Here is a 240086-nt window from a genome sequence, read left to right on the forward strand (position 1 = left end):
AAGGAAGGTTGTTAAGGACAATAGGTTAAATGATGGTTTTTTTAAACTATAGGGGCATTCCTGGGTTATCTTAGTAATAAGAATCCATTTTTAGCTTAATTGAATAGTTGATAATTTACACTGTTCATGTTACACCGATTTCACCAATAAGGACATTAATAATTTATTTTCTTAGCTTAAAAGACTAAAGTTTTTTTAGAAAAAGAATTTGGAGCAGATAAATCTATTGTCATGTTTTAATGCAAAAAAGTTTAGTTTCTGTATTTAAATATATCTGTATGATATTTTCTTAATCTACTGTAAGCAGACGTTAAATGATTTTTAAGGTGCTAGTATTGTGTTTTTTGGTGTTTGAAAACAAACTCCAAGAAGGATCAACTTTCATTTTACGACCACTTCAGGAATAGTGGTCCCACCAGAGAAATTTCACTGAATTATTATTGAAACAAACTCATTGTGAAATATAATCTAAAAAGAAATGGGACATTTTTTAAAGGTAACTTCTGAAAAGCGTAGAACACACATACAAGGATTCAAGGACTCAAAATTCTAGTTTTTGATTGCCTATACCCAAGTTAACACCCATACAGACATAGTGAAAGAGCTAGAAGATAGTTCTTGGGTAATTAAAATTTGAGTGAAAACAATACTTCCTTTTCTTGGCAGTAGTGGAAGGTTATGAATAGCTACCTCGAGGTTAGCTGGTGTTTCATGCTGCAGCTAGCTGTTTACGTTAAGAAGGTGAGTGTTTTCAACCATCATTTTGCATTGTAAAATGTCAACATGAGTGCATGCTAAAGGTATTTTTAATGTTTGAACTATGCTCTTTTAAGTTTTCTCATCGTTTTCCACGAACCATTACTTCTAATGCTAGTTTTATCTATGTCTGTTACTCATCCCGAGAAAACTCGCTCTTTTAGTAACAGACACCCATGTCTCTTATTGGTCCTGGAAGCCTTTTTTCAATTTTATCTTTTTTTTGCTCCAGATGAGGTTATTGATTGATTTGATTGTGCCTACAGGTTCAATAATTGAAAATCGAACAACGCGACTAGTGTCAGACAGGGTGTCTGTTACTCATGCCGTATTTTTTTGGAACCTCAGAATAGTGAATAAATTTCTTTTTTGCAGTTCAGGATTTTCTAGTTCGGTAGGTACTCAATAATTGTTCATTTGAATTTATACTAGAAACAAAGAACGTTTACAAATTTTTAAGAGAAAAATGGAATTTCCTTTATTACTCATCCTGTCTGTTACTTATCCTTTTAGCCTGTCTGTTACTGGGTATCATCAGATTTTTTCGGTGTCTGTTACTGGGGTTCGAAGATTTTTTCGAAATTTAGCAAATAAAAATAGAATTGACTCATTCACAGGATCCAGAAGCAGCCAAACGTTAGATAAGATGTTGTTGCATGGGAGAAAAATTGTTTTAAAAATCTAATTACATTTAAAGGGTCAGAAAATTGAGTTAACCTGAGAGCGATGTTTTAAGCATGTCTGTTACTGGTGCCGTTACCCTAGCTTGAGCCCTAATTACCTTGAATTTTCAAGACTACATCACCATGCAGAATGAAACACACCCAACAAAATTCATTGAAAATAATAAGCAGTAATAAAAATCTTTTCAAGTTGATTTTATCTATATTTATTGATTTTTTTTTTTTTAAATACAAAATTAACAATATTAGGAAATTGCATTTCAAAAGCAGAAAAGATAATACAATGGCCAAATAAATGCACCATTTTATTCCCTCTTACATTTGACAACGCTTTCCACTGGAGTTCTTTTGAACAATTTCACAATCAACATAACAGAAGTAAAGCAACTTGAAAATATTTCTTTACACTTACAACTTTATACTCATACAGCTGTTTATAGACATCACAGTAACAGAAGTATAGTCGTTCACAAACAGTTCGACTGCACTAGTGAGCAATGAAAGTAAATTGATAAGTCTTAGACAGGAGCTAATGATTTTATGCTTGTGAAAAAAATAAAAATTAATTATTAGCACTGGTACGTTTCAAAGCATCAATGTACTCCTGCTGCGACTGTGCGAGGACCTTGGCGATCACACCCGAATCTTCCCATTCTGTCAATCCAAACACCGAAGGAGGAAGCTGGTTAAGGAAAGAAGCGGTCTCATCCAAGCTGAAGCCATTAGAGTGGCTGCTGCTTGAAGAGGATGCACAGGCATCGCTCGCCTGACTCAGATGATAAGCTGATGTTCCAGCAAGGCAATTCTCAGGGGACTTTGATTCGTTTTCACCGGAGTGGCTGTCGTGGATTTTGGGGCTCGAAGAGGCAGAGTTTGAGCATCGGGATCTGGACATGACCCTGTTTGACTGGGGGGACATGCTGCCCGACAAATTATCCATCAAACTAGAACTGCTAGTGGCAGTAGCCGTCCTACCTACCTTTTTCCTCGATTTTAGCTCATTGTCCCTCAACCATTGGAAGTAAGATTCCCGGGCAACCTGTTCCTCTATTGCTTCATTGGTGGCCTCCCAATCCGTCGCCCTCAACTTATCTTCAAGCATAGCTTGTTCCAGCTGCAAGTTTTCAGAAGCCCGGATAGCGTCATTCACAAGCGATTTGTTCATCACATCGGGCTTAAAAGATGGCAACCCCAGGCCGACTCCTATGGTAGCCTTGTAAGGATCTACAATCGAATTGTAATGAACATTTCTGTGATAGCTCAAACGTATAGGTTCATTATCAGTTTTCTGAGAGCCGTGAAATATATTGATTGGCTCAGAGCTGTAATGGTACACTTCAATATGCCTGTTGAACATTTCAGACATTGCTTGCATTTCAATATGATTGCCATGGATGTGATCACTTCTTTTCCTCTGTACGTACTTCTCAAAATCTTCGGTTACATACTGCGAGTAGTAATCTGAATTCTTCGCCATATAATCCATGCACAGTTTTCTAACAGCAGTATGCATTTCTTGATCACCGTATATCTGATCAGCAACGGCTCTGAACATGCATGCGCCGTCTTCTCCCATCTTTTTGATGAGGTAGCCTTTCTTACTTAATTTATCTTCAAACATTTTCTCTTTCTCCGATAACTCTTCCTCATTCATGGTACTCCAGGAGCGATCGTATTCATCTCCGCTATTGTAACCAGACGGATCTTCTTCCTTGCGTTCCGGCGTCTTTCCCTGGTTATTATTTTGCCTTTCCTGTATATTGCTCAAACTGACCTGCACCTGGGATGGGCCGGCGGAAGGATACGTAATTGGTGGCCCCCCACTCCTCAGAGAATGGTTCGAATGGGTACGAGCTTTGCGCACACTTCGGTGTGGTGAAGTCTGATGACGTCTCTTGGAGTGGCTCGGTCCAGAATCGCTGTTGAAATACTCGTCAAATCCGGGGTTTGCGGAATGGGAAGGTCTTTTCTCTTCTCTCGAGGAATGCAGCGGCCATGCGGGCGGAGAGGTCCGACTCGAGAAGTTGAACCTCTCTCGAGTTTCCGAAGCGAGCGACTGATGCCCGATGTTTTCAGTAGAGTAAGAATGATTGGTTGTGTCAGCAGCACTCTCGCCTTCAGCCTTCTGCTGGGTGGTTTTCTTCTTTGGCAAGATTGTCATGATTGTAAGTCTTAAAACATACTCTGGAGACAAAAAGATGCTTGTTTATTGGTTGCAATTGTATGTTCTTTTTTCACTTGCTAATACTAAAGAGGAAAAAAAAAAGAGTCAACTAGTGATTCAAAAAGCTTACTGAAATTATATGTATATTAAAGTTTAAGAAATGTTTGAATCATAACAAGTAATTAAAACTTTAAGAAACTAATGATCTGCTAATTTCTTTTCTTATAAAGTGCAATAAAAGATAATCAGTTTTACAATTGGCTGTACACAAAAGTTAAATCAACAGCAATTAAACAAGCATGAATTAGCATACAAGTGTTTAGGAGTAGTGAGGATCCCGTTTTTCAATGCAAAAAAGATACGTCCTTATGGATGTAAAGTCATTCTATATAAAAAAAGGTTTCTTATAACCTCAAGTCCAAATTTGATCCGGATAAATAAGATTCTATTGCACATAACAAAGTACCATTCAACCTGAGTGCTCATTGATATTAAATATACCAATATCTAGTGGCTATTAAAATGCAGAGTAGCCAATCTGATTGGTGAAACAGAATTTTGGTACTCCACTTCTCCTTTCCCTCTGATGAAGAGAGTGTCTAGATTTGGTATATGCTAATTATGGTAACCCTATGTACACCAATCATGAGCTATAATAAAAAAATGTGTTCCTTTCATACTTTATTTTTCTCTCCATACATGTCTTTTTCTTACTTTTAAAAGCAATTGAATGATAAGGAACAACAGCTGTTCTAAAAATCAAAGTTGACATTTTGAACTCAAACCTGGTTTTGGACGTGACAAGCGATGAAAACTGGTTTAAACTGTCAAAACTCCCAGTTTATGCTGAGAAAAATTATGAAAAAAGGTATTTTATATGTCAAAGTAATTTTTTACCATATTTCACATTCACATTACATATATAGGACTAATTCCAATAAAAAGTAATACTTCAGTACCCTCTTTTTAATTGCTTTCATTATTAATCAACTTAATGCTATATAATTTCCAATGGTTTAACTTTAATAAAACAAATTACTTGACATAACCTAAATTGAAATGACAAAGAATGAAACACTTGGGGGCTCTTGAGATTTAATGTCAAATATCAATACAGCACACAAAATAAAATTATTTTCGCTCACCTACTTTCAGAAAGTTATTTAAATTTTTTAACCCTTTTAAAACAGACCTACTTCTACTTAAAGCACAAAAAATAATTCTGGCACAGTTGAACATTGCAGTTAATAAGAGCAACTGCAACAATGGTAGTAGTTATTTGAATAAATAAAAAGTTCTTTAAAAAAATTAAAAAAACAAAAAAAAACAATTACCTTCTATTTTTATCTGATTTTACACTGTGGATACATTATAGTTCATCAAACAAAATTAAAAGGGCTAATAAACTGATCTAATACACAATAAAAACTGAAATCAATCATAGAAACAAGTTAAATTGATATTTAACACTCATATTTTGTTATCAAAGGAAAAAAAAATAGAAGGGTATTATTAGTAGACAATTCAGGTTAGTGTCAATGTTATTTCAAGCAAAGTTACATTAATATTTGTTCATGTTTTTTTTTTTTATTAACCACATTATTGTTTCAAAAATACCAGTAGTGCTAAATGATTCTGTAATAGCACTACTGGTATGCCAAAAATACCAGTAGTGCTATTACAAAATTGTAAAATCAGAGGCTTTTGACGGTTTTTTACTTGACAGTTTATACCACAGTAAAAACTGTCATGCATAAAAAATTACTAAAAATATTTTGCTTCATAATTTCACAATATATAATATTTAGACAAGAGAAATACTAAGTAAGCATCAATAGGTTTTGCCCTATATTTCTAGAGAATAATAATAAAATTTCCAATTATCTGAAGCATTCCAGCATCTGTTTCATCAACTGTGTGGGAAGATAGAAATGAAATACAGTTAAAATATGTCTTGATGCGAAATGAACTTACACAGGTATGAATTTTAACAAACACATTTTTATGTTTACAAACAATCAACACTATATGGAGATTTTAAACACCAGTTACATTCACAAAATAGTTCAGAAGACAAAAGAAAAGGTCTACGCTGAAGTGTTTTGTATGCTTTAGTACAGTCAGACCTCAATATAAGGTCACCCGCATATAAGATCACCCCACATTTATAAGGTCACTTTCCTAAAGTCCCGACTCATTGAATAGGGATTCTGTCTTATGGATTATCAGAAATATAGTCAGGTCTCGAATACCGCAATCGCTTATAAGGTCATTTTTGTCTGCCTTTCTTTGAGTGATTTCAATGCTTCACTGATACAGTTCCACGAATTTTCCCTAGTAAATGATCTTTTATTGACAAAATGCCATCTGCCCAACGAATGTAAGGAAAACTTTTCCACAAAACCCTTATCCCCTAAAATTCTAAGAAAAAGACGTGTAGAGACAATGGAATGCTGTCCAGAGAAGACGAGTGGAGTGAGTAGGAGGGATCATTCACCCCCCCCCTTAACGCAGGTAAAAAAGAGAGTTTTGTTTCCCCTGGCTGCTTACTGTTGGTCCCTATTCATGCTTTGTGGATTGAGGGTGACAGCTTTTAGATAAGGGTCAAGGTCAATAAAAATGGCTTTTAGCAATTCATACAAATTTGAAAGCCAGGTCCATCATAGTGTCACGCGTCCGTCATAAGCACATGTCCCTTTTTTACCAACAAATCACTGAAAATTATCTCATTCCAGCCGTTTTTTCACTTGTATTAATTTCTGAATTAAAATTTTAGCAAATAATTTCCTAATTTCTAATTAATTGCATTAATTTTGATTGACTCTCTCTGTCTCTCAACTTATTGAAAACATCTAACTTCATCAAGTGATATAGTTTGGAAAACATTATATTTCAGATTTTTTTTTTTTTTTGATAAAAGTTTTTGAACCAATTATAAGGTCACTTTGCTTATAAGGGCACATTCTCGAAGTCCTGAGGGGTGACCTTATACTGAGGTCCGACTGTATAAACATACATTACATTAGTGAAACAATTAAAACCTTAAAGTCTTTATTTTTAGTGAGTCTAGCTTAAAGGCAAAGCAAATTTTTCAAACACTAAATTCTAAAATTTTTTAAATTCTGTGTTTAATTACATATGTGATTTTTACTTTGCTCTTTATGACTATTTCTTCCCTTAGATACATTCTAGAATGTTTGATGTTGACATACTATTCTTAGTTTGTTCGACAGAAAAAAAAATCCATAAAAATATACCAATAGCCCCATTAAGATATTGAGAAACCTCCAGTTTGTCCTTGTTATGGACTCATCAGTCTGGAATAGTCAATAACCATGCTGGAGACAGATATCCTTTCATTGAAGCCGAGTTTACTTTTAAACTACAATTGTGGCCAAAACTAATTTAATATATAAAAGTTTTAGCATAAAACTTTTTTGACCAAACTGTTAGCTACAAAATCAATCTTTAATAGTGGGTCATATACACAATCAAAAACATAAAATAACATTTGAAGTATAATACTTAAAAGTTGCAGACAAATGTCGGATTTGGAAAATAACGACAACATTTACAGTGGTTACTTATTTGATAAATTAAATCTAATTTTCAAAAAAAAAACTGCTAAAATATAGAATGAAATAAGCAGATTTTAGACAACATATGTCAAACAGCTTCCAACATTTAAAATAATCATAAAATGTACAAAATGCAAAAAGATTTGAAATCTCAAATACTGCATTAAATTTTCAGTGAAGCACGAGTTGGCAAGTGTCCAAAAATAGGATTTTTATTGGAGGAGTTATTGAAGTAAAAACAAGTCTATTCCTACAATGTACTAAATTTGAAGCCAGTTCTTAAAAAAAAAAGGAAAGAGGGGGAGAGGGTTGGATTACACAAATAAAATTGGAGAAATTCTAGGACAAACAGCAAAAAAAATTGACGAGGAAGGACATTTTCAAGCACTGTAAAACATAACTACGATTTCTTTATTATTATAGTTAATGTTGTGTGACTTGGCCGTTAAAGGGTACACAAGGGTACAAAACCAGGTGCTCCATGACACCATTGCACCAATCTGTCTCCAGAACCGCTACCCATTGACGATGGAAAATTGCCACTTGGAAAACGTGTAAACAAAATTGACTTGTACCCACTAACGTATAAAGAACATTTAACGGCCAAGTCACACAACATTAACTATAATAATAAAGAAATCGCAGTAAGGAACCTTAGACTTGTCATGACTTTGACTAGGTTTCATTACTTTTTAGAGATAAACAAGCAGCTCCATCGAGACTTGGATAGTTTTTTACAGAATGTTTTTGGTGGAATTATGATTACATTTAATACTTCCAACTTCTCCATCATATTTTTTCTCTTATAATTTCGACTTTAGAAACACAGTCGGACCTCCATATATTGAAGTAGCAAATTGCAGGAAAAAAATTCGATATATAGAAATTTTACTATATGGAAACGATCTTATTTTATCATAAAACTCTACTAAAACATTAAAATTGAAGCTAATTTTCGTGTATGAAACTCAAGTTATAATTTATATGAGCATTGGATTAAATTAAAGTTAACAATTAAAAAATTAACAGAAATTACATTTTTGTGCCTACATACATCTTCATTCTTCGGCAATGCAACTTGATCACAACATTAGGAGATTTTTGTTTTGACAATGTAATCAAGAGAAAAGTAAAAAATCAATCTACTGAATGATTTTTACTGTAGCTAAGAAGACTAAGAATGATAATCAATAGACAAAAGGGATAATTTGAAACAGATTTTACAGTGTTACAGGTTACAACTAAGATTTGAAATAAACTTGGGGGAATTTAAGAACTCCAGAACAGAACAACGATTTAACTACACACCCTTCAACCCCAGATTCCTAATGCGTTCCGTAGCAATCTTTAGTGAACATAATTTTCTCCTCTAACCTTCATTTTTCATGAGACAAAGTCTAAAGAGGAAAAAAAAAAAACTACGAATGTTTCAAAAAAAATTTCGATATATAGAGATTTTTTTGATACATAGAAACAATTTTTCTACGACGACCTAAGCAACGACCTATCTAGACAGCCCTCAACCCCAGATTCCTTATGAGTTTCGTAACAACCTTTAGTAAACATAATTTTCTCCCCTAATTTTCATTTTTCATGAGACAAACAGTCTGAAATGGAAAAAAAAATCTACGAATGTCTCGAAAAAATTTCGATACATAGAGATTTTTTCGATATATAGAAACAATTTTTCTATGTAATGAACATAGAAATTTGCTGGGATTTCGATACATAGAAAAGTTTGATATATGGAGGTTCGACTGTAGTTAATGGTTTATTTCTGAGAGACTATTTTTCCCCAGTTTCCTCATTTTTGAGTCAATGTTCATGTTATTGTTAATAAAATTACATTATGTTAACTAGACATGATAATTTTAAAATATTAAGGTATAGCTTGAGGTCAGCAGGCTAATTTGGGAGCACTTTAAATGTAAATAAATTTTTAAGTTATTTTTAGCCGTTTAATCCAAGACTTATTCTTTATAAAAATTATGAGGTTATCTAAAAGCACTATGCCAAAGATAAGTATCTACACATGAAAAATGTAGCAAAGTTGTATGAGTGTGTATAGTTATTGATCCTTTAATATTTCATTCAGTTTTATGCACTTTCTAAACTATTTGTTCTGTTTTTGCCCTGTACACTTTTACTCTACATAGCATGGTAATGTTAGTAAAAAATTAAATTTATATACAGTCGAACATTCATATATCGAACTTCCACATATCAAAATTTTCTATATATCGAAATCCCAGCAAATTTCTCTGTTCATTACATTGAAAAATTGTTTCTATATGTCGAAAAAATCTCTATATATCGAAATTTTTTCGAGACATTCGTAGATTTTTTTTTCCATTTCAGACTGTTTGTCTCATGAAAAATTAAAATTAGGGGAGAAAATTATGTTCACTAAAGGTTGCTATGAAACTCATAAGGAATCTGGGGTTGAGGGCTGTCTAGATAGGTTGTTGCTCCGTTCTGGAGTTCTTAAATTCCCTCAAGTTTATTTCAAATCTAAGTTGTAACCAGTAACACTGTAAAATCAGTTTCAAGCTATCCCTTTTGTTTACTTACTAAGTTTGTTACAAAACTTATTATTTACTTCTGAAAAGTTGTGCGGTTTATAGAGAATTGCGTTATACAGGTCGGCGTTATAAAGGTATACTACTGTATTTACTTCATTGGGGAACGCGGGAGAAGGCATCAAAATTTTGGAGTTTTAGGAAAGAATCTGGAGAGATGGCAACCATATAAATATATTTTAATTTCACATGAGGAAGTGAGAAGAAAAGGGATGTTAAGTGCCAAAATTAAAAATTTAGAGATAACCAGTACAAAATGTAGGTGGACCTCTCCTTTGTTTTTGGCAAGAGATAGTACTAGTACTCCTGGTAGGTGCTGCTATAAAGCATAATTTAGAAAAACTTATTCAATAAAGCCTACTTAGGACCAGAACTTTAAATGCGGTTTTTCTCAAAACTTGAAAATGTCCACTTACATCCCTAATCCCCTTGCTTCTCACTGCCTCATATGTGATCTGGTTTTGGATGCGGAGATTAATCTTATAATAGCAGCTCTTGGGCCAGAAAAAGTTAGGCACCATTGCAATAGAGCATTAGACAATAGGAATTATTTCTTCAACGTGCAAGAAGAAAGATAGACTAAGAAATAAGTGTAGATTATGTAATAAATATCGAATACAAAAATATACATACAAATCTTTTGGTACCATACTATTTTTTTCCTCCCTCAGTGCTATCAGTAACAGTCAGAAAACTAATTCATGTAAGCTTTATATGTTCAACTGAAAAATAAAATAAAATATTTACTTTTTGAAAAATTATCATGCAATAGAACTATAAAATACTTTTTAGATCTATCCCATAAAGGCTATTCAAATCCCTCCCCCCTCTCCTTTTTTTTCTATTCCTTGAACAATGCAAAGTGTTTCTGTACACATCACTACATAATTTACCAGGCAACAACTTGTGATGGTAGGGTCAGGTGAGGTGGAATGGGTATGAAAACAGGCATTTTTGAAATGATTCAAATCTGATATCCAAACAATTAAAAATCCATAGCTGCATTTTTACATTTCAACAATACACTTCACACATCCATAGTTATTATTAATGAAATAATATTATTGTTTAGTGAAAAAGCTATTATTTCTGTCTGTTTTTATACCCATTCCACCCCATGAAATGGGTAGAATTCTTTTAAATTAAATTTCAAAGTGAGAAAATGAATTGATTCATTATTTTTTCACAAGATATTATAAAGGGTAAAAATCTATTAAACAATATAGTCTGTAATTTCGTTGCAATTAAGGGTGTAATATCCACGATTATTGAGGATTGGCTGACTTAGGTTTTGATGATCTGCTCTTCTTCAATCTCCATTTTCGCATTATTGGGGAAGGTGAAAAAATTTTCCATCAAAGACTTCTTAAGAATTTTTACAACATAAGCACAAGTATCTAAAGATTCTAGAACTTGAGCAATAAAATACTTTTTAAATTTCTTAGCAATGTATTCAACTAGCACTCAATCTCCTATAGATTGTAATTGTACAGAAGTTTAGTGGAATCAAAGTTTGATCAGACTTGTTTTCAATTCATTTAGTCAGCTCTGGCTTTGTCTATAATCCTTGCAGGGCATGACTCGTATTAGGCAGTAGGCAAATGATAATTTTTATTATCGATAGCATGCTTTACAGTTTCATATGTCAGATGGCTTGCATGTCTTTTCAGATGCCTTGCCTAAATGTTGAATTATTCTTTTTCAAAGATTGTGTCTTCCATCCAAACAGATTTAGTGTAACCATAAGCAACTCCATTACATAAGGATTTCAGAATATAAACCTTTCGATAAAATGAACAACTTTCTTCAGAGAAAAACTTTTCATGAGAAAAAATGTTAATTCCGAAGCCTATGTCATTAAGCTTAATATTATATCCATCCCCCCCCCCAAACCAATTAAAAAAATTTAATATATTTCAAAAATGTATGGAATTTTTCTGTTCTGATTTTTTCAGTTGACAAAGGAGACTTCCTTGTAAATGAAAACAACTGTAATAGAATGATATCTAAATTCAAACAAAATCCTGAAAAAAAGTTTCAAAGAATTACCCCGATTTCAAAAAATCATAACTATTCAGATTTTAATTTGTTTCATTAAATAAAGATATTGTTAGAATGGGGAAAATCTTGAGTTTCACGGAGTTACCGATAGGTAGCACTTTCTTTGCCCTCCATGTTTCAGTGTTTGTGAAAATGGCAACTGCACAAAAAAATTCGTATTCTGTTCTAAAATTCACGATGTGCAAGTCTGCAACACCTGTTCAGCGTGATTTTCATCAAGAATACCCTAGTATTAAACCTCCCCCCTCGAAGAGCATTAGAAGATGGTATAAACAATTCAAAGACATGGGTTGTTTAGGAAGCAGTCGATGCAGATATGCTTGCAAAAGTTTGGGACAAATTTGACTATCGTGTAGACATATGACGTGCATCCAAAAGTGGACATATTGAGCACCGTTAATTTTGTATGTAAAAAAACTTTATTATTATCCATGTAATATAAAATTAATATGAAGTGTCTATTTTCAAATGTTTTCATAATATAAGCATTTCAAATCGGGTCATTCTTTTTGAAACACCCTGTATATAGTTTTGATTCTTACAATGTAACTTTCAAGAAGGCTGAAACTAAACTGATTTTTTCCATTCAGTTTTTTATACAAATACAAATGTGACGACCAGCAACAGGCTCTGAGCCCAGCTAGACTGGTTCCTAGTCAATTTACAATCCCCAGTGAAGATCAATGGCCCTCTTAAAACTATCTACTCCCTTGCTCATTACCACCTCTTCCGGTAAACTGTTCCAAGGTTCCACTATCCTGCTATAATAATAATTTTTCCTAATATCCATGTTAGCCTGAGATTTAAATAGCTTAAAACAATGACCCCTTGTCCTGTTTTCAGTGCTAAACTTCAGCCCCGTAACATCTTTCATTTTAATAAATTTAAACAACTGAATCATGTCCCCTCAGTCTCTTCTTTGCTCAAGACTGTACATTTTTAACCTTCTAAGCCTGGAATCATAGTCTAAGTGAGAAAGTCCATTTATTAGCCTTGTAGCTCGCCTTTGAACCCTTTCCAATACATTAATGTCTTTCTTAAGATGAGGAGATCAAAACTGAACAGCATACTCCAAATGAGGTCTTACCAAACTTCTATATAAGGGCAGAAGAACTTCTTTAGATTTGTTTGAAATAGATCTATTGATAAACCCAAGCATTTTATTGGCCTTGTTACTAGCAATGCTGCACTGTTGGCTAAACTTTAAATCCTGACTTATTAAGACCCACAGATCAGTAACTTTGTCTGCCTGACTAATGACTGAACCTTGCAAATAATACACTTATTTCCATGCCATAAATGTAGCACTTGACATTTCCCAACATTAACAGCCATACCCCATTTATCAGCCCACTCCGTAATATGATCTAGATCCTCTTGCAGCTGTTTTGCTTGTTCTTCATTATCTACAGTCCCCATAACTTTGACATCATCAGCAAAACAATTCATGTTCCCAGAAATATTTTTGTGAATATCTTTCATAAAAACAATGAACAAAACAGGCCCTAACACAGATCCATGAGGAACCCCGCTTAAAACCTCACTCCAATTAGAGTAATTTCCCCTTACAACTACCCTTTGTTTCCTTCCTGTCAGCCAGTTTTTTACCCAAATGAAAGTTTTCCCTCCTATTCCTATATCAGCTAAGCAGGGTTGGCAAGGTTTTGGACACTATGGTAAAAACCACGGTAAAAACCCTGGTTTTTACCGTCCTGTCCAAAACCCTTGTGTCCAAAACTGTCCGAAAGTGTCCAAAACTATATTTTTAGAGAAATTATATTTTGTGAGAAAAAATCAAAAACAATAAAATGCATCAAAGTAAAGTTTTATATTGAACATTTATTCAATATGAACATAGAACTTATTTATGCCGCTGATTTTAATCTAGTTAAGTTGAATTCTTGATTTAAATTTAAATTTGTATGCATGAGTTTATTTTATTTTGTTTATTTATTATTATTTTTTTTTGATAATGGTAACCAAATTTACTTATGATTGTGCATGTGTGCAAATGAAAGCAGGGTTGGCAAGGTTTTTACCATCCGGTTCAAAACCCTTGTGCCCAAAAATGTTCAAAACTATTTTTTTTTAAAACCATATTCTGTGAGAAAATACCAAAAACAGATCAAAATGTGTCAAAATTATGTTTTTTTAAAAACTATTTAATATATTTATTTAATGTGAACATTCAAGCATAAATATATACATATATCTTATATATACACAGCAGATTTTAATCTAGTTATGTAGAAATTAAATTCTTCATTAAATATTTCAATTTGTATGCATGAGTTTTTTCTCTTTTTTGTTTCCATAAACCAAATTTTTCGACATTTATGCATGTGTCAAAAAAAGTGTTCAAAATATAGTGCAATAATTGACTTAAATGCAATAAATGACAATTTTTTGTAAATACAGAATGTATTATATTAAAAATATGAACTAAAAAAAGAATAGCACAAGCTTTAAAATATAAGTTATGTTTAATCATTAATTTCTTGTTCTTTAATCTGATTTAAAAAATAATTTTCATTAAAACATCATGCAAAATTTGCAAAAACCATTAAAAAATGAAGTTTTTAAAAAAATATTGTACATTTAATAACGTTCCCTTGAGTAAATTTAACTGAAATTAGTTGTCTTGGTAACAATGTGAATTTCCTTTCATCACTCTACCAACTGTTACAAAAGTTTTTATGTGATAGAGTTATTGGCATTTTATTTTAAGTAAAATATTTTTAAATGAACATTTTGGAGAAACGTATTATCAAATACTCATTAATTAAACCTCATTAATATTTATATTTATGCATTACAAATATTGTAGTAAATACAAATTGATTAGATTACACCCCTTTAGCTTTAACATATAGTTTTGGACAGTTTAAGACAGTTTCAGACACTTTTGGACAGTTTTAGACGGTAAAAACCACCTGTCCTGTCCTAAACCAGTTTTGGACAGTCCAAAACCCAACCCTGCAGCTAAGTAGAGCAACATGCGGTACCTTATAGAAAGCTTTTTGAAAATCAATGTAAACAACATCTACAGGCTTCTTATTGTCCATAGTCATGGTAACTTTGTCATAGAAATGTAATAAATTAGTTGCACAAGATTTGCCTTTCCTGAAACCGTACTGAAAACTAGTCAATAGATTATTAGCCTCTAGAAAATTTACTATCTTAATTTTTCTCAATGTTTCAAAAATTTTGCAAACCACCGAAGTTAGACTCACAGGTCTATAATTTCCCACACTCCCTTTAGACTCTTTCTTGAAGAGCGGTGTAATGTTAGCCAGCTTCCAGTCCTCTGGCACTGTCCCCGAGTTTTTTTCAAATGAAGTAAAACGTCATCCCTGGAAAATACAAAGTCCTCAAGCTGTACTACAGCTTGTGTCTTGTTGGTGTCAACTGTTGAGATACAGTTATCGTTAAAAACACTCGAAAAAAAGTTATTAAGAACATCAGCAATATCACTATCGTCCTGAATTAAAATTCCGTGCTCATCAACCAGTGGCCCAATATGACTATTTCGAAATTTCCCCGAATTAGCGAATGCAAAAAACCTCTTGGGATTTCTGTTTATGTTATCTGCCAGTCTTTGCTCCAACTCTCTCTTCTGAATCCGTACCAAATACTTAAATTTACGCCTTGCCTTACAATATTGGAGCCTATCTGCACTGTGACCAGTTTCTCTAAACCTATGAAAAGCAGCTTGCTTGTAATTTAGAGCATCTTTAGTTTCTCTGGAGAACCACATTGGCCAAATTTTAGTGTTGACGCCCTTTCTCCTAAAAGAAACATCATCCCCAACCGTTTTCGCTAGCTTTTCCTTAAACTCTGCCCACTGAAGATTCACATCGCTATTGTCCAATCCAGAAGAAAAAACTGTGTCAAACTCTGCCTACGTACCACAAAATCAGTATTTCTGAAATTGGGCACAAACCTAAAATTCTCTACTTTGTGCGTATCAAATTTAATCCCAAACCTAATACTGTTGTGGTCACTGTCTCCAATGTGTTCCCCTACACATAACCCCTGAACAGAACCTTCCATAACACAGAAAACTAGATCCAAAATCACGTCCTGTCGAGTACCCTGAGTTACAATTTGATCTAAAAAACAGTCACCCATTACTTTCAAAAATTCCTCTTCTCTGCTATTACTATGGTAAAAATTATTCCAATCAATTCCTGGAAAATTAAAATCTCCCATTATAATGACTGACCCCTTGCTTGAAATGTCACTAATAATACTAAACATCTGTTCATCTTGACCCTGGCTTAAGTTGAGCGGCCTATTAATGTTCCCTAAACATAGCTTATTTCCCTTATTGCTCATCAACTCCAGCCAAATCATATCAATCTCATTAGGTTTATCATTAATTTCCAATTCATTGCAAATTAAAGTGTCTCTGACATAAAATAAAACCCCACCACCTCTTTTACCTACTCTATCTTGTCTAAACAAATTGTACCCAGCAATAGATAATAAATCATCATCACTTTTGGTAGCCCATGTCTCGGTAACTCCAATAATATTCAACCTCTCATCTATAATTATGCTTTTCAATTCTTCCATCTTGTTCCTAATACTACGAGCATTTGTATAAAAAACCTTAAGTAAGCCCATCTTACTTTTATTTAATGCTGCACAATTATTTGAATCCCAGCTGTTAAAATCTTTTCTCTTATTAGCCACCCTATTTCCGTTTCTACTAAAATCCAAATAGTTAATACCCTTTCGAATTCTGCTCCTTAAACCATGCCCCCCATTCCAACTTAGTTTTTTGATTCTGAAGCCTCTAAAACCAAACCACTAACCATTTTGACCCCTGTAGAGCTCAGATGCAGGCCATCCCTAGCAATTCAATCACGTTTACATTTTCTTGAACCAAAATAAACTATTGTAAAATAACGTTTTTTTTTTTTTTTTTTTTTTTTGAGGTTTCTTTTTCTGTAACTCAAAGGTTAATAAACTACCCATTTTACTCCACCTGACCCTAAACAGTTGATTTGATGAACTTGAAAAGTGTCGGAGAAACCCTTTCAATGTAGCAAAATTATGTTGTAACAAAATCAATTTGAGCCTATGTCCCGTGCAGTGGCGGCTCGAGCTTGGAAAAAGTGAGAAGCCCAGATCATGGGTGCATTCGCCCCCCCCCCCCCCTCTTCTCTGAATTTTGGAAAAAAAAATATTTTTTTTTTAATATTTAAACTTCTTTAAAATTTTTATTTGTGTTAAATAAATAAAATTAAATTCATTTTGAACACAGGATAAGCTACAAAATACTAAAACTACTTAGTAAATCACGGAAGATATTAATATCATGTTATATCCATGATTGCCAGCATGGTGGTGCACTCCCCCTCCCCCCCTCCCTGTTGACTTTTAGAAATAAGATTTAACTAAACTGATAGGTAAAAGCTACAAAATACATCACAAAAATTATTAATCTCGCATTTATGGACGGTACGCTTTCCGGCGCTGCAGTACACACCTCCCTAGCAGCACCGGTAAGGGGCTGCAAGGGAGGCACTTTCTCCCCTTGCCTTTTCAAAATAAATAAATTTAAAAAAGCAATATTAATCTAATATTTTAAATAGCAATATTTTTAATCTTTCAATAACTAATTATTTTGAATGAGTAAAATTAATATTTTTTCAAGCAAGGCCAAATTACAAAAGTGCAAAAACATTGTGATCAGAGAAATATGTAAACATTATAAATTAATTAACTTTAACAAAGATGAAAATAATCTCAGTATTCGCTTTAAAATAAATAATATAAAAAAGATAAACTAAATGAAAATAAATAAATTAATTAAAACTAGAGACAAAAAAAAATCTTAGCAATTTACATGCTGGTGTACCTTTCTGCATATGAATTTGCAGACGCCCATGGGCCAGATTCAGAATTTTTACGAAGACAAGAAAAAAAAGTATTGACAAAATCTTTTTATTTTCTTCATAAAAATTAATGTTTATTAATTCTTCACCCATCATACAGGAAGGAGACTTCTTTTATTATATTGGGACAAAAAAAAAAACTTCTTTGAAACATTAAAATTTGGCATTATTATTTTTTATTTTTATTTTTTTTCAATAAGAGCACTGAGTTACAAGAATATTTTCTATTTTCATTTATATATGTTATATTATATATTTTCTTTTATTGCTCCGACTGCATCCTCTATCGGGGCTGCTTGCAGGTATAAGCAGAATTTTATGCCTAATCTTAGTGATCTTGGACTACTTCAGTTATTTTTTCTCTCTTGTCATTTAAATATTCTAGCGTTAAAATTTATATACACTATGCATCGCCTCAATGGTACATACTCAATCTCAATAAATCTTAAGTAATCAAGCAAATCAATCAAGTAAATGAAGTTTTGGTTGAAATATGCTTTTTGGATTATTTTAAAATGCAACAGACTGAAAAATAATAACAAATGAATAAATAAAAAAAAGAGCTAATTGGTTTTTTTCTCCATGTAATTTTAGAAAAACTTGGATGGTCTCCCTTGTATATTTATGTACCTAATAGGAAAGCTGCATTGATTTAAAAAAAGAAGAAAGAAAATCCATGTAGCTAACTTGCATTACCTTAAAAAATATAAGTTTCTAAGTTTTTATTAAGCCTAAAATTTATCTATAAAACTTTGCTAGTTACTTTGCATCAATTAGATTTTACACTTTGCAATTATATGTAAAATTCATGAAAACATTTGGGGAAAAACCAATAAAGTTTTTCAAAAAAAACATTTTTGAAAAAAAAACCACATGATTTTTTTTTTTTTAATTTTTTTTAAAAATCACTTTGTTTAAACCGTGGTTTGAACCAAGACATATTTAGACAGATATGGTAGACATATTTAGAAAGATATGTAAACTTATTCATTGATCTTCAGTGTTTTAGAATTTTGCTAAAAGCTTTTTTTCATATTTAGTTATTTTGCTAAAGAACTTTTGAAATCTGATAGCCTTGATATATGCAGTGATAAGAATTTTTTGAATCTTGAAAAAAAATTTACAATGATACAGAATATTAAAAAAAAAAAAAGTTCTCTGTTTATCACCCTAATAACCTAATTGAACTAAAGGTTATAAATTCAAGTTATTTTTTTATTCAAATTATTTATTTAACAGCAGATTAAAATTTTTGATCTTACATTGTTTAAAAATTGATCAGGTTACAGTACAATGAATAAACTGCACTTAATTACTTGAGCAAAATGAAGGAAACAAAAACTAAAATGCTTCTCTTTGTTACAACGCTCCTTTTAAATATAATGAAGTTTTGTTTCCTGAAAAGCATTGTAAACAATCAAAATATTGAGTTCGTAAATGAAAACATAAAACTAAACTAGATTAAATTTTGATTTATAATATGAAAAACTACTTGATAAACCATCAATCAGTTCATACAATGGGAAGGGGATTTAAACGATCAGCTGTGGTCCCCATACAAATAAACAATTACTTTACTTTTCTTTTAAATTACGATCAAGTTAAGTTTTAAATTATATGAACAAATGAGAAGAAGGGGACACTTTTAGTACGATTAAGAATTGAGAATTTCACTAAAACAAAAGCAGCAATTCACATCACACGGTAAAAACCTCATTTCACATATGTAAATACGCCATTTAAACCACTTGTGGGATCAAATCTAATCAACAAATGATTATACCACAACAAAATGAATATGGCTTTAAACAAAAACTCATTAAAATAAGTAACAAACAATGACTTCTTAATATCTAATATTTGGATTACGAAATAAAACTTATGTAAAGCGGATATGCTGTTGAATGTAGAAGGTTCAGTTAAGAAATTACCTGAGCATTACTCGCTTCTCCGTGTTTGTGATCCCAGAGACAACAAATATAAAGATAAAGGTAATGAACTGTGCTGTTAAAAATACAATTTAATGCAACTTTACATTTCCGAATACTTGTGTGAATAAGTTGCGAGGTCATTCAGACATGGCGACAAACTCGAGAATCATAACACTTAATAAAATTACAGAGCCTCAAATTAATAAAATCATTGAAACAATTTTAGTTAACCATTTCACCTACAAACAATTTAACAAATTTGGATAAACAAAGCTTTGGTAAAAGGGAAAATCTATGCAAATTTGGTAGTCAATCAATTTCAGGATAAGGGATAACTAATGAACACAGGAATTTGAACATGTAAAAATTACTTCATTTTCAATTGCCACTTCTTCTTGAGTAAACTGATATAGAATGATTCAATATTTCAAACAAGAATGGGAGTAAACACCAACTAGAGTTGCTTTTTTTAATCCTCAATCTGAAAAATCGCTAATTTTATAAAATTCTGAAATTACTAACATGTGAATTCACTTCAGTTTGATATAATTCATCAACATCAACAATCAAGAATCCACACAACAAACTTTTTTTTCCTTTGCTTTTTTGTAAAAAAAAAAATAATAATAAATTATTACATTAGGATTTCCCAAAAAAGCAAATGAACAAATTCTGAAAGACACTGATAAGAGAAAAAAATATTTACTGGTACAATGTGACAAAAAAAAAAAAAAGGGGAGGTAACCAAAACGTCCATTTTCCCGAGCATTATTCGGTGTGTTATAACTTTAACACAAAGGGAAAAAATATCATGCATGGATGCATGTATTTTAGCCTATTGAACAAAAATTAAAAACTCTCAAACTTTTATATTTTCAGAAACTAATCTTCCAGATAAATCTGAAAAAGGCATCTTATGCAGCTTGTCTTTTCGCTCATTCTACTTTTACGATCATTCTACTCATTTTTTAAGTGTCGCAATCTGATGAGACACGAAAATATTTTGCTACTTAACCACTCGGGAAATTAACCCTGAGTTATTATCCCCATTTATTTCTTAATAACAAAACAGAAGAAAGAACGTGCAAGCACATAAAAGTACAAGAAATCAAAATATAAAAAGAATATCGATAAAGCTACCGTTTATGAATTATTAATGTATTAAGAATAATCAAATCTAAACAAATCAATCATAAAACATGAACGAAAGGCAAGAATAAGAATACCACCAGAAACAAGCACATAGTACCAGACAAGTACGTTTCGCTTTCTCTCCTATTTAAAACGCCATCTATAGTTACCCTTTCATTGGGTTTTACTAGAGTCCCTGTAGACCCTTCGATCGCCAATGAAGATGAACAAGAAGAGGAAACACAGCTCGTCTCTTCTTTCAATACTGCATTTTATTAGAGCTAATAGTGAACAGAGCCGGTCTTAAGCCGATTAGAGCAAAAGGGTCCAATTGGGCCCCGCGCCAGCAGGTGCCCCGCTCTAAAAAATCTTTCTTTCCTTTTTTTTTTGCTCTCGAAAATAAATTAGAAAAAAATAAAAGTTCGAATGAACTTAACTGACATAAATTATAATATTTTTTTCAAATAGTTAAACTGGGAGTATGGAGCTACTTTCAGTGCGAATAAGGGAGTAGGGGGAATTTCCTGAAGCTTTTAACTTCCCTATTAAGATTAGCAAAATATATTTTCAAAACTATTAGTATGAAATAAATTTCCGGAAAAAAATGTTAAAACATATAGCCAGATGAACATTTTGAAATCCATAACTAAGGCCATACCTGCTGTACCCTATTTTCTGGTAAAAAGAAAGGAACTAGTGGGGAACCAATGTACAATTTTTGTTATGATTATCAGCAATTAATAAGGTAAGCAATAACATAAAAGCGTCAAGGGCCCCTGTCCTAGGGTCTTGCTATCACCCAAGTAACACTGAAACGTTACGTCATCGTTACATCACGTTGCAATTAGTTGAAACATCGTTACCGTTTCCCACGCAACGTGATATCACGTTGCTTTATCGATTCGTTACAAAAAGCGTAATTTTGAAACGTTACATCACGTTGCAATTTTCTTAAATTTGTAACGTTGACAAACAGTTGCAAAAGAAACGTTACTTATCGTTACTTTTCGTTGTACCTTGTCCCGTCTTCGGCAACGTCCGAATCCTAGTGGCCATTTTCAGTAAACAACTTCTGGCTTGCTATGCCGCCATTGTTTTGCAGCTTCGCAAATCGCGATCTCTCATCACTTTTAGCGGTAAGTACTTTGTATTATTGTTAGTGTATTATTGTTGATATACTTATTTAATTTTAAAAAAGTGTTATTATATATTTTTGTGAAGTTAATGAACCGCCGTTGGTCGGAGTTTGAGTATTTTTCCCACCGTACTTTTATTTATAATATTGTTTGAAAGAATAATGTCAGATGTTTTTATTTGATTATTTATTCATTGATTTCTTAAAAAGATGCTGAAGCTTGGGGATACGTTCCATTAATAAGCTATAAAAGCGATAAATGATACCATTTTTTACTCATTTAATCGGCTTTTTGCAGAATGATTTTGACGAAATAATTGTAGCAATTTTTTGAAAATTTTTTTATCATGTAACTGAAATTATCTTTATGCAAATTTTTGTTAAAGCACTGATGTAAGAGGATTTTTTCAAAACTTTCATGCCTTTCGAAAAATATTTCTGGAGTTCTTTAGTAATAATAATAATTATTTTTTAAGGATTTATTTATGAAAGAATTTTTTATTTAATTTGTAGTAATATCGTTAATTTTGACTATTAATAGAGCTCCACTTGATGTAAATTCGGCTATGCTATGTTATGATCTGTTTATTTCTAAAATGCTCTTACAAAATATTGTAAACGAAGTAACAGTGTGAGAATACTCGAACGCCTTTAAACGGCATGAGACATTTTATAAGTTAAAAAAAAAAAAGTAAAAGTTGTATAAAAGTATATTAACAGTAATTGCATTAACAAAAAATGCAGAATACTTACTGTATCAAAAATTAAGGGTTCAATGAACCCACCTTCCTTGTTACCAAGAAAAAAAAAAAAACTTTATTCAAGCTGTGAAAAAAAAAAAAAAAAGCTTAATACAACGTTTAAAAGCAACGTGATGTAACGTGATAAATAAAGGTTGATGTAACGTTTCAAAAGTCGTTGATGTAACGTTACTGAAACCGTTGGTGTAACGTTACTAAAACCGTTGCATTTGCGTTTTGCAACGAGACATATTTTCGCTCTATCAACGTTACCAGTAACGTGATGTCAACGCTTCAGAGCAACGTGATGTAACGTGATTTATGTTACTTGGGCACATGTGCAATGCGGATATTGCCCCGAGACCCCAAAAATTGCAGAAATTTCCAAAGCTATTTATTTTACTTATATACTTACTTTTATTATTTTTTTAAACTTTATTTCTGTTGATATAAAAAATGCTAAAACTCAGCAGCAATGACAATTTTTCTAATATAGAATTAACACTAACGTAGGTGCAATTACGAAAAATACATGAATAATTGAACAAATAATAAAACTCAAATACTGCGTGCTTGATATGCGCAACACATCACCATAAAATTCTATAGAACGCAAATTGCCTATAGCTTCCAGTCTTCTCCTAAACGGTATAGATAGCCTGAAATTTGGTTTTAAATCTTCAATGCCAAAATATTTCTTGGGGAGTCACCAAATCCCTGCATACCTTCAAACGTCACTGAAAATGCGTTTTTAAGACTTCAATTTCAAAAAAAAAAATCGGGAGGAGATTACTTGAACGCCCACTCTTACCTCAACTTTATCACAAAAAACTGACAAAAATTACAAAATTAAGTTTTGATTTTTAAAACATTTCCAAGAAGAAAGAGTCATGAATTTCACAACCCTCCTCCCCTTATTCTCCCCTAACGTCTCCAAAGGTAGCCTGAAATAGTGTTTTTAAAATTTAAATTTCGAAACATTTCCGGGGAAAGGTCTTCGACCCCTTTTCCTAACTAATGAATCCTTTCCTTAGCATTAAAACAATAGCTTAAAATTTCCCTTCTAGAAAATGCTACTGTGAGAAAAACCATAAACCCTTCCTTCCCAAGAATAAACTAAAATTGATTTCAGTTTCGAAAAAAATTCCGGAGGGAATCTCTTCCCGTTTCCTCTATCGTTAGCCAACAGGGTCTAAAATTGTGTTTTAATAACACTTTAATATCGAAAGATTTTCGAAGAGTCACCGAATTCCCTAACGTCACCAATGATAGTCTACAATTGCACCTTAGATCCTTTGATTTTGAAAGTTTTCTGCAGAAGATAACCAATTTGCCTTTCTTCTCCATCAAACATCACTTAACTGGGACTAAAATTTCGGTAGGTCTCCGTCTCTCCCCCTTTCCCTTAACTTTACAAAAAATGGTTCAAATATGCGATTTCAAACGTCAGCTTTGACGACTCTTCCGGGGACCGTGGGCAGTTTGTCTGACCTCTAACGCCCCCCCCCCCCGCCTCCAACCTCACCTTCGTACCAAAACTACTTTTTTAATCTTCAATTTTGAAAAAGTCCAAGAGCTCCCCCGTTCTCTGTAACTCCGAATTACTTCTGACATCCCAAAGATTGTCTAAAATAGCTTTTTTAGAACTGGCAAATTTAGGTGCATTTTACTTTTCCGCCAAAGCTTTAAATTGTGCATATAGGCGGCTAGTAGGGGGGGGGGGGAGGATCGCCCGCTCACTTCCAAGAGTGAAGGATCGTCAATTTTCAAGATCGATAGAAAAATAATTTTTTATTGGGTAGATTGATTTATTTCATGAAAATAAGAGCTAAAAATTCTAACTAAATGGACTTTTCTTTTGTTATTTCACGCTAATCGAACTTTGAATTGGAAGAGGGAAGTCTACGGTGGCCCTCCATCCCAATTTTGGAGGTCATATTTCACATTTCATGGAGACGATTTAATCAGCCATGTTCAAATCCCATAATATAGTCCGATTTTACGAAAAAAGAAAGAATAAATCACAGTATCAGGATAAGAATTAAGCAGGACGGATAATTGCAGCTGTTTTGAATCCTTGCCTGCCTCGAAAAAATCTACGGCACTTCTCAAATTTGTACAATCGTTCTGTAAAGGGCCCCACCAGAATTCTCCAATCGGGCCCCGCATGTGCTAAGACCGGCTCTGATAGTGAAAGACAATTTTCTTTATTATAAAGATCAGGAAAAACTTTGCAAAGTATTTCAATCCTGGATGAATTCAATGACTCATTATTACTGAATATTTTCAACCTAAACGCCCGGATAGTCATTTGAGGTACTTTGCAAAAGTAGCCCTGTACATCCGGTTGATCCTACCGGCTCAATTGTTTCAGGAGGTAGCGCTTTTTCCAGCGCTCGGCTATAGTGCCTAGAAAGTGCCTGTTTCTAGGCACTATAGCTCGGCCACGGATATTAGAGATTATTTCTTAAAGTTTCTGGAACCAACTGGCACCAATATGCTAACCCACGAAAACTGAACTTTTGTTTACAAGCAACGGTTGTATGGCGACGAAGTCCATCTTTTCAACAAAAACAAGAAAAAAATTTAGTGTTTGGAAGGTTGTTCGTGGTATTCAAGCTAATCATAATTTTTCCTCTGAAAGGAGTAGTATAATATTCGTATAAATTATTTGGATGAATTATTATCACTCTGTCATAATTCTTGTTTTATGATTCTTAAGGGGTCACAGTACCTTTCAAACATTTTTTTTTAAAAATTTAACTAAATTCTACTTTTGTTGCAACCATAACATGCTTACTTACTTTGTAATCAATAATTTATTTTAAAAATTTCAAAATATTGGATCCTTTTTTTAAAAATTCCAAAAATGTAGGAAAATTTGCATTGTTTTAAATCCCTAAGGCTTTTTTGTTTTTAAACTGAAAAAAAAAAAGCTTTTTGCTAAACGTTCACAATCATTATCTCTAAAAACCTGTGCATTCATTTGCTTTTGTGTTTATTAGAAAATTTTCTGTGATTAATTATGTAAAAAAACGTAATTTTTTTCAAAAAACAAAAAAAAAAACTGGTTTTTAAAGCTGTAAACATTTGAGTAATTTATAAAATGCTCATTCAATGCATAGTTTTCTTAAATATATCACCCTAATCTCAAAAATTATTACTTTAAAGCTGTATTTTTAATAGAAAAAAATCCTTAGGTATTCTTATGACATGAAAACACAAAAAAACGATCATCAAGATAAATCAATTTAAAGTTTTTCTTTCGCATAAGAACACATAGCGAGCATGACCTAAAACCAATCATAACTTTTTTAATATTTGAACTACAGCAATGAAACTTTTTCCCTTTGTTTGGACTAGTGTTTAGTTTTGAAATAAGCAATAAAAATTTTTTGATCATTTGATCATTTTTGAGGTACTGTAACCCCTTAAAAAAAAGGAAAAGAAAACAAAATGCTGAATGTCTTTATGAACAATTATGTGAAGAAATAGAAAAAAAAATGATAATGACTCATTTTAAGATGACCAATGAATTTCTGCCCCCCCCCTTCCCCTACCTATTGTTTGCTAATAGATTCTTTGAAAAAGAAAACTCCCAAATATTTAAAAAATAATAATTTCTTGATTGTTGAGAAAATCTTCTCAGGAGCTTTACCAGAGAGAGAGGGCTCTGGAGTCAACTGGACTGACTCTTGCTTCAATCCATGCTTGCGTTTACTAGGGTCTGTTGGGGTAATTTGGGTATAAAAATGGCCTACTTTGAACTTTTCAGTCCTGTAATAAATTAATATATAAATATTTTTTTCTTTTTCTTGTTTCAGCTTAACATTATGACTTTCCAGAATAGTTTTCTACAAATTACATGTTAATAGACCCATTTGCATATAAATGGCAAACATAAGTTTCAGTATACCCAAATTTCCCTGTGAATGGGGAATATTGGGAAAAGTGATAGTTCAAAGCATGGTGTTAATAACAATCTGACTCAATGTTTTCAAACTTAGGTTGAATGTAGGTACAATAAAAATAATGGGATAGTATGAATACTAACTTTTTTAAGAATTAAGATAGATTTTAGATGGTAAATAGCACAACATGACAAACCATTAGTGGACGGGAATTAGTTTTTTGTTACAGAACATTTAAGCAAATTTTACCGATGTCGTTCTATGAGCCTCACTGGTTGATCTACCGGGTGACCGCAATTTAAGCTGGTTGATTGAACCACGTGATATTTTTGACCAATTATATAAGTATTTTTCACCTGCATGTTATTCGTCTGTGCCATGTCTGCGCAAGTAACCGGTGATCAACCGAAAGCATTCGATGAAGCATTGGTCGGTGAACAAACGATTAGTAACTGCTGACATCTTTAGGTGTCATGTGATCAACCGATTGGTCACTACCGGTCAAGGTCGTTGAACGTAAACCAACAAATCAGAATACATTTAAAGTTCTGATTCAATTGTCAGAACTTTAAATGTATTCTGATTTGTGAATTGCATTACAAACAAAATTCCGTTTCAATGAACAAAATTTATGGTCCCTTGAAGTTCTGTTGCAATGAGACATACTTTTCACACAGAGCAATTATTAACTTCTAAAATTAATTCATTTATCATAATTGAACTTTAACCTTTATAACATGAATGATGAACGGTCATAAAAATGGAAAAAAAGAAGATGACAATTTATATTGTGGCTATAAACCTTGAAGATGTTATTCTTGCACCAGAAAATAAGTAAAAAATTCTAGGAATTACACTCTTTTAATTCTTGAAGTAAAAAAAAAAAACCTTGCTTATTTCACAAGCTCCCTTTGAAGCTTGTGAGCTCTGATAGCTTTTGTGTCTTCCAGTGAGTTACTTGCGGTTAATAAAAGTAGAGTAGACTGATTCACTACATAGAGTTTTGAGCAAAGGAGAGTAAAAGGGATATGTTCCCGTTTTTTCAATTTTGTTAAAATAGAAGATGGTGAAACCATAAGTCATTGCTTTAAGCTTTGCAAATTTCATTCTGATCTTGAAATCAGAAACAGTTACTACTTATACAAATACAAAAGTGACGACCATCCACAGGCTCTGGGCCCAGCTAGGCTGGTCCTAGTCAATTTACAATCCCCAGTGAAGGTCAATGGCCCTCTTAAAACTATCTAGCTATTCCTTGCTCATCACCACCTCTTCTGGTAAGCTGTTCCAAGGTTCCACTACCCTGCTAAAATAATAATTTTTTCTAATATCCATGTTAGCCTGAGATTTAAATAGCTTAAAACAATGACCCCTTGTCCCGTTTTCAGTGCTAAACTTCAGCCCCGTAACATCTTTCATTTTAATAAATTTAAACAACTGAATCATGTGCCCTCGGTCTCTTCTTTGCTCAATACTGTACATTTTTAGCATTCTAAGCCTAGAATTGTAGTCTAAATGAGAAAGGCTGACTTCAACAGGGTTACTTCATTTGGAATAGTTTACAAAAAGCAGTTGTTACTTGCAATGGGATCAATAGTTTTAAGAGGGTTTTTGATCTTCATTGAGAATCAGTAAGTTGGCTAGGACCAGCCAAGCAGGGTTTAATCTGAGATCTAAAGTTCTTTAGAAAGCTTTAAAGAAAAAAGAGCTTTAGTAAAAGACTTCAAATCTTAAAGTTATTGAAAATGTTTGTGTAACTTTTCTAAAAGTCTCAATATGTTTGATCTCCATTTGAAAATTAAATCTAAAATTCAGCTATGACATCTTTAAAAAAAAAATAAGCAGTTGTTTTTTTTTTTTTCAGTTTTACTGCATTAAATTTGTATCACAAATTGAGAACACACGTTTGATTTTCAAATAGTACAGGTCTCCCCTTCCTACTATTGGGCAGACATAATACACCGTAAAACAAAGTATTGTTCAACTTAATAGTAATTTGAACATCTTAGGTAAGATTTATAACAAAATTAAGATGAAATCGCTATGCTTGCTTCCTCTCTCTGATCAAGCATCAGTTTTTTCATTATTATTTGAGTGAAAGTGCTGAGCTTTATTTTCCTAATTGAGATAATATTTTTGCCTTTAGTGCAAAATGGGGCTGTAGTGGAAACCCTGGCCCAGAGCCTGTTGCTTGTTGTCACCAGACCTAGATAAAATTTAAAACTGTCTGCAAACTCAATTTCTTAAAAAATGTTCTGCAAAAACTACTGTTCCTCTCCCGAGTCATACATTGTCAGTAACAGCGAAAATGTAAAGCTGAAAATGAGTCGAGTACCACAATGTAACCAGCTGGTTTTTCCAATTAAGTTTGCTCTCTCAGAATCACGCCTTTTTTTGCACAGACGCGATGTTTGCTCCTTCGCAAGATGGAAATAGATGAGACTATTACTTGCCTAAGTTTCCAAAAACAGAATTTGAAGTTAACCTCAATACAAACTATTGAAGATTACATAAAATGTGTAATAAATCATGTTTCTTTTTAAATGATTTTCATAAAAAATCAATTATTACCTGCACAATTGCATTTGCTTTGGAAGATTTACTATAAACTAAAACACTCGTCTAAAATGCAGTTTCCTGCACCTTCTCATTTATTAACTTATTTATTTATTCATTTTTTGAGAAAAAAAATTCAAAAACCTATTTTAACTTAATTTTCCACACTTAAATAAATATGTATTGAATAATTGCTTTTCAGTGCACAGAGTTCTATTTATTTTTGTGAAAATAGTGAAAAAACTGCCCCGCTCCCCCCTTTTTTTATACTTTAAAACTCGGCAACAGTGGTGACCACTAGTTTTTCTGGTCTAACGGCCGCTGACCAGTTGGAAAATTTCTGAGTCTTGACCTTTACTTGTGTATTTTATGAAAACTCAAAATAAAACTGATAATAATGCTGCAGATTATTTTCAACTGCCCAAAATTGTGTCGCAGAAGGGCTAGAAAAATTCTGCTACTGGGTATAAATGTGACAACAAGAAACAGGTGCTAGGCTTAGCTAGGGCTGTGGTTCGAGTAAATTTATTAGTCCTTAACTAAATCAATAGCTCTCTCTTAAAGCTTTTTATCCCCTTGCTCATTATAGCCTCTTCCGATTAGCTGTTCCAAGTGCCCACAGCCTTACTAAAGTAGTAATTTTTTTTTCAATTCCCAGATTTGAATAGCTTTAAACAGTGGCCTCTCGTCCTGCTTTCCGTGCAAGAATTTAACCCGTTAACATGTTTCATTTTGATAATTTTAAACAACTGAATCAGGTCTCCTCTTACTCCCCTCCGTTCCGGGCTATATGTTTTAAGTCTGGTTTTAAAATCTAAATTTGAACGTTCCCTTACTAACCTAGAAGCCTTTCTATTGACCCTTTCAAGGAAACCAAAACTGAACATCAAACTCTAAATAAGGTCTTACCCAGTAGCATACCTATGGGATCTGGCAAGGTACTGTTGCTGCTTCACTCTCTCCATGTGTATTTCTTCTCAATGAGTAGGGTCTGGTGGGGGAAAGTGGTCAATGGGGTAAAGTGGTCATAATTCAAATAAATGGCTATAGCTTGGAAATTAATGTTCGAATAAATGTGAAAATTTTATTTTAGGGTAGTGCATTTATAAACTATATTTTGAATACAAAATTTTGCAACTGGCAAAATTTTATTTGGTAAAAAAAAATATTTTGTGTAAATACGAAAATTCTTAAAATCTAAACACCTTTTTTAACTTCCTTGGGAAATTTTGTTTGTTAGAATTATGAACAGATTGACTACACAGGAAGCTTCCTACATGTCTCAAGAACTCTTACTCATTAGCAGTTAGCTGAATCTATTTTGAATAATTTGTTAGAACAATTTAAGTAAGATGGGGTAAAGTGGTCATAATATTAGGCTTAACGAATATTGTTCTTCTAAAGTCACTAAATCTTTAAGTATAAGGCACATATAAATTAAATATTAATTTCACTTAATATGTATTGTTTTTACAATAAACAGGGTTAAATATACGAGTATATGCATATGTATACGCATATACTCATGTAGGCACGTATATATACGTATTCACATAAATGCATCAATAAACATGTATTTGGGTACCTGCAAGTATTTTTTATCTATACAGATATACATTCGAGTATATACACGTATATTCCCGCTTATATGCTCGTATATACGAACAATTATATACTCAGGGAGACACGTATATACGCGTACGTACTCGAGTAGACACTTGCATACAAGCATATGATATACATGTATACAGGGTGAGTCTAAACTCTTGGTCAAATTATTAAAAGGTGTTAGACGGAAGGATAAGAAGCAAGAATCAAAAGAAACATCCAGAATCAAACTCAAGGCTGACGCGCTACATGCACGCAAAGCCAGAAACTGATGGATGCAAAACATGTCACAAATTTATTACACAAAGACAATTTTACACAACATTTTAGGTTTTAAGAAAATTTTAAAGTTATTGATGAAATTTGCGACCGGCAGCTGTAATACATGCATCGCAATCACTCTGTTGGAATTACGAGACTTTTGAAAAACTTTCATCAGTCGCTGCACCTTTGTTGCGATGCGTGTATTAGAACTACTACAGGCCGTAACTTTTAACAACTGCTCTAAATATGTCTTAAAAACTAAAATGTGGGTAAAATCATCTTTGTGTAACAAATTTGTGACCTGTTTTGCTAACGTCAGTTTCTGACCTTTTGTGCATGAAGCGCGTCAGCGACCATAAGTTCCTTATGATTCTTTGCTTCTTATCCTCCCCTTTCACACCACTTAGATTTTGCAAAAAATCTTGGATTCATTCTGTAAGCATACATGTATATAAGCGGATATACTCGTGGATATACGTGGATACATGTACTGGTGTATACACGTAAATGCACATATATACATCTAAGAGGTATATAATCGTGTTTACATGTAAACATACGAATATACTCGTGTTTTCATATATATTTACGCGAGTAGACACGTACAAACATGCACTGGATATATCCACGAATTAACTCGTGTATACTCGTATAAGTATGTATGTACACTTATATATGCGTATATACGTCGACTGTACACGTATATACTCAGGTATGCACGCATATACTCGAGATACAAGCGCAAAATACGCATATGATGTCCTTTTCTACGCTTCACTCGCATATACACGTGATACGTATATACTCGTGTAGACACGTATACACTACTATAGGTAATCACGTATACATGCGTGAGTATATACGTGTATACACGAGTCTACTATAGGTGTTGTTTAGATATGATTAAACATGTTCATATATGAATAGATACATGTATACATCAGATGCATGCACATGCCTACTCAAGTATATACGTGTATACACTCGTGTATACCCGTATATACTCGTACATATACTTGTAACTATAAAAATAACTGAAATATACAAAAATTAGGGTTATTTGTAACGGTTTTGCAGTTTTTTTAAACTATGACCACTTTCCCCCATCCCATGGGGTACAATGGTCATAAATACAAAGGGAAATGAAAGTGTTATGAAACTACTTAAATTCAATATTTTTTTCCTGAAATGCAATGTACCGTGTTCTTTAATAATGCAATGTAAAATAACAACAAAAAAAGTTGAAGTGTTTAAAGAATTTATTGTTTTTATTATCCCCCTAAGTTGAAAACCTACGATTTTATGACCACTTTACCCCACCAGACCCTATGTCATATACAGAACTGACTTTTCAATTAGGTAGAGTAGGTAATTAAGGAGAGCAATTTTGCTTGTACATATTTTTTTTTTGCTTTATTCTTGAAACTGGTTGAAAAGCACCTAAGTTATTTGACACCCAAGCTGTAGTTTTTGTTCTCATTATGAATTGAAAGAAATATTAGTTTATTTCATATTTTTATTTCTTCCCCAGGGTAATAACCTTTTCTTCAGCTTCTAGAATGTCATCTAATCTCCGCCAAATCAAAGCAAAGGCTTTAGCAGAGAAGAGACGAAATGCAGCCAACAAGAATGAAAATGTAGATTCCATCTTCTTCCAGCAACTTAAGGAAGCTTCACTACATCCCAGAATAATCAAACAGGCTAGACAAAGTGGCACTTTAAATCTTTCTAATCGTGGTATTTCTGAAAGTGAGTCATGTGATTTTTACTTATTTAAAGAGGCTCATTTATAAGTTATGCATTTCTTTGCACTGCTTGTTTAATGGTTTCACTTTCAGTTGTGCTCCATGGTTGCGTTTTATTTATTTTGTGGCATATTTTTTATTAATTTTGCTTTGGCAGCAAAAGAACATGTAAACTGAAAATAACCTGTAGAGTTTTAGTTTCGATTGAGTTTTAATGATGTCGTCATTTTCTCAAATTGTCATTAGATTTTGTAAATAAATTTTTTTTATGAAGAAATCAACATGGGATACATTCTGAGTTTCATCTCACAATAGTAAAACTGCCAAAACCAGTGTCCGACAAATCAGGATCACTGGTTGGCCCAGGCAACTAAACTAAATACCTTGGCAACTAGTTCTTTTAGAATAAAAATCTTTTGGAAACCATGCTACATTGTTAACCCCTGTAAGCAGGCCTGTCATTTGGATGAACAGGGTTGTGTGTGTCAAGTCCCCCCCCCCTGAATTTTTGAAACATAATGCTGTTAAGTATTTTTGTATGTATTTTGTTATTTTTTCCACAAAAGATGTGTTGAGCACGACCCTTTGCCCCCCCCCCCACCGGAAATTTTGAAATGACGGGCTTGCCTTTAAGCATAAGTTATTGTTCTGGCACCAAATAGTATTTTTTCCTGAATCCTAAGGTGTTACAATTTTTAACAGTCCCTGCCTATCATTGTTATGTTTTGTTGATAATGGTCGAAAAGAAACAAGATCCATTTTGAGCTGAGATAAAGTCCTCTCTTGCAGGGGAGGCATTTCAGTATTTCGTTTTGGGGGTCAAGTTTCTTGAACATGAATTTTCTCAGTACGGTATAAAATACATATTGGTTAACAGGAAATGATAATAAAATGGTTTTAATATTAAGAATAATAAGGCAATATTGAAGTTGAGGCACAAAAGTCATCTTTCAAATTACTGACCTGATTGAAACAGTCAAAAAACAATGGAATCAAGAAAGTTATGTTAAAAAACACATTTCCTTCAGATTCCTCTTTTTAAAATAACCAAGAAAGCTTTTTAAATTGGTGTAGTATTTATTTTGCATCACTAAAGCAGGGTGGCGACAGATCAGGGAGATCAGGGAACTTTATTAATCAGGGAAAAGTCAGGGAAATATCAGGGAATTTCGATAAAATAACAAAAAATCAGGAAAAATTTATTTTATGAAGAAAAAAATTTTTTTTTTTTTTGCTTTACATAATTAAGTACTCTAATTCTCTACGCATTTTCCGCCATTCTGTTCAAAAAAAAAAATAATAATAAGGTAAAATTAATGAGGTGCGATTATACACTGCCGCATATTTGTGCATCTTTTTTCCTCAACGTCAAAGTATTGAATCTTACTTATTAACCATAGGATGAACTTCCTAAGATTGCTTCTGTGTCTGTTAGGTTGTTTATTTTACCTAGCTTGAAATTTCCTATTACGCTTTCATTGCTACGTAAAATAAACAACCATACAGACAAAGAGGAAGCCGTAATTAACGCCTTAGCTCCTTTGCCTTTATTCCATTGTCTCGAAGTAATTAGCGTACTGTAATCACGATTTCAAGAAGAAATCTTTGGTTTTTGAATTAATATTATAAAAGCGTAAAAGTTATTACTTCTTTTTCGTTTTTAATGTAATTGCTAAAATTGAACTTTCAATTAAAAAAACTTATGTTTTTTTGCCGTTATACTATTTGTTGTTACCGCAGATTGTAAAGGTTTTCTTTTCTTCAGACTTAAATGATTCTTTAATTTTATAACCGAGTTGTATTCTTTTATATATTTTAGAATTAACTAATTGCTTTTTTTTCTTTTCCTTTTTTTTTTCTTGCATGTCAAAGTTTTTTGTTACAAAAGCAATTTAAGATTTTTTTTTTGTTACATACTGAAATCATTTGAAATAGAGTTAACTTGTGTACTTAAGTAAAAATCTTTATTTTTTTATTGTTAAAATGCTGTATTCATTCATTAAAACCTATGTTCTTGATTAGAGAAAAGCTCCCTATGAATGGATGTCAAATGATTTCGTCTGTTTTGCATAAATATGTCAATTAGTTATATAATAATAACTACATTACTTCTATTCTTTCACTATTACTTGTTATTCTTGCAACAAATGTTATATTGTTTGAAAACTTAGTTCGAAATAATTTCAATTACTTTTTAGTTCTACCATAAATACACATATGTTTTTATGAGTAATTTTAATAGTTTCTTAAAATTCTTATGCTAAGTGGTTTCTGGAAGTAAAGTATTTTTTTTCTTAATTTTCTATAATCTATCCATTGTAGAAAAATTTAATATACTGTTTTATAGGTTTTTCTTCCCCCAAAAAAATTGACTTGATATTTTTTTTAAAAACCATTTTATTGAAAAAGTAGTATATTTTTGAAATATATCTTTTGTTCAACAACTTTACACAACTTAAGACGTTTAAAATACTGCATTTTATACAAACATACAAGGATTTCAAGTAGAGCAAAGAAAGAAAACTATTATCATTAGTAACGTAAATCAGGGAACTTAATCAGGGAAAAGTCAGGGAACTTTTTTTCACAGTTCCTGTCGCCACCCTGTAAAAAGTATAGTCGCAATTCACAAAACAATTCCTCTTTCCTCATGCTATAAATTTTACTTAATAGTGTAATATTTTCTTTTTCGTTTTCTATAACATACCTGCATAATATTGAACATGACCAATGATAAATCAGGGGTCTGTCCAGGATTTTTCACAGGGTCTGTTTTTTTTGAAAAATCAAATAATTTTGTGAAAAATGAATTAATTTTGTGAAAAGTCAAATAATTTCGCAAAAAAATTTTTTTTTTTTTTTTGTTAAAACGAAATTTTAGAATTTAGAGATGGCACAAACTGCATGAATTAAACTTAAAGTTGAGTGTTTTCCTCTTCTATGTCAAGAAAATCATTCTGGAGTGTTTTTCTGATATTTGGCGGGGGGGGGGGGGCATCGCTCTTTCAAGTATCAATATTTATCTACCATTCTACATTATGTTAAATTATACTAGGAATATTTCTGTACAGTATTTAAAATAATTGTAACAAAAATATAAATAAATAAAATAAAATTCAGAATAGGGTTCAGCATTCAACTTTTTGACCCAAGACACTCTTAACCCGTTCGCACCCAGCGTCACGCGGACGCTACGCAACGATTCCTCTCCTATCAGCCCAGCGTCACTTTTACGCTACGCGCTCTGATCGACACTGACGTCCCAGCGTCACGTATACGCTTTCTCGAAATGGAACGATTGAATTGAATATTTAAATGATAACAGATGGCGCTAAATGGCTATAACTTTGATCATATTCGAGTCACATGGTTTTTGACCTTCATGTACACGCTTTAGTTTCTTATTTGGGCCTCTCAATGGGATAGATTTTTTTTATGTAAACATCAGTGAATCACTGCTCTGCGCATATGATTTATGAGGTCTCAATTGCTCTTGTTTATATCTTTCCTTCTCTTTTTTTTTACGACTAATTGAAAGAGATATACATCTAGCTGAATGAATTATGGGGGAGGGAAGGAAGGTTAAAATATTTTTGCGTATGTGTTCCAGACTTTTGGGATTCCCCGTATGATGAGAGTACAGAAATGATTTCAAGACGCCTGAAGTTTATGATTATTTTTGAATCCTTTCTGATATTGTTCTTCTGTATTTATTCTTTTTCATTTGGAGAATGGAAAACTGCAATAAAAATGGTTAGCGAAGTGAGTGAAAGGGAATGTTTTCGAGTGAATTATGAAGCAGTTTTGAGACTTGCCGCGTGGGAAATATAACAAGTTTAAATTCGTTGACCTAAGTTGTTTTAATCAAGATTACATAAGGAACATATTTTTTTGCTACATTTCTTTTTCTTTAATTCCACACTCACGATGTCAAACTCTAACTTTGTTTTTGTGCACATATCATTTTATTCTGTGCACATGGTTAAAGTTTTAGTATTCCACTTATTTCACTTCCTTCTAATAATGTAATAGTCTTTATATTAATAATTAGTAATCAGTAGTACATTGTTTAAGCAAAATTAAAATTTCAAGCCATTAATTTGAGATGCTGATTTTATATGAATATTTTTGTTCAGTTAGGCTTAACTGCTGTAAATGCTCGGGCCGATGGCGGCGTTCCATTTCAGAACGTTCGGTCCCGTAGCTGCGCTTCGTTTTGCGAGCGCTGGTCCTCAAGGGGTTAAAAAGCACAGAATTTCGTTTAAACTTATAAATTCCGTGATTTTAACAAATTTAAAAAGATATTTCAGTTGTTTACCTCTTAACAAAGTCTAATAATCATCAAAAATTCGAAAAATCGGATTCCCATAGCGGATGCAAAGAGATCGCAATTCTGAAAGTGAAGGCATCAAAAGTATAAAAACGACTTGTAAAAGAAATATTTTTGATAAAATTATTTTAAAATTGCATTTTCGAATCCTATGATAAACATATCATTAATATCTGTGGACACAGTTGACCCAAAAAAATAAGTAAATAAATAAATAAAATAAAATAAACCATCTATTCAGCATTTTAATTTTTGACTCATAACAGAAAATGGAATTTTGCTTTAAAACTTGAAATGAGAGTTCTAACAGAAATAAAGAGACTTTTCATTCATTTGAATCCTAATAAAGCGAAGTTAGCTTGAAAAAAGAACAAAATTGGATTCTCATATTGGATGTTAAAAAATTACATTTTTCAAAATGAGACATCTAAAGAAAAAAAACGGTAATTAAAAGAGTTTATTTGAAGTTAATCATCCTTGTTAGCATCGAAAAATCAAAACCCATATAATTTTCTCCCAAAATAACAATTAAACATCGCACTGGTAAAAAAAAAAACGCAAATATTGACAAGTTGGCAAAATGATGAGAATATTTTCTAATCAAGTCATTATAAAGGTTCAACGCCAGACGATAAGTGGTGATGATTTTGAAGTTGGTAACCCTATCTGAAGCGATCATATTTTTTTCCTCACCCTTACTATCCCTTTGCAGTTATAAGTTTATTTTGCAGATATATATTATTATTGTTTATTAAATCATGAATAGAGAAAAGTGCTTACCAATGCCTTTTCAGAAAAGTTTACAACAACACCACTGCTAATTAGCTGTGGTAAAACAAACAACCATTATATTTATTTGGCAGTAGCAATTATTTATTGCTTGCAGGAGCATCACAAGAGTGCCGATTTTTTTTTTTTTTAATCAAAATTAGCCGATTTTGTGTAAGCTGATCCCTCTAATTTGACTTAAAAAGGTTCCAAAAATTATCGGTTTATACACTGAAATATGCGTTATTTTGCTTTCAGATTTGCTCTTTCAATAAACAATTTGTGACAGATCCGATCTTGTTTATCAGAATTTTGTGAAGGGTCCGTTTTGTTTGATCGGGATTTTGTGAATGGTCCGTTTTGTTTGATCAGGATTTTGTGAAAGGTCCGTTTTGGTTGATCAGATTTTTGTGAAGGGTCCGTTAACAGACCCAAATATCCTTTGGCCAGACCCCTGTAAATATATCTCATGGAATCCTGTCTCAATTCCTTGAGAAACTGAATTGATCGTTTGATTCAAAATATTGATTTAATATTTTGGCTAAAACTTCATGTGGGTTTTGTCACCTCTTCTACATTGGCATACAGTAAAAAATTCTGTAGAAAGTTTTGTCACAAAGTTCCACACTTGGTTCAAGCATACTTCTTGTGAGAAAATTGCTAAGAGTTTCAATTCTCAATCCAAGAATAAAGATTAGCGGATTGAAATTTATGTAATAAGAGTGTACAATAGTTCAAAAAATGCTCCACAGTATAAAAAAAAGTAAACAGAAATTCAAACAGTCATACATATTAAATTGACATCAAGTTTTCTATCATTGAAAGGGTCGCTTTCCAGTAATTCTTCGAGTGGGCTTTTATAGATTTAACTCTTGAATACAGATCGTGTGTCATTCAAAATTTTCAAGTACAGAGCCTTAAGATATATTTGTTGATGTGAAAGTATTTTTTGATGTGGGTTGTTTTTCAAAAAGAGCATATCTTTACAAATAGTTTCTAAGAAAGCATGTTATACATCAAGTTGCTAAAATGTGTTTCTAGTACAAGGAATCAATGAACACTTACTAGTTAAACAATAAGTTATAATATGAGCATAAAATGCTTTGTAAAATGACATGTGTGGAGTTTATGCTTAAAAATTGCGCAGTCTCAACACTGAACGGGCATTTCATACAAGATGCAGCATCATAACATGGAGCATACAATTTTCAAATATTTAACCCATATGAAGATACTACTTATTTAGTTAAGGCAAACAATTATTCTCCATCAGTTTTTTCTGTTCTGAAAATGCAGGCAAATGGTTTTCTAAGTTATCTAAATGAATTTAACCATTTTTTTTTATTATTCATGGTGAACAATTTGGGGGGGGGGTGCAACCGCCTTCTCCCCCCCCCCCCGCCCCCCGCCATTTGCCGCCTCTGCTCTCTTGAGGATTTAAAATTCTGTTTCGTTTCAGTGCCTGACGTTGTTTGGAATTTAAACAAGCTATCTGCTGAAGAAACAAAAGCCTTATCGTTATCTTTGGAATCATCTGAAGATGACCGCTGGTGGGATCATGTTGATCTCACAAAGTTGATTTTTGCGTCAAACTCGTTGAAGTCCATATCTCCAGAAATTTCCAACTATCCTGCTCTGAATACTCTGGATGTAAGTACTTAAATAACATTTTTTTGTACATTCTAAATGTAAAGTATAACCTTGATTTAATGATTGTCAAGGGACAGAAAAAAGTAATCATTAAATCAAGGAGCATAGACATTCAATGCAGTTAAATCTGGACCAGTGCAATGTGTCGTGAAGCTCGACATATATTTTACGGCTCTCCTCTCTTTCCTCCATTCTCCTTTATCTCCAAGGACAAAACTCCGACCTCCATAGCTCTTGAAAAGAAGAAGTGGCATTTGTTTGAAAAGTTATTGTGCAAAAATGGCAACACAGAGTTGGACCCCGGTTTGGCACATGTGCAAAATTTAGTGCTGCTACATCAATTTGACGGGGTTGCCCTGTGTTCTTTTGGGATTTTAATTTTTTTTGAATATGCTTTTTATTCCTCCCCCCACCTAAATAAGCCAGCATGAACATTTCTTCATCATGAGAAAAACAGTATCCAGACTCCGTGAAGAGAGAAGCGACTGTTGACGATGCTATAAATAAAAAGCCTTTCCAAGAGACTCTCCCGACACCTTTGTCTCAAAAGCTACAGAAGAGGTAAAGGGTATAACCCTGATCAAGCATGGCTGCCTGTAGTTCTCCAAAGTGAAAGATGTGAAAGCCATTCACCAAAGGATCTACAATTGTCCGACATTCTAGCATTAGAGCCAGCTTGTGTTGAGTGTGGTGAATGGAGAGAAGGAGTGGAGCTTGCCAGCAGCTAGTTGCGTTTCCCTAAAATATCTTACAAGTAACTTCTTTTTGTGCCTTTCTACAGCCTGTGTTGTCATTACCGAGGTACTGTGTTTTTCATGTAACCCCGTTAAATTGATGTAGCTGCACTGAATTTTACATACGTGCCAAACCGGGGCTCAACTCTGTGTTGCCATTTTCATATAATAATTTTTCGACCAAATGCCTCTTCTTCCTTCCGAGAGCTATGGAGGTCGGAGTTGTGTCCTTGGAGATAAAGGAGAATGGAGGAAAGAGAGGAGAGCCGTAAAATATATGTCGAGCTTCACGACAAAATGTATCATTAAATTGAGGAAATTGTTAAATTGTGTAGTTAAATTGAAGATATACCGTTATTAGTTCCCTTACAAGTGAACTTCTATAAAACAATTTTTTTATAATGAAGTTTGATGTAAATGCCTTCTTGCCAACTCTACTGGTTTTTCCAAGAGATTCTTTCATTTTTAGCATTTCTCTTGATTGTGTATATGAAGCAAGAAACTTGCATTTGATAGGACTTTAATGCATGGTAAAAAATCTGTTATTCTTCCTTAAATAACAATGAAAAATGTGATGTGTCTCAATCATCTGCTGGATTTTTTCCCAGTAGATGTTGGCAGGTATGCAAAAGTGATGAGATATTTCAATCAATTCATAATTTAATGGTGTAAGGCTTTAATCAATAAACTGACAAAAAGATAACGTTCAAGGGCAAAATTAATAGCAATGAAGTGAATGGAATAATTTACTTGAAGCTAAATGTAAGAATCCTATGTACAAAATCGCAAAGGTTCAAAAGAGAGCTACTAGGTTACTAAGAGAGACTTTCAGATTTAGGTTATGATATAAGACTTAAAAAGGCTTTAATATGTTTAGTCTGGTAGTCTAGAGCTGAGGACAGTCAGAGGGGACATTATTTGGTCGTTTAAATTTATCAAAATGAAAAAAGTTAATGGCTAAATTTTTCTAAGGAAAGCAGGGCAAGAGGTCATTGTTTTAAGCTGTTCAAATCTCATGCTAATCTGAAAATTAGAAGAAATTAATACTTAAGTAGCGCTTTAGGCACTTCTATGTGTGTGTGGGCATATACAGAGGGGACAATGGAGGGCTGGTGCTCTTCTTTCCAAAATAGGAAACATTTAAAATGTTCAACTCCAGTAACATTAAAGGCATGATTTGTGTTTAGTTTGATTACGTGTAGGGATGTGTCATTCATGAATGAATGGGTCAAAAAGAACTAATCCTTAAAATGAACATATCCGTTCGTTCACCTAAAAAATGAATGATTGTTCTTTTGAACAGTAAGCACTTTTTAACCTTGCATTGATGCACTTGTGATAAAATCGCATTTTCTTTTTTTTTTGAAATGCATTCACCTTTAATTTAAACCAGGGTTGGCTTTCTGCCGGCAGAAACTAGTTTTTACCGTGCCAGTGGCAGAAACTGGTTATAACCGGTTAAAACCGGCAGAAACTGGCAAAAACTTTAAATCATTTTTAAAAACTAAAGTAATTAAAAATGATATTTGTTTAAACTAAAAAATTAAACTTCATTTCTTCATTGTAAAAAATAAAATGTTATGCTAGTGCTCTTGATTTAGTTCAGAAAGGGAACTTTTCAATTGCTGATGCTCGTAATATTTGGATTAATCTAACAAAGGACGAAAATCATCTATGGGTTCTTAGGATAGAGGAATGACATACAGAATTAAACTGGCATTACTGTTTGTAATTTGCTCGCAAATAAGCTTCATCTAAGTTGCTTGTGATTGAAATTATCATGTGTTTCAAGAAGAAAGTGTCAAATTTTACTTCCCAATATTAATCTAGATTTTGTACTTAATATTACAGCTTTGCAAAACAATATGGCCCCACTTCTCGAAACTCATTTTTCCAGTCGAATTTTTACCACTACCCTAGTTACTACATGATGGACCAGTTTAAAAAAATATACAATTTGAAAGTTTTATGAATATTGCTTGTTCCTTGATGCATTGCCTGCTAGCTCTTCTGTTGCAAGAATATTCTAAAGTTTCTCATTTGTGCATATTAAATTGAGAAACTATTTAGATTTTTGGAACCACCTTTTCAAGGTTCAAGAAGTGGTTTTTGCCATGCCGGTTTTAATCGGTTTCTACTAGTGGTTTTAACCACTCCGGCAGAAACTTGCCAGCCCTGATTTAAACTCATTAATCAATCTCAAATTTCCTTTTTCTCAGTGGAGTACAATATATTCAGTTAGAACCTTTTTACTTTCTCCTTTATTCATCATTTTCCTTTAACCGTTGCAGTTCTTCATTTGCAATTTTTCCTATGTATCCATTAGTAACGTTTTGTGTAACTTCTTTGGTCCTTCCCACACTTTCTGTCGCGAAAATTATTTCTAAAAGTACCTTTTATCACTTTTGTTTTCTATAACATTCATTCTATCAACTACTATCTATATTGATTTGACATTATTTTTAATTTGTTTGGCGACTTCCAAGTTGCTTAATTTAAAATTTCATTTCCATTATCCAGAGGTTTTAAATAAGGATTATTACTGCCTAATTTTTCCTCCATTAAAAAAAGTGTTGTGCGTGTTTCTTTTCTGTTCCCATTGGCACTGGAATAATTTTGAAGCTCCCTAATATTTACATGAGTCTTTTTTTTTAATTAAATTATCCGGTACTCCGGCTGAGCTGCCATTTTATTTGTTGTTACTTTTTTCGTTATACCTATTGGTATAATGAAATGTAACTATATGTATGTATACAGTAGTGTCGCTGGAAAAAAATGTTTGAAGGACCGCACCTCTTTCTTTTGACAGATGGATTTGGTTGACAGATGTTTGTTTTGGGGTCAAAAAAGGTCAGTTTCGACAATTTACGCCAGTTTTTATGTAAAAAGCAGATGTTTTATGATTATAATTTGTTAAGTTTATGTTATTTAAAGTACATGGTTTAAAAAAACATTTCTTTATTCTCGTGTTTAAAATTGCCGCCTGTTTCTTTCTTTTTTTTCTTCTTTTTTGTAGTTCTCTCTGTTATTTATTTCATGTTTTACATTTAAAAAAAACTTAACTTGAAGTACAGATTAATTTTTTTTTTTTGTTTCATTTTCACCTGTGATCATACTACGCTTGTAGGTATGATATTTCTATTTAGAATTAGTGCACTATTTTACATAAATTCAATTTTGCCGTAACACACAGTTTATTTTTTTATATAATAAAATTTAATAACTTAATTTTGTGACGTACTGAAATGGAACCTGCGATTTTTGGAATAGAAAACACGTCTTACTATTCGGCAATTGAGAAATATCTTACAAAATGAACTTTAATTGCTTTATTCATCTAAACCTGAATAAAGTTTTTCAAATTCATTTTCCATAGCAATATTTTCCTACTTTTAGATAAGTTTAGTTATTTTTCCTTCAAAGAATATTGCTGATCTAATGAAACATTTCGAATGTAGTGAGTATGTAGTGCAGAGAGATCACTTGTATCTTTTTAAATGAATGATGTCGTTCAACTGAACAAGTTAAATATACCTCAAAACTCAAATTTTGAATTGGTAGCCAATGGCTACCAGATCCTCACAAAATGGTAGCCAAATCTCAAAAAATGATAGCCAAACTTTTTAATTCAAATTACTTAATTTATTTTATACCATTTATTTATTTAGTATGTGTGTATATGTCATTGGCGTAGCAAAGAACTTTTCTTATAAAATGATAATTAAAATAAATAAGTAAATAAAAAATATTTAAAAAAATTAATAAAATAAAAAGCGAGCTGAAAAATAAAAAAGGAAAAGAGGGTTGAGGAAACATTTTGGAGGGGGGGGGGAATTGAACTTGGGTGGAACGGGCACCCCTGCCCAGATATTATTTAACACATCTTTTGCAAACTATAATCTGCATTAATTTATCTTTAAGCAAAACACATCACGATAAATAAATAAAAAAAGAAGATCATTATTATTATTTTTTTTTTTTTTTTCAGCTTTTAAAACTTCTAGAAACATCACAGCTTTCAACCAAAAGACGAGTTAGTTCCTTGATAAAGAAAACAACAAAATACCAAAAACTTGAACAGCATGTAAAACCTAAACCATTTGCGATTCTACAAAAATATTTTTTTGCTTTTCCAAATGCATGCAAAATTTTATAAAAATCGAAGCCTGAGTGTCAAAAAATGAATAAATAAAAGAAAAGCAAACAATATAAAACAAAACGAAAAAAAAAAATGAAATGAAAGATCCAGCAGAAGAAAAAAAGGATTTCAGCAGTATTCTTTCCACCTTCTCTAGACGCAAGGGTTCCATTTTTTTTTAAATTTATGTGTTTTATAAACACAATTGTACTTCTCTTTATTTATTTTGGAACAGACATTTTCTTCTAACTGGTGAAAAAGGACAATCTACAACGTGGCACCATTTTGAAAATGCGGGACGCCATTTTGAAAATTTACCGCGAAACTTAAAAATAACAAATACAAATACAAATACAAATGTGACGACCAGCAACAGGCTCTGGGCCCAGCTAGGCTGGTCCTAGTCAATTAATTAGTCCCCAATGAAGATCAATGGCCCTCTTAAAGCTATCCACTCCCTTGCTCATTACCGCCTCTTCCGGTAAGCTATTCCAAGTGCCCACGACCCTGCTAAAGTAGTAGTTTTTCCTGATTTCCAAGTTAGCCTGAGATTTAAATAGCTTAAAACAATGACCCCTTGTCCTGCTTTCCCGCAAAAATTTAATCCATTTACATCTTTCATTTTGATAAATTTAAATAACTGAATCATGTCCCCTCTGACTCTCCTTTGCTCCAGGCTATACATGTTAAGCCTATTAAGTCTGGTATCATAATCTAAATCTGAGAGTCCCCTTACTAATTTAGTTACCCTTCTTTGAACCCTTTCCAATACGAAAATATCTTTCTTCAGATAAGGCGACCAAAACTGAACAGCATACTCCAAATGAGGTCTTACTAAACTCCTATATAAAGGCAGAAGAACTTTCTTAGAATTGTTTGAAATAGATCTCTTGATGAACCCAAGCATTTTGTTGGCTTTGTTACTAGCAATACTGCACTGTTGACTAAACTTGAAGTCCTCATTTATAAAGACACCCAGATCAATAACATTTTCTGCCTGATTTATGACTGAACCCTGTAAATGATATCTCATACGCTTATTTCCATGACCTAAGTGTAGCACTTGACATTTCCCTACATTAACTGCCATACCCCATTTATCTGCCCACTTAGTAATATGATCTAAATCCTCTTGCAGCTGTTTTACTTGTTCTTCATTTTCAACAATCCCCATAACTTTTACATCGTCAGCAAAACAATTCATGCTTCCAGAAATATTTTCATTGATGTCATTCATAAATATAATAAACAAAAGAGGCCCTAAAACTGATCCCTGAGGAACCCCACTTAAAACATCACTCCAATTAGAATGATTTCCTCTCACAACTACTCTTTGCTTCCTACCAGTAAGCCAATTTCTAACCCAAAGTAAAGTTTTTCCTCCTATTCCAATGTCAGCTAACTTGCTGAGAAGAGCAACATGCGGTACCTTGTCAAAAGCTTTTTGAAAGTCAATATAAACAACATCCACACATTTTTTGTTATCTAAAGCTGAGGTAACCTTGTCGTAGAAATGCAATAAATTAGTAGTACAGGATTTACCTTTCCTGAAACCATACTGCAAACTAGTCAACAGACTATTAGTCCCTAAGAACATCATGATCTTAATTTTGATCAAAGTTTCGAAAGTCTTACAAATCACCGAAGTCAAACTTACAGGTCTATAATTCCCAGCAAGACCTTTAGACCCCTTCTTGAAGAGTGGCGTTATGTTAGCCAGCTTCCAGTCCTCTGGCACCGTCCCCGAGTTATAAGAAGCATTGAAAATATTCAAAATAACATCCACTAATTCCTCTGCACATTCAACTAAAATTTTTGGATAAATATTATCTGGTCCCGGAGCTTTAGTTGCTTTAATCTTTTTCAAATGAAATAAAACCTCCTCCCTGGAAAATACAAAATCCTCAAGCTGTATAATAGCTTGTGTCTTGTTAGTGTCAACTGTTGAGATACAGTTATCGTTAAACACACTGGAAAAAAAGTTATTCAGAACATTTGCAATATCCCTATTGTTTTGGATTAAATTTCCATACTCATCAACCAAAGGCCCAATTTGACTGTTTCGAGCTTTCCCAGAATTAGCGTAAGCAAAAAACCTCTTAGGGTTCCCATCAATGTCATCTGCCAGCCTTTGCTCCAATTCCCTTTTCTGAATCCGTACCAAATACTTAAAATTTCGCCTTGCCTTACCATACTGGAGCCTCTCCGCACTCTGACCAGTTTCTTTAAACTTACGAAAAGTGGCTTGCTTATAATTAAGAGCTTCTTTAGTCTCCCTGGAGAACCACATGGGCCAAATTTTGGTATTAACACCTTTTCTCCTAAATGGAACATAGTCCCCAACGGTTTTAGCAAGTTTATCCTTAAATTCCGTCCACTGCTGATCTACATCGCTATTTTCCAACCCTGACGAAAAAACCTCTTTCAAGCTCTGCCTAAGTGCAACAAAATCAGTGTTTCTGAAATTGGGCACAAACCTAAAATTATCATCTTTGCACACTTCAAATTTAACCCGGAACCTAATGCTGTTATGATCACTATCTCCAATATGCTCCCCTACACTCAACCCCTGAACAAAACTACCTATGTCACAAAAAACTAGATCCAAAATTGCCTCCTCTCGAGTTCCCTGAGTTACAACTTGATCTAAGAAACAGTCACCAATTACTTTTAAAAATTCCTCTTCTTTGCCATTACCAGGATAAAAATTATTCCAATCAATACCCGGAAAATTGAAATCCCCCATTATGATAACGGATCCCTTACTGGACATGTCACTAATAATACGGTACATCTGTTCATCTTGTCCCTGGTTTGAATTAGGTGGCCTATAAATGTTTCCAAAGCGTAGCTTTTTGCCCTTACTGCTCATCAACTCCAGCCAAACCATATCAATATCAGTAGGCTTATCATTTATGACCAATTCATTGCAAATAAAATTGTCTCTAACATAAAATAAAACCCCACCACCTCTTTTACCTACTCTATCCTGTCTGAACAAATTATACCCAGCAATATGTAATAACTCTGCATCAGATTCGGTAGCCCATGTCTCTGTAATTCCAATAACATCCAACTTCTCATCCATAACTATGCTTTTCAATTCATCCATCTTGTTCCTAATACTGCGAGCATTGGTATAGAAAACTTTAAGCATGCCTAAGTTGCTTTTATTTAACACCCTGAAATTTCCTAAATTACAATTGTTAACATTACTACTCTTGTTCGTCACTTTATTTCCATTTCTAGCAATACCCAAAAAAATTTCATTCTCTCGATACCTGATGCTTGAACCATGCCCCCCATTCCAACTTAGTTTTTTGACTCCGAATCCCTTAAAATTAATCCACTAACCATTTTGACCCCTGTAGAGCTCAGATGCAGGCCATCCCTAGCAATCCAATCCCTTTTACAATGACTCCATACATCAATGAACCTGATACTGCGCTTTTCGCAAATTGACTTCAGTAGCAAGTTCATACACCTCGCACGTTGATTTAGCCAGCTCCTATGCACTCCATACCTGGGAAGCAAACCAACCACTTGGACATTCGTCGAAAAGCTGGTTGCTTTATCCAACAGGGATTCCCATTCCCTAGAAAACTCCTCATTTTTACTGTGGCCTACATCATTTGTTCCCACCCACAAAGTAACCATGTCCTCCTTATTCAATACTCCCTTCTTTTCAGCAACCATATTAACGTCTTTTACCCGAGCCCCTGGTAAACAACACCTAGCCACCTTACGCTTTACTCTCCCAACTGTGTTACCCACCTCCCTTACCATAGAGTCCCCCAAAATTACACCCTTAGTTTCCCAATCTAACTCCTCATTTGAAACTTCCCCCTGAATCTCTGGAACATTTATACCCTCTACAACTGGCCTACACCCTAATGCTAACTGGGCTTCCAAAACTAGCATCTTAAGTCTTAAGTCTGAGAGTTCAGCACATTTAGTGCAAATATAATCCTCCTAATTAATTAAACAATTTTTTTCAGGAGAAATCAAGTAAATAAAAGGATATGTCCTCTCCTCCAGTAGGTTTTATATTTTGAAAAGAAAAAAAAAGGGAAAAACAAACAATATGATTCAAAAAAAAAAAAAAAAAAAAAAAAATCAAAAATCTCACAAAAAAAAAAAAATTTTTTAGCGATATCGTTTTTACCTTGTCTCCATGCATTTTGACTCAAAGGCGCCAGTTTTGTTTATTCATATGTAAACCAAATGTACAAAATTAATTCTTCTCATTTATTTTGGAAAGGACATTTTCATCTTAACTGGTAAAAATGAACAATCTAGCAATGCGACGCTATTTTGAAAACGTGTAGTTTAAAAATACCGCAAAACGAAGAAATAGCCATTTGTTAAAGAGAAATAAAGTTGAAAAATGAATTTAAGATCAAAAAAGCACAATTTACTAAATTGGTGTATGAAATTTGTCTATTTTTACGATCGCGTGTAAAGAAAGCAGAGTTTTCGAAATAGCAAGTTTTGTAACGAATTTGCAGTCGTGATTGCGATTTTTGTTTCTATTCAGAACAGGAACACATAGCGCAATTGCATATAAATATAATAGTATTTAAAATACATTAAAATATTTGCATTTTGTGGAAAAATAATTCTTAATGCTGAACGTAGAGACATCAGAAAGAGGACAATACTCCCCCCCCCCCTTCATCCCCAGCGATCCGATAGCCGAACTTTTAGTGGACAAAAGAATTTAGGGAGAGGTCATATGTCAAGATTATAGGTCAGGGAAGGTTGCATTGCTGAATGGTAGCCACATTGGCGACTGAAGTGAAAATAATGGTTGCCAAAATTTGAAAATCGGTCGCATTTGGCGACTGGCGACCGCGAGTTTTGAGCTTTAGAGTTAAATGAACAGATCAAAAGAATGTACGGTTCTCTGATGTATGGATCATCAAAAAGAACGACATTGCCCACCTCTAGTTACCAGTGGCATATCCAAAGGATTAGAGAATACATCCCTTTGCAAAACTCGAAAGTCCCGCTCTCCCCCTTTTTTTTGCCGTAGAAAAAGGCTAAAATTAAGTATATCCCCCTCAACAACTGAACCTTATCCCTTTTCCAATTTTTTTTCTGGATAGATCACTGTTGGTTAATATTGCTGTGAAAGTAACACAGTGTAATATAGCACCAAAAGCAAAACTACTTCTCTTTTCCAGAAACTTCCCACAAAAAGTATTCTTCCTTTTCTCAAAGTATGTTATTACACGCAACCCCCATCACTTTACACCATAAAAAAGGTTAAGCTTAGAAAATTGTCTCCCCTGTGGTTGTCATTCCAGAATTTTCCCAAGGATGGGTATAATATTCAATGCATTTTACTGGGAAGAACAGCAAAATATACATACACAAATGCACAATTCTATTGTTTCCTAAATTTGGGGTAGTTGACCCTTCTGATTAGCCAATTAATGAACCTGCCCCGTCTTCTGTATTATGCTGGATTCCTTTGGGCACTTGGAAGAATTCAATGAAAGAAGTTGTAATGAACAAGGGAGTGGATAACTGTAAGAGGGCCATTGTTCTTCACTGAGGACTAATAAATTGTCTTGGACCAACCTAGCTCATCCATAAGCCTGTATCATGGTGGCCTGTGTGTGTTGGTCATTGCTTTTTTATTTAATTAAAATTAATGCATAAGTTTAAGAAGTAATGGATGATAATTTAATATTTTTGTTTAGTAAAATTATTTTTTGAAAACATGATTTAAAGCCATTTCACCGAAAATGATCATTTTGTCCTGCACGTGACGTCTGATATATTTCATTAAAAATAATATTTTAAAATATAAATGAACAAATTTTTTCTGCTAAACGAATTGCAAACTTATGTGGGATATCCTAAGCAAAAAATTTCATCATTGCCCTATAAAATTATTACTCTTTGATGAAATATATGAATCGTCACACTCAGGACAATTGGTTGACTTTTTCGTGGAATGGCCCTTAATTGTAATAATTTAACCATTTAAAAATAATCAACCTTTAAATTAAAGCTTGTGATGTAAACTCTGAATTTGTAAATCAAGAATCCTCAATATGCGTAGATTTCAAATGTACATACATTTTTCGTCTTTGATGAAATAGTTGTAACTGCAGTGTTGGAGCAAACCTAATGTGGCAATGACATAATGCTGTGATTAGGATCTGCATGGCCTTCACAATGCTGCCAAGTTAGGTTTGTCTCTTCTATAGTTGTGTTAATGTTGTTGATGTATTATTGGTACTTATAATGTATATTTCTCCATTTTTAGTTACATGATAACTGCTTGTCAAGCTTACCTGATACGGTAGCTGAGCTACGCCACATTACAAAACTCAATTTAAGGTACATTAATTGTGTTTCATTCAAAATTTATTTATTTCAACATTTTTTCAGTGTTTCTATTTATTAAACTACTTAAAACTTCAAACATTTTTGATACAGCTTTCGCATAAAATTTCATTTGATTAAATGAACCTCACTTTGTTTCTAACCAATGGGAATTTTTATATGGTAACTTTAGTTTTGAAAGTCTAGTTTTTCCTTTTCTGGATATTATTTTGCATGCCAATGAAGTTTGTGTTGTTGTGTTGGGAGGGGGGGGGGGGGTAGGTTGGATAATTGATTGTTGCTACCATGTTGTTTAAGGAAGTGTACTCCAAATATCATTTATTTTGATGTACAGCTCCAATACCTTATTCTAGGTCCTTATTTTGACAGTGAGCTATGAGTTGAGAGTGATATAACAGTCGCCTTCAAAATGCCACAGTTTAGAGTAATGATATGAGAAGTATGAGGGTCATTCAATAATTAAAGAGACAAATTGACCTAAAGAAAGTATAAATTTCTACAAAATGAAACTTTTCATACTTTTCAACAGATTGCCCTTCAACATTTATGCACCTCTCCCAACAGATTACCATCTTTTTTATATTGGTTGAAAAGAACTCTTTGTCTTGATGTCAGAGCCAATTTCTCGCATATTTCTTGAGATCCTCGTTTTCCTGGGACTTCTTACCACGCAATGCCTCCTTCAGTGGACCAAATGAATGGAAATCAGAGGGTGCTAAATAGGGGTTATTAAGGGATGAGGCAGTACCTCCCAGCCCAATTTATCAATGGTTTCAGAGGTTAATTGAGCAGCATTGTCTTGCTGGAGAATCACATCTCTCATCTAAGATCCACAATTTTTCTCACATGACTGGCTTCACCTTCTTCAAAAGCAAATCTGAATAGTATTGGCTATTAATTACACAATTCAAGTTTGAGGTTAGGAAGTTGAAACTTCAATAGGTCTAACCATAATAGTTTTCATCAGACACTGATTTTTGACTTAAAAAATACATAAATTGAACTATGCACATTTTATTTATTTGTTTTGTCCCTCTTTTTGTTACAAAATGGACCGATAGGCATTTGATGAGAAATTATTAACAAAGATCATTGACATACTTTTCAAAAACTGAAGTACATTTTTCATGAAATTATTTTTTAAATTTTAATTTAGGGGAATTAAAAGCACTTACCAGATGTCTGGCCAGAGGATATTTGGGTCCGTTAACGGATCCTTCACAAAAATCCAATCAACCAAAACGGACCTTTCACAAAATCCCGATCAAACAAAACGGACTTTTCACAAAATCCCGATCAAACAAAACGGACCCTTCACAAAATTCTGATAAACAAGATCGGATCTTTCACAAATTGTTTATTGAAAGAACAAATCTGAAAGCAAAATAACGCATATTTCTGTGTATAAACCGATATTTTTTGGATTTTTTAAAAGTCAAATTAGAGGGATCAGCTTATACAAAATCGGCTAATTTTGAAAAAGAAAAGAAAATCGGCACTCTTGCGATGTTCCTGCAAGCAATAATTGCTACTGCCAGATAAATATAATGGTTGTTTGTTTTATCACACCTAATTAGCAGCGGTAATGCTGTAAACTTTTCTGAAAAGGCATTGGTAAGCACTTTTCTCCGCTCATGATTTAATAAACAATAATAATATACTATATCTGCGAAATGAACTTAGAACTGCAAAGTGATAGTAAGGGTGGGGGGAAAATATGATCGCTTCAGATAGGGTTACCAACTTTAAAATTATCACCACTTAGCTTCTGGCATTGAACCTTTATAATGACTTGATTAGAAAATATTCTCATCATTTTACCAGATGGTCAATATTTGCGTTTTTACGGTGCGGTGTGGTGCGATGTTTAACTGTTATTTTGGGAGAAAATTATATGGGTTTTGATTTTTCGATACTAACAAGGATGATTAAACTCTTTTAATCACCGTTTTTTTTTTTCTTTAGATGTCTACATTTTGAAAAATGCAATCTTTTAACATCCGATATGAGAATCATATTTTGTTCTTTTTTCAAGCTAATTTCGCTTTATTAGGATGCAAATAAATGAAAAGGCTCTTAATTACTGTTAGAACTCTCATTTCAAGTTTTTTAAACCAAAATTCCATTTTCTATTATGAGTAAAAATTAAAATGCTGAATAGATGGGTTTATTTTATTTATTTATTTTTTTGCGTCAACTGTGTCCACAGATATTAATGAAATGTTTATCATAGGACTCTAAAATGCAATTTTAAAATAATTTTATCAAAAATATTTCTTTTACGAGCCGTTTTTATACTTTTGATGCCTTCACTTTGAGAATTGCGATCTCGTTGCATCCGCTATGGGAATCCGATTTTTCGAATTTTTGATGATATTTACGCTTTGTTAAGAGGTAAACAATTAAAACATCTTTTTATTTTTGTTAAAACCACGGAATTTATAAGTTTTAAACGAAATTCTGTGCTTTTTAAGAGTGTCTTGGGTCAAAAAGTTAAATGCTGAACCCCCTATTCTGAATTTTCTTTCTTTCTTTTTTTTTTTTTTGTAACAATTATTTTAAATACTGTACAGAAATATTTCTAGTATAATATATTTCTGTACAGTATTTAAAGTAATTGTAACAAAAAAATGGTAGATAAATATTGATACTTGAGAGAGCGATGCCCCCCCCCCCCGCCAAATATCAGAAAAACACTCCAGAATGATTTTCTCGAAATAGAAGAGGAAAACACTTAACTTTAAGTTTAATTGATGCAGTTTGTGCCATCTCTAAATTCCAAAATTTCGTTTTAACAAAAAAAAAATTTTTTTGCGAAATTTTTTGATTTTTCACAAAATTAATTCATTTTTCACAAAATTATTTGATTTTTCACAAAAAACGGACCTTGTGAAAAATCCTGGACAGACCCCTGCTTACTCTTTTGAATTAAAAAAAAAAATAATAATAAAATTTCACAAACTTGGGGATGAGTGATGAAAAAATTCCTTAAGGTTCAACAGAGGTACTAAGAGAAAACTCCTTAACTTTAATTTTTTTCTTTTTCAATTTGATTCCTTGTTTGAACTCTTAACAATTGGTTTCACATACATTTTCAATTTCAATATTCGCTGCCTTATTATTATCATTGTGTCTTAAATACTCATCCCCCCATCACCCCTTACGAGTTTATTGCTCCTTTGAGGAGCCAAATAGGTCCTTTGGGGGGCGATCGCCCCCAGATTGAGAAAAACTTTTCTAGAGTAAACATTAGGTGATTTTTCACCTTCAGAATCGAATCACAATGTTGTTCAACCAATGTGGAATTTTCAAGAAGACCCGCCATAGGTTAACTTAATTTTGAGGTTATAAGCTGAGCAATGTTGACCAATCAACTGATTAGAATTCATCACCGTGATGCCAACTTAGATCCCATTTGTATCAAACTTGTACTATCAACATTCTTTTCCTCACACCAATTCGTCTTTTTAATTATTGAATGACCCTTGCAAAATCCCTCTTGCCTTAAGGTATTTCTTTGTTTTAGGAGGCATCCCATGATTGTTATGTTTCTTTACTTTTATGACCCTCTTACTTTGCTTGCAACTTAGCACCCTTCTTTAGTACCTAGATCTTGATCTGTGTTGCTACAATAATTCAATGAACTATTGATTTTCCTTATTACCTAATATGTTAATATGCACTTTTTATGTTGTCTTTGAGTGTTACACTTTTTCACTTGTTCAGAAATTTCAAATTACTCAAATCATTATTTTTCTAATTTTTATCTTGTTTGCATATTCCAAGTTACATTATAACTTTTGTGTTAATCGCCAATGTCATTTTTTATTCTTTTTTTTGTAATAATGCTCAGTAGTACATAATTTTTAACATTTTGTATTATTCTCCATAATCCAAGAGTCCATGAGTGCCAAACCTGCATTACGGTATAAAGGCCCAAAAAATTTCTGCATAAGGACATCATAGCAGGTAAGAAAGGTTCGCTATTATTTAAGCTGAGTCGCATAGGCTTTGGCAGGAAACAGGTAACAAAAGTGCGTAAAATTGCCTCAAAAACTAAACATCATAGATTCATTCCATGTCACATGTCCTGTTGGTCCCCCTCCAACCATCTCCGATTTGGAAATTGTTTTAGGGGGTGCAGACATGCCTTTGAAACTAACCTAAGCAAAATTTCAGCTTCCAAGGCACAAATCATGAGGATCTAGGATACCTCTAAAAGAAAAACAAAATTAGGCTCCAAAAGGGTCTCCAATGGGGGAACTGCGCTAAACATAACAATTTGTTTCATAAAACTGATCCATCATTTTGGAGCCCTTTTTTTCATTGACCTTAGATCCTCAGGATTTGGGTTATGGAAGCTGAAAATTTGTACAGGTTAGTTTCAAAGGCATGTCTGCACTTCTATAAAATTTCGTTCAAATCGGAGATGGTCGGGTGGAGACAACGAGGTCACTTGACGGAATGACTCAGTTTTTGATGCACCTTTTGCTACCTGTTTCCTGCCAAAACTGACTCAGTTTAAATAATAGCAAACCTTTCTTACTCGCTGTGATTTCCTTACGCAGGAAATTTTTGGCCCTTTATACTATGACGTAGGTTTGGCACTCATGTGCTTTTGCTCTACTAGCATGAAATACATTAAAAGAATGAATAAAAGACAAAATATTTGTACAACTTGTATTGTAATTATTTATTTTTCTATTCTTTTTGAAAGAAGTATTGATTTTAATTTTAATTATTGCCTTAAACAAGCTTTTGTTTTTTAAAATAACTTTTTACTGCAAACTCTGGAACACAGTCAACTCCATTACTCAAAGTCCCAAAGGACTGTCTAAAAGGTTCAAATTATTAGTAGTTTGAGTTATGAAAAGTTTCCACAACAGTCTCTAGAGTATGGGACCCAATGAAAACTTCGAGAAAAAGGAATGTTCAAGCTGTAAGCTTTGAATTATCGAGATTCAACTGTATATGTTTTTTAGAACTAATGATTAAATATTCTTTTACAGCCGGAACCAGTTTGAATTGGTACCAGAATGCGTCTTTCAATTGAAAGCTTTGAAAGTCTTTCAGATTCAACATAACAAGCTGAAATCACTCAATGATGACATTGGGAATCTTTCGTTTCTGGAAGAACTGGTGAAGTATTAATTTTAAACTATGTTTTGATTAAAAGTAAAATGTTTACATTTGTGCATAAAGAATAATGAGCGTATTGAGATTATTATTGCTCAAACTGCATACTTTTGCTGACAAGGAACTCCTTTGTGAGTGAAAAAATACTTTTGTATATTCCAAATCCAAGCACCCCCTCCCTCCCATTCTTCAAATAGGTCAATGTGTTTTGCTGATTTTTATACCAGGGCAAACCAAACCGAGAAGATCTTGCAATCATTCAGGCCCTGAAGGATGGCGCTTACCATTGGTGTTCGGAAAAGCTGGATTTTATAACTACAAGTAATCCACCCCATAGATGGAGCTAAGGCAGAACTGCAAGCAAATACCAAACGACTTGTTAGGGAATTTCTATAACCTAGTCGACCCATTAGCATATTCTGTTATGTATTAATTATTATGCATATATCTACTATATTCTTATCGTAAAAGATATCCTTGTAGCAAAAAGGAATAACCTTTTGGGGTAAAGTTGTCTCAGTGCTATACCAAAAATGTTAAGTTGCATAAAATTCTTTTTTACCTGAAATACTCATGTATTATTTGTTCCTTCATAATTGATATGTTATTTTGAAAGAAATAAATTTCAGGCAATGTTTTCCCAACATAAAAGTTTCAATCTCTTTCATCTTTGTATAACTACTGTGCTGTTAATACCCAATCTTTTTCTTACAAACCAAAGCTCTGCCAGATAGCATGACTGTTATCACCCTTGCTTAAAATTAACTCAATTTTTCTTAAACCATTATTATCTGACTATAGTCAATTTACTAAAAGTTCGTAAGTCATTTTGCTAAAAATTCGTAAAGATATCAATTATGTTTTTGAGTTTAGATCATTATTGTGTAAGACAGTGGTCGGCAATCTAGCTTGACTAAAGATCTACTTTCCAAGTTCAGTGAATACGAAAATCGACTTGGAGGGGGGAAGAGGTAAACAGTCGTGTGTTGCATTTGCGATTTAATTGAGATTATGCCGACTTCAAATTATAGGCAAAATCTTAGCAGAATTGACTTTACTACTTATTAAATAGTTGCTTTAATTTGATAAAATAATGTTATGTGAATACTGTGAACTCACATAGAAATATTTTCACCCATAAATATATTGCTTGTTTTAAAATTGATAAAATATTGCCCATAAACATAAAAAGTTTGAAAATTTTTCAAATAATGTGAACATTAAACCTAATTTTGCTTTAAAAAATAGTACTAGAATAAAAACCAAGAAAAAAATATTGCCGCAATCGACTGAAAATAGGCTTGAGATCGTCCAGTCAATCACCATTGACGGGTTGCCGACTGCTAATGTAAGAGATTTCTTAGTGTGATAATCACAACCTGATAATAGTGGTAAAAAAAATGCTACTATTGCAAAAGTAGACACAGAATGTCATTTTCTTGCAGTTAATTCCATATTTGACTAATTTTGTTTAATATTTCCAAAATTTTCAGCACTCGTTTTTTTTTCGTGTGCTACAAAAAACATGTAAAAATGTCTGCCATAATCACCAATGTTTTTTCTGTTTTAACATAACAAGTTCAAATAAGCAAAAAAAATATTTTATCACCTATTTATCACAATTAGATTCTGCTTAGCTAAAATTATTTATTTTAATTTAGTAAAAAGTTATAGTTTTTATTTAAGAAAAGTTTAATTTCAAATTCTTAATGCAAATCCGAATCAAACTCCAAAATGTCTTCTGAAATAGGTTTTCTTTATTGTATGTATGCATAACATCTGACATATTTGGTGTAAGAAAAATGATAATTGTGAAAGGAATGTAATCCTTTAAAAATTACTGTTCTTTGTTGCTCCATTTTACTTAAAAATGATTACATTAGAAAATATTAGTGTCTTTTCTTTTAATTTAATGATTTTTTATGTTGTAAATACAAATACAAAAAAGACAACCAGCAACAGGCTCTGGGCCCAGCTAGACTGGTCCTAGTCAATTTACAATCCCCAGTGAAGATCAATAACCCTCTTAAAACTATCTACTCCCGTGCTCATTACCACCTCTTCCGGTAAGCTGTTCCAAGGTTCCACTACCCTGCTATAATAATAATTTTTCCTAATATCCATGTTAGCCTGAGATTTAAATAGCTTAAAACAATGACGCCTTGTCCCGTTTTCAGTGCTAAACTTCAGCCCCGTAACATCTTTCATTTTAATAAATTTAAACAACTGAATCATGTCCCCTCGGTCTCTTCTTTGCTCAAGACTTTACATTTTTAGCCTTCTAAGCCTGGAATCATAGTCTAAATGAGAAAGTCCATTTATTAGCCTTGTAGCCCGCCTTTGAACCCGTTACAATACATTAATATCTTTCTTAAGATAAGGAGACCGACTGAACAGCATACTCCAAATGAGGTCTTACCAAACTTCTATATAAGGGCAGAAGAACTTCTTTAGATTTGTTTGTTGTTTTTGAATGTAAGCCACTTAAAATATTTCTTCAATCCACCTTACTAGAATGAATGTTTGACTACTTATGCTTATGCTGTAAAATTAAATTGTTTGTTTTATTTTTAGGATCTTTCAAATAATGTATTGAAAAAAGTTCCTCACTGCATAGGATTTTTTATCTAGGCTTGTTAACTTAAATCTTTCAAACAATGAACTGTTATCTCTTCCAGTTGAGCTTGGAGATATGGCAGGTAATCCATTTTACAATTGCTTTAGAAGCCTAATTCATATGTATAATGTTTATTGGTTTGTTAGCTTTAGGATTTCTGTTTTGGGGTTGGGTTTGAGGGGTACAAAGGAGTACTGATAATTGTTTATTGAATATTATCACAATACTGCAAAAAAAAAGTATGTTCCACGTATCTTATTGCATTTAATGCATTGGTCTGTGAAGACGATAACACTAAAATCCACTGGCTTTTGTTTTAGCTTTAAAACACCTGGATGTTTCTAAAAACAAACTCAAAATGTTACCAGAATCAGTTGAAATGCTTCGCCACCTGGAGCAGCTTTACCTTCAGCACAATAATATTTCTACCTTACCTGCTTTACAGTGCTGTACATCTTTAAAGGTATTATGCTTTTTTATTTTCAATATATTTTTCAACATGTTCCATTGCAAATAAATCTAGGGAATTTCTTTCGCCTTGGTTTTGAACTAAGATATCGTTTCATATTTGAAGTATAGTTCAGTTTTGGTCTGCTCATCATAAAAAGGAATCACAGAGAGTGTAATGTTTCATGTTGGTTTTGTGCTACTCTTTCCATTTCTTCTGCTGTCCTGGAAGTAATACAACCTTGTTTTCCCAATAATTTAATAGGGGAGAGTGTTGTACCTTAGGAGGCTTGTACCTTTGGATACAGCTAATTTCTAAGAATCTATTTTTAGCAGCCCTGTTTTTGATAATCTCGAATAGTACTGTCAAACCATGGATTGTATGGAAAGGCAAACATCCGGTTTACATGCGGAGATGGAAGCATCTATTAGTTTTCAGCAGATGTATGTTAGTCTCTAAATTAAGCAGAGTCACATTCAAATAAGCTGAATACGCTCATAAATTCTATTTTTCCCCTCATTCAGATGGAATCGCCTTAACTGGATGTTTGCCAATTCCATGCAATCCGTGGTCAAACAGTAACTTTCACCACTAAATGGTGCCATAGTAACAATCAGCCTCAAATCTATTAAACTGATGATTTTCTGAGAGAAAGAAAATTTCATGACTCCAAAGTAAATATTTTCTTCATTTTTATTTCACTTTCTGTCTTTGTATTTGTAAAACAAAGTTCTGTCTTTATTTTGTTATGAAAGAGAAGTACTTTAAATATTTTGGTTATAAGAAAGTAATAATAGTGTATCTAGAATGACCACCATTTTGGTTTTTCTAAAACCTCATGGTGATTGTACCTTGGGATGGCCAAACATATTGTACCTTAGGACCCTTTCCAAGGTACAACATGTGCATGGTTCTTAATAAATAAGATATGTTTAGCAACATGGAAAAATATCTAATCTGATGTAATCTTTTAAGCACATTCAATGATAGATAATAATTTATTATTCATGATTTAATTCATTACCATGAAAAAAATATTTGTTTCATTTTTAACCGACTTCAAAAAGGAGGCGGTTATCAGTTCATACCGTATGTATGTTTTTTTTTTTTTTGTTTGTCCACTCATAGCGTCCCACCTAGTGAACCGATTTTGATCATTCTTTTTTTAATGGATAGAGGATGGCTCAACTTAGGTCCCATTACTTCGTTTGACCATATTTGTTCTTTAGAAAAAAAGTTATGGGCAAAAAAACAGTAAATTTCCCTATTAAATGATTTAAATGATATTGTAGCGAAGTTCGCACTTTTCATCCGTGGATAACGGTGGCTCAGTGGTAGAATTCTCGTCTCCCACACGAGCGACCCGGGTTCAAATCCCGACTAGGACAAAGTAAATTTTACAAACATTTCGTTTCTACTGTTTCCCGTATTTTCTCGAATGTTCTATTAATTTCTGTATCTTTTCAAGTCTGGAAAGTTCCAGCACTTTTTCAAGTTGTATATAAGGAGATGTAACGTTCATTCGTGGTTCTGAATAAAGATCTCGAGTTGAGACTAACGAGTATTCGCTTCATTTGGCTTTCACATTGTCTTCACTATCTTCATTTACGCGACAATATGAAACTCATTGATATAAAAGTTTGGTGCCATATAACTGTAACATTAATAGTAATTGTAATGATAATTTTGAATAAAGGCTTTTCTAAAGCAATACAGTGATATAGAGCCGCACTTCTTACTAGGTAACTTTTTACTTTTACTGAAATATCTACATTTACACTAAAAAGAATGAAATAAAAAAATTTTGAAAAAAAATAGAACCGACTTCAAAATTGCTCTAAAAAGTGAAAAATAATTTTATTCTTTAAACACCATCAATAATACTTTTAAACATAATTTTTGAAGTTGGCGCAAAAACAAAAAGTAAAATCCATTGTAACCATGCTTCGTTCATATTTTTATCAAAAAATCATCCAAACTTAGGAACGGAACATTTATATCGTTACTCAAATGTGATATCATCAATGCGTAATGCATGTGGTAGTGAAGAAACTGGACGTGGTTAAATTTATACTTGTAGTTGAGTTATGGCTGTGAATGATTTTATCGTTCATTTTTGCGCCAACTTCAAAAATTATGTTTAAAAGTATTATCGATGGTGTTTAAAGAATAAAATTATTTTTCACTTTTTAGAGCAATTTTGAAGTCGGTTCTATTTTTTTTTCAAAATTTTTTTTTGGAGCAAAATTGGTTAAAGTATATGGCTGTTTCCTGAATCATGAAGAGTTTCCCATGATTCAACATGATATAACCCAAGGTACAGTAGGATGTTGGGACAATTTGGAACTCTTTAAATGGCTAGCAATATTTTGTTTTCTAACTGACTGAATTTAAAAAAAAATAAATTGCAGAGAAATACAATGGGGTATTTTAATGTGATTTTCAGGTTTTGAATTTGATTTACATAATTGATGTTAAAAATGAAAATATGAAAAGTGTCCCAAGGTGCAACACTGTCCCCTACTATGATCAAACAAAACTGAACACCAACCTTAAAAAACTTCATTTTTTTGTTACCACTTTCAACTTACTAGCAATTATTAGACGTAGTATAACCTATTAAGACTCTTGTGGCAAAAACCACAATGGAACCAACAGGTTGTTTGGTTTAAACCACGTTGATTTAAACCAAGTGTTTTTTGTTTAAACCATGTGGTTCTTTAAAAAAATGTTTTATTTTTTTTGAAAAACTTCATTGTTTCCCCCCAAATGTTTTCATAAATTTTACATATTTTTGCAAAGAGTAAAATCTAATTAATACAAAGTAACTAGCAAAACTTTGTAGAAAAATTACAGATTTAATAAATTTAGAAACTTATATTTTTTAAGATCAAGGTTTGCTAAATAGTTTTTCTTTTGCTTCTTTACTTTTTTTAAATCAATGCAGCTTTCCTATTAGGTACATAAATATACAAGACAGACCAACTGAGTTTTTCTAAAATTACTCTCAGAATTCCCCCCCCCCTCCATCTCTTCCCCCTGATCCATTTCTGCTTCAGGTCTGATCATACGGATTTGAACTTTAAGGTGGGGAAGAAAACAAGTGACCCTTGTCTCAGTAGGAATTTTTAGGAAGAGATGGGTTCTTGGGAATGTCTTGACTTGAAGCTGCCTCCCATACCCATCTTTCTTTAAATAACTATCAACGTTTAACTAACAAGGAAAAAAAGAGTGAATTTATAGAACCTTTGATGAATTTAAAACGGAAAAATTCCTTTTTGTGCAATTTATTGCTTTGAACGAAAGATAGATTTCAAAAGTTACACATACTAAAAGGTCAATTTTAGGCCGCCTGTGGAATGTCAAAAGAAAGACAGAAAAGTGGATGAGGAGGGAGGAGAAATTGCAGATCAAACAAACTTCCAGAATTTTTTTTAACTTAGTTTAAATCAATCTTTTGTGGGAAAAAATTTAAGGATCTGCATTTTGTCCAGAGACTTTTTTTAAACTGACGTCAAATATAGCTAATTTTAGCAAATGAAGGTTTGAGGTTACCCTCCAATTATTCTTCAAAACTGAAGTTACTATGAGGTGAGCTTAATGACATTTAGCATTCAGGAACCCTTCCAGGACATTTCCTAAAGTAAGAGTTTTAAAAACGTAATTTTATGTTGTTAAGGGAATGCGGCAAATTCGGAGGTTTTTCAAGAAATTTTTCGGTTTTGAACTCTATCATTGGTAACTTTGGGCAGGGAAAGAAATAGGCATAAAAGTCAGTGTTGACAGACTAGTGTTAGAGAAAAAATATCAGATTTCTCATTGCACAGAAAGAAAAAGGAAAATTCACTGTTTTGATAGTTTTAATTTAGTTTTGTGTTTTGTAACTAGTTTCAGTTTCAGTTTTTTTTTTTAAATCATGTTTCTCAATCTCAATTACACTATGTGTTGAATATTGATTTTCACTGTAATTTTAAAACTTAACATTGTCTCCCTCTAAATTGAAGTATATGTGTAATTTTATCAATGCTGCCCGCTAGTCCTTTGATATCAAAAATTTATCCCTTTATTAAATAAGGTTGAAAATCTCTGTTCTACTGTAATTACAAAATGTATTTTTCCGCCACATACATTTTTTTTTTTTTTGCAATCAATTCCTCCACTTCTTTTCCCATCAGGAATTGCATGCTGGATTCAATTGCATCAGTGAGCTATCTTCAGAGTTTATTGAAAGCATTGCTGGCATAAAAATTCTGGACTTCCGGAACAATAAGATTGAACAGGTTCCTGATAATATCTGCACATTGCAAGCCCTGGAAAGACTAGATGTTTCCAATAATGCTTTGTCAAAGTATGCTTCCTTTCAGAACTCTTTTAATTTACTGTTCTAATTTTCTTATATTTTGTTCTTAAATTCTGTCAACTTTTACAAGTTAATTTAAAACAAAGGAAATACTAATTAGCTGAGTTTTCCAAATTATAACCCAATTACAGTGAAATCCCGTTACAACGAAAACCAATACAATGAACAAAACAGATTAAGATAAAGCGTAAAGAATCTTGTTTTAACAAAGGGGTTTTTTTTAATTGTTACAGCAAAATATGTTTCTCATATTCGTCAGTTAGAATATTTTCTCTTAATGCTGCATTCGGAAACTAAAAAACGACTTTTGCAGGTCGTAATATGAAAACTTCGTTAGTACTTTCAAAACAGAGCCGTTCAAGGTGCAAATCCGTTCATGCTGAAGTGTAACTTGATGTCTGACAACAAAAGCCTAGTGCAGCCGATTTCTGTCCACCAAATGTGAGGCACGTTGTGAATTTGCATGGGGGTCAGCAAGTTTTCAACTTTTTATGTGGTCATTTAAGTAGTATTCACAAATTAGAATCTTTTATGGGTCATTCCATGCGAAATGAGCAAATCAGCTGTCACAGATTTCAATGAAAATTTTTATTTAGGTAAACCATGCATATCTATGAAGGAATGTAAAGTATGGAAGTTTAAAAACTGTTTGTTGCTTTGTTATTGAAATTAGAAGTTGATGCTTATGCTAAGCCTAAATTTTCAGAGTTCACTGCTGCCAGTTTGTGAATCAATAACTCCATAAGTTATAAACGTACACTTAAAAAATAAATATTTCCGTATTCTATAAACAAATCTCTATGGAGAAAGAGCAAAGTAAAATTTATTCGAATCTTTTTTTGAATCTGAGATATTAACAAAGATTGAAATTTTGCCAATTTACTTCAGATTTCAAATCACTCTTCTAGCTCTTTTAATGAAAAAATAACAGTAAAAATGATTCAGATTGAAAAACTATCTATAACTATCTGCTCTAATTTAGTAACTGTTTATGAATTTTTTAATGACGAAATTTTACTTTAAAAAATCAAAAATTTCCAAAAATTTCATTTTTTTTCGCTATTTTAGATGTTTTTTTGAAGATGAGGGAATGCTTTAAATTTACTCAATTTTTTTTACGTAACAAATTGAAGTGTCTTTTAGATGCTACTAAATTTTAATCACTGGTATCAGCGTATTTTTGTTACTAGAGTAACTTGAACTAAGGTAAAATTTCATTAGTTACTTCTTTTCAGTTTGTAAGTTTAGAAAACTAACCATTTCTTTCGTGTTTCATTTCCTCAAAAGCATGTTTATGAAGTACACGCTGAAATGTACATTCTTTTAATTCAGGGTGGCGACAGATCAGGGAAATCAGGGAGATCAGGGAAAAGTCAGGGAACTTTATTAATGAGGGAAAAGTCAGGGAAATATCAGGGAATTTTGAAAAAATAACAAAAAAATCAGGGAAAATTGATTTTATGAAGAAAAAAAAATTTTTTTTTCTTGACAAAATTAAGTACTCTTAATTTTTCTGCTTTTTTTCTCTTTATTTTTCTTGCTTTTCAAAGTTGTTTGTTACAAAAGCAATCTAAGATTTTTTTTTGTTACATACTGAAATCATTTGAAATAGAGTTAACTTGTGTACTTAAGCAAATATCTTAATTTTTTTTGTTGTTAAAATGCTGTATTCATTCATTAAAACCTATGTTCTTGATTAGAGAAAAGCTCCCTATGAATGGATGTCAAACGGTTTCATCTGTTTTGCATAAATATGTCAATTAGTTATATAAGAATAACTGCATTACTTCTGTTCTTTCACTATTACTTGTTATTCTTGCAACAATTATTATAATGTTTGAAAACTTAGTTCAAAATAATTTCAATTACTTTTTAGTTCTATCATAAATACACATATGTTTTTAAGAGTAATTTTAATAGTTTCTTAAAATTCTTATGCTACGTGGTTTCTAGAAGTAAACCACTGGAAGTAAAGTATTTTTTTTCTTTTTTTAAAAATTTTCTATAATCTTTCCATGTAGAAAAATTTAATATACTGTTTTGTAGGGTTTTTTTTCCAAACAATTGACTTGATATGTTTTTTATAAACCATTTTATTAAAAAAGTAGCATCTTTTTAAAATATATCATTAGTTAAACAACTTTACACAACTTGAAACGTTTAAAATACTGCATTTTATACAAATATACAATGAATTTCAAGTGGAGCAAAGAAAGGAAACCATTATCATTGGTAACGTAAATCAGGGAAATTTGGTGAACTTAATCAGGGAAAAGTCAGGGAACTTTGTTTTACAGTTCCTGTCGCCACCCTGTAATTGAAATAAATGTTAGTTTTACTTGCTTTTGTATCATTTAGTTGTTTATCTAGTTCTTTGAATTCTCGTAATTTCACATAAGGGTCAATTCATACAGGTTCCATACAGTATAAACTACTCATTCATGTTCAAATATTATCAAATTGAAATAATTATTTTGAAAATTAGAATATGTTTTTTCAGTATAATATATTATATAGGACACAATATGCGTAATTTAAGAAGGTGCAATGAAGTTTTCACACTTTTTATTTCTGTTTTAGTGTGTAAATTGACTAGCAAAATTGCTCTGTTTCAAAGACCTGTATCTTTTTTACAAAACAACATATATAACATGTATAGTACTTGAATGGAATATTCAATTGAGCGGGAAATTTTATTTTTAATTCCATCCCTTTTTGGTTTACAGGGGTCTAAAAATGTCATTTTTGTCATTTTTTCGATTTTTGAGGGCCTGTAATCTATAAAGGGTACACAAACACACAGCAACAGTTACATATTCTTTTTAGCATGTTTCCAGTGAACATTATATAACTTTTATGTTTTCATTAAGTAGTTAATAAGATACAAGCCTTCAAAAGTGCAACATTTAGCATTTATGAGAATGCTGTTCAATTTGACCAATTTTCAATCGCATGTAACTATTTAAATAAAAGATTTTAAGCAAAAATATTTTAGATATTTTCATATAGGCATAAAAGGACCAAATTTCATAAAAATCTGTTTCCATGCGGCCACCACTTTTTTGCGAATTTTGCTCATTTCGCATGGAATGACCCTTATATTTCAAAAAACATTTAAAAATTTAAAATGTCTTCTGTGACCAAATCTCTTGTACAAATTGACGTTTTCTGTGAAGATGTATTTTTCTCTTTGTTTTTTCAGAACAAATATTATACTTACTTATATTTTAGATCGTTAGTAACAGCAAATGTCAGATTTGATTTTTTTGAGTGCAAATTGGCAAAATTAACACTTTTATTTAAAAAAAAATGTGTAGGACGATTCTAGTACAACGAAAGTTTTCATCTGCCCCTGGAATTCGTCATAATGGGAATTCACTGTAGTAGTTTTTCCTTAGGAAGGAACCGTATGAACTTGTTGAAAGGAAGGAAAAAGTAAAATGATTCTTATATAAATCAATCGCTTTGAATCCGATTGGGGGCAGGGAAGGGTCTAATTTTTTGCAACTTTCTTGTTTCGAGCTATACGCAATGGAAATATAGCAGGTCGAATCCATGTCAATTCAATAAGGGGTGTAACATGATGGTCTCAGATTTTTTTGAATTTAACATATGTTAAAATTCATAAAAAATCATGAAATACAATTTTTTTTTGTTGTGCCCAAAAAAATTCTTGGGCTGAGATACGGGCCGCCAAAGCTGGCGGTTCTGTCATGAATTCTCACTTGGGATTTTCATCCAAATTTTAAAATTATCTCAGGAACAGCAGAACAATTTTGTTGCGGTTTGTTTTATTTAAAAGAATGTTTTTTCTTGTTTAAAAGCATATGCAACATTTTGAAATATGTGCTTTAGTTTTTTTCCACAGTCTTTTGAAAAAAAAAGTTTAAAATAAGTTTTGTAATTTTTCTCAAAAATGCCAATTTTAAAATTTTTTATTTTTATACAGTTTATTAATGCCACTGAGCACTACGTTCCCTGAAAAAGAGAGCTTCCACTTTTTTGTTTACCAGATTTTAGAGGCATTTGAAAAAATGAGGGTTTTTAAGGAACTCTTTGCGCAATGGCAGACCTGAAAATTCAAAAAAAAAAAAAAAAAAAAAAATCACAAGTGGCCAGAGAACAATTTTCATTTTGAGTCTCAACTTTATCCAAAAGTTTTATTTTTTATGAAAACAAGAACGCAGCTTCCAGCTTCCAGCCGATTCACTGCATTTCCCCATGCAACCTTTCAGCGTAGCGCCGAGAGAAACGTTAAGTGCAATGCCATCTTGTTCTCACTAAATTCAATATCTTGGATAAAATGGCGACTCAAAATGAAAGTTTCCCAAAATAACTGAGTTAAAAATGTTCTCTAACCACTTGTTGCGATTTTTTTTTTTTTTTTTTTTTTGAACTTTTGGATCTGCCATTACATAAAGAGTTTCTTAAAACCCTCATTTTTTCAAATGCCTCTAAAATCTGTTAAACGATACTTATTATTTCATCAATAGCACATTCTATACTAATAATTTTTCTCTAGTTTTCTTGGTTTGGTTGGTTAAAAGTTTGCCTCTTTATTCCCATGTAGCACACTTTGTCATATAAGCGTTGTAAAATGGTTGTTAATGATGTGACATCCATTTTAAGACATTTATGAAGTATTTAAAGGGTTTTTGCTACTTGGGTTGGAATTCGAAAATATCGCTTGATCATGTGTGTTGGGTCATCCTCCATCACTTAGTCGTCTTCATCGCCATCATCAGAAGCGAGTACTAAATCTGATATCAAAGTAAGTTGTGGTGTGATGAGAGGGTACATGCATTATCCGTGCCTGTCGGAAGATTTTCAAGGAGAGCGCCAGCAGCTCTTGTCGTCAATGGCTGTAAAGAAAGATCGTCTATGAGAGGATTTCGTCCGGTTGTCCAAAGGACATTAAGACAGAACAAAAATAATGTCAGAGTGCCTTCAAATAGCGATACTATACAAATTATCATGGGGAAAAAAGAAAAATGAAAAAGGTTGTATAAATCTTGTAGATAAAAAGGACTTTGATCTGTTTGTAGAAAAATGTATTAAGCAGATTTTTTGAAAAAGTGTAACGCATAATACGGAATATTTTAACGTAATCAGTATAGCAATTTTCACATACCTGCAGTAAACGATGCCAGAAGCGGGATAGATAACGTACTAAACAGACAACATAAAATTGGAGATCCCTTAGGGCATATTTCAACGGCATAAGTCTTGGTGTTCTCATTTGAGTTAAAGTTTTTGGTACTAAGTCCAAATTTTAGGGGGATTTTTAGGAAGTGTCTTTCATTATTCTGATAGGAAGTTCCGCAGTATGTTTTTTCTTTTATTTTTATCCTGACTGTTGAACTGTTTCATCTTACATAATTTTCTCCGTGTGGTGACCGGAGCAGAATAGTCCTAACGTAGTCCATGCGTGTCGTAAAAGGTGATTAAAATGGATACCCAATCTAAGGTATGAGGCACCGTGCTGATGGATGGATGGCATCTGGGTTGTATGATGTGTAAAAGGTCCCCTCGAGGAACCGGGCGAAACCTCTTTGTAATTTTTCTTGCACTCGTACAAGGTGGTTGTGCGCGTGTCGACCTTTTACCACCGCCCAGTTCCAGCTCCTTTGGAGCTGGATATTGGCTTGAAGAACAGAACCAGCAACCTTGCTGCTGGAGGAGGTGAAGAGTGCAGGTCTGTAACCCACCGACTAGTGAGAGGGCATTTCTGCAACCCACTGACTGGTGACGGGGCATTTCTGCAACCCAAAGACACTGCAGTAGGGGGCCAGGGGGTACTCATTCATGCATAAAAATGCAACAGGTGCAGGCAGGAGAGGGGAGGCTGTTACAAAAGGCAAAAGACACTGGGTCAGCCATTCCCAAAAAGGTAGGAGAAACCAAACGCTATCAGTTGGAGGTTTCAACTCCTTCCCCTGCACAAACTGCTGCATCTTAAAGAGTAAGGACTGGTCAACCACTGTCCTATGCTCAAGCAGTGCATATGTTTAAGATCGCTGTTGTGAGAGAAACCTTCCCGTCGGAGAGGTTATCTCGCAATGACATTGAACATATTCAGCTTGTCTTTCTTAGGAGGACAGACCTGATTCTGCCTGAGAATCACATGCCGAAAATGCAGTAGGCTTCTTAACAAAAATAGTATTAGGAAGGTTTTTGGTCTTCTTAATGAACTTTACAGCTTAATGTGGCACCTTGCTATAATGGGTGTCAGTAATGATCCAAGGCTGATTTGCAGAGGTTACCTCTTTAAGGAGGAAACTATTACTCATACCCTGTGTGATTGTAAAGTGTTTTCTACCTATAGGTTTGAACATCGTGATCATAATTTAATTGAACCATGCAAGATTCATGACGTTCTTATTAGGTGTTTGCTGAATTCTGCTTCAGCTACTGGTCTGTTTTAAGACTTCTGTTTGGGGACTAGTACAATAGACCTCTGGTCGCTGTGCTTGGTTCGGTTGAGCCCTCCTTTCATTTCATTTTTCATACATAACTTTTATCTTGAGGTAGACCGTGCAAAGCCAGGCTATAAAACTTGTAAATTAATAATTTTACCTTGTAGTTTTTTCTTTGTATTAATGAGCTATAATTTTTGTACCTCTTTTGTTGCCCTTGAAAAACCTCAGAAACTCAACATTTTAAGTCGGTGCTGTTGAAGTCACTAAACAAAGGTTCCCAACTCTGCAACTTGTTATGCTTCTTCCATAAACCTTTCTTCTTTTTTTAAAAAAAACTTTTTTTTTTCCTTTCAGTTTGCCTTACACTCTGGGGACATTACCTCACTTGAAGTTTTTAGCCATTGAGGGAAATCCAATGAGAAGCATCAGAAGAGATATCATTCAAGTGAGTGTCATTGTTTATAATTAATTTTTCTTCAATAACAACACCTTATCATAATTTTAAAAAATATTCATAGTTATTCTTTTATATTTTTTTCATTCTTTTAAAGTGATACAGTAACCCCTCGTTACATCTTACCTTGTTATATTGCTCGTTCGGCTATATCGTGCTTTTCCTTTGTCTCCTGAAAAATTATATATGTTTTTTTTTTTAATGTTGCTTTTACGTTTGACATTTCAGGAAAAATTTTTTATCTTTCGCAGAAAAAGAATTGTGATTTTTTAATCAATGAACGAAATTGACACATTTTCCCTATACTTAATTCGTTGCAGTTTAAGTTGCAACTTTCAATTCTTATTATACCATAAAATAATAAAATATTTTAAAAATTTCTTATTTCATTTAACCCTCTCAGCAGCAGAATATTGTAACGGATCCGGCGCGACTTCCACTTTCTTGAAATGAAGACACAGTTCTTGATAAAAACACAGGAGCTTTATTTACACTATGTACAGGAGAAATCGTTAACAACTGCTAAATTATTCATCAGCAATTAAGCAATTATCACACAGCACCGTAAACTCAACGTTTACACACGTATTTACTTCCAAATACGAAAACAACACAGCAAAATGCCTTGCAATAAACAGAGCTAATACACTCTCAGAACAAATTCTCAATCGAAACTCCCTTTTTATCATGCAGGACGCTTTTATAAACATCGAAGAAGTTTCCAGAACATTCTTACTGCTTCTCGAAATGCGTAGACCGTTATCAGATTTTATCAATGAAAAGAAAAGGAAATAGGGGGTCGTATACTTCAGCCGAATGAAAAGGGGTTGTATATTCATTACGGGAAACTATTTACAGGTTACGTTACTACAATAATTATTATTTACAGAATTTGTAACATTGCCCCCTTCCTAAGGACTGCACGTCCCGGCCAGTACAATCCCCAGAAAGGGTGCCAAACTTCTATCACAAGTTTACAAATATACACATTAATTAATAACTAACAGATACAGAAAACACAATAATAACAAGAAATATTACTAAACATTAAAAGCAAAAATTATCTACAACTTTTATGTTATCAACCATGGTTGTTTACGTAATACTCATGAACTATGGCCATAGTATGGGGCTAACCGATCATAATGTACAACCCTAGGTTTTGCATTAGGTGATTTTTGGATCCTCACTACGACATCATTCAGTCGGTTAAGGACTTTGTAGGGTCCATCCCAATGCGACTGCAATTTGGGTGAAAGACCTTTCCGTCGGATGGGATTCCATAACCAAACCTTGTCGCCTTCGTTGAATTCATGTCCAGTAGACCTTGTGTCGTATCGGGTCTTCATCTTCTCCGCCGCGATGTTGATTCGCTCTCGTGCGAAGTTATGAACGTCTTCCAACCGGGCCTGGAGATCCTGGATGTACTCCTCAGGCGATGCAGGCGCATCCGGAGGACGACCGAAGACGAGATCACAAGGTAGCCGAAGCTCTCGTCCGAAGAGCATCTGGGATGGGGCATATCCGGTAGTCTCGTGGACAACACTGCGGTAGGCCAGCAGGAACAAAGGTAACTTCTTGCTCCAATCCTGTTGATTTCTGGAGACCATAAGTGAGAGATTATTCAGGATTGTGTGGTTAAATCTCTCCACCATGCCATCCGATTGTGGGTGTAGTGGTGTTGTCCTAGTTTTCTCAATTCCGAGAATTTGACATAGGCCCTTAAACACAGCAGAGATGAAATTCCTCCCTTGATCGGAATGAATCTGCAAAGGTGTTCCGTATCTCGAAGATCCAATGTTGGACTAGAGTCTCTGCTACGGTGGTAGCCTCTTGATCTGGAATGGGATATGCTTCCGGCCATTTGGTGAAGTAGTCGATGGAAACAAGAATGTATTTGTTCCCATCAGCAGTTCTTGGTAGAGGACCCAGGATGTCGATCCCAATTCGTTCGAAAGGAGCTCCAACGTTGTACAGATGTAGCTTCCCTCTGCTTCTCTTCTTCGGTCCTTTACGAGCAGCACAGGCGTCACAAGAATGGCACCACTTCTCCACGTCATCCTTCGCCTTGCTCCAGAAGAAGCGCTCCCGAACTTTATTGAGGGTTTTCAAGACACCAAAATGTCCTCCAGTCGCACTACTATGTATTTCTTTCAAAACATCTGGAATCCTTGATCGGGGAAGCAGTAACTGCCACCTAGATGTTTTGCCGTCGCTAGATTCCCATTTTCGGTGTAGCACGCCGTTCCGTAAATGGAGCGAGTTCCATAAAGCCCAGTATCTTTTTGTTGCAGGACTGAAGATGGAAACGTCCTGCCAGCTAGGTCGCCGACTGTCACTTTCCATGAACTCCAAAATTGGTTTTATGTCGGGGTCTTCAAGTTGATCTTTTCGAACTTGGTCGTCACTCCATGGATCAGGTTCTGATGATATTGGAGTCACTGTCACCTGATAGGCGGTAGGGCTAGTCGTTCCATACTGTTTCTCGATTCGGGAACAATAGTGGCAGTTCTCAGGACAGGGTCTCCTTGATAAAGCGTCAGCATTACCGTGAGATAACCCTTTTCGATGCTTGATCTCCATGTCATATTCCTGGAGCCGCTGTATCCATCTGGCTATCTGGCCTTCCGGATTTTTGAAGTTCAAAGCCAAGTTGATGAGGCATGATCTGTCCGAAGCAGAAATTTTCGGCCGTAGAGGTAATGATGGAAGTGTTCTACAGCTTTCACTATGGCCAGGAACTCCTTTCTGGTGACGCAGTAATTTCGCTCCGACTTTGATAAGCATTTGCTCCAGTAAGCGATGACATGTTCATTTCCGTCAATTTCTTGGGATAAAACAGCTCTGATGCCCTCGTTGCTCGCATCAGTGTCCAGGATGAAGGATTTTTCAGGCTGAGGATAGGCGAGGATAGGCGTTGATGTTAAAGCCTCCTTCAGTCGTAGAAATGCATCTTCGCATTCTTTGGACCATTCAAACTTTTGCTTGCTCTCCATCAGCTTATGCAAAGGTCGTGCAATGTTGGAAAAACCCTTTACAAACTTCCTGTAGTACGTGCAGAGCCCCAGGAAACTTCGCAGCTGATGGATGTTTTCGGGACGACTCCAACTCTTGACCGCAGATACCTTTTCTGGATGTGAGAGGGAGAGGCGTTTTTACCTCCGGTTTCTTGGCGAGCTTCACAGTTTCTTCGCAAGTGACCCTCGCCGCCACATTTCCAGCACTTAAGTGGTTGTCGATTTTGGTCCTTGGGAGCCGAAATCCTTTTGAGGGTTCCTGCAATTTCTTTTATTTGCTTTTCCAGTTCAGCAAAGCGTGACGAAACCAGATCAGGCTCATCAGTTTTCACGCTGCGGATTGAATGGCGATCCTTGCGGGTTGCTTGCTGGGTGGCCTCCAACTTCATCGCATACACAACAGCAGAATTCAGGTCTTTGACATCCGCCATCCGTAGAGCTTTCTGCATTTCCGGATCTCGAACCCCGTCGATGTAGTTGGAGGCCGCCCAGCAAGCAACCCGCAAGGATCGCCATTCAATCCGCGGCGTGAAAACTGATGAGCCTGATCCGGTTTCGTTTTTCGTTTTTTATCTGTTTTTGCAGGGTAATGGTTGCTACCATCCTTTCTCAGCTCGACTGCTGCTTGTACTTTCACTCTTTTCTTCCCTGTAAAGTCATGAATTTTCTCCTTCAAAGCATTATCTTTCTCGGCAAACCACAAAACTTTGCGACTTTTGTTTGGAATTGCTAGTATTACAGATAGAGTAGTTGTACTTCTGATTTTATCATCAGTGTCTTCTTCTTCGCTCTCATCTGTAACCTTCTCCGATGCTTCTGAAACCTTTTGGGTTTCTGGTAACCAAAGTTCATCTTCTGAATCCGATAGTAAATCATCTTTAGAGTCACTTCCGAAGAGTATTTGATTTATTTCTTCTTGTGTAGCAGCCTTTTTTCTGAAAGAGATAGGGAACCTTGTTTAGAAAATTCATAGAAACACATATTACAAAACTGCCAAAATGACCAAAAAGCTAGAATTCTGAACCTAATTTTTCAATTGATTTTTATTTACTTTTTTCAAATCTTAATTGTTTGATGAAAAATACTGAAATGAAGGCTGAATTACTGAAAATTTGAAGAATTAATTATAAAGTAAATGTGATCAAAAAGCGAAACTAATGGTTATATTATATATAATGCTTCTATCAAAAATTCTAATAATAACAATCTGGTTCAACATTTACCTATTTCTTACTGGTGTGATTCTCTGATTAGTGTCCTTGGATATACCAGGTACAGCATTAACATCTTCATCCATTTGTCTATAAAAACACATAAAATTAATTTTTTTTATGCATTTAAAAATTAAGTTTTTCATAAATTTTGATTCACAATCTCAAAGTATGACCGATTTAACACAATAATACTCGTCTATAACACATATTATTCTTCTAAGGCTAGCACAGAACAGTTGCTATGTAAGCCACACAAATGCAACCGTAAGTAACGTTAAGCCTCATATGAGACTCGTTACGTTTACTCCATTTTAACAAAAAATACTTGGTTTAGAACTAATTAAATGGTATGCTCATAATATTGGAAGGTTTTAAAACAAAAAAAAATATTTACTTACCATTGAAAATGTTGCACAGCAGCTAATATCCTGATTTAGTTGATCTTCATCGACAGCAGAGCTTGAAATCAATACTATGAGGAATAAAACTCTATGCTACCATCTAAGAACGATTTCTGAAACCATTTAGGAGCCTCATATGTGATCTATATGAATAAGTAAAGTCACTGACGAAAAAAAAAAAGAATTACGTATTTACTTGCCTGAAAAATGAGGTAAGAAGTAGGGGCCTCATATGAGGCTCAGGGTGCCGAGAGGGTTAAGAGAAAATTGGTTGTTATTTTTTTCTTAATTAAAAAAATCGTGCTCATGTGATATTAACTAAAATTTCTGTAGATGCACATACCTTTAATTTTTATGTTAATTGAATTGTTACTTTTTCTGACCTTTGTTGTATTGTGTTTTCAGATATATCTGGCTTTTTTGTTGTCTCCCGACAAGCGCAATATAACAAGGAGTTACTGTATTTTAAAAGAAAAATTCTAAGTATGTGTGATTAAATTGATTGTTCACTTGAAATGATAGCACAAAACTCATTTCTAGCTGTGCTATGTATTGGAGATGCAATAAATAAATAATGGTAGTACTGATTAACCAAATACTGAATATTCAGCCAAAAATTAGGTCAAATGCTGAGTATTGGTGGCTGAATAATTAGGGAATGTGGGGCAAAGTGAAATAGCGGGGTAAAGTTAAATGGTCAAGTATTTACTCTGCTTTTAGCGCCACCAATCTGGAAATATTTTAACTATGTAGTACAGGGTTCAAAAATATCATGATATTTTCAAAAATATCGAAAATATCCGATACTATATTGATATATATTGGATATTTTGATATATATCCGATATTTTCAATTAGCACAAACTAAAGTCTTCCAAATAGCATTTGCTGTTTTACTCACTTTTCTTCTGTTAGCTACTTTTATAGTTGTATGATTCAGAAATAAAATATATACATTAGTCGGTGCACAGTCATAAGGCATTTTCTTTTTTCTCAGCAATGTTCAATATTTGACTGGACACTTTTAATATGAATATAAAATACAAGCAAAATAGGAATATTACAGCGCCGTGTCCAAGGGGAGGGTTTTAGGGGTTAAACCCCTCCCTCGGGGAAAAAATAAGCAAAATGAAAAAAATGTATATTTGACTTAAATTTACTTTAATGAGAAAGTTTGTGTTCAGCATTTTTATTTTATTTTAATTTTCTCTCTGTAATATTTCGGAAAAAGTATGGCGGACGAACCGCTGAATGATCTATCAATGCAAAGAAAGAATATTGCTTATTGTAAGGAGCTTATGGTGAATTTGGCATATGTTACATCTATGAAGATGCATTAGTGATTGTGCTTGGCTATGTAATTTGCATCTGCAAAGAGCTCTTTCTTGTTTAGTTTATTAAGCTTTATTTCAGAACATAACAACCTGATATACATTCTACATTATAAAAGAATTTGTGAAGAGTTTTAATACTCATTGCAATATACTACATAGTAAACAGATTTAATTAAAAAGAAGCAAGCAAAGTTTGATTAAATCGAATCTGTGAAACGAAGGAATACTTTGGTAACTTGTACAGCTAGAGGTATCCTTCAAGAATACAGCAGTCCTTACATGTGAATAAACGCCATACTGGGATCGGCAATTTGTCGTAAAACTAAAAGCTGTAAGGGGGTTGAATTCTCCCCCCCCTACTGGTAAGATTAAAACCCCTCCCTTTATGAAAAGCTGGACACGGGCCTGGAATATTATGTTACTTGGTTATATTAATGATGTATTAATACATCATAAAAATATAGTACATAACTTTTCAGTTATTTTTAATAATAAATAAACAATATAACTATGATTAAACAACTTTTTATATTGAAAATACCGTAGTTGAAAAAATAAATATTGAAAATATCAAAATGTGGTGATGTTTTCAAAATAAATATCAGATATATGTCATGATATATATCATGATATATATCGACTGATATATATATATATCGGCAAACCCTGAGTCGATTCCAGCCAGGAAAAAGAAATATCGCCAAAGATTAAAGCATATGATTGTACAGGCAATTTTTAAAAATTGATGTAATATTTTGTTGTAAGTCAAAAAGTACTTTTGTTATTACAAAATAATTAAGTTCTTGTTATTAACATTTTAAATATTGAGGCCTTCTAATATTCGGTGCAATATTTATTTAGTTGAAAGTAAGCTTATTTGTATTTTAAATATTTTTTTCATTTAGACAAAGTATATGTGGGGCAAAGTGAAGCAAACCAAACTTTATTTGGTTTACTTACTCACTCATTTACAAAATTACTTACGTATTTGTTTATTAATTAATTCATTTACATTCCTTCCTAGAACAATTCACTTTTTCATTCATTTGTTGGCTTATTTCCTCTTCACTTTTTTACACATTCATTTGTTTTTCTCCATATTTATTGATTAATTAGTAATTTAATCATTCATTTATTATTTCTTTATCTTTTCTTTATTCATTCAACCTTTTATTTTTCAATTCATTTGATCAAAAATATTTTTTACATTCTAATATAAAATATTCTATTAGAAAAATATTTTATTTTTCACTTCGCCCCATTGAAAAAAAAGGGAAAATTTTTCACTTTTTGAAGGCAAAATTAACTGCCAAAAATTTAAAATGATGTTTCAGTGGAAGTTTTACTGTAAAATACAATGTTCTTCCTTAAAATTAATCATTTTTGAAGACTTTGTCAAATTGATCCTTTTATAATATTGTTAGTGTTTAAAGAAAAAGTTAAACTTTTTTACGTTTTTTTTTCTTTCTTTATTTTTTTTAGTTAATTTTTTAGTTTTGAAACCTATGCTAATAAGACATCATGTGAATTTTTTTGAAATGGCATGAAATATGCTTTTCAGAAATAAAAAGAATTCCTAAATTGAGATGGAAAATGTAGACAAAAAAGCACCAAATAAATTATTGGAAGTAAAACAAGATTTGGATAGATGTTGATTATGTTGGCTTGCATGTTCACTTACTGGTGGAAAATATGTAAGAAAATGTTGATAAACTTCTTCTTATGGCATAATTTAAAAAAATTTAACTACAAATTATTTTTTCAACCTGTAACTCTTAACTTTTTTGAAACAATGTGTGAAGGATTTTTTAATTAAATTATAATGTTTCATTCCTTAATTATTAATTTTCATCCATGGAATATATATATAATCAGGTGTTTATTATTAAAACACAACCTAATTAAAGTATAAGTTAAATACAATATATATTCTGTTTATATATTATATTGTTAACTATTTATGTAGGCATCAATTTTACAACTTAAGTAACCATTAGTAAGTTATTAGCTTTTCGGATTTCAAGCGGCTCGGCCTGCCGAATGCTTGCTAGAAGTGTCAAATAAGCCCAATACGGAATAGTGATTAAACCCGTCTCGTATTTTGGTTTGAATGCATTTCAGGATTTTTCTAGCCATTTTCTGGATATGTTTCAGCCATTTTTTCATGAATAGTTCCCTAATTTTCATGTGCTGATTAATACAAAATGCAGTTAATAGGTTCATAAATAGTTATGTGTAACTTTCATGAAGAACTGTATTTGTTTTACTGTTAGAAATGCTTGAAGATAAATCCTTGGTTTTCCCTTCTTCATTTAGAGAGGAACAGTTCAACTCTTGAGATGGCTACGCAGTCGCATCGAAGATCCGTCTGCCTTGAGAGGCATGTCTGGCTTGTCGGTGAGTGAGACAGATGGTTCGAATAACCCTTCTTCAGAAGTGGACAAATATGCCTTGAAGTCAACTAAGTCCTTATCATTATGGTAAGTTTGTGCTAGCTTGTGCGATCTTTTCCATTTTTAATATGCACTTAAGCATTAAAAATGTAACAAAAAAAAATCTGTTTGCTCTCAAGGATAATCTGATTAATAAATCAAAGAAATAAAAATTACTAGATTATCTTGCATCAGCTGACCGCCACAAAATTTAGGGTTCGCCAGGTTTTCTATAATCTTTGACTGGTTGTTTCCGGCATGCCGGAAATAACAAGGTTAGAAAAATATATCCTGATTTGTGCAACCAAGCACAAATCTTTTCTGTGCTAACAGGTAGTCAGAGAGGAAGTATGTTCTCTTCTACTTGGACCAGTATGACAACTTCCTGCTGTCGCTCGCTCATTGTAAAGGTCTTAGTATCAATACAAAAGAAAACGTCAAGTAATTTCCAAACAATATCTTAAACTGAAATGTACTGCATATGTACATTTGGAATGCAGGAGTTGCTGCTGCGAATTCAGAGGAATAGATGCATCTTCGTTTCGTTCATTGACAAAATAAAGAAGAAAAAACCTTTTCTGAGTAATACCATATGTTTTTATGAATGGTTTCAAGCTTTAAGCGAGGTTTTTCTTTTTAGGTTTTAATACTTTTGGGAGACTGAAGAAAGGAGCGATATATCCGAATGAGCAATATATCAAGACATGATATAATCAGGGACTACTGTATTGTTTTTAATGAAACGCTTAAAAATGTAAATAATTGTTTGCCTTTTATCCTGTAAGTAGTACATAATGTAAAATCATGCAAACAGCAAATTGAATCACCAACACATGTTTGTGGTTGCAAAGGACACTTTCAATGCAAAACGTTGAGCTTATATATACAAATACAAAAGTGAATCACCAACACATGTTTGTGGTTGCAAAGGACACTTTCAATGCAAAACGTTGAGCTTATATTTACAAATACAAATACAAAAGTGATGACCAGCAATAGGCTTTGGTTCCAGCTAGACTGGTCCTAGTCAATTTACAAGTGAAGATAAATGGCCCTCTTAAAACTATTTACTCCTGTGCTCATTACCACCTCTTCCGTCTTCCGGTAAGCTGTTCCAAGGTTCCACTACCCTGCTATAATAATAATTTTTCCTAATATCCATGTTAGCCTGAGATTTAAATAAGTTAAAACAATGACCCCTTGTCCTGTTTTCAGTGCTAAACTTCAACCCCGTAACATCTTTCATTTTAATAAATTTAAACAACTGAATCATGTCCCCTCGGTCTCTTCTTTGCTCAAGACTGTACATTTTTAGCTTTCTAAGCCTGGAATCATAGTCTAAATGAAAAAGTCCATTTAAGGAGACCAAAACTGAACAGCATACTACAAATGAGGTCTTACCAAACTTCTATATAAGGGCAGAAGAACTTCTTTAGATTTGTTTGAAATAGTATCGCCTATATAAATATAGGCATATTGAAAGTCCCTTTTTTTTCTTTTTTTTTTTGGGGGGGGGGAGGGGGGCAATGAAATAGACATTTTTTTTAAACCTTGAAGTACATGTCTGGAATGCTTGTGGGACATTTATGTTATTTATTTGTAACTTCAGATTGTTCTTGTTTTTTAAAATTCCCCAACACTGAACAATCTGCAGTTCCATATTTGTTTTCAACACATATGAGAATAAATTAACTCTTTCTTTCCACTTTCATTTTTATTAATCCCGATTTAAGATATGATTTTTACTGCTAGGAAAGTATACTGCAATTTAAGTATTTCATTTTCATAAAATGCATTCTTTATCTTTATAAGTGTTTTTCACAAAATGAAGTATTTTGGAGTTCATGCTTCCTTTCTGAAAATGTATCCAATTTTTTTTTTTTAATTGTTTAAATTATTTATTTGTGACATAACACTGAATATTTGTACTACTCAAGGATTTTGAGATTGCACATACATTCCATGTTTCGGAAAATTGTGCTGAAAATACCAGACAGCAAAGACATTTAGAGTAAAAATTTAGTTTGGAGAAAATTTTTGGATTGAAAAGGGATTTAAGCTGTTGTAAGCGGATTTAAGTACAGAAGACTACCATCTGAATGACACAAAAATTTTGCCTTAATATTATTACAGTAAAATCATATTATAGCAAATACCAATACAACAAAATATCTTTCTGCTAAATAAATAAGATCCATTTTAATAGGCTTTATATTGCTCAAATTTTATTACTATGAAATTCCTGTTACTAAAAACTAAATTTATGGTCCCTGAAGTTCATTCTAATGGGATTTCATTTTCATAGTTTGTGAGAAAAGAGTATATAAAGATAGTAAAATATAGAATTTGAAATCGCAAAGATAGATCTTATCTGGGGGTCCCCTTAAAATAATTTAATGTTTTGTTTGTAAATATTTTTACAAGTGTATATTTTTCAAAAAATTTTTGAATCTTCATGCATACACTGAAAAAAAAATACGTTTAGTATGTACACCTTTTATCCCCTTCAAAAATTTGTAGTGTTGGGCTCATATAGTAATTTCTGACTTGTATGTCACTTGTGTATCATTTATTTGTATGTTGATTTTTAAGAGGTCGAATCAAAAGTACATAAATATTGATTTGGTTTAACTTACAATTATGTATCAGTGATTTAGAAATACCTTCGTTATGCATCAGTTGAATTTTTGTACTGTACTTTTTTTTTCTCCTATTCGTTTCGAAAATTCTGTTCCTCAGAAACTTTTACATAAAATGCTAATGTACTTTCTTCAATTCATAGCTGCCAAGTGCTCCGTTTTTCCCGGAGTTTCTCCGATTTTTATTGCGTACTCCGAAAATCCGATTTATTCCAAAAAACTCCGTTTTCTTGACTTTGCTTGTACACTTTTCGATTTCTAAGGAAAAAGAAGTGGAAGGTAGGAATTGTGCACAAACTCAACAAAAGAGGAGGCAATTTGATGCTCTGGAAGCATTAGTATCAGGATCAACACTGAGTGGAGCGTCGATCGATCGGAGAACATCGTTTTTTCATCGAGCATTTCAGCTACGTGCAAAACGTAGCCGCCATGTTTGGTCATTCATAAGATGGAAGTAGGCGATGCCTAAGTGCTTTCGTTTTCAAAGACAAAGCAAAATTGGGGTTTCTTTTAACTGCAAACTAGTGAAAATAAGCAAAATATGCTACAAAATGTTTTTTTTTTTTTTTTTTTGGTTATTTTAAATAATTTTATTGAGAAATGAAGACAATTATACTATTCAAAGTTTCATCTTAACCCAATTGCTTTGGACACGGGTGTGCTAAAAATTTTCAATTAAATTGTAGTTTCATGGGGATTTTTTATTTTAAAGATATTTTCATGCAATAAATTCAAAATTTTATATCTGAATTTTTGACTTAGTCGCCATATTTGGTCATTTGCGAGATTTAAGTACACAAGACTCTTAAAGTGGCCAAGTTTTCAAAATCGGAATTAGATGTTTATTGCAATGCAAACTATTGAAAATAATGCAAAATGGGCTTCTTTTTTTTTGGAAAATTCATAATTTTTTTCTTGAAAAATGCAAATTTTTTTTCTTCAGAATATTATTTTATCCTCATTGGTTTAGACGCTAATGTGCTAAAAACTGTCGATTTCATCTAAATTGTAGTTTTTTAAGGATTATTAATTATTTATAATTACTTTTAATGCAACAAATTCAAAAATCTATCATCTTAAATTTTTCGCATTGTTACCATGTTTGGTCATTTGCAAGATGGAAGTAGACAAGTCTATTAATAGCCTAAATTTCCGAAAACAGAATTGGTTGTTTGTCTCAATGCAAACTATTAAAAATAACAAAAGGCAAAAAGTTAGTTTTTTTTTTTTTTTTTTGAAAGGGAAATTTTATCTGTATTTGATCCTTTTTGCCTCGGAGGCTTTGTTATAAGCTGAAACTATTTCATCTAAAATGAAGGTTTCTGCTGACTTCTCTATTTATTTATTTATTTTTTTAAAATAAATCAGAAACCTATTTTAACTTTAATTTTCCATGTTCAAAAAAAGTATTGAATAACTTTATTTAAGAATGTGCGAAGTCATATTCATCTATTTTTTAAATGAAAGTTGTAATAACTGCCCCATCCCCCCTCCAGTTTGTGTTTCAAAACTTACCGACAGTGGTGGCCACTAAGTTTTTGGAATCTAGTGGCCACTGGCCACTTAGAAGATTTCCGAGTCTTGACCTGTACTATGAAGTTGCTTTACTTCCAAGTATAAGAAGTAATTATGGTTTTTTTTTATTATTATTATTTTTTAAATCTTCGATATGTTCTTATGCAATGCATTTTCAATAGATGTCGGATATGTATAAAAGACTATTTTAAAGGGTTGCAGTTTTATTAAATCAAACAGTAATCATGTTTTTTTTACTTTTCAATATGTACCTACGTAATGATGCTTTTTCAATGTAAAATAATTGTATTTTGAACTTGGTTGTAGTTTTGTTGAAAATCTAACATGAAAATTCAGAAACGCATTGTAATAGTGCTTAGATAGAAGCTTACGATACAGAAGGAAGGTTTAGCACAGGCCACGATTTGGTGCTCCTATTTTAACCCTCATTGCTCCCATTTTTCCCCTTAAGTGCTCCTATTTTTTTTATCTTGAGGTTGGCAGCTATGCAATATGGAAATATTTGAATGAGATTGAAAACGTTCTTTTAAGTAATGTAGAAAGACAAAAGACTGTCTTTGCTATTGAAATAATTGAGTGAATATGTTACGTAAATTCGATTATATTTGAACTTTTTCTATTAATGTCATTTGTTGCCACTAAATTACTTCATTAACATTAAACTACTATTATGTCAGCACTTTGTTTGCTTTACTTTGATTCAAAATAAAGTTGAATGTCATTTAGATGTCTCCTTCATGTATTAATCTGCAGTAGACCCTCACTTTATGTGGATTTGTTTATACACAGTTTATGATTTGACTTCTTTAATTTGTTGTACACTGGCATTCAAATTTGTCGAGTCATCTCACAAAATGGCCAAGCTTGCCAACATTTGGAACCAGAGCGAGCACAAGGTTTTGGCGAAACACAGGCAGTCACGTTTGGGTCACCATCAAATCTCTTTCTCCTGAATATTAAAATTTAGCTCTGCTCTGACCTACTGTGAGATTTGTTTTAATTTACCATAGTGGATTTGGAAGCAAATTCATGTCAATTATTTTGATTGAACACTTAAGAGATTTGTCTTATTGCTAGAGAGTTTAGCAATTTAAAAAAAGTTATTGATGAATACAATTTTAAGTTACAATGTTGTAAGGATTGAGCTCTCTTTTCAAGAAGACTGGAAGTTTAGGCAAGCTCTCAACAATGTTTTTTTTCTTCTTCTTCTTCTTCTTCTTTTTTTTTTTTTTTTTTTTTTTTTTTCACAACAGACATTGTTGACATTTTCTCAAATGCATTTTTTGAAAAAGATCGAAAATTATTTATATTATTATTAAAGTGTTTATTTTTAAAATTCATTATAGCAATAAAAGTATGAATACAATCCAAAGGCAAGTGATAGAAACAGCCTCTGAAGCTGGTGTAACTTCAGTAGATTTGAGTAAAAATAACCTATCTGAAGTTCCAGATTAGTAAGTATTCTTTGTCTTCAATGTCTGTATACTTTAGTTTTTAAATAGAATTTGAAAAAGTGGAAGTGCTGCATGTACAATAAACTAAAATAAAATTTAGTTTTACTTGATTAAATATACTGTAAAAAGTAGCATTTTATATTAACCAAGAAACCACACCAATAGTGTAATCAAGGAAATCAGTTAAATCAGGGCTTCCTAAACTGGGGTTCGTGGACCCTTAGTAAGGGATCCACAGCGAACTTTGAGAGGAAAAAATGTAAAAAAGCATTAAATGATATTTAGATAATGTTTTTGCATTTGAGAACCAGTATTTTCTCCTTTGAAGTATGGAGTGGTCCTTTTAGCTCTACTTCCGGACAACTCCAGATACAATGTCGAAAGATCATGCATAGGTGGTTGAACAGCTTTCCGCTTCGACGAAACTATGCAGCCTTTTGTCATGTGAATATGGATGTTTGACAGACATAATTTCAGACTGCTTCTTGAAATCTACTTTCCAGGATACTTATCCCGTTTTTGGCTTCATCTAGAAAACAAAAAATCCCAACCACTTGTTGGAAAAGTAAAGCCCATTTACCATTAACTTATATGTGTAAGTTCGTAAGTTCCCTCATTACTTGGTCGTATTTCATGATTAAATGACTATGTAATGTGGATATTTTTTCGATGTAGCGTTATTCAATTTACATTTTTAATTGTAAAATATGATTTTAAAATTATGTTGTGAAATGGAGTTTTCTGATGATTGAATTAAATATTTTTTGTTAATTTATTATTGCTAATATATTTATTAAATAATTTATTTTTCAAATATTTTTTATTCCTGGCAATTGATAAAATGAAAAAAAATATTTGTTGGCGTGTTGGAGAGGTGTGATACGAAAATGGTCGAGTTCAGACTCTAGACCCGCTCCTCCATTTACATTTTTAGTTGTAAAATATGATTTTAAAATTATATTGTAAAATTGGGTTATCTGGTAAATGAATTAAGTATTTTTTATTATTCAATACATGCTAATTTATTTTCAATAATTTATTCTTCAAATGTTTTTTGTTCCCGACAATCGATAAAAATCAAAAGAATGTTTGTCGGCGCGTTGGAGTGGTATGATACGAGAATGGTCCAGACCCGTTCCTTGAAAAATTCCTGTGTGTGCTACTGATTTGTATCACATACTGTTTACAAACTTACCTATCTCTTAATAAAAATGTTCAAAGTCTGCATTACAGTGTTTTAGAACAGTAAAGCATTCTAAGTGTTTTCAATGAAGTATATAGTTACAGTTATTGTGCCGTTATGATAGTATATAAGTATGTAGATTGTAAACTTTTCTTGCTTAAGTTTTAGTATGATCTTGCCTAAAATTACTGAGCTCAACTTGGGGCACAACAGATTGTCATCTGTTCCAAGCTTCATTGGATCTGCAGCAAATTTGCAGTTTTTAGATTTAAGGTATCTTAAAATTATTTTTCTGTAAGATTTGTTGAATGCATTTTATTTATTGTTTATTGCACAATAGAGGTTAACAAATTTTGTTTAATTGGTACTAGATAAATACAAAATTTTAAATTGGTACCAAAAAAAGTCTATGCATCTGGTTCCAATACACTGCATTTATGGTCATTACATCAAATGTAGAATAACATCTTAAATGAAAATCAGTTTTTTTTTTTCATTTTTGCATGAATTAATCTGATGGGTTGCTATTTCCCAGATTATAAAATGCAGTTTTGACAGCTTAAACTATGGTTGTTGCTTCAAAAATCTTGAGGTTAAAATCTTCTAGTATGAAATTAAGCTAACAAGTTGAGTTTGTTTTTTTATTGATGCAGTGTAGTGTCTAAATATGCTGAAAAGAAAATGCTATATTAAGTGATCGGTTAGGTAAATTAGGTGAATACAGAGCCTCGTTTTAAATACTATTATGCTCCAAGCAAATGACAGGTTAAGGTGAAATTTAGTTACATCCAGCATTGTATTTTGCATGATTAAAATATGAGGGTGCTAATTGGAAGGGTTGAAAGGGGGAGGAGGTCATAAATGTAATGTTAAGACATAAGTAGGGGATCTGGGATATCTCTATTAAAAAAAGTTAAATTATCTTTGGTTACCTTAAGGGAGGAGGGTCATGAGCCCTGTGGCATTGATCCCCCTTGATCTGCATTACCCCACATTAGCTGGCGTGCTGCAAAATTTGGGGATCGCCAGATTTTCAATAACACTTGCTTGGTCCTTTCCGGCATGCCGGAAAAATCGAGGCTAGGAAAAAAAATAATGTAAAAAATATATGTTCAGCTTAAAAAGTAATATAAGTTCTATACATATCTTATTAGTACAGTATTAATAAACAGTTTAATTTTGTAAAAATATTAACTACTGTCCACCTCTGGCAAGTTGAGCTCCACTGCCCGACCGATTAAACGACCATTAGTTGAAATAGGGGTGAGGAAAAACGGCTTAAGAACTTGCGGATTTAGTTGGCAGTGTATTGCCCATTTGGCGAACAATATTACTCTTCAGGTAAGAAGTAGCAAGCGATACAGGATTTTCTTGCCAATAAGAGGGTTGCAATGGTAGCCCAACCCTGCGCCAAACAGTTCCTCTTCTTGCTGATAGCTCTCCCTCGAAAGAAATAGACTTGCTCAAGGCCATAGATCAACTTCTCAGAGGCAAACAGTAGCAGTGTCATTTGTTATTTTAACAAGAAAAATATTATTCAATAACGAATAATTTTATAAAAAATTAAAACTAGGCAAACATTTAAACAGTAAGTTACCGCCCCTAACTTACCTTTTTAAAAGGAGCCGAAAATAATTTATTTAAAAAAATTATAAATGAATTGCAGTAACAATGATTGGTTCTGGATTGATCTTTTTATTGGCATATAATCAAACCCATTATTAATCACCTACCATAAATAACAAGCACATATTATATGCAATACACAATTTTACCTTTCTAATAAATTTGTTGCAAAATAAACCTTGAATTTTCCAGCATTCTGGTCAACCTCACTTTTTTCCAGTATGCTGGGTTTTTGGTATAAGATTAGAATAACAGAATTACATAGCTGAAAGGAAAAAAGAGGCATTTAAAAAACATGGAGAAAAAGTCCTCCCTCCACTCACTAAAACATAATGAGATTTTAAAATAATTTAGTTTAGTTTAATACTTGGCTAATTAACTTATATTTGGTTTAGCCAATTACCAGGGAATAGTGTGTTGAAATTACAAAATTTTAAAATTAAGTGTCTAAGTATTCAGCAGCTGAATATTTACTTCTCCTCTCCTTTATTTCCTTAACTTAGTGTTCGTCTCTATGTCCTTGTTTTTGTCTTGTCTTTGTCTTGTTGTTTACATCTTTTATATTGCTCAAAATTGTTTCTCAGTTATTCCTTTCAGTTCGTTATTCAAAATGTAAAACTTTGTTTATGTGTTTATTTTGTCAAATTTTTCAAAATTCTAGAAGTTTTATGTCCTTTGCTCCTCGATAAAAATCATTTTTTTGGCTCTTCTTGCCACTCTTCGACAATCCTTTTGGGCAGTATAGCTTACTCAGGCTCTTGCCCCAATAAACTCAATAGATCCAACCAACCTCTTGCTTGCTTTCAAGATAAATATTCATTTTGAATTTTTATCAGTATTCAAATTGGTATGAATATGAATAGATAAGTGTAATTATATGTGTAACCTATTATTAAATTCAAATTAATGTTTTATACTGAACATGTTATGTATAACATATTAATAATTATAAGCATGTTGAGTTAAACATTTAAAAAAAAAAAAAAGGAGAAGAAAAAAAAAAAAAGTTCATTTCAGAGCATATAAATTTGATTAACAGGTATTAATTACATCAAAAATGTATGCTAACTTGATTTTATAAATGTATTTTTTAAAAATACAAAATTGTTTTGGGTATGCATTGAATTAACTCTCTGAAATTTAAAAGCTATCATTTTACTTGATTTTTATTTACTAAAATTATTTTCCTGTTAATCACTCATATAATAATTAAAATTTCTCATAAATCATGACAAGTGTTGCTAGTTTACAGTTCACATGTTTTTCAGCAAGCTTTTGCTCACCAGCAAATTTTGAAACTGAAGTCCTATTGATAGTTTAGACCAGTTTCTGCCCCTTACTTTTAGAGGTCGAAAACCTAACCCCGACGCAAGTTGAACATATTTCTTCATTAACTATTATTTAATCAATTGAGTTGAAAACCATCATTTGCATTATTGTGTTTCAGAAACAACCAACTTCAAAGCTTACCAAGTGAGATCTCAAGCTTAGTCAACCTCAGAGAAATCAATATATGCTTCAATAAGTAAGTTTTTCTGCTAAAATTTCATTGTTTAGACATTGTTACTAAAAATGTATATTATTAATTATCTGTGAAAGTGTTTTGTACTTTGTGTTGTAATTTACCCAAAGCAGTTCAAATTCCATTCTTAAGTCTAATATTTATGTATACCTATTATCCGAGGTAGTGCTATTATCTGAGGAAATGCAACAAAAACATTTTTAAAAAATATTTTATTAAAAAATTAAAACTTATTAATCAATAATTTTTGTCTATATATATATATTTTTTTGTTTTGTTTCTCCATGTAACTCATAGTTAAGGTAGCTTTTACAGAATAATTTCTCAATCTCTAGAAAGCTGATCAAGGACCATTCCACTAAAAAGCTGCCATTTTGTCCCGCACATGACAACTCATGTATATTGTTAAAAAGTAATTTTATAGGCCAATGAACAAATCTTTTGCTTAAGGATTCACACATCTGATTGTGACTTCTTAAGCAACAAATTTTGTTTATTATCCTCTTAAATTATTATTTTTAACTTGAAAGTCGCCCGTCAAGGTATGACAGGTGAAAATTGCTTCTCTTCGCCTACATTTGAACGGAACAATTGCCTGTTTGGTGATATTTTGATTGTTGAAATTTTAATCCTAATTTCAGTGGATTAACCCTAAACTTCTGTGGATAGCGTTAATTTTCAACCACTTTTTTGTTTATTCATTCCCCTGAAATGACAGTCTTACCAGTAAAACAGTTAAGTTACCAGATCCAGTTCAGCCATGTCAAATGAAAGCCTTTCCCTGCATGTCAAATATTACCGAAAAATATCAAATTATCATACTGTGGCATGAGTTACTCAAACACGCGGGTCGATCATCAGCTATTATTTATATGAAGATAATGAAGTAAATATATGAGCTGTCACGTGCGGGTCAAAATGACTTTTCCGTGGAATGGTCCTCTAGAGGTTTTAAGAGTGAGTATTGTATCATTGTAATATCATCCGCATGTTTTTTCTAAGAAAGATTGGAATAAATTTTAGTGTGGGTCTTAATCCAGGACTTCCTATATTATTCTTACTTTGCATTAGTTTGGTAATTGCTCCTATATAGCATCCAAATCCCTCCCTACTAAATGAAATCATATCCCCAAATAGTTGAGGATGTAAAATGTTCAAATGTGCTTTCGTAGTTCTAAATGAGAATGAGTTAGTGTGAGAAAATGAAGGTGATAAAGGTCTTATTAAATAACGCAATAAAAATCTAGTATTATCCATATAGTTTTGTTAACTGTATAGTGGTTATCCTTGTACCCCTTATAGTTTTTCACCTGCTCCAAGTGGAACCAATTGAAAATCACTGGTTAAACCTAGAATATGAATAATTCCTACAGTAGTTCAACTATTCCAGAAATTAAATGTCATGTCTTTCCCTTAAATCAACTCAAACTGATTAAAACATGTGTAAAAATGTAGGTCCATAATAGTGCTTTGTAAGCTGTTCCCATGTTAGTTAAATTAATTAAAACCAACAGTTTTACTATCTTTATTAATGATTAATTTATAAGTATAATATTAGATAGTAGTTTTATTTTTAAATTTAAAACAAAATAGATATGACTCATTAAGTAATAGCAAGGTTTGTAACATGTTCATATACGGGTATATTGCCAAGTCATGACTTATTTGCATACCAATTAAATAGTGGGACATTTTATGTTTTCAAATATTGGTTCATCAAAGAACTAATGTCTTGAAACTCAGTTTTGTGTGAAACATTGATATTATTTAAAATTATCCTCTGAAATCATTGTGATTAGTTTGATTTCTTAGATTTCTCTTTAATGATTTCATTTTGCTTTAAAGGTTTCGTGTACTTCCTCCATCCTTATATGCATTGAAACGACTAGAAATTATTCTTGCATCCGATAACCAAATAGAAGATATTGATGTTTCGGGGCTATCTCAGCTACCCATGCTAGCATCATTAGATTTGCACAATAACAGCATAAAAAATGTGCCACCGGAGCTTGGTAATATGATCCAATTAAGGTAAAGTTGCTCTTTGTTTTTAATGAAGTTTAAGTACAGTCATTCTGGATAACCTAGATTCACAATTTTTTCTATTTGTAATTGCCCCACCAAATAATTAATAGTGTCGTTTCATCTATTCGAATAAAAACTGGAAGCAAATGCCTAAAGTGTTGCATGTAGTAGGGGTTCTCAATCTGGATGCTGAGGCACCCTGGGGTACCGTAAGAAGAGGCGAGGGGTGCTGCGAAGTGTCCAATATATATGTTGGGTAGGTTTTCCAAATAAGGTCATACAGACCAATGAGGCCATCCCCCATTTTTTTACTGTTCGCATGGTAAAAATTCGTTAGATTGTGACTTCATCGTGTTTAGGAAGCCTAACTCATGATAAAGCATTATCAACAAGCAATTTTTAATAACCAGGCAAAAGTGTGTCAAAAGTTTTTCAGGAGGGTGATGTAAAAACTTCCTGATCTCATTTTGCTGTATGTTTTGCTTCTACATTTTTTCACTGTAGGTTACTGTCGTATGAAAAAGAGTTAATTATTGTTCTTGTAGCCTAATTTATGTAGTTCACTATTTCACAACAAAAAATAATATGGGCCATTAAGATCGTAGTTAGCCTTCTTAGCACTCCGGTGTCCTTATAATATGATACTGGTGTATCAGTGAAGGATATGATCATGTGCTGCATTTGCTGCTAATATATGCATGAGTTGTATGCATGAGTGACAAACGTACAGAAAATAAACAAATTAATCAGTTGCCCTGAATATGACGATTGTTCATTTTACTTTACACGAAGTCAACATGAAGTTTTTGGTAATGTTTTTGATGTTATCAAATGTGGTTTAGTGTATATATTTATTGCCATCAAAGACTTTCAATTTGTTTTCGCTTGAGAGTACTTTTTGGCGTTTTTGTTTTTAATTCTTCTTGAGGTAATCTTTGCTCGGAATTTTCTTTATAATAAGGGTTGATGTGCCTAATAAGATCAAACCACTTTTCTGTACTAAAACTGCTGAAAAAGATAACTGAAACTAAAATTTTCACTTGGTTTTATATTTTTTCTGTGTTTTTATGAGTCATCCAATGAATAGCAGAGGCTGCAGCTGTTCAATTATCAAGAAGCAAGATATTAGCTTTTGAACCTTAAGGTAATCTTATTTGGCACACTAATGCACTAATCTCAAAAATAAAAATGGACTAGGGTGCCGTAAGAAAATTCTAATTCTTCAAAGTGTGCTATGAGTCGGAAAAGTTTGAAAACCCCTGGTATATAGCTATCCAAATCAAGAAATAGTTATTTAAAAAGCCATTTGAAGGAATTTCATATTTCAATTCTGTCATTCAGGGTCACTTAGAACATTGATAGAAATGGGACAAAAAAAAAAGATTTCATTTAAAGAAGTGATATAAGCAGACCTGCCAATTCTCACGTTTTTCACGAGAGACTCCCGTTCTCTGTCCATCTCTTCCAGTTTTACGTTTAAGTGTCAATTTCTCTCGTTTTGTTTCAGATTTTTTATTTTATCATTATTTTGTCGTAATTTATCAAGATTTTCGTTTGTAAAAAAGAAATCTGTTTTTCTAGTCCTGTTTAAAGGACACTACCATAGCTTCTCTACTTTTCCAAGATCCAATGGCACCACTGTTCTGTACAGTATGTCATATGCACATGGTAAAAAGGCTTAGGCAACACCCATGATAGCAAGATGCCGTTTTAAGGTACAGTGATCATAAAAAGTCCAATTGCCTTCCTAATACTATTTTTATTAAGCCTTTGCCCTAATACTAAGGCAAACTGGATTAAGCTCCTTAGCCTGATGTTACTTACCCATATTATGCCAGTTTGGATGCTGTTTTTCCTTAAAACCAAAAGCAGAAGTGCTAATAAGATTCTTTGGAATCCCTATTGCTGGCCCCGAGACAGCAATAAGGATCCTTTTCTGACAACGTGATCAGCCTTTTCATAACTTAGTAATTTAAACTTTGTGTGAGATATGTGCTGAAGAAAAGGCTTCAGAAAGTTATCAAAGGAAAAAAGTTTAAAATTAAGAATGCTCAATCGGGTCATTAAGAATGTTTTATTAATTCGTTGCTCAAAAACCTTTTTCAAGAAAGATGTGTGTTGCTGTTCACTCTGCCCAGCCCACGGATTATATGGAGTAGGTAAACATTCATTTAAGAGAAGTTTATCTTAATGAGGGGGAAAAGTAAAAATTTGATGTGTGTGTGTTCCACTGATTTCAATGTATTTAGGGCATTCAAAAAGTAAGTTACACTTGTTTCCCCATAGATTTCAGCATCTGTAACAAGAAGGAAATGTGCGCAGATGATACTTTAGTTCCACAGCCCAACTGCAACAATTTCATTCGGATAGTTTGAATTGTTGCTGTGTAGTACGAGAAAAAAATGGCACGGCAACTGGAAACGTACTACAATGTTGAAGTTCGCGGAACAGTACGTTTTTTGTGGGCAAAACGTTTAACAAGTACAGAGATTTATCGTGTTATCCTCTTGCACGACAATGCAAGACCTCACAAGCAGTGGCGTACCGAAGGGGGGGGGGGCAGAGGGGGCGGTCCGCCCCAGGCCCTGCTTTGACATAGGCCCCTAATTTTCAATTTTTGGTTTTCACCAATATTGTCGCATATCTTGGATCTTGTTTTGAATGCTTAAACAAGTTGACTTAATAAATCATAATTTTTTTTAAGAACAAATATTTGTTCACAGTGACTCCTCTTCGGGATCAATGGAGGGTTTATGATACCCAGGCCCCGCTTTGACACAGGCCCCAACATTTTAATTCATTTTCTTTTTCGCCAGACCTGCCTTATGTCATGGTTTAGATAAATAAAAAGTTGTCTTTTTATGTAGAGTGAATATTGTCTCAGTGCCTCTTGCCTAAACAAAGAGAGGGCAAATTATGTCCCACAGGCCCCGCTTTGACATAGGCCCCGAAATTGTATCTTATTTTTTTCCAATAGACCTGTCATATACATCATGATTAGAAATATTAATTAGTTGCCTATATATGAGAGTATATACCATAAATTTTGTTAAATATGACTTTTTTTTCAGTGACCCGTCCTAGTGTACAAAGGCACATGAGCGCTTGGGTCACAAATTTAATGGGGGCTCCAAATTTTTAAATTAACCAAATCTATAAAAATCGTTTGCTTTTATTTTGTTAAGTGCTTTCAGCAAAGTTTTATGCATTTCTTTTTTCAAACAATTAATTAAAAACAAATGCATAACAGATGCACGTTTATAATTTTTAGTCATTACAGTATACAGCTAAAATATCTGTTTTATGTTTTGTTTTGTGTATTAAGACTACGACGGTCTAGTCTTAATTCATACACTATTCTTGAAACCAAATTCAAACATATAACCAAGAAAATCCATTCATAAATTAGCAGTTGTCTATCCTTTGTGGCATTGGAAGAATCAGCCAGATAATTTTTTTTTTACCAGCTGCACTTCTGTGGTTTTAAGTTTCGTCTCCTGCCCGAAGCTATAACTTTTAAGAGCAAATCGGACGGACCCCTTCTGACTCAAGCAAAGGGGACTTCCTTTTTGCTATGCCTCTATCGACAGCATAAAACTGTTTAATTGGTCAATCCTTCGGGACTTTTGACCTTGACTGCATAATACCTCCTGCCATCCATTCTATACTCAATTGCAAGCTTACTTGACTATGGAGAAATGAGCTGCAGCCAAGCGAAAGAAATAGTTCCTAGCGCTTTGTCCGATAATCGGGGGAAATTACTCTCTCCGCTTTAGAAATCGGTTCTATATTTTGAATGCCCTCATTTCTACACATGCATAAAAGGTCAGTAAAATGTAGTTACTAATATTTTTAAAAAATATTTCAATTCATGAGTACTAATTGAATTTTGTAATGAAGAATTGCAACTTCTATACAACTAGATTAGAATTAGCTGCTTTAATTTGTTTTATATGTTTTTAAATATATACTTGGATGTTCAGATGCAATAAATTTTTAAGATATAATATAATTTTTAGACTTTTTTCTGTTTTTGATATTTTCTGACAGAGCAAAATTTTATTAAAAATATAGTATTTACTTAATTTCACTTAAAACCATGTGTTTTACTGTGGTATTTACAATAGTGTCCGAAATCAAACCAACACTACCTGAAATATGTAAAAATGTACCACTTAAAGTAATTACTGTAATATATGGTATGTACACATAGTTTGAGAAACTTCAGTTTCAATACCAGATAGGCTCCCATTTCGAATAGCGCCCCTGGCCCCCATTCGTCTTGGTACGCCACTGCTCACAAGGTGCGCACAATACAGGATTTGCTTCACAGTTTTGGATGGAAGGTCTGGCAGCATCCACCCTACAGTCCCGATCTGGCGCCCTGCGACTTACACGGGTTCGGCAAACTCAAAGAACATTTGGGTGGAAGAGAATTTACCAGAGGTCACCAGGTTCAGACAGCTGTTCTAAGCTGGCTCAAGGACCAGGGAGCGAGTTTCTATTTTCGGCATTGAACGATTAGTGCTACAGTTCGATGAATATCTGCAGCAACTGGGAGATTTTGTAGTAAAATAGAGTGATGGTGTCTGTGTCATATTGTATTGTTGCACACTTCTCAATAAAGTGTTTTTTGACCTAAATTGTTCGAGTGTAACTTACTTTTTGAAAGCCCCCAGTCGCTCTGCTTATTTTCGAATAACATACATCTGCAAAAGCTTATGTCCCTGAAAACTAATAGATGCATCCATTTTTGCCTGTAAACCAGACTTTCCTTTCCATCTAATCCGTGGTCAAACTGTATGTCAGTGTTTTTTCTTAAAATTAATCTTTTGTTTGAAAGCTATGCATTATTTTTTAGGTGTATGCCGAAAATGACCAATATCCGTACATTTATTTATTTTATTTTTAGGTCTTTGCTACTTGATGGGAACTTGTTTAGGAATCCTCGACCAGCTATTTTGTTGAAAGGAACAATTGCACTGCTGGAATTTCTGAGAAGTCGTATACCACAAAGCTAATGCTGAGCGATAGTTTCATATGTTTGAAGTTATGTTCCTCAACAAATTCTTTTGAAGAAAAAAATCAAATTGTTGCTCTTTTTTTTTTTTTTGATGAAAACATTTATTAAGGGAGATAGGATTTACATAATTGTAAGTTGGGGGGAAATTTTCTAGTAACATAGTCTTTAATTGCTCTTTGAAAAATACTCTTTATGATTTTAATTAGAATTATCTCTTTCTAATGAGGTTTCTTTAAAAAGGAAGAAAAAACCCGACTATTAAAAGTTGGTAATCATATTTAAAAAAAAAAAAAACAATGGAATAACATCAATAGTGCACAAATTTACAAAACAATTCTTGTTTTGGGGGTTAGATGGAACCCTCTTTTTATTGCAGAAAATGTGAGCTTATGGATGAAAATATATCCAACAAAAGTTCTACTGTTAGCATTGAAAAAAGACGTTTCTTGTAGCCCTGAACCACATGTCTTAATTTTGGCAGTTTTATGCTTTATAAAAGTTTTATTGTCTTATACTGTTTAATGCAAAGGTTTTATTGTTGTTGTCTTTGTAAATATATATCTATATATACCAACTCTTTCCGTTTTTTTTTTTTTTTTCAAAAGTGAACAATAAAGATGATCTCATTCAACAAAATAAAGTGGCAGCTGTTTTGTGGACTATTCGTAGACGGAACCTTAATTTTGGAAAATTGTTGGTTTGAGTGCAGCAATTTAATAAATTAATTGTATAAAATGTTTATCAATGTTAAAATATCCTACTGGGAAATTAATTAATGTATCTCAAAAGTACTTTTCAGAGTCAATATATGGCTTGTTTGGAAAAAGAGTGCCATAATACGAAATTTTTAATTTTGGTTATGTTTTCTCCCTAAAGAGCTTCAAATGACAATATCTTCTTGGGAAAATAATGGTAGATTTTTGTTCTAATATTAATCACTGGAGAGCACAGCAAATTTACCTTTCTTACAACAAATTTTTTGAAGAGTTAAACTTCAAACGCTTCGCATGTAAAATTTCATTTCTTCGTACTGTGGCATTCTTCTTCTAAACAATAATTGCTTACTGAAATTGATCTTTTAATAAAGCAATTAAGAGGCAGTATTGTGCTGACATAAGTCTAAAAGATGTCAGAGTTTCATTCTGAAATATCTTTACATTAAATAGTATGTAGTATTTATCACACACTGTTAACCACCAAGTTACCAATAGTTTTACTTTTGCCTAAAAGAGAATTAGTTCTATCCTGACTGCTACTTCATGCTTAAGTTTCTCCAGACATTTTGTGATTTCAACTAAATAACTGCAGGCACGTTGTGATAATACTTCACCCTGAATGCTTTCTCCTCAATTATATCTACAAACAAATAATTTTTCTTCTATACAGATGTAAATCATAATAACTTCATCAACGTGCAGTTTAATCTATTTGATAAGGTTTTGTGTGATGTTTTGAATTTCTTGTAAAATGTACTGAGTATAATTTAAAACTGCATTTGATTAGATTGTTTACCAGCTCAATTATTTTATCGTTCTAGAGTCAAGTCTATATTTTTTTCCCACTACGTGTTAATTCATATCAGTAGTTTAAATGCTTTAGCTCTTTCTACAATTAGCGTTTATGAAATTTGATGCTCAGTGTGTTTTTTGATGATGAGCTTCGACACATTCTATTCGAAAACAAAACTTTCCACAGCAAGAAAATTTTCATAGGTTATATTCTCGGTACGTTATTTTAGTGCAACTCCTGTCAGGAAAGTTGAAATGTAAGTTTATGTACTTTTTATGCAGATATTTACAAATTTGGGCATTTTTATCTATTGTTTCATCGTGCCAAATTTACGAATTGTAGAATTTTTGAAATTAGTTTATTACTGTAACAGACAAACAGAGCAAAAAGTGCTGCAGTATCAAGTTTTTGGAATTGATTTTCAATTAAGTTGCATTTTATGTGTGATGTGCTTTATTTTCCATTTTGTGTCCCATTAACCTATTTTTATATCAAAACTAATTTTGGTGAAATCTTGTGCTGCATATGGTTCCTGAAACTGTTGAATATAGGATAGTTTACTTGTTGATAGAAATGAGACAGTTATAAGAACTTGTATTGCTAATGAACCCACAGCTTATCAACATAACTGGTTGTAAATTTATTTAAAAAAAAAAAAAATTCAGAGTTGCATGTTTTGTTGAAGCCAGTTATATCATCCCAATTTATAGGCAAATTTTTTGTTTTCGTTTCTTGTCTTAAAAAAATCCAAGTGGTGTAACAATGTGACTTGCAAACCTTTTTTTTTTTTTTTTTTGTGTTTCCATTATTTCCCCAGATTTATGGGGATTAAAAAAAAAAATTATATACATTTTTTCACCCTGTATTATCACAATTTTCACCAACACACAACTTGGTTTGCAATAACATGTTTTAGGGGTATGTTCTATCTGATAAGTTGCTACTTTCAACAGCATTTATAATTGCTTGAATATTTTTGCAGAGCAAAACCAATATTTTTTACTAAAATTTTGTTTAGTTTTTAAAAATGAATTTAATAACTTCAAGACAAATTATTAAAATCATTTGTTGAAAAAAAAAAATCTGTGATCGTCACTCCAAAGAATTAATTCTTGTTTGAGATTGTTGTGGTACTAATTTCTTGCTGGTGAACAGTTAGAAAATCGTTTTCTAATATAAAAGTCACATGTTCCTCTGTAAAATGTAAATGTTAAACTTGTGTGAGAAGAAAATATGAGATAAGGTGGATAATTTTTGATTTTGGTTAAATTCCACTTTGACAGTGGAAGCTCTTTATTGGGAGACTTTCAATAACTGAGGGGGGAGGGTGTCCCACGAGGTGCATTGCATAGGGAAGGGAGTTGGAGCTTGAAATCATCCTCCAGAAAAACAGAGCTTATAACTCCTTAAACTGTATTGCCAATCCTATTAATTTAATATGGTTATATGTAATGATTGTTATCAGCAAACTCTCTTGCATCCAGAAAAAAGTATTGACTTATTATGACACCCTTCCTTCCCCTGCAGGAGAAAATGCTGGCTATTCTAGTGAGTTTCACTAAACATTACATATAGCGATACTCACTCAAATATGACAACATTGATGTGCTGGAAACTTCTGATTGTATAGCAACCCCTGCTCTTTTCCCAGTCCTGTCTTGCTGGTATCCATTTGGAACTGTGTTGTAAATAGTAGCAGAACTGCCTTAATTTTCTATTTGAAATTAATTGACTGTAATTAACCACCTTGCAGTTCTTGACGAGATGTCTCGTCCATTTAACATGTAATTCTGGGATTATCCAACCGCAAAGGGTTAACATAATTAATTTTTATGTCATCCTAACTGAACATTTTATTTCTTATTTGCTATTAGTATTTTATTGGATCACAAGATTATATGTTTGCATTTTATTTATTTCTTTTTTGGGAGTAGGGGTGCTCATCTGTATGAATGGCCTTTGCCCTATTGGTGCATACAAATTTGCTGCTCACTTTGGTGCTTGCATTGATGCAATTAAAAATACTTTCTTACCTGGAGATGGCTTCAAGTTTGGCGATTTTCAGCTTTGCAGGATTTACCCCAGTTATCGAAAGTTTCTATTTCTACAATAAAAAGACAATGTTTCGAAACAGTAATTTTAACATATGAGTTTTGACTCAGCTCCTATTTAAAGATAATTATCGTGCATTATGGAAATATGTCTTGACTTCTCACACAGCACCCCACATAGTCTTTAAAACACAAGTTTCTGTGTTTTTACATTATCCAGGGGGTAAAAATAAATGATGTGGCTCTAATCTTGCTGCAAGAACAGAATGTGCTTAAATTACTGTGATATGTAAAAAGTATATAATTTTTCTACATAGCATTCTATTTTGTACTGTCATATACTTTGTTATTGTTCTTAAATTTGTTCAAGTTGCTTCATGGTTTGTTTATTTGAACGGAAATCAGTCCCTTTTTGGCAGACTAACTATAATTAGTTTGATTCAAAGCAAATTTTGCTGCCTTTCAATTCACCTTTTTTTTTTTTGTATTACTTTTATGTCAATTTCATTGTCAAGTGTGGAAAATATTTGGTCTATAGAAAAATTCTGTCAATTTGTGAAGAGGTATAAAATGATGCAGCTTTATCACCTTTCATGATTTTTATTGTAGAATAGAGTTTTTACTGTTACTTATGTCCTTTTGCCAACCTGGGGGTTTCAGTCAAATGATGTTATTCTTTGATGGGGGGGGGGGGAAGCTGCGTGTAATTGTGAATTTGTGACAATGGGGAGGGAGGGGGGTAACAAGAAGTGTGACATTGCATATTTCATTTGAAAAAAAAAAAAAAAACATTTTTATGACAATATGGTTATATAGTAGAACATAGACGGCTCGTATGGGTCAAGAGGGACAACAGCCCCCTCACCTTCAAAAGTAAAGGGGGGTCTTGCCTTTTTTTTGCCCAATTTTCAGAGTTAAAAATTGATAATCAATGGAAAAATTATTTTTTATAAGTTAGATTGATTTTTTTTTTCCACCAAAGTAACAACTGAAAATTCTAAATAAATTAACTTTTCTCATCCTATTTCATAAAAATGGAACTTTCAACCGGAAGGGGAGTCTGCAGTGGTCATCCGTGCCGATTTTTGAGGCCATATTTTACATTTTTTGTGAGGTCATAGAATCACAAATGTTAAAAGCCTTTAATACAACCCCATTCTACAAAAAAAAAAAAACCAGCTTCCGTGTCCTGTGCCCTCTAAATCTACCTCTAAACCTGTACTTTTTTCTGACCCCCCCACTTTTTTGGTGTACCAGCTGCCTACGTAATAGAGTATGAAAGGTGAGAAACAGAGAGAGATGTGTTGGAAAATAGCGTGACACCATTTGTAGACCACCCTTTGATGGAAGTCCCCTAACACCCTCGTCTTTGGAAGGCAAGAACTCAAGTAGAGCGTTTTGTCGTCTTCATTGAATTTACTTTTCTCATCAAAAGATATGTTTGAAAGGGGAATAAGCGAAAATTGGAGTATGGTGGTTGTGAAAGAATTTTCCGAACTAGATCTGCGATGTACTGGCGAGCTTGCAAAAAGAGAGCATGTGGTCAGTTGGTTGGGTTTAAAGGTGCAAGAGCCCTTGGGGGCTTTTCTGCACCAAACAATTCTTTATTTTATATTATTTATTTTTCACTTGAGTATAAAGATAGGAAGAGGTAAAAGTAAACATGTTTTGAAATAAAAGGCACAAAACTTCAAGCAGCTTAAAATAAAGTTATGAAAACATGTAAACAAAGTAATAAATTTATAAAAAATCGTTGAGACAATATACTGACAATAAACGTCGAATAATAAGAAAAAGACAAAACCACATAATGACAAGACAAACAAATTAAAAAGTTGAAACCAATCTCCTGCATGTAGTCAGACATTGTCATGATGCAGTATGATATACTTCCTGTTTTGACATTATCAGTCTCTCATTATGCTCACCAGAACCCTCACGCATCGATTTTCACTTTTTCCACTTTTATAAAACTTTTTTCGTGGAAAAAAAATTCAAAAATGCGGAAGATGTCAGAACAGCATACTTGAGTCTTTTGCATCCCATAGGTCTTCTTTGAAAATGAAATTTGTGAATTGCAATCATATTGGTGCAGAGACCTATGCAGGAACTGAAATTAAATCTTACTGGAAATATTGTTAACTATAGTGAAAACTATCATTTTTTTTCATAACTGATAGATGTTTCCGGTAGACCTAATAATTCGAGTGTTTTCATATAATAATGTTTGTATTGTTCTTCTGATCACTTGATTATGCTCGATGATTTAGTAGTGTTTCTGTTTGATCTTTTGTCTAGAATCATTGTACTTTCCTTAATTGTAATTATTTAATGTAACTACTAATTTTATGCAACACTTCTATATTATTTTGTTTTCGCAATTGAAGTGAGAGTTAAAAAAAATGAACTATACAATCAATTTTTTATGTTAATTTATTCTTACCTTATTATTTAGAAACTAAAAAGCATTTTTAAAGAATCACCTTTTTGAGAATCATTGTAAATTATTACATAACAGTTTAGTATTAGTTAAGATGAGCTCATACTGTGCTATTGATTTGCTTGTGAACACAGATGTGTCTATCAATTTAACAGAATTGCCAAAGTAACAATGTTGTGTAGCAAAAAGAGCAAGTACTGTCTGACCACAGATTATATGGAAAGGCTAATATCAGGTTTACAGGCAGGAATGAACGTGTCTATTACTTTTCAGGGATAGTATTTTTTCTAATACAGATGTGCGCATTTGCCTCTTAATTATTTTGACTCAGTTTTTAAAAATGACAATTTATTCACTGCAATAATTTTTTAAATCAAAACTATATGTCTCACTCAAAAATTAATTGATTTATTTTGTTTACAACATAATTTTGAGCTTACCATTTTGCTTCTAAATTTCCAAACGAAATAAAAACACTTTATTATCTTTCTGTTGTTTGCATAAAAAATTTATTTTGTTTCCACTCATTTTCACCTCAATGAAGACAGTCCTCATATAAATAATTGCCCGTGATCGAGTAAACTGTGTGTTTCAACAATGAAACTCGTGCCACAGCATTATAATTTGATAACATCCGTTGGTAATGTTTAACATGCAGGGAAAGGCTTTATTGTGGCTAAACTAGATCCGGTAACTTAACTGTTTTACAGGTAAGACTGTCATTTCAGGGGAATGAAGAAACGGAAAAAAAATGGTCAACTTTTAACGCTATCTACTGGAGTTTAGGGTTAATCCACTGGAGTTAGGGTTGCAATTTCAAATATCCAAATATCACCAAACAGGCAATGACTTCATTCAAGTGTAGAAGCAATTTTTGCCTGTCATACCTCGACTGGTCCCATCTCTATTTTTTCCTTCTTCCCTGCTAGATTCATTCAGATTTAATCGTTTTAACTGTCCGATTGCCAAATTACTTACCATCCGTGGTTAAACAGTATCTTTACTCTTAAAACATTTTCAGAAGGCGAATTGCAGAAGTTAATTTTGAAGCTCTGTTAGTTCTAATCATTTTGTAGCTTCATAATTAACACATTCTTAAAATTGCATTTTTTTAACCAATCTGTTTGTTAAAGCATTCCAAAGGTTAAAAATGAGATGTTTCTCTCCCTCCCTCTCTTTTTTTTTTTTTTTGTAAGTTTTTAGCGTATGTATAATTTTTATATTGCATTTTATCTTTTTTGCTAAGTTTAACTCTTTGTTCAGTATCATTTAGGGCCTGATTTACCATTAGGCTCATGAGATCTAGCCTGGGGACTCATTAGGCCCCCAAAAAATTATTGACCATAGGGAAAATTATGCCTCATATGGTTTTAACTTGTTTATGATGGTGTTTAAAATAAAGATCCATGTAAAAAGTGCATAGCAATATGGGTTTTGACATCAAAACAGCCTTTTTTCTTGTCTAGTCTTTCACTTAGGTAGTTTACACCCCTCAGTGTACCCTAACCTTAACATGCATAATTACAAAAAAAAAAAGTGCAGTTGCCCTTTAATTGTCCTGTTCAAAGGTGTGTCTGGCCTTCTGTCCTAACATTTCTAAATCAGGCCCTGGTGTTATCTGATGCAATATCTAAAACATTATTTTCTTTCTTTATATTTATTATAAAAATTTATAAATCAAGTGTATTATGTAACAAAACTATACAGAGAATAAAATTATTCAAACCGAGAACTGTTAACTTTTGTGTGTGTGTGTGTGTGTGTGTGTGTGTGTGTGTTTTTTTTTTTTTTTTTTTTTTTTCATTTAATGGTGTAAGAGCTTCAACAGACTTATATACCAAATAAAGTTTCAGTCTCCATAAACTCCTTACTGTTTCTTGAACTTGAGAACGATAGTGGCATTTCTCAGAACACAATACCCTTGATAAAGAATCTGCATTACCGTGAGACAAGCCTTTTCAGTGTTTAATGCAGTGTCATATTCCTGGAGCTGCTGTATCCACCTGCCCTTCTGGATTTTTGAAACTTAAAAGCCAAGTTAGCGAGGCATGATCAGTCTGTTCCAAAAAATTACAACCATAGAGGTAATGATGGAAAGGTTTTATAGCCTTAACCATGCCCAGCAATTTCTTTCTAATAACACGGTGATTTCACTTCGGCTTTGATAAGCATTTGCTTCAGTAAGTAGTGATATGCAAATGCCCGTTTATTTCTTGAGGTATAACAGCTCCGACTCTGTCGTAGTTAGCATTCCTGTCAAGGATAAAGGGTTTTTCAGCCTGAGGATATAACAAGATAGGCCTTGATGTTAAAGCCTCCTTCAGTTGCCGAAGTGCTTCCTCGCATTCTTTATACCATTTAAATATTTGTTTGCATTCGTTATCTTGTATAAAGGTCGTGCAATGGTGGAAAACCCTTCACAAATTTCCTATAGTACATGCAGAGCACCAGGACAACTCCCAATTCCTAACAGCAGATACATTGTTTGGATCAGTTCACCTTCAGCGGAGTTGATATGGCCAAGGTAGTTCACTTCACGGCGGAACAAGTTCTACATTTGGGCGAGCTTAACTTCAAGTTGACTTCCTTAAGCTTTTGCAGCACCTTCTTCCTAAGGTTAGCCAGATGTTCTAGGTAGACCAGACAGGATTCGTTAGAGAGTCCTGGTAACACTATCTCCATGAGACGCTCGATTGTTGCGGATGCATTGCAGAGACTGAAGGGCATCACCTTAAACTGCCATAAGCCATGTCTTGTCATAAACACTGTTTTCTCTCGGTCGTCAGGGTGTATCTTTGTCTGCCAGCTGCCAGTAACCGATCTTCAAATCCAAAGTCAAAAAACACTTATGCTCAGAAAGGGTATCTGAAATGTCTTCTATACATAGAAGAGGGTAATAGTAACTTTTTCTTGGTGGTTTTATTCAGCTGCCGATAATTGTTGCAAAATCTGGTGCAGCAATCTTTCTGTCGGACCGGGGCTCATTACTAGCTCTTTGGCTTCGACTTCGGGAAGTTTTAAATCTCACCTTTCTAATTCCAAACAAAGTCATTTGGCGTATTACGAGCTATAAGTGAGAAGCAATCTCACAGTGAGAAAGACTTGCCGTTTGGGGGGGGGATATGACGTCGTTTTGTAGGCGTGGCGTAAGATGAACCAATAAGAGATTGCAGCGTGAAAATTTGAAATGTTGTTTCTATGTAGATTTTTGATTTTCAATAGTCGCTTTTTTCTTCCATATGTTACAAATATTTTTTTTATAACTAACAAAATTTCAATAATAATTATAGATATAAAATTTACGGAAGTTTGCGGCGGTGGGGGAAAAAACAAACTTCTGAATTAAAATGGAAAAATTGATTTTTTAAAAATTAAAATGTATTTAATTGATATATTTTTTTCAAAAGCATTAAAAATGTTCAATATTTAAGGGTGTATGTTATTCACGGCAATTTGTTTTCTTTTAAACATACATATATACATGAAACTTATTCTATTAAATTAAATTCGCCACTAGCTTTCTTTGCTCAAACTGTTAGAGATTATCCAAATTAGACAAATTACACTGTGCGACAAAAAAAAAAAAAAAAAAAAACCTTCAAAATGCTTCTGATATAATTCTTGCTGACTCTTATGTAAAAGATCCCCTAACAGGTAAAGTTTCAAGAGTTAAGGTAAGCTTGAGCGAAAATGAATGGAATAAACGAAAAATTTAGCCAGATTACAACATATTAAGCATATTGTTACAAGTTCGGCGCAGCTTCAAACTTTCTTTAAATGGCGACACAGTTCTTGAGAAAAACACAGAAGATTTATTTACAACTATGTACAAGAAATATCGTTAACAACTGCTAAATTAACCATAGCAATAAAGCAAATATCAATTGACACCGTAAACTAAACAGTTACACAAGTATTTACATTTAAAATACGTAAAAAAGCAGCACAAAGGCTAATACACACTTCCAGCGGAAGAGCTGAAAACGAGATTCCACAGTTAGAAAGAAAAAATAACTCTCATTTCATTTGCAAGAGGATCAGCGTTTTATACCTAGCAAAGAAAGATCCAGAAAATCCTACAATGTTTTACCAATTTCTCATATTTTCTTTTTATTCCATTCACAAATCTTCTCATTCAGAAATGGGGGAACTATATACTTCATTCGAATGTAAGGGGGTTGTATATTCATTGCGAGAAATTATTTACAGGTGACGTAATTAAGACAATTTTAGATGAAAGATAATGGAATAAACGCCAAATTTAGCTAGATTACAACAAATTAATCATAAAAATAATTACTATTTACAGAATTTGTAACATTGCAGCATTCCCAAGGACTGCACGTCCCGGGCAGTACAATCCGCAGAAAGGATGCCAAACTTATATCGCCAGTTTACAAATACACACATTAAATACTAACCAATCAAACACAGAAAACACAATAATAACAAGAAATATTACTAAACATTAAAAACAAAAATTATCTACCACTTTTATGTTATCAACCATGGTTGTTTACGTAAATACTTATAAATTATGGCCATAGTATGAGGCTAACCGATCATAATGTACAACCCTAGGTTTTGCATTAGGTGATTTTTGGATCCTCAATGCGACGTCATTCAGTCGGTTAAGGACTTTGTACGGTCCATCCCAATGCGACTGCAATTTGGGTGAAAGACCTTTCCGTCGGATAGGATTCTATAACCAAACATTGTCACCTACATAAAAAGTAGTCGAAAACTTTGTACTGCATAGTGAATAAAATATGACAACGTATATAAAGTACAAATTCAAAATGAAAAAAGGTTAAAAAACCAGCAAACAGCTGTTTCGGCACTCTAAAATACAAGTGCCATCATCAGTGCAATTAAAAACGAAGACAGGTTCAACCCGACTAAAACACAGTCGAGGCGAACATTGGAATGAGAGACGAGTTGTCAACTCATCTCTCATTCCAATGTTCGCCTCGACTGTGTTTTAGTCGGGTCGAACACAGTGTCGAAACAGCTGTTTGCTGGTTTTTTAACCTTTTTTCATTTTGAAATTGTCACCTACGTTGGAATTCATGTTCAGTGAACCTTGTGTCGTATCAGGTCTTCATCTTCTCCGCCGCGATGTTGACTCGCTCTCGTGAGAAAGTTATGAATATCTTCCAAACGGGCCTTTAGATCCTGGATGTACTCCTTAGGGGATGAAAGCGCGTCCGGAGGACGACCGGGGATGAGATCACAAGGTTGCCGAAGCTCTCGTCCGAAGAGCATCTGAGATGTGGCATATCCGGCAGTCTCGTGGACAGCACTGCTGTTGGCCAGGGTGAACAAAGGTAGCTTCTTGTCCTGTTATTTCTGGAGACCATAAGTGAGAGATTATTCAGGATTGTGCGGTTAAATCTCTCTACCATGCCGTCCGATTGTGGGTGCAGTGGTGTTGTCCTAGTTTTCTCAATTCCGAGAATTTGACATAGGCCCTTAAACACAGCAGAGATGAAATTCCTCCCTTGATCGGAATGAATCTGCAAAGGTGTTCTATATCTCGAGATCCAATGCCGGACTAGAGTCTCTACTACGGTGATAACTCCTTGATCTGGAATGGGGTGTGCTTCGAGCCTTTTAGTGAAATAGTCAATGGAAACAAGGATGTATTTGTTCCCATCAGCAGTTCTCGGAAGAGGACCTAGGATGTTGGTCCCGATTCGTTTGAAAGGAACTTTCCAACGTTATACAGATGTAACTTTCCTCGGCTTCATTTCTTCGGTCATTTACGGCAGGGACGTAGCCAAGGGGGGGGGGGGGGTCCAGGGGGTCCGGACCCCCCCTTCCTGATAGGTCACTGTCCCCCTGCACTTACATAAACAGAATTTTCCAAAAAAAATTTTTATAAAAAATTCTTTTGTCCTAAATATTTTCATTAAGCGACAACTTTCTCACGTTCAGTTTTGTTCAAAACAACAGACCCTCTGGGAGGTGGGGGGGGGGGGGGAGAGGAGCGACAGAAGTCTTCAACCCGTGGTACGCGTCGCAGACCTGCCCAAAGGAGACATTTAGTCCCCTGCCTCGCAAGAAAATCGCCAGCAGCTATCTGAAAAAGGAGACATTATAGTAGTGCCCGTCCCCGCAAGGAAATCGCCGGCAGCTCGTAAGCAAACATTTATTGTTAACGAAAGCTTGATGAGAGTCATCAATGATGAAAATGTCGGAGACAGGAAATTTGTAGGAATGTTTTTGCGGGAAGGTCATACAAAGAGGAAAGCAACAGTAGGGTCAGCCGCCCTTGTAATATAGCACCGTCTTTTTAGAAGGTGCCTAAGGCTCCTAGAGTCGTGGATAGTGCAAAACTCTGTTAGGTCGCACATTCACTTTCTCTATCACTGCCATTGGTATGGGTCGGTTGCACGGAAAATTAAAGGGAAAAATCAGGAGCACAATCATAAACACATAAGAAAAAATTAGCCAACCCCCACTGGGTAAGTTGTATTGCAGTTTTTTTTTTAATGTGTTTTTTTTTTCTTTTTTTAACAATAGGAGCAATTTTATGCATTCTCTCATTTATGCGTTTCTCATTTATTTAAAAATTTATTCAGACAGAAATAGCATCGAATATCATTTCATTTTTTAACCAATCAATTCAATTTATTTCATTTATAATTTTCATTCGTAACAATGATGAATTACTTATATCATTGTGTCCCGGAAGCTCACAACTTTTAGCATTCATCTAATACTCTAAACCTAGTTATTTTACTAACAATACGGAAATATAAAAATTTTTAATTTCTACCCTTTTTCTTTGGAGGTAATATTTGCCCTATTTGTGATAATATGGCAGCACTAAAATTAGATCCCAAATTAGATATACTGTAAAAAGCTAATCATCCTTCGGTGACAAATATAAAAGGTTTATAAGTAGTTTGAAGCCTCAATTAGCAAACATTTTGCTCTAAGTCATCAGATGTTGTAATCTAAAGGTTTAAAAGAAGATAAATCTCTTGTAAAAACTCTAAGAAAAGTTGTAAATGCCTTTCTACAACATGGTTGTAGATTGTCTTTCTACAACCATGAAACTAATGTCTGGAAATTTGTTCTGAATATTAGTTCATTTTCATCACAAGGTAACAGATTTTTTTTTCTTTCACTCTTTCTGAGCAAAAATGTACCGCAAAGAACTAGAATTTTTGCGAATGTTTTATCTCTTGTGTTTTTATATATGATTTATAAAAAAGGAAAAAAGGATTATGTATCTGGAGGTAGTAAAAAAAAAAGATGCATACATAAAGGTTAATACTAATATAACAAAATTGATTTCAGTGATATCAAAGTTTAAAAAAACAAAGAAATTAAATTAAAAAAGAGTCTGGATGCGTTTGATTTTTTTAGTTTTAAGTTTGGAATGATTAACACATGTGTAAAGATGTATAAGTTTAAAGATACATATATAATTCACAATGAAATTATTTTAAATTATTATTTTAAAATACTAACTGAATTGTGTTCACGAGGTCAAAAGGAAAAGTTATTAATTAGTTTAACTGAAAATATGTATTTTCTTCTATCTTCTAGTTCCATTTTTCGAATAAAAGCTATGTAATATGCATATGCTTCATTTAGCAAATTTTTTGATAGCTATTTACTGACTTCTTTGTATTTAAGAATTATTTAATAAGTATCTGTACATTCATGGTTAAAAAGCACAGTAGACTCCGAATGCAAGAATAATAGTTGTTGTTCTTATCCTCATATATGTAATAGCCGATAATCGAGTAATGCTCTTGACCTCATCAACAATGAAACTCGCTACACGCCATGATAATTAGATAACATGTTTTGGTAATGTTTAAAATGCAGGGAAAGGCTTTATTGTAACAAGGCTGAACTGGATCCAGTAACTAAACTGTTTTACTGGTGAGACTCATTTCAGGGCACTAAAGAAGCGAAAAAATGGTCAACAATGAACGTTATCTACTGAAGCTTAGGGCTAATCCACTGGAGTTAGGGTTTAAAATATCAACTATCAAAATGTCACCAAACAGGCAATTTCTTCGTTCAAATGTGGAATCAATTTTCATCTTGACGGGCGATTTTCTAGTTGTTATATAATTTCAAAATATCAATTTAAATCATATCTGGATTTTTAATTTACAACTTTTCTTAGAGTTTTTACAAGAGATTTGTCTTCTTTTAAACATTTAGATTATAACATTTGAAGACTTAGAGCAAAATGTTTGCTAATTGAGTCTTCAAACTACCTATAAACCTTTTATATTTGTCACCGAAATATGATTAGCTTTTTACACTATATCTAATTTTGGTGCTGCCGTATTATCACAAATAGGGCAAAGATTATCTCCTAAAGGATCGAACTCGGATGACTACCGCCAAATGTAGAAATTTAAAATTTTTATATTTCCATATTGTTAGTAAAATAACTAGGTTTAGAGTGTCAAATTTTGTTGTGATGATTCGGTACTGTTACTATCGGTCATTTTCCTACAGTTGTTGTTTAAATTGAAATTTTAAATTTAGAATGGAACATTTTGCACAGAAGTTGTTTTGAATCAACTTAATAAACTAAATCAAATCCATAGTTCCGTTCATTTGTTTTCCTGAAGAGGGGTCAAGACTATACATAAAAATACTATGTATATACAATGTGTTCGTAAGTGTATTTATTCATTTTCCTAAGTTCTAAAAGTAATACTTCCTCTTATCACCCTTAAATGACTCTGCATGCGAAACTCCTAAAATAGAAAATGTCCAAGAAAAATGTTTATTATCTTTGACGGCCTAAAAAATAGTATTTATAAACAAATTATCATTCAAATTTTCTTCAAAAGTTTGACAAAGAAATTTTATTGTTTAACTTAATTCATCGTAAATACCATAACTGATCCTTAGATATCTATTTTAGCAATACATCACAAGAAAATACTTATTAACGAGCAACGATACTTTCTATGTATTTTATGTGTTTGAACAGCTTTAATAATGTTTTCCTAAGCTTTTATATGAAAATACTATAAAAAAAGATGAAGATTAGAAGTATCATTCCATTTCTTATCGTTGAATGAATTCTAAAAATTTAAATGAATTAAGAAACATTTCGAGCTTTTCTTTAATTAGCCTTGGCGATATTTTCGTCCATAGAAGCATTAAATGCAGTCCAAAATCCAATTCGAAACAGTCAGGAGTGGGGAATTATGGAGCTTTTATTGAGTTAGACAGTTGATAATGTATTCAGTAAGTTACCGCCCTATAGCCAGGGCTAAGGCAGAAATACATGAAATACACCGCCAGCTCAGTCAATTGACTGAGCTGGCGGTGTACTTCATGTAGTTAAAATAAATATGAGCTTTTTTTTTTGAAAGCAAATATATTGCAAAGCTTTAATTATCATACTTATATTACATCATTACTTAATTAATCTAATTATCACATTTATTAATTGTAGTTTTGATTGGAACAGTATCAATTTATACAATTATCAGTTAATGCTTCTGATTTAGCATACTTCCATTTTTAAAGTTCGTGCAACCTTGGACCCCCCCCCCCTTAACAAAATCCTAGCTACGTGCCTGTTTACGGGCAGCACAGGCGTCACAGAATGACACCACTTCTCCAAGTCTTCCTTTGCCTAGCTCCAGAAGAAGCGCTCTCGAACAATATTGCGGGTTTTCAAGACACCAAAATGTCCTCCAGTTGCACTACTATGTAGTTCCTTCAGAACATTTGAAATCCTTGATCGGAGAAGTAGTAACTTCCACCTAGATATTTTGCCATCGTCGGATTCCCCTTTTTGGTACAGTACGCCGTTCCGTAAATGGAGTGAGTTTCATAAAACCCAGTATCTTTTTGTAGCAGGACTGAAGATGGAAACATCCTGCCAGCTAGGTCGCCGACAATAGTGGTTTTATATCTGGGTCTTCAAGTTGATCTTTTCGAACTTGGTCGTCCCTACATCGATCAGGTTCTGATGATACTGAAGTCACTGTCGCCTGATAAGCAGTAGGGCTAGTCCTTCCAAAGTTTCTCGATACGGGAACAACAGTGGCAGTTCTCAGGACAGGGTCTCCTAGATAAAGCGTTTGCATTACCGTGAGACAATTCTTTTCGATGCTTAATCTCCATGTCATATTCCTGGAGCCGCTGTATCCACCTGTCTATCTGGCCTTCCGGATTTTTGAAGTTCAAAAGCCAAATCAACGAGGCATGATCTGTCCGAAGCAGAAACTTTCGGCCGTAGAGGTAATGATGGATGTGTTCTACAGCTTTAAGTATCGCCAGCAACTCCTTTCTGGTGACGCAGTAATTCCGCTCCGATATTTGATAAGCATTTGCTCCAGTAAGCTATGACGTATTCGTGGCCGTCTATTTCTTGGGATGAAACAGCTCCGGCGCCCTAGTGGCTCGCGTCAGTGTCAAGGATGAAGGATTTTTCGGGCTGAGGGTATGAGAGAATAGGCGTTGATGTTAAAGCCTCCTTCAATTGTAGAAATGCACCTTCAAATTCTCTGGACCATTCAAACTTTTGTTTACTCTCTGTCAGCGTATGCAAAGGCCGTGCAACGTTGCAACCCTTTACAAACTTCCTGTAGTCCGTGCAGAACTCCAGGAAACTTTGCAGCTGATGGACGTTTTCGGGACGACTCCAACTCTTGACTGCAGATACCTTTTCGGGATCCGTTCGCACACCCTCTGCAGAGATGATGTGGCCAATGTAGCCCACCTCACGGTGGAATAAGTTACATTTGGACGGGCTTAACTTCAGGTTGGCTTCCTTGAGTTTTTGCAGCACCTCTCTAAGGTTAGCCAAATGTTCTTCAAAGCTGCGTCCCATGATGATGATATCGTCTAAGTAGACCAGACAGGATTCGAAGGATGAGAGTCCTCTTAACCATGTCTCCATAAGACGCTCGAACGTGGGTGGTGCATTGCAGAGGCCAAAGGGCATCACATTAAACTGCCATAAGCCTTGTCCATTTGTAAACGTCGTCTTTTCTCTGTCATCAGGGTTTATCTCTACCTGCCTGTATCCACTCTTCAAGTCCAAACCCTTGTGTCCAGATAGGGTGCCCAAAGTGTCATCGATCCGAGAAAGAGGGTAACTGTCTTTCTTGGTGATGTTGTTCAGGCGCCAGTAATCGACACAAAATCTGGTTGAGCCATTTTTCTTTCGGACCAAGATGATGGGAGAGGCCCAAGAACTGGACGAGGGTTCGATGACATCATTCTCCTGCATCTCTTTCAGGAGGATCTCAACCTCTTCCTTCTTGGCGAACGGTAGTCGTCTTGGATGCTGCTTAATAGGGGGATACTCTCCAGTGTAGATCCTATGCTGCGTTAAATTCGTACGGCCAACATCCTCCGAAGTAGATGAAAACAGATGCTTGAGATTGTCCACCAATTGTTCCGCAGCAGCTCTTTGATCTTTCGATAATGGCGCACTCTCAATTAACTTCGATGTCAAGGACTCAGAAGACGCAGTCTCGGGGGAATTGATTTTTCTAATGATGCAGTTTACTGGAGTACAAGTTGCCAACACTTCACCTGTCCGAATATTCCTTGGTCTTTCACTCACGTTGGCGACTCTCACAAAAATTACATCGTTCGAAAGGTCTACAAGCGTAGATGCTACTAGTAGTCCTTTGGGCTACTGCTTAGGTAAGGGTATTCGATGAGGTCAAATCGAAAACTATTACTTTCTTCAATGAAGCCAGGTATTAATGATTCTGCTTCAGAGGGTACGGTTAAGTCCTTTTGTGCAATTACTTGATGAGCGGATTTTACGTCATTTTCTGCGCGGAAAACGGCTATGTCCTCTCTCATCGAGTGCAGCTCATTAGTCTTGAAGTCAATGGTACAATCAAATTTTCGTAGGAAGTCCAATCCGAAAAGGAAAGGGTCAAATGATGTCAGCGATGAATGCCGTATGATGGTAAGTGGCATTCCCAAACAATTTCCAAGTCCATTTTACCTTCAATCTCGATTTTGTCACCTGTCTGGAGACTTACGCGTGGCGATCGATGTCCACAAAAGTTTCAATCCAAATTCGCGACTCACATGTGTCCTAATGATTGTCACATTGGCCCCTGTGTCGACTATCAGCTGGCAGGGACTCCCATTTACATGTGCGTAAATGAAAATCCATTACTGCTACTGCTAGTAGAGGAAATCTGCAGAGCTCTGGTGGTGGTGATTTCCTTTTCTCGCGTAGCTTGGTGAGCCGGACAACTCCTTTGCAGGTGCCCTTCACTACGGCATTTCCAGCACTTCTGCTCTTGTTTCTTTTGGGCTGTTATGCTGTTCAGATGTCTTGCCAAGTCACCGAGTTGTCTCTCAAGTTCAGCGAGCTGGGACGACCTGGAATCAGACTCATCAGCTTCCTGAGTCCTTTAATATTGGATTGGATGGTGATCCTCACGGGTTGCTTCTTGGGCGGCCTTGTGTCTCATCGCATAAACCAGAAAGTAGATTTCTTGTCGTTTGCATCCGCCATCTGGAGGGCCTTTTGGATTTCAGGATCCCGAACTCCGTCGATGAAGTAGTTAGGTGCCAGATTGCCTCGAACATCTGCAGGACAGTCGCAAAAAGCCAGATGAGACAATCTCTTGACGTCAGTCGCAAGCGCTTGTACGGTTTCCCCGGTTTTCCGGAAACGGGATTTCAACTAGAGTCGACTGAAATCTTTCTGGTACTTCTCACCGAAACGAAGCTACAACGTAGATGTGAGAGCGGTGAACTACAGGCGCTGGCTGTCCGGAAGAGTCTGTAGCGTGTCCGCAGCGTCCCCCCGCAACGATGCCGCAAGATGGAAGGCCTTGGTAGCAGAGTTCCATCCGTTTGCATCCGCCACTATCACGAACTGGGTTTTGCAAATCTGCCACGAGGTTTTCCCATTAAATGTGGCAGTTTAATGGACGGTTGAACAATCGATGTGGAAGGTCAAAACTGTATGGAGTTGCTTTCCACGGTCGCCCATTTCCTTTCCATGTCCTTAATTATTTCTTCCTTAAATGAAGTAAATTTCTCTCTTGTCTTCTTCTTCCAACTTATTTTCCACATTGACGATGCGACGGGTGCGAATTTCTTCTCCATTTCTATTCCATTCCATTTGTATAAACAAGAAACTCAAAGAGTTGGGTCCTATCGCAATCGGTGATAGCGAAAAACGTAATTTGAATCATGGCCCCACTAAATTTCACTTAAGCGTCAGCGCCATCTCGTGGGATCATGTTTGAATTCAGGACGTCAAATGCTGGATGTTTCTTTAAGTAGACATTGCGATCAAGTTCAGCCTTAATAAGAAGCAATAATTTTGAATTTCATGTGTTTATCCACTTATTTCACTGATGTACTTCGTGGTCCAGAGTTTTTAATGCATTATCTGTGTCGTATGCTTGTGGATGAAAATCAGACTTTTAGTGCACTTAGAATGTTTTAATGTTTAGAGATGTTTGTTGATCTAGTTTTTGAAGCTTCTATTTATAATTATGAGTAAAGCAAAGGTTTTTGTGACAAGACCAGATTTTCCGGAAAATGGAATTCGTTTGCTGCAAGAAAAGTAAGATTTTTTCTTGATTGTGTTGAATTCTTCGGGGATACTTCGACAATTGGGAATCTGGCGCGGTCGTCTTATTTTTGGCGTAAATAATTTTATTTTGGTAACTCTGCTGATTTATAGTAACCCTATGTGAAAAGATGTTTTCTTTCTCTTTGTTTAGATTTGCGGTATAACTTTGATATACACCCCCAAAAATTACGCGCCAAATCTGGCATTTCCTACGGACTTTTTAGGGTTGCTGTTTCTTATTTTGGTGTTGCCAATTTAGGTGTTTTCAGCTTTTAGGTTTTTGCTGTTGCCAAATTTAGTATTTTCTTGCATTTTGTACCATTTTTTGAGTTTTTTTTTAAAGTTTTGTGGCAACAATTTTTGTGGCAACAAAGTTTTGTGTCAACAAAAACAAAAAAAGTCGCCAAATTTCCGATTTGGGGGGGTATATCAAAGTAGTTCCAGATTTGCAATGAAAAATACCTCTCGTGATGGTGCAGGAGCCAAAAATGGGGATATTTCGATAATTGGGAATCTGGCGATCTTTCTTTATTGGCGTCAATTTTTGGCTCCAGCGCCTGCACGTGAGGTATTTTTCTTCGCAAATCTAAACAAAGAGACCGGAAACATCTATTAACATAGGGTTACTATAAATCAGCAGGGTTACCAAAATAAAGGAACTACTTTGATATACCCCCCCAAATCGGAAATTTGGCGACTTTTTTTGTTTTTGTTGACCCAAAACTTTGTTGCCACAAAAATTGTTGCCACAAAACTTTTAAAAAAACTCAAAAAATGGTACAAAATACATGAAAATACTAAATTTGGCAACAGTAAAAACCTAAAAGCTGAAAAAACCTAAATTGGCAACACCAAAATAAGGAACAGCAACCCTAAAAAGTCCGTAGGGAATGCCAGATTTGGCGCGTAATTTTTGGGGGGTATATCAAAGTTATACCAAAATAAAATTATTTCTGCCAAAAATGAGACGACCGCACCAGTTTCCCAATTATCGAAATATCCCCCCAAAAATTGACGCCAATGAAGAAAGACCGCCAGATTCCCAATAGTCGAAATCTTCCCAAGTCTTTCAATTACTAGAAACTTTAGTTAAGCGATCAAAAGATAGTTTTGCTTCAATCAGTTTGGCTTAAAATCTCTACTTGTTGGAGTGTCGTTATCTGCTTTATCACGAACTTGGCAAAACTTGACTGGGCTATTCACTTGTAATAGCCCAGGGAGGGATTCTCTTTGTAAAATAAATAGGATTCTCTTTGTAAATGTTGTTACATCGGTTTTAAATATACGAAAGGATACTAACTACGTATATTATAATTATTATAAAAGGAGACATTTTACTCGAATAACTTGTCGAGTAAAAAAAAAGTAATTAATCATATCTTTCGCCAAGAATTGCGTCTGATTGCATTTGTGGTTTAAAATTTATTTATTGCTAACGATAGTGGTGTTGCAAGCAGAATTCCAGTTTCGTGGTCGTAGCGAATTTTGAAACACCTTGGTGCCACAACCACTCCAAAAGTTGAATAAAATGTAAAAATTCATCAAAATAAATTAGTTGTGGGAATATCTCAATATATAAAAATCAATGTCCTGAGATAATATATATATATATATATATATATATATATATATATATATATATATATATATATATATATATATATATATATATATCAACGCACAGCCGAAACCGCTGAAGCTTCAGACTTGAAATTTGGCAGGCATGTCCGCATGATTACGAAAGTAACCACTAAGAAAGGATTTTTCGAAATCTCAATTAGTTCGGGAGAAATTAATTAAAACCTCTTAATTTCTGAGAAATTAAAACCTGTCATTGAATTCAAATCCCTTATTTTCGAAGGCTTTCCTCCATTCAAATCATTATTCAGTACTTCATCTCAACTTTTGGTCGATAGCGAACTATAAATTTGATATTGTTTTTGTTTCTCACGTGGTTCTTCGAGGCTTTTCTCAAGTCAAATCATAATGTTTCTGTCTTTTGCTTTCGTTTTTTCAAAACTAGAAACGAAGTTTTTAAGAACATCATCACAGGCGGACTATCCTTTTGAATTTAGAAGAGTGCAGTTTCCTGTTAAAGTGTGCTTTGCAATAACCATTAATAAGTCACAAGGACAGACATTAAAAGTAGCAGGGATCCATTTAAGAGAAGACTTTTTTTCACACGGCCAATGTTATGTACCGTATTTTCGGGATTAAGCGCCGCACCCATTATAAGCGCCGCGCCCGCTGTAAGCGCCGCATCCAACTTAACGCAACTTAAAAGCGCAATGTAGACGTTCAGAAACTTGCAATAAAATGAAAATAAAATTTAAAAGAATATAATTAACATAACTATATTATTATTACTATAATTAAAATTTTCGTACTTTGGGAGGAGACATTGGTTGGTTATCCAGAGCGCGGGACGCGGACCCTTCTCCTCATGGCGCTCCACGTTTTTTTAAGTGGTCGGCGCCACTATAAGCACGCTTTTTTCAGTGGGTCGCATCCACTATGGATCGGCGATTCAAAATCCTTCGAAATCGCTGTCCTCGCTGTCGGACGCAAATAGTCCTAGAAAGTCTGCATCGAGCTCCGGGCTGTTTTCCTCGTCATCGGAGCCATCGTCCTCCGCAGCAACATCCGGGACTCGGGGAATGATCTCCGCCTCGGTGAAGCCGGAAATTATGGTGCTCGGCTTTACCGCATTCCAAGCTGCAGCTACCCACTTCGCCACTTCCGCGAACGACGCTTTCTTCAGGTTGCCGCCTTTCGTGTATTCGTGCAGTCCGTTCACCATCCAGGACTCCCATTGTTGACGCATGTGGCTCTTAAAACTGTGATTGGGGGCCAAATCCAAGGGCTGCAACTTTTTTGTAAGCCCACCTGGTATGATGGCCAGGGACGCCAAACATTGCCGCGCCGCTTCCTTCACAGGGTCGGTCTTGTGCGCCGCCATGGAGTCCATAATCAACATTCCACTTGGTTGGAAAAAAGCGCCTTTCCTTTTTCTCCAAACTTCGTTAAACCAGTCTGACATCAGGGCCTCATTCATCCACCCCTTCTCGTTGCAGCGGATGACAACGGTGGACGGGAAAGACTCCTTCGGGACCGTTTTCCGCTTAAAAATCAGCATAGGCTTCAGCTTCTCTCCGCTAGCCGTGCAAGCCAAAACACACGTGAATGATGTTTTTTCATGCCCCGTGGTTGTAATGGCGACGCTCTTCTCACCGGTAGATGTGACAGTCCTGTTGGGAGGGCAGTCGAAAGTCAAAGGGACTTCGTCCATGTTGATAAGCTGATGAGGCTGAAAGTTGTTTTCTTTCTTCAGCTTCTCGACGTAGTCTAAAAACTTTTTTTTCTGCTCCATCCAATCAGCTGGAAGACTCTGCCCCACAGTTGTTCGCTGCCTGACGGACAAATGATTCCGCTTCATGAATCTGAAGCACCAATTCGCGTTGCCTTTGAAGTTGGAAATATTCAAATTAGCAGCGATGCACCTGGCTTCTATTCGAATCCGGACAGTCGAAACGGAAATTCCTTTAGCTCTCTGCTCCACTACCCACTTCTTCAGGTCCCGTTCTAAATCCGGCCAGTGAGCTGATCTTCCTCGTCGGGCACGTTTTGTCTTCGGCATCGCTTCGATCGTTGATTTTTCGGACCTCCAACGCCGAACACATCTTTCATCAATTCCGAATTCCCGGGCAGCAGGACGATTTCCGATCGCTTCAGCCTTAGCGATAACTTCCAACTTGAAAGCTGCAGTGTAACTCTTAAGTCGTTTAGTAGGAGCCATTTCAGATGAAACTCGATGTAAAAACTTTAAGAAAGAAAAGAACGCACGAACGACAGCAAAAGCGACGATGTGAGTGAATAAAATTGGGGATGGGAGACGGAGAAACAAGTTTTCAATTAGTAGGTCACTTGACCACCCCGAGCAACCCACTTTGTTGAAAGGGGTGATTCCCCTTTAGAAAACTGGAAGTTCCACCCCCCTCCCCTGCTAGTCTTGCTAACAAGCTCCTTTCCTTGACCCTCCGTCCCCCTTCGCTTCGATGAGGCTTCCTCGCCGCTCACGTCATTCAGCGCTCACGTGGTTTAGCGTTTCTCTCTATGGTGCAACACCAGCAATCGCTGACTCACCTCCCCTCATGGCTACCCCTCTTTGCTTTGCTTGTCGCTCATTTCGCAAAACGAAAGGGAAAAGTGTGGCGCCATCTATTGGTAAAATGTTCAACTTTTTTGCAAACTCGGATTTTTTTTAAAACTTGATCGGGGAAAAAAAAAAAAAAACACTATACCCGCCGCTCCCATTATATGCGCCGCATCCACATTTTTGAAACTTTTTTTCTTGTATGCGCCGCGGCGCTTAATCCCGAAAATACGGTAGCTTGCTCCAAAGTGAGTTCATCAAGCAGCTTAATAATTTTGCACCAGAAAAAAAAAACTAAAAGTGTTGTATACAAAGAAGTTTTTGCTTAAACATAGGTATATCAATAAAATGTGGATGGCCTGTGTTTTCGAAGATAATCAATACTTTAAAAGGATCGTTAATAACAGTTTAAGATCGGTTAAGGACAAGGGTATATATGTAAGGAGTCCAGGGGCCCCGGGATCCTTCCCAAATTAGAAAAAGTTATAGGTAATAAGTAATTACACAGTCCAGTCACATTAAATTGACCACCACGTACTTTCCACGTCGGAGTTAAATAACCAATCACAGAAGGCAGGTGGCAGCACAGTGCAGTTGAGCGTATATAAAGGGCCTGTGAGGGCTTCGGAAAACATTTCAAGCGTTGGCGTAATGCAGAAACGAAGCGATTTATCCGACGTCCAAAAGGGCATGATCATTGGCTTTCGGGCCAAGGGTGAAAGCATTTCCGAAACGGCCGAGTTTGTGAACTGTTCGCGTGCCGCCGTGGTAAAAGTGTACCGTGCAGGGCAAAATGGGACTTCCCAAAATCAGCGACGTGGCAAATGTGGTGCACCACGGGCCATAGATGACAGAGGCGAACGACGGTTGCGGAGATGCGTTCGGGCAGATAGACGCGCTACCGTTGAGCAATTGACCCCCAAAATGAACCTAGGGGCTACCAAAAGTGTCTCCCAAACTACTATTCAGCGAACATTGCTGCGTCTGGGCCTCTGAAGCAGACGCCTGGTTCGTACACCTATGATGACTGCTGTTCATCGACGACGAAGGCTAGAATTTGCACGCCAGTAAAGCGGCTGGACGTCCACTGAGTGGCGACAGGTAGCGCTTTCAGATGAATCGCGTTTTATGCTCCATCGGACAGATGAACGTTGGCGTATAAGGCGTGAAACCTCTGAAAGGAACCACCCTGCAACCATTGCCGCAACGGTCCAAGCTGGAGGCGGGAGCATTATGATCTAGGGATTGTTTTCCTGGCATTCTGTGGGTTCACTGATCAGTGTGGAAGGGACGATGGATCAATACAAGTACTCATCTGTCCTTGCGGACCATGTCCACCCCTACATGCGCATTGTTTTTCCTCAGGATGATGGCATCTTCCAGCAGGACAATGCGAGGTGCCATACAGCTGCCAGTGTACGTGCGTGGATTGAGGAGCACCAGGATGAGTTTAGCGTCCTCCCCTGGCCAGCCAATTCACCTGACTTAAACCCGATCGAGCATCTGTGGGACCATCTCGATCGAGTTGTTCGCGCCATGGATCCTCAACCGCGTAATCTAGCGCAGCTGGCCACGGTATTAGAGTCGGCATGGCTCAACATCCCAGAGAACACCTTCAGGGACCTAAGTGACTCTCTGCCTGCACGTCTCGCAGCAGTCCGCTCTGCGAAAGGTGGTTATTCTGGCTTTTGACAGATGGTCACATTAATGTGACTGAACTGTGTATTATAGGGGATTTTCGAAACTAGGTGCACCAAGCACTTTTTAACCCCTGCTAATTCCATTACCCGAGCAATGCCGGGTACGGGAATGCTAGTCATAATATAAAACATTTGACTTGTTTTCTAACATTTTCGCTAATCTAATCATAGGGGATATTACGATAATTGGGAATCTGGCGTGGTCGTCTCATTTTTGGCGTAAATAATTTTATTTTGGTAACCTTGCTGATTTATAGTAACCCTATGTGAATAGATGTTTCGGTTCTCTTTGTTGAGATTTGCAACGAAAAATACATCTCGCGCAGGCACTGGAACCAAAAATTGACGCCAAGAAAAAAAAATCGCCAGATTCCCAATTATCGAAATATCACGTTCGGATAAATCTGCAACGGTCTACCACTGACGTCACAGCTACGTTGCCTTCTGATGTCATCGGAATGGGTGGAGCTACGTTTTCTTCAGCCGGTCTGAAATAAGCGGATTTGCGTTGTTTTAGTCTCGCTAGTTTTTTTTACTCATTCTTTTCCTTCGTTTTCTTATACTTTTGTAATTTTAATAATACGACAATCAATGATGTGACACCTATTATTTCCACAGGAAATAAGAGATGTGCACATGGGTGCCGGCAAGGAGGGGGGGGGGGGTGCAAGGAGGATTTCTTATACCTCACGGCTTTTGAAAAAAAATCAAAAAACAATTTTCAAAAGACATTTTTTTATATTAACTTTTTTACTAGTTATTTATAAAAAATGTAAACATAAATTACTAGGTTTTCTTTTATATTTAGGTGTTTATATTATTTTTAGGGGCAATCTTCATCCTTGACTTATAAAAACTAAATTGGATTAGTTAAACACATTGAAAAATTACAAAATATCTTAAGGAACTGCAAAATACATCACGATTAAAATTATTCCATCGCTTATGTTTACCTGAATAGGCTAGAAGGTGCCCCCTCCCCTCGGCGAGAAAGGTGCACCTCGAAATCGAATTATTTATTAACGACCTTTTCGACTTCACACATCCTTTTTAAGCGAAAACAGTATCCAGCACGCAACATCCAACACATAACAGCCAGTATCAAACCCCAGGCAATCATTTGAATTTTGAAGTCAAGAATTCAAATTACAGCGCTGCGGTAAAATCCATTAGTAGGAAAAAGAAGCCCATTGAGCAGGGTCCCCAGGTAAATGATACAGCGACCTATGCAGGTTCTTAACATGTGGCCGTATTCACCTGATCGGTAGGGCGTTGGATTCGCAACTGCAGGGTCGCGGGTTCGATGCAGCTGGTCGGAGATCCTCCGTGTACGCTAATGGTGACAGGCTCACGTCACGTTTAATCAGTCGTGATCACGGAAGGCCTCCAAATTTTCATTCCAAATCGATATCTCCGAGGATGCTGGATCAGGAATTGCCCGTCTCCTGGTCTGGATCAAGAAACTTAACTGTTTTCAGTGTCCCATCTGACTAATGAAACCATGTGTAAGCGGTAGGTACGGGGACATGGGCGCCCATATGCATATGTTTAAAGGGGGGGGGGGGGCTCAGATATTTTCTTCATGGTTAAGCAGGATATTTTCCCCTTTGAAACCGATTTTAGTGCAGATTAGACTTATTGAAGTGTGACATTTTTAATAAATTATTCATTGATGGATAGAGAAGAAATGTTTTTCCATTTTTGCAAAGAAAAAAGTACTAAAAGCAAGGAGGTTCCAATATCTACGGAGGGGGGGGGGCTAGAGCTCCCACTTGCCCCCTGTATGGGCGCCCTTGACGGGGAACCCTGGAGTGTAGGCTAGTGTTATTTAACACGTTGACTACGGAGGTATTGCTATGTCTGCTACTTTAATCTGCTATTACCCTATTACCAAGTATTTGCTAGAGAAAAAAAGTTACACTTCCATTTCATTTCATTCCCCCTCCCCCGAAATTTTAAACTTTTTTTAATTCGATCCTATATTTGCAAGTTTATTCATTTAAAAAACGTATTGCTAGCTTTGTATCCTTGAAATTAAAATCAACAAAACTTATGAACTAACATTTGGCACTGGGGTGCTAAAATCAGATGTTCTGGTCAGCCGAACACGGAGCCCCTAGTGTTTAGGTTTCAAGCACGCTTGGTACTCGTTTTATCGATACCCTGAAGAAATGAAAGGCCGAGTTGACCGTGCCCAACCTTGGCATAAAACCCGGGGCTGCGGCGTAGCGAAATGAGCAGGGGACTCTTATTCAAGTCATCTTAGTTTATTTCATAAAATGATACAAAAAACCGATACTTTGTCAAAAGCATTCATTTGAAGGAGTTGGGATGCTTGAGCACATATGCACTAAACTTCAGTAATGTATATTTTTCGTTTTAATCCATACCTCTGTTTCCTCTTATTCCTCATTAGAAATGATTTGGATTTGGTATAACAGTATTGCCCCCCCCCCATCCTGCTCTTCCATTTTTATTGTTTTTTTTTTTTTTTGTCAGCTCTTTTATTTCACAGACTCTTAAAACCTATTTTCCCCATAAACTTAGCTATTAAATTATCTCATTTAGCTATTAAATTTCATTTAATTGCTAAAATAAAAATGTAATGGTTGAGTAACTTGATAAACTTATTTTGACAATCGCCACGCACTATTTTAAATTTTAATAATAATATTAACAAGAAATAACCAATGTTTTTTAGTACAAATAAACAGATTTTTACCGTATGTCTTTACATCCAAAAGTTCACAACTTTGAATCGAAAAAGGGGTTCCCGGAAACCCCGAAACACGTGTATTCAACAATCTATTTATTTGTGCTAATAAACGTTAGATAATTCCTGTTATTTGTCGGCTCAAAGGAATTAAATTATTTCTTAACGAAAAAATTCGTACTTTTTTTCCATTCTTTTTTCGTATAACGTTTTATTTTATAGAAACTTAAAACCTATATTTCCCCACAAAATGTTTCCATTAAATAGCGAAAATAAAACATATTTTGGTAAATAACTTGAAAAATTATTCTTGATATCTCCTCCCCCCCCCCCTCCCATTTTTCGAATAAAATAATCATATCTTTTAGAACTCTTATGTCTTAAAAATCAATAATATTTTAATTAAATATGAAGTAAAACCGTTATTGCTTTAAAAAATAAACTCCCTTTCTGTTTTATAACAATAACAAAAAGGAAATAAAGATAAAAAAAAAAGGGAAATAAATAAATAAAAAAATAAGATCGAAAAGCAAAAAGAAAAAATTATCAAACGCGATAATCAAGTAGCAAAGGAAACGATGTGACGTCAGAAGGTTACGTAGCTCCACCCATTCTTGTGACGTCAGAGGTAGACCGTTGCAGATTTATCCGAACGTGAAATATCCCCTAATCAAAACAAAGTGCTTTCTGCATGTCAAACATTGCCAAAAACAACATTGCAAAAATTTAAATTTTAATGCTTAATTTGCGGAGTTATCATAACGTGAAACACACCAAACGGGGATTTTTCGCTAATTGGGAATCTGGAGCGATCGCCTCATTTTTGGCGTAAATAATTTTATTTTGGTAACCCTGCTGATATATAGTGATTCTATGTGAATAGATGTTTCCGCTCTCTTTGGATTTGCAACAAAAATACCTCTCGCGTAGGCGCTGAAGCCAAAAATTGGCGCCAATAAAGAAAGAGCGCCAGATTCCCAATTATCGAAATATCCCCCACCAAAGTGGCAAAAAAAAATCTCATTGCTTCAGCAGAAGTTTTCTTTCTCTCTCTCTCTCTTTTTTACTCCGCGTGCTTGATTGCTGCCGCGTATAGATACTATCTATAAGTGGGGCAAACCTAACCTGGCAGCGTGCCAGCGTCGTTATGCTGTGATTAGGATCTCGGTAGCGTTCACAATGCCGCCATGCTAGGTTTGTCCCCAACTATAGTATTTAATAAAAGAGACGACTTAAAATTGCTTCTTACAACTGTGTAAAACTTTCTGGCACAACCTTTGTTCATATTAAACACAAATGAGTGAAGTCCTCAACGATTAATCTCGATTACATTTATTCATATGGACAACGTTTCGTTCCAGACAAAGCTATCTAGTAGCAGTTATTGTCCGTTCTCGAAAGCAAAGACTACCACTCATGACCGATTCCATTTCAAAAAGGGGTGATGGGATGAGGATGGGCACTTTCCGCTCGCAGTTGCTATATCTGTATTGTTCGACGTTACATTGGAAGAACTGCTGAACATGTTACTTTGCACGTTTCCCTCCCTATTTTGATGAAATCAGAGCAGACCTGACGCATGTGCAAATCGGCACTAAGTCTCGGCTGAGGAAAACAAACAGTACAGTCATATCTGTTTGTAGGCCACCCAACTTAAGCCAGGATCAAGATGAACAGATGTTTAGTATTATTAGTGACATTTCAAGCAAGGGGTCAGGCATCATAATGGGATATTTTAATTTTCCAGGAATTGATTGGAATAATTTTTGCCATAGTAATAGCAGAGAAGAGGAATTTTTGAAAGTAATTGGTGATTGTTTCTTAGATCAAATTGTAACTCAGAGTACTCGACAGGACATGATTTTGGATCTAGTTTTCTGCGACATGGAAGGTTCTGTTCAGGGGTTATGTGTAGAACCTTCTGTATTACACATAACCCCTGCAGCGGTTATGTGCAGAACCCATCTTCAACACATTGAAGATAGTGACCACAACAATATTAGGCTTGGGATTAAATTTGATATGCACATAGTAGAGAATTTCAGGTTTGTGCTCAATTTCAGAAATACTGATTTTGTGGCACTTAGGCAGAGTTTGAAAGCAGTTTTTTCTTCCGGATTGGACAATAGCGATGTGAATCTTCAGTGGGCAGAGTTCAAGGAAAATCTGCGAAAACGGTTGGGGACTATGTTCGCTTTAGGAGAAAGGGTGTCAACACTAAAATTTGGCCCATGTGGTTCTCCAGGGAAACTAAAGACGCTCTAAATTACAAGCAAGCCACTTTTCATAGGTTTAAAGAAACTGGTCACAGTGCAGATAGGCTCCAATATTGTAAGGTAAGGCGTAAATTTAAGTATTTGGTACGGATTCAGAAAAGAGAGTTGGAGCAAAGACTGTCAGGTAACATAAACAGGAACCCCAAGAGGTTTTTTTGCATACGCTAATTCGGGGAAAGTTCGAAATAGTCATATTGGGCCACTGGTTGATGAGCACGGAATTTTAATTCAGGACGATAGTGATATTGCTAATGTTCTTAATAAATTTTTTTCGAGTGTTTTTAACGATAACTGTATCTCAACAGTTGACATCAACAAGCTTTAGTACAGCTTAAGGACATTGTATTTTCCAGGGATGACGTTTTACTTCATTTAAAAAAAATTAAAGAAACTAAGGTTCCGGGACCAGATAATATTTATCCAAAAATTTTAGTTGAATGTGCAGAGGAATTAGCAGATGTAATTGTAAATATTTTCAATGCGTCTTATAACTCGGGGACAGTGCCAGAAGACTGGAAGCTGGCTAACATTGCACCGCTCTTCAAGAAAGGGTCTAAAGGGAGTGCGGGAAATTATAGAACTGTGAGTCTAACTTCGGTGGTTTGCAAAATTTTTGAAACATTGATAAAAATTAAGATAGTAAATTTTTTAGAGACTAATAGTCTATTGATTAGTTTTCAGTACGGTTTCAGGAAAGGTAAATCTTGCGCAACTAAGTTATTACATTTCTATGACAAAGTTACCATGGCTTTGGACAATAAGAAGCCTGTAGATGTTGTTTACATTGATTTTCAAAAAGTTTTCGATAAGGTACCGCATGTTGCTCTACTTAGCAAATTAGCTGATATAGGAATAGGAGGGAAAACTTTCATTTGAGTAAAAAACTGGCTGACCGGAAGGAAACAAAGGGTAGTTGTAATGGGAAATTATTCTAATTGGAGTGAGGTTTTAAGCGGGGTTCCTCAAGGATCAGTGTTAGGGCCTGTTTTGCTCATTGCTGTTATGAACGATATTTATAAAAATATTTCTGGGAACATGAATCGTTTTGCTGATGATGTCAAAGTTATGGGGAGTGTAGAAAATGAAGAATGTCTGGGGGTCTTAATAAGTCAGGATTTAAAGTTCAGCCAACACAGTGTAGCACAGCTAGTAACAAAGCTAATAAGATGCTTGTGTTTATCAATAGATCTATTTCAAACAAATCTAAAGAAGTTCTCCTGCCCTTATATAGAAGTTTGGTAAGACCTCATTTGGAGTATGCTGTTCAGTTGTGGTCTACTTATCTTAAGAAAGATATTAATGTATTGGAAAGGGTTCAAATGCAGCCTACAAGGCTAATAAATGGACTTTCTCATTTAGACTATGATTCCAGGCTTAGAAGGCTAAAAATGTACAGTCTTGAGCAAAGAAGAGACCGAGGGGACACGATTCAGTTGTTTAAATTTATTAAAATGAAAGATGTTACGGGGCTGAAGTTAAGCACTGAAAACAGGACAAGGGGTCATTATTTTAAGCTGTTTAAATCTCAGGCTAATATGGATATTAGGAAAAATTATTATTATAGCAGGGTAGTGGAACCTTGGAACAGCTAACCGGAAGAGGTGGTAATGAGCAGGGGAGTAGATAGTTTTAAGAGGGCCATTGATCTTCACTGGGATTGTAAATTGACTAGGACCAGTCTAGCTGGACCCAGAGCCTGTTGCTGGTCGTCACTTTTGTATTTGTATTTGTATCTCTACATAGTATAAGATGAAGTGTCCAAAGTAGTGTAAAAAGGCCGGTTTCCCTGCAGCAGGCGCAGCTGCGCAGCCGGCTGCGCCTGTGACCTCGCCTGGTTGCGCCTGCCGACCATTGCCCCTCCACTTCCTCCGACCTTGGGGTTGACCTTGGGTTGCGCCTGAATCTTGAAGAAGGTTACGGGGGTTTTTCGCGCGTTTTTAGATATTTTCCCGCGTTTTCGGACTTAGAATATTTTGAACTTGTTGTCATGACAACCAGAGTTTTTAGTTTTCGGTTGGCAACACCTGTTGCTATGCTTTAACTTATGCGGTGTTTAACGTTCATGGCGCCATCTATTGAGAGGTTTATTTTTATTTTTTTTTTATTTCTACGAATTTAATTATTTTTATTTTTACAGAGTGTCGGGAATCGAACACCCAAACTTTGAGTTAGCAAAAACGTATGCTAACCACTATGCTATATTTTTCATTACTCTTTCAGTCTTAATGTGAATCTGTACCATGACAACGAATATTACAATTAAATTAATTTTAAAACCATCAGTTAATTTACTCTTTAGTACTAATCATGGCATATCATTAACTGAATTTCAGCTCATAATTGAAACTATCATCATTATTATTATTTTTCATAATAACAAAGTTTTCACTTAAGTAAAGATTTATTTAAATACAACCCATTCGAGATTTTAGATTTGGTTCAATGCTTTGTGGACTTGAAATATATTTTAAACTTTGATTTTCTTTTTCATGCATTTCAAACTTTATCATTTTTATTTTTTCTAACTTGTTAAATTTTCTTAACTAATTTCATTTTTTCTTTGTCAAATTTACAAATATTTTTTCTAACTTGTAAAAATTTCGAAGAAATAATTTTCTTAACTAATTTTTTTTGACTTTCATACAACAAAATAGTTTTTCTTACTTGTTAAATTTTCAAAGAAATAATTAACTTAAATATTCTTTCACACATTTTGAACTTTAACGTTTTTTCCTGTCATTTAGCACTTTGATTTTTTTTTTCACTATTTTAGCGTTTTTCAATTATTTTCAGTCTTTAACTATTTTCTTAACTTTTTAGTCTTTAACTAATTTCAAGCATTTCAGACTTAGATTATTTTTTCGTGATTTCGATTTTTTTTTTAGTATATTTTAGAGTTTGATCATTTTCTCGCTTGTTTTTACTTTATCGTTTTTTTTTTTTTCCCGATATTTTTAAACTTAGAAATTTTTCACAAGTAGTGACAGGAATCGAACCTTCAAATTTTTCAAAACGTTATCATGTCTTCAATTTTTGCAATCATGTCAAACTTGCAATCAATTTACTCGTAGTAGTAATTAACACTTATCATTAACAAATTTTCTCAGATTTAAAAAAAATCAACTTAATTAATTTTTTCCAGTAAGCAAATTGCGCACTCAAGTTACATTCCAACACTGCATATATGTTTCAAGAGTTTCATTGAATTTATCACATTCCATTTAATTAACTCTAATAATTACTTTTTCATTAATACTTAACTTAATCATTTTATCATACATTTATTCCAGTTACAAAATTATGCTTAAAAGTTATTTATTTTTCTTAGCACAAGAGATTTTAACATGTTCCTACTAAAATGCTTTTCACTCTAGTTTGAGTTTACTAAAATAGCAACTCATTTACGATTTAGATTCATTTAATCGTCTTTGATTCTTTTTTCATTGTTAATATTTTAAATTATCACATACGTTATTATTTTTATACATTTATCCATTTAATTTTCGAAAATCTACAATCAATTTACTTTTCGTATTAATTAACACTTATCACTATCAAATATTTTCATGAATTTTAAAAAATTATCTTCTTAAATAATTTTTTACTGTAACCAAATTTCCCACTCAAGTTATATTTTATCACTACATATGCTTTTCATGAGTTTCACTTAATTTATCGCATTTCATTTAATTAACTCTAATAATTATTTTTTATCATCGATATTTAAGTTAATCATATTTTCCTTTCTTTATTTTTTTTTTCATGCAAACACTCTTGATGGAATAAAACAAAATTTTCAACTTTCATGAATTAAATCCCCTCTGAATATTTTATTTTACTTTACCATACTTTACTATTTTACTTACTGCGTTTTACTATTTATCATTCATTACAGCTTTTCCAAAATATTACTTTACAACCAACCAATTTCATTAACAGAATTTTCATTACAATTTATAAATTTCACTTTTATTTAATTATTTTTACCTACGGTAAAATAAAACACATAACACAAAAATGTTAAACATCAATGAAGTACCCAAGAAATGTTAAAATTATAAGTCGAGTATCAAAACTTCATGTCAGCAAATTTTAAAAATAGACTTACCGAAAAATAACTTCTACTGAAATTCATTTCAAAACTTGGAATCAATTTACTCTTAGCATTAATAAACACTTATCATTAAGAAATTTTCATGGATTTTAAAAATCAACTTATTTAATTTTTTTCTAGTAAGCAAATTTCGCACTCAAGTTACATTTCATCACTTTATATGCTTTTCAAGAGTTTCATTTAATTTATCACATTTTATTTAATCAACTCTATTAATTATTTTTTTTTTTTGATTAGTATTTAACTTAGTCATTTTATCGCATAGTGTTTTACTTTATTATTTTTTTTTTCATACAAGCACTCTTGTTAGAATAAAACAAAATTTTCAACCTTCATGAATTAGAATCACTTTGGCTATTTCATTTTCCCAATAATATTTTACTTTAACAACTAATTTCTTTAACAAAATCGATATCATTTATTTTAGTCTTTATCCTTTTCGAACGATACATTCAAATGGACAGCTATACGTTAAATTAAGAAACTTAATCTAAATTTTGACAAATTAAGTTATAGCTAAATACTGACTAAAATTAAGTACAAAAGACTAACCTTTTTGGGGTGAAATCCCTCAAGTACCAGCTATCGCGAAGTTATTTAAAAACAGTGAATGAAATTGTAATAAGTGGATTGTTAATTATAACTCAATCTCACAAAATTACAATTACATGCATGTTTTATTTGAAATCGCTGCATACGGCTGGCTGCCCATCGTCGATTTGCAGAACGCATGCCGTGATATCGCAAATCAACTCGGCTGTTGAAAGAAACTACCGTAATCCCACAGCACTTCGGATCGTCCACACACACACATCGAGGCGAATTGAGAAAATGACTTTATCAATATTGCTATCTACCCCTTTACCGATAACAGATAGCAAACCCCACGTGCTAGTATTATTCACCACCTGGCCTACGTCTTTCAAGTGATGTCACTGTTTCTGACCAATTAAAATTAGTTCACGTTTCTCAAATATCAAGCACATAGATCGGCAATAGCCTGATGTCAGGTTTTCCAAACAAAATTTTAGATTTTAATTCGTAGTTTCAAATTAATTTCTTTTTCATTTCAAACTTATAAAAAAAAAAATTTCCAGCTTGTAAGAATATTTCTTTCAAAAACAGATTTTTGATTCAAAACAGTATTTTTTCAAACTTGTAATATTTTTCTACTTAGAAAATGAAATCAAAAATTTTTGTTTTCTTTAATCATATAAAATGTTTTTAAGAAATAATTTCTCAAACTTGTAATATTTTTCCACCAATTAAAAAAAATCAATTTTTTTTTTTTCAATCATATAAAAATAAATTTTTAATCTTACAACAGTAAATTTTTCCGAAAAAATATTTTTTTCAAATCAAAATAATAATAATATTTTTGTAACATATTGTTTTTTTTTCCTTTCAATCTTTTTTTTTTTTTTTTCAAAAATTTTCAAACTTACAAAATAAAATTTTTTCAACTGAATCTTCAAACGAAATGCTTTAATTAAATTTAAAACTCAATATCACTTTACTCTTAGTATTAATAACCAATAGCACTTAACCATTTACTCTTTGCACTCTAAGTATTAATTAACACACACGCATTAGAAATAATAATAATAATGTTTAAGATACTTACAAATCATCCACTCAAGCTTTCAAATATCCATCTAGCATGTTATTGTTCATTCGTGTGAGGGAACTTGTAATAAAACTTTACTTATCAACCGAAATTATAAGCGAAAATATCGCATTTTTTAGCACTTAATATAATCCTACAATTAACAAATTGGTTTTAACTTTGAATTTAAGAAAAATAAAAACTATTACACACTTAGTAACATATCTATCGATGTATATTATTTCATGACAAATCACAAATAGGTGAGGATCTTTTATCGATCATGTGACCAACTAAGTTAAGAAAGAGCGTTCTTATCTCATATGAGAATTTATAAGTCTTTAATATTTCTCTTTAATGTAAGCATGACATGATCAATCACGTGTAATTGATCATGTCAATTTGCATGAGATGCGAAACCGTCATCGACATTCGGTGTGATGTGAAAACCTGCTACCATCTTAAAATTACTCGTAGTAGGTTAGGATGAATTTGGAAGTCAAAGTGTTAGTATTTTCTAAAAATCTGAATACTGTGTAAAACAACACAATTCTGCTCAAAAGTTCATGTGATATTCTATGACGTCAGTAGCAAGAGATTTATGTACACTTCTCATTGGTTAAAGTGAATATTCATTGGTTTATAGTGGATGTTTGGAGAATCATTTTCAGGGTGATTCTGAGCTTTGAAAGAGATCGTGAAATTTTATTCTATGTACTTAGGATTTTTCTTCACCAGCTAGTGTTAAAACCTAGTTTGATTTATTTTTTAAGTTCACAGGAAGTTGTTTTAGTATTGTGACTCCTAATCCTATGAGAGTTAAGAATGACTAACGCTGGTGAAAATCATTCTGAAACTTTGAAGCCTGAAGATGAACAGATGGGATGCAACGAACATAAAAATGAACATTGAGGCTTCTCCACAGCCTGATGATATGATACACTTGGGTGATTGTATTTTCACTTTAGGTGAATGCTTTTCGGAAACATACATGCGTGCATATTAGAAGATATACGTGTGGGAAAGATGGTATTTTTCGACCAACTATGGATGGTATTTCCTTAGAACCAGATGTGTGGAGATCACTTATTTCAAGCCTACGTAAAAATATAAATCAAAAATTAATCGAAGACCGTGATTTCGCTTTTGTTATAAAAAAGGAGAGTCGAGTGCGAATGGTAACATCTGTGTTAGTGTGCAAAGATTGTTCAAACTGAAACGAGAAGTGTTCCAGTTGATGCCTGATAGAGTTCTACTTTTGGAAAGCCAGATTGACAAATTGTGCTACGCGTCCCCTTGTATCTCACGTAGTGTCAAAGACAAACTTATGACTTATACTCTAAAAGAGTACATCCTTTCGGAAATTGAGAAAAAATATCCCTGTGATTGTCGATGTGATAAAATCAGCACATATACATCACAAGAAGTTCGTAAACTGGCTGATTCTCTACGTAAGTGACTATTTGATGAGCTCATATGCAACATAAACTACCTTTCTAAAAAAGAATGTGTGGATTGTAAAAATGGATTCATTTTTTACATGAGAGTGCATGAATGTGAATCATTAACAAGGGGTCGAAAGTTCGACACTTTTTTCGAACGGGCTCTTTTTAATGTTAATTGGGAAAACTTGACTCGTGACTTCGTTACTTTGAATGTTGATAGTCCATGTTTAAAATGTCATGTGTCTGATTTATTTGATGCAATCGATGTTAAAAATACGCTTGAAAGTTTTGAAGAGTTTTACTTAAGGATGAAAGTTTTTTTAATTGTCTTTTACTGTGTGTGTGTTTATCATTTTAAAAGAGACTTGTGTTTTGATTGAGTTGTTGAATATGGTTGATGGATTATACTTTGAAATCACTCTTACATATATTTTTTATATGCACTTTATTGTAAGTAATCTTTATACTATCGGTGTTGTCTTCATCTTATTGTATGGTTTTGTAATTAAGACTGAATGAAAATATAATTTTTGTAATATTTCTATAGTTTAATGCATGCGAAGGACTTCAAATAATGCTAAGTGGAAAGTCAAAATTAGAACCGTAAAGCTTAAACATGACAATGGTTTGAAAACAATACACAGTTATATTCACATACACAAACTCGTACGTATCAATACACTTACATTAAAGAGAAATATTAAAGACTTATAAATTCTCATATGAGATAAGAACGCTCTTTCTTAACTTAGTTGGTCACATGATCGATAAAAGATCCTCACCTATTTGTGATTTGTCATGAAATAATATACATCGATAGATATGTTACTAAGTGTGTAATAGTTTTTATTTTTCTTAAATTCAAAGTTAAAACCAATTTGTTAATTGTAGGATTATATTAAGTGCTAAAAAATGCGATATTTTCGCTTATAATTTCGGTTGATAAGTAAAGTTTTATTACAAGTTCCCTCACACGAATGAACAATAACATGCTAGATGGATATTTGAAAGCTTGAGTGGATGATTTGTAAGTATCTTAAACATTATTATTATTATTTCTAATGCGTGTGTGTTAATTAATACTTAGAGTGCAAAGAGTAAATGGTTAAGTGCTATTGGTTATTAATACTAAGAGTAAAGTGATATTGAGTTTTAAATTTAATTAAAGCATTTCGTTTGAAGATTCAGTTGAAAAAATTTTATTTTGTAAGTTTGAAAATTTTTGAAAAAAAAAAAAAAAAAAAGATTGAAAGGAAAAAAAACAATATGTTACAAAAATATTATTATTATTTTGATTTGAAAAAAATATTTTTTCGGAAAAATTTACTGTTGTAAGATTAAAAATTTATTTTTATATGATTGAAAAAAAAAATTGATTTTTTTTAATTAGTGGAAAAATATTACAAGTTTGAGAAATTATTTCTTAAAAACATTTTATGTGATTAAAGAAAACAAAAATTTTTGATTTCATTTTCTAAGTAGAAAAATATTACAAGTTTGAAAAAATACTGTTTTGAATCAAAAATCTGTTTTTGAAAGAAATATTCTTACAAGCTGGAAATTTTTTTTTTATAAGTTTGAAATGAAAAAGAAATTAATTCGAAACTACGAATTAAAATCTAAAATTTTGTTTGGAAAACCTGACATCAGGCTATTGCCGATCTATGTGCTTGATATTTGAGAAACGTGAACTAATTTTAATTGGTCAGAAACAGTGACATCACTTGAAAGACGTAGGCCAGGTGGTGAATAATACTAGCACGTGGGGTTTGCTATCTGTTATCGGTAAAGGGGTAGATAGCAATATTGATAAAGTCATTTTCTCAATTCGCCTCGATGTGTGTGTGTGGACGATCCGAAGTGCTGTGGGATTACGGTAGTTTCTTTCAACAGCCGAGTTGATTTGCGATATCACGGCATGCGTTCTGCAAATCGACGATGGGCAGCCAGCCGTATGCAGCGATTTCAAATAAAACATGCATGTAATTGTAATTTTGTGAGATTGAGTTATAATTAACAATCCACTTATTACAATTTCATTCACTGTTTTTAAATAACTTCGCGATAGCTGGTACTTGAGGGATTTCACCCCAAAAAGGTTAGTCTTTTGTACTTAATTTTAGTCAGTATTTAGCTATAACTTAATTTGTCAAAATTTAGATTAAGTTTCTTAATTTAACGTATAGCTGTCCATTTGAATGTATCGTTCGAAAAGGATAAAGACTAAAATAAATGATATCGATTTTGTTAAAGAAATTAGTTGTTAAAGTAAAATATTATTGGGAAAATGAAATAGCCAAAGTGATTCTAATTCATGAAGGTTGAAAATTTTGTTTTATTCTAACAAGAGTGCTTGTATGAAAAAAAAAAATAATAAAGTAAAACACTATGCGATAAAATGACTAAGTTAAATACTAATCAAAAAAAAATAATTAATAGAGTTGATTAAATAAAATGTGATAAATTAAATGAAACTCTTGAAAAGCATATAAAGTGATGAAATGTAACTTGAGTGCGAAATTTGCTTACTGGAAAAAAATTAAATAAGTTGATTTTTAAAATCCATGAAAATTTCTTAATGATAAGTGTTTATTAATGCTAAGAGTAAATTGATTCCAAGTTTTGAAATGAATTTCAGTAGAAGTTATTTTTCGGTAAGTCTATTTTTAAAATTTGCTGACATGAAGTTTTGATACTCGACTTATAATTTTAACATTTCTTGGGTACTTCATTGATGTTTAACATTTTTGTGTTATGTGTTTTATTTTACCGTAGGTAAAAATAATTAAATAAAAGTGAAATTTATAAATTGTAATGAAAATTCTGTTAATGAAATTGGTTGGTTGTAAAGTAATATTTTGGAAAAGCTGTAATGAATGATAAATAGTAAAACGCAGTAAGTAAAATAGTAAAGTATGGTAAAGTAAAATAAAATATTCAGAGGGGATTTAATTCATGAAAGTTGAAAATTTTGTTTTATTCCATCAAGAGTGTTTGCATGAAAAAAAAAATATAGAAAGGAAAATATGATTAACTTAAATATCGATGATAAAAAATAATTATTAGAGTTAATTAAATGAAATGCGATAAATTAAGTGAAACTCATGAAAAGCATATGTAGTGATAAAATATAACTTGAGTGGGAAATTTGGTTACAGTAAAAAATTATTTAAGAAGATAATTTTTTAAAATTCATGAAAATATTTGATAGTGATAAGTGTTAATTAATACGAAAAGTAAATTGATTGTAGATTTTCGAAAATTAAATGGATAAATGTATAAAAATAATAACGTATGTGATAATTTAAAATATTAACAATGAAAAAAGAATCAAAGACGATTAAATGAATCTAAATCGTAAATGAGTTGCTATTTTAGTAAACTCAAACTAGAGTGAAAAGCATTTTAGTAGGAACATGTTAAAATCTCTTGTGCTAAGAAAAATAAATAACTTTTAAGCATAATTTTGTAACTGGAATAAATGTATGATAAAATGATTAAGTTAAGTATTAATGAAAAAGTAATTATTAGAGTTAATTAAATGGAATGTGATAAATTCAATGAAACTCTTGAAACATATATGCAGTGTTGGAATGTAACTTGAGTGCGCAATTTGCTTACTGGAAAAAATTAATTAAGTTGATTTTTTTAAAATCTGAGAAAATTTGTTAATGATAAGTGTTAATTACTACTACGAGTAAATTTATTGCAAGTTTGACATGATTGCAAAAATTGAAGACATGATAACGTTTTGAAAAATTTGAAGGTTCGATTCCTGTCACTACTTGTGAAAAATTTCTAAGTTTAAAAATATCGGGAAAAAAAAAAAAACGATAAAGTAAAAACAAGCGAGAAAATGATCAAACTCTAAAATATACTAAAAAAAAAAAAATCGAAATCACGAAAAAATAATCTAAGTCTGAAATGCTTGAAATTAGTTAAAGACTAAAAAGTTAAGAAAATAGTTAAAGACTGAAAATAATTGAAAAACGCTAAAATAGTGAAAAAAAAAAATCAAAGTGCTAAATGACAGGAAAAAACGTTAAAGTTCAAAATGTGTGAAAGAATATTTAAGTTAATTATTTCTTTGAAAATTTAACAAGTACGAAAAAATATTTTGTTGTATGAAAGTCAAAAAAAATTAGTTAAGAAAATTATTTCTTCGAAATTTTTACAAGTTAGAAAAAATATTTGTAAATTTGACAAAGAAAAAATGAAATTAGTTAAGAAAATTTAACAAGTTAGAAAAAATAAAAATGATAAAGTTTGAAATGCATGAAAAAGAAAATCAAAGTTTAAAATATATTTCAAGTCCACAAAGCATTGAACCAAATCTAAAATCTCGAATGGGTTGTATTTAAATAAATCTTTACTTAAGTGAAAACTTTGTTATTATGAAAAATAATAATAATGATGATAGTTTCAATTATGAGCTGAAATTCAGTTAATGATATGCCATGATTAGTACTAAAGAGTAAATTAACTGATGGTTTTAAAATTAATTTAATTGTAATATTCGTTGTCATGGTACAGATTCACATTAAGACTGAAAGAGTAATGAAAAATATAGCATAGTGGTTAGCATACGTTTTTGCTAACTCAAAGTTTGGGTGTTCGATTCCCGACACTCTGTAAAAATAAAAATAATTAAATTCGTAGAAATAAAAAAAAAATAAAAATAAACCTCTCAATAGATGGCGCCATGAACGTTAAACACCGCATAAGTTAAAGCATAGCAACAGGTGTTGCCAACCGAAAACTAAAAACTCTGGTTGTCATGACAACAAGTTCAAAATATTCTAAGTCCGAAAACGCGGGAAAATATCTAAAAACGCGCGAAAAACCCCCGTAACCTTCTTCAAGATTCAGGCGCAACCCAAGGTCAACCCCAAGGTCGGAGGAAGTGGAGGGGCAATGGTCGGCAGGCGCAACCAGGCGAGGTCACAGGCGCAGCCGGCTGCGCAGCTGCGCCTGCTGCAGGGAAACCGGCCTTTTTAAACTACTGTCCAAAAAGCGTCTGTGTGTTTGAACTCGCAAAACTCGAGAACTACCCGGCCGATCTCGCTGAAATTTTCACAGTTTGTTCCTTTAAGTCCTGAACAGGTTTGCAGACCAGTTCAAAAACAATTCGATGAATAGTTCTTTTTTTATTTCAATTTAGGCCCATTTTCACATAAATTCCTGAATATGGGGGTTAAAAATTCGTTTCAACGCTTTAACTGAATTACGGCGAGAGTTTTTTGCGTTTTTAGCTCGAACTTTATTAGACTTAGTTGAAATTTAGGCACTACTTTTTTCATTAAATTTATCAATAAAAAGTGAAGGAATAGTCCCATATTTTTTTTTTTTTTTTTTTGGCACCATTGGAAAAAGCTTTTTTTTTTTTTGCTTCAGATCTAACTCGACTTACGGTCGAAAATTTAACACTCTATCTCCATTAGAAAAAAAGTTACTAGCGAATTAAATGAAGTTCAAAAATCTGTTCTCTGTTCAAGTTTTTAACCATTTTATTTTGCGTTTCCACGGTAACGCTTTTTGAATCCATTGTTTATTTCCATCTTTCTCATTTTCAATTCTTAAACTTATTTTATTTTGCGTTTCCAGGGTTACGCTTTTATTATCCATGTTTCTCATTTTATTTTAATTTCTTAAAAGTATTTTAATATCTGTCGTCATTGTTTGGAGGGGAAATTTTTCATGTTGGTTTTTTTTTTTCTTTCATTTAAGCCTTGTTATTGCATATAAGTCACTTGACACAATGGTTATTTTCAAGGTAGACCGGGCAAAGCCAGGCAACGCAGCTAGTTAAATACAAATGAGTGAAGTCCTTAACGATTAATCTCGATTGCATTTATTCATATGTACAACGCTTCGTTCCAGCCATGCTAGCTGCTGCTAGATGTAAACAAAGTTAGCTAGTTGCAGTTACAGTCAAGATTGAAGTTGAAGTTATTAATTACATATACAGATCAGTTCGCAACTATTCAGTGGTCTCCTATGCATGCGATCGTTCTTACTTTAAATAACAGGCACATCGATTTTTGCAGGTATGATGTGGAAATGTACCCCTATTCCAAAGCAGTGGAACGTGACTACCTGCTGGAACACGTCAAGGGTGCAAGTGCTCTGTTCTGCATTACCAGTGAGCAGATTGACAAGGCTGTCTTGGACGCGGCAGGTATATTTAAATAATGAGTGCGGTATAATAGTGGCTCTATGCCACGCATGTGTAATTGAACCCTCGAAATATTCAGTTCTAGCGTTTGAATAGGCTACCTTGCGGTGGTTTAAGAAATTAACCGTAGAGGTAAAACATTCCATTCCTCTTTCTGGTAAAGTGAAAGTTCTCATATAATTTGTGACGTTAATGTAATGTCAAAAGAGTAGAAAAGAAAAATACGCATAAACCAGCAGAAAAATTAATGTCATTCTCTAAGCTTAGAAGCAAGTTATAATTTACTAGATTTGTTTGTTTTACCTCTTTCAGCCGCCATTAACCTGAGACTGTTACACCCACTATAGTTTACTTGAATGGCGAATTAATGAAACCACTTACCATTACGATAAGTTTGCAATATTTTTAACCCCTTAGTATACAAAATACAATGACGTTTGATGGACGTCATTCGTTTTATGTTTTCTTATGAACGGATGTCTACCCAGAAGTCATTCATTTCAAGTGCTATTTTTTCTGATGTTTCCAAAGTGCGTTTTTGAAGTATCACTATAGACTGTTTTTTCTTAATCGTCATTCATTTCAATTGCTATTGTAGATTAACGTTTCCGAGACGTCATTCATTTCAGGTTACTATTGTACACTAATGTCTCCCAGATATGTTTCATTTCAAGTGCCACTGTAGACTGACGACTGAGAGTCGCCATTGTAGATTGACGTCTCCGAGATGTCATTCGATTGAAGTTTTATCCTAGTTTGGCGTCTTCGAAGAATCATTCATTTCAAATGCTATTGTAGACTAATGCTTCTAGATATCATTCATTTCAAACGCCATTTTCATCTCCGAGATATCATTTAATTCAAAAGCCATTGTAAATTGACGTCTCAGAGATGTCATTCATTTCAAGTGTAACTGCAGACTGATGTCCTTTAGATATTATTCAAGTGTCATTGTAGATTGACGACTGCGAGGCGCCATTGTAGATTGCCGTCTCCGAGATGCCATTCGATTGAAGTGTTATTGTAGTTTGATGTCTTCGACACGTCATTCGTTTCAAATGTTATTGTAAACTGATGTCTCTTTGATATCATTCATTTCAAGTGCCACTGTAGAAAAACATCTCCGACACATCATTTAATTCTAAAGCCACTGTAGATTGACGTCTTGGAGAAGTGTCATTCACTTCGAGTGTCATTGCATACTGATGTCTCCTTGATATCAGTCATTAAAAGAGGCACTGTAGATTAACTTCTCCAAAGCGCCAATTAACTGAAATGCCGCTGTAGACTGACGTCGTCGTAGATTAACGTCTGCGAGATGTTGTTCAACTGCTGTTGTAAATTGAGGTCTTCAAAACGTCACTCATTTCAATTTCCATTACAAATTGACGCCTTCGAGGCTTTGTAGACTGACGTTGCCGTTATAGACTGATGTCTGTGAAATATATTTTATTCGTCGTACCATTGTAGACAGGTCTCGGAACATCAGTCATTTTATGTGCCAATAGACTCTTTGACGTCTTCTAGACGCCATTGTATATCACGTCAGTTAAGGCCTTCAGTAGAGAACTAACGTTCATTTCTCATCGACCGCTACAGCCACAAAATACGCCTGTGCCGACTCTATTGCTAAGAACAGGATTGACCCACTTGTCTGTTATTCAAACCGACTTTATATGCTAACAACGTGCCGTATTTTTCACTATTTGATAGTGATAGGAATAAAATCCTCATATATGATAGCGAATTCACTAGATTCACTGATCGAGTAAGGCTGACGTCATCAACAATGAAAATTTGATAATATTTTTTGGTAAAAATTTGGTAATGTTCGTCATGCAGGGAAATGCTGCTTGCCCGTGTGTATTTAAGTTTTCTTCTAAAATTAATCATATTGAATTATGTATTACTTGTATCTTCCATGCGGTTTACTTTCTTTTTTAGTTTTGTATACTGGGAATTAAGGTTTTGCATATTTTTAAATGCAGGTCCAGAGCTGAAAATAATATCTAGTATGTCTTTGGGTTTTGAGCACATAGACATAGAAGAATGTAAAAAAAGGTGAGTAACTTTATTTAGTTTCTGACAGCAAAATAAAATTAAAAAATGCAGTGCATTAATTAATACAAATATAAGTACATACCTACATCTCATTGATTTTTTTAGGTGTTGATTACACTAATATCATTTTTACCTATTTTGCGTTTCGCTTATATACTGTTACTGTTCCTAACTATTTGACAGATAATCTGTAGTTTACAGAATAATTTATCCGTCCAGAAGCTTTTTGTGCCAAGGATTTAAATTTACTTTCTGTGGCTGACTCTGTAGTGCACTGTTTCAACAAAATAGGAGCTCTGGTTCGTATTTTGTTAGAGCTAGACGAGCGGAAATAGAGTTCTCCAGGTTCGAATTCCGACGCAGTCAAATAACCACCAAACGAAGTCCGGAGGTCGAGCGCTTGCAGTTACTATGGGTGGAAAGTTCCTGGAGATTTCCCACTTGCCTTTCAGAGCTATGCTAAAACTGTGGAGGTGGTGTTTTTATCTATAGAAGCCAAGAAGAGCTACTCCCCAATCAGGAACCCGCACATTCTGATAACTAACTCCCTTCTGTCTTGATTTCTACTTAACCAAGAAAAGCAGGACTTGCGTCTCCCAAGTGACATCAACAACAACGACAACAACAAAATAATGATGATTTTACATTTGCACGTAACAATATTGAAAGGTTTGTTATAAATCCATAAAACTATTAAGTGCTTCAAATAAACGAGTTGATGGAAGGCATCACATGACTTCCTTTTACGCCAATTTAATGATAATAGTAGTGCCTTGGAGTAAGCAAAGAAACACTTTAAATATTTTAGCTCCAACTTTGTTGCAAACTGAAGCAAAAACACGTTTTATACAAATAAATTTTTCCAATATTGGACATTTTAATGTGAGTTAATGGTTAACTCTCTAAATATCGCCAATAGCGGCCAAAATGAAACCAAATTAAAAATAAATAATAATAATAATAATAAAACGCCAAATTTATCACCAAGTTGGCGAAAAAACTTGGCGAATGTCACCCAGTGTTTGCCAAATTATAACACCACTTGAGTTTGCATTGATATTTACAATGATTCCCCCCCAAAAAGGTGTAAAATATCCCCTTAGAAGCATCCGAATGCAACCAAAAGGGGAGGTGCACAACTAGATCCCACTAGGAGTCTACGTACCAAATTTCAACTTTCTAAGACGTACCGTTTTTGAGTTATGCGAGATACATACGCACATACATACGTACATACAGACATCACGAGAAAACTCGTTGTAATTAACTCGGGGATCGTCAAACTGGATATTTCGGGTGTCTATACGTTCTTAGGCATATGTCCACGTGTGGTCGGGTTGGAAAAAAAAAGAAAAAAAAAACTCAACACTCATTTGGGGGCGAGCAAAATGGAAATTAAAGCCTATTTTTGGGTCAAAATTTTTTCGCGAATACAATACTACCTTTACTTCGTAAAAGGAAGTAAAAATGAGATACATTTCCTTAATTATCACAATTGACCTAATAGACTAAGAGCTGGATACACAAAAAAAAGTACTCATAAGGTACATTAAAAATTTCTGTATGGAATGAAAGTGCATACATAGACAAGCATTTATCGCTTGGTCTGCCAGGATGGGTAAGGGACCGGGCGGGTTGGCGGGGGATCAAAGAACACCAATTTTTAGCAGGAAAACTGTAGATTTCTGCATGAAAACTGCACTTTTTCTGAAGGTAAAGCCTCAAATCTTTAAAATATCTGCAGAAGTCTTCAAAATTTCTGCAGGTGAACTTCTGTAGATTTTGTGAGGAAAATGCAGCACATTTGGCTATTCCCGTTTAAAATTAGGCATTTTCGCGCAAAACAAAATGTGGTACTGATTTGATTACACTAGTTACATTAATGTGTTTAGATGCATGTATTTTAGTTACAGTTATGTCATGAGATTACATATGTGGGCGTGTACGTTGTACACGTATATGGCAGTGTTTCTTCCTGTTTTTCAGAACAAGTGGTTTCATTTATGGGGGTGGGGGGTGATTTTGAACTATAAAGGGTGCCACTGATTATGTTATGGAGTTTAGAAAAAAAATTCTGGAATGATTTTGGAGATGGCAGATGGCATAATCTCTTTTGCGCTTAGTAATAATTGGACGCTTTAGCCAGAGGTTTCTCCCCTCCCCCCATGACTCCCACGCCCCAAATTTTGCGTAGCAACCCCTCCTCCCTCTTCTCGTCCTGAAAAAAGAAATTCCCTCTAAACGAGTGAGTAAAAGAAAGTTTTAAAATCGGATTAAAAAATAAAAACAGCGCATTTTGCGTCATGATCTCCCCCCCTTCCCCGTCTTCGCCGCCATTTTTGGGCACTAATGCTCTTTTGCCATTATTATTGAAATAACGTGCTCGAATGTTTTTAGAGATGGCCGATAGCTGATCTCTACTACGTGTCTTAATATTCAGCAACATAAGGAAAGGGGTTCTCCCCCCAGAAAATGGTGACTCCCCCAAATTTTGCAGCCCACCCCCCTTTAAAATAAGGAAACATCAGAAAAATGACAGTAAATCCACGTTCGAGAACAGCCATGAAACTTTGTAACGGCGCATTCTGCGTCACGGACCTGACCCCCTTCGCCGCCATTTTTGGGCACTAATGCTCTTTAGACATTATTATTGAAATAACGTGCTCGAATGTTTTTAGAGATGGCCGATCGCTGATCTCTACTATGTTTCTTAATATTCAAAAACTTTAGGGAGGGGTTCTCCTCCCCCCCCCCCCAAATTTTGCAGCGAATCACCATTTTCTGGGAGGATACGCTGTTTCAATAATAATGGCTAAAGAGCATTAGTGTCCAAAGATGGCGGAGAAGGGAGGGGTTAGGTTCATGACGCAGAATGTGCAGTTACAAAGTTTCATGACTGTTCTTGAACGTGGATTTACTCTCATTTTCCTGGGGTTTCCTTATTTTATGGAGGGGGGCTGCAAAATTTGGGAGAGGGCACCATTTTTGGGGGATGGGGATTACCCCTCCCTAAAGTTTCTGAATATTAAGAAACGCAGTAGAGATCAGCCATCGGACATCTCGAAAAACATTCGAGCACGTTATTTCAATAATAGTGGCTAAAGAGCATTAGTGCCCAAAATGGCGGCGAAGACGAGAATGCGCTGTTTTTATTTTTGAATCCGATTTTTAAACTTTCTTTTAGTCACTCTCTTTTAGAAGGAATTTCTTTTTTGAGGAAGGAGGGTTGCTCTGCAACATTTGGGGGTGGGCGCCATGGGGGGGGGGGGGTAAATTCTGGCTACGCGCAAAAGAGATTAGCCATCTGTCATCTCCAAAATTATTCTAGCATTTTTTTTTCTAAAATCCATAGCTTAATCAGTGGCGCCCTTTATAGTTCAAAATCCCCCCCCCCCCAAACAGATCACCACTTGTTCTGAAAAACAGGAAGAAACACTGCCGTATACGTGTACTATGTACACTTCCCCATACGTAATCTCATGACATAACTGTAACTAAAATACATGTATCTAAACACATCAATGTAACTAGTGTAATCAAATCAGTACAAATTTTGTTTTGCGTGAAAATGCCTAATTTTAAACGGGAATAGCCAAATGTGCTGCATTTTCCTCACAAAATCTGCAGAAGTTCACCTGCAGAAATTTTGAAGAATTCTACAGATATTTTAAAGATTTGAGGCTTTCCTTCAGAAAAACTGCAGTTTTCCTGCTAGCCAAGTCAATAAAGGTTTCGTGTCGCAACTAATTTAGGGAAAGCTAAATTTTTGCTGGTTGTTAATACATAACGTATACACTAAAAAATACAAAGTTCCGACCCCCACCCCTCTTGCTTTTTCATCCACCCCCTCCGAAACATTGCAAGAGCAGTACTATGATTATACGCTTTTCGTGTCGCAACTAATTAGGGGGAAGCTGAATTTTGGCAGGATGTTAGTACATAATGTATTCTTTAAAAAAGTACAAAGTCCAGACCCCCAACACTTTCACCCCCCCCCCCCCCACCCCCACCCCCTCCGAAGCACTGCAAGAACAGTACTATAATTGTATGCTTTTCGTGTCGCAACTAATTAACAGAAAGCTGAATTTTGGCACGATGTTAGTACGTAATGTATTCTTTAAAAAAGAACAAAGTCCCGATCCCCACCCCTCTTTCTTTCCTCCCCACCCCCTCCGAAACATTGCAAGAGCAGTACTATGATTATGCGCTTTTCGTGTCGCAACTAATTTGGGGAAAGCGGATGATTTCCAAGATGTTAGTACAAGAAGTATACACTAAAATAAGACAAAGTCTCAGCCCTCCTCTTTCTCCCCCTTCCCTCTTCCGAAACATTGCAAGAGCAGTACTATGATTATACGCTTTTCGTGTCCCAACTAAATAGGGGAAAGATGACTTTTTTTTTTCAAGATGTTAATATACAAAGTATACACTAAAAAAAAAAAACACACAGTCCCTACCCCTATTGCTCCCCCCCCCCCTGCCCCGTCCGAAACATTAAAAGAGCAGTATTATGATTATACGCTTACAGCTCGAAAACTAATGATGACACCGAAGTATTTTTTTTTATTTCACTTCTTACAATATTATAAACCAGTGGTGCCCAACCTATGCCCCACGAGTCAATCCGGGCCACGAAACTGATTAGTGTAAACCGTTGTTTTGCGAAATGTTACAACTCCAGGACTATTGTGCAACTGGTTTCAGAAAAACAGGTTGCATTCAACAACAACAACAAAAAAAAGGCATCAAATTATATATAATTGCATTTTTTTAATAAGGGGTCATCTAACAGTTTGTTGGCTTGGTCTTAAATATTGTTACAATGCATTCCACTACAGTGTTCACACATAGACGTACAATCGAACCCAGTTTTACGACAGCTAGTTTCTAACACAATGTTTTAACAGTTGCAAGATATGAGTAGGAGAATTTCACTCGGAGCAGAGGTAATTGTTATGATCTTAGGAATCAGTCTGTTGCTTGAAATGTATTTCCAAACCCATTCTTCTGCTGGAAATTTAAAACCTAACCAAGTTTGAAGAAAAGTTTGTGAAAAGCAAGTAATCGCAAAAATGTCCCTAAAGTCCACTTTTGATTTATCAAAACTTCCACCAACTTCAGATGTCACTCGTAAACATCTTTTTAACGTGTCCACCAGAGTTTTTAGGATCAACACCAAATTCAAACTTGGTTAGGTTTTGAACGTCCCCCAGAGGAGTGGGGCTGGCATTATACTTCATGCAACAGACTGATTCCTGAGTTCATGAAGATTACCTCTGCTTCAAATGAACTTCTCCAATTAATATCTTGCAATTGAAAACATTATGTGTTTCAAACTGTATCTGTCGTAAAGCTAGGTTCGATTGCACGTCTATGTATATTTCGAACCAAACCAACGAAATATTAGAAGATAGCCCCTTATATAAGACTTAAAAATATAACCAAAAGTAATATTAAACGTTAATAATATCCGCTGCTAGAAAATAATCTCTGTTAAAATATATTTATCCTGATTTATTTAGAGCTTAAATAGTTAGTCAAGCATTAACATTATTTTGTAGACTATAGCCGACACAAACGAATTATAAACTTTTGTAACAAATAATTGATCCATTTCAAGAAAATGATTATTATCATATTATTATCTATAAATTTTGTTCAAACATTTCTTTCCAAGACGTAATGATAAAAAGCTATTAATTTATTGAAGTTACTTTTTGGTTTTTATTGTGAGTTTTCTGCATATGATTAAGTTGGTAAAATTGTGAAACTGAGCTATCTACATAAAAAGTGCATGTTTCAGAATTTGTGTATAACAGTGGTCCCCAACAATGTTTTCAGAAGCCAATTTCTAAATATTTGGCTAACAATTTGTAGCATTGTCATTAATAGTGCTCTTCGAGTTGTAACATTTCACAAAACAACAGGCAACATGGATTAACTTCGCGGGCCGGATACAGCACCTTGGCCTTAGGTTGGGCACCACTGGTTCACAATATTGTTAGGAGTGAAATAAAAAAAAGGAACATTCCGGTAACATTATACATTTTCAAGCTGTATGCGTATAATCATAGTACTGAACTGATCAGTGTGCAATGTTTTGGAAGGAGGGGGGGGGGAGCAGAAAGAGGAGTTGGGGGTCGGGACTGTCAAAGGTTTTAGTGTACACTTTATGTATTAACATCGTGAAAAAGTTCAACTTTATCTTAATTAGTTGCGAAAAGAAAAGCGTATAATCATCGTACAGCTATTCATGGTCGAAGTGTTTTGGAGAGGGGTGGGGCGGAAAGCAAGAGGGTAAAAGGTCGGAACTTTGTGTTTTTTTTTTACTTACTTACGTCCTGCCAAAATCCAGCTTTCTCTTAATTAGTTGCGACACGAAAAAGAGTATAATCATAGTACTGCTCTTGCAGTGTTTCGGAGCAGGTGGGGGGGGGGGGGGAGGATGGAAAGAGGTGGAGGTCGGGACTTCGTAGTTTTTTTAGTGTATACTTTATGTACTAACATCCTGCAAAAATTCAGCTTTCCCCCAAATTAGTTGCGACACAAAAAGCGTTATATTCATAGTACTGCTATTGCAAATGTTTCGGAGGGGGTGGGAGAAAGCAAGAGAGGTAGGGCTCGGGACTTTGTGGTTTTTTATTGTATACTTTATGTACTAACATCCTGCCAAAATTCAGCTTTCCCCCGTAATTAGTTGTGACACGAAAAGCGTATAATCGGAGTACCAGCTCTTGCAATGTTTTGGAGGGGGGTGGGGAGAAAGCAAGAGGGGTGGGGGGTCGGGGACTTCGTGGTTTTTTGATGTATACTTTATGTACTAACATCCTGCCAAAATTGAGCTTTCCCCGAATTAGTTGCGACACAAAAAGTGAAATTTATAGTATTGCTCTTGCAATGTTTTGGAGGGGGTGGGGGGGGGGAAAGCAAGAGGGATGGGGGTCGGGACTTAGTGGTTTTTTAGTGTATACTTTGTGTACTAACATCCTGCCAAAATTCAGCTCTCCCCTAATTAGTTGGGACACGAAAAGCGTATAATCATAGTACTGCTCTTGCAATGTTTCGGAGGGGGTGGAGGGGAAAGCAAGAGTGGTGGGAGTCGGGACTTTGTATTTTTTTAGTGTATACTTTATTTGCTAACATCTTGCAAAAATTCAGCTTACCCTAAATTAGTTGCGACAAAGCCTATTTTTTTTACCTTCATTGACTGGGCTATGCTGAAAATTGGTGATCTTTGATCCTCCGCCAACCCGCCCGGTCCCTTACCCGCCCTGGCAGACCAAGCGATAAATGCTTGGCTATGTATGTTCTTTCATTCCATTACAGACATTTTTAATGTACCTTATGAGTACTTTTTTCGTGTGTAGCCAGCTCTTGGTCTATAAATGTGGTCTTAATTTCAATTCAAACATTACCTACAAGTTTTTTTTTTCTGTTAACGACTGAGATTTTTCTCTAGAATATATTTTTATTTTAGCATTTTGTAACATTAATAACCCGTAGCCGAAGCGCAAAAAAATGTGTATTCCCTGAATAATGCTTAGTTTACTTCGGCAAATTTGTGAGGTTCGTGATTTAAGATTGTTATTACATAGATCGCTCCAGGAACATAACAAAACAGGCACGGATCTATAAATTTTGGACCCCCTTGCAACAAAATCTGTAGGGACCCCTTTCAAAAGGTCAATAGAGTATATTTGCAACGTTAATGTCTTGATGATAGCTTTTTTTTTTTTTTTCAATTTCTTGGGCCGTTGGGCCCCTTCAGGGACGATGCCCCCCCCCCCTAATAGTGCATGGTCTGCAGGTACGCAGATCCGGGCCTGTAACAAAATAAAGAACCAATGATTTCAGTCACGAGCCACACCATTTAGGAAGTAATTAACTTAATATAGTTGCGGTGTTTCTTATCAATTATTTTAGAAACGGTTTAAGTGCATTCTGTCAATTTAAAATGTTCGGTAAATCAGAGTTCAAATTATCAGAGTGTTTTTAGAGGCAATGTATACAATCAAAATCAAAAATTCAACACAGCCCATATGAGTAGGAAATATGAAAAAAAAAAATAATAATAAAATAAAATAAAATCGAGAGGTAACAAATAAAACTTCAATAAAACAAATTGTAGGTTTTTAACCGAACAACGATTGTGAATGGGAAATATTTACAAAATGAAATTCTGAAAAAGTTTCATCTGAATCAAATACATGGAGGCGCAAAACTTTAAATAGCAATTTCTCATTTTATATTCAGCTGCAGATACGACTTTATTGCTCTTTAACTAACTTGGCGGCCTCATAAAAGAACTGCATAAGTTTGTACATACATACCCGGGGCTGTTAGAATGTTATCCTTGTTTTTTTTTTTTCCCTGTCAAATTTGTATATATATGAATCAAACACACTTGCATGATCTGATCTTGAATCTTAGTATACATGCGTGAATTTTTTCTTATCTGTCAATAGCGTCAGTTGTTGGCAAACAGAGTTTAACTGAGTTAGTGTGAGGGCTCTCGTTAGTTTTTTTAACTTCTAGAAAATCAAGCTGGAACCACTGAAGCAGCGTTACTGCATGAAATTTAGATCGGTGAATATTTCTCTCAGCAAAATTTCTAACACTTGTTTTCAACGTTTTTGGAGGGGGAAACAAGAAGCTATAGTTCAATAGGCTACTTACTTGCTTTGATGTAAACATAGTGTAAAGTTAGTTAGCGCCTTGCGACTTTTGACTAATCATCAAACTCAAGAAGCGATTGAAGGGGTAGTGCTGTTCCTGTCGTTTTGTCATTTTACTTGAAATTAAAAAAAAAAAAAAACCCCGAAGCACTATACGTTGCGTCTTTACTTCAGAGTACACCATACCTACCATTAAACGTGGATTAACCGATTGAATGGAGCCCTGGAGACAGATTCACTTTTTGATCCAGATCAGGAGCCGAGTAACGTATGATCCAGCAGCCACAGAAGTATTGATTTGGAATGGGAACTTAGAGGACTTTGTGTCCATGAACATATTTAGCGTGTCCCAGTCACCAATAATGAACATGGAGTGTCTTCGCCCGGCTGGCATGAACCCCAGAACCCACCAGTTACGAGTTTGACATTATTCCGATCATGCCACCACGGCACGCACGTTACGGCATTCAAACTCTGCTAATCAGTGACTGATGATAGTGACATATAGGAAAAAATTCGCGTATGGTCCAGAAAGGTTCAAAGTGCGCTCGATTCATATCCATCAAGTTTTCGCACACTCAAAAATAAGTCGGAAACTTTTCTAATAGCCCTTATATACAATTTCTGTTCTTCCAGGAATATAATCGTCTGCAACTCGCCTAATCCGATGATGGTTGCCAGCGTGGCCGAGTTTACTATTGGCTTACTTCTGGCCGTAGCCAGAAAGATCGTGGAAGCTTCAGGTGCCATTCAAAGGTATAGTCCAATGTATCCGAACAATGTTTTAAAGAACGGGTTAGGAACAGAAAACATGGCGTTTTCAACTTTTATCGAACTATTTCAAGCCTCTGAAAAACTAAGTTAAATCTGGCGGGACAAAACGCAGAAAATATCAAAATGTAATTAAATCTTTTTTGATAACAATAGGGAAAGAAATAAATAGGCATGAAAATTACGATCCAAGAATTGTTGTTATTGTACTTAGATGCTTATTTTATTAGTTCTCCAAGTTTTCACTTGTTTTTTAGGAACCAACATCTGACTGTATTCAGTAAGTTACCGCCCATCAGCAGGGCTAAGGCAGAAACAGAACCACTGTTTCGGTCACTCGTCTGGTCTGAGCTAATTCTATATTAGCTACCAGTTTGTTTGGCACTCTTGGCTTCTTTGATAAGTGCTAATAAAGCACGAAACTGCAGTCCTCGGCTGGAAATGACTGAGCTTTCGGTGTAATTCAACATCTGACTGTTTGACGTCAAATTTGCAACCAGGGCTTTAACTGGAGTGAGCAGCAAGCGTTACGTTATCTTTTCTTGTTCTGTCGATTTGTCGACGCAGAAAGAATCGTGTCTTGTGATCAAGCATTAATATGTTAAACATTCGCATGCCCTAAACATGTTATGGTACTATAATAAAATAAGAAAAATTTAATATTTATCTGTAAATACTTAGTTAATTTTCAAAAGCACTAAAAAAAAGTGGCAAAAAATGCCATTGAAAATAAGTAAAAAAATTTTGAAATGGAAGAATGGGTTAAGCTGTAGTCTAAGGCAATTTTCCTGCAGTTTAAATTACTCCTTCAATGTATCGGTATTAGCTACAGTACGGTAAATCTAACCACACTCTTTTAGGTGCCCAGTTAGCAACTATTTGTTTTTTCAATATTTGATGTTTGTCTGAAGCGAAAACAAAAGTACTAAAAAGTCGAACTAATTCGTCGTCACCAAAAGCATTAAAGAATAAGAACTGCTTTCTTCTTGGACACAGGGCCATAATTGATGAGAATTTAAAACAGCAGATAACATCCATGTCCAACACTCAAACAAATAGAAGTTTTAAGTATGTAATGAATATTTAGCGATTAATCACGCTTTCTAATTATTACCATTTTCACAATTTCGTATTACCTTTTAATACTCAAAGACGAATGAAATACTGCAAGATTGAGTAAATTGGTCCAAATAATTGAAAAAAGATATATTTCTATAAAAAAATTAAAATTTTAGTTAAAAAAAAAGCTTGAATTAGATAACATATTAAAAATGCTTTACCTAGGGAAGCGGCAATTGCCCCTAGCTGCCTCTCTTTTGCTACGCACATGATACGAATTCAATATAAAAAACACACAGCGCTTCTAGAGCCTTCGATAGAGGGGGGGGGGGGGAACGAATGAAAAAATATCTAAAATTAAAAATATCGGAAAAAAATAAACGTCAAAAATAAATTTTAAAAACATATTCGAATTGTTCCCCCCCCCCCCCCCCTCTTTTTTTTTAATACTTCTGAAAATGTCAAAAAGGTACTGTCCGTTCTCGAAAGCGAAGACTACCACTCAGGACAGATTCCATTTCAAAAGGGGGCGATAGGTTGAGGATGAGCACTTTACCGCTCGCACTTGCAGTCCTTTGAACACGTTATTTTGCACCTTTTACTTCCGGATTTCCCTCCATATTTTGATAAAATCACAGCAGACTTGACGCATGCGCAAATTGGAGCTAAGTCTCTGCTTAGGAAAACGAACAGTATTATAATGTGTGACACAACATCAGATTTAAATGAAAACTTTTCAAAACTTTCACACGTGAATTTAAGAGGATCGCCATCACTCGTTAACAGTATGAGTGAAAATTAAGATTTCAAATGTAAAACTTTTTGTTTCAGAGGGGAATGGATCGAAGGCTGGAATCCTAATTGGTACGTGGGGAGAGGACTCACGGGTGCTGTTGTCGGCATTGTTGGAATGGGGAGAGTGGGTAAGTTTGGTTATTAAAATTGATTCACAGACGAGTCGAATCTGTTAGTTTAAAGGTTTCTCCCACAAAACTTAATATTTTACAAGAACGAGAACAGGGTTAACAGGTGTTCAATCTCAAATAAAAGTTCATTCAATAGGTAACAAAAAGGTCTAACCTGACAGAAGGGAATCCAAAACTGCACTGATTTAGACATACACTTTATTGACGATACACCACACTGATTTCATCGTACCCGCACAGTTTTATTGATGTTTATGTTTATTGACAACATGCATTTCGAGTTCGTGTACTTGGTCACACAGGACCCGTTTATTAATTCACGTCCAATATGACAGATAGCACAATACAGGGACATAGTGTGGGACAGAATTAACAGCACAGAGGAGGAAGTTACAACCAGGGCAACGGGCGGGAATCGAATCCACTACCTCGGGACAGTGGTGAACCACACGCACTTATGTGCTACGGCAGCGCCGCTTACAGTTAAGTTTCAAAAACAGGGTAATTTAAAAAAAAAAAAGGGGGTTTTCACAAGATCACCGATGTAGGAATATTGGACCTCTGGTGGAGGAGCTTAAATGAAAGAGAGAATTGTATAGTTTCAATTGCTACTTATGTATCTTTTTTTTTTTATAATTCTTTTTTTGTCACAATTCTCTTTCAGTTGCTACTTATGCATTTTTTTAATTTTTTTTTTACTGTTGCACTAACGTATGGTTTCCTGGCTGGAATTTCGCATTGTTCTGTTCCGGTCTATAGCTAAGAAATAGTGGAATTTATATGCATTCTTTACACTCATCAATGGCCTTTTAACATTTCAGGCAAAGCTGTTTTTAGTCGACTCCAGCCATTCGGAGTGATGCAAGTTCTCTATTTCGACATATTCCATCCAATTGTTGAAGGTACGTTAAAAAAAAAAAAAAAAGAAGAAAGAAACAAGTCTAGCTGATTACGTCAAACCCAGTACATAGTTAAGCGAAATTGAAGCACCTAGCAGTAAAGGGGTGTAAGTGCCAAACTTAAAAACTTGGAGATAACTAGTGCAAATGGCAGCAGAGATTCTAATCGTTTTGTGGCAGGAGATGGTAAGCCCTTGATCGCAGCGGCGGATCTAACGGTAAAGCCCTGGTTTCCTAGAAGCGAATCGCCGATCTTCGACGTCGCTCTTCGCCGTGACGCTGAAATCAAAGTCAAGTGGATTCCGGCGTGGCCATTCAAGACGTCGATTTAGCTCGGGCGCGCATGCGCAGAAGAATCAAGTTTTCGCCTCGGCGAGGAGTCACACCGACGATCGGCGTGTTCGCTCCTAGGAAACCAAGGCTTAAGCGGACTAAGCGGCCGCGTGTGGAACCCCGTAATGACGCGTGGCTTCGGCTAGAATCCAAAGCAAGAGTTCATTGGTTGTGGATATTATCAACTGGAACTAAACGAACGAGTTTTTTTTACACAGCCAAATTAAATTCATTCAATCAATTATTCAAAATTAAATTCATTTCATCACAACAATGACATGCTATCTTAAAAAAAAAAAAAAAAAAAAAAAAGAATACAAAATAACTGTGAGCAAGTACTTGCTTTTAAATGAGCATTACTAAACTTTTGGTTCGATCAATAGAAAACAAATTGTTCTTCTTACAAAACTACTCACGAAAATTTCGTGAAAGTTTGTTTTTTCCTTCTAAAGGAAACGGGCTTAGAAATTTAGCACTTCACTTTGAATCAACACCGACAATAGAATCACATTAGTTTTCTTAGTTTTTCCGCTTGCGTCTAAAAATGATTAGCTTCTAAAAATTGTCGATTCGATCTGAAGATGATTACTAGCATGTGATACGTTTCAATTATTTTTTAATGGGCGACGAATCGTAAGAGATGGTTCAGAACTAACCTGTTTTTATCACGACCCGCACTAAACGATTACAGCCAAGTGTTGAAAATTTGTGAACGATCCCGTACGATTCGTTGCCTATCCGAGAATGATTGAAATTCGGTTCATTGAAGGGTGATTTCTTTTTCAGTTTTTATGATATTCAACTGGATTTTTTTTTAACGAGTTATCAAATCTATTGCCGAAAAAAAATTGAACGTAATATATTACTATCCTTCGTGCATGTGCAATGAGAAATTAATTGCTTTACATGCTCATATTGCACTAAAGTTTCAAAATTTTTACCTCAAATTAATTATTCTCTTGCATGATGTCCAGTTTTCTAAAAGTTTGGTAAGCCAGGACGGATAACCCTGTGAGTTATGAGCCAAAAACATGGGAACAAAATTGACATTTTTAAGAGAAATGCTTATATGTTCCTTAATATTAATGATATTTTCACGAAAATGTGTACAAATTATCGTTCGTAGTAAATAAACTGATGAAATTTAATGATTATTCCCAGTCATTTACGATGAAGGAGGATCAAAAAACATTTTTTGTTTCTTCCATTTATTGCTCGCCCCCTAAATGCATGGATGACTTTTTTACTGAAAAATTACAACTGAAGTATATCTTTTATCGAAAAAGTTATAGAACAATTGTACTCTTATTTCTGGAGAAATTCTTTAAATAGGGATTTTTAAAAGTGATGCAGCTTTCTTTTGTCCGCCTCTGCATATACGAGGGAACTGTTGAAAGCACATGTTCGATACATTTGGGATCTTAAGTTGGCCTCATTGTGAAGAGTTCTAATCAGTGGAATGATCAGCAGAGTTCTGTTTAAAGCCTCAAAATTAAGTTAACCGATGCCTAGTCTTTTTGAAAATTCCACATTGGTTGAAAAACGTAATGTGATTCGTTTTTTAATTGCTGAAGGTGAAAAACCAGCTAATGTTATACTCTAGAATGATTAAAGTGTATGGTGAAAGTTGTATGAAACGTATGTCAGTTCAAGTCGGTTCAGGTCGTTTACAAATCGGTTGAACAGTTCAAAAGTGGTCTACTGTTAATGACGAACACAATTCTGGCCGACCTATTGAAGTTTGCACTTTCTCATTTCAAACTCGAACTGATGAAGTTATTCATGCACACCGTCGTGTCACAGTGGAATTGCAGAAAAGGATCAAGTTAATGATGATACAGTTTATACTCGGAGAGAAGTGTGATTCTCCAGCAAGACAACGCACGTCCTTTCGTTGCTCAATTAATCTATGAAAACATAGTTAAAATGTTCTGGGAGGTATTGCCCCATCCCCCTTATATTCCTGGTGAAACACCTTCTGATTTGCATTTGTTTGGTCTATTGAAGTAGTCATTACGCTAGAAGAAGTTCCAGGATAACGAGGATGACAAGAAATTTTGTGTAAATTGACTCCTATATGAAGACAAAGAGTTCATTGCAGTCTCTATAAGAAAGGTAACAACCCGTCTGGACAAGTGCTTAAATGTTACTGGGGGTTATGTTGAAAAGTGGATTTTGTAGAAAGAAACGGTTTTTTCTCTCTCCGGGTCAATTTGTCTCTTTTAATTATTGAATAACCCTCGCATATACAGGGTGTCCTGAAAAATACTGACTGTTTTTAAAAATTTATAACAGGAGAACGGTTAATGATTAGAAACAAATTCTTGCAGAAAATTCATGTGGTGGGCCCTAATCCCCCCCCCCCCCCAGAGTTCCAAATTTTAGTTCAAAAATGTTTCAATAGATGGCGCTGCACATAGTAAGCCGGTAAGTCAAAAAAGAAGAATTGAAATTCACCGATTTTTCCTCCGGTTGCGACTGGGGATTACAGTCGACGATTGTTTGAAAACATTGTTTTTTTTTTTTTTTTTGTTCATTATTTTCGAAAAATTATGATGTAATTTTCTATATATTTTTTTCTGATTTACGGGCTTACTATCTGCAGCACCATCTATTAAAAAAATTTCCAACTAAAATTTGGAACTCAGGGGGGGGGGGGGAATTTACGACCCACCACATGAATTTTCTGCAAGAATTATTTTTTTAATCATTTACCGTTTTCTTTCCTATTATACATTTTTAAAAACAGTCAGTCTTTTTTAGGATACCCTGTATTTGTATACATATTGTTATTGCGGTCTTGGAGTTAACAACATAGTAGTGGGTTAACTAGTAAATGATAACAGCATTTTCCCTCTTTTTTCTCAGTCGAGTCAATGGGAGCTCGCTACGCCCCTTTCGAAGAATTGTTGAAGGAGTCGGACTACGTGATCTCGACTTGCAACTTGACGGAGAAGAGCCGAGGTATCTTCGATAGAAAAGCATTCTCCCTTATGAAGAGTAGCGCTGCCTTCATCAACACTAGCCGGTAAGTTGTATTAGTTTATGTAAATAAAACAAAGAATATAATGTGTGTATGTTCGCTATACAGATCTACAGTTTACGCCGGATCTCGATCAAATTAGTCACTTGGGCACCCGAGAAGAAACGTAGGGGGGGGGGGGGGTTCGAAAGCCAAAAGAGAACCGAACCGTTAGAATTTTAATTTCAGGACCCGAAAATGTCGTTTTTTTACAGTATGAGGGCGAAAATATGTTCGCAAAAATTGGAATAAAATGTCCATTGAAACCCCTGATTTTTCTGCATAAGTTAAAATTTCTCAACGTCCCAAGGTTATTAGAGCGTGAATTATTCGCAACTCCAAAAAACTATAGGGGGCGCTGCAGCCACTGTCTAATGGCGGATGAAAAAGGTAAAACAAATAAATGTCGTAACTTATAACTTGCTTTGACGCTTAGTGAATGACAGTAATTTTTCATCGTGTTTGTGGGAAGCTTTCTTTTCTATTCTTCTGAAATTACATTACACCATAAATTGTCTGAAGCCTGTAATTTACCCCAAAGAAAACACGTGGAATGGAATGTCTTACCTTTTTCTTTAGTATTATTAATCACCGCAAGATAGCGTATTCGAGCTCCGGAGTTGCGAATAACTTTTAAACTAATTTCATGCTAAAATGTAGGTAAGCCTTCAATTAGATATCCATTGTTGAACAATGCTTTTATTTAAATTTGTAGCGTGAAGAAAATCATCGAGAAGAAAGATCTATTGCCATTTATTTCTTGAATACGAACAAATAAAATTCTGGTTATTGTTTTGAGGCTTTTCCTGCAATCGGGGGATTTAAGTTTTTTTTTCCTTTTTGTTTATTTTTCAGCAACCTGTCGGGAAAGTTTTCAGATTTTTTTTTTTCAAGCCTGAGTCACTTGACATAATTTTTACTTGCGAGGTGTACCATGCAAAGCCGGGCGACGCAGCTGGTATTTCCATAAGTCTGAATTTCCCAGAATGATAAGGATCCATGCAGGGTCAGTTGGAGTCAAGGGAAACAGAATTTCAACGTAGAGTTCCAATTATCTGAACTCCAACTATTCGAATTTCTGCTTATCCGAATCACTTTTAGAGCATAGGCGGATTTAAGACTGAGTTCCTGGGGGGGGGGGGCAGGATTTTTTTTTAGCAACATTTTTATCGCCCCCCACTCCCATGTTTTTGTCTGTTTCCTGTAATGCATAATTTCATGCTTTATTTTTTTGTGTGTCGTTTTCATTTAATGTGTGTTTTCATGCTGTCGGTATCAAGAGTGACGCAAGGCTCCCTTTTAAGTGTGAAATAGAATATCTCCAATTTTAGGGGGCCAGGTTTCTCCCCCGGAGGAAATTTTGTAAAATGGATATAAAATTCTGCATTTTGAAGCCTTATAAAGGTTAATTGGGTAGACATAGAAATTGATAACTAGATTATACAGTTGTACAGTATTGTTCTAAGTTTGTAAGAAACAGCTATTTTAAGTTTGAAAGAAAAAATAAACTATAGATTTCTCATTACAACAGCCTTTTTTAATTATAAGTAGTGCAGAAAATGAAAAGGAATAGAGGTAGTGTATCATTTTTTCTCTGGCTAAACAGATTAACAATATGCAGTAGAAGTAATTGGAACCCACTTTGCTTAGGATTTTCAAAGACTTATCTAATTATTTTCAAGGACTCTAGAATAAATAAAATTACTTAACGCACTTCATTTGTGCTTTCCAGTCTCTGATATTTTAGTACTTGATTGTAAATTTTTACAATCCTATTCTGACTTTGTGAGATATAGCTATTTTAAATTTAAAAGAAAAAGGAAACCATAGATTTCACATGACAACAACTTTTCTTCAGTTGTAAGTGGGGCAGAAATAGAAGTTTCCGTGATTTTTTTCCGTGCTAAACAGATGGGCAATATGTAGAAGAAGCAAGATAAAAGCAATCAATACAAAAGAATTTCCAAAATACGGCATTCGGGATTGAATAAATAGCAAGATATGAAACATGTGAGTCACAAAATTTTTTTCAAATAATATGGTAACAAACGTGAGAACCATGATTTTTACATTTTTAATACAGGATGTGGCATGGAGCTGAATTTGACATAATTTGGCATTCCTCCCCCTCTACCATTTGTTAGAAATTTTAAAATTTAAGGTTTGTAGCCACACGTTTCAAAATATTCAAGGTTTTCAAGCACTTAAAAATGAACTTAGTTTTTTCAAACAATTTCCATTTTTTAAGGAACGAATCATGAATTATTTTTGGGAGTTAGGGACCCACTTCAAAGCAGAGGCTCTAAGCAATAGCTTGTTTATCTTATAGGCAGGGGCGGCATTTCAGCATTTCGTTTGGGGGGGGGGGGTCGAGTTTCTCAAATATGTATTGCTACAGCGCGGTCCTAAACACACATTAGCTGACAGGAAGTGGTCATAAAATCGGTTTAATATGAATAAAAATTAGTGTTTAGAAACAATTAAAATTTTGATTCACTTTCTAATAAGTTATCATGCAAAACATCTCGATACTAAAGTTATAATATCTTTTGGAAAAGTTTTAATGCATGATTTTTGGAATTCGGAAGAGCAGGGAATCGTGTTACTAATCTATCAGCGCCCAGTGTCGTGCTGTTTTGCCAGTACAGCTAAATAGAAAAGATGGTGAAAAAGCCCATGCTCTTTAGCATGCTCTTTAGCATTCGTTTGAACTTTTTGCCCATTGTGCTTCAAAAATAATTCTCTAAACTCCTGAAACATAAAAAAATCTTTTTCTACTAGCTAAGCTGATTGATAGTTAAAAAATAATTGAAGTAACAAAGTTATGTATCAAAACACTTTTTATATCTTGCTCTTCAAAATCACCCAGGCAACTACAAAAATTGTGAGGAACTTAATTTTTCATCATTGAATAATCTAGTTTCGTCGGCGCTCTCAGCTTCAATGAGATGTCCTCTGCCTTAGCTCTGTTATTCACTATTCCAGAATGGTGGGTCCATATCAAGGACGAAACTGCAGTCTCTGGATGTGAACCGGTCTTGTCGGTATATTGCTTGTAATTTTTTTTTGCCTCATGCTAAAAATTTTTCTCATAATTGAAACATTTTATTTTTCGTTTTCAAAATCCAATTCAGATAATATAGAGCAAACCATACGGAAAAATATTTATCATCAAATCTTGTGTTAGTTTCACTTGAAACTGAATCTATTATTTCATACAAAATATTAAAAAATAAATCTTTGACTTCACATCATCATGTGGGTTTATGTCACTTTTATTTATTTATTTTTATTTATTTATTTATTTTTTTTTTTTTTGCGCTTTTTTAAAATTGGCTCGGAGAAAGAATTTTTTTGAAAAGTTTCACGCTTGATTGAAATATACATCTATGCAAAATCTATTTTAAGTTTCAATTGTAGATTGAACTATGGTAGTATGGTGCACAGATCAATTGTCGATTGAACTTTGGCTTGAATAGTCCGAAAATTAAGGGTAGCGGATTGAGGATGTTTTGATAGAGTAAAGCATTTTTTTAAAAAAAATTTCCTCAATACAAATTCAATAAAAATTCAAACGATATCATACATGCTGAAGGACATGAGCTTTTTCACCATTGAAAGAATCGTTTTGCAATAATTCTTCCAGTCGTCAAATCGGTGCTTTGAAGTTATCGAGAAATGTTTTAATGATTTTAACTCTTGAAGACCACTTTTTGTCACTCCGAGATTGCATAGTTATAGAGCCCCATAAACGGTATTTGTATATGTTTTTTTTAATTCAATAATCACATGCATTTTTGAGAAGTTTCCATGAAAGCATATAATACATTAAGCAGCTGAAACGTGTTTCTAGCAAAAGAAAGCGATGGACACTCATCAAATAAATATACACTTAAAAATGAGTGTAAAAGTGAATGTGATATATCAAGGAATTTTCTTGTGAAAACCTTGCAGCCACACCACTTTGCACTAGCCTCTCATATTGGACAGATCATCATTACACTGGGCATACAAGTATGAAATATTTAGCCTATATGAGGAAATGTCTTCTTTAGTTAAAATCAACCATTATTCTCTATCAGCTTTCTATGTTCTGAAAAGGCCGGAAAATACTTCATGAATTTCTAACTCGTCATCCAAATAACGAAAAACACTTTTTCTAATCTGGGAATGTGTCGCGTTTCATCAAATAGTTACTGAGAACCAGCGAGATTTTTTTAAATGAACATTGATTTCCGACTTCTATAAATTGAATTCACCCATTTTCTATCCTTCTATTCAAAACATTTGGGGGTGCAACCGCCCCCTCTTGATCCCCCTATTTGCCGCCCCTGCTTATAGGCAAATTTGGCCCTGTTTGTAATCCAGTCTTACCTGCAAATTTTTGCTTGATTTTTTTTGTAATTTTTACGAAAATTCGTCAGTTTTTACGGTTAAAGGATTTTTACGATTTTACCAATCTTTGTTAGGTTTTTATAGACTTTTATGAAATTTCAGCAAATTTTTCCAAAACTTTTGATGACTCAGTTATTTAGATTTCAATTATGACAAGGACTGACTCACTTAGATGATTATGACTTACCTTACTTTTTAAACAGTATTTATAAAGTAAGTAAAATTGTACTCTCCCTCTAAGTAAAAAGATTCATTTAATCAGAATACTCAGATAACTGAAATTTATTCAGTTTGCGGTAGTATTTATTTTCTTTCTCTCTCTCTCTCTTTACAAAAAAAAAGACAGAGAGAAGAGAAAAAAGCTATGTTTTTTAGAATTTCTCAAAAGGACAATTAATCTACTAAGAACATAAATATTATGGACAAATATACTTGAAATGTTGACACAAATCATAACGAGTAGATCGTTCTGTTAGCGCGAATAGGGGAGGGGTCTCCTTTGCTTTAGATTCTAATTTGTTAAAATAATCGTCAATTATAATAAGTGTTGCAGCTTAATGTATAGCTGGTTTAGCCTATATTTTCATTCATATACTTGGCCGAATGGTTTTCAGTCCGAAATAGTGAATTTAGACACATTTTCAGCACCCCAGTGACAGCTGTACTATTTGTATTTAATGTTCGTTCCCCCCCCCCCCTTTTTTTTCTTCTTTTCTCCCATCAGAAAAGGACATTCGTTTTTCTCTTCATTTTCATTAAACTATTCAAAAAAGAAAAAGTCGTGATTTTTTCGTTTTAAGATTTTGGAAAATGTGTTGTTACTATATAAAATCCTCTCAAACTGGGGGGGGGGCATTGCCCTATGCCCCCCTCCCCTATAAATCCAGCCATGCCCATCTGAACTATTCCAAAAAATATATATATATATTTTTATTTTTGGAAGATGTGTTGTACTACATAAAGTCCTCCCAAAACTGGGGGGGGGCATTGCCCTCTTCTGCCCCCCCCCATAAATCCGCCCATGTTTTAGAGTTTTAGGAAAACAATTTAAGGCGCAAACGTCCTGCAATTTGCAAAAAACTGATTATGTATAAGTGCGCTATTATACTTCCCAATTTACCTAACAGCTTACTTTGACCGTGACGTTTAGCAATCAATGACATTCATTTAACAGTACCATAGCACACACTGTTTTAATGTACAGTACTTGTAAGTACGTTTAGCATGAAAGGTGTTACCTTTCTATGTGATTAATTAAAAGCTCTTCCTTTTTAACATAGTTTTTTCTCATCCCATTTTCAACATACATGCACTATATCACAAGAATATTAGGACATTGTCAAAAATTCACATTTTTTCGGATTTCTCGATAAATAAGAGACCAATTGTTCTGTAATGTTTGTCATAGAAAAGGTATGCCCCCATTGTAATTTCCCAATGAAAATTAATTTATCCACCAGCAACACATTCAAAAAACAAAAGAGGTTTTTGATCATCCTTCATCGTAAATAGCTGGGAATAAGCTATGAGTTCCAGAAATAAGTTTACTTACGATGTCAAATTAATTTTTATATTTTCACTAGCTGTACCCGACGCGCGTTGCTACGCCAGCAAAAAAAATACATCATTATACTGATTTTCATGACAATCGGTTGAACGGGGCAGAAGTTGCTACTCTGCAGTGCCACCTGGTGGCGAGTGGCTTCAATGAGCATATTATGCACCTTCTCCGTGGAAAAATACATATATATAGCAATTTTCAAAATAATCGGTCCAGGTATCAAGTGAAGCCGTGACTATACTCAAATTTCGTACTCACGCAGTTTGCAAGATCAATCAATCGCTAAAAATATCAAATAGAAAAAGTTTTAAATCCCCCCGTTGCATGAAAAGTCATAAAGCAATAAAGAAAGAATTTATTTGTTCAAACTCAAGAAAAATGGCAACAGCTAACTTCTTATCAATGAGATCTTTCACGCGAATTAATTTCTGCAGCCAATAATTTTATTCGTATTTATCCAATGGATTGTGACTTAAATTGGAATAAAAAAGGAACTATCAATCGGATTTTTTTCGAACTGGTCTATAAACATTTCCAGTACCAAAAATAACAAACGGTGAAAGTTTCAGCCAAATCTGCCGGGTAGTTTTTGAGTTCATGGATGACATACAGACAAACATTCATTTTTACTTTCTTCTATATATGATATATAGAAGAAAGTATTGGATTCGTGCAAATTTTCGAATTTCGAATTTTGACGGATTCGAACGTTTTGAGGTGTGCTGAGTCCATTTCGACTATTTTTGGAAAATGTCTGTCTCTGGCTGTGTGTGTGTGTGTATATGTGTGTGTATGTGTGTGTGTGTGTATGTGTGTGTGTATGTGTGTGTGTATGTGTGTGTGTGTGTCACGTCTGTGTGTGACCAGTTTTTTGTGGCCGCTCTACAGCAAAAACTACCGCATGAAATTGAACGAAATTTGGTACACATATGTGCCCCTATGTGAACTTGTGCCCATTGGTTTTTGGCGCGAATTCCTCCAAGGGGGGTGGAGCAATGGGACGTTTTTTGAGTTACGTGTGCTTGCCATTCCTCAGGAAGTAACTGGCGGAATCAAACAAAATTTGGTCCATATGTTGCCCCTAACAGGAGCAGGTGTTGATTCAATTTTGGTGTCAATAGCTCAAACGGGGATTGAGTTATAGAACGTTTTTTGTCGTCAATTGTGACTGCTGTATCTCAAGAAATAACGAACGGAATCAAACAAAAAATTTTTGACAAGTAGCTCTTAAGGGTTGTAAGAGCTGATTTTATTTTGGTGTCAACAGCTAAAAAAGGGGTAGCGCAATCGCCCGTTCTTTTTTTCCATTGTGAGTGCCCTATCTCAAGATGTAATGCTACGTTCTGGTTGAAATTTGGAATATATGTGAATCCATACGTAAACAGGCTTTGGTTCAATTTTGACTCCAATCGCTCCAAGAAGTGTTGATTTTTTTTTTTTTTTTTTGCGAATAAAAATAGTTTTATTAATGCAACAATAAGAAAGATAAATCGTAATAGATTGTCGTCTGCGTATTTCTCGTGATTTTAATTGTATGGAAATGATCGGAAATATTATCTCAATGATGATTTAAAATTTTTAACTGTTGCCATCTTATGTTTGTTAATAAATAAAATATTTGTAATTAATTCAAGTAAGGCTTTTAAAGTAACTTTCAATTTTCGCTCTTTGTTTTGTTTTTACAATAATTCAGACATTGGGATGGTCGTCAAGTTTTTGCATGTGTAATTTTGTTTTTGTTAGGAATATTGCTTCCTCGTCAAGCATGGGGAGGGATCAGAAAAAGGAAAAATATAGAAGAAAGTTTCGTGATGGCCACAACATACTAGTTATATATATAGATGAATTTATCCTTTTACTCACGAAAATAAAAGCATTTCTTTCAAAAATACGACGGAGGAGAACGAAGAACGAACCACATTTACCCATTTCAATGCATTTACCCGGGAAATAACCGGAATTGAGGTTTAAAGCAAGTTTTTCCTGGGTAGAAAGTGTCCATGTGAACGGAGCTAATATGTAGTCGGTAGGTTGTATGCGGCCCGCGGAATAAACTGCATATAATTTGAAATAATTGGAAAAGAAAAATCATTAAAATTAAATAATGCGCTGAATTTACGTCAAAGACAAACATAGGCATAATTTACATCAAAATTTAATCTTCAAAAAAGTAGTCATGTGAAGTTGGCGCAAAAGCAATATATAAAATCATACTTAACCGTAATTCAATTACAAATGTAAATTTTAATGCACCCAGGATTTTCAATAGCAAGCTCAAACATTACATTAATTAAAATATCCTCATATACATAATAGCCAAAATCACTGAACGTTCCCGACGTCACCAACATTGAAACTCGCGCCATAGCATGATAATTTGACAATGTTTTTTCGTAGTGTTTGACATGCAGGGGAATGCTTTATTTTGAAAAAGGCTGAACTGCATCCGGTAATCTTACTGTTTTACGAGTAAAACTCATTAAGAAACGAAAAAGTGGTCAACAATGAACGCTACCTTTGTTTATTTAGTTATCAGCTGGAGTTTATTGTTAACTAGCTGCATTGCCCGGCTTTGCCCGGTCTACTTTGGAAAAAAAAAAAACATTGCGTCAAGTGAAGTATCTTCAATAACCAGAATTAAATGAAAGAAAAAAAACAATCATGCAAAGTTTTCTCGCCAACAATGACGACTGATACTAAAATACTTTTAAGAAATTAAAATAAAATGAGAAAGATTGATTTAAAAGGCATAACCATGGAAACACAAAGTAAAATAAGTCTAAGAATTGAAAATGAGAAAGATGGAAATAATGGATTCAAAAAGCGTTACCGTGGAAACGTAAAACAAAATGGTTAAAAGCTTGAATAGAGAACAGATTTTTGAACTTTATTTAATTCGCTTGTAACTTTTTTTCTAATGGAGATAGAGGGTAAAACTTTCGACTTTAGGTCGAGTTAGATCTGAAGTAAAAAAAGAAGCTCTTTCCAATGTTCTCAAAATGAAAACTGTGGGACACTTCCGTCACTTTTTATTGAGAGATATATTGAAGAAAGTAGTGCCTAAATTTCAGCTAAGCCTAAAAAAATTAGAGCTAAAAACGCCAGTAACTCCCGCCGTAATAAAGTTAGAGCATTGGAACAAATTGCGTAGAACGCGAAAAATTCTACTCTTTCTAACGATATGTAATATTAATTTGTGCAAGTAATTTTTTAACCCCCATATTCAGGAATTTATGCGAAAATTGGGCCTAAATTGGAATTAAAAAAAACGAACTATTCATCGAATTGTTTGCGAACAGGGCTGCAAACCTTCTCAGGACTTAAAAGAACAAACTGTGAAAATTTCAGCGAAATCGTCCGGGTAGTTCTCGAGTTTTGCGAGTTCAAACACACAGACGCTTTTTGGAGACTTCATTTTATACTATGTAGAGATTCAGTGGAGTTTGGGGTAAAATTTGAACTACCAAATATCATCAAAACAGACAGTTGCTTTGTTCAAATGTAAAGCAGTTTTAACCGGTCATACCTTGACGGGCGATTTTCTAGTAAATAGAAACATTAAAATGCTTTGTTCTTTATTTTGGGGGGGGGGGGGGAGTTAAAATTGCAACCGAAAAATGGTTACACATCATTTTCCCGATCGTTTTTGCGAGAATTTCAAAATTTATGTTCAAAAGTAGTATCGATGGATTTCGATGAATAAAATTATTTTTTACTTTTTAGAGCAATTTCCTACTGCAGTTTTGTAGTCGGTTCTTTTTTTTTTTTTTAATATTTTATTTCCATAAGCGAGTCATCTTTTTTTAATTTCCTTACTTTGTGATTTACAAACCATTGCATCCTCTATTTCAATTAATAAATGAACAAAATCTAAGCAGCCAATTTAGCTTTTTCTAAATTCAAATACAGAAGAATCTATTTCTTTTGAATCAGAGGAGGCGTGGTCGACCAAGAAGCCTTGGTGGAAGCTTTAAGAGAGAAACGCATCAAAGCGGCTGCCATCGACGTCATGCATCCTGAGCCCCTGCCACGTGATCACGAGTTGCTGTCACTACCCAACATTAGTGAGTGCTTTGACAATTCCGAAGTTTCAAGAATTTTTTAATTTCCTGGGAACAGACGGTCGACACAAGCCTCTACCTACGTTGATCTTTTTAACGTACTGTTGAGCATTACAATTCGGAATTAATTGCAACGTTGGGGTAAAAGTTTTGACGCAAATCAAAAGCTACATTTGAATACTTTTGTATATAAGATTGAAAGTGTTATTATTATTTTTTTCGTTTTATTTGCATATTTTTCAGAGATTTCAATGGGATATGCTATCAATCGACAACATTTGCTTTCCAAGCATTCCATCTAGGAAATCAGTAGTTTCAAAACACACCTTTAAGCCATGCTCAATTTTCTTAGGACTCTTCCACCATTAATCATATACTGGTACTAGAGTCCCTACAAAATAGGGCGGGGCTTAAGAGTGCGAAGCCTGGATGTTTTAAACTAAACTGTTTCTGCTTAAGGAGGGAAGGGGGAAGTGCTTGGTAAGTACATGTTGTTGGTTGATAGCATACCACACTGAAATCCTAATAACAAAATATAATAACAAAAATTTAAAAATCATCAGTATCAGTTTAAAAGTGCATTCAGTTGTAGCAACTAATTTGGGACGGAAGTAGTTTCTTTCATTGAGCTAAAGGGTCTTTCGGTTGGCGCATGTAGATGTGGGAAATTATATGGCGGCTATGCTATTTTCGTGGCATTCGTCTAATCTGTGTTTATTATTCAGTCACGGACGCCAAATAGAAAGTTACGCGATTGAGAATCACATTCAAATGAAAAAAAAAAATTATTATGGAAATGAGTGTTCGTTTGTGCAAGCTTTGCGCGCCTTTCACCCATCTACGGCAAATGCGATGGCCCTTCACAGCTTTATGTGGGACGATGCCAACAGACACGAAGTTCCCCAGGTGGCAATGAATCTACAGAGTTAGCTTGGTGCGGATTTTGGCCGACGTTGTCATTCGTCCGTTCCTTTTTGAAACGGTGAGCTCTACAGAACGATGACAACCGATTTCTTTTGGTCCAAACTGAATGATATGAACGTGAACGATATGTGGTTCCAGTAGAATGGTGCTAATTGCTACACAGCAGTCGCCGCGATGCACATTCTGCATAAACGATTTAATTGTATAATTATCTCTGGCTGAGATAACGTGAAATGGCTACAAAGAGCGTGTAATTTGACCCAACTGGACTTTTCTTGTGGGGGTTTCTTGAAGTTACAGCTCTTTACTAATAAGCCGAAATCCACCGATGCCCTTAGCCAACTTAATCCAGGCCATCGCACAAGTTCAGCCGGATCTATGCAGCAAGGTCATCGAAAATTGCACCACTCGCATACCTGCCACCATGAGAAGCCTCGGTAGACATTTATTCAGAAACTACACAGCTTCATACACATAGAGGACTGCGTACTAAGCGTCTCGCCTCCAGACACACACAGGAAAGATTTAAAGCACAAGAGAAGGAAATAACACCCAAGGCACCGGCGGAGAATCGAACCCACGACCTCCGGCTTAGAAGACGAAGCTTTTAGCACATAGCCACGGAGGCCCCCAGTAGACGTTTAAACGATGTTATATTCCATGCAAAATGACTTGCATGGGTTTTTCAAATAAAAAAAGAATTTCGTTAATACCTCAAACACAGCTTGTTTTATTCTATTTCAACATCTTCCTGAAAGACCCCTTATAAGAGTGGGTCGTCAATGATGCCCTATTTACTGTCTTGTGTTATAGCGGCTCTCTTTGAATTCTTCCAGATGGCTCTTTTTGAAGACTCATGAGCAGAAAGAGACCTAAACCACAATTTAATCCGAAATTTCTTTTCTACAATCCCTCCATTTTTCCAAAAAGAAAATTATTTCTTCCGTGAAAGGAGAATTTGAGTAAACAGCTGTTTTTCTTTCTTTTCTCCTTTCCAGGTGCTGTTTTTTTCTTTTTTTTTTCTTGAAAGCTGGATTCGAAGTTTCCAGGATCATAATTGACTAGATCACCTTTTCTAATTCTGTGGCCCCTTTGAACACTAATGTGAGTTAACTACCCCCTCCCTCCCAATCAGACCACCATATGTAGTCAACACAATAGTACAATGAAAATTTGAAACCAAAGTTAGCTCGAATAGCTGAGCTGGTTATCAAAAAAATGTAAGTAATTTCATAAACAAAATTTGATATTACATATAATATGAATTCGAACTATTCTTATTAGAACACATAATTTCAAAAACCGAAATACAAATAAATTATGGAAGTAATCTAGGAGGTTGGCATGTTCACGGCGTCAGTAGGAGGATTACCGCTGTTGACACTTGACAAGTTTTAGAACATTTGGTTGTAACTTGTGAAAAAGCGCAACTTGGGCAGCTTCTTATGTCCATTCTTGGTAGATATTTTGACTTTGTGCCTGCTAGTGCTATAAATACCTATTCGCATGGATATGTTGAAAATAACTGCATAAGTGACAGATGTCATCTTAAGGAGATGACGTTTGCCTTCAGTTCGGTTTTTGATTATTCCGAGCTGATGCCTCCTTAACAAGAACGAAACGGCAGTCTCTGGAAGTCATAAACGGGCTGTTGGTATATTGCAAATGTGAATAGTTTGATTCAGGTTGAACTGATTCAGGTAGGCCATATTGGAGCCAGGCCCGAAGAGACGCCATGTCAGCCTAGTCAGAAACTAGGGGCCCGAGCCTTGGGAGGGGGGCGGCGACATTGACGCAAAAAAAAAAAAAAAAAAAAGGAAAGAAGAAAGGTAAAAGAAAGAAAGGAAGAAAAAAGGGGGGGGGGAGAATCCGACTAAAATGAAACGTAAAGATTAAGTAAAATTTAATCTTTTGGTATTTACTGATGTGCACTTAAAATAGAGTTAATTGATTTCTAGTAAGCAGTTTTGATTTTTCTCTCCCCCCCCCTTTTTTTCTTCTTTTCGCTCATTTCTTTTTTTCCCCTTTTCTTTTTTTTTGGGGACCGGGAGGAGCCCGCCGACACAGCTGTCAAGGGGCCAGCCATGGCTTTCTGCGGTCTTGGTTGGAACCGAAGGCGAATTGCTCACCGAGAAGTAATCACCGAACCACCATTACGAATACTTTCTTCGACAACACACGATGATGCTCACCCCTTCTTGCCATTTGCAACTAAGACAAATGACGCGTATCTATTTCTACCATCCCTGTATGATTAAAATCTAACGGGCTATTTTTTTCTGTTTCATTGCAGTTGTGACACCTCACATCGCAGCCTTAGAAGAATCGGCCATGTGGGCTCAGAGCTCCCTGACAGCGGAAAACATCATCGAAGTTCTAGAAGGTCGAGATCCTCTTACTCTAGTTTATTAAAAAACAAGTCTGGAGTTCAATTATTGGAAAAATTTGTTTCTTTACATGTTCATGTACATATTTAATAAATGGAAATAAATTAATTTATGGGTCATTCGCTATTTTGTGTGTGTGTTTTGGAATGACTCCAATAGAAATTAGCTGATGTCATCACATGACTTCCTTTTACACCAGTTTAATATTATTTCCCGATTATTGGCAACTTTCATGTGATTCAATAGGAAACTCTCTAAATATCACCAACAGTGGCCAAATTGAAACCAGATTTTTAAAAAAATAAAAAAAAAATCGCCAAATTTTTCGCCAAGTGGGCGACGAAAATGCTTATGATAAATGTTTTACAAGTTCCGTAATAGAGAAAGAGGGTCCCAAACTTGTAACTCCGTCGAAGCGGTTCAGAAAAGACTGCATTACTGTGATTCATATTACAAATATCGAAAAATTAAAAACTACCGTCGGGAGTCCATCAAAATGTCACAGAAACCGGTTTCGCCATCTCATATTTGTTTCCAAGTTAGTCTCCAATTCGGCAAAGTCTAAGACGCTATATTAGTTTTGTATTGAAATAAGTAATTAATAGCCAAAAAAAAAAAAAAAAAGTAAATAGGCCTTTTAGAGCACCCGATTAAAAACAAAAAAGGAAGTGCACAACTGAAACGTACGCATACCCCACACACGAAATTTTAACGTTAATAACAGCAAAAGTCCTTTTTTTGAGCAATCACGATTGCTTATTGCTTTCATTTGACTGTTTTTGGCGTCCTATCATATTATTTTCCCACCATCACCGTCGACCGGCTCCTCACGATGCTGCTCCTATAGCGAAAGCCGTCTCCAGGTTGCATCCATGTCTTACACACACGCGCATACATACGCAGCTACACACACACACGCACGCACACACACATACACACAACTACACATACACACACGCATACGTACAGACACCTACACACAACTACCCACACATTCATGCCTGCACACAGACACAAATACATACGAATACACACTCATACACATACCCCCCCCCCCCCACACACATTCATTCATACACACAACTACCCACACACTTATGCCAGCACACAGACACAAACACACATGCCAACACACACATACACATACCCCTACACACAAACACACATACCCCCACACACAAACACACCCGCCTACACACACAAACACACCCGCCTACACACACACACACTCGTGATTGCGAAAAACATATTTTGAATTCAATATGTCAAAATTCAAATTATTTTTTTTTTTTTCGAAAACATCGGCCATTTGGCTTTTTTCCAAGTTAGCATCGGCCGCCGATGCCGATGGCTAAATTGTTGAACCATCGGTGCCGATGCATTGGCGCCGTATATGCCCTAGGTACAGATATCCCTGGGGTATCAGTTCACATGAGGGCATTGTATGTGTGTCAAATTTTGTTCGATTTCCTGAAATAGTTTTTGCTGCAGAGCGACCACAAAAAGCCGGTCACGCATATACAGACATACAGACAGTTCCCAAAAATGGTCAAAATGGATGCAGTACACCCCAAATAGCTCAAATCCGTTGAAATTCAAAAAAATTCACGTAACTAATATTTTCTTCTACATATTAGATGCATAGAGTAAAGTAACAACAATAATACGTTAACATTTTTTCGCGTTTTTTGCTCCGACTTAACCGTTTGCCTTGAAACGTGCAATTGTGACTGACTTTATCATCCTCAAAATCAACCAAGTTCGATGTAATTATTTAGATGTATCAGATACGAGGGAAAGTAAACTGAGAAAAATACTGATTCCTTATCAGTTGGACGAAGTGTTGGGAAACACTTCGTGCATTAGACGAGCGTTTACTGTTTTAAGTAATGAGCTGACATTGAAATAGTCAGACAATTTCAACACGAATTATAAAATAAGACTTTTCAGTTTTTGAAATCTCATAAGAAATGAGCAGGCCCAGAATTTTCGTTACTAGACCAAATTTTCCTGAAAATGGGATCCGTATGTTACAAGAGAAGTAAGATTTTTTTAAATCGCTTTTATTATTTTCTGTTTTTATTATTTTCGTTATTATTTTTTGTTATTATCAGTATTTTCTTATTATGAAAGAAAAAAAAACTTTGTTAGTTAGGCTATGATTATAACCGCAATAAAATAGGTTATTATTATTAGCATTTATATGCAAAAATGTTATACGTCAGCTTTAAAGTAATGAACGGAATAAAATATATTGTAACGGATTCGGTGCGACTTCCACTTTCTTGAAATGAAAACACAGTTCTTGATAAAAACACAGGAAATTTATTTACACTATGTACAGGAAAGATCTTCAACAACTGCTAAATTATTCATCAGCAATTAAGCAATTATCACACAACACCGTAAACTCAACGTTTACACACGTATTTACTTCCAAATACGAAAACAACACAGCGAAATGCCTCGCTATAAACAGAGCAAAATACACACTCTCAGTTCGAAATCCTCAATCGAAACTCCCCGTTTATCCCTCGCTAACGGCTTTTATAAACATCCAAGAATTTTCTACAACATTCTTTCTGCTTCGAGAAATGCGTAGACCGTTATCAAATTTTATCAATGAAAATAAAAAGAATAGGGGGTTGTATACTTTAGCCATATGTTAAGGGGTTGTATATTCATTACGGGAAATTATTTACAGGTTACGTTACTACAATAATTACTATTTACAGAATTTGTAACAATATTTTCATTCGAGTGAAGCACGATAATTCAGAAATCCAATTTTTTTTTCAACGGTAATTTTTCGAAAAAAAGCCACAAAGTGAACCGTTCGTTTATTTTTCGCTAATGGTGGTGAAAAATAAAATAAAATGATGCCTTACTTTTACAATTTTATGAAGTACTAGCGGTACCCGCACGGCTTTGCCGTAGTTGAAAATTAAAAGGTTATTTGATTCGCCTGTATATTTACAAGTAATGGATGATGGATTACTCTCCAATATGCTATGCTAATTTGCTCGTCCATTTTATGTTAATTTACTCGCCCATGTTATGGTAATTCCGTCAATGGTGGCAAAAATAAAATCATAAAAAAAGAACAAAATCGAATTTTTAAAAAATCAAGGAGGTGGGGGGGGGGACCCAAAGGAGGGAACCCAGTAAGAATTTTTTTTTTTTTTTTTGATATTTTAATGCAAAAGTACAATTGTAGCTCGGAATTCAGCTATAAGTTTATTTATTTTTGGAAATTTAGCTTAAGATTATAACCAAGGGGGAAAAGTCATTCAAAAACGGCAAAACCCACGCGGTCTTCGCGGTTTTTGCATGATGCTATAACCAACTGAGATATACAGTGGCTCCCAAAAGTGTTCGTACACCTTGAAATTTTGTAGTAAAACCAAAATAACGCAAAACTGAATTCGAATATGAACTCCAATTTTTTTTCACACCATTCCTATGCCATTCTGAATAAAACCCAGTAGTTTTTTTTTTTTTTTAAATATTGCCACTTTTTTTTTTTTTTTTTTTGAAATATGTCAAAAAACAAAGAGACAGAGAAAAGAGACGCCACAAAAGTCATCGTACACTGAAATATTTTCGAATAAATTCATAATTAACATTATCATATGTGGTTTATTTTTTATTATTTTTGCATTGTAATGATACTATAAAGTCATTTGCTTTTAATTTTTTGTGTATTTATTCCCTAATATTCTGCTTATTATTTTTAAATGACAAGTATGCGTAGAAAGCAACAAACACGATTCGAAATTTGATTTTTTCCCCTCACAGTAGCCGTAAATTGGTTTGAAATGTCTCTAAATTGGTTAATTTATACCGTTCTATAGTGAAGTGCTTGATAAAATGCTTTAAAGACAAGAATCGGATCAAAAACAAGGTAAGAAAAAGTCAACTGGCAAAGTTAACAAAGCGTGATCGGAGGTTTACAGTTTAAAAAACCATGAAAAATACACATTTCAGAACTGAAAAAGTTTCTGCAGAATTGAATGAAACATTTTACGTTATATTTTTACTTAAAATTGTTCGCCAAGGTTTCTGATTATCTAGATTACATGGGACCTCTTCCCGCAGAAATTTTCTTGTTCGTGCAAAAAACAGTAAGCTTGCGCTTTCCGTCGTAAAATCAATCTTACTAATATTATATATGCGAAAGTTTGTCTGTATGGATGTATGGATGTATGGATGTATGGATGGATGTTTGTTCTCTTTCACGCAAAAACTACTGAACGGATTTTGATGAAACTGTACAATAATATAGCTTATGCATCAGAATAACACATAGGGTAGTTTTCGTCCCGTTATGGGGGGCAAAACCCCCTTAGGGGGGCAATAAAACACAATTTTCGTATAAATCATCTAATATTGGGATGAAAAAATACTTGCACATATTTACATTATATGTCCATCGAAAGCTCTGATTTTTCTGCTGAAGATGGCAACTGTTCGAAATTTCTAAGTAGAATAAAAAACGAGTTATGAGCTTTTTAGATCCATGTTCGAAGGCTTTCCTCAACTCAATACAGTATTTAGTGTATCATCTCAACTCCCTGTCGATAGCGACAATTGTTGTATTGTTGACTTTCTTTGCTTTTCGTGATTGTTCAAGGCTTTTCTCAAGTCAAATCTTGAAGTAAGATTTTTGCACAAGATTGGCAAATAATACATGATTTGGCTGATGATTTTCCATTTAAACGGAACTTTAATGTAATTAATGGTTTTTATTATTATTTATGCTGATTGAACACTTACTCATTATCCAAACAACCAGCAGATCGCCAAAATTTTTGCAGAAAGATTTCCGTAGCTGATGCATTTGGCAGTTTTTTCAACGTTGCTGTTTTTGAAGCCGAAGACTACGTCATAATGTTTCTCAGCTTTCAACATGTAAACAAAATATCGCCAATCAAAGAATTTTCAAAAGACCTTTTTTACTGTGTTAAATAATCCAGCAACTAAATTAGGCAAATCCATAAACAGCACAAAAACTTCCATTAATTTTCCTTTTTGCACAATTTCAAACAATCACCAAATTGTATTACTTATTTTGGTAACATTTCGGATGAAACTGTTGAGCGCCATTTTATGGTGACCAAAAATATCTCAGCATCTGGCGACGATATCTCTGTAACGAAAATTAATATCATATCGTTTTACAAAGTAAGGAAAGAATGGGGGAGCATCATCGAAGGTACCCCGAAACGACTTTCGCAAATTCGGTAAAATAGCACCAAGAGCCACAATGATTGAAATTTCCCGAAGTAACTAAAGCAAGTATAAGGGGATTACGAGCGCAGCTACTTTTTTTTAATCACTTCGTACTTCATTAGCCATACAGAGAAGGTTTTAGACTCCATGTTAAAAAAAAAGTATCAACAGATTAATCTTTTTAAATATGAGAAGATTAATTTCATGTTTTTTAAATTTGTATATGCTTAAATATAGTGCTTTCGTTTCTAAATCAATATTACTTTGTTCTTTATACTTATTGCTATTTTAGTTTTATGGGTAAGGAAGAAACTCGATTTTTAATCACGTCAAAAAAGATGTGTTTTAAATTCTTTCACTTAAAACAGAAAACAAAAGCAAGTAACGATTTTTTCTAATAATTATTACTGACCCAGGCAACGCCGGGTATTTTTGCTAGTGATAAATAAGCTCAAAACGTTTTGGATCAACGTCTTACTTATAGATGAAAATAAATTCAACATTTTGGGTTAAATTTTTGTATAATTGTAAATGGAAGAAACAAATGAGGAATTTAATCTTAAGAACTTAGTTGGATCAGTTAATCAGGACGATGAAGGTGTTCTTGTGTGAGGGTGCATCTCAGCATCAGGACTTGGAAATTTGGAATTTTTCGGTGAAATAATGAATTATGCTGTTCATTTAAATATTTTAAAAAACAATTTTAAACTATTAGCCCAAAATTTGGTAATCGGAAACAACTTTGTTTTTTATCAAGATAACGATAAGAAGCACACGTTCGCGTTTGGTGCCTTAAAATTTGTCCTTAAGCTTAGAAATATCTCCTCAATCGCCAGATTTAAACTTAACGGAACATATTTGGAGATATCTGGTGGCTAGATTTCGAAAATACACCATTGAAACGAAAAGCGAACTAGAAACTTAGACTAGTAGTGCGACTGAACACTTACTCAGAAATTGCACAAAAAAAAAGAAAGAAAAAACAATGAAATCTATTCCTAGACCTTTAAATCAGTTGTTGTTACTGCATGATATTCTACTAAATAATAACTTAGTAAAAAGTTAAATTATTTACTAATTTTTTGAAATTTTTTTCAAAGTGTACGAAGACTTTTGTGAGATAAAATTTGCGGCAATTTTTGGTTTTTGATTTTTAAAAAATTAAGTTTTAATGTTTTATTAAAAATTTTCATGTAGTTTTGTTAAAAATAGATCATAGATCTTACAATAAAATACCTATTCCGAAATATTAGTTCTAACCAATGGATAAGGGTCTTTTTCATTGAAAGTCGTAGGTGTACGAACACTTTTGGGAGCCACTGTAGAGTCATTCTCGTGAGGAACTGTTCTTTAAAACAATGCTTTACAAAAAAAAAGATAAACCGATTTTTTTTTTTTTTTTTGAAAAACCACACCAATGTGAGGTACAGATAATCAAGTAAAAACGTTATAAAAATACGGAATATTTTTTGAAGCGGAATGAAAAACAGATTAATATTTATATTATCAGCAGTATTTTTTTATGCCAATAATTAGTATCATTGGCATAAAAATTTAAAGAAAGGTAGAAATTCGGTTATACTTGTAACCGCAATAAAATATCAGATGAAATATCAAACTGCTCTCAAATATGTTTAAAGTTACAGAATCTTTGAAAACATTTGCAAGTTTTCAGTTTCAAACGTCTCGCCTAACACTTTACATGGTGATTTGAATTTGTCTGATAAGTATGTATATTCGGGAAAAAATAGTTTGCCCATGACACAATTACTGTACAATTTAAACTGACACAGTATAGTTGCAAACGTTTCAATGAAATTGGTATACACATATAATTATAAAGCGTTTTTCTTTAAAATATGGTGACTTAACCTTCATTTTTAAACCGTATTTATGTGTACTCCGGGCCTGTTTATATGTGCCCCCTATAGGGGCACATGTGAACAATTGCAATTTTTTTAAAAGATATTGTAAAGTAATAAAATAATATTTAAAAAAAAAATCTCAAAAAACTCCCTGACACCGAAAAAAAAGAAAAGAAAAAGACTATTTGCGGGGGGGGGGGACATTTTTTTGCGGTTGAGAAAATCTATACTAATAATATAAAGCTGAAGAGTTTGTTTGTTTGAACGCGCTAATCTCAGGAACTACTGGTTCGAACTGAAAATTTCTTTTTGTGTTGAATAGTCCGTTTATTGAGGAGGGCTATAGACTATTTTTTTAAAATCAGATTGATCGTAATATTTGTAACTACAAATTGAACGTTTAATTAATTGTTTAGTTCTATGAATTCCTAATAGATTGCGGGGTAAGTTAACTTATCGAGAGGGTGATGGCCGACAGTGTCGATAGCTGCGAGGAACCATGCCACGCGGCTCAGAATTTTCCCTCGGATATCCGCGGATACGGATACGGATATCCGAAACATCACTAGTCCAGCACCCCCAGACATATCGTTTCACTTAAGAGGACTTAGAGACCACGAGCATATTTAACGTCCCCAAGTCACCATTAATGAAGACGGTGGACCTGCGACCGTCTAGGTTCGAACCCGGAACCCTCCGTTCACAAGTCCGATGCCACGGCCCACCCCGAGGAATTGCAGGAGGAGACGAAGAGTGCCGCGAAATGTGCACGATATCAATGGATATAACATGACAGGGATAGAGTAGGGAGCTGCGAGAAAATGATATCAATGGATATCATTTTCTTAATGGATATTTGCATGATATCAATGGATATAACATGACAGAGATAGACTAGGGTGTTGTGAGGAAATGCTAATTATTAAAAGGGTGTCGCGAATCAAAAAGTTTGCGATGCATGGGTTAGTCCCATGGATATGTTATTTGTTTCATTTTCCCCCCCTAAGGTTCGACGTGGAGTTGTATCCCCATTCCGAAGCAGTGTCAAGGGACTACCTGTTGCAACACATCAAAGGGGCGAGTGCTTTGTTCTGCATCTCTACCGACAAGATTGACAAGACTGTGCTGGAGGCAGCAGGTAACGTGTCACTATATACAAATCCCATTAAAACGAACACCAATACAACGAAATATCCTTTTCAATGAAATAAATTTTTCAGGTCCCAATTAATTTCCATTACATTGTTTGAATTCTATTATAGGAAAAATTCTCGTTACAACGATCAAAATTTCCGTTCCCTTGAAGTTCGTTGTAAATGGTATTTCGCTACATACTATCTATAGCCTAAAAGCACACCCTAGTAGCAAAATAAGGCGTTTTTGTGACCCTCGTATGCTTTACAAGCAAAGTTGCTAATAGGTGACTGCAACTTACGAATCCCAGTTCGCGGTGACGTACTGTTTGACCACGGATTGTATGGAAAGGAGTGTTTAGGGATGTCAGCTTTTGCACACATATTTTAGCCTCTGAATTAAGCAGAGTCTCAAATTTTTACTTTTCCCCCTCATTCAGATAGACTCGTCTTAACTGGACGTTTGTCAATTCCATACAATCCGTGGTTAAACTGTATACAGAACACAGAACGACGACCTTGCAGTGACAACGTCTGACGACTCAATTGCAATGTTGGTGTATAAATACTGTTTTTAACGAAACCTCATTTAAAAAAATCACATGGGATTAGGTTTGAGGATCTGACTGGCCAACGCATAAACGGTAAATAATAATGACGTGCACGGCCAATCCATAGTTGCGGAACGTCAAAGGCGCTGCGAAGTGGGAAATATGGAGGTAAAAACACAGTCAGAAGTCTTGGTTGTAACATTGTTGTCAATCCTAATACAATAGTTAATACCCGTGTAAGGACTGTTGTAACCAAAAACCCCTTCAGGAAGGAATTTCTGGCTGCGCTGGTGCAGAACGTGCACATTTAAGTAGTTTCTCACGTTCAAAAAACTTTCAGTTTATCTTTTTCTTCCTGTGTTACTTATGTGTGTGCTAAGTGTAATAGTTTATGAAATATAAATTTTTAAAACCGGGATATTCTTTTATGATAAACCTGTACACGGGCTGCTAAAGAAGGAAATTAGCTTGTGTTCAAATGGAATTAGTGTTCACTGATGATCCAAGTTTCCCTATAAAAGCTCTTAAGTTTTTTTTTTTAATTTTTTTTTACAGGTTCACAGTTGAAAATAATAGCAACGTTATCCTTGGGATTTGAGCATATAGATGTTGTAGAATGCAAGAAGAGGTAAGCATTATTTTTTCTAAACCTTAATGGACATGACTTAGCAGGCATTATTTATATTAATGAACGTTATTTAGGAAAAGTAATAGTTCATTTGACTGGCGCAAACAACATTTCATAATTGATCTAAAAACTAGAAAAACTTTAAAAATTATTAAAAATGAAAAGTAACGAGTAAAAGGAAATTTCAAATGAATGAGAGAAAGTTCATGAAAAAATCATCATGAGTGAGAAAACTTTAATCACACGAGATCAAGGAATTCTTTGATCAATCATCAAGGAATTCTTTGATGATCAAGGAAAATTCTCAGCTTTGAGGAAAGCATGAAATGATGAGAGGATTTTATTCTGACCAGTAGAAAATTAATGATGAATCGAAAATTTCAATGACTAATAGGAAACTTCTTATTAATAATAGAAAATTTTATTCAAAGAGGGAAAAGTCTCATAGCTGAGGGAAAATGTATAGCTTTTCTAGCTTTTTCTTCATGACTAAGAGAAAATCATAATGAATGGAAAATTTTAACACACAACTTATTGGGGAATCCTAATAAAATTAAAATATAAAGGAACATAACTAACTCTACTAATATACTAATGAATACAGAATAATCAAAGTGACAAAAAAACAATAAAAGCTGGGGAAAACTTTATCGACCGAGGAGGAACCTAGGAAAGACTAGTAAAAAATTTTAACAGCTGAATGAAGACTATCTCAACTTGAGCTCAAGTTTTCTTGAGTTGCCCAAAAGTTTCATCGCTAAAATTAATCAAATAAAATTGCAATAACGGTAATCAAGACGAGTTTTTGTAGCTAATAGTGTCACCAGCAACTTTGATTTGCCTGTATCGAAACAATAGTGCTTTCCGAATGTCAATCAGCTTTTTTTGAAAGGTCGTAAGTATCAAATCACGAACTTTTCAAGAAATAATAATAATTAAAAAAAATAATGGTAATAACAAATATTAAAGAAAATTTTCATATTAAAGAACAGAAAACATAATGTTTGCTAGTCCATTGTGTCGCTGTGACACAACTAAAAACACAATTTCAACACAAATCAATGTGCCCGTTAAACAGTATAAAACCGCATCCAACTCATCTTAATATAAACTTATGCTCTTCTATTAAAAGTGATTCATGCATATGGTTAGGTCAAACGTAACATGGCAGCGTCGTTAATGATATGATTACGATCAGCACGGTCCTCAATGCTGCCAGGTTAGGTTTGCGCCAACTATTGTGAATTTTTGGTGTCAGTTTTCATAATTTTTTTTTAAATTTTTAAAATTTAAAAAAAAATTAAGTAAAATTGTGGCTTTGTTCGGTTCTCTTTTAGGAACATCGTCGTCTGCAACGCCCCTAATCCAATTTCAGTTTCATGTGTTGCTGAGTTTACAGTTGGTTTACTTTTGGCTGTATCCAGAAAAATAGTTGAGGCTTCCGGAGCCATTCAAAGGTAAGAATATGTATTGTATTTAAAAAGGACGAATACAAAGGAAGGCGATGGGAGCGATCGCCTCTCCCTTGAGGGACCTTACATCAGCAATTTTTCCGAATTTAAGTCCTAAAACTAAATTCTTAGCCATTGTTGATGACGTTAAGGAAAGGAATGGGGTTTGAATCTACCTCTCGGGAGGCTTTTCAGAAATGAAGATTCAAAGGGAATTTCAGACGACCTATCTCAGGGAGAGTTAGGGGGAAGAATGGGTTCAGTGACTTGCCTCCGGTAATTTTTCAAAACTGAAGTTCCAAAAAGACGACCTTCGATGATGTTAAGGCGATGGAGTTTCAAAATATTCCCTCAGAATTTATAACAATAAACGCACTTATTTGGCATTCACCACTTCTTGATTGAAAAAACTCGTGTCTTCAAATCAGAATTTTGTACTATTTCAGTCAAGCAAAAAAGTAAATAAAAAGAGTAACTTTGCAAATGAAGATTGCATTTCATTTCAGGGGAGAGTGGACCGAAACGTGGACTCCCGACTGGTACGTGGGAAGAGGTTTAACGAATGCGGTTGCTGGTATTGTCGGAATGGGAAGGATAGGTACTTTCTTTTCTCTTTGTTTTATACCCAAAAGTATAAAGTAAAATAACTCGAATTCTTTTATCGGACGTATTGTCGCTCATGTAATTGCGACTACAAAATTATGCAATCGCAGAAGCGGGACGTTTTCGATCATGGGGTCGTTTCCAAAATTTTAAAAGATTTTTTTTTTTAAAAAGAGCATGCTTAAAAACATAGGATCTGATCATTTTTTAAGTAATTTGTTTGTTTAATATTTTAAAAAAAAATACTGTTACGCGTTTGGTGCAACTTCACACTTTCTTTCAATGACGACACAGTTCTTGAGAAAAACACTGGAAATTTATTTACAACTATGTACAAGAAATATCGTTAACAACTGCTGAATTCACCAAGGCAAATATCAATTAACACCGTATACTCAACGAAGGCACACGTATTTACATTTAAATACGCAAAAACACAGCGAAATGCCTCACAATAAACAGAGCAACCCTCAGACGAATCTCAGACAGCTAAAAACATAACTGACCCTCCTTCAAATGCCACTCGGCTTTTTATACTGCTTTGGAAAGTTCGACAAATTCGAAATGCTTCTAGTATTTTCTTTTTATTCCATTCACAAATCTTATCATTCCGTACACTTTAGTCGAATGTTAGGGGGTTGTATGTACATTACAAGAAGCTATTTACAGGTTACGTTACTAAGATAATTTTAGATGCAAAATAATGGAACAAACGCCTAATTTAGCCAGATTACAACAAATTGATCACAAAAATATTTACTATTTACAGAATTTGTAACAATACTTAAATCGGAGCTCTTTCATTGTTTATGCTTCTGCCGATGACATCACAAATGATGAAATGCCTTTCAGTGTTGCCATTCACAGAACAAAATATTTAATTCGCATCTTTACTCACGTGTATTGACAACGATAGGGTTGATAGCAAGCGCAGAGCGCAATTTTAATTCGCTTCTTGATTATCATAACGTGGAAACGTGGTAGAAAGATGCGCCAAAGAGCTTCATTTGTGACGTCACCAAGACCACGTCTTGTTTTCAAAATCGAACATTAAAAAATAGCTATTGGGAAAATGAAAGTATTTTCTGGGGTATGTTTTTTTTTTTTTTTTTTGCTTATTCTATCAATTTCAGTGACAAAAAGTGACATGAAAGAATAAACGAAAATGAATAAACGAAATGAAATAAATCAGTGAGTGAATAAAACAGCGAATTAATAAGAAAATAAGTGAATGAATGAATAAATAAAGGGAATCATAAAATGAAGGAATATAAATGAATTAATTAATAAATGAATTCGTAAGTAATTTGATAAAAGACTGAATAAGTAAATGTAACTATTTCACTTTGCCCTGCATGGACTTGGACATGCCTAATTGAACAAAGCATTTGCGATACAAATAAGCTTAATATAAAGCAAATAAATACTACATTGAATATTAGTAGATGTCAATTAATATTTCAAACTTAATAACAAGAACTTTATCATGTAATAATACCAAAAATATTTCTTGACTTATAATAAAATATTACAAGATGCATATCTATTTTTGAAAATTGCTTGCATAATCATATTCTTTACTTTTCAGAGGAATTTTGTTCTTGACTAAAATAGACTACATGTGTTACTACATAGTTAAAATATTATTATATCGGTAGCGCTAAAAGCAGAGTAAATATTTCACCATTTCACTTTGCTCCGCTATTTCACTTTGTCCCACATTCCCCTACTTCGCTATGGCTAACTTATACTCGAGATTAGGAATACTATTTTGAACGCTTTAAAACCGTTAAAGTAATGCAAAGCATGTATCCTCAGAGTTGAAATACTGTTGTCAATAAAAATAAAATTCTATTTTAGGTAGAGCCATTTTCCAACGACTGCTGCCTTTTGGAGTTTCAAAGGTTCTCTATCACGATCTATTCCAGCCTATAGCTGAGGGTAAGTTGAAGTGAGGGGATTTTATCCCAGTTTTCATGAAATAAATTTCGTTTGAACGATGCACTGCATATTTAACACCGGTGTTGCATTTATTCTGTAACGACTCGAGTCAACCCCATAAGTTAACCCACATGGTTCACACCTATTCTAAATGACTGCTAAATATTTTTCCTTGCTCTTCAGAAACAATATAAAGTTTATAAAGTAAAATTTTAGTGGAGCCATCTATAAAATAACTGCATAATCAAAGTGGTGAATCGTCAACTACAGTAATACCAACACTTATTTACGATGGTTGGAGCTTTAATGGTGGAAACTTTTTATTTTCATTTAATACACAAGTGACAAATGCCATCACATTTTAGTCCTTCATTGTACTCACCAGCATTGTGTAATGCCCTTTCCGTTGATGTAGAAATCGTAGGAGTAAGAGAGCTGTAAAGCGCCTGCTCTGCTGATAGTTCGAATGGAGGTATCTACTGCAACAAGAATCACTAGAGCAGTCTGAAAGTGAATGTGATGGTTTCTTCATCTTTTTCCCTTTCAAATGTCAAGTCCATGTGGTCATAACGGCTTATGACCACGTGTCCCTTAAATGTGGTTATAAGCCCTTATAACTGTGGTCTTAAGGACTTATGACCACATGTGAACTCCATCTGGTCATAAGGGCTTATAACCACATGTCAAGTCCATTTGTTCATAAGAGCTTTTGACCACATGTCAAATCCATCTGGTCAGAAGGTCTTATGACCACATGTCATAAGCCTTTATGACCACAAGGGTTCAGGTCATATTTGGTTTATAAGATAGTCCATGTGGTCATAAGGGCTTATGAACACAGGACAAGCCCATGTCGTCATAAGCCCTTGTGATGACTTAGTTCCTAAGATGAAGAAATCACTTCATGGCATCAGATTCAGAGAACTGTTTCTGAGATTCTTGCTACAGTAGACCACTCCACTGGAACTATCAGCATATCAGGTGCTACTATTGCTGTCCTACTACTCCCGCGTCGTTGGACACTTGTTGTACACAAAGCTGGTGGGTAAGTTGAAGGATTGTAAAATGTGGTAGCATGCCTCACTTTTATACTAGATGTAAGTAAAAAAAAAAAAAACACTTGAATACAAATTTTTAATTATGATAGCAAGAACGGAACTAAAAGTACGCCTAACATTTGCTCTTCATTTTAATAATACAGCAGGGGTACCCATCAGGGGGTCATGGCGCAGACAGCCCCTTTGAAATGTTTAGGGAAGAAGGGCATTTTAAGGGGTATTTTCCTCTTTTTGGGGGAGAGGGGTCCTCGTGGTATGGGGGGGGGGTGCGCTCTTGCTCTTAGGGGGGCACCCCTGTATACAGTGCGATGTAAAAGTTTAGACAGCGAGCAATTTCTCACAGATTTCGAAAAGCATTTAATCAGTTTTCCTAAGACCGCTTCAGTCTAATGTGCTTTGCATACTATATTATATTTATAACTATGAAAAGTTGACTTGTGAAATGTGCATTTTACAAGTTATTACATGGTGACAAAAAATTAACATAGTCTCAAAAATTTAGACAAAAAAAAAATAAACAAAACAGTTTTAAAACCTGCTTGTGCATTCATTCTTCTTTATCCTTTCTTATATTATAAATGTGAAAAAGACTTCGTCTATATGTTTGTTTGTAATGTTTTCAAGCCTTAACTACACTACTGATCATCATGAAATGTTGTATAGTCGTTGTCAGGGGTGCAAAATAGAACATAGGTTACCTTTTATCCGGAAAAAAGAGATTTTCTTAAACGAGGCTTATCTTGATTTTTTTTAAGACCTATATTTGTGACGTGTTTCCGCCAAGACAAGAATTAATATTTTCTTTTTTTTTTTAATAAGGCTTATCTTGAGTTTTAAACAGTTATATTGCGGCGCATTTTCGCCAAGGCAGGTAAAAGATTGACCACGGAGAGATGGCGGATGACCTTGGAGCGAAAACATCATTTGTAATGGGTTGTTTGTTATTATTTTGTGATAAATAGGATCAGCGAGAAACCTCCCCTTACTCTTCGGCGCTTTCTAACTGGTTTTACCTGTTACAAATGACACAAATGATGTTTCGGCTTCAAGGTCAACCGCCATCTCTCAGTGGTCAAGCTTTAGTCATTTTGTCGCCCAAGTGATAAAATATGCTGAAAACAAATGAATATTCTTTTGGAATTTAATTCATGAGTATGGTACAAACTGTTTTGGGCTCTAAATGGATTTATGCAACAGATGCAATATAATTTTGGATTGAATTGCAGCTATTTTAGAAAATATAAATTGCCCTCAAAAAAAAAAAAAGTTGCATTGTTTGTTTGTCTATTAAAGTGAAAAAGCGTTCATAGAAACAAAGCATTGTTTTTGGCTGAAATGAAAGATGAGTCTGCTTATTTCGGGATTTCTTTTGTTTATAACCTTTATTATTCGGACTTTTGTTTATCCGTATTAGGTTTGGTCTCAGTTTGTCACCATAACCATAGTGTATACTGACTGTAGTTGCAACTATGATATCGTCAATTCGATACAACTTGCTGTCCCAAGTAGGACTCTTAGGAGTCATTCTTCTTTTAAAAATATTTTTACCAAACGGAACTATGTTGATAATTTTTGTCTTTTTAAATTTTACAAACTTTTTAACATTCATTGTCATGATTTAGATATTATTAACTTGTCATTTTACAATTTTAAATCTTTATGTTTTAGTATTTTAAATGTATAGTTTGCTTTAATTGCTTTTTCTATATTGTTGCCGCTGTAATTGGATTATTTCTGTAGTGTGCAATGCTTTTAATAAATAAATAAATAAATAAATAAATACTTACTGCTCCAACTCTCTCACATTAGTTCTTCAAAAGTCTTAGTGTTTCTCTATTCTTATTTATTTATTTTTTTCCTCTGCTACACACATTTTTTTCTTCTTCTCTCAGCCGAGGAGGCTGGAGCTGTCTGTGTCCCCCTCGACGTATTGTTGAAGGAGTCGGACTACGTGATCGCCACCTGCAACCTGACGGATCAAAGCAGAGGCATGTTCGACAAAAAAGCATTCTCACTCATGAAAAGCAGCGCTGTCTTCATCAACACCAGCCGGTTGGTCGAGTTTTTATTCAGATTTTTTTTTTATTTGGAGAATCTCATTTGCTGTTAAACCAGAAGCAGGTCTCTGCAAAAGAATCGGAGATCCACTTCACACTCTAAGGTCCCCTCTTACCTGCCACTTTTTGTAGTTTAGCTGGTTGGGTGGGGCCCTGAAGAAAGCTTTCCTGGGTGCAGCACCCCCAGAGGTATTGAGCACTTGGAGAACTTTGTGACCACAACATATTTAACGTACCCTAGTCATAACAAACACGGAGGATCGGCTATGATCGAACTCAGGACCCCATGGTTACGAGTCCGACGCCGCACAGTGCGGCGAAAACGCCAAAAAACGCTTTAAAATGTTTTTAAACTTCACTTGCTTACACAGGCATGTTAATATGGAGATTTTTCTATTTGTTTGGACTCAGTGTCCAAAGTCCGCAGGTTTACGCTGCTAATTCTTTTTCAGGGTCTTTCTACAGACCATTTATGACTAATTAATATTAATTTCTAAGAGGACATAAGAGGAAATTTTTTTTGTAGTGTTTTGAAAAACATAACCTTGAATTCCCAAGTTTTCGGTGCTGATCAAAACTGATTTTTGTTTTGAGAATTCGATTACTCATTTTTTTCGTCCTATTACTATCGTTGGACACGAGAGAAATTAAACATTCCCGCCTTTAATAAGGAAAAACAAATATAAACTGCTGAAAAGCAATTTTTGTAAATTCCCGCACTCATAGTTCTTCAACTTTCTAAAGGATCCCTTCAGCTTTGTAGTGAACGAAGGGCTCTAAAATTCCAATTCTGATTGCCTAAGAGGTAGGCCTGTGCAAGCTTATTTATCCTCAATTGGATTAATATGGAAAAAAAAACATTTATAAGTGCTTTTTGGCGTTTTCGCCCCACTGTGCGCCCTACAGATCAGGCCACCACAACCCTGATCAGAGATGCAGGGTCGTGGTTCACCCTTGCTGCGTTGTATCCCCTCGCCTAGTTTTGAACTAGATACGAAACGACTATACGATTCAACTAGATTAAAAGTAAAAATGTCCTTGAGAACTAGACAGTCATTTATCCTATTTTACCCGATGATCATTTCTTAGGAGATATACAGTGAAAATCCCTTACAACGAACTTGGAGGGGCCGCAAATTTAGTTCGTTTTATCAGGGTTTTCGTTGTAACGGAATTCAAGCAGAGTAATGAAACTTAAATCGGAATTGAAACTTTTGTGTCGAAACGGATATTTTGTTGTATTGGTATCCGTTGCAACCTAAGTTCACAGTATAAGAAACACGCCACACGAGTCATTAGATGGCAAGAGCGCAAACAAACATTTGTCGAATTCATATTCACAGGGTGTCACAAGATTGACGGATGCATTTTAAGACATCCTACTTACCAAGCGGTTAGTTGAATCAACTTTTCGAAAACGCCGCCTGTCACGTAGTTGACTGGCGTTGTTCAATGTCTTCCCGCAAGGCAACCGGGTTGAATCAATTTTTCTTCCAATACAGTACACTCCCAATACAGTACCCGATTATCCGGGAGCTTCTCTAAAGCGAGATGATGTGTGCATCGCATGACTTCCTTTTTCACCAACTTAATGTTATTTCCCCATTATTGGCAATTTTAATGTGATTCAATAGTTTATTCTCTAAATATCACCAACAGTGGCTAAATTGAAACCAGATTTAAAAAAAAAAAAACCGCCAAAATTTGTCGCCAAGTTCGCGACAAAACTTGGCGACCAAAAGACTGGCGATATATCGCCAAGTGTCCGCCAAATTGTAACACCATTTGAGTTTGCATCGAAATTAACAATGATTTCCCCCAAAAAAGGGGCAAAAGCCCCCTTTAGAAACACCCAACAGCAACCAAAAGGAGAGTTGCACAACTAGACCCCACTAGGAGTCTACGTACCAAATTTCAACTTTCTAGGACATACCGTTCTTGAGTTATACGACATACAAACGCACATACACATATCCGCACATACATACATACGTACATACAGACGTCACGAGAAAATTCGTTGTAATTAACTCGGGAATCGTCATTATGGTTATTTCGCGTTACGTTCTTAGGCACTTATCCACGTGTGATTGAGTCGAAAAAAATTCAATATTCATTCGGGGGTGAGTAAAATGGAAATAAAGGTCGAACAGTTATTTTTTAATTAATTTTTTAAAATGTCCGATTCTTCAAACAAGGCGTGGTCTTGATGACGTCACAAATGATGCACTGTGGTGCATCTTTCTACTGCATTTCCACGTTATGATAATGAAGAAGCGAATTACAATTGCGCTCTACGCTTGCTATCAACCCTATCGTTGCCAATACACGTGAGTAAAGATGCGAATTAAATATTTTGGACCGTGAATGGCAACACTGAACGGCATTTCATCATTTGTGATGTCATCGGCAGAAGCGTTAAACGATGAAAGAAGCACCGATTTAAGTAATTTTTTTAAACTATTAAACTTAAAGAAATTAGTTAAAAAATGGTCAGATTCTATGTTTTTATCCATGCTCTTTCAGAAAAAAAAAATACTTTTAAAATTTTGGAAACGACCCCATTGAGGCAGTTAGAAGCAAAGGGATGTAACGGACAAAATTACATATATCGAGATAACCAGTCCAAATGGTAGATGAAACTCTCCTTTGTAATGGGTGCAAACTCTGACAGGTACTGCTATACAGCATGATTTATAAGACTCTTCGAATGGGAGAAAGAGATCTGGGCTTTCAGGGTCCCTTTATCTTGTCTCATTTAAGAAATTTTATGTTTACTAAATTATTAAGTTGAAAACTTAAAAATTTGTTCATCACGGTCACAAGTTAAGCTTGTGCCATATAAGTGTTTGCTTCAGAAAAGACAAATCATTATGATATTTGGTAGTTAATAATTTCGAAATTGTGTAAATTTAATATTTAAACAGTTTAAATTATCTTCGAGAAGTGATGCAACTTTAGCTCTGATTGGCTGGATAGAGAATCCTGGGAAGCGCTCTCATTGGCTGTTCGTTGACTGGTGCAAGCCACTTTTCGAGTATCGTAATTAATTAATTAATTTTAAGTTGTGATTACATTTTTTATTTTTGGTTTTTGAAAGTCACCCGTAAGAGGAAATAGACAAAGGTAATAAAGATTGATGAGGAACTTGGGAATTTTTCAAAAAATGTTCAATGGAAGTCTACTTAGAACTTATCTTTAAACGCGTTTTGCTCAAAACTTGAAAATGTCTACTTATATTCTTTTGCTTCTCACTGCCTCAATTATCGAAATATCCTATCAAACGCAAAATCAGAGAGCGAAATTTCAAAAGTCTTTCTTATTTCAATTACAAAATTTTGTTTGTCAACAAATAGAAGATAGCAAGAAATAAAAATTTATTGATATTTTCCAGATCATTTGCTAACAATTATGTCTGGTGGCAGCCTTTCTCGAGCAGACCATTTTAATGTGATTTATCTTTCACGTTATTATATTGATTGAACTTCTTTTATTCGAGCAAATGATGGTTGAAAATCAACAACCCCGCCCCCCTTTCCCCCTCCTGGAGCGATTAACACCAAAATTGAATCAGTGCCTGTTTTCGTGAAGGTTCTCTTTAATTCCAAATTTCTTCCAAAACATAACATTACTTTTTGAGACATAGCACTCACAATGAGCAGGAAAGAACTTTTGATTGCGCAACCCCTTTTTGAGAAATTGACGCTAAGTCAAATCAGCTCTGGTACTCTCGAGGGGTCAACCTATGAGTTAATTTTTGATTGATTCCGTTCATTACTTCTCAATATATAGCAGATACGAGTAACAAGAAAAACGCTTGATTGCTCAACTCCCGTTTGATTTATCGGCACCAAAATGAAATCAGCATTTGTACCATCTAGGGTCAACACATGGGTCAAATTTTGTGTGATTCCGCCAGTCGCTTTCCGAGATACAGCAGGCATGCATAACGGGAAAAACGTTCGATTGCCCCCCCCCCCCCCAACACGCACCACCGGGGGAATTGGCGCTAAAACTAATGGTCATCAACTCACAGTTTTTGCTCTAAAAAGGCCACACACACACACACACACACAAAAAAAAAAAAAAAAAAGAAAAGAAAGAATTTTCAACAAGAGACAGGTCAGACACAAGCAGACACACAGACATACAATTTTTAAAAATGGTCAAAATGGACTTAACACACCTAAAAGCGTTCAAATCCGTCAAAAATTTATAAAAAGTCCATCAATTTATTTAAACATTTGTGTATTTTCTTTGAACTAGAGGAGGTGTCGTCGACCAAGAAGCCTTAATAGAAGCTTTAAGAGAAAAGCGCATTAAAGCCGCTGGCATTGATGTTATGTATCCTGAACCCTTGCCACGGGATCATGAATTGATGACGTTACCCAATATTGGTAAGTGAAGGGGCAAACACATCTAAGTCTCAGAACTTTTATGCGAAAGCTGTCTTATTTTTCTGCCTTGTTCTCCTTTTTAGTGTTGTCGATTCCTGTTCGTATTTTTTGTGAAAATTAGATCCTTTTACAGATACAGTGGCCGCCGCTTATATGAATCACGTTTGTTCCAAACAGTTTTGATTCCATAAAGCGGCTGATTCAATAAAGCGGATAATTTAATAAAGCTGGATTTTGTTCTGTTTTTGGCAATTTGATTCATCAAAGTGGCTGATTCAATTAACCGGCGTCCACTGTATACCCAACATATAGAGTTCCATACATAAACTAGTATGTTGTAGCCCCATCACGAAACTGTCTTCTAAATCTATATTGTAACGGATTCGGTGCGACTTCCACTTTCTTGAAAATGAAGACACAGTTCTTGATAAAAAAAACACAGGAAATTTATTTACACTATGTACAGGAAAGATCTTCAACAACTGCTAAATTATTCATCAGCAATTAAGCAATTATCACACAACACCGTAAACTCAACGTTTACACACGTATTTACTTCCAAATACGAAAACAACACAGCGAAATGCCTCGCTATAAACAGAGCAAAATGCTCTCCGTTCGAAATCTCAAACGAAACTCCCCGTTTATCCATCGCTAACGGCTTTTATAAACATCCAAGAATTTTCTACAACATTCTTTCAGCTTCGAGAAATGCGTAGACCGTTATCAAACTTTATCAATGAAAATAAAAAGAATAGGGGTTGTATACTTTAGCCATATGTTAAGGGGTTGTATATTCATTACGGGAAACTATTTACAGGTTACGTTCCTACAATAATTACTATTTACAAGATTTGTAACAATATTATGAATTCTTGGATCTGACGTAGTTTTAACTAGACCGCATTGTTTTGTGATCAGATGTAATTGCTTACTGCGAATGCTTTACTCTAGGTGCAAGCTCTAATAGACCAGTGCCAATAGCTTTGAAAATGGTAAAAAGTCGAAAAAATTTAGAACAGGATAAAACCAGCTAGAAAGGTAAGAAAATCTAATAACATTAATAGGAAAAATAAATTACGGGTGAGCTGAGTTCGGGAAGGGGGGTGTAGGGGGGTTTAAGGGGGGGAATGGTTTATCACGATTTCCGGAAAAACTAAGAGTCCTATTGAAAAAAACTAAATTGCAAAGTTGTTGGTAATAAAAAGATCTACAACTTTTGCATTTGCACTTTTTTTCTATAACCTCAAAATATATGCAAAAAATTCAAAAAACCGACTTTTTGGTTTTTTATTTTTATCTCCCACAAAAAAAAATTTTTTTTCACTAAATTTAATGAAAAGTTACCTTATTATGTCCCAAATACACTCTATTTTTTTGGATTTAAAATATTTATTTTTTCTCCTTATTTTGACTCAGTAGTAAAAAATCATCAGAATTTTCAATCAAACAATCTCACGTCAAAATATCTGATTTTTTTAAAAAATCGGAGCAAGTTTTTTTTGTTGGAATCTCTACTTTTTGATGGTATAAAAAACAATATACAATACTATAGAAATTTTTCGCAAAAAATGAAGAAAATCAAAAAACTCGAATTTGAAAAAAAAAAAAAAAGTCATAACTATGTAAAAATTTTAAGCTCCTTATTAAAATGTACACTTTAATTACTCGAAAAAGGAAATTTTCCATGTTACATTGACACAAACTGAAAATAAAAATGTATTAAAATAATTAAAAATCAAGCTACAGCATGCACTTGTTTTATACCCTTCTCATCCACCATTAGACGGTGACTGCAGTGCCCCCTATAGTTTTTGGAGTTACGAATAGCAAGCTACACTGTAGGATGGGATAAATGAGTAATTTCCGCAATTTCGAACTGTGTAACCTTGAATATTATGAAAAATAATCAGTTTTCCAATTGTGTTTGCTCTTAATTATTGTGTTTGCTGTTAATTTAATAAATAGCTTAAAATTTTACATAGTGATGATTTTTTTTTTCAAATTCGAGTTTTTTTGATTTTCTTCATTTTTTGCGAAAAGTTTCCATAGTATTGTATATTGTTTTTTATACCATCAAAAAGTAGAGATTCCAACAAAAAAAACTTGCTCCGATTTTTAAAAAAAATCAGATATTTTGACGTGAGAATTTTTGATTGAAAATTCTGATGCTTTTTTACTTCTGAACCAAAATAAGGAGAAAAAATAAATATTTTAAATCCAAAAAAATTACAGTGTATTTGGGACATAATAAGGTAACTTTTCATTAAATTTAGTGAAACAAAAAATTTTTTTTGTGGGAGATAAAAATAAAAAACCAAAAAGTCGTTTTTATGAATTTTTCGCATATATTTTGAGGTTATAGAAAGAAAGTGCAAATGCAAAAGTTGTAGATCTTTTTATTACCAACAACTTTGCAATTTAGTTTTTTTCGATAGGACTCTTAGTTTTTCCGGAAATCGTGATAAACCGTTTTCCCCCCCCTTAAACCCCCCTACACCCCCCTTCCCGAACTCAGCTCGCCCGTAATTTATTTTTCCTATTAATGTTATTAGATTTTCTTACCTTTCGAACTGGTTTTATCCTGTTCTAAATTTTTTTGGTCTCAAACATTATTGGCACTGGCCTATAAACTTGAAAACGATTTTTATTATTTCGACTTGTGGAAATTCGCAGTTTCGTGATTCTCGCACTTTCTTCCCCCCCCCCCCAAAAAAAAAATAAAAAAAAATAAAATAAAGAATTTAAAAAAAAATTAAAAATAAATAAAAATAAATAAATAAATAAATGAAAAATAATAAAATAAATAATTAAATCTTTCTTTCTTTCTTTTTTTTTTTTTTTTTTTTGAAATTTTGTAACACTTCCTTACTTTACTCCCAAATAGTCATCCTTTCTAAATGAACCCTTTTTAACAAGTCACAAATTCATGCTACCTTAATCTGACGCACTTCAATACTTAAAACGATCTTTAAAAAAAAAAAAAAAATACTCTCATGAGCTGTCCTATACATTCCTTCAGAACATTGCTAATAAAAAATATTTTCTCAATTTTTCAGCAAATATTAATAACATTTCGGATAATGTTTCGAATGATGAATCACGTAAATAAAAACAATTACGTATCACGGACAGTCTATGGCTATGCGATCAACAGGGCTATGTTTTACGCAAAGAGGCACCTGGAATGGTTATAATTCTAATGGTAAACAGTGTATGGTTTTAATTTCTATTTTACTAAGTCTCAGAACCGAGTTTTGAGAAACTGCGATAAAAGGAAATTAGTATCGGAACTGGAAAAGAGGAAAACAAAAGCTAAAGCTGGAGCTAAAATTCCTGGGAGAGAGGACAATACTCCCGTTTGTGAAAGATTTAGAAAAAAAATCTGTAAATTAGTTGATTTTAATTTGATAGTTAGTTGATTGAATTAAAATCCGTTTTCAAAAACTAAAATAGGATCACAAGAAGTTTAAAAGAGATGGGGTCGTAAATCCCGCCTCGCCCCTTGTCGGGTATGTCTTATTGGGGGGGGGGGGGGGAACAGGGTGAATTTAGAAGTTACAGAACGATACAAAAGCTATAAATAAAATACGTCAAGGCTCTTTCTTTTTGTATAACTACGAAAATACCGCGGCACACCGGATTCCTTGTCGCGGCGCACAGGTGTGCCGCGGTACACCGGTTGTGAAGCCCTGGCGTAGATGAAGATAGCGAAGACAATGTGAAAGCCAAATGAAGCGAATACTCGTTAGTCTCAACTCGAGATCTTTATTCAGAACCACGAATGAACGTTACATCTCCTTATATACAACTTGAGAAAGTGCTCGAACTTTCCAGACTTGGAAAGATACAGAAATTAATAGAAGATTCGAGAAAATACGGGAAACAGTAGAAACGAAATTTTAGTAAAATTCACTTTGTCCTAGTCGGGATTTGAACCCGGGTTGCTCGTGTGGGAGACGAGAATTCTACCACTGAGCCACCGTTATCCACGGATGAAAAGAGCGAACTTCGCTACAATATGATTTTAATCATTTAATAGGGAAATTTACTGTTTTTTGCCCATAACTTTTTATCTAAAGAACAAATATGGTCAAACAAAGTAATGGAACCTAAGTTGAGCCATCCCCTATCCATTAAAAAAAGAATCATCAAAATCGGTTCACTAGGTGAGACGCTATGAGTGGACAAGAAAAAAAAAAAAAAAAACATACATACGGTATGAACTGATAACCGCCTCCTTTTTGAAGTCTGTTAAAAAATTAAAAATGGTCGAGCGCACTCATCCGTTGAATCTGTATGGAATGACCCTATATTGAATTCAAATATATTTGCATTTTTCCCCAGATAACAAAAGGAAACATGGAAAAGGAAGGAAAATTACAACCGAAAAATCGCTATCATCATTACTGTATGTTTATTTCAACGATACGATGATTCCATCTATGTTTTTGGCACCGATTTCGGACTATTTTGCTCCATTCATTCTGCATACCAGATGGAAATCGATCAGTTGTTTTGGAAGTTTCTTGAACATAGTTTTCGATTCGAGACGTTGGTCACATGGATTAACTTTGCGCACCGTTGGTCATTAATTTTTCCTACCAGAGTTCCTGATTTTCATAGAAATATTTTCTAATAGATGGCGCCAATGCCGTAAATTAAAAAAAAAATAATAATAAAAATTCGCATCACAATTTTTCGAATTGCTTAATGAATAAAATAATCTTCGGCATTTCCAAAACGTCCACCGTCAATTCATCTCAACGATCTTAATCGGAGGCCAAAGTGAGAGTTTTTTTTCAGAAAATTTCCTTTAACTAAAGCCAGGGTTCATGGGACTAAAAAAAAATTGACGCATTCGAATGCAGCCATGAAAATGCTTCCAGAGTTGCTTTGAAATCTTAAGCGTTTTCCGGTAATAATATTTCGAAAATCATTCAGTTAACGGACATGCAAATGCCGCCGATGTTGGACATTTTGAAATTTTGTAACGTTATTTCATTCAATGAAAATTTCGAAAAACGTGTCGTAAGTTTCAATTATTTTCCTAGCTTTATGGACTTTGTATCTGCATCGCCATCTCTTGGAAAATTTGTTAACTAGAATCAGGCGTTAAGGGTGGAAGAATTATTGCCCTCTCACGTAAATTTTCCACAATAATTATTTTCTTAACCTTCACCGTTTTCCTGTAAAATTTTTTAAATAAACCATCGGTCTATTCAATAAGTTACCGCCCTATAGCCAGGGCTAAGGCAGAAATACATGAAATACACCGCCAGCTCATTCAATTCCAACCGAGGGTTGCAGTTTCGTGCTTATTAGCACTCATCAGCCCGGCATAGGAAGTGACCGAATTGGAGGTGGAAAACCTCTTAAGGAAATCAAGAGTGCCAAACAAACTGGTATCTAATACAGAATTAGCACTAAAACCTGACGAGTGACCGAAGCGATGGTTCGGTTCAACTCGAAGATTGAAGATGTTTGAACCGAGAGAGAGAGAGAGAGAGAGAGAGAACCATCGCTTCGGTCACTCATCTGGTCAGTGCCAATTCTGTATTAGCTACCAGTTTGTTTGGCACTCTTGACTTCCTTAAGAGGTTTTCCACCTCCAGTTCGGTGACTTCCTATGCCGGGCTGATGAGTGCTAATAAGCACGAAACTGCAGCCCTCGGCTGGAATTGACTGAGCTGGCGGTGTACTTTATGTAGGCTATCTATACATGGTAATAATTCGGAAAACAATGCTACTCAGTGGCCACTCAACGAAGGCGTTGTTATGACACGATTCAAATGAAATTGTTAATTGGTAATATCTAAATTTCAAAATTTTCTAATGGGGTCGTTTTCGAAATTTTAAAAGTTTTTTTATTTTTATTTTTCATAAAGAACGTGCTTAAAAACATGGGATTTAACTATTTTTAAAAGAATTTGTCAAAGTTTTATATATTTTAACAATTATTTTAATCGGTGCAATTCAATTTCATTTTTCACGCTTCTGCACATGACGTCACAAGTGATGAAATGCCATTCACTAATGCCATTAGCGCAATATTTAATTCGCTTCTTGATTATCATATCGTGGAAACACAGTAGCCATTCAGCGAGCCAGGGGAGATGCGCCAAAGTTCATCACTTGTGGCGTCACAAAAAGCAAGCCTTGTTTGAAAAATTTGACATTAAAAAAAACGTATTTTTCCGTTAGCCGGGTGGAAGCGAAAATCGTCAATTGATTACGCCCAGCGATAATTCGCCAAATGATTCGCGAAGCGAATATGCCCAAGAAGGGTTATAAGAAAATTGGCGGATTTCTATATCAATTTGGCGAATAATCGCTTGGCGTAAACAATAGGGAAGTTGCAACCTATTAAATGTTCATATTTTGGCTATTGGATATTGTTAATGGACCCTCAAAACTAAAAAATTCACCATCGCCGAATTTTAAAACATCGTGGTTGATTTTTAATGAATTTTTAAAAACCCACGCGCAAAAGTGCGCTCTTCTGAAACGTCACGAGCCTACGTTAAGCATTGGTTTCCTAGAAGCGAACACGTTAGCGTCGGCGTCGTTCCTCGCCGAGGCGAAAACTTGATTCTTCTGCTCATGCGCGCCCGAGTCAATTCGGCGTTCTGAGTGGTCACGTCGGAATCCACTTGACTTTGATTTCAGCGTTACGTCGATGAATCGGCGATTCGCTTCTAGGAAACCAAGGCTTTACAGGGCGCGAATGGGCAGCCTTCCGCCGAAGATCCCTTGTTTTCGCTAGGAATATTTTGAGCGCGCTGATATTTTTATTTTTTAGAAATTCAATAATCCTTTTGAACACACTATGGAGACCGGATTCGTTAAAGCACAATCTAAATAATCTTCCCCATGTAACATCAATGAGGATATTCGAATATTTCCGAGAGGATGAGAGGTTAAGTTCCAGAAACGCGAGGAGTTAAATGCAAGGAGGTAGCCTTTTACGTTTCGTCTTCGAAGTCGAATGCGTGAACTTCTGCTTCTCCCCTACGGGAAGGCGCATGACGTCACTTCCTATGCCATCTGACGTCACAGGCGCTTGAACTTAAAAAAATTAATTAAAAAAAAAACTACTTATCGTATCGCAAAATTTTTTTCACCTATGATGTTCATACATGTTACTCTATCATATAAAAATAAAATTGAAAAATCGAAAACTTCCCTATTGGCGATTTTCGCTTATGCCCGGCTAACAGAAAAGTACCAATAATAACAATAATAATTTTTTTTTTCCTTATTCAATCTTTATTCTTTTTTTTTTTTTTTTGCTTATTATCTATTTTTTTTTTTTTTTTTTTTGCTATTTCTATCTTTATTTTGCTTCTTTCAGTGCCTGAAAGTAGCACTTTTGACTGATGGAAACAACCCCATTGTTACTTTCTCCGCTCTTAGCTTCGAATATTTCTCATAGATGGCAGTGATCTCTGTACAATTTTGAACTCGATCAGTTCTATGTTAAAAGCGATAAGCATTTAGTAATTTAGTATCACAGGGGCGTGGAATAAAAGCAAATAAGAGCTTATGTTTTCTTGAGCATTATAGTTAACGTTTCGTTCCAGTTGTGACTCCGCACATAGCAGCGGCAGAAGAAACCGCGATGAAGCGGCTGAGCTCCCTGACGGCAGAAAATATCATCGAAGTGCTGGAAGGCCGCCAAGCTTTGACTCCGGTTTACTGAGAGATAAGCACCAGACCGAAATTCCTGAAACACTTATCCTCTTCAAGCTCACACAAGTGTTTACCGCTCGCAAATAAAGTTCTGATAATTCTGTAGTGTATATTGATCAATCAGGAACTGACCAAAGTTGATGTTGCTCTGATTTTTCAGATTGCCATGACGACGGTTGTTTTCAATATTTATTTAGAGAGAGATTCGTTTCATCATAGTTACAAATCGTCAGTGGATTGATTTTATTAATATTTTTTTCAGGGAAGTCTCAAGCAGACTTCACATTAAAAAAAGAATTTTACTTTCCCCTAAACTACTACTAAACTTTCCCCGACGGGGGGGGGGGGGGAATAGCCCCCAGCCCCTCCCTTGGAGCCACCTCTGTGCAGAGCACAAATTGAGCAATATGTATCAAAATCATTATCTGAACTGGGAACTGGAATTAAAGAGTTCCACTTCTTTAGTTTTTCTTCATTTGCTGGAGTTCTAAAAAGGGAAACTTTTTCTTTGCATGTTCTGTACCCACTTTTACATCCTGGTACGAAACAAGATGAAGCTTTACTTCTCCTAATATTCAACTTTGATACCTCCATTAAAAGCCTTAAACGTTGTTTTATGAAATATTCAAGTAATATGGCAAAAAAGATAGTCGTGGAACTAAATGGACATTATTCACGGTTTGGCAACGGTCCCATCAGCTGTCCGTCTGCGGGTATTTTGACCAATTACGTAGTGTCAGTAGTGCTAAAAAAACTCGTTTTATTTAAGGATTACTGGACTTCATGCTCATAATGAACATGTTTAGGGCTTAAAAAAGACTTACGAATGCATGAAAAATGGCGAGAAACGGGGAAAATAAAAAGAGAATTCGAGTTTTCACCATGTTTCTGATAAGGAACCAAAGAGGCTTAAACCCATGAAAATACGATAATAAAGAGAGTATTTCGTATCAAATGAATCGTTCATCATTCTTTTACAACGTTTCTTAGTTAAAAACGTAAAAAACCTCCCATTTTTAAATAGAAAGAAGAGTTTATAAGCCACACAAAAGCAAGTGTTATTATACGCTGTAGTGCCGGATTTTCGTCTGCTACAGTTCCCACAATGCACTGCAGTGAGGGTTTTTACCCGCAGTGACGTCAGGTGAATACTGTCCATTGTAACAAAATCCCGCTTCTACTAATGTAAACACCGTGAAATTTAGCGTGCTCCCTAACCGCACTGCCCTCTAGCGGTTTTCCTAAAATTTGTCTTTAAGAATCGCGGGGGAAAAAGCGCCGGTCGATACACTATTCTTCCTAGGCACTGTAATTTAAACCGAAGAATCTCTTCAAGCAGTGTGACTTAGAGATCCTCTATACGTATTTAGGATTTCTAGTTTGACTTGTAAGACATCATCACAGACTGCACCATCTGTTGACAGTCAACAAAGAATACAATCGGAAGTTAAAAAAAGAGAGCATACGTAATATATTGGGAGGAGAAAATAACTTTTGAACGCAATTGTGGAAAGAACAATTAAAAAAAAAGAAAATGCACAGAAATGTATTAAACTGACAGTAATATAAATTTAAACATTCAAACAAATCTCTTGACTTAGGCTATAGCATAATATGCTTTTATTCGAATGTACTAAATATGAATAACAGACGCTATTCATTAAACCACGGCTTGGATGACTCAGAAAAAAAAAAAAAAAAAGAAGAAGAAGAAGGCAATGCCACTCAAACAATATCGGCAAAAATGCAAGAAAATGCAACTATAAAGAAACGTAAAATTGAGTAGATAATGCTTAAAAACGTCAACTGTTCCGTCAAATCAATTATTTTATTTTTGTAGAAAAATAGTTAAACGAATTAGTGTTCTTGCTGATTTTGGTATTTCTCCTGGAAAACCGAAGAACTTGGAAACAGAAAAAAATAAGTTTTGTAATCAAACATATTTGGGATTAACCGGAAAAATTGCTTTGTTCCTAACCCCAAGATATTGCGAAGTTTTTCTCCCCCCCCCGCATAAGATAATAATATTTTAGAGGAATGAAACTCATTTTGGAAAAGTGAAGCTCACGAAAAGTGTGAAAGTAAAAAGAGCGTTTGGATTTTATATTTAAAAAAAGAGAGAAAAAAAAAAGCACGTTTAAGAGTAGTTATTATTTCTGTCAACAGATGGCGTGACAAACAAAACCATCTTTTTTCATGGTTTTGGGCGAAAATGCGACTAAAAGAATCTGGCAATTCAAACTATAGTGCCTAGAAAGAGCACTATAGTGCTCTTTCTAGGCACTATAATTCAAACCAATAGTGTGAAAATATGCTTGCTACTTATCAATATTGTAAAATTAAATTGGGCTGCTTTTGGTGATTTTTTAAAATTAGCGGGGGGAGGGGTTAACTATTCCTGCGAGTTATGCAAAACGTGTAGAAAATTCTACTCTTATCTCTTCTGTTGTCATTAGACCAACAAATTCTCATCTTTCCGAGTGCAATAAGCAGGTAATTTTTGTTACATGCCAATCTGCCGCTTGTTCCAGCGTCACCTATGGTTTTTCAATACGCTAATAAATTTGCGCTAGAAAAGGAATGCATGTTGCCATTCAAAAATTTCGAAATTCGTTCACTGTTACCGAAACCGAGAGCACTGCGTTGGATAAAATGATTTCAATATCAAGCACATACCTTCAAATAACCATAGCTTAAGTTTTGGTTCGATTGATTCAGTGGACAAGACGGCTTCGTATTAAGATCGTTATTTTTTGACCACCATGTGTAATTGATAGAGTTATACACTATACAGCCTCTGTCATCATAACTGCTAGAAACATTTGAAATAAAAAGCCTTGCTTTGGGAGGTAAAATACAACCTAAAATTTGAAGACCAAAAAAAATTTACTTTTCGAAACTCGAAAGTAGTTTAAAAGAAATATGTGTCAGAATATGGACGTTTTTTATAACAGTGTTATTAATAGTTTCAGTTTCTTACTTGTTTTCTCCTCTCTTCAATTCTGCCTGCATTCATTTTCATAAATATCGCATATCAATTTAATTTCCGTAACTTACTTTACATTAAAAAAAAAACATTTTCAACGTCTTATTGGAGTAATCTTCCTTTAAACTAAGTTTCAAGCGTATTCCGTGTCCATATAAAAATCCCTACCGGAACAAAGGAAGAAAACCAGTTTTCTCTCCCCCCCCCCCCAAAAAAAATAATTTGGTTGAAATTTGCATTACAATAAGAATAAAAGGAAAACCTAGTGCTTCTCCTTTCTCCTCGGAAAAGGATTTTAACCAAAATGCTCGCAACAATTCAGAAACCTTCCGAGAAAGCAGCAATCCCATAGGTGTTCTTCATCTACAACTGAATTTTATCTAGTGTGGGATTCCTAGTTGAGACTTCTCAGCAAAAACGCACAGAACCTATAAACGAACAACTGAGTTGTTGTTCGACTCTGATAGCTTCAACTTCGATGAGGGAGCAATTAAAATATTTCCTTCTTTAAAATAGGGTTGAGAAAAGACTGAGAACGCCTCTAATAACACACGGAGATTGGTATTGACGTTGGGTAAATGTAAATTTTTTCTTTTGTTTTTATCCCCAAAAGCGCCTCCAAGTCTCTGCAATGCTTTTTCAATGAGTTATGTCTTAATTTCAAAATGCATTTTCGGCATTAGTTTCGATGCTCTATCGTTCTATTTATACGCTCTATCGTTCTATTTATCTATCATTCAAAAGATACCATTTAAACCATAAAGGAACATTTCATTTCAGTGACTCCACCTATTGAGTAACTAGACAAATACAACGATAGATCGCGCGATACTGGATTTTTCATTTTACATTTTTAAAAGATCGAGCGGTATCATCATTTCACACAGGCGCGCAGCAAAGAGAAGCCTAGAGAGTCAACCAAGTACAAACCTTAATATTTACATTATACCAACCCTAGTATAGTAATTTTGCAGGTATGAACTGTCATGAGAAAGTTCCTACTCCTCCCCGTCCAAAAAATAAATAACGCTCCGCGAAAAATTTCACATATTTTAAAAAACGTACTTTTTTACGTCGACATCAATACGTTTTATTGAAAACATTCAGGCTACATCTTTATGTTTTAACAAGTTCCTAAAAACGTGACAGAAAGAAGAAGTTCAATAAACAGGGCTGACTAAATCTTTGCCTTCTAGAGCATTGAGGATGTTGTTGGCCGCCATTTCGGACATCAATACCCTCACAGAGACTTCTGCGCTGGCAACGTGGGGAAGCAGAGCTATGAGGGAAAAGAACAGGTGTTAGTAAAATATGTATGCTCAATATTATTTTCAAAAGAATGTACCAGTTCATTTTAGGAATGTACAATTATCAGACAATTTGCTTTTGGATCCGGAATAAAATTACACACAGCGTGTTCTGAAACTGACTGAAGGTTTTTAAAAAATTATAACAGGAAAACAGTTAAGGTTTTGAAAAAAAGTTACTACAGAAAACTCACGTGAGAGTGCATAGATTTTCCCTCGCAAAGTTCTTGACTTTAGTTCAAACATTGGCCAATAGAGGGTGCTGCTGATAGTAAGCCCGTAAATCACGGAAAATGATTGAAAACCACCACACGATGATTTGTAAAACTTTAAATGAAATTACACTATGATATTCGCAAAATGTTTAAAATCGCCTGCAACTACATGTCGGTTGGCTCAACGGTTTTCAAAAATTGAGAACGGGATAACACTTACAAATACAAATACGACGACCAGCAACAGGCTCTGGGCCCAGCTAGGCTGGTCCTAGTCAATTAATTAGTCCCCAATGAAGATCAATGACCCTCTTAAAGCTATCCACTCCCTTGCTCATTACCGCCTCTTCCGGTAAGCTATTCCAAGTGCCCACGACCCTGCTAAAGCAGTAGTTTTTCCTGATTTCCAAGTTAGCCTGAGATTTAAATAGCTTAAAACAATGACCCCTTGTCCTGCTTTCCCCGCAAAAATTTAATCCATTTACATCTTTCATTTTGATAAATTTAAATAACTGAATCATGTCCCCTCTGACTCTCCTTTGCTCCAGGCTATACATGTTAAGCCTATTAAGTCTGGTATCATAATCTAAATCTGAGAGTCCCCTTACTAATTTAGTTACCCTTCTTTGAACCCTTTCCAATACAAAAATATCTTTCTTCAGATAAGGCGACCAAAACTGAACAGCATACTCCAAATGAGGTCTTACTAAACTCCTATATAAAGGCAGAAGAACTTTCTTAGATTTGTTTGAAATAGATCTATTGATGAACCCAAGCATTTTGTTGGCTTTGTTACTAGCAATACTGCACTGTTGACTAAACTTGAAGTCCTGATTTATAAAGATACCCAGATCCATAACATTTTCTGCCTGATTTATGACTGAACCCTGTAAACGATATCTCATATGCTTATTTCCATGACCTAAGTGTAGCACTTGACATTTCCCTACATTAACTGCCATACCCCATTTATCTGCCCACTTAGTAATATGATCTAAATCCTCTTGCAGCTGTTTCACTTGTTCTTCATTTTCGACAATCCCCGTAACTTTTACATCGTCTGCAAAACAATTCATGCTTCCAGAAATATTTTCATTGCTGTCATTCATGAATATAATAAACAAAAGAGGCCCTAAAACTGATCCCTGAGGAACCCCACTCAAAACATCACTCGAATTAGAATGATTTCCTTTCACAACTACTGTTTGCTTCCTACCAGTAAGCCAATTTCTAACCCAAAGTAAAGTTTTTCCTCCTATTCCAATGTCAGCTAACTTGCTGAGAAGAGCAACATGCGGTACCTTGTCAAAAGCTTTTTGAAAATCAATATAAACAGCATCCACACATTTTTTGTTATCTAAAGCTGAGGTAACCTTGTCGTAGAAATGCAATAAATTAGTAGTATAGGATTTACCTTTCCTGAAACCATACTGCAAACTAGTCAACAGACTATTAGTCTCTAAAAACTTCATGATCTTAATTTTGATCAAAGTTTCGAAAATCTTACAAATCACCGAAGTCAAACTTACAGGTCTATAATTCCCAGCAATACCTTTAGACCCCTTCTTGAAGAGTGGAGTTATGTTAGCCAGCTTCCAGTCCTCTGGCACCGTCCCCGAGTTATAAGAAGCATTGAAAATATTCAAAATCTCATCAACTCCAGCCAAACCATATCAATATCAGTAGGCTTATCATTTATGACCAATTCATTGCAAATAAAATTGTCTCTAACATAAAATAAAACCCCACCATCTCTTTTACCTACTCTATCCTGTCTGAACAAATTATACCCAGCAATATGTAATAACTCTGCATCAGATTCGGTAGCCCATGTCTCTGTAATTCCAATAACATCCAACTTCTCATACATAACTATGCTTTTCAATTCATCCATCTTGTTCCTAATGCTGCGAGCATTGGTATAGAAAACTTTGAGCATGCCTAAGTTGCTTTTATTTAACACCCCGAAATTTCCTAAATTACAATTGTTAACATTACTACTCTTGTTCGTCACTTTATTTCCATTTCTAGCAATACCCAAAAAAATTTCATTCTCTCGATACCTGATGCTTGAACCATGCCCAGCATTCCAACTTAGTTTTTTGACTCCGAAGCCCTTAAAATTAATCCACTAACCATTCTGACCCCTGTAGAGCTCAGATGCATGCCATCCCTAGCAATCCAATCCCGTTTACAATGACTCCATACATCAATGAACCTGATACTGCGCTTTTCGCAAATTGACTTCAGTAGCAAGTTCATACACCTCGCACGTTGATTTAGCCAGCTCCTATGCACTCCATACCTGGGAAGCAAACCAACCACTTGGACATTCGTCGAAAAGCTGGTTGCTTTATCCAACAGGGATTCCCATTCCCTAGAAAACTCCTCATTTTTACTGTGGCGTACATCATTTGTTTCCACCCACAAAGTAACCATGTCCTCCTTATTCAATACTCCCTTCTTTTCAGCAACCATATTAACGTCTTTTACCCGAGCCCCTGGTAAACAACACCTAGCCACCTTACGCTTTACTCTCCCAACTGTGTTACCCACCTCCCTTACCATAGAGTCTCCCAAAATTACACCCTTAGTTTCCCAATCTAACTCCTCATTTGAAACTTCCCCCTGAATCTCTGGAACATTTATACCCTCTACAACTGGCCTACACCCTAATGCTAACTGGGCTTCCAAAACTAGCATCTTAAGTAAGTCTTAAGTCTGAGAGTTCAGCACATTTAGTGCAAATATAATCCTCCTCAAAAACAGACTCATTTTCCCCCTTATACAGGCAGAACAAATGACATAAATCACAAGAGATCCACCTGTCCCCCTTCCCACTCTTTACCTCTTTCATAATGCATATAACACCCATTTATACTCAGTGAATACACTGTCAAAAATGAAACGCTCAATTTTGACGATTCGGCAATCCTCGAGCACTATTTCGTTATTTTCGACGATCCTTTTGTCACCGAATCACGTGATATTTGACGAAACCAGAAATCTCAAATTTTTCACGAAATTATTTCGTCCCGATTTCGTCACATTGCAGTGCATTCTATTCTGGGAGTTTTCGTTTCAATCTTGTACTTGCTCGTTAAATTATCTTACCTCAATTATTCTAAAGGATTCATAAAAAAGGTTAGTATTTATTGAAATTCGTATTTGCAATGTGCTTTCTTTTATGTATTGTTACATTTTTGTTTAGTGTTGTGTTTATAGTTGTATTTAAAACACATTAAAATTGAAAACGAACGGTTCGATTAGGTTTAAAATTCTGTGTGTGTTAACTTTGAGTCACCTCCACGTTAGGCTTAGCTAGCGTTGTTTTTTTTATTTGTTAAAAGAAAATGTTGGTTCGTTGACATTTGTTTCCAAAAGCGTACTTCCTTTATTTCGTTAAAAAAATTACAAACATGACTAAAGAGTTTGTACGAATTTAAACTTACAAAAAAAAACCCTCTACCGTAGCTTAACTAACACAGATGATAAATACAGCGCTTTTATAAAAGGCATAGAACTTTGAAGCTTTTAATTTCAACATGGAATATATTACATGGTTATGAGTTTTCATTCTCCATGAATTTTACAAAAATAATTCTGTTAAACGAAGTGTATTTTTTAGTTTAATAGTTCAAATTAGTTTCATTCTGAATTTTTATTTTCTTAAACAAATACTATATACCAATCCCCCAATATGCTTACCAGCTTACCCCACGTTGTTTATATAATCTCTTTCCCTGCGGCAGATGTTTCTAGCAATAAGTGCTTATGTTCATTATTTGTGCAGCCTTTTTTTTTTACTTGCATAAAACATGAAGTAAAGTAAATATCAATTTGATAAAATCATTTTAAGATAGAGAAAATATTAATTTCCATAAAGAACTCGATCTTTGTGCTTGATACTTCAGCAGAATATTTTCAATATTTTTTCAATTTTTCCGCAAATTAAAATAAATTATTGAAGTGAAGTTTTAATGTTTAACCTCGATTTAAAAAGAAAAAAAGAAAAGATAGTATAGCATGTTTGAAAATTGTAATAACAATAATAAGCATTTTTTGTTGTTTATTTTCCCACTTCATGCACTAAATTTATAAGTTTTTCTATGTCAATTTGTGTTACATGATTTATCATAATTATGAATTTTTCCATTATACATAGCTTCTACAGCTAAAATAAATGCAGCATTAATTTTATTGCCATATTTGCCGCCTCAAGGTATTGTCAACAAAAAGTGAGAAATCCCGGTCTACTTTAAATCAGACTAAGAAGCATTTTATAGATGAACTTCCAATAAATCTAAATCTTTTAGTTGGAGTTGTGATTTTGCTGGATATAAAGTAAAATGTCTGAAAATTTAACCAAACTTCAATTGACAAATTTAATTTTCATATAATGAAAATATATGAAAAATTAAAAGGATAATGAAAATATCTAATAAGCTTTATATATGTAACAAGCTTTGCTCACCACACTAGTCCCTATTTTCATTATATACCTTTGAAAAAAAAAAATCCATTGATATCAGTCAATTAGTTCTCAAGACACAAACAAACAAGAAAATGCACTTTTTTTATTGGGTCTCCCCTATCTTTGGCAGCTCTTCTCCCTTGGCGTTTTTTTATTTACTGCGTGAAAATTGCATATTTTAAAAATCAAATATGCTTAGTTAAAAGGTGATACTCCCTTCGTCTCCGTCCCAAACTAAGTAAGTAGAGCTACGTTTGAATATTTTTGTACTAGTGATTGATTCTGATGATTTTATGATTTTGTTCGAATATTTTTTACAGATTTCAAGGTGCTATACTATCAATAAACAACTTTACTTGGCAAGCATTCCCTCCTAAAATCCTTACCAGCTGAGTTAAAAAATCCGAAGTACACACACCCTTAAGCTACGCCCCATTTTGTAAGTACTCAACCCCCAGTATTGCAGAAAAATCAGTTTTTTTTCCTACTAAATCATTATCCATCAGCTAGAAGGTAGCTTTATGTAATTACTAGTTAATTTATGAAATGGAGCCCTGGGTTTTTTGGCTCTAATTTGGTAGTGATTTAAGGAGGTAAAGCTCGGTAAGTAAATGTTGTTTATTGATAACATATCACAATAAAATCTCTGAAAAAAGTGCAAATAAAATCATATAATCACCAGTTTCAGTACTACTTAATTCATAACTACTTTATTGGAACTAATTTGGGTAGGGGGGGGGGGAGTACTTCAGAAAACATTCGTGAAGAACACGGAACACGAAAATCGAAAAAAAAAACGGTGTATTTTGGCTATCGGTTAAAATAAAAAATAAATTAAAAAAAATAAATCACAGATCAACAGTTTTCGCACTTTTGATTTTTTCATAGCTCAAAAAAATGAAAATTTACGACTTGATGTGCAAAAGAATTAACTCGTTTAATGGCTAAATAAATCTGATTCTCGATAAATTGAAGAAACTCTAATTCTAGAATATTATTCAGAAATTAATTTCAGAAACTAACTGAGAGTCTAGCTGCCTAAATAAAAATTTTGTTCATCCGCTGTAAAAATAACTCATTCTTGCAATCTGCTTGAAAAAAAGCTGTCAGCATCGAAATAATCATATATTTTGAAAAATATGAAAGTTAAATCAGATGCTTTTCAAAGTCACAAGCGAATCGTAGCTTTTTAATTTAAGAAAAAAAAAAAAAAAAAAAACTCAGATTTTGAAAGAAATCGTGAAAACATGTTTTTTTCAGAAATAAACTGCAGAATTTAATCGTAAAACTTTCCTCGAAATAGAAAAAAGATCCATGTGCATGAGGGCATACACCCATGGACTTAACCTTTTCTTATTATGTATATATTCTCTTTGAAAACTTTTTTAGGGTGGATCCAACATCACGGAGATAATCGGAACAAGGACAGACGAAGACTTTTTCATAATTATAACAATATTCTAAATGTTCGTATATTATACATTGATTTCATGTTACACATGTTTGGAAATAAAAATCAAAACTTAGGGGTAAAAAGCAAAGGTATATTTTTATAATTATTTAACAAACATTACACTAAATTAATTTTACCAAAACATTTATTTCACATCTGCATTTTTTTTAGATTTATATTTTCAAATACGTTTTGCAATTTTGGCAGAGAATTGTTTTTAAAGTATGAAGTATGAAATGCATGCAATAATAAAGTTCCTGTATTAAACATAAATTTGGCCAAATAAACATTCTACATACAAGCAAAATTAATAAAACAAATAATTAATTGGAAAAAGAAAAATGTAAGCTTTTTCTTAAGATTATCTAATTTTATTTTCTGTATCTAATTTTAGAACAAATATGTACTAACTTATCAGGGTTCGTTTTTTTTTGCCGGCACAAAGGTATTTTTGCCGGGACAGTGGAAAAAACCATGGCAAAAATGGAAAAAACCGGCAAAAACCTAATTGCAAATAAAGTAGCATTATATCAAGAAATTAATCAAGAAATAGTGACAATATAATATAAATAATGCACTTTAATATTTTAGTTATGTCCCTCCATGTTACTTCTAATTTATAAGGTGAAAAATAAATTAAAAACAAATGTTGGGATTTTAAAACTTAAGATTTTAAATGTTTGCTAAACAATTTTTTTTAGAATGAGCCAACTTTTATTTCTTTTATTTTATAGTTGCATCTTGATTAAGTATACTTCATATAGATATTTAGTATTCTGTAAAAAATGCTAATTACATTTTCATTATAAATTAATTATTTGTCTTAGATGTTACTAACTGAAATTTTATGTTAATGTTTAAAAATTTAAAAGTAAAAATGCTCCATAACTTTAAAAGTAAGTTAAACCTTAAATTTTTTAAACTATAAAAATAATTGAATTAAAATTTTATCAAAAACTTTTCATGCTTTTACTTTTATATAAAAAGGAAAAAAAACTGTCCGTAAGTTGTTAACACAAAATGCAAAAACTGGCAAAAACCTATTTTTGCCGGGCGGTAAAAACCGTGGTTTTTTCCATGGTTTTTTCCGCCCCCGGCAAAATCTTGCCAACCCTGTAACTTATAGTTGTCCATTTTATTGTACTTTTTCTTTGAAATTTGAGGTATGAGTTGGATAAAACTCTTTTTTTTTTTCTGGAATTTTTTCATGCGATGCAATGAAGAAGAAACTTCTCAGCAATTTTCTCCCACGCATATATCGATCTAACTGTGCATAAAAGTGGCACATGATTTATTTTTCCAGAACCCAATGTCTGCTGAGGAAGTAGCACTTTTATATTCCCAGTAGGGGCAGGGCGATGTAGGAATTTCTACATCGTGATGCATCGCCATCCTTACATCGCGATGTAGCGATGTAGTTCAAACAGTTTGAAATATTCTTTCTGATTTAGGGGCACCCCCCCTCCCCAAGTAGGGGAGTTTTCCTTACAAAAATCCAGGTTTTTGTCAGATCTTTTTCTAATTTGTCACACAGTTTCTTTAATCACATGGGTAGCACCCCATATGAATACTACCCCATGGAAACTATCCTATGTGGATTTCCAGCATCAAAGGATATCTGGGCCGAATCTGGAAAAGATCCGACGAAAGCTGGATTTTTATAATGAAAACTCCTATGGGGTTTGCCACACATAGCGGGACGAAAACTACACTATGAGAATTCCGAAACATCAAAAGACAAATGTACCAAATTTGGAACAGATCAGACAAAAACTGGGCTCTTATAAGACCCCCCCCCCCCACACACACACGTGGTTTCCCACTCCATAGTGGGACGAAAACGGGAATTCCCGAGCGTCAGAGGACATCTGTGACAATTTTGGAAAAGACATCATAAAACTGGTTTTTTGTAAGAAAACCCCTCATTTGGTGGTTGTCCCCCATAGCGGGGTGAAAACTACCCTATGGGAATTCCTGAGCATCAATGAACGAACCTCTATACCAAATTTTGGAAAGATCCGACAAAAAATGAATTTTTTTCAAGGAAAATCCCCATCGGGGTTGCCCTTCCCCCACCCCCCATACATTGACGAAAGCTAACCTCCGTGAATTCCTGAGCATCAAAGAACCTCTATGGCAAATTTAGAAAAGATCAGACAAAAACTTTTTTTTATATAAGGAGAACCACCAATGCGGGGTTGCCCCCCCCCCCATCATGAAGAGTTGAAAACTACCATGTGTGAATTCCCGAGCATCAGAGGACCTCTGTTCCAAATTTGGAAAAGATATGATAAAAACTGTTTTTTTTATAAGAACCCCTCCCGTATGGGGGTTGCCCCCCATAGCGGAAAGAAAACCACCCTATGAGAATTCCTGAGCATCAAATAACAAAACTCTAACAAATTCGGAAAGATCCAACAAAAACTGGATTTTTTGTACGGAAACTACCATAGGGGTTACCCCTCCCCCCCCCCATAGAAGGCCGAAAACTACCCTGCGTGAATCCCTGTGCATCAAAGAGCCTATGTGTCAAATTTTGGAAAGATCCGACAAAAATTGGATTTTTTCAAGGAACGCCCCCCCCCCCGCCCTCTCCTTATAAAGTGATGAAAACTACCTTGCGTGATTCTTGAGCATCTAAGAACCTCTGTGGCAAATTTAAAAAAGATCGGACATAAACTTTTTTTTTTAATACGGAGAACCCCCAATGCGGGGTTGTCTGTCCCCCCCCCCCCGCTCCCCACATAGAGGAACATAAACAACCTTGTGCGAATTCCCGAGCCTCCAATAACGAACCTCTGTGCCAAATTTGGAAAATATCCGACAAAAATTAGATTTTTTGAAGGAAAACCCCCATTATGGGGGGTTTAATTAGATACCATCGGGAGTTTAATCTGCGATGATTTGTTTTACCTTTTTTAAGAAGTTGTTTGTTTGCAATTTTACATAAATAAAAATTTGCTTGACATATTTTATGTGCCTCTTTTTTTAAAAATTACTTGTCTTTTTTTTGATGGGGGGGAGGGGGGCTGCAGGCCCGTTGTTTCAATTTTTTCCCAAATATGACAAAGAGTCTGTACTCAATAAAAATTTTACAGAAAACGAACTAAAACAACTGCCAGTCATGTGTAAAAACATGAATGTTCAAAAATCAAGACGGGAGGGGGGGGGGGGTCAATTGACCCCCTCACCCCGTAGATGACGGGCCTGTGAAAGTGACTATACGCAATAAAGTGGGAAACTACGGTGGTAAGATTCTGAAGGTAGGATTTGATCACACGCACACAAATCTTATAAAATACAGTTGAACCTCGTTATAACGAACTTAAAGGGACCATTAAAATTTATTATTATAAAACGGGGTTCGCTTTATCCAAAAAACAATAAACAATAAGACAAAGATTGCAAAAAAGTTCATTTCAGCAGTTATTTGTTTTAAGCGTGTTCGAAATAACGAGGTTCGACTGTATTCTCAAATATTAAAAAAAAAAATACTAATGTGCTCAAAGAAAAAAAAGGAAATAAATTTTCTTAAAAATTTACGAAATTAACGTCCTTATATATGAGGAAATTAATTTGACGAAACTAATGCTCTCAAAACTACGAAAATGATTGTTAATTTGACGAAACTAGAATGAAGAAATATTTCGTTACATTTGACGAAATTCGCATCCTCAAACCACTAACAAAAGCAGTTTCTTCAATTTGACGAAATGTTCGCTCGGAGCATATCCCTGGAAGTGGTTTCGTCAAAAACGAAGAAAATTTCGTCAAATTTGAAAGTCCATTTCTGAGAGTGTATGTTCCAAAAGGCAAAACAGAAAGATAAAAATGCAAAAAAAAAAAAAAAAAAAAAAAAAAAAACACAGAATAAATACTAAAAACAGCAGTAAATAAACAGAGTTGCTACACCCAATAAAGCACACAAGATCAAAAACCAGATCACCAAATGTTGGGCTTAGCTCCAAAAAATGCAAAAACACTTCAAGAATACAATAACAGCAAAAATGAGCCCCCAAAACACAATAAAACTAAATTACATGATAAAGTGAAGTAAAAAAACCTAAAACTAGACAGTAATAATGAAAAATTATAGTAAGAAAACACTTATCAAATTAGCAGCAATAACACTCCCTGCATCACATGCGCCCTCTAGTGGCAAAGAAAGGGGCTTAAAGCTTAAAGTAATAATACGCAAATTTTAGAGCAAATTCATAGCTTCAAGAGACAAGGCATAAATTGTTATATGTATATCTAACTGTTTCAAGATTTCTAGTTTTTAATCAAATTTTTTTCGAGGATGTAGCACATCGGAAAACTCTCCGAATATTTGAAAAACTTGAAGAAATAATCAAGGACGAATTAACAGGCAGCCTAGTGGAAACTTAGCAGAACATGTCTGCAGTTCTGGCTTCTGATTAAATGCGACTGAGAAGACACTTTGAAAACATTGTGGTGTAATTTATTTAGTACAAAATTAGAAAAATTATGATATAATTTACAATTATTTTTCTTCGGTTTACGGGTCTACTATTGCCGTGCTATTTATTGAAAAAGTCTGAACTAAAATTAGAAATTCTGGGAGGGAAAATGTATGCAATGTCACATTAATTTTCTGGAAGATTTTATTTTTTTTAATCCTTTGCAGTTTTTTTGTCAGTAAGTTTTGAAAAACGTTAGTTTATTCCAGAACACCCTGTATACTGGTGACGTCGCATGGCATTAAGGCCACATACAAAAAGCGACTGCTATAAAAATGCGCACTCATTCGTATCTTTCAACTAAGCTTGAAATTTGAGAAACTTCAGGATTCCGGGCCTGGATCAGATGTGGTACCGCCTCTTGCATACGAGAAACTCCTTTTTTTTTGTTTGAAAATCACTGAAAAGTTTACGGATGTACAACTAATAGTTTATGTTCAATTCAAGAAGTTATTCATGTTAGTGGAAATATTAGTGAAGAATTGAAGGTGGTTATTTAAAATTAGTTTCATTTAGTTCTGAGCATGTTTTGGCTTTCATTAAATTTTATTCTACGTCCAGTAGATAAATCATTTTATTTCTAAAAATCCTCCGGAACGACATGTATGCCAACTTTTATTATATCATTGCATTATTTTTTCAAATACACAAGGCACTTTGAAAGCGACAACTTTTCAAAGTACCCCTACTTCCCTAATGACATTTGAATCGAGTGTCATCGCGCAATTTGACCCATACAAAGACACGAATTTCTAAAATTTCCGCTAATTTTTTCCTTTGAAAATTTCAAATAAAGGCAAGAATTTTGAAAATATTTTATATCAATGATATTTGTTTCTTTTTTATTCAGAATATCTTCATATATATACACAGGTGTGTGCACGGGGAAAGGGGAGGAGCTACACCAGTTGGCGCGAACCTGAGCTTGAAGGGGGTCCGAGATTTTTAAAATGAGGTATGAAATATATGCAGGGACGTAGGGGGTAAGCAATATAGAGGGTGTTATACACGGTATGAATATTGCTAGCTAAAAAAAAGTGCTAATTTTACTATAAAGTTATATTGCAGACAATGAAAAGTAATTAATAACATCATTTATTTTTATCAATAGTCGTATAAAGTTTACTACAAGCGTTTTTTCGGACGATGCTTTGCCCGGTTTTCTAGTCTCATCTGAGGTATTTTCTGACATGCTTTGACTCTCGTTTTTTGGATATTATGTTATTCCTTATTTTAAGTCCGTTGTTGTGTAACTTGAGCCAACTGTTTCCACCTGTTTAGAGTTGGATATTCTTTTTCATTCTTGTATTGTTCTCTCTCTGAAATTACACGATATGTTTCACTTCTCTAACCAATGCTTAACTGAAAAACTGTAACGCGAAATACTGAAATTTTTAACATAATTAGCATAGAAATTTTCACTGACCAACAGAAAACGTCGTTGGAATTGGTACAGCATATGAAACAGACAATGTAAAATCAGGGTTCCACTGCATTTACAATTCCAGAGCTTGAATATGATTCCTTCAAGTGATTTAAGAAATTAGTCAAAGAGGTAAAACAAAATTAATTTGTGTGGACAAGAAAAACGTCTCAGTGGACAAACGATATTCTGCGTAAGTGGATGGGTCTTTGTTTGATCTCTTTCAGCAGCCATTGACCAGAGATAGCAGCGCCCCCTACACTGTCGTGCCAAGCAGAAAATTCGTATCTGCATTCCTTATCAAAATTGAGTTATTGTCACTAGACGGATCTTTGTAACATTATTTACCAAAATGAACTGCTTTATTGTCATTTGTGAATTGGAAATATATATATATAAAAAAGAAGAAAATAAAATCTTAAAAAGTGGCCTCTGAATCAAGTATATGGAAGCATAAAACTTTAAAAAGCAATTTCTCAGTTTCAGCTGCAGATTCCCCTTTTGTGCTTAGAACGGCAGTACACTTTACTTTAATTCCGAAAATATGGAGGATTTTCGATCAGCTGTCATCGAACCTTCGACTCTAGTTACAAGTCCCAACGCTTTACCGATCCAGGTCACCACGGCCTCGTCCAACAGCAACATAACATGTTGTAAAGAACTTCTTACCTATGTTGGGTAGTGTAGTAAGCTTGTGGTCCTTGGGCAAGGGTTCTGGTACCATGACATCCAGGCCAGCGGCTCGGATTTCACCACTCTTCAGGGCATCATAGAGGTCGTCCTGGTTGACTACTCCACCCCTTTTAGAAAAGAAATAACTCGTATTAAATTTCAACCAGTGCTATAGCTGTGGAGGAAGAAGGCGCAGTGGGACGCCGTCTACCCGAAATATTTAGTTTTTTATCGTAACAGTAATGCGAATGAGAAGTTTTTTCAAACTACATTTCGTTTGGCAAGTTTCCCCCAAACATTATTTCCTACTATACAACACTGCTTTCAATCAAGTAAAATTGAATCGAAGATATGCTCTCAAAAGCTTCGAAGCATAAAAGAACTGTCTACTAGGTTGGTTCAAAAATAACATGCAAAAAAAGAAAGTTTCTCCTAGATAACGGGTCACCTCTCAATATTTTTAAACTTGTGGATAGTAATATACTGGAAGAACTTTAACTTCCTATTTCAACTGAAAGAGCGTGCTCAACCCCTTCCCCAAATGTCATACGTTCGGGGAGGAGAGTAAAAAAAATAGATTGAACTGAGAAAAAACAATGCTACGTATTATACTAATACACTAGTAACATGCATATACATAGCAATAAAGAAAAATTTTACAAAAACAAAAAAGAAAAACAGCCGGGGATATTACAGGTTTCTAAACTTGTGGCATTTTTTTCACTTCGGCTAATGTTTAATTAAGGGGTCATTGGGCACCCTATAAAAATTTGAGTAAGAAGCCAAAAATTTTACAGTATATTACTATTAGTAAGTCTAAAAAAATAGGAGGTGGCTTGGACTTCAGCTCAAAAAAAATGTCTTTTAACCTCCCTAATGTCTACTCTTTATATGAGGGCGTTCAGAGCTAAAATGGATCTAGTCAATAAAGAATTATCCATTTTAGCACTGAGCGTTTCATTTAACACAAAACAGTGTAGGTTTTTATAATATGAGGGGTTCAGATCTAAAGTGGATCAAGTCGTTCATTGACTTGAACCATTTCAGCTCTGAAACATCTAATAAAAATGTTTTCGTCTTGATATTTCAGGTCCCACTCAACGGTATTAGAATCTCAGAAATCCACTGAGGTACTTCGGACCATCGAGGAATAGCAAAGTTGACGACAACATGGCTCAATCCCATTCGTTAAGCAATGTACCACGTGAGTCAGGGCTTCTTAGCGGCCTCAGGTTTGCCTAGTTGTACGATTTGACTACTAATTGCTCGCGAGCTGCGATAGAGATTGATATTCTTTATTAAGAGATATCCCATTGATGTCGGTAGAAATCATAGAGTAAAGAAATATACATAGAGAGGCCCCGTCTATGGTAAAAAGGAGATTAAATTGAAGCCGGAATTATGGGATACAGTGGTGCAATGATGAGCGGGGTTATGATAACATGATCGCTTCGCGAGAATAGTTTTTACTAATCTCGCAAAGGGACCGTATAAGGTAGCTGGCGGATTGGTTTGCATTTTAATTCATGTTTCAATGCAATTTCGAAAACGTGCTTCATAAACTTGCAACGATATCTAAGTTTAAATTAACAACCAATTGAGATTCAGTAATGGAGTGTTTTGAATCAAGACGGATCTCAAGAATCTAAGGATCTTGGGATATAGGAATGCAACTTCCGGCTTCAATTTCTTAATATAGCGGGACCTCTCTATGTAATTTATTTACTCTATGGTAGAAATAGAGAAATGGATATTGTTTATCGAGAGCTATCAATAGATAGTCGAACTATTTCGAATGTACTAAAAGTGAAGCAGTGTGTTTCCTCGAACATGAAAATTACTTAACTGTTTCAAGTGGGAATGTGCATTGAATATGTTTTCTCCCGATGTATAAGTGATGCTTATGAGTTCAAGTTGAAGTTTGTGGAATGTAATTGAGAGGTTTAATTAATAATATGAAGGATATAAAAATGTTCGATTTCCTAAATTCCATCATAGTCGCAACATTCAGGTTGAAAATTTGGCCCAAGTTAGTTGCTCTACATTTGAATATCTTCATATTCATACTGATTATTAATACTGATTATTTTAGAATTTGAGTATTTTTCAGCAATTCCCTCCTTTCCTTACATCATTAAAAAAATTATTTCAAAAATCCTGGGTTAGCACACGCTTAAGCCACGCCCCATTTCATTATGATACTTCCACCGGCCATTGCATAAAACTCTATTTTAGGTAATGAATTGTAAATTTATTAGACTGCAAACTGATCTTTCTGGTTGCCCAGGGGTAGAGACCCTACAAAATAGGGTAAGGCTTAAGAGTACGAAACCTTGGTTTTTTTTTTTTTTAATGGTACTGCTTAAAAAGGGAATGCTTGAATATTAATTTAGCATATCGAATTGAAAACTCTAAAAAATGTTCGAATAAAGTCATGAAACTATCAGTAATAGGACTGGGCGATATCAGAATTTTGATACCGCAATATATCGCTCTCCAAATATCGATATTTTCAATGTATCAATATATTCTTGGGAGGGAGGGGGGTGCAAAGAATCGAAAAACAACAAAAAATACTTCAAAATATAATAAATACAATTAATTCTCTAATTCAAAACTTTCCTGGAGGGGGGGGGGGGGTGAAGGGCGTGCAAATGGTATAGCTCAATGCATGACAAAAGAGCTTCGCAACGAAAAAGTTTTAAATATTCAATTCAATATTTTGTCTAAATCTTTCAATTTGAGTCTCAATAATTTGAATGTACTTTGAACTATGTTTCGTATTGACGTCTTAAATGGTTTCTTTTAGTCATTTAATAGCTCTTACTTCGAGACTTTTTACTTCTTAGTTGAGTAACATTAAGTAAAATACAAATAATGAATCTTTAAAGAATGCAGTTATAAATCTTGAAAACTATCAAACTATACACCCATTAAGCCCACAGAAGTATGAAATATACCTTTGGTTTACGTGTCACTAGCTGCATTACCCGACGTTGCACGGTCTACCTCGAAAAAAAAAAGTTTTGTCTAGTGACACATATTTAACAATCAGATTTAAGGGGGTCCGGGACACAAAAATCGTCAAATTTTGCAATTTTTTTTTATTATGTAAAAAATTACTCCGTGTTTTTCTGCTTAAGAGGAGGTTTGAATCTTGTTTCTATCTTAAATAGAACGAAAGATATAATTATTTTTGTTTCATGCACCTAACTAATGTGTACTTAACTTTATAACTTTAAACGCGTTTTTCTCCATGATGCAATTTTTCCCGATTTCTTGCATTCAAACTCTTATGAGTCAGGAACCGATAAAGATAAAGTAATGAAACTTGGAGCATATCTTTTTCAAAACAGTTTACTTTAAATTTTATTCGTCGAATTTGAAAAAAACGTTTACTGCAAAAATTACGATTTTTTTAAAAAAAAGTATCTTCGAATGTTTCGAAATTTTTCTTCAAATATTTTTTATTTTTTATTGAATCAATATTTTTAAAATCGCCGAATAAAAATTAAAGCTTAGATATTTGTGCGTAATTCATTGAAAAAAAAATTGAAGATTGTTTAAGAATATTTTGAGTTATAGAAATTTAAAGCAACCCCATTTTTTATAAAAAATACTAATTAAATTTAAATAAAAATTTTTCTTTTTTTCATATTTATGTTATGATTTTGCTTATTAAATAAATGGTGAATCAGTGCAAAAAATTTCAAAACTCTAAAGTATATAATAAAAAAAAAATTCAAAATGTGTCCCGGACCCCCTTAAAAAGAAGGGGGAAAAATAGCACAAACATTTCCCGTCAATTTGTAGAAAGTACAATTTTATGACTAAAAATTTAAATTTAGACATCATTGGATTTTTTGTAATCATTCTGGATTTTCTGGCAAAACCTCCCAAGGTGGTTCCCATACACCCCATTTTGATGAGAAGTACTATACTATACCCGCACTATACTAGTCGAGACATCGCTTTGTTAATTGACAAATCGCCACTCCGCATCTTTTCCATTCTAAATATGAAGTTGAATGGAATTTTTAAGTGGATGGAAAAATAGAAAGTTTCTGACAACTAAAGAAATTTAAAGATTTTCGATATGCTTGAACAACTAAAAAATGTGACGAATATAATTACTGTATCTACTATACACTACTATTTTAGTGCTGCGTTTTATTATTGCTACATACTATACATACCGTACTGTTTCATTTTATGCCTTTCTCTCCCATTGATTTACTGTATTCTAACCTATTTTTTATTCAATAACAGCTTTTTTTTTTTTTTTTTTTAAATACAGTAAAATTTCAGTTCTCTATGCTTCAATTCGGTAATAGGAAGTTAAGAAATTGGTTAAAACAAATTGAAGAATGTTGTCAAATGTCTAAAATAATTGGTATGTACATGAAAAACTGCTTCCCACAACGCGAAATTTCACCTACGTGAGAAATCTTGGAATGCATCCCTCGCGTAAGTTGAAGTTCGACGGCATATGTGGATGACATTAATATCGAAAGTATTTTGCGTGGCATGCAGTTTGCATGAAACAGAAAAATTTCTGTTGTCATACATGTCTATAACACTGTAATATTTGTTGTTAGCCGGCAAAGGCAGTTCAATATCATCCTCTTCCATAACATTTACATTAGCTTCCGTATTAGAAAGATATTGGCACAATAACCTCATTGACATCAAAAATGTTTCTCCACGGGACATTCTCAGCTGACATTTCAGGGTCCCCGGTACTTACCACTATTTGTGGTTTAACCATATTCTCTGCTGACAGAAAACACTAACATGGTACTACTTGGCAGTTATCGCTTATTCTTTTCTTTCTAAGCCATGCTCAAGGCGAATATTGGGGAAATGTGAAAAATTCGATGCCAAACAAACTAATGCCGTCAAAATAGAACGCATGGCGTCAAAATATGTCTGATGCCAAACAAACTAATGCCGTCAAAATAGATAGAACGCATGGCGTCAAACTATGTCTGATGACAGCTTGTATTTTTCAGTCTTACGAATCTGGTTGATGCAAGTTCTACTCACGCGTAAGACTTGCATCAGTCAGATTGTTTAAAACCTAGTTTTCTTTTTTATTCTTTGAAACTTTTTTGAAAAGTAGTTTTTAGAAATCGCTACAATTATTATTTTTTTTGTAGCGAACTACTCGCTACACTACTTTTTTTGAAAAGTAGTGCGCTAAACTACAAACTACTAAAAAATTTAGCCACTACAGTAGCGTCGCTACTTGTAGCGCGCTACTTCCAACCACTGCATTTGGCCTTTGCACACGGGTGGCCGACACCCTAGGATCAACCCTGTTCACGAGTTAAATGAATAATAATAACATTATAATTTGCCTTCTGATATCTTGAATTCAAATCTTGTTTTTCGCAATCATGAGTTGCAATAGTACCCTACTCGTAGGGTTTCTTGTTTCTACAGATAGCTCCTGTCCCTGCAGCGGGCCCCGCAGCATTGAAGGGTCCATGGCCTAATCCAGTGGGTGGTAAGCGTCTCTTTTAATTTTTTTCAGGAGGCCCAAAATTTGAAGATCCAGGTTCGCCCTGTGGACTCGACTTTCTTTATAGCTGACATTCTCGACTTTACACTATCTTTTTAAGACGCAAGTAGCATCCAGCACAGATCAAAACTCCGCCATCATATCCCTCCTTTTGAATGATGGCATCAATATCCTATGGAGGTTCAGAGACCTCGAGCAGGTCCCTCCTCCTAGGCAGTGGCATGTGCGTGTGCATTTTTAAGACAGGGATATGCTCGTGGTCACCAAGTCCTCCGAGCTAAACGATAGCTCTGGGGGTTCTGGACCAGGGATTGGTCGGTTTCTGGTTTGGATCTAAAAATCAGAGCTGTCTTTAGGATGTCATCCAACTGGTTAAGCCACAAATAGTGTTCGGTACGGGGGACCCTGGAGTGAAAAGTAGAACTCACAGAGACCAGGATCCACGTTCCTCCTAATGGTGATGCTGCATCCCCCAGAGCATCATCCTCCATCCCAAAATGAGAGTCCCCCCCCCCCAAAAAAAAAAGAGATCAGAAACCCACTCTAAATAATGATGCTGCATCCCCCAGAGCATCATCCCCCATCCCAAAATGAGAGTCCCCCCCCCAAAAAAAGAGATCAGAAACCCACTCTAAATAATGATGCTGCATCCCCCAGAGCATCATCCCCCATCCCAAAATGAGAGTCCCCCCCCCCCCAAAAAAAAAGAGATCAGAAACCCACTCTAAATAATGATGCTGCATCCCCCAGAGCATCATCCCCCATCCCAAAATGAGAGTCCCCCCCAAAAAAAAGAGATCAGAAACCCACTCTAAATACTTCAATAGCATTGCCCCCACCCCTTGTAACCATCCCTCCCTTTTCCACCAACTTCACAAAAAAAAAAAAAAAAAAATATTTCTTTCGTATAAGTTTGGTATTACACAGAACCCCCTCTACCAAACATAATTAGAAGATTGAAATTAAGAAAAATGCCTCCTTTAGGCCTGTATTACAGAATACTTCAAGGGAGTGGGGGGGGGGGACTATCATAGAGAATAGCAGCAAAATTCATACACAAATGCATAATTAAATTGTTTCCAATTTCTGGAAAGGAGGGACAATCAAAATGCCCCCTGATTGCGTAAATGAAAGACATGACCCCCTTCCATATGCTACCCTGGGATAGTCCTTGGTCAAAAGTGTCAATTTTGAGAACTAGGAGGTAGGAAAAATATTTCGAAACATAACTCCCCTTATTAGGATAACCTTAGCCACTTAAAGGAGAATGCATCTCCCCTTCCCTCCCTGGATTCGCAACTCACGTGAAATGAAATTGAACTAGAGGATTGGAAACTAGAAATATGGATTTTATTTTAGTATCCAGATTATTATTTTTCAAACAATATTAAAATTACTGAAAGCTATACTTAAGAACGGGGGGAGGGGGGGAGCTCGATCCTTATTATTCAATAAGTATAAATTATGCATTTACTTTGTTAGATTTTATCATGGTTTTTATGTGTGATATTAATATCACAGCCTTTATTTCATTAAAATGAAACAAAAAAAAAACTGAATGGAAAATAAATAGAGTTAAAATATAAATTAACTACCAAAAATACCCGGCTTTGCCTGGGTCAGTAATAATTATGAGAAAAAATCGCTACTTGCTTTTGTTTTCTGTTTTAACTGAAAGAATTTAAAACATCTTTTTGACGTGATTAAAAATCGAGTTTCTTCCTTACCCATGAAACTAAAATAGCAATAAGTATAAAAAACAAAGTAGTATTGATTTAGAAACGAAAGCACTATATTTAAGCATATACAAATTTCCAAAACATGAAATTAATCTTCTCGTGTTTCAAAAGATTAATCTCTTGATACTTTTTTTTAACATGGAGTCTAAAACCTTCTCTGTATGGCTATTGAAATACGAAATTAAAAAAAAAAAATATAGCCGCGCTCGTAATCCCCTTATACTTGCTTTAGTTATTTTGGGAAATTTCAATCATTGGGGCTCTTGGTGCGATTTTACCGAATTTCCTTGAATCGTTTTGGGATACCGTCGATGATGCTCCCCCCTTCTTTCCTTACTTTGCAAAACGATATGATATTAATCTTCGTTGAGATATTATCGTCAGGTGCTGAGATACTTTTGGTCACCATAAAATGGCGCTAAAGAGTTTCATCCAGTGTGGAGGCCCCGGGACAACGAAGGAGTGGAGGCCCCTAATCAGGGTTTGAAAAGATCATCATATTTTCGAAAATATCCGATACTTTGATATATATCCGAATATTTTGATATAAATGTATATATCCGATATTTTCGACCCGTGAAAGTTAGGATATTTTGTGAAAATTTCATTGTGGGGGGCCCCTTTGTTCTGGAGGCCCAGGGGCAGTAGCCCGCGCTACCCTTTCCTAAATCCGGCCCTGGTTTCATCCGAAATGTTCCCAAAATAAGTAGTAAAATTTGGCGATTGTTTGACAGTGTGCAAAAAGGAAAATTAATGGAAGTTTTTGTGCTGTTTATGGATTTGCCTAATTTAGTTGCTGGATTATTTAACACAGTAAAAAAAAGTCTTTTGAAAATTCTTTGATTGGCGATATTTTGTTTACATGGTGAAAGCTGAGAAACATTATGACGTAGTCTTCGGCTTCAGCGACGTTGAGAAAAATTGCCAAATGCATCAGCTACGGAAATCTTTCTGCAAAAATTTTGGCGATCTGCTGATTGATTAGATAATGACTAAGTGTTCAATCAGCATAAATAATAATAAAAACCATTAATTACATTAAAGTTCCGTTTAAATGGAAAATCATCAGCCAAATCATGTATTATTTGCCAATCTTGTGCAAAAATCTTACTTCAAGATTCGACTTGAGAAAAGCCTTGAACAGTCACGAAAAGCAAAGATAGCCAACAATACAATAATTGCCGCTATCGACAGGGAGTTGAGATGATACACTAAATACTGTCTTGAGTTGAGGAAAGGTTTCGAACATGGAACTAAAAAGCTCATAACTCGTTTTTTATTCTACTTAGAAATTTCGAATTTGTGCCATCTTCAGCAGAAAAATCAGAGCTTTCGATGGACATATAATGTAAATATGTGCAAGTATTTTTTCATCCCTATATTAGAGAATTTATACGAAAATTGTATTCTATTGCCCCCCCTAAGGGGGTTTTGCCTCCCATAACGGGATGAAAACTACCCTATGTGTTATTCTGATGCATAAGCTATATTATTGTAAAATTTCATAAAAATCCGTTTAGTAGGTTTTGCGTGAAAGAGTAACAAACATCCATACATCCATACAGACAAATTATCGCATATATAATAGTAGTAAGAACATCCATACATCCATACAGACAAACTATCGCATATATAATAGTAGTAAGATAGATTAAAATGTCGGCGACGTCATTCATAAATGAAAGGGGAGTAAAACATATCAGCGAGTTAGGCTTAGTTTTGCGAGGAATCAACTGTCCTCTTTAATCGCTGCACATTTCTTATTTTTCTCGGTTTTCCTCTTAAAATTCATAACAGCCCCAGAAGACGATTATATTTTAATTTCTGCAAATAAATAAGCAGTAGTTTTTTTTTCTAGTGTCTCAACAAAAAACGAAATCACGCGAAAGGTTCTTTTAAAGGTGCTCTGACGAAGCCGTACGATATGCAAATGCGTAGCAGACGACACAGGTCCGTTGATGCATTAAAAAAAACATTTCTCTCTAAATATATAAGCTTTTAATGGCTTTCTCAGGCATGATATATTAATCTGCCGTATGCATAGTTATCATGTGCCAAAGCTTAATTTTTATTTTCACCGTTTTCAATTTTTCCTGACGGAAATAAAATTTTCAAATTTACACTAAAATCACCTACGTTCTAGACTACTCGTGGAACTAGTCTAGAATGTGGCAGCAGCGCCCTCTACAAAAGTGAAATTTTGTTGCCACAATCCGGAAGCGGAGATTTATCTCCTTAGCTTATAGACTCCAAGCCCAACTAAGGAGATTCGTGTCGGAGAAAGTTTCTCCCAACATTGAAAAGAATCGTTCATTTTTGATACATTCATTGCGACAGCCGATCTTCAGACTTCGGATTGCCGCTCGCGTATGGATACTTCCGGATACTTCTCTATTGGAAAGCTCGCTACGTCACTTCCACGCATGCTAACTTGCTACTTGCAATAGGGAAGTATTCGACTTTCTAATTTTACTTTTATATGATAGAGTAACATACATGAACATCATCTGCGAAAAAATTTTTACGATACGACTAATACTTTTTTTAAAATAATTTCTTAAAGTTCACGCGCGAGTGACGTCATTTGCTTGTTAACGAAATCAGTCCTTTGACTGACGTCACTGCCGCGCTGCGAGGCGGCGGGGTTGGCTGCGGGAAAACAAGAGCCTTCTAACAGCAGCGCGCATAAAAGGCTAGTGAAAATCCTTTGTTGTCTGTAGGGTTTAATGCATTCTGCGAATGTTTTTAATTTGATTTTCTTTGTCATGGCTAGTAGAATCAATTACAAGTATTGCTTCGTGCCTGGATGCGTATCTACATTTAAAAAAACTCCTCACAAGCGATTTGTTATTGTTCCGTCCCAGCAGGATCTTCGAAAGAAGTGTTTTCAAGTGTGTTTATTAATTAAAATTTGAAAATGAAAATTTGCACTGCATTATAATTAAAAACTATGTCAAGTGAGAAATACAGTTTGAAATATATATTCACAACTGTTCATAAATAAATGTTTAATAAGCATATGAGATATTTTTTTAAAAATGCAAATAAACAAAGGAATTTAAACCCTGCACAATCAACTTAAATAGAAAGTAATAGATGCATTACTATTAGCATTTTAATAACAATGCAAAAACTATTAATACTTTCTTTTTAACATTCAAACTATCTTCAAATTTTAACTATTACAAATTGATAATTTAAAAATACATTTTCAGTTTATCACCAGAAGCGTTTTTATATATACAAGACCTCTCACATGCAAAAAGGTACTTATTTTATGAAATGAACACCATTTTCAAATTTATTATTTTTATCAAAAGAGTAAAAAAATATATTTTTCCTTTTTTTGCTAAGTTGCACAAAAACGCAAGGATAATAAACATGTATTAATGGATTTAAAACAATTTTCCACAAAAAAAAAAAAAAAAAGATCAACTTTTATCGCCGACAAAGCGAAAAATTTTCATGCAAAAACTGCTCTAAAACTTAGTACTGGAATCACTTGCAGTAGGGTTGTTACAAAATGCGCGCCTCATTAAAAGCCGCCAAGTAAGAACTGGAATAGCGCTCTTACATTGTAATTTATATATTCAGATAAAAAAACCATCGACACACAAATGGAAATGATCAATCTTCATAAGGGAAACTAATGCGAATAATATGAACTGCAAACATAGACGCATATGTACGTACAATTTTAAAGAATAACAATGGTGAAACTGTTGTTTCACTCCCCGTACTTCTAGGACATTAAATCTCTCGTCCTTTCGAAAAAAGTCAAACACCATGAATGACTTTACTTGAGGAAGGTTATTGGATTGACTTTTCGTGAATCCTAGCTCCATGAAGGAAAAAATGCTGGTTAAAGGCTTTAAAAAGGCTGAAAAAGACAGTGTTATTCACCTCCTGGTAGGCGCAACACGGCATGGAAATGGAGCTCTGATCGGAACAGGGAAATGACGTCAGCTGCTGACGTTTTAGGCCACACCTCTTTTTTGCGCATCGCTCTTTCAAAAATTCATAAAAAATCAATCGTTGGTTTTAAAAATCCGGCCATGGTGAATTTTTGTGTTTTGTAAGCCTGTCAACAATGTGCAATAGTTAAAATTGGAATATTTGATAGGTTGATACTTCCCTATTGCAAAGCTTCTACACTCTCACCATCTAACGGAATTCTGAGTTGAAAATTTTCTTTTACCATGAAATTTTTACCTCTTGTAAAATTGTTTATTCATTTATATTTTTCAATTGAAGTGCGTGTCTGTTGAGCTCATAAATTTCGAAAGACAGGGTTACCCACCTGGACACATGATGCAGATTGCGGTTTTGGAATTTTTAGGGGGAGGGGGGTGTTTTGACGGGTATTTTCCTCATTGTTTGAGAGGGTCTTTGCGATATTTAGGGGGCTGCACCCTTGTTCTTAGGGGTTTGTGCGTCCCTGCGAAAGAAAAGGCATTCTATTATGTGATGTTTTAATATTGCACAGGTGGCTCCTGAACACTCAACCTTTATTCATGATACCAATCCTAGTATAGTAGAAACATGCACCAATTGTTGCGGTAAGTTTTCACTTTCACAATATTTTAACATGCTGCGGCAAAAGATTTTTTTTTTTCTCAAAATGCCTCTTGCAATATTTTTCCTGATTATTCTGTAAAATGACCTCCTGCATACATATATGACCGCAAATGTCTTTCAGCAACGATCCTTCATCGAAGATAGCGCCCCCCAACCCCTCCTTTTTTTTTCACTTTTCGAGAGTTTAATCGTCGTTATTAATTTTTATTTGCAATGGAAGGACGTTGGACTTAATTCGCTCGTGAGTGATAAGCACGATGGGTACCATGCACCCCCCAGAAACATAAATATACGTTGTAAGCGAAATTAATTCCATTACTAGTTTTATTTATTACTAGCTTACTACCCGGCGTTGCCCGGGTGCTTATCAATGCAACATATCTTTTAGATAATTAAATGGATGAATTCTATCTAAATGGCAGTAAAAACCTGCATTCACACCACTCTAGGATCAAATTTTCAAAAGACTGTAAATAGCACAGAAAGTTGAGCATTTGCAGAAAAAATAGTGTCAAGTAAAAACGAAAAAGCATGAGGCATGTTATCGGGGTTCTGTCAACGATGTTCTTTGGTTCTGTCGTGTCCACTGGCACGTTGTCTGCGGTTGAAACAGACGGGCGGTACATCCATTGTCTTAATGGCAGAGACAAATGATTGTCTTGCATATCTTGTGGGACAACCTTTTACGTGGTGCTTCGAATATGAAAACCGTTGTGCTGTGTTTAAAAGTTTTGTATACCTCAAGACATTAATGCATGCTGTAGTACTCTTCACATACGTTTTATTCTGGAAAAAAAAAATCTTGGAATGTCTTCCTAGAAAGATTCGTGAGTAAAATTCAATGGCTTTTATCAGTTAAATATATGCAAAATATGACACCGTTACAATATTTTCAGATATAAAAATGATCCTTAATAGCCCAAAAGCTAAACAGATAGTCCACTGTACAGAAAATAAGGAATCCGGTCATTGTTATTAATAGTCGTTAACGTTCCGTTTCACGGATTTTCTGGCGGTGTTTTTACTTTCACGGTTTCACGTGTTAGGTAGACTCATTTTATAAGTTTTTGTAAGTGTTCAGGTATGCAAGCACATTCCGTAGAAAACGGTCACTTACAATAAATAACTTCACAAAATGTGTCTGTTTGCCCTTCCGTGTAGATTTAGTAGCATGCCATGGAGTAAAATTGGATAAGTGTAAGTTGCATAAAAAGACGTACGTCAACTACATTTTATTTTCTTATGTTTATATCAAATTTCTATTTTCGTAGGCGAAAATGACAGTTAGACATTAATATTGGTGTCTTGCATCGATTCAAAATTTGTCTTGATTAAAATTTTATTTCCAATTTTTAAAACCTCACACTTTTGCCGTAAATGTTGTACATGATAACTCAAACTGATGCAGGTAGTAAGAGCACTTATTTAAGTTTGCTGCTCTAAAGTATACATTTGAGAATATCGAAATTTTAATTTACAGAGGCACAGTCGTCATGAGGGGTAGGAATGGTTCCACTGAATAATAGTTGCCATAGATATAATTACAGTTATTATTTTAAGTTACATTAAGCATTAAAAATGGAGTACGTGAACACGAACTTATGGAACGAACGATATGAAACCCTTAAATTGAACTGCCTTATAGAGAAAGAAATAGGCGTACACATTTTGGTCACTATCTGCGTATTTTTTTTTTTTTTTTTTTAATAATTTGCAGGTCATGAAATTAAAGAAAGAAAAAAACCGTCTTGTTTCAACTTACAACTGTATATTGGACATTTTTTTTGTTTATGTTTTACAAAAGCGTGTTGCACATTCTGTTCCCCATATCCGCAGCTTCAAAACGAAGGAAAGGTATTTCCACGTTTAGAAACGTAATCCACAGTGGCGCACACAAGGGAGGGGTCCAGGGGGTCCGGGCCCCTCCCATAGGGCTTGTTTTTTCCCCCGATTGATAACGGTTCTATGCATTTTACACGTAAAATATTTCCAAACAAAGATAACAATAATTTCAGTTCTAATAAATGAAAAAATAAAATCGTTATGCTAAAAGATTTTCAAAAATATTGTGCACTTTTCCTACAACAAATGACCTAAAAGAAGTAGAATGGTGATTATAAAAGAACACACTATAATAACGATGTTTTTAGTTTTGTATTTATAGATTAAAATGAGAACCTATGAACTTCTATAACCATATGGTGCTTCTACAACGATGAATTTGCTTTGCTGAATCCATTTCTTAACTATAAGAAAAGTAAAAGCGAAAAATTATTTTGCTTTCTGGTAATTTGTTGAAGTATGTTTCATAACGAAATGCTAATTATTTGTTCATTATTTTATTTTTTACTGTTTTCCGTTCTCGCGAATCGACAAAATCAAGTCAATATGTTTAACTACGTATTGGGTCATAATATGAAAATGAGGCTTTCAATCTTGGACCCTCCCCTTGCAAAATTCCTGTGTGCGCCACTGGTAATCCAAACACTAAAAAGTTAAATTATTCAAAATTTTTTAATTTGTAAATTTAACTCAAATCTTGCTCCTAAATACAATTCTTAGTCCCCGTTCCAGCAGCAAAATGAAATACATTTTTGAGTGAACCCAACCTTAAGCATGCAACATAAAGCTATCTATATGGGAAATAGGTAAATTTCACATGCATTTAAAGTACTTGATCGCCTGCCCTTCTGACTTATTGATCGTGATACAGAACTTAAGTCTTACTGGAGATTTTAATTTCTTGAAGTTTAAAGAATGATGTATTGCGATTAGTGGTTATACGTGAGATACAAATTGTTTCACCTTATCCCTCCACTGTAAACAGAGTTGCTTCTACAACACTGATACGTACCCATTTTTATCATACACCATTTTTTCAATGACGGTTGAATTACTTAGTGGTAGTTACAAACACTAATATTTTTCGAATGTTTACAATAAAAGTTATCGAACTGAGAGTCTTGGAATTGGAAATGGAGCTTGCTCAACTAATTTCACGATGGAGACTAAAAAGAAAAAACTTTATAATGTGGTGTAATATTTCATCATGCCCATTTCAGTAGCAATCTCTTAGTGTCAAAAGTTGCATCATACCCGCTAACTGGTTGAAAATTATTGCTAGTCAGCGAAGATGCTCCATCACGTGTACTATTGCTTCGAGCGTTAAAGTAACATAAAATTTTAAACGATTAAGAAATTTGTTTACATAAAAATGGAGACATTTTATGCATTTTAAAAGTTTAAATTAAAAAATTAATATTTCTTTGCATTTTTTCAAACTTTAAACTTTTACCCTTCCAAAACTATTAATTCCGCCGTATTACATTTCCGTGTGGTTTCGGGTCTAAAGGTGCACAGTCTTTTATTTCACCACACATTAGCAATCCTAGTATGGTAGTTTATGTACATGTAATGAACCCCATGACTATCCTCCTCCCTCTTGAAAGATAAATTCAATCTACACTACTATGCACAAAAATGAATCTTTTGCAATTCATTAGCCTTATTAGTACTTTTATCCCTTTTTCTTTGATGACCTGGAGCGATTTCGGTGAAACTTAGGTGAACCGAATTAGGTAAATCATGGAATAGTATAAATAACATATACATATTGATTTGTTTAAGGATAATACAATATTAAATTAAATTTCCGTTGCAAGGATGTCGTTTTAATATAAATTTAGTATTCTAATGCTAAAACTGTTGAAGATTGTACTTCGACAATTGAATGCATTCCTAATACCTATCTCATTTTGGTATTTTCTGTGCTGGTTATGAAGAAAATACAGATCAAAATTTCGTTTATTGTTACGGTATTATTACTTGAAAACTTATTAGCGAAATGTGCAAACAAATTGAAGAAGAATTGATGGTGATTTCAATGCATCCCTATGTCTTTCCAGATGCAATTTTAGAACTACTAAAAATCAGCATTCCTTCTTCGTTCGGGATTTTTGCCAAACATGCTTTACGCTTGTCGCTAATCGACATTAACGTCCATGGTTGAGGATACTTTTTGTGTTGATTGTATTCAAAATATTTCCTGGTGGTTATATGTTGTTAATCATTTTCATTTGCTTTGAACCAAGGTTCACAAATTTAACGATTACAGTTAAACTTTGAAGAAACTTCATCTAGGGCAGTTTTTTACCGGCTTTTCATGTAGACAAAGTTCATAACTATACAAGAATTCGATCGTGCAGAAAAGAGGAATTCTATGACTCAAAATATGAAATTAGACCTCTTTGGGTGTTTTTAAAAATTCCAAACACCCGCCTATATGAATTCCTGAGCAACAATTTACCTTTGTGCCAAATTTGGAAGAAATTCGACGAAAACTGGATTTGTATAAGGAACATACACACATACCCACAAACATACATCCATTTTTATATATATAGATATAGATATAAGGCAAAAAAACATGTTTCAAAAAAATCCGGGAAAAAAAGATTATTTTTGTTTTTTTCAAAAAAACTTAGGGGGGAAGAAGCCCAGTGGTTGCTGCACCGACCGTCGGAGCGGGATTCGGCATCCGATCTAGAAACTTGCGCATGCGCAAATCTGACACTTTCAACGGATTGACACGCCTCCTTCGCTTCGCGCTGCGCGGCGGTTCCAACCGCTTCTGACCATCGTGCGTGCGGGTGTTTTCCCATTTGGTTCAAAAATTTCTCCACGGGGGGCTCTGCCCAACTGACCGGAAACACGTTTGACCAATCGGGTGCCTTCCAACTCTACGTAGGGTTTGAAGGGAGGGGCTTAGGTGCTCGGACATTCAAGGTTGTTTTCAAGAGTAAATTTCTAAGCTTAAAAATCTGGCGCCTTAGCTTGGCGCAATTTTTATCACCATTCTTGGTTCAGAGCGTGGGTTGCCATTGAAAAGTTCAAAGTGGTAGAGAAGAGAGCAACTGGGCTAGCACCATTCGGGACTCGTGGGGGGGGGGGGGGGTTCTTTTGAAAAGTTCCACGTGGTGAAACTGGTTGCACGTGCCTATGCAAAATGGGAAAGTTCATTGAGAGCAATCGTCAGGGTAGCAGACAGGAAATAACTTTCGACTCAGGCATCCACTTCCAGGGAAAACCGGCGTCTCCAATTAATTTAAAAAACACCCTAGTACTAAAATATTAATAAAAATATTATAATTCTATGGAAAATAATAAACATTTATAGTTTATTTTCAACTGAAAAATTAAGAATTATGACTTTATTAATTATTTCTTCAAACTAAAAAATCAAATGCCAATTTAAATAATAATTCTCTTTATTAAAACCGATTAATAATATTTTATTAAAAAAGAGCAAATATCGCTTTTTTAAAATAGCTAATTTTAGCGTTCATTGAATGATTTATCAGGAACTTGGAAGCTATTTTCTCTAAATTTTTCTGAATAACAGCTGTAATAATTGATAATTAGTTTGTAATAATTGATAATTAGTATTTTGCACATAATCAGTTGTGCATTTAAACAAAATTCAGCGGGTGAGGAGGGAGGGGGGTCGTATTTGACGACTTTGCCAACAAATTTTTAAATATATTTTCATCTCGAAAACCGCGTTTCTCATCTAATATGCTTCTATGCTCCAAATAAAGTTCAGTATTAATAGCCGATCGGATCAAAATATTCACTTTTGAATGGAGTAGAGAATACTTGTGCATTTAGAGATGGACACCCCTGCAAAAGTCTCATTTGCGTTTGTCTTTAAAAAATCAGTAAAAAGAAAAAAATGATCTTAAAAAAATTGTATTGTACTTTTTGTAGAATGTGGAGACAAGTTTACAACTCGTATTAATTTATTAACACAAGCGTTTAGTAAGCCGCACTTACATTGTATGAACCTCAATAATTTTATTTATATTTTAGCGTAAAAACAAAAATTGGTGGAGTGCATGGGTTCAAATGCCATTTTTTTAAAAACATTTAGTAGCTTTTTTCAAACAAAACACTCTCTCCCACACATCAAAGCAGCTTCAGCTTCCACTTTCGGAGAGGTCATTACTAGCATATAATAGACAAAATAAAAATAAAAAAAATCAGGAGCATTGCGTTACATTAAATACCTAACTATGGGCATGGTTTAGGGGTTTTTTTTTTTTCACTTATGTTGTTTTTGAACTGTGATGTTTCAGTTCTGGTTCTTGGTAAAAATTAATTCTCATGGTGTTAGAACTTTGCACTCTTATAGCTGTGAAATTTTCATTCATTTTCAACAAAGATTCATACACTTTTCTAACATAAATTGAAATGCACTGGTTTGACTAGTTATGGTCACTCTAGCTTAGTAATGGTTGAGGCATACACAGAAATTTTTGGGTTCGTCGCACATGACTTTTACGGTCGCCCTTCCATATTGTTAACTCCTATGGTGCTAAATATATTTGAATCCCCCTTTTAAAAATCTCGAGTCCCCTCCGCCCTGTGCACGCCCCTGCGCTATAGGCCAGGGCCATACTAAAAACTAAAACTGGTCATGATCGCTGAGTTAAATTATTTTCAGGAAATACACAAAAAAGTATGTTAAAACTTATTTTTTTAGCAACATCATCAAATTTCAAGAAACCAATTCCAGCGTATTTAAATTGAAGATTGGATAAATAACCCCCATTTTTATTAAGCACTTTTATTACTTGGCCTGGTTGTCACGGAAAATTCTGAGGTCTGCTTTCGCTTATATCTCAGCAATTAAACCACTTACGGATTTCGGGATTTCTTTTAATGATTTGCTTAATTTAATGGTACAGCTAAACGCTGAAAAATTAAAATTCTAAAATAAAATTATTTTTTCGGTTAGGATGGAAAACATCAAACTTCATGTAATTTTCCCATTAAATGTTTGAATAAAAAACCCATTCTTACAAATTTTGTTGCCTTGCAACAGTATTGTTAATCGAAATCATAATGACTATTTTGAATCAAAGACTTCAATGGAACAAGAATGAAATTTTTTCACTGTCGTTGCTTTTTTAGGGTTTTTATCCTCATCCATGCCAATAATCGATAACAGGGCTAAATAAAGAGACATATTAGATTCTTTATCACAAAACGTATGTTGTGAACATTCTTTTGCTTATATCTCAGCTAATTTCGAAGCTTCGGAATTTCACTAAATGATTTGTTTAATCTTAAGGTACAACTTAACGCTAAATAAAAATTTTGTTTAAAAACGAAAATCTTCAAAATAGCGGATTTTTTTTAAAAATACTAAGCACTTCATGTGATGCACTCAAAAGGATAAAAAAAAACTTTTTTTGTTCAGAAAAGCAATTATATAAGAAAGGACAAAGTATTCCTGTAATTTACAATTATTTCAAGAAAAAGGCTTCACTAATGAAGAAAAGTGCGCTCAAGTCGTTTTAAATCAAACTTTTCCATTAAGAAAAATATGCATGTTTCAACCCTCAAATTTATGATTAAAAGCTAGAAAATGATAAACATTCTCTACATGACTTGAGCCGTACTTTTCTTCATTTGTGAAGCCTTTTTCTTGGAATAATTGAAAACTACACGGATACTTAAATTGTCTTTTCTGACCCGGAAAAGTTATTTTGTCTTTTTGAGTGCATTATGAAAAGTACTTAGTATTTAAAAAAAAAAATCTGTTATTAATCGCATTTTTCAAAAGCGATTTTTGACATCGCTTTCAAAAGGTTCGTTTGAACCAGGGCTGCGGAGTCGGAGGGAAAATGGCCAACTCCGACTCCTAGATTTTTTTTCTCTATTTATTTATTTATTTATTTATTTATTTATTTCAATCCACTCCAACTAATGGGAAGGGGGAAAACCTCAAAACATAGATTAAAGTACTAATTCCTTTTTATGGAAATTTAGCGTTGTATTTCATTGCTAACCTAAGATGCATACAACGTTAGAAACTAAACTTGAATACCAACTTTTCCAATAGTTCGGATTTTATAAGTAAGAATACTTTGAAATCCCATGCTTTAAAATAATTGAAAAGAATTAATTTGCTCTCCTTTAATGTATAACATATAGATGTTGATCAAATCGTTTGCTTTCAGTTTTTGAAACTGTACTTGAGAGAAAAAAAAAAAAAAAAAAAAACCTTTTTTCTAGTCAAAAAAAAAAAAAAAAACTCTCTTGAGAAGGGGTGGTCAGCCCCGAGTGACATTCATCTGGTGGGTGACTCCTTAAGTTAATTTCAGAGTTTATAAAAACAATAAATACTTTTTTCCTGGAAAATTTCCCCCATAAATCTTAAATTATACTTCAATTACTTTATTAACATACCTTAATTTAGTAATTCAATTATTTATTCATTCATACACTTATTTTCTTATTCATTCACTGTTTTACCCATTTGTTTATTTGTCCCCATACATTAATTAATTTATTTAATTAATTATTCGTTTATTTCTTTCAGCATGTTTTCATTTATTCATTCAACCTTCTATTTACTGATTCCTTTGACCAAAAATATTTTTTATAATCGAATAGAAAATATTTTATTTCAAACTTATTTCATTTTTCACCTTGCCCCATGAAAAAATTAAGCGAAATTTTTCCACTTTTTTTTTTTTTTTTTGAAAGCGAAAATTCACCGCCGAAAATGAAAAATACTATTTCAATGCACGTTTTATTATAAAATACAATGTTCTTTCATGTACTGTAATTTTCAAAACAAATTTCCAATTTGTTTATTTTGAAAAAGCTCAGTCAGCTTAACCATTTCCCTTTGCCCCACATTCCCCTACTCTGTCAAAACAAATAATCGGTTTGTCTGCCGATATACATTATACCGGACCTCCATATATCGAAGTAGCAAATTGCCGGAAAAAAATCGATATATAGAAATTTCGATACATAGAAACGATCTTATTTTATCCTAAAAATCTCCTAAACCATTAAAATTAAAGCTAATTTTCGTGTATGAAACCTAATTTCTAATTGATACGAGCATCGGATCAAATGAAAGTTAATAATTAAAAAAATAACAGAAATTACATTTTTGCACCTTCATACTTCTTCATTCTTCGGCAATTCAACTTGGTCCGCAACATTAGGGGGTTTTCGTTTTGACAAATTGAGAGAAAAGTAAATAAATAATCTACTTAACTTGAAAGCTTTTTACTGCAGCTAAAACGATTAGGAACGATAATCAACAGACAAAAGGAATGACTTGAAACTAATTTTACAATGTTACTGGTTACAACTAAGATATTTAAAATAAATATGATGGGATTTAAGAACTCCAGAACGAAACAACGACCTATCTACACAACCCTCATCCCCAAATTCCTTATGAGTTTCGTAGCAACCTTTAGTGAACATAATTTTCTCCCCTAACCTTTATTTTTCATTAGACTATCAGTCTAAAAAGGAAAAAAAATCTACGAATGTCTCGAAAAAAAAAATCTATATATAGAGATTTTTTCGATATATAGAAACAATTTCTCTATGTAATGAACATAGAAATTTGCTAGGATTTCGATATATAGAAAATTTCGATATGTGGAAGTACGATATATGGAGGTTCGACTGTATTCCGTGCATCTCTAAAATAATAATAATAATAAAGAAAGAAAGAATGAATCATCAAAATTCAAAGAACTGGGTGAATAGGTTTTCAAGAAGTAGTTCAGAATTTTATGCTATTTAACATTTATTTACACGGGATTGCTTTTTTAAAAACTAATCTAAAGATTGTTAGTTTTATTTTATTTTTATCCCCATTCTGGTAACTTTATTCAAAATAAGTTTTTCATTTATGTTTTTCCTTTATTTATCCTTGTTGATTTCTTGCTGCTTTTTTTCATTGTGCTGTAATCTAATTTTATAATCTGGACATAGACTGCAAAGTTTTGATAATTTCGATAATTTTGTAAACTTCTCCATGGGAAAATCATTGTGTTTTATTGAAAAAAAAAAGCATTTATAATCAGTTGATCATTCGTCACTAAAATAATTTTAATTCACTTAAGACATTAATTATGTAATTAGTTTATAGTTTGGAAATTTTAAGCTTAAAATATAACTGTGTTGTGCATTATTTTTTTTTCTTTGTTTCCTATGTAGGCAATAAATACTTTCATTATCAATTTGAGCGAGAAAAGTAAAACACGCGAAATTTTCGCCATAGTAATACGAGTCTTTTCCCCCTTTCTCACCACCCCTCGACAATAGGAGTAGATAACACAACATGCTCCCTCTTGTATTCCTACCTCCATGGCAAGCAATCCTTCCACCATGTATTGGCATTTATCGATATTTAGGGATCGCCAAAACAGTTTATTTTAGACAGTGGGCAAAGATGGCGATGGAGTGGCTCAGACTTTCAGATCTCTTTATTAGGAGGGAGGTGTTCACCACGTGACAAGCTTATCTTGATATGTTTGACAGTTTGGGCCAGTTGGAACCTCACCGTGCGTGCGTGCGTGCTTGGTTCGTGTAAAAATGGCTACCGTCATGGAACGCGGCGCGAGTTTCAAATCGTACATTGAATTCAAAAACTGTTTAAATGAGTTCAAAATGAAAAGTTATTCGGATTTTTTCATCGCTGATTGCAGAACTTTGGAAGCAGCTAGAAAGCGCTATCCAAAGTTCGAAAAAGAATTCCTGCCGTATTATACGACCGGCTCGGCGGTGACGTCGGATAGTCGCCGTAAATCTACCTAAATTCTTATTAAATTATCGTAAATATAGTATTTCACTGGAAATTTATATTAAGTCTCATATTATACATCCGACCTCTATAGAATTTCATAAGGTCTATTTAAATCATGTCCGACCCAAAGCAGCGGCACCCGAGGGCATGAGTCGGAGATGGTCGATATATCGCAGCGAATAATTGAATTATGATTAAAGCATAATTACAGATCGTGTATGCCATTTTAATATCTATATTATTTCCAGAACTATTATTTCGCTCGGCGTATATATCTTAATTTGCGTAGTCGGCCATATATTACTCGTCCGACCGCTTAGAATGTCATTGGGAAAGTCTTAATTTGTGTGGTCGGCCATACATAATTCGTCCGACCGCTAAGCATGGTCATTGGGAAATAATCTTAATTTGTGTGGTCGGCCATACATATTTCGTCCGACCGCTTAGCATGGTCATCGGGAAAGTATCTTAATTTGTGTGGTTCGCCATACATAATTCGTCCGACCGCATAGAATATCATTGGTCGGTTGTTGAAATTAGATCCCGCCCATCGTAACGCCCCCTTGGTCGGGTTCATAAAACAGTCCCGACTCCAAGGCAGTAATTTCTACTCTGCGCATGCGCAGAAGGTGGTCGGTTCTTCATTACATTTCCGGCGGTCGGTGCAGCAACCACTGCCTTTATTTATTCTTTCTCACCTTTTTAAAATTTTGATTTTCTTTTCTTTTTTTTTTTTGTAAAATTTTTTTAGATTGAATATTTATTTGTTATTATCGTATTATTTTACTATAAATGCTTTGAGCATTGATGCAATAATTGTGAACGGTTTTTGATGAAATCATTCATTTACTTAGGCAATTTCTTTCGGATTTGATATATGTGTACTGTATTTTATTGTTTAATTTTAAACACTTTTGCCCACAAAAACTAATTCAATTGATAATTACCGTCTAGTGGGTTTTCCAGTATGTAGATTTTTATCTACCACTATGATTATCTACTACAGATCTTATAAATCCATAACAGAGCTATGTTCAATGACTGACATAGATTAAATTAGTTGCTCAATCATGACAAATAGGAACCCTGTTATATAACGAGGAAGTTCCGGAAAAAGTTAATATTAACCTTCTTTTGGTGAAGGATCTCGGATAACACCCCGAGTCCGGCACCGTAGAACGGTGAAGCAATGTCTTTTTTTCTGGATAGCGGCGCCGCGGCGTAACGGAAGTATTCCAGACTGCATACAAGATTGCGCGAATAATTTAAGGGGTGTTTAATTTTTTCGCTTTGTCTCTGGAAATCAACCTAGGTTCTGTGTTGCGGTGGCTGCACTTCAGTAAGTGACACTCATTTCACTAATGTAAATTTAAAGGGCATAAATAATTAGTTTAAACTAAACATTGATTTTTTTTTCCTTTCGTTTCTGACGGTTTTAACATGAGAAAATAAGAACTTAATTAAATAAGAAGCACAGTGACTAAATTTAATGTGTTTTGTAAGTTGCAGCGAGGTACTATTCTTTCCATGCATTCATCATCAATATTTCTTTAACCATTATGTTTTAAACCTAAGTTTATGAAAACAAATTCTTCCATTTCATGAAGG

At 34.4% G+C, this 240086-nt stretch overlaps 5 protein-coding genes across 5 annotated transcripts in view; 3 read left to right on the forward strand and 2 right to left on the reverse strand.

The window, feature by feature from the left end:
* Nucleotides 1-1629: 1629 nt before the first annotated feature.
* LOC129229323 (OTU domain-containing protein 5-A-like) lies at nucleotides 1630-20181 on the reverse strand. Its single transcript, XM_054863610.1, has 3 exons — nucleotides 20030-20181; nucleotides 10394-10482; nucleotides 1630-3686 (listed from the first exon to the last, which is right to left on the reverse strand). Exon 3 carries the CDS (start codon nucleotides 3598-3600, stop codon nucleotides 2002-2004), a length of 1599 nt encoding a protein of 532 aa, XP_054719585.1. The 5' UTR covers nucleotides 3601-3686; nucleotides 10394-10482; nucleotides 20030-20181; the 3' UTR covers nucleotides 1630-2001.
* A 5030-nt stretch (nucleotides 20182-25211) lies between these two features.
* Nucleotides 25212-95566, forward strand: LOC129229847 (leucine-rich repeat-containing protein 40-like). Its single transcript, XM_054864222.1, is given in 16 exon segments — nucleotides 25212-25274; nucleotides 32535-32752; nucleotides 39306-39496; nucleotides 50649-50722; nucleotides 55738-55867; nucleotides 58439-58483; nucleotides 58485-58563; nucleotides 58802-58944; nucleotides 63105-63277; nucleotides 70063-70153; nucleotides 78445-78608; nucleotides 84082-84189; nucleotides 85535-85645; nucleotides 88446-88523; nucleotides 90366-90551; nucleotides 95458-95566. Coding segments are annotated over 15 exon segments (1872 nt in total). The 5' UTR covers nucleotides 25212-25274; nucleotides 32535-32562.
* Nucleotides 95567-115055: 19489 nt separating this feature from the next.
* On the forward strand, nucleotides 115056-170416 carry LOC129230107 (glyoxylate reductase/hydroxypyruvate reductase-like). The gene is made up of 9 exons (XM_054864508.1): nucleotides 115056-115126; nucleotides 139190-139320; nucleotides 141306-141378; nucleotides 150690-150809; nucleotides 152715-152806; nucleotides 153631-153711; nucleotides 156910-157069; nucleotides 166953-167083; nucleotides 170298-170416. Exons 1-9 carry the CDS (start codon nucleotides 115056-115058, stop codon nucleotides 170414-170416), a joined length of 978 nt encoding a protein of 325 aa, XP_054720483.1.
* A 1890-nt stretch (nucleotides 170417-172306) lies between these two features.
* Nucleotides 172307-199118, forward strand: LOC129230033 (glyoxylate reductase/hydroxypyruvate reductase-like). The gene is made up of 9 exons (XM_054864416.1): nucleotides 172307-172432; nucleotides 178496-178626; nucleotides 179728-179800; nucleotides 181138-181257; nucleotides 181758-181849; nucleotides 183715-183795; nucleotides 186746-186905; nucleotides 191177-191307; nucleotides 198891-199118. Exons 1-9 carry the CDS (start codon nucleotides 172362-172364, stop codon nucleotides 199007-199009), a joined length of 978 nt encoding a protein of 325 aa, XP_054720391.1. The 5' UTR covers nucleotides 172307-172361; the 3' UTR covers nucleotides 199010-199118.
* A 3946-nt stretch (nucleotides 199119-203064) lies between these two features.
* Nucleotides 203065-240086, reverse strand: part of LOC129229577 (glyoxylate reductase/hydroxypyruvate reductase-like) — an 87754-nt gene continuing 50732 nt past the window's right edge. The window contains exons 8-9 of the mRNA XM_054863914.1: nucleotides 216008-216138; nucleotides 203065-203264 (exon numbers count right to left, since the gene is read on the reverse strand). Coding sequence (XP_054719889.1) covers nucleotides 203146-203264; nucleotides 216008-216138 — 250 coding nt within the window. The 3' untranslated portion in view covers nucleotides 203065-203145. The remainder of the gene's footprint in view (nucleotides 203265-216007; nucleotides 216139-240086) is intronic.

Source organism: Uloborus diversus, chromosome 9, assembly GCF_026930045.1.
Source record: "Uloborus diversus isolate 005 chromosome 9, Udiv.v.3.1, whole genome shotgun sequence".
In the NCBI taxonomy this organism is placed as follows: Eukaryota; Metazoa; Arthropoda; class Arachnida; order Araneae; family Uloboridae; genus Uloborus; species Uloborus diversus.

Excerpts from the sequence above, each read along its gene's own strand:
- LOC129229323 (XM_054863610.1), bottom strand. The coding sequence starts at position 3,600 with ATGACAATCTTGCCAAAGAAGAAAACCACCCAGCAGAAGGCTGAAGGC.
- LOC129230107 (XM_054864508.1), top strand. The coding sequence starts at position 115,056 with ATGAGTAAAGCAAAGGTTTTTGTGACAAGACCAGATTTTCCGGAAAAT. Across the intron at positions 157,070-166,952 it reads GCCTTCATCAACACTAGCCG|AGGAGGCGTGGTCGACCAAG; the intron begins GTAAGTTGTATT and ends CTTTTGAATCAG. Across the intron at positions 167,084-170,297 it reads GCTGTCACTACCCAACATTA|TTGTGACACCTCACATCGCA; the intron begins GTGAGTGCTTTG and ends GTTTCATTGCAG.
- LOC129230033 (XM_054864416.1), top strand. The coding sequence starts at position 172,362 with ATGAGCAGGCCCAGAATTTTCGTTACTAGACCAAATTTTCCTGAAAAT. Across the intron at positions 178,627-179,727 it reads GACTGTGCTGGAGGCAGCAG|GTTCACAGTTGAAAATAATA; the intron begins GTAACGTGTCAC and ends TTTTTTTTACAG. Across the intron at positions 191,308-198,890 it reads GATGACGTTACCCAATATTG|TTGTGACTCCGCACATAGCA; the intron begins GTAAGTGAAGGG and ends GTTTCGTTCCAG.